This window comes from Python bivittatus, unplaced genomic scaffold (genome assembly GCF_059951505.1).
Source record: "Python bivittatus isolate LINGU-HERP-01145 unplaced genomic scaffold, Pbiv_v1 ctg000610_np1212, whole genome shotgun sequence".
Classification (NCBI taxonomy): Eukaryota; Metazoa; Chordata; class Lepidosauria; order Squamata; family Pythonidae; genus Python; species Python bivittatus.
In genome coordinates this window covers 42,347,560-42,635,917 of record NW_028277088.1, presented here as the reverse complement: position 1 = coordinate 42,635,917, position 288,358 = coordinate 42,347,560, and the positions used below count along the sequence as shown (strand labels likewise).

The 288,358-nt window shown below is 38.3% G+C and overlaps 3 protein-coding genes and 2 long non-coding RNA genes across 13 annotated transcripts; 2 read left to right on the top strand and 3 right to left on the bottom strand.

Annotated features, from left to right (window-relative positions):
- The first annotated feature begins 25,347 nt into the window (after positions 1-25,347).
- PIK3R4 (phosphoinositide-3-kinase regulatory subunit 4) lies at positions 25,348-77,859 on the top strand. 5 transcript variants are annotated; one of them, XM_088150892.1, is made up of 22 exons: positions 44,581-44,715; positions 46,399-46,478; positions 47,554-47,629; positions 48,748-49,510; positions 52,816-52,949; positions 53,075-53,657; positions 54,688-54,822; positions 56,461-56,682; positions 57,978-58,151; positions 59,035-59,180; positions 59,283-59,486; positions 60,619-60,820; positions 61,630-61,829; positions 63,085-63,295; positions 68,625-68,790; positions 70,355-70,519; positions 71,613-71,824; positions 72,187-72,318; positions 72,990-73,090; positions 73,607-73,695; positions 75,078-75,186; positions 76,424-77,859. In XM_088150892.1, exons 4-22 carry the CDS (start codon positions 48,781-48,783, stop codon positions 76,592-76,594), a joined length of 4,086 nt encoding a protein of 1,361 aa, XP_088007018.1. In that variant the 5' UTR covers positions 44,581-44,715; positions 46,399-46,478; positions 47,554-47,629; positions 48,748-48,780; the 3' UTR covers positions 76,595-77,859. The 5 variants fall into 5 exon arrangements, 4 of the variants coding, with proteins under 4 accessions (XP_088007019.1, XP_088007018.1, XP_007433092.1 ...); XM_088150893.1 differs by lacking the exons at positions 44,581-44,715; positions 47,554-47,629 and adding an exon at positions 25,348-25,408; XM_007433030.3 differs by lacking the exon at positions 47,554-47,629.
- A 13,236-nt stretch (positions 77,860-91,095) lies between these two features.
- On the bottom strand, positions 91,096-158,816 carry LOC103065903 (collagen alpha-6(VI) chain). Of its 3 annotated transcripts, XM_088150887.1 has the most exons (39): positions 158,383-158,816; positions 153,642-153,732; positions 150,502-150,596; positions 149,476-150,093; positions 147,453-148,073; positions 143,534-144,094; positions 140,343-140,900; positions 136,133-136,708; positions 134,426-134,986; positions 132,241-132,587; positions 131,219-131,297; positions 130,304-130,449; positions 129,868-129,960; positions 127,948-128,001; positions 127,793-127,864; positions 127,652-127,678; positions 127,252-127,296; positions 127,035-127,088; positions 125,194-125,256; positions 124,041-124,106; positions 122,802-122,855; positions 118,196-118,231; positions 116,954-117,016; positions 115,198-115,260; positions 112,055-112,117; positions 111,163-111,225; positions 108,270-108,320; positions 107,547-107,582; positions 106,806-106,868; positions 105,642-105,704; positions 103,841-103,876; positions 103,205-103,241; positions 101,083-101,094; positions 100,043-100,536; positions 98,316-98,412; positions 97,559-98,230; positions 95,814-95,883; positions 93,393-93,498; positions 91,096-91,595 (listed from the first exon to the last, which is right to left on the bottom strand). In XM_088150887.1, the coding sequence occupies exons 3-39, from the start codon at positions 150,560-150,562 to the stop codon at positions 91,581-91,583; spliced, it is 6,696 nt and encodes a 2,231-aa protein (XP_088007013.1). In that variant the 5' UTR covers positions 150,563-150,596; positions 153,642-153,732; positions 158,383-158,816; the 3' UTR covers positions 91,096-91,580. The 3 variants fall into 3 exon arrangements, with proteins under 3 accessions (XP_088007013.1, XP_088007014.1, XP_088007015.1); XM_088150888.1 differs by lacking the exons at positions 153,642-153,732; positions 158,383-158,816 and adding an exon at positions 153,557-153,600; XM_088150889.1 differs by lacking the exons at positions 153,642-153,732; positions 158,383-158,816 and adding an exon at positions 152,952-153,519.
- On the top strand, positions 157,408-221,085 carry LOC112541221 (uncharacterized). 3 transcript variants are annotated; one of them, XR_015797949.1, is made up of 6 exons: positions 157,408-157,594; positions 190,574-190,750; positions 212,382-212,505; positions 215,276-215,405; positions 216,436-216,504; positions 218,886-221,085. It is a non-coding gene; the product is annotated as an uncharacterized LOC112541221 (long non-coding RNA). The 3 variants fall into 3 exon arrangements; XR_015797947.1 differs by lacking the exon at positions 218,886-221,085 and adding an exon at positions 191,439-191,541 and having other exon boundaries at positions 216,436-216,502; XR_015797948.1 differs by lacking the exons at positions 157,408-157,594; positions 218,886-221,085 and adding an exon at positions 188,892-190,467 and having other exon boundaries at positions 216,436-216,502.
- LOC148214608 (uncharacterized) lies at positions 185,800-210,458 on the bottom strand. Its single transcript, XR_015797950.1, has 3 exons — positions 209,944-210,458; positions 188,519-188,642; positions 185,800-186,848 (listed from the first exon to the last, which is right to left on the bottom strand). It is a non-coding gene; the product is annotated as an uncharacterized LOC148214608 (long non-coding RNA).
- On the bottom strand, positions 215,696-278,329 carry LOC103053334 (collagen alpha-6(VI) chain-like). The gene is made up of 37 exons (XM_088150891.1): positions 277,999-278,329; positions 271,605-271,697; positions 269,709-270,317; positions 268,227-268,841; positions 266,287-266,847; positions 263,114-263,671; positions 253,527-254,102; positions 252,197-252,763; positions 250,903-251,246; positions 250,728-250,806; positions 249,229-249,374; positions 247,676-247,768; positions 247,491-247,544; positions 245,487-245,558; positions 245,351-245,377; positions 243,226-243,270; positions 243,037-243,090; positions 240,870-240,932; positions 240,087-240,152; positions 239,721-239,774; positions 238,375-238,410; positions 233,627-233,689; positions 230,757-230,819; positions 229,934-229,996; positions 228,828-228,890; positions 228,033-228,083; positions 226,969-227,004; positions 226,085-226,147; positions 225,455-225,517; positions 223,932-223,967; positions 223,795-223,831; positions 221,896-221,907; positions 221,072-221,565; positions 219,773-219,869; positions 218,466-219,140; positions 217,587-217,683; positions 215,696-217,110 (listed from the first exon to the last, which is right to left on the bottom strand). The coding sequence occupies exons 2-37, from the start codon at positions 271,669-271,671 to the stop codon at positions 217,107-217,109; spliced, it is 6,603 nt and encodes a 2,200-aa protein (XP_088007017.1). The 5' UTR covers positions 271,672-271,697; positions 277,999-278,329; the 3' UTR covers positions 215,696-217,106.
- Positions 278,330-288,358: the final 10,029 nt, after the last annotated feature.

Sequence of the window (288,358 nt, the reverse complement as noted above, 5' to 3'; positions counted from 1 at the left end):
CAGATTATCTTGTAGTGGTGCAGGGCTTGCACTTCCCAATGACACTATGAGCTATACCACCAGAAGTGTACACTCCCAGAAGGATGACATGATAGACAGGTCATAGAAGAAGAGTGAGACTTAATATGATCCTCTGGAGAAGGAAAGTATTCTGCCAACAAAACCTAATGGACACTCACAGCACTATAATGAAGCTAAAGTTTACAAATTCTGGATGCATAATGTGAAACGAGTCACTGGAGATAATCCTAATATTTGGAAAAATCAAAAGCAGTTGAAAAAGAGGCCAACAAAAAAGACGGTAAGATACTTACAAGAACTTAAGCATTACTGACAGACATTCTTGAAAAATGATGTCCATCAGGTCATGAAGATTCAGAAGAGACTAACAACAAGATTACTTTAAGATGATGTAAAGATCATTAATTTGTTTTATAAGGCTTAATTATATATCAGACGAGGACTCTTATTATCTCATCTGACACATCTAGCTACAGACAGATACAACTAAGTTCAGGACTATCTACTGATGTAACTAAATAATGACATTACTGTATCCACATGCTTGAAAAAAGAGTGTGTCCAGAATAGAATATGTTAGAAGAACAAGATGGATTAAAATGGAATTGGAATTTCAAAACAGGACTAAAACTCACTAATAGGTCTCCAACCATCAGATACAACTTTAGCTACAACTTAAACTGATCACTTAAGATCAAGTCACATGTCTTTAACAGTCAAGTTACATGTCCATTTCAACATATAATATGCATTGATCGATTCAAACTCTGGAAATTATAATACATAAATAGTTCTAAAAATATGTAATTGTATCCATATTTCAACATGGTCACAGCAGCAACTGGACTGAATCAGTATTTCACATGTAAAATGAGTTATATGAATCTGCATGGACAAAGCCTTAGTTGGTTTTTTGTTGTTCTTGATTTAAAAATACTTACATTTCCCAACCTTGGCAACTTTCGCATATATAGACTTCAATTCCCAGAATTCTCAGCAATGGCTATGCTGGATGGGGAATTCTGGAGATTGAAGACCACACATCAGGAAGTTGCCAAGGTTGGAAACACAACTCCAAGAGAATGCATTTCATAGCTTGTGGCCAACACAGGAAAAGGACAGCATCTTAGTATGCTCTTTTTGCAGAGTGCAACAGAGTTCACTGTCGCTTGCTGGAATGTTTCAGCTATACCTCTGCTATGCTTAATACATATACTTGTAAACAAAGACAAACACTATAAAATGTCATTATTATTACAAAACATAAACTCATGAGATTTTGCAATAGCTGTAATAAGGATAACTTTAGGCATTGGCACTGTAGGACTGAAGGTGAATCTCTAATTAAACTGTGTATTCTAGAGTGTTAATTTCTAAGATAGTTTCCCCTTTCTTTGGATCTGGGCTACTCCATGTTCCTTTATGTGATGTCCAAAAAATGTGAGCTTTTTCAGGCATAGGGAGCATATACTCTGATACAGTACTAGATCTGCAGCCTTTATATTTGTTAGACAGATTCTGGTCATGTTTATCCTCAGGCCATAAACAAGATGCCTTTCATGTACACATAAATGTCCTGTAGGTGAGAGTACAGATATTGAAACAATTGAAGAGTGCTAGAAACTCCCAAGGTAAATTTAAAGAAGCATTTATCAAATGGTATAAGAAACATAGCTAATCTGGCACAACCTGGGTTAATTAGATCTCCAAAATCTACTGGCAGCATCAAGCAGTGAGAATACACATGCACATTACGGAAGAACATCTCTAGTAGGGAGGACATAATTCAAAAACTGTTTGAAAGAAGAACTTCAGATCTTGCACAAGCACATCTGGACTAGCCTGAAAAATAAAAGACATTTTTCAGGTGTATATGTAAGGTTGAAAAAGAGATGGGCTGTGTTAATGAACAGCAGAGAGGTACTGTGTACTCTCACACCAAGTCTGAAGCATTCTTCCTAATAATTTTTAGGCATGCACAACCCTAGAATGTGCCTTTCTCTTTGCATGGCATTACCTGTTTAGGTCTTTGCATATACAAAGGGTGTCATCTTTCTTGGATAGTGAATAATTAAACCAATGGACTAGCATTGGTATATGCCAGTCCATTGGTTTAATTATTGCTTCAATCAGGTTACACTTCTGGCTCTTTCTAATTCTGTTTTGATTTTGGGGAGCAGTGAGGCTAGTATTCTAGCTGCAAGAATTGCACAAGAGACATGTTCTAACTTAAGGCTTACTTTTCTTGAAGGACTTGTTAATGTTCCTATTTCCATATTAGATTCAGTGGGAGAGTTCCACATGGCACACATGGGTAGATAAACATGGGAAGTTGCTTAACTAAGCACCTAGAACATATAGTTTCAGCTCTTATTCCCTGTCTCTATTTCTGAACTGGATATTGGCTATAAAGTATTGCTACTAGGGCCTTCAGGTCTGTTGAAAATGAGGCAGGCTCAGAAAGCTGCTAGAGAGATTCTGAAATCAATTTTAAGCATACTGCATGGCCATTAATTTGTAAAGACATTTTTCCATGATTTGGCAGAATTGTCTTGACATAAGACTGGTTTCAAAAAGAAATGCTGGTTGGTTTTACAACTTCTCTCACAGATGGCTATGAAGAGATCTATTTTCTTACATTTTGTGAAATTCAGCAGTCTTAGCAGGACATTTTGCCTTCTGTGCAAGTCCACAGAGAACTACCTCTAGAGTCCTTTAGCTTTTTTATTGACTCAGATTGCTTTAACTGTTGGTCAAAGCTTGTCTGACCTATCTTTAAATAACTTGTTGGATGGCTGTGGCTTTCCGGCAACTTCCTACAGCCACATTAAGACTCCTTGTTCCTTGTCTGGGTCTTACTTTTCTTACTTTCTAAATGGTTCCTTCCAAAAATGGTCACTTTTGAGCTAATGTCTTGTCCAAAATGCCCACAACCCCTTAATCCCTGAGTGTTTTACTGTGTCCAAACTCACACTCATCTGCTTCGTACTACAGCTTCCTTACAGACTTCAACAGATCACCCAGTCTTCTGCAGCTTTTGCTGAAAGAAAGGTGGGCCTACCAGGTGCCTGGAAAACTCCAGACTGGTCCTGGACCTTGGGCTGCCTGGGTCATTCTACTTTCTGTTTCCATTCACAGTATTACTAGCAATGAGACAGAAAGATGTGCTTGGTCCACCTTCTTCTACAAGTAGACCAGATATAAATCAGATAAATACACAAGATATCTACATACTAATGTGGTCTGCATGTTAATGATAAAGACTCCATCAAGTTGAGCTCAAATCCTGGGAAACCACATGGACAGGTATATGTGGTTTTGTTTCACAGGAATACAGAAGTTATTGTCTTCAATAACTTTTTTTCCCAACTTCCCCATGTAGCCTACACCCCTGGCATTTCCTGGTAGTCCCATATCCAAGTACCTACTAGATCTGACTTGCTTAGCTTTTGAGATAAGCCAAGTTTGGCTAGGTGGTACTGCTTTCTGAGGCTGATATACAGGGAGGGAAGGTCTTGAAATAGGACAAGCATATAGGCCAGCATTCTTGCAAATAGAGACACATTGTACCCTCTTGCAAGATTTCTGGGGAAAGTATACTTTGTGTGTTTCTTAACCTGCTAGGAAGTTACTGATATTGTAGTGCATAGTATGTACAGGCAGTTTTCATTTAGCAACTGCAATTGGGATCAGCAACTCGGTTGTTAAGTGAAGTGGTGGCTAAGTGAAACCGTCAGTATGTTTATGATCTTACTTCAGCTTTCCTTTGCTTTACAGACCTGCGAAGGTCATAAATGCGAGGATTGGTCCTAAAGTTATTTTTTTATCACCATCATAACTGTGAATGGTTGCTATATGAGGCAGTTGTTAAATGAGGACTACCTGTACTAGATTGGGAGGACTGTTCTAAACTAGTATTCTAGAATGTGCAGCTGTTTAAGCCAAGGTACTACACAAATTCTACCTTTGATAAACTATTTAGTTGAACCTCCAGGAGGGTTTAAACAGGGGCCACACATAGTCCCCACTTATCTTCCCTACCTCCATAAGTTCAGTTGGAAAGTTCAGCTTGAACATGAGTGCTGATTATTGTGTGATCTACAATCATGCTCTGTTAAGGTTCTGGATCACTTGAAAAGATACATTTAAGCCAATGTGAGTATACCTCCCTTTCAGATCTCCACCTGAATACATGGAGGTTGTGGAAAATTAGACCATTGTTATATGCATAGTCTAATTCTTTTTCTAACTAGGCCTTTTGTGTGTTCATCCTTCCTGAATAGATCTAAGTACTATCCAGATTAAGATTCTGGTAGGCCTTACTAAAATCATTTTTACCAAAACCATTATTTTATCTGGTTTATCTCAGTCTCTGAAATATCTTACACCTGTTAGTCGGTCAGGTAGTATAATGAATATGCAGAAATGTTGCATTGTATCTCTCCAAAGAACAAATAGCAACCACTCATGAGATGCAATTATAACTATTTGGGGAGTGGGAGCAAAACTTGCTTATCATTTCTGGAAAACTGAAACACTGAGAAACTAGCATACTCAGGGCATGATCCCCAAGGTCCTTTTCAACCCTATGACTACATGATTCTCAGGAGGGAGTCAAAATCTGCAAGGCAGGCTTAGTGTAGCAATTGAAACCTTGCCCCTTTTGTACATGTGTGCAACATTACCACATGTATACTAGGGGTGGGGCTTTAAATCACATCATAACACCATCTTGAAGGTTTTGGCATACATATCTCCATCTGTACCACTAGGCACACTCCAATCCAAGCACACATTATGGAATTTCTCACATCACTTCTCCAAATTGGCATACTCTAGAGACATTTGAAATGCAATTCTCAGAATTTCCAGAAGGATGGCTTTCCAAGAATTGTAGTCCAATACATCTGGGTGGCATTAGATTCAGAAAAGTAGAAATGGGTCATGTGAGAACTGATGCTAATGTAAAATCAATAAAATTGAAAAGAATTCTCACAATTTACAAATTAATTGATATGTTTACATGCATCTCAATGAAGCCTGCAATACAGAAAATTGCTCACTTTTCAGTTGAACAGTATGCCCCAACAGAATTTCTCAAGAACTCAATTTAAATTCTTGTTTCTGAGACATGAATGACAATTTTTTTCCAGAGTCTGTTATGGTCTTTTAATCAGAAAATCAGTATAGCACCTAATAACTGATGGATTGCAAAGAACTATAAAATGTACAGTATCAGAAATAGAAATTTGGTTTTAGGTAGGCATTGTGGGGATGGGGAAGAAGGAAGGGGACCTTTCAGCCAAAACAGAGACTGCTGCAAAATGATCTTGGATCTCAGTCCACAAGAATTTACAATCAGCTGCATTGCACAATGGCAGATTATGTAGAGGCAGATTAAAGAGTACAGGCTCAAAGAAGAAAAGAACATTAAGAGCTTTCAGAAGTAGAAGCTAAGCCACTTCACAGGACTTACTTACCTGTATGTACCACATTCTGAATGCTTCTTTGCACACACTGGGCTTAATTATAAACTACAAAGAGGAAGGATTCAGAATACTGGATATGAGATGAGAATAAAGGGAACAATGATGAAAAAGATTCTGAAGGAGAATAGAAGTGGAGGCTGTACAGAAGGAAGAGACAGCTTTGGGGTAAGGATGGTGTGGAGGAGAAAAGAAGAACATGGACAGAGTAACCAACATTGTTCCTGTCCCATATCCAGGCTTTAATTCTGTCTGAAAGGAGTCTAGATAATTCATTTAGGATCCTCTGTAGCTGGAACCACACTAACCTCTATAAAATTTTCTCCCAAAAGACAAGATTAGATTTGGAATCTAATGGATTCTGATGGAAGCTGTCCAGTATGCATAGATTGAGAGATGCTCCCTTCAGGTGGATGGTACCTGCTGCTTCAGGGTGGGTGGTACCTGCTCCTCTCTGAAAGAGACACTTATTACCTCCTAAATCCAGCCATGTGCCCTTCTAGCTACTTGAAGGAGCTGGCAAGAATTAATCCACCCACAGAAGCAGAGCTCATGCCACAGAGCACCATTTTCACTTCCTTGATCTTTACATAAACCTCATAAAAGTGTCACAGAGGCCTACAGGTAAATCTTCCACTTCCTTATTGAAAAGGGTATGGTGACTCCAAAAACAATGTTCAGTGTCTCACATGTCTCCTCCAGATGCTGATTTCCCCAAATATACCAATTCATCAGAACAGAAGAATTTTTTTTCTTAATTTTTGCATGAGCATTTTAATACATCACCATTTCAATTTTTTTGTAATTTGGTTTGTGCTCCACCTCTATCTTTCCTATTCAGAATGGAAATTGAGCAACAACTTTTTCCTAGGCTTTTCTACATGAAGACACCTCATTCTTTAATATTTTACAATTGAATTCCCCAAACTAGGATTATTTAGTAATATGGAATCTTGCTTTTCATGTGAAGCTACACAATGATTCACACATCTTATTAAACCACGGTTTGTTGAAAAAAAACACACTAGCTGTGGCACAATATTGTTCTATGAGAGAAACCATATGCAACTAGCAGATCAGCTTATTCACAGCAAGTCAGAAATCTCAGACATTCTGTTGCCTACCACTCAGCCACTTGGACATTGACCAAAATTGGGCTTCGATGAGAAGCATGAGTGAAGTTGTAGGAAACAGATATGTTGCTTGTGCCTACCCAGAATTTAAAATAATCAGTTTTAGATTTGGGACATTTTAATGGTTGTACTTTTAATCAGCACTAGGGTGTCCTGGCAATCCTAGTGTTCCACCTTGATCATACAATGCCAACTTTATTTAGTTCCTAGTCCAGAGTTTAATCAGTCTTTTGTAATCACTTTGCATTCTAGATTAAGAATTGTTTTCCAGTTTTGCTTAAACTGCCAAGGCATGTAAAATCTATGTCATTTCACAATCTGTTTTCAGAGCAATTAGTTCAGGTGATGCTTCAGGTATTGCCATAGAATGTCCACTGGCCAACATTCACTGCTGGCCAGCATCTCTTCTGGTATTTGTCCTCTCAGATTGAACCAGGTCCTAAAATCCTTTTGTTCCCCATGCTTTTGAATTCAAATCTTGAATATGGAATTGATGCCTATCTGTCTATAATCTTGGTGTAATGGTACATTTTTGAGCTAAAAACCCTTTATCAGTGATTATGAAGGTTAAATGGATATAAGCCCCATCACTTCTCTTCATTCACTTCTATTTCTCTTGCTAAAGACTCCTTGTCACTTTCAGTGGATTTCCTTAATACAATCTAATCATTTCTGCCTTCCAACTAAATATTCACATCCTTTGGCTTCACATAATGTTCCATGAACTCCTAAAACTAAATACAAGAAGAAAGGAGGAGAGCAGAGGGCTCCACATCTCTGGGCAGAATTATATGGGCCAGGAGCAGAAAAGAGTGACATAAAGCTGAACATTGGTATAGAGGTGAAGTGGCACAAATCAGAAATGGTGCTGGGGTACACACAACAGCTCTGCTTTTTCTTGTTACAGCACCTGGCTTTGTGCATGCTCCCATCTGGTAGGTAGCACTAGCAAAAAGGAAGGTTTTGGGTTTTTTTTAAACACCAAAGGAAAATGAGGAGAGGGGTATGTACACTGGCACCTCCAGCAATCCATCTGTCATCTGTTGGTCATCCACTGTTTCAGGGGAAGTTATCACCAATATGCTGGTGCAAGTCAATTGTACATCTCCAACTGGAAGATATGGCACAAGTCCTAAGAGATGACAAGGGCACCAGCAGCAGTAATGGGGAAAAAGGGTCAGAGTCACCCAAAGAAGACAGACTGGCTATTAAATCAGAAGCCTCACGATCTCAGGATTATATCATTTTTGAGTCTTGATGGGATAGAGTTGTGCTTTTCAAGAGAGAACAGGTTTGCAATTTGGCAGTCCTCCTGCGCTCACTGATCCTCCCAGAGGAGGTGGTAGAGGCTGTGGCAGGATGGCCATGGCCCAGCTTTGCTTGGTGTGCCAGTTGCAGTCTTATCTAAAACAGGATGTGATGAGGATAGTCACTTATGCCCTTGTCACCTCTTGTCTTAATTCTGTCTGGATTGCCCTTGAAATCCACCCAGAAACTTCAGGTGATCCAAAATGTAGCAACCCACCTGCTTAGTGTTCATTCTCCCTGTTGTCATGTTACACTGCTCCTGTCCAGTGCAGAAATCCCCTATTATATCATCTCCAACAGAAGATCATCCAGCCTCTGTTTAAACACATCCAGCAAAGGAGAGTCCACCACTTCCTGTGGCAGCCTGTGCCATTGTTGAACAGCGATTACTGTTAGGAATTATTTTCTTGGTGTGAAATCTGCTTCCTTGTAATTTCAACTCATTGTTTCTTGCCCTGTATGCACTGAGCCACTATGGACCCTATAGAGCCAGGATGGAATCAGTGATCTGGACAACCAAATTAATGAGAGATGTGATTTTTGCCAACAAAAAGCACTGAGTGGCTCTTTAATCCATTAGTTTGCCTCTTTAGCTTGTAGGGTTTTAAAAAAATGTCTAGCAGTTTAATGTTACAGTGACAATGGCTTGATGGTCATCATACAGCCATTGTCCATGAAGTCCAGTTCTGAAAATGAGTCAGCACATTACTGAACTGCCCACATGAGCAGCATAATTCCTTTGACGTCTGGATGCACGCTGAGCCATTCACAGTGACAAGGTCTAAGTGGGATATTTGCTAAAACAGCCTTCTGCAACCTGGTGCTTTCTGGAGCTGTTGGGATTAGAATTCTTAGAATTTCCTGCCAGCTTGGTCACACTAGTGGGAAATTTTGGAATTACACTACTGAATCCACCAGATTGAATAAGCCTATTCTAAGGATTTCTGAAATGTGGGAGAAGGGAAGTCACTTTGTTATAGATAAGCATTAGGTTTGACTAGGTTAATTTATTTTAACTGCAAGGCTGGTCCTTTGTTCCCAAACTCTGCTTCTGGTCTAATTTTAGCATAACATTTCCTCCTGTGGTATTCCAAAGAACCAATTGTTATGAATCCACTGTGCTGAATTTTTGCTCTCATAATGTTTGCCCTGAGAAGAATTCATCTCATTTTATTAAGCTGGTTGTTTATCTACTGAAACCACTTTTCTGATGACTACAGGGAATCACAGCTGGCTTTTAGAATTAATGGAGCATTCCATCAACGGAAGGATGCCTGTTTCACGAGAGGCATCAAAACTGTGTCCTAGAAGTGGTTCTGGTCATTAATGCTTCCAGCTCTCCCCCTAGACAATGCATGTTATATTCTTAAGTGACAGCTTGGCTGCTTATACTTCAGCCCATCTGCTCAGATGGCAAGCTGCCATTTCTGCAAGGTGATCTAGCTTTAGCAAAGACAGATCATCAGCCAGAAAGGCGCCATTTGTCCTCCCTTTGACATGCAGCACATCCATTCATTCAAACTTTTTTATAAACTTAGGCCATTGACACCACCATGATTTACACCATAATTACAAGCCATAAAATGGCTGAGGAAACAATTATAACTATTGAATGAGTTAGGAGACAAAGGTTTCCATGGAGGAGGAACAGCTCAGTTCAAGCCTTCAGTTAACTCTCTTTCACCCATCACTTTGATTACAACAAATCCAAGTTTGCTAGTGAGTATATTCTGGTTCATATATCACTCTAAGCCATGATTTCCTTAATCATTGTTTATTGAGCACATCACATCATACATCCCATACAAACTTAATCTACGATTTACAAATTACAGCTCAGAGAACATACTAAGCCAAAACCAAACCATATTAACTGTATTTTCAGCAGGAAAACGGTAGTCAATTCTTGCTCCTTAACATAGATATTTGCAAATGTATATTTCTTATACTCTACATTTTTTTATGTTCACAAGCTGAACAGACTGATTTGAAGTCAGATTTTGATTAGTAGATACACTGAGATCAAAGGGATGTAAGTAATAATAATCAATTTATACCTTTTGAATTCAACTGATGTACTGAATGTGCACCAGAAAGACAGCCACTGAACTGGACACTAAGCCTTGGTTCTCAACTTTGCAATATCACAATCCTTTGAAATCATAACTGAATTTGTCTGACCTCCATGCATAACATTAATTATGTCACTGAGTTTAGGACTCAGCAAGAAATGCACATACCATTTTGAATAGTTATTTTTAATGGGCACATCAAATAAATCAATAATAGATCCTTAAAACTGTTTTGTGTTATATTTTAGATGTAATTTTAGTTTGCTTAACATCATACTCTCAAGGCACAGAATTTTCTGAGAAATAATACACTGAGTCTGTTCTTCTCTAGTGACAAAACTACTTGTGAAACCAAAAGGTATGTTATTTTCATCATACTTTCTTGATTTAGGCTTCCTTTTATCAGCTGTATCAGTAGATCATTGTTATTCTAACAAAACAAACAAACCCTTTACCATTTTGAAAGGCTAAACATTCTAAGACCCTCCAAAGACTACAGACGTACTACCACATGTCACACTGGCAGAGATGCCAGAGATGCACAAATATTTCAGAGAAAAGCTGAACCCAACACTGAGTAGTCTGTGTTAATGAATCCCCAGTTCTCATTAACAAAATAAGCACTTTTAAACAGATAGGATTCATCCTCATGTCCCCCTAGCCATGGCCCAAACATGGCCCAGAACATTTTTTTATGCCATGTCCTCCCATCACTGCCTTTGTCCCATCTCCAGCCCACAGCTGAGGCAGCTTAAAATTGGCTTCAGCTGCTCCAGTTTTACAGTAGTATTTTCTTTCTTCTCCTGATACAGTTTTTGCCATGGATACGGTCTAGCACATTTCATCAGCAATGCAGTTGCTGATGTGATCAAGGGCAGGATCTGTCAAACTGGCTATTTCAGGCTATTGCATTCATGCTGTCAGCCCTTGAGGTAGACCAGGTCAGGAAACAAACTTCACAAGCAATTCTGGAACTTTCCTTTACAGTACTGATTAAGCTACAGAAACACAATCTTGAAGGCAGGAGAATGTTTTCCTTCCCTCCCTCTTATACCAAAGAAAGTCAAGATGGGGTTTGGGGTTGCTTTAAGTTCCTTTCTAACATCTTCCATTTCCAGGCTTACTTCATGTGCTTGCACATTCTTTCTCTAAGGTCATCTCTGTGGTTCTCTACAAATGCCCCTTCCCTCTTGTTATGGGGAACTACCCTTGTGGGCCATATTGGAAAGTAATTTAGGATCTGCCAGATGTGCATTATTGGTTCTGTTTCCAGTGGATCCTCTACAGGTTTTCCACTGCTTTTACTAACATATGTTTTGTATGGCTGTAATTTTTACTTTTTATGATGTTGGTGGAGTAAATGGTGGCATTCACTGAAGATAAAACTCATTCTTTATCAGTTATTGCCTCCTGCTTCCCCCATGCTCTTTTCCATGTCTTCTTTCAGAAGAGCACTAGGTCTATGTTCAGAAGTAGCCCAACTGATGGGTCACAGCTGTGAAGCATCTGGCCTTTCCAAGCATCTTCCTACACTTGCCCAAATGAACCCCACATAAGGGAGAATGATTAGTGGCTGTTTTCTGACTGGCAGGCAAATCTTTCTGGGAGGGGAAATAAAGTCAGCAGAATCTACCATTTTCTTTCTTTAACTTAACCTGAATTAAAACAGTAAGAGCAACAACACAATCGTTAGCCTTGTTACTGTGCAGCCTAGGACTCAGCAATCAGGGTAGCAAATGTTATGCCAGTATTCTTTGCTGCCAGTTTAAGGACACTTTAATGTGGCCATCTCATTATGCCTATAGTATACTATTCTCACACTTGCTATGTGGTATCAGCAATGGGACCTGAACCCATGCCTCTGTAGAGGGACCAGATAAAGGTCTCTTGTGTTTCCTGCAAAAAGGAGAGAACCAATTAATATAGCAGCAGAGAATTCTCTTGCTGAGAAAAAACAGGGCAGTTTTTATACTCCAATACCTAAAGCCACATGGTAATTTAAATCCTATAAGAAGATTAAGGCCTAGCTAAAAACTGAAGACCTCTTTTCAGTATTAAAATAATAAACTTTGCTTATCTTGACTGGTACAAACACCAATATCTCTATGCAGTTAGAGTTCACTTATTACTTGTGGTTTAACTATATACCTAATCTTAACACCAATTTATTTTGATATACCAAAATCCTTTTCATCAAAAATGATTTCCCCAAGCTAAAGATGAACTGTTAAAGCTATAACTATTTCCAACTGTGATCCTGCATAGGTGAAATGCATTCAAAAACAAGAACTTTTTCTTTATTTTTTTAAAAAAGAATTACATAATATTGACAATTGGCATCTCATTAGTTAGTTCTATCTCAGGTTCTGTTCCTGGAATTGATTTGATGCTTTCCAGGGGCAAGCTTCACTTTTAAAATGAATTTATCTAAATTAAAATCTTGTCCTATGTAAATGAAACTCTTGGGCTACAGTGGGTTTGAATCAATCATTCTGGAAGTTTAGACTCTCCTAGCCACCTCTTGACTATACAGTATGCATTTATAACTTCCAGACTGTTTAATGAAATTGCTAATTAATGTCTGAAAATTGTATATCAATTCCCAATACCCATCTCTTTGGAACCCTGTAGGATTTCATGCTTCACATGTTGAAGTCTCTTGCATTTCAACTCATATCACCACAGACAGAGCAGATGGCTTTTATTTGGAGTACTGTCTAGAGTATCCATTAATGCTAGAAGTTTAATCTCACAGGTTAGATAACATCTAGCTGTATTTGCTATGCCACAGTGCCATTTTATTTTATTCAAGAATTATTAAAATATCCTTGTGCATAGGTGTTGTTCAATACAGCAGGCCCTTTAGCTATACTGTAATTATCTATCAGCTACTAAATTTGGGAAACAGCAAGTTATAGCACAAGAAAATGTGCACACCTGTTCTAGGAGGCAAGTTTAATGGTAGCATGCTCTTGCAGGAAATCTGGCAGTGTCTCTTTCCAATGATCCAAAATCAGTTTGGTTTTTCTACAACCAATAGAAAGAAGTTGATTGGTTGGTTGGGTTTTTCCTTGCTGCAAGAAGAATGTATATTCATGCACTGGTCTGTTCCTCTCTCTTCCTCTGTTGGGATGAAAAAACTTGGTGTTGGAAGGCTGACTCATCAGCCATGCTCCCTGTTTTCTACCTTCATATACAGTATGAAAAACAGTAACGGGTGGGAATGACACATTGAATTAGCAAGTTGGATTCACTCTCTGTTGCAAATTACTTGCACCTCCAATGTTGTGTTGGAGTAGTGCAGTACAGCGCATAGAGAAGAGTCTCTGCATCAGATTTCATGGAATAGGTAAGCTGGTATGAGCATATTAACTCCTATGTCACAATCAATTCCTAAGGTGTCGTAGACCTAACCCCTTTAGGGTGTTAGAGGACATAATCACCAATGCTTTGAATTCTACTTTGAAACAAACAGGTAACCAGTGCGGTTCTTCCAGGACTGTGTAATATGATCCTGCCTGCAAAGAGCCACTCACATGCTACATTCCTGAACTATTGCAATTCCCAAAGCTTCTGCAAAGATAGACCCAAGAAAGTACCTTGTGACAGTTCAGGCTACCTGTAGCTATGTCATGTGTTGCCTTAGCCAGGTTTGAGCCTCTCAGAAATGAATGCAAATGTTAAGGTGGGCAAAGGTATTCTTGGCTACAGCTGCCATCTGAGCCTCTAACTGCCAAATACAGTCCAAAAGCATCTTGACTCTTAAGCACAATACCATTAGAATTCACCTTTGTAGGCAGTAACTTTCTGCATCTGTAAACTTACTGAGTACTAAAGGCAATAGAAATATAGGTAGGGAGCAGAGCAAGCTGTCTTTCCGTTGCCTTTCCTTGTTTAAAAGGTTTCCTTTATCTCCATGGAACCCATGCTTCCTATGGGTTAGGCCAGGGTTTCTCAACCTTGGCACCTTTAAGATGCATGGACTTCAACTCATACACTGGCTAGGGAATTCTGGGAGTTGAAGTCCACGCATCTTAAAGGTGCCAAGGTTGAGGAACGCTGGGTTAGACTGATACAGCATTCTCAGGGTTTTCATTCCTTCCCTCCTCTCAGTACAACTCTCTTTCTCTTCTGACTCTTTCCTATGCATGATTTGACTTGCTGTTTCTCCAGGATGGAAGACAGAGCTATGGATTCTTAGCTGTAGATAAAGTAACTGTGAGGTGTGACCATAGAACAAATATAATGCAGAAATCCAGCAGAAAAAGAATATTCATGGGGCTATTAAGGGAAGAGGGAGAGAAAGATCAGGAAGCTGAAGAAAAACCTAAATGAATAAATGAATAGGCTTGTGAAATAATGGGCTAATGGGCTCATTCTACATAATGGTGGAAAATCCAATTTACTCCAACAATTTAACAAAATGGTGTTTTCCCCTTTTTTCTTTTTAAAAAGAACATTCTTTATAAGAAATCTGTGGTATTTTGCACTACTGAGAGTCTTGAATAAATATGTCACACATAAAAAATGGAATTTGTGATACAGTAAAACGCTAAATTATTTTCTTTATATTGATAATTTTGTTAGGCTACAAGGGGTACCAGTTAGCTTAGATATTTTATTGATTCACTTTCTGTTTAATACACTAAGGATCAAACCTCTGATGTATTCTTGAAAATTAAATCCAATTAATTAATTGAAGTGAGGAAAAGAGGAAAATAAATTCTTTTGTGATACTTTAAAAGTTAGAACTGAGACCCACAAAGTGAGTGGTAGGACCATATCCCGCATGTGAGTGAGCCAGTAACAATTTTTCACTCCATCAAATTGGTCTAATTTCTTCTGATAAATTTCTTATTGGACAGAAAAGCTCCATTCTAAGTTGATCACTGTTGTTATTTATAGAATACTATACAAACCTTAGGCCCTCACCACATCAAAACCAAACTACTACTACTACTACTACTACTACTATTATTATTATTAAAAAATAATAGATATAGAAAGCTAGGAAGCTCAATCTTGTGTGCTAGTAGGGGCCTACTTAGGTGCTCAACCCTTCAATTTCAGCTGGGCCAGATATCTGAGACTGACTGAAATATCTAAATATAAATGACGTATGACATTGCCACAATTTAATGTTTTACCAACTGCTGTCTTGGAAGGAAAATATAAGAGCATTTCTTATAATGAATGGCTTTGCCTGTGTACAATGAGTAATGTTGAGACCACTGCCTATTTTTTTTCAGTACTGCCCTTTTACAGGAATAGTTGTGCACACTATTTAAGACTGCAAATTATCCATGGCATCCAGACTCATTTTATCTTTGGCATCTACTGTCTGAGAAATGAGACAGTCTCCCTGAATCTCTCTAAATACTGTTTCATGCCTACAGATATTGAAAGAGGATAACTACTTAATTATCTGCCAGTGTATTTAATCTGTGCTCCAGGCTTTTATACTTATTAGATGTAGTATATATTATAATATAAATTATATAATTACATTTTAAATGTAATATTAATTTAATTTATAATAATTTAATTATATTTTGTTGCACCTTAGTATAAATGTTAGTTTTAATACACAAGGAAGTGTGTTTGAATCTTTGCTTTTTTAGAACACTTAGAAGGGCAAACAAGAGCTTTTCCCACCATGGAGTCTCTAGACCAATGGTTCTCAAAGTGTGGTCTGGGGTCCCCTGGGGGTCCCCAAGACCCTTTCAGGGGGTCCACAAAGACAAATATTTTAACGTTTCTCAGTTTTAATTTCTAATATGGTACATATTGATATAAACCATGTAAACCAAAGCTGTTTGGGGTCCTCAATAATTCTTAAGAATGTAGGAGAGGGCGGAGCTGGCGTCGCGGCGATACGGCGGGCGATCCTGGGCTCCCAGGATGGCAGCCGATATCTCCTCGCCCGGACGGTCCCGATGGACCTAAGCCGTCCCGTAGAGATGGCGAACGCAAAGGGCGCGTCCCGCGGATCTCAGGGACGCCGCAAGTCCCAGATCGATCCGGGGAGAAGCTCTTGAAGCCGGTGGAGGAGAGGCAGCCAAAAATGGCTGCGAAAGCCGGGACAGCTCCAAAGGAAGATGGAAGAGAAGGGTGTCAACTGGGTGAGATGGACTTTTACTATTCAACTATTCTTAGAGAACACCTTAAGTAACTTAAAGAGATTTTTAAAAGTGAAGAAAAGTGGATTAAGCGGCGAGATTGAACCCTATTAAAAAAAAGAAGGGGGAGAAAATTTTTCTTTTCAACTTTCCCTTTTTAGTGGAATTGACAAGATGTTTTTCTTTTAAAAAAAATATATTTTTAACTGGATTGGCTTTCTCTTTTTAATACTCAATAACTTTATATTTTAAGCCTTTTTTTTTACTAAGATTTTTTTATTGTTATAAGAAATTTATATCTTTTTGACTTTGAAATGGGGAAAGTGGAGTTAAGAGAAAGTAAATGAAAGAAAGTTGCACTGCCATTTAGAGGCGCGAATTAGTGCTTTTTTTTTTCATTGTGACGCACGCTCAAAGACCCTGTGCTTTCTAAAAAGATAGTGGGATGTGCATGTTTATACAGGTGCCATCCGTAACTATAAACAAGAAAGTGGAGTTGAAAGCGACTTTGAAAACATTAAGATGGAAAGTTTGAGCCAGTCACAAGAGCCTTGATTAGTGGCAGTAGCTCTTTTTTCTGCTAGAAGCTCTGCTTTGCTTTCTATTCCCCCCCCAGATGGATTTTTTTTTTTAAAGAGGCTTAGCCTTTTCCTTCTTTTCCTTTTCTTTTTATTTTTCCTTCTTTTTTTTTTCTCTCCTTTTGCTTCTTTTTTTCTCTTATTTTTGGCAAGAATAAAGATAAAGAATCCTTTGACTCAATGAAGGTTTATCAAGATAATAGACTATACGAGAAACACAATGCAGAAAAAGATCTTTAAACTATTGAGGATGACTATAAAAAATTGGAAGAAGAGCTGCAGAAACTCTCAAAAAAAAAAAAAAAAAAAGATATTAAAGCTAAAATGGACTTAATTAAACATAAAACGGGATCATTGGAAAAGGAAGAAATAGTACAAGAAATTAGAAACATTAAACGGAATTATTGTGAGGCCTATAAACTGAGAATTAAAAGGGTTAATCAACTGATAAATGAAGAGAGACAGATTTGTTCTTGGCACTGAGGGTGAGAAAAAGATTATACAAGATTATAATGGAAAATCGTACTAAGAGAATGTACAAAAAGAAGAAGTAAAACAATATTGAAAGAAACTATTGCAGATGTTTAAAGAGAAAATCAGGGGAATACAACAATGATGGAACTGACAGAAGCTTCCAAAAGCAGAATGTTCAAAAGGACACTTATTATTGCTTTCTCTTATCCAATAATATAGAAAAAAGGAATGAACAGCCAGATATTTTGGGACATTGAATGAAAAGGGTGAACTCAAAATTATGCAAGCGCTGGAATAAAGTATAAATCTGAGATATATAGTTAAAAATTGTATAACATGTAGTGAAATCTGGTTAGAACTGTAACTTGGTTAGAATTGTAATTGATACTGTAACTGATATTGGTTAGAATTGTAACTCTTAAGAATTGGAAAAATTAAAAAGTACTTATGCAGGAGGAAGTTATTCAAAATTATGGAATGTGCAGAGATGAGTTAAATTGAGATTTGAAATTAGAGTAAGAAGATAAGCAATTTTATATGACACGGGATTTGTTTTTATTAATGATTAGATGAGAAAATATAGTAATGTAATAGATTAGGAAATTTTATAATAGAAATTTGATATTAATTATTATATATATACACATATAATAGATAGATGGAGATGTATTACTAATCCTATTGAAAGTTAAATTTTTTTGTAATATATGATTTTATAGATTAGCTATGAATGATTAATAATTGTTAATTGATAAGTATACAAGTATATTTTTGAATAGATGATATGAGAATTTAAGATTATGAAAGGGGCACCAACGAGTTTAACTGGTTGACACACGGTATAAAATGGAAGATGCTTTTTTATGCCTTTTTATGTTTTTGTTTGTTCATGTTTGTTTTGTGTTTGTTGTAAAAATAAAAAAAACATTATAAAAAAAAAATAATTCTTAAGAATGTAAAGGGGTCCCAAGACCAAAATGTTTGAAAAATGCTGCTCTCGACAACCTTTGCATTGTATCTGCACCCTCCCCACTTCAGATGGAAAAGAAATTATCCATATTGGCCCCATTTTGTTAGACAAACATGAGGTTTTAAAAACCAAAACATTTGTAAGTTTTTGTCTTCTCAAGAATTATTTATGGACAATATATTATTATGTTGTAAACCTTCAACTGGCTAATTAAATATTATTTTGAGATAAATTTTGGATTTCTTTTCTGATAGTCAATGCATCTACTATTGCTTATCAAATAGTGCATTTGAAGCTGTTTTTACTGTTGCTACTAAGCGTTTCTAAAAATAATAATAAACTAGATACAGAAAGAAGACAAAACCGAACTAAACTAAAACAAATATTTTTATTTTGCCATGTTTATATACACCTGTATTTAATGCCATTCTTGTCTTGAAGGAAATGTTTTTTTCTTGGTTATCAAAACTCTGTCATGAAATACAGAAGAATGGGCAACGCTATCCTGCTTTGCCCCTGTAGAGATTCAGTGCAGATTTTTTCCTAACAATTCTTTAAGAAGGAGGACAAAAATAATCACAGTGGTAACATTAGGTGTCTTTGGAATGCAGGGTTTCCAACTCAAATAGGTTATTTTATGTTAACCAAATTAATGGGAGTATTTGGCAAATGAAATTCTATGCAAAGCCTAAACAAAACAAATTTCAGATTTGTTTAGAAACTATGTTATGCCTTTGAATAAGTGTGTGGTTCTCAGGTAGCCCAAACTTTCCATGTTACTTCGGAAGGAAGTACCATTAATTCAATGAAGTTAAATTATAATATATACCAGATTGTCACCTGACTCCTTAGATTTAAAACATGGATCTGGCACCTAAATCTTAATTTCTCAAAATTAAATTACACTAATTTTCTTTTTGCAGTTGTTTCCAGCTAACCATATTTGAAACTGTAGTCTCCAGGCAGAAATATCTGTGTGTGTATGTATATGTGTGTGTGATATGTGTGTGATTATGTGTCATCGACTCTTAGCAACCACATAGATTTTCTCCATGACAATCTGTCCCTAACTTGGTTTTCCAGGCTTCCAATCATGCACTCATTGCTGCTATAACTGAGTCTATCCCCTTTGCTGCTTGTTGTCCTCTTCTTCTATTTTCTTTCACTTTTCCCAGCATTAGAGCTTTCTCCAGAGAGCTAAGTCTTCACATAATGTGTCTGAAGTAGGATAATCTGAGCCTGGTCAGAGCAGGTTGATTTATTCGATGATCCATTTGTTTGTTTTCTTGACCGTCCATGGTATTACCAGGAGTATTCTCCAACACCAAAGTTCAAAAGTGTCCATATTCTTCCTGTCCTGCTTCTTCAGAAATGTTCTGGGATTCCCATTTTTCTAAGCACATTCCACAGCTTGATGTAACTGATACAGCTGAAGGCCTTTCTCTAATCAATGAAGCACTAACTTCTTTTTGGTATTCTTTGGCTTTCTCAATTATCCAGCATGCATCAACAATAATGCCTTGTGTTCCTCGCCCTTTTCTAAAACTAGTTTGAACATCTGGCATTTCTTGTTCTATGTAGGGCTATAATCTGTGTTGGATGATTCTAAGCATTATTTTGCTAGCATGTGAAATTAAGGATATTGTACAATAATTTGCACACTGTTGCCTCCTTTTTTTTTGGTATTGGAATGTAGATTGACTTCTTCCAATCTGTTGGCCACTATGTTGTTCTCCAAATTTGCTGGCATAGCTTGGTTAGAATCTTTACTGATTCTTCTTCTGTTGCTTGCCATATTTCTCAGAGTATTCCATCAGTTGCTGTAGCCTTCTGACTTGGTAATGACCATGGTGCTGATCTAACTTTAACTTCTAGATTAGAAATCCTTGTAAGTAGAGAATATCTTCTAAGGAATCTTGGATGTTGACATCTCTACTGTACAATATTTCAGTATACACCTTCCATCTTTCTTTGATTTCCTATGAATTGATTACAGCCTGTCCTTTAGCATACCAATTCAAGATTGGAACCTTTTTCTGAGTTCAGGGATCTTTTGAAAGACTTCCCTTTTTTTTCCATGTCCATCTTCAATGCTTTCACAGATGTTGTAATACAGCTTCTTGTCTCTTATAACAACTATCTTAAACTATTTATGCATTTGATAAATTTACATAGCCACCATCTCACATATGTGAAACTATTTCTTAAGTTCCTTTCTGAGATTTTTGTCTTTCTTGGCTTTGGTTCCTCTTCTTTTCTCTTCTAAGCAATTTCCAGTTTATTCTGACAACCATTTTGCTTTCTTCTGTTTCTTCATTTTTGGCAATCTTTTTTCACATTCATTCTTAATGACTTCACACACACACTTCATGAAGCAGCTGTCATCCTATAGTAGATTGATTTGGATTTATCATCATCATCATCATCATCTGCAATACCAAGTTTAACTAGTATTAGTATCTCCATAAGATTGGAGCTGCTCTAAATGATTTCATTTAAGGAATCCTTATACTGGCATTTCTCAAGGACCCCGCTTAGGATGCTCACGTTGCCTGGGGATAAATAGATAACACCAGGTTGAAGAACATTACCATGGGTTCTCTTTTAGATGGCCACTTTCTCAAGGTTCTTTGGTTTCCATGGTACCAGGCTAGCCAGCAGTATATCCATCCGCTTCTGTCTTATTCAAGGCCTTTTTAACATTCTGAATGCCTGTGGGTCAAATTTTCAGTACAGCCACCTTCCCTATCCCCATTGTGAAATCCTCATATATTTCAGCTAGCCAGTCTGAATGTTATTGTTGCTATCTAAAGTTAAAGTCTCTTGTGAGTCAAGATTGATTCCTATACTGATGCTCATATAGCTTTCTTGTCAACAATTATTGCTCTGCAATTACCTTTTTTCCAAGATATTTTCCTATCCAAAACTCCACCACAAGTAGGGATTTTTAATTGTAAGTATTCAATTGGCCTTTCCCAAACCTTAAGAGTTCAACATTTCCTTCTTCGAGTACCAATCAATTTCTTGCATTAAAAATGTCCTTCTTCGAGTACCAAATCAATTCCTTGCATTAAAAATGTCCATTGTTTAATTATCAAGTCAGGTTTTAAGCATTGCAAAAATAGTTATATATTAGCAATCTTAAGCTGCAAAGTGATTTTGTCTTGGTTGTTCTGTTTCAGGTAATTTGGGGAGAGGGGGGAATGTGTAAGTAGCACTGTGTCTAATAACTGCAGAAGTTCAACAGGCAATGTTTCCCTGTGCATGGATTACAATGATGAATCAATCTGTACCTGCTGAATTGCAACTCAGTGCCCCATCACAAAAAATGTCAATCCAATATTATCTATGATAGCAATGAGAATAAAAGCTGTTTGGTTAAAATGAAAATAAATAGTAATTGTTATTATTTCTGGCAGCCTTGCATGCTGCTTGGCATCCAGTAAAAATACTTATACACAAGCATATTTTAAACACAAATGTTTGATTGCCACAAATTTAAAAAATCATTAGCTTTATATTTTCAATTTCTTATTTAATTGAAATAATGAAAGAATAATACATTTTTCTTTTTTTCAATGAGTCAATGAGTGTCTTTTTTCTTTAAGAATACATTTTTGACAAAATAGATGATTTTGAATTCTATTGTAAATGGATGCCTAGTGTTTCTGTACAAAGCTTGCTATGTCTTTCTTCTTTCTTTTTCATTCTAAAGATCATTTTTATACCTATGAACTCAGCTTTATTTCTATTCATATAACTATCTGTTCAGTCTGTTTTATTCATCACCTACAATAATAGGTGTATTCTAGGAGCAGCTGCTGTTTCTTTATAACAATGCCATATATCTTCCTCAGTACAGTAGTGCACAGCCATGCAACAATAACTAGAAAAGAAGTGACACCATGGACAGAATGTTATCCTTAGATCAGGCGATATGATGTTCAAATCCCTTACTCATAAAGCTCATGGATCATGCAGTCCTACACAAGCCTACTTAGAAATAAGCCCCACTCTATTCACTTGGACTTATTCCCACGGAAACACATACATGATTGCAGCCTGAGGAATTGCGTGCCAACTATTATTTATCATCCTATCAACAGAACTATTATGAATATCTTAGAATGGAGAAAGCCCCATATGCCACTATGAGAGTCTTGGAGAAAGGGTGTGCTAAAGGTGAATATATATTAGTGGTACATTATTTCTTCTATAAGCCAACTATAGGTAAGATGCTGATTTCACATTGTAGCATCGTGGAAACTCCAGTGCCTACTACTTACTATATGTCCACATAATGAAGACTTTTGAAATAGCAAGATGGATGAGAAACTCTTAACTATTTAAAGATGAAAAGCACAGCCTGAGACTCCCAGAAGTTATTCATATTTATGTAATAAGGAAAGTTGGGATAGCATCATAGAAGGACAGAGTTGTCATGCGTATGATGTTGTGTATGGCCTCTGCACCTCTGAAAGCTGCATTCAAGACAGAGGAGCAATAAGCGTAGCTTTTTTCAATTAAATTCCGCATAGGGTTATTATGCTATTTGTCATGCATTTTTGAAACCTACAAGAACTATAACAGGACAAATGTCGAAACTCCATGGAGGAAGAGCCTCTAGTGAGTTGCTACTGTTGCTGTCTTGCTTATAGCTTGAGTGGAATGCTGAACAGTACTGTAGCTGAAAGTAGCCTTGTCTGTTTCTTGGAGGGCTGCCTGGTCATCTGTAATGATGCAAAAGAAATATAGAAGGGTTGTGGATAGCTTCATGTAATTAGGTGCTCAACAGAAGTTATGCTGAAAACAAGCATGGGATTTCTATATTAGGGCTACCCAATCTGGGCTGCAAAACTCTGGAAAACCTATTAGATGACTACAAAGAGATAAACCCAAACTCTTTGCTGCTAGCTAGTGGTCATCTGTAGTTTTTCAGTCCATATGTGGGAGTCCCTGCTCTACTACATACACACAAAAAGGTTGTCCTTCCAGTGGAACCCTTCCTAGATAATTATTATTTTGTAATTTTACAACACATTAATAAAAATAATATCCCTATCTATTTTTATTTTCCTTGCCATTTGGCTACTTTAGGTTGCTGTGGGCATGCCCCCTGTCTTCTGATCACTTAACATTACCCTTCATGGCCATTTCAACTTCGGCTGGGGAGAAACCAGGTATCTGTGGAGATATATACCCTTGTAAAGTCTCACTGGTGTCTTGTGAGTACTTGTTGAGTTGGGACAGCATCAGAGTAGAGTTGTCATGGGTGTGATACTGTGCATGGCCTCTGCAGTGTCCTTAGAAATCCAGGTTTTCTACACTTTGGGAAGAACAGGAGTTGACCTGTCTTTAAACAATAGTCCCTTGAAAGGGTGTTTGCAGGTGTGACTGTGTGTTGACCAGAGAACCTGACCAGAGAAAAGAGAACATTGTTCCTAGCCGGCCACACACCCTCAATGTTTCCTTTGAATAAATTAGACAGGGAAATCATTACATTTTTCCTCTCCTGTTTAAACTGCTACCCCCTCCAACACCTTTATTACCACTGGGAAGAGGAAGAACAAATATACATTTAAAGGCAGAGGAAGAACCCCACATGCTGCCTTTGTCACATGATTTGTCAGTCATCAATACTTGTCTCCTGCTCTCTCCCTCTTCTCCCCCAGCCTGCAGTCTCTGCCACTGAAATCTGCCAGGCAGCTCTTCCCCCCCTCCATCCCATCAGATGATCCTTCCAACCTCACTTCACAACCCACCCACCCCTGGGCTGGTCAGCCTGTTTCAGGGCTTACTTTTAAACAAAGCTTTAACACTGTTCTAGAATAGTGCCATTGTAGAACAATGTTAAAATCCATACTCTAAAGAAGCCCAATTACTTGCTGCTCTAGCCATCTGTCGAAATGTGCATCCTCTCCCCCCCCACTCCCAGCCCACATTAAGGAGAATAACTAGTAGAGGCCAGTTCATGAAGTTTGGTGGGACTGCAAAAGAAGTCAGGGGGATCCACTTATCACTTTCCTTAACTTGCCGTGTGTTAAAACTGTAAGGGCAGCACTACTCCTTTTCTACAGATCGAGACTATGCAGGGACAAAAGAGGTCAGTTCCTTATCCTCTCAGATAAGCCTATTACAATGTCATGGAAACTTTTCCCTGTCAGCTCTTGAAACAGCTCTCTTTGGTTGTGCTCCAGCAGAGATGTAAATTAAACTAATCTCTTTCTATGTAACATGAAATGGTGCTGGACTAGATAAAGGTATTTTATTTTTAACTTCATACTGGGTCTGAATGTGGCTAGTTCTTATTGATACATTCCCAGCGCTAGACAGACATGGCCTCACTATTGAGACTGAAGAGGGCAGTGTAAAGTATGCCAACGTAGTTTTTTTACTGCCTCAAGGACTAGAGGAAACACTATAGCACAGTGTTTCTCCATCTCAGCAACTTTAAGATGTGTGGACTTCAACTCCCAGAACTCCCCAGCCAGCCATACTGGCTGGAGAATTCTGGGAGTTGAAGTCCACACATCTTAAAGTTGCTGAGATGGAGAAACACTGTTTTAATGCAGCCATTAGAAGGAACCCACAGAATACACAGAGAAATTAACATTTCATTGCCTCAGTTAGGAGTTGGATTAGAAACTAACATTGCCATATCTGACCAGAAAAAAATTCAGATAATCACTAGTTGGCAACAAAACAAAACAACAACATCAACATCAACAACAACAACCTGTTGCTGCCTTTTAGTGGTCACATGGACTTTTGCACCTCTACCCTCATTGCAGATTTTCTCATACTATTTCTTGGGAGCTGAACCCTTACCTTTTCCCTTTGATTTTCTTTCAAGTAATCTTCAGACACTCTTTAAAATAAAACACATTATTTTCTTTCCTTCTCCTAGGGATTTATGAACACACCATGAATGTACTACTTTTAGAACAATTTTAATGATTTCTGTGCCAAAAATAAAATATCTCCTCCAGTTTGATTATGTCTGTTAATTCTTATCAAGCATGACCAACTTGTCATCTCAACTCTAAACACATTACTTAACAGTAAGCATCATGATGGCAGTGAAGTGTACTTTCCATGTAACCTATTCTGTACTTCCAAGTGGATTATCAGGACTAGGGTCTTCGCTTTCTCACAGAATAGCTCAAGGAAATAGTATCTCTGTTTCTTGGGAGTAGTGTACAATGCACCAATGCAGTGAATGGCAATTAGCAAAAGTTTGTTTTAAGGTGAGCTGTGTATTCTATATAACTAGTATTCTATATAACTTTAAATAATACTTTATTCATAATAAAATACTTTATATAAAGTATTCTATATAACTTTAAGGTTCAAGCATTAATTTTTAACTACCATATGGTTTGTTCCATTCTGATTCAGCATTTTATGTGAACTCAGTCGTGGTTTGTAAATCATAGTTTATGGCTTAGCGGATTGTGTGAATGCATTCAAATCTGGCTGATTTTCAGAGGAAACAAATGCCAAAACAAGGATGGAAATGGTTGTACAAGGCCACTTTCAGGCAAAATACCCATCAAGAATTTAGCAGAGGCATTTTGAAAGAATGCTAAGCCCATGTTTAACACTTGGCAGTTTCCCTGCAGTTTGTTCCATTTTACTTAATGCCTGCTTAAAAGACATAGTTTACTGAAGTTGTTCCAATATGTGGGACCATGTGGTTGCCTGGAACTATTCTGTAATTCAGAAATCCTTTGATAAGGTTTTAAAGTATTTGTACATTTGCTCCTAATGAATATCTGTTTTGGGACAGAAGCATGTAGAACTTGTTATTACAGTATATTGTTTTTACTTTTTCCTCATATCTTTTTCATTCTGTGACCTTTTGTTCCTCCTTGTTTATTCATCAATGGATAAAGTCTGATTTCATTTTTATGCACAGATGGATATATAATACAGATGGGTAGATCCATATATCTACCTTAAATGACCTGTATGTAAACATTAGAAGATTAGACTTAAATTATCTGACTCATTGTCCTTCATACAGCCCGTGAGAAATTAGTTTAAAGCAAGATTAGATATACACTCTTTTCTTGTACATTTGAACTCTAAGTGATCTGATTTCCTAGCAATAAAACTATTTCTTGTATTAATGTACTACTTTTATTTCTGAATCTTTGCATGTAAATGTCTGCTGTGATGCATGCTTTGGTAAATAGGTATCTTGTTTTTATAAAATGAATTGGGATACTCTGGAAATGCCTGAAAGGTTACAAAATATGCTTTGGAGAAATGGCACCTACTGATTACTGTGTTCTACTTTTTAAATTAACCACATTGATCCATTAATTAATTAATTAATTATCAAACCATTGATACATTGTTTTTGATGCAACCCAATCCCAGGCATGCATATCAAGAGAGCAGAATCTTTGATTCAGAAATTCAATTTGAAGATAATTCAATCAAACCAAATTAGACAGACAATTCAGACTGAATCAAATAGGATGCTTCTGAAGTTATTCAATGATCTGAAGCATCACATCAAATTGACTCCATTTTCCAAACTGAATGAAAATTTGAATTAGATGAGAATCAATTAGCACATTTATACAAGATAACAAGTTATCTAGTAGTTGTGTTTGGAATTGCAGCCAGTTTGCCTGGTCCTATGACTAATGCAAGTGCAACTGAGTTAGCTAAAACAAATGTTCAGGCAAGCATACACAGAAGTATACAAACCCCAAGCAGTTTTAAAAACCAGTAGATTTTGGAGGCAGGTAGTTCTGTTTTAGTTCAGATTCAGCTCAGAGTTTTAATAATGGTTCAATTTTAAAAAAAACACTCTGCTCTTCAATATAATTTGAGCCTGTAGCGATTGACTTATTATGTGATTAGATGTACCATGTGTTCATGTTGCTAAGATTTCCCAGACTTCTATCATTATTTTATGGTCTCCAGATTACTTGTTGCCACTTCACAGAATTGGTACGTAGAGACCACAGGATTACCCTGGGTTTCTGAGCTGGGGAGAGAATTTCCAGACTGCAGGCTTATCACAGTCCACTGTCCTACTGTAAGGTCACAGGCAGTAGTATGGCCTTCTATTGGAGAGCCAGCATCCTTTCCCCTTCAAAGCATAAAGAGCATATTGAGGCTCTACCGGTCTGAAGGAAAGATTGCATCAGAAGATGGAACTTCCAATTCCAAAGGCCCACCCACTGTGTCATCCAGCCCAGCATGTAGTCTCACAGGTGGGGGTGGGGGTTGAATGGGGATAAAAAAAACCCTACAGTTAGATGCTACTAGGGCAGATCTACTGAGCAAAGATCAGATTCCTCAAAGATCCTCACACTCATTACCACAAACGTAACAGATAAGGTCATATCCCCAATCCTCTTGGCTGATCTTTTTCCTTTCAGGAAGGAGGGAACTGGAAGTAGAAGAGAAAAATTGGAGGGAGGTTCCCTGGAATACTGTATGAATATTTTCAGTCCTAGTGATATCACTGACCAAAGGGAAATTTTCTGAGTTCCCAGAGCATTGTTGCAATCTGGATGTTAAGTAAAAACAGGAGGAAGAAAAAACTAGTATGGTGATAAAGCTCCTTTAAAGTGTTGAGGCAGGCAAGGCAGAATCCCAGGCTTGGGATGGCTATTATATAATTGCCCAAGTCCACCAAGCGATGTGCCGAATATCTACTAATTCAAAAGGAGGAAAGAAGGAAGGAGTCTAAACTTTAATCCTTTGAGAAAAACAAAAATACCTGACATCTTTGTACTGCAGATACCAGTCAACTGTTGTATATGAGGCTAAATGTTTGTCTTCAATAAAGATTCTAATTTAGCCAGGCCACATCTATGAATCTTATTCAAGTCAAGCTGGGAAGCTGAACTAAGAGCTGAGAGATCAGTGATTTACTGCTGAGTCCTGGAGTCTGACAGCTATAGTGGCTGCAGTTGTGGCAATTGCAAAGCTCTGTAGTCTTAATTGGATTAGTCTCTGGTGTGCTAACAGATTTCTGGCTATTTTGGAGAAACAATCCTAATGGTATTTTTTCTTAAAGTACAGTGGTACCTCGGGATACGAACGCCTCTACTAATGAACATTTCAGGTTACGACCAACTCGGGATACGTCCAGAGTCACGGAACGGATTAAGTTCGTATCCCGAGGTACCACTATATAACATTTGACAATTTTGAGTGGGAGAGAATAGGGTCTTTACCAGGGACATTCTACAGCTTTCTTGCCCAGCAGCTGTATCAACAGAGGGGAGCCTGTTCTGTGATGCAAGCCTCTGATATTCTGGGTCAGGTATCACCAGGGGTGGGGAAAGAGACTGAATTTACAGAACAGGACTGTCAAGGGCACTATTGTGGGATTGTATCTTTTAGAGTTCTCCCTTTTTTTTTTTCTTCCTTATGTGGTTCTTTTTGCATAAGGGGCATTACCAGAACTGGGCTAGAATACAGAAATATTTTGGATCTGTCTCTAGCACTGTTGGGCTATTCATTGGCCTTTAAGGAATCTGATGATTCAGAACAACAGCATGAAGTGCATTCTCATCAATAGTCATCAGTAGGGGTTGTGTTAGCCAGGACTCTGCGGTGTGGCAGATATAAAACAGGAAAGCAAATCTGATAGTACAGCATGCTTCTGTCATTGAGCACACTCAATATATCATACCCAGTTGCTACATTATACCCAGTTACTACAGAGAAAAATCACAGGAGATGTGAGAGTCACATGAAGTTGTTGCATTCAGCAAGCATTCAATATTTACTTCTTCACAGATAGCTTATTATGGTGTCAATAGAAGAGAATATCTGTGGTTCACAGTTGAACTGTGGAGTCCTTGGGGTTCTCTGAGCTTGGTTGTTTTCTTGCAAATGTTTCGTTACCCGGCTAGATAACATTATCAGTGCTAGAATGGAGTTTGCTCTCTGTTCATATACAGTGGCTTGTCCTGCCTGTGTTGGTGGTTTTTTTTCCTGGCAGTTCCTTGACTAGGGTATTGTTTATTGCTTGATTGTGTGTCTGGTGATAATCTTGGTGTTAATCTCTGCTTATCTGGGTGTTGATTGCTGGTGAGGAGATGTTCTGGTTTTTTGTTTCCTTTTTATTGTCTCTTTTGAATAGTGCGAGATATTATTTCTGTGTGCCTGTTGATGGCTATCTTGTCTGAATACCAAGCTTCCAGGAATTCCCTCGCATTTTTAGATTTAGCTTGGTTTAAGATGCTGACAGTTTCTCAGTTGAAATTATGATTATGTCTGTCCATGTGTTGTGAGATTAAGGAGTTTTCATTGTGTCTTCTCACTGCTAGTTGGTGTACATGGATGCGCTCTGCTAGCCTTCTACCTGTCTGTCCTACATAGCGGTTGTTACAGTCCTTACACTGTATATTGTAGATGACTTGGTATCGGAAGGCTTAACGGTCAATCCCCACTATCAACACCACAGTAGTTGCTAATCAAAGAATGATTGCTGGACTATGGGGCTGTGGTCCAGGGAGTAATCAGGGAGTGAAACTAAATATAGAGTTAAGTTTGTATGGCAAACTGGAGAAAAAAATGAGCCAATCGTATTTTAGTTATATGTGTTGTGCCAAGCCAACATGGCCGATTAGTTTATGTTAAGCATGTTATGTGAACTCAGGAAGTTATCTTAACTGAGAAAATCATAATTAAGCTAACCATGAGTAAGCAAGTTGTGTTTATCCAGTACACCTGGGTAAACCAGAGAGAGGGTGAAGAGAAAACCAAAATTTTTTTTTTTTTGAGGAAGAAATCCCCCTCTTCAAATATATGAGAGAAATTGTAACAATTATTGGAATAGGACAAAAGAACTTTCCCTCACCAGAAACAAAACAAAAAGGCTGTTGGGAAATGTTGGCCTATTGCTAAGGATACTGTTTCTGCAAGTCTTATTGGCAGCGGTAGAATTTCAATTCCTTCCAGGTGTTTTTAGATACGATAGTCCTATATCTCTATTCAAATAATTTGGGAAATAAATCCATTTGCTGATAAAGTTGGAGCTATTTATTTTTGCCTTTAATCTCTCACGGAGCCCAATCACCCCCCCCCCCGCCAGGATCCTCAGAACAGTTTGAAAACCCTGCCTTAAGAGACACTCTTGAAGACATAGAAGATTATTAATAATCCTCTGAACTATGAATATAAGCCTTATGAGACATTTATAAAGAAAATTGTACACAGTATTGCCTAGATAGTTCTGAACTATAGCAACATTCTCCCAGTACCGTATTTAGGCATAAGCTAAACAAGCTACAGCTTAGGGCCTCACAATCTGCAGGCCTCACAAAATTTCAGAATTTAAGTTTTCTGATTTTGCAAACAAGTTCATTATGACTTATATTAATAAAAGTGATCCTGATTATTTATTTTGTCAGATTACTTATTTTGTGTGTGTGTGTATGTGTGTGTCTTAAAATTATTTTTAAAATCACATTTAAGTATTGTTTCCAGGCTATACTATATTATAATCTATGAGAGAGATCAAGCTAGCCAAATGATAGATATGTAATCAGTAAATGCATTCATTTGAAAATAATTTGTATTTTTCACTTTAAATATATTGCTATTAAATAATTAAAAGGCATATATATGTTTTCAATTTTTTGTGGCAACCCAAGGTCCTGTTTTGGTATGCACCTTAGTGAGACCTTCTGGTGTAACTTTTTAACAAGGGGCCTCCAAGCTTTATACAATATAGCTTAGGGCCTCTCCAAGTCTCCAAATCCAGCACTGTTGACTCTTCCCTAGAAATTTTGTCTCGACTCAGCATTGACTTTAAGCATAATCATTGTTTAGCTGAAATGTCTCTATGCCCTTAATGCAATGTGTGAATCTGGTATTATAGAAAATATTCCAAACTGCAATACAGTGCAGCCTACTAAAAAGAATTTCCAGCTAATACCATAAAGCTTAGAAAATCAGAGCTGAGATGAAATGTAGCATGTGTATATCTCCATCTTTTTCTCTCTGTTCTAAGCAATCGACTCTTATTATTGTTTGCTTCTGCACAGATCTGATGTGGAATTTTAATAGGAGGTTACTTGGGGAGATTTTGAGCTCCCTTGCTCCTTCCAAATACTTATCTGTTGACTAGGGAAAAACGCACATCAAATTTTAATGAATAATTTGATCTAGGGAATGTGAAGGACAGTGAGAACCCATTTTTAAATACTGTAATCTAGTCAAAATATTACATTTCTCTCTGAAAGTGAATGTATTTACAGATTAATGTATGTGACCTTTTTTTTAAAGTGAAGACAAGACAGCACATTTGATTCATAAAGAGTAGGACAAGAATGAAGGCTGACAGCGCCTGATGGGATAGAAAGCAATTTGCCAGTCCATCACTGGGCACAAGGATTTGTATATTAGTAATGTAAGATTCAAGGTTAATTCATATTGCAGTAAAGCTTTCCATATTTTTTTCCAAAATTAGAATTTATTCCACTAGCCCAATTTTTGCCTTTTCATTTGCAATAACCAATGTCACCGTGATAAAGAAACCTGGAAGGGGGGAGTCATTTGAAATGGAATTTAATATTCTGATCAGGATGTCCTTTCATTTAATTAAGTTATCTTTGAAAATCAAATACAGACTACCTTGTGAAAATGTCTCTTATAATATTTTGTTCTAGTCAAAACTGGAATGAAACAGCCAAGAGGCCTTAATCAAATGCAAGCTTTGATACTATTTTTAAGAAAGGTCAGGGAGCTGATATTGTTCCTAAGAAACTGCCTTCTTTATATACATGCAGCTTCTTTCCTCAGATAAGACAAGAAAGGTAGCCCTTAAAGGACAGCCACATTTCTACTGAAATCTATCATCTGTGTGAAGTGTGGCAGCTCCAAAGTGAATATAGGAAAACATAGTGAATATAGAGGCAGGAGGTCTCTAGGCAGAAGGTGGAAATCTGTATTTGATTTAGAGGCATGAGTAGGGATAATAGACTTTTTACCTGGTGCCCTCCAGAAGTGTTGGAAATCAACTCACTTAATCACTACCCAGTATAACTAATGATTTCTTTAATATGTGAACTAGGAACTCAGGGTTGCTTGTTTTCTAACAAACTAGAATGATAAACCAGTAACAAAACCATCAATTTTACTGGCTTTTGGGATCTTTGCAAACAAGGAGTATTTAACTGAAAATCCAGCCAATTAAATTAAATACTTTATCTCCCACCATACAGAAGTAAAAAGTATTGCATGCAGTGATTCATATTACAATTATTGAGATAGTTTGGTGTACATATTTTAAGCAGGGATGGAGAAATTTGTTGAGCAGAGTACAGCAGTGCTCCCAGAAACCCTTTGCCCAGGGAAAAAATACACACCAGCATGATAGGTTTGCAAACTGCAATGTCCATATCTTGTTCTCCAAAGAAACTCAGCCAGAAAATATATACTATCTGGTTGTTTATTAATAAAAATACAAAACGCCATAAAATACAAGTTGTATACAAAATATAAGAAAAAACACTTCTTCTCATAAATTCAGCATCCAAGACTTATTCACAAACATAAAGTCTCTAGCCAAAAACTCGCAGAGAAGAGGTACACTACTTGGTTATTTGTTACAACTACATAACCCATAAAACTTACATACCTACATAGTAGCTAACACAACTGCAACTATAACTGCAAAGCTGGGCATACAATGCTCCAGTTATATTGCCACTCCATACCCCCCCACTGGGTAACTAGCATACACATGCCAATAGGTGGCAGTAATTAGCAGTATGCGTACACAACACACAAATCACAAGTTGTTTTGTTTGCATAAGCTACATAAGCTAGACATAATATTGTTGTACAGATAACGGGATGAATTTCTTCCCATGAGAAAATCCTGACACCCCTCTCAGCCCGTTTTCGACACAATACACGCTACAAGATAGTACAAACAAATGGTTACAACAATACAGAAACAATTACATTTGTTCAAATCCAAGTCTAGTTAACATTGTTTTATGTTGTACAATAGACAATGCTTTGGTAAAAACATCTGCAAGATTTGATTCAGATACACAATACACAAGATCAATGAAATTTTCTAACATAGCTTGTCTTACATTTTTGTACTTTACATCAACATACTTTGTGCGAGCACTTAGGTTTTCTGTTTTAGCTAACCCTATACAGGCTTGGGAATCTTCATGCACTGTATAAGGCAATGACACCTTTATTTCCAAATCAGTGAATAATTGATGAAACCATCTTAACTCACAAACTGTTTCTGACAAAGCTGCGAATTCAGCTTCTGCTGTGGACAAGGCAATGGATGTTTGTTTCTTTGCTTTCCACGCAGTTGTGGATTCACCAAATTACAAACAAACCCAGTTTTGGACTTCCTGTCACCTTCTTTGGCAAATGAACTGTCAACAAAAATTACAGGCTTTTCAGGCCCTTTGGTTGACATTTTGAGACAAAGGTCTGTTGTACCTTTTAGATATCTCATTACTCTTTTTAATCCTTGCCAATCATGTTCAGTTGGTTTAGCCACTTTACAGCTCAAAACCCCAACAGCATAGGATAAATCAGGACGTGTCCATTGTGCTAGGTGAAGGATTGAACCTATCACAGAATGGTACACTTCAGGTTTTTCACACAACTTTTCACATATCTCATGTTTTCCAAATCACAAGTCAATGGGGTTTTTACAGGTTTTGCATCTGACATTCCCATTTCTGCTAACAACTGTTCTATCTTTTTCTTTTGACTTAGATAGATTTCTCCATTTTCAGCTCTGTGCACTTCAATCTCAAGGTAGTATCTTAACATACCTAGATCCTTCAATTTAAAATATTTCTCCATTTGCTTGGCAAATTCTTTTACCAAGTTTAAAGAACCAGTGGCAAGACAAAAATCATCAACATAGATGAGAAGTACTGTATAGTCTTCCCCAGTTCCTCTGGTATACACACATGGATCAGCTAATGATTTCTTGAAACCAATTTCCAACAAAGCTTTATCTAAACATCGATACCAACATCTCCCAGCTTGTTTTAACCCATACGTGCTTTACGCAATCTATATACTTTCTGGGAATCACCACATGTGTAACCTGGAGGTTGCTTCATATACACAGTTTCAGGAAGCTCAGCATTCAAATAAGCTGTATCCACATCAAAGTGATGAACAACCATGTTTCTTTGTGCAGCTAAGGCCAACATTACACGCAATGACTCAGGCCTAACTGTAGGTGCATATGTAAGATTATAATTCACAAACTGCTCTTGTGAATAACCTTGTGCCACAGTCTAGCTTTATACTGAACAGTATCATCAGGTAAAAGCTTCTTTCTAAACACCCATCTGGAACCTATGGCTTTTTCTGATGCAGGTAAATCAACAATCTCAAAAACGTTCTGTTTTACTAATGCATTGAACTCAGTATCCATAGCAACATTCCATTTCTCTTGCTCATTAAAAGGTAAGCTTAAAATTTCCTTGAAATTCTGTGGCTCACAGGTAATATGACACACCCTGACTTGTTGAACAACAAACCTCTCAGGCGGAACCCCTTTTGTTACACGGGTTGACCTGCGTGGAATTTCAAAAACACTTTTTTCTTGCTCTTCCATTTTCTCCTTTGCCTGCTGTAATTGCTCAGCTTCAGCTAAAGCCGGCAACTCCTCTGCTTCTTGTTTAATCTGCGGAGAGAGGGGTGCAGCAGGTGGTGTTTGCTCTCTAGCTAACTCTGTGTGTGACTGCAAAACCACCTCTGAATTTGCATGAAGCCTTTGCCATTCGGAAGGCTCTTCAAATCTGACATTTCTAGAGATAACCACTCGTCCACCACCCAATGAAAATCTATAAGCTTTAGATTCAGATGAATAACCAACAAATCTCAAACGCTGTGTTTTTGGTTGGTTTTTTCTTCTTTGAGACTGAGGAATTTGTACATAAGCAAAAGTACCAAACATACGTAAATGCTTTAAGCACGAATATTTACCATACAGCAAAAAATAAGGAACTTCATTCACAGCTGAATTCCAGTGTCTATTAGTGAGAAACACTGCTGTTAACATTGCCTCACCCCAAAAATGGGATGGTACCTGAGCATCTTGCAGTAAACTATCTTTTAAAACGTTCAAAACGCCCACCTTGCGTTCAGCGATTCCGTTTTCTGCAGACATGCCAACATTTGTTAATCTGTGAAAAATGCCTTTTTTACATAGCCAGTTTTGGAACTCATTGCTCATAAACTCACCCCCTCTGTCTGTCTGCAAACTCCCTACTTTATGCCCATGTTTTCTCTCAACCATGGCCACAAACTCTTTGAAACGAGAGAAAGCTTCAAACTTCTGTTTAAGCAAATAACAAAACGTGAAACGTGTTTTATCATCCACCAAAACAAACATAAATCTTGCTCCACCTTCACTTGGAGTAAATGGACCAGCTAAATCAGCATGCACAAGGGCAAACGGCCTCTTGGAAATTCTGCTACTCTTTCTAGCAACAGGTGCAGATTTTATCTTAGATTGCTTACACACAGTACAATCAAGAAACTTTGCACACTTCTTGAATCTCAAATCTGGATACATTTTTGCCATTTTTGACAAATTACATGATACAGTTATCATGTAAAGGCACATTACCAGCACAACTTCCAATTAACACATCTTGTTTAGGAAGCATTTCATACAAATGATTAACCAATTTCCCTCTAGCACACTCTGCCCCCTCTTTGATTACATAGCATTCAGAACCTTGGAACGTAACAGTATACCCAATGCTAGTTAATACAGGGACACTGAGAAGGGAAAAATCAAGTGTAGGAACACAGAGTACATCAGAAACCACTTCCCTCAAACAAGGAATAAACACTTTACCTTGCAGGGTCACTTTAGCTATAGAACCATCAGCCAAGTTAACTTGTTGAATTTTAGGCTTGCATTTAGTCAGTAATAACTGCTCATTGTTCACAATGATTTCACTGCAAGCAGAGTCCAATAACCACTTATCAGCACAATGTTTGTCTCTGTTAGAAATCAACGCAGACACCAGTCTAGTACTTGCTTGTTTTTTAACAAATTGTCCCTTCCCACAACGGATGAACCTTCTGGAACTCTCAGTAGGCTGATTTTTCATAGGACAGTTTTTTAGAAGATGTTTGGTAGACTGACAACGAAAGCATTTCCTCACCATGCACGCAGTCTCTGTGCCAGTAGAAGGGTGCTGCTTTACGTTATCAATTTTCTTCTTTGAAGTTGTTATCTGTAAATCTCTTGAGCACTGTATCTCCTGCAATCTGTTGGTCAGATAATCAACGGTCAGATCAGCAGGTGGGAGAGCTTGGACAGCTTCTACAAGCATCTCAAATGAATCATCAAGACTCGAAAGAATTATTCATGCCTTTTGTTGCTCTGGAAGTTGCATATTGCGATCTGCCAGCTCAGCAAACAAAGCCTTCATCTTATGCAGGTGCTCAATCACATTATCTCCTTGCTCCAATTTAAGGTTATACAACTGCTTTGACAAACTTATGATGGCAGCTGAAGTCTGCCTTGCATAGATGTTACGCAAAGCCACCCAGCATCCGTTAGCAGTTTCCAAATCACGAACATGCACTAGTTCTGAAGACTCAAGTCCCAATATCAAATTACCATACGCCCGGTCCAGCAAAACTTGCTCAGCATCTGTGGGTGCAGCTGGAGCGGGGTTGTTTACAAAATGCCAGAGCCCCTCTTTCATGAAGAAAGATTTCATCTTTATACTCCAAGTCTGGTAATTCTTTGGATTCAATCTTTCAAACGGAAGGCTCACTGCCGCTGTAGGTGCCGCCGCCATGTTTCACGATTATAACAGGCTCTCAGACACAGAGAAAAAATCCAAACTTCAAACGAAACATTCACAGGCAGGGTAATAAATCCATAAATCACCCTTCACTCAGGAATCTCAGTCCTGGCTTGCATCACTCCTGGCCTCCGTCCGGGGCACAGTCCTGGAACAACAGTCCTGGAACCTCACGCCTGGACACTCTGGGACCTCAAGCCTGGGTCCTGGTTCTGAGTGCTGGGTTCTCTGGGCTCTCTGGGTTCTCTGGGCCCATAATCTGTTGAGCAGAGTACAGCAGTGCTCCCAGAAACCCTTTGCCCAGGGAAAAAATACACACCAGCATGATAGGTTTGCAAACTGCAATGTCCATATCTTGTTCTCCAAAGAAACTCAGCCAGAAAATATATACTATCTGGTTGTTTATTAATAAAAATACAAAACGCCATAAAATACAAGTTGTATACAAAATATAAGAAAAAACACTTCTTCTCATAAATTCAGCATCCAAGACTTATTCACAAACATAAAGTCTCTAGCCAAAAACTCGCAGAGAAGAGGTACACTACTTGGTTATTTGTTACAACTACATAACCCATAAAACTTACATACCTACATAGTAGCTAACACAACTGCAATTATAACTGCAAAGCTGGGCATACAATGCTCCAGTTATATTGCCACTCCATACCCCCCCACTGGGTAACTAGCATACACACACCAATAGGTGGCAGTAATTAGCAGTATGCGTACACAACACACAAATCACAAGTTGTTTTGTTTGCATAAGCTACATAAGCTAGACATAATATTGTTGTACAGATAACGGGATGAATTTCTTCCCATGAGAAAATCCTGACAATATTATGGCACTCAACTGTTGCTAGTCTATAACTCCCATCATTCATGACCACTGCCTTTGCTAACTGAGTTTGATGGGATTTAGAGTATAACATCTGCAAAGCACACAAGCTAAATTAAGAGTGGGGAATTCATGGCCCCCAACCCATGGGACTCTTGGGTGCAAAAAGCACAAACATGGCTCTGTACATTACCTCATCCCTGATTGTTCTAACCATTAAGCGACCAGCTATCTGGCAGGATACTGAGGACTAGTTTCCAGCTGCTAGAGCATTTCCTGGTGTCAATGCCCAGATTTGTCTTTAGAAAATCGTTCTTAGAGTTTTAGGTTTTCCTCTTATTTTCTCTATAATGTAGAACTAATATGTTTGATAAAAATATTTATGCTGAAGCATTCCTTAAAATCAGAAGGAATGCCATTCCTTGTATATGTTGCTTCCATTAATTTTGACAGTTGTTATTTCATTCATTATTGGAAAAAGGAAAAGAGGATATCTGGCTATGTGGAAGAGAATACAAATGTTTTATTTAAATGATACTATGCTGCTAAATTAAAGGGATCAAAAGCAATATTAATTACAGTGAACGGTACCTTTGCTAACTATCTAACACAGTTAGGCAACAGTGTGCCAAAAGATGTTATGGAGTCTGCAAGCTTCCAAGACACACTACAACAACTTGTATGGCTGAAATATTAAGCAAAAATACAGCAATCTCACATGACTAGGCAGTTTCACACAAGATTTCAGTGAATGAGGGAGGAAGGGGCCTGACAAGTTTACTGATCCCTGACCTAATGGAAATTATGTTCTATATGTACCAGTGCTCATGTAATTAGTTTGGATGATAATTATAATGGAGAGAGCCTTCTGGGGAACCTGAAAATAAAACATCACTGCATTAAGTCAGTCCTTAAAGCAATTCTACCTTTTTCACTAGATGATTTCATTGTACCTGGCCCTTCTGAATGCAGGGTGTTGGATTGCAACTCCCATCCAGTGGCTAGCACTGACATCTGTAAGGTACTACACTAAGGAAAGATGCCCTAGTCTAATCACAGGTATTTGGCCTGTGAATTATTATTAATTGCCAGAACTCAAATCCCAGAGATTCCTTGGTTGTTTTAAAAAGTATTTTTAGCAGTGGCACAGAAACAGATATTATATTGACCTAATCTGTGCTTGGAAGCTAAGCAGTTTTGGGCCTGTTAATATTTCAATAGCTGACTACCCAATCTACACCTAAGGTTGTAGGCTAGGCTAGGTACTGTAGTTGAGAAAATATCCCAGAAGAAAACAGTGGCAAATTATGGATGTATCCATGTGGTTACCATGATTCAAGGGAGACTTTACTATTCTTATTTTTTTAAAAAGATACAGTGAGATAGAGATTTAGATGCAGCAAAAACATTTAGGAATGAAATAAACATGGCATGGACACCAAATCTAATATTTTGTAGCACACCCTTTTGAGGCGATAACTGCAATCAAGCACTTTCTGTAGTTCTGAATAAGACTTCTACACTTCTCAGCTGGCAATTTGTCCCACTCTTCTTCAACAAACTGCTCCAGTTGTCTTGAGTTTGATGGGTTCCTTCTGCCAACAGTGAGTTTCAGCTCTTTCCATCAATGTTCTATTGGATTCAGATCAGGACTTACAGCAGGCCACTTCAGAATAGTTCAATGTTTGCTTTACAACCATTCTTGGGTTTTGTTAGATGTATTATATGTTTTGGGTCATTATCCTGTTAGAGGACCTATGACCTGCGACTGAGACAGAGCTTTCTAACACTGGGCATTACATTTTTCTCCAGAATGCCTTAATAATCTTATGATTTCATTGTAATGAAATCTGCACAGATTCAAGGCACATGGTGCCAGAGGCAGAAAAACAACTCCATCGTATTATGGAGCCTCCTCCATGTCTCACAGTAGAGATGGCATTTTTTTCTTTAAAAGCATCATTTTTTCTTCTGTGAACACATAGCTGAGACTTGCCAGAAAGCTCTAATTTTGCTTCTTCTGTCCAAAGGACATTCTCCTAGAAGGATTGTGGCTTGTCAACATGAATTTTAGTAAACTCCAGTATGGCTTTTTTGTGTCTGTCTTTCAGAAGTGGGGTCTTCCTGGGTCTTCTACAATGGAGGTCACTTTCAGTCACACAGTGACGGATGGTGCAACTTCATATTGTTGTACCTTGACCTGGAGGTCAGCCAGGATCTGTTTTGAAATCTTCCTTGGTTCTTTCTTCTTTCATTCAAACTATTCTTCTGTTCAATCTGGGGGCAAACTTGCAGCCATGTCCAGGGTGGTTGGCTATGTTCCCATGGACCTTAAACTTCCTGACAGTATTTGTAGCTGTGGTCACAGGAACATGAAGCTCTTTGGAGATGGTTTTGTAGCCTTTATTTTTATCATGCTTAGCTATTATCTTCTTCCTTTCCTTTTCAGACAACTCTAATTTTCTTTCTCTTGTTCATGTTCACGGTCCTGTACACAATGATAAAAATCCTCGAGTGAGCACTTTTCTCCATTCAAATAGGCTGAGTGACTGATTTTGAGACTGAAGACGTTTGTGATACTAATTAAAGTACAGGTAGTCCTCAGTTAACAACAGCAATTGGGCCCGGAATTTCCATAGCTAAGCGACAAAGTCATAAAGCACAGCGTCACATGACTGTGTCACTTAGCAATGGCAGTTCTAGCACTTCCCAGTTGCCATTGTTAAGTGAATCACCACGGGTCATTAAGCAAGGATGTCACATGGTTGCCATTTGCGACCTCCAACCAGCTTCCCCATTAACTCTGCTTGTAGAAAGCCGGCAAAGAAGGTCACAAATGGCAACCATGTGACCGTGGGAGCTCTAAGGGCCGGGACCTCAAAGACCAGTCATAAATACCATTTGTTTAATGCTGTCACAAGTTTGAATGGTCACTGAATGACTGGTCATTAAGCAAGGACCACCTGTAAATAGTCTGCTTGTGTTAGGCTCAGCTCAAGAATAACATGGGAACAGTCCAACCGAGTTCAGTTCCTTTACTGCTTATACTATATAGACAAAATCTTGCCAGACTAAATCTGTACTACTGCAACTAGTGGATATACCCTGGGAGATTCTAGGGAATGGCTATTCTAAACCTCTTACAGTTCCCACATTCCTCCTCCAGACTGTATTGTCTCTTGTCTCTCTGCCCTTCCTGGAATGCGCCCCCTCCTTCCTGAGAACCTTGCTGTCTTCTGCAATTCATCACATCACCGCCCCCCCCCTCCCTTTGTAGATACATTCCATCACAGCTTGAGATATTACTAAAATCCAATAATGTCTTTTAACTTCTAAGGATGCCAATAATTATGTCCGTGCCATTTTCATTTGTTTTATTCTTTACATTTTATTCTTTATGTTTTATTCTATATATTAAGCCATACATCAAAAGCACAGTGTCTGCTGTATGGACTATGGAATAAAGAATGCTGGATGACATTTACTTGTGACAGTTTCAACTTATTTCATGGCAGATTGGGATTCTGTGGGAAAAAGTGGAGGGGTACCAATACTTTTGGTCACGTCTGTACATCTAAGTGGGAGGAATGTCCTAGATCTGCAGCACTTTTTTTCCTTTGAAGCAGGATCTGCTGATGGAATTGTTCAGTTAGGTATATCAATTGATGAATGTGCCTTTGTAGACCAGGTACTCAGGTGGGACTGAAGACTGTCTTTATGAATTTCTGCTTTGTAGACCAGTTCTATCTTCCATGTGGTAACACTGAATGTTGTTGCTCAGCCTCTGGAGCCTTAAGACAGCATTGCTTTTTTACTCATCCTGCACCTAAACTATCTACACCTGGATTTACCCCCCACCCACCCACCCACCCACTATTTGTACCTATTCCATTCTGTTGACTTTTAAGAATAAGTCTGCAGTCTTAGTCCCTACCACTTTGTTAAATTTAGCTTTCTGATTAGCTACATAAATGGGTGTGTAGTGGGGTCAGAAAAGAGGATAATTGCTAAAAGGCTGTTTCTGATTACTGCAAATCACCATCCTCCCAATGTAATTTGCAAGAATTGAAACTACTCCACATGAATCCCCAAGGGAGACTCATTTGCACAGCTGCTGTGGCAGTGGCTGAACTAAAACCAGTGCTATTGGCATTGATGCCTGTAGAAAGTGCCCTTGGAGGGCACTGAATCTTTCACTGCCTTCGTAATTGGCTCACATTAGAGCAAGAAACTCAATCTTTTTGAATATACAAAACAGAAACTAATATGTAGAAATAATTTTGATACAGCCTTATCAGCATAAAAATAGAAATGAGAAATTACATATAATGACAGAACAGCCAGGAACGCAGGCTGGTGTTATAATTTTGATTAATATCTCAACATTTGAAAAATTATCATAAAGCAAGATGTTAGGACAATGTGAAAAATAGTACAATGCAACCATTTGGAAGTGATGTAATCTAGATTCTCCATGGTAACAGAATGAACAAAAATTAAGTCCAGATATAAGAACTGATGTGGAGAAATTAATACTTTCAAATATTTTGAGGTAATAAGGAAATTGATGAATGAAGTTTTGTCTTGTAATAGGGAATCTACAACGTTATAAACTGCAAACTGTACTATTATATATCTTTGTATATGAAAATGTCTCTGCTTAATAGTTTACATGGCTGCTCCTCTTGCTAAAGTGACTCTGGATGGCAAACAGTTTAAAATTAGAACAATATAACTAACTGTAAACCACCACCCCCAGCAACATATAATCAAAGAAAAAGAAATACTATAGCAGCTGAGAATTAAAAAAAAACTTCAGTGTAATAACAAACCACTCACACCTCACTAACTTCTGAACCAGACCCCAGTAGTATTCTTGCTAGATTTTTAGGGTCATTTAAAAAAACTGTACATGCTAGCATATTAAGGACATTCTGCCAATTATTCACATAATTTATATTATGCCATTTGAAATATTATAATTTCATGTATTCCTCCTGATAGCTGTGCCTTATTTAAAGTACATGTTAGGGTTTTTTGCATTTTATAATTTAATATATTAACATTTCATGTACACATACAGTGATACAGGCTAAGTACAGGTTAGGTGATTTTGTCCATGAAGATAGAGCCATCTTGTGATCAAAATTAAAACTACAATGTTTTGGCTTCTATTCATTGTTACAAAAACTGGTTTGGAAAATGTAGTACTATAATTCACTGATTAAGCATAGTGGCTGGCCAGTCTGAAGATACCACTTTTTTACCTGTCTTTTGGGCTTGTTTGTCCATATGAAACTTATCAGAACATCAAATTAGTTACATTTTTGTTTTAAACCATACCGTGCATTTACAGATTTCTTTGGAATTATACAAAGATATCAAAAGACACTTACCAATGGGTGATTTTTCATTAAAATATGGCACTAGTTTTGGTAGTGTGTTATGGGGTACACTTAAGGTTAGTTATTCTTGCCTATCTTTTTGTAGATTAGAGTCCATTTCATCAGCTGTATTAATACTTTTCTCATATAATATATGCTATGTTCATGCAATATGCTAAATTATAGTTTATTAAATAAACCTGAATTGTTGGATTTACACAACCCACTAAGCCACAATCAAGCAAAATACTAGAGCTTGGCATTTCAAAGTATACTTGTATAAACAATAGCCTTCCTGAAAGTATTAAAACAACCACTTCTGCAAGTCTCAGCATGGTTGCATTAAAGGCTTTCTCCAGCTGACTATATACACACACGCACAGCCAACATCTTGCTGGGACTGCCAGAGGGAAAAAAAACAGCTTTGCATGCTTGCATGCATAACGGCAGACAGCCAGGAAAAGCCTTCAGGGTAGCAACACCAAGCCTTCAGGAGGATTCAAGTGCTTTAAGGATTCAAGGAGAGCTCTTTTGCTTAAACGAGCTGTGACAAAATCAGGTTTATTCAGAAGTAGCACAATTCCTTCCAGTTTACTTTGGGGATTCATAGAGTTTTACATTGCACTGCCACTACCCCAAAATGACAACATACTGATGTTCTCATTCATGAATTCTTTTCCTAGTATTTTAGATATGGGGGAATTACTCTATCACTTATTTACTCAGAGAATCAATTGGTTATGAACAATTATACTTTTATTTTATAATAAGACTGTATGAACACATAGTATATATTGTTTCTGCTAGCAATGCTGCAATAAAATTTTGTGCAAATTTTGTGCAAATTCCATAAATAAAGTATGGAAACTGAAGTCCAACACAGTTGGAGAGTGTCAGACTAGCAATGAAAGCTCAAAGAAAGCTTTGGAGCCTTCTCTCGCCAGACGAAGACCCCAAAATACAGCTTTGCGGGGTAAGCGGTTAGCAGAAATTCAGCCATACGGACTAAGTAGGCACATCACTGGGTGTAAAGAGAGGTGAGCGAGCACGACTAGCGGGTTAACCCGTGTCTGAATTCGACGAAAGAGACCAGAGATTGAATCCCAAACAGGTACGAGGCTCCCTCGAGGATCGCGGCCCGGTCACAGCTTCGGAGGCTTCCCTCCCTCGCAGGGTTGTTGTGAGCGTAAAACACGGGCGCTTCTGAGCTCCGGCAGCTCCTCTTCCACCCCGTCCCGGCCTTGTGTTCCTAAGCTGCCCCCCTTCCCCGCAGGGCTGCTTCGTTCCATTCCTTAACCCAGCCTCCGGAGGCGAGGCCGGCCTTCAAACAACCGGCCAGCCTCCCGGGTTACGTCTCCTCACCCTGTCAGGATGTGAGCTCACGACGCCGCCGCCTCCTTCCTTTTGTGTAATGCTTACCGGTTCCGTGTAAGCAAAGAAGCCCGAGAGTCTCTCTGGGCCTTCCTGGCCCGGGTTACCCAGGTTGGGCCCCCTCTAGTTCTGGCGAGAAGGGGGTAAGTAGCAGGCTGGAGGGCGAGTGAGGGGCGGCGGCTGAAAATGCGGCCAGGAGAGCTAGTTTGCTCGCTCGCTCCGATCTTGGTCCAGCAGTCGCAAGGAGGCTGGCCGGTGCCCGCGTGTGGGGGATTAAGGGCAGCTTGGCAGAATGTGTGGTTCGCCCTACGGTCGCATGTCTTCGTTAGCCAGCAAAGCATACCCGGTCGTCCCTGGCCATGCGGGCTGGGTGTCCAACGGTGTCAGGCAGGAGCCCGGGTGGAGAAAAAATCCTCGAGTTGGGGCTTTCCACTCCAATCTTTTGAAGGATGCCTCTAGGACGGAAGATCCTTGCGGCACCCTGTCGTTTGAACTCCCCCTACAAGCGAGTAGCATGTGGCGAGTAAGAGCTTGGGCTCGGACCGGGGAGATCCAAGCTCAAGTCTTCCCTCAGCCACTGAAGTTATCGAGGGGCTTGTGGAGGCGTTAGATCTCAGCCTAAGCTACCTCACAGGGTTGTTGTTTGAGGGGCAACAAGGGACTGCTAAATGCAGGGACTTGTGTCCTGAAGGAAAGTCAAGGTATAAATCTTAGATACACGAAAAAAATCTGAATCATCCAATTTAGAGGGGGCTCTCCAAAAAGGAGGAGACAATTGGTGATAGTGAATTTTTGAGAGGAATGAAGAGAAAAGCAGACAGATTGACTTTGAGAAGCTAACTGGTTTCCACTTGTCACATCATGTGTAATCATGGTTTATTTCATCATCATCATCAAAAACAGCTAGGTTGATGAAAAGTGTTATGCCAGGACCAGATAAGCCACTTTATAGTTCAGCGCTTTCCATACTTTAGTGGCATAGTGCCGTCATAGGAATATGAACTTAAAAGCACAGAATATCTTTAAAAAGCTGAAGGCATTTATGATTTCTGAATATATTGGACTGCATCTCTGTCCATTCTCCCTGAAGAATGTCCATGCAGGTTGGAGAGATGTAATTCAGCGTATGAAAAGACCAAATATGTGAAATCTAATATGAACAGTAAGAGGTGTAAGTTTATATTTGACAATAAATTCTAGGAAGAAGGTAGATAGAGCTGTACATTACAGTACTGGCCTAGAACATAATAATACTGAAGGAGAGACATCCACTTGTTCTGGCATTACCACTTCAGAAAATAGCCTTTCTCAGTTAAGTTAACTTTATTATGGTCACTGACCAACATTTTCTGCAATTATAAGATGTTACAAAGTAAAAAGCATTGATGTTTTCTAAAATCAATAGAAGTAAATAAAATAATTCACTATAATACTATAAATGCAGATACAATACTAAGGAATTTTGATATTAAAACTGACAGGATTATAAAACTATTTTGTGAACAAAAAAACTAAAGTGCTTACATACTAAATACTAAACTACAAGCATATATGCAAATATATGTATATACTATATATGTATGCATTAGGGTCAATGACTGGAAAAGTACAACAGAGGACTAAAGCATAAAACAACTTTCTAAAACAAATGTCAGATTTGGGTTTGGGTTTGGAAGAAAGATATCTGTCAGGAACCTTTGGAACATTAAAGACATAAAATAAAAAAACATTTTTATTTGATTGATAATTTCTTTATCAACCTAACCCTTTTGGAGGCTATTTTAAACATTTATTTATTTATACATACAATTTATACATTTTTATAGGCTGTCTGACTCCCAACAACTCTGGATGGACTCCCAACTTGGATTGCTGAAAGTCAGAGAAAATAAAAGCAATATATAAGGTAGATATAGAATGTAGTCTCTTAGCTAAGTGTAAGCTTTTTGTGGCAATTGTTAATGTTATTGGCTGTGGATTATATTAACAGTGATATTTATTGTTTGTGTAGTGTTATCATTTGAACCTACAAGAAATAGGAGGGAACAATACGTATGCCACCTTGAGTTGTTAAAAATAAAGGCAGGATATAAATCTAATAAATAAATAAAACACCTGAAACTGTTTTAAATAACTAAAACTATATCACAAACTGTAATGTGAAAGTCAACATGACTGCTTCCTCCTCATTGTAGAAAGGATGCTTAATACATAAAAATTAATAGCTAACTATGATTACCTGTAGCGTAATTTGTATTTATTTTTGAAAAATTGTATGCACATATGCAGTTGTGTATTTCTGTACATATACAGAAATACATAAATCTACAGCATATACATAAATATTGTACATTTTAATTATTGTAACAAGAGAAGCAGTTTAGAAAATATTGTGGGTTAGCTCTATAAGAAGTTAATTGAATTAAAGTTCTATTGAAATCCATAGGATCATCTGAATGATAATTTTGCCTGTTCATTTCAATGAGGATACATGTTCAGTTTGTGTAACTAACGCTACTGTTGTAGTGGAGTTAGTGTCTAAGAAGTGATAAATCATTCACTTTTTTGCAAACCCTGCTGATAGGGGAGGAGATGTCTGAGAAGGCAGACTTAACATTTTATTTTCTGTTTGTTATATTCTTTGTTGTTTTCCCTTTCCTTTTTATTTCAGCAAGAAAGAAGTTGTAATGCCAGGTTAGTATAAAGGCACAAATATTCCCAAGGCCACTGTGGCAGACAAGGGGCTTTGGATCCAGCTGATACAAGGTCATCCTTGTTCCATCTCTAGCATGCCATGTTTTGAGGGTTACTGTTCTAAGATTAGGAAATGTTTTCACTACCTCAGGAGAAGGAGAATTCATATACAGGTAGTCCTCAGTTAATGACTGCCCTGTTTAGCAACTGTTCAAAGTTATGACGGCACTGAAAAAGTGACTTTATGACCAGTTCTCAAACTTACAACCATTGCATCATTCCTGCAGTCACATGATTGCCGTTTGTGAGCTTCACAGCTGGCTTCTGACAAGCAAAGTCAATGGAGAAACTGGCAATAAAATCGTAAGTCACAGTCATGTGATGTCTCACTTAACAACTGTGGATGATTCGCTTTACGGCCTCAGCGGAAGTGACGTGTATGTCCAGCACAGTCACATGATGTTTCACTTAACAACCACGTCACTTAGCAATGGAGTTGCTAGTCCCAGTTGCGGTCAGTAAGTGAGGACTACCTGTAACCATTTTGCTATTTAAAAATATTGAAGCTATTTATATGCCTGAAGGATACATTTATGAAACCATTAATTAGATTAACATTTCTCCTTTTGCTATGTTTTTACTAGTGGTATTAAGACTGCAGCATTCAGAAACTTTGGCTCAGTAGACATACTGGTGACACACAGCCGTACTGCTTCTACCTGGATTGCATACTTAAAAACCATTGCGTAGCAGGAAAGGGAGAATTCTCAGCATCAAAGATGGTTATTCATAGAAGGGATTAACAGAATAAGTGATATTTGATATTTGCTCAATTATTAGCAATTATACACCTTTTAAATTTGATAATTTTAATTACTGTAGGTATGTCATACCAAACAACAGCATAATCTGGCCCTTTTTATATATATAAAAGAACCCATCCATTGTTTTATGACTTACATTGTAATTATTTTTAATTCATTTTTGTCAGCTTCTTGTAAAAAAGGGTAACATTTAATAAACTGTTCTGTTTGGGAATGTTTTTAATAATGACCATGATTTAGAAACTGTACAAATATGTAGTAAAATAAATTAGGCTTCACTTGTAACCATTGATTTGTAGCCTGTATGTAGATATCAGGAAAGAAAAAATGTAATGCCAGAAGTTAACATAGTGGACTACAAACAGAATTTAAGTAAAATTGATTTTTTTGTGCAGAATTTGGCTATTGAGAATCTGTTTTGAGTTCTGAAGGGTAAAAAAAAAACCCTATCCAACTATTTTAATCAAGTTTTATAGAGTTATAAACGTTAGCTAAATTAATCACATGAATAAAAGAAGGAAGTAATAAACTTATTAATTTTTATTAAAAACTATACAAGCAACCATTTATGCTAGTAATTTGAACAGGACCAGTATGTAAGTATCCTAGTTTGAGAACAATACAGTCAAGATGATAAAGTAACTTTGTCTTTTTTAGGTGGCACAGTAACATTGAAGTAAAGAAGCTGCAATGGGGAATCAGCTGGCTGGCATTGCCCCCTCTCAGATACTTTCTGTTGACAGCTATTTCTCAGACATCCATGATTTTGAATATGACAAAAGTTTGGGCAGCACTCGTTTTTTTAAAGTTGCCCGAGCCAAGCACCGAGAAGGTTTAGTGGTTGTCAAGGTGTTTGCCATTCAAGATCCAACTTTACCATTAACTAGTTATAAGCAGGAGCTGGAGGAACTGAAAATACGGTTGCATTCTGCACAAAACTGTCTTCCTTTTCAGAAGGCCACATTGTCTGAAAAAGCAGCCATGTTGTTCAGGCAGTATGTGCGAGATAATCTCTATGACCGTATTAGTACTCGGCCATTCCTAAACAACATTGAAAAGAGATGGATTGCCTTCCAGATCTTGACTGCAGTGGACCAAGCACACAGGTCTGGAGTCCGGCATGGAGACATCAAAACTGAAAACGTAATGGTGACCAGCTGGAACTGGGTCCTTTTAACCGATTTTGCAAGCTTTAAACCAACCTACCTCCCTGAAGACAATCCTGCTGATTTCAATTATTTCTTTGATACTTCAAGAAGGAGAACATGCTACATTGCTCCAGAGCGCTTTGTTGATGGTAGTATGTTTGCCACAGAACTGGAAAGTATCCGAGATCCTTCCACTCCCCTGGTTGATTTGGCCAACAGCAATCAACGCAGCAGGGGGGAATTGAAACGTGCAATGGATATATTTTCTGCAGGTATTTCAGAGTGATCAAATAGTTATGAATGATCTGTGCTTTGCCTTCATAGGCAATAAGTAGTAAACATTTCAATGTTGAAAACTAGTCTTGAAAAGTATACTCTGATTTCTGGAAGAAGCCAGGGAAGCTTTTGTGCAAAGTTGGGATCACTAGTACTCTAAATCAGTGTTTCTCAAACTTGGCAAACTTTAACATGTGTGGGCTTCAACTCCCAGAATTCCCCAGTGAGCATGCTGGCTGGGGATTCTGGGAGTTGAAGTCCACACATCTTCAAGTTGTCAAGCTTGAGAAACACTGCTCTAAATCACCTGGCCATCCTGTGATTAGTATAATTATTTAGCTGGTTTCCTCAAAGTTCTGCTGGAAATATAAAGCTAGATTTGTTTTTTCAGGCATATGTGATATGGTGCCATTTCAGAGTATACATAGAAGAATATGTATCTGAAAGTTCTTACTACATTTTAAAAAGTACTATGCATAGAAAACCATTAAGTATGAAAGATCAAGCCTTGCTTTCTCCTTTAATATTCTAGTATTCTGCAAGCAGTCAGTTTAGACACACAGGGGAAGCAATTGGTTGTAGGTTTGGTGGCCGTCTGAGTTCTGAAATCATACTGTCCCAGGAAACCTTTTCTGATACTTCTGTAATTAACCTAGTGTAAAATACACTGAATAATAGTAGTGACTGTATATTTGTGTGCTTTGGAAAAAGCAAAAAGTGTTTTGGAATATGTGGCAACCCAAACATAATATTTTTCTGCAACTTTAATTGGGGCTTCCCTTGTATTTGGTCTTGAAACTGCAGCAGATTCAGACTTCAGCAGCCAGGTTACTGAGAGGAGCAACTGGTAGTTCACGTGATGAAGCAATAGCATTGGCTGTCAGTTGAGACCAGGTTCCAAGTCTGTGTTCTAACATATCAACCTCTAAATAAATTGGGGCCAGGATCTGTATCGAAATATCTTTACCATTGTAGAGATAAGTCTCTGACAACATGATGGGAGATCCTTCTATATACTGAGAGTTGCTGAGAGCCATCTAGCAGTTGCTTGTTGGGGGGGGTTCCTTGTGGTGGGGTTCCTGTGCTATAGATAGCTCCCCCCTCTGAAATTTGGGAACCCCCTGTTATAACAACTTTTAGGCACTTCCTGGAATGCATGGCTAGAAAAATGGTCCCCCACTTTTTATTTTTATTGAATTTTGTTTTAACATTTTAATTTTGTATTTTATTGCTGTTTTTATTGTAAATGATTTTGAGATAGATATACCGCTTTCAGCACAGAAAGCAGTAAATATAGTAATTAAATGCATTATTTAAATTTGTTAATAAATACATTTAGTTTATTTCCTGAGATCACAGCTGCCCTTTGCAGTTGCCCCATGACTCCAGGAAAAAAAATAGCTGCTTTAAAAAGTTGTAGACAGGTGCTACATTTGTACCAAATGAATTCCAAAGCTGCTGTTTCAAGTTCAATCTAAAGCATTGCACAACCCTTTTTATTATATACCTGTATGTGAAGATTGTTTGTCTTCATGTGGGTTTTAATCTGCTAGTGTGGAAGATTGATCTTGTTAGCTAGCCCTAAATTGATGAGTAGTAAAATTACAAACCATTTTGCTGACATGGAATAATAATAAGAGCATTTTGGGGAGTGGGTATTTTTCTACTGCTCAATATTCTTTTGATTTTAGATTAGATAATTTGTGCAGGTTGTCTATCTGTATGAATCAGTTTGCAATTTCAAGAAGTTCATTGTGGCTTCACAAAAACCACATGAGCATTTTTACATTTACATGAACTGTCGTTGGCTACTTCTGCTTTAGGTAACAATCGTACGTAGTTGCAAAGTCCCACAGCTAACTGAAAGATGTAGAACAATCTCTTAAGGTAGATTTTGAGCAAGCCAAATTACATAATTGGTCCTTTTCCTGTTCATATATTTGATGGCTCTTTTTTGCAATTCACAGTGAATAAGCTAGGTTCATCTATGCTCTTGATGTCATCAGTTGACAATAAATTTAAAGCAAGCGGCAATTGTTTTAATGCAGGGGCATGATGTTTTTAAAGAGGGTTATATGGATGGAGTTTGTCAGAATGATGCCCCAAGAATAGTTGACACAAGATTGAAGGTTTAGTGTACCTGTTTTTAATTAAGCGCCATGACCAGTATTTGGTCATTGTACTTCTGAAGATCAGCAACAACACTCAGGGGCTCTGAGTGTTACATACATGGCCCATGGATTGTCCAATCTTGCTTTAAAGTGAGCTTCCAAATGTTTTTAGATGATCTTGTTGCAGCCAGCTATTGGGAAATCTGTGTATTAACAGGGGCTGCATGTACTTGTCTACCAAGCTGAAAAGCCAAATCTGCACCTTGGATTTAGTGGTGAGCCACCATTTTTAATAGCTGTGGAGATAGAATCAGATTTCTTTAATGTATGTTCTAGTGGTGTTTTCTGGGATTCTTAGGATACCAGAAGAAAAAAAAAGGATATGACTAATAATTCTTTTTCTCGCCTCAGCCAGGTGGGGCTTCTGTTTCTTTTAAAAGGCACAATAGAGGCTGCCAACTTGATGCCTTCTAGGTATTTTGGAGCAAAACTCCACCATCTCTCTTGCCATTGGCCATGTTGGCTTAGGCTAAATGGAAATTGAATTCCTTCCTCCAACTTTAATCCTCCATAAACCTTACTGCCTCCTCTTTCCCAGCTGCAAGATGCAGGCTAATACTGTACAACTAAGCTATTAAAGACATGAGAATATATTAAGGAGGTAGAAAAAGCTGATCTCTTTCTTCTTTATGTGGTCTCAGAAAAATGTGTGTCCACTTGATGAGCAGATCACTATGATCTCACTGCAGTTAGGTTGTGTATGGGGAGCTTTGAATGCTCCCTCATATTTTTAAAAAATGTACACAAGCTAATAGAGTGCATGGGTTTTCACCTAACCATCTTCTTGACATGCAGATATGAATTTTTTTGTAATATTAGTCAACTGCCAAGGATGCAATATTTTTACTAGCAGTCTAAAGTGGAGATGTCTAAAGTAGGTGGTTTATGTTTAGTTATGAAGAGTTTTAGATGAGCATGGAATTTAAAATCAAAGCTTTCAAAATTTGTAATGACGGTTCAGAGCGGAAACTAAGAATGTAGGTGTTCAGTTTTCTACTAGCATATTGTAGATATACCAAATCTAGGCCAGTTAGTAGTTACAAGACATAGCTGACTTTGTTATGATCATGAAAGCCAATAAATGCCTAATTCGTAATTGTCAGGTATTTATTTTCTTTTTTCCCCCCCAGGTTGTGTAATAGCTGAGTTGTTTACAGAAGGTGTACCTCTCTTTGACTTGTCACAGCTTTTGGCATATAGAAATGGCCTCTTTGCCCCTGAACAGGTCCTGAATAAAATTGAAGACCGAAGTATAAGAGAATTGGTAAATAATTCTACTCTCTTTATGGTGGCTTATTGCATTTTTCTCTTCTTATTTAACAGCATTCTTTCTGAATCCTACCCCCCTCACCCCACTACCTTGGCCCTTTTGTTTGGTTTCTTCTGAAGGTTATTCAAATGATCCGGTGTGAGCCTGAAAAGCGTTTAGCAGCTGAAGATTATTTGAAGCAACAACGTAACAATGCATTTCCTGAAATATTTTACACTTTCCTTCAGCCGTACATGGCGCAATTTGCCAAGGAAACCTTTGTATCTGCTGATGAGCGCATCCTTGTTATCCGTAAAGACCTGGACAATATAATCCACAATCTCTGTGGGCATGACCAAACAGAAAAGGCAGAGGGAGAGACAAAGGAAAATGGACTGGTGATCTTGGTGTCTGTGATAACTTCGTGCCTGCAGACCTTGAAATACTGTGATTCAAAACTGGCTGCCTTGGAGTTGATTCTTCAGCTGGCACCTAGGTTAAGTGTAGAAATCCTACTGGATCGTATCACCCCTTATCTCTTGCATTTCAGCAATGACTCTGTGCCCAGGGTGAGGGCAGAAGCTGTTAGGACACTCACTAAAGTTCTGACTTTGGTTAAAGAAGTGCCACGAAATGATACCAATATCTATCCAGAGTACATCTTACCAGGTATTGCTCACCTGGCCCAAGATGAAGCCACTATTGTCAGACTGGCTTATGCTGGTAAGAAGTGAGTGTGGGCTGGGAGATGAGATGAAAAATGACTAGGACTCATTTGAGTGTCAGTTAATTTTCTTTCTGTAAAATAATAACAGAATAAAGATGGCAGCTAATTCTATGCAAGTATGGGTTAGGTGCTGAACTTGATTTCTTTGTATCAGATTTTAGGTTATTAAAAAAATTCTAAAATTGATATTTGGCCATAACTTTCATAACAAGTATGTGTTTCGACTTTACATACCATTCAACATCATTTTATATAGATATCTCTATATAAAGTTCAAGTTGGTGGATGCACTGCAATTTTAAGATGACGTTCCAGGCTCTCACACAAAATGTCTGGATTCATACAACTGCTCCCATGGTGGTTGTGGCTAGTCTCAAGCCCCATTTACCCAATAATGTTTTCTGGTAAGAATGCTCTCTGCCACCCATGTAGCCCAATGGGATGCTACCATTTCCATTACTGTACCAGCTTATTTTATTTCTTTTTTATGAGGTGGGTTGTTCTGTTTCTGAACCAAGCACCATTCACTATGGTATTCCTTAAGAATGCTTATGTGGGACCAAGAGGCACTCTTAACAATAAATATGATGCTACAAACTAGTGTTTTTCTTTGTAGTGTGTGTGGGGGGGGGGAGTGTGGAAGGATAATTAAAATTGTCTGTGAGAACATTGGTGTCCATATTCAGTACACTGCCAACTTCTCCCTGAAGTGTACTTTGTCATCTTTGTATTGCAAGAATGTAATAAGTACTTTTCAGGATTAAGAAAAATGCCTAGTCCATTCTCCTGTTTTCTCATGATGGTCAACCAGAAACCATTCAGAGTTTTCAGGTGAACAAGCCCAACCACATAAATATAGAGAGGGGCATTTTTGCAGGTTATCTAGAACAACTTACATTTTGAATGAAAGTTATTTTAGAAAGTTTGGAAAGCATTAGTGAGGCTTCTGGAACTAAGATTACTTTAGTTCCAGATGTATTTATTCTGTGACACTTTGCTTTTTATTTATTTTTTTAATTTTTGCAGAGAACATAGCATTGTTAGCTGAAACTGCTCTGAGATTTTTGGAGCTAGTCCAGTTGAAAAATCTGAATATGGAAAACGAACCAAATGGTGAAGAAACAGATGATGCAACACATCCTAGTGAAAATTACGATACTGGTAATGTATTTTTTAGTCTGACTTACCTTAAATGTGATGTTTATAATGAACTTGGTGACATTTCCAGATAGACATCTACAGGATAGGATTTTTGTTTTTCATGCTCTTTGAATGTAGTCTTTCCCATTCTAGAACTTTCAAGATATGCTGGCTAGGAATTATGGGAATTGCAGTTCCATCACATCTGGAGGAACATTTTCAGATTCCAGAAAGATACCAAGAATTCCCATTTCTTGGAAATTATGTTATTTTATCATAATCTACAACAACTGAATAAAAAAAACAGTGCTGCTAATAATCTACTTAAATAGGATACATGTTAATGTTCCTATGATAAATCACATTAGCAATTTATCTCAGCAGAAAAAAAAAACCCCAGTCTTAAGTTAGCCATCCTTCTGCTTAGCATTTTCAAATTCTGTGTGGATCTCAATGTACAGTATATGCTTCTATATACCCAAGCAAGGCTTTCCACATGTCATTCAGTGTTAGTGTCATCTTGTGAATGTATATATGCAACAGGTATTAATATGCAGTTATTTTAGTATTGAATGCATCACTGGAGTTGTTCGATCAAGTTGAGAGTCTGTATTCCGAGCACTGTTACACCACTTCCTATTTGAGCAATAGCACAGACTTTAAATGCCTTATTTCAACACTACATAACTGATATTATTACCTGATGCAGGACAAAGTAAGAGTGCTACTTGGAAGGATTTCTGAATTGAATGGAAGCCACTTCACTAGTTAGAGTATCATTTTTTCCTCTCTTGCTATTCATGCTCTTTTTAATCTACTTTGCATTATCCCACCCTTCCCCAACCTAATGTCCTACAGATACGTTGGAGAGTGACTCCATGAATTCCAGGGTGTGATTCTGGGCCCTTTTTCATGATTTCCAAAATGTTTAAAGGGTTTGCTTCCCAGAGGCCTCCCATTCCCAATTCCCACTCATAGACCTCCCAAAAATGCACAAAAAATGAGCTGATAAATTTCAGCTATGCCCCAACCAATAACATCACTGTGTCATAGGATGTCCTTCTGAGACTCTCCAAAGGTTGAAAATCTAAACTGTAGCTCCTAACTCTTTCGAAGTTGCCTATGTCTGCTGTAATTAAATTGTTTTTAGGGTGATGGCAGTGTAGGAGCTTGTGTATGTTGCAGCATGTTCAGGATGTGTGCTGTGAGCAAAACAATCAAATTACTTGATCTTGGGTTTTTGGTGGTCTGAAAGCCAAATGCTATAGAGTATTCCCATAAGTCAAGTCCAAGATATGTGAGAGAGTGCCATGTCAATTCATATTCAAATTTCCCCTTAGCTTTGATGTGCTGTTCCCCCTTTTATTTATCGTATTTTATGATACAATTTTAGAAGAGGTGGATTGTAGACCTGACTACTAGGCTTTTGTTCTTATGTCCCAGTATGTTGCATTTGTCACTAATGCACATGGCACAATTGGGTCATTGGTGACATTTTTTAAAATACATAATTCATTATAATTTCATAAATGTTAAACAGTTCAATGAAGACAAAAGAAGAGATTACTGAGCAAAAGTAATATATTGAGTAGAACAATAATGAATACCATATTCTTCATTTTCTCTAGCAGAAATTCTGTTTCTGTGTTACTGTTGCAGAGCTTCAGGCCTTGCATGAAATGGTTCAGCAGAAAGTGGTCACTTTATTAAGTGATCCAGAAAACATTGTTAAACAGACCTTAATGGAGAATGGGATCACCCGTCTTTGTGTTTTTTTTGGACGTCAAAAAGCCAATGATGTACTTCTCTCCCATATGATCACTTTTCTTAATGATAAGAATGACTGGCATTTACGGGGAGCATTTTTTGACAGCATAGTGGGTAAGTGCTTAGCAACAAAAATCATGTTTTCATTACATTATGGGAGGGATCGTTTGTACTTAACTGGGGAATTAAAGGGTTTTGTATATAAACAAATCCCTCTAATGTGAACAGCTACAAACTTAAGCCAAGTGAGCCAACTTGTATTTATGTGCCAATAGTCAGTAAGCTCTCTCATAAGATGGCCTGTATGGTTGTACAGGTAGTCCTTGGATTATGGCAGCAATTTGGACCGGGATTGCCATCACTAAGCAATGCAGTCGTAAAGCATGACATCATGTGACCATATCACTTAGCAATAGCAGTCCCAGTTGCCATCATAATTCAGGACCTTGCGAGTCATTAAGAAGGAAGAGGCGGGAGTCCCAGGCAAGGAGTGGGGGTTGTCATGGATGGGCTGGAGAGGGCCGTGGGCAGGCACTGGGGAATGCAGGTGGGCTGGCGAGGGCCACAGGTGGTGGGGTGCTGCAGGTGTACAGGTGTGTGCAGGTGGAGGTGCTGCGGGATCTCATACTCTGTAGGGGGCTCCTTGGGTGAAAAAGCGACAGGAGCAACATGCAACCTTTCCTGCAAGCTTCCCCATTGACTTTGCTTGTGGGAAGCTGGCAGGGAAGGTCTCAAATGGCGATCACGTGACCGTGGCTCACTGCAATGTTGTAATTGTGAGCCAAGCGCCCGGATCATGATCATGTGACCACAGGGACACTGTGATAGCTGCAACTTTGCAGATTGGTCATAAGCCCCTCTCATTTAGCACCATCGTAGTTTTGAACAGTCATTGAACAAGTGATTGTAAATCGAAGACTACCTGTAAGTTAAGAATGGCGCAGACATATATAGCTATGAATCATCCCATGTTGTCTGCCTTCAGCATATGATAATCAGAAGTATATTATGGTTCAATTTTCAGCACTGATGATTAGTCCTCCATGAATGCATGTTATCCTTAAAATTAATACCATACTTGGGGAACTCATGGCCCTCCAGATGTTGCTGAATTACAATTACAGTCCCAGCCAGTAGTGAGGGATGCTGAGAATTGAAGCTCAGTGATACGTGAATGGCCGTGGATTTCCCATCCCTGTTGTCTGCCATTGACCACTACAACAGTGCTAACAAATTCTGTGAAAGAATATGGGAAATCCATAGAAAACAGCTTCTTACAATGATATTCAATTTCATTCTTTTTCAAAATCAGGTGAGTTGTCTCACAATGTATGTTGAATTTCCTTCATAAAATGATTTAGTTTTTTAGAAATTGTAATTTATGTCTTTTAAATCTGCCTGGATTTTAGGTGTTGCTGCTTATGTTGGCTGGCAAAGCTCTTCCATTCTAAAACCTTTGCTTCAGCAAGGACTCAGTGATGTTGAAGAATTTGTAATATATAAAGCTCTCAATGCCCTTACCTGTATGTGCCAATTAGGGCTTCTACAGAAACCTCATATATATGACTTTGTGTGTGATATTGGTAAGTCAGCTTTTTTTCCCTCCTGTTTCAAGAATCTTTGTATGGGATGTGATTTAATCACTGGTATATAATCACTCTCTCTAATTTAATACCATCCAAGCAGTTTCCAGAATATGTAGCCTTCAAAGTTCTTGGATAGGAATTCTTGCAGTTGTAGACTGGACACATTTAGATGGTATCAAGTGAGGAAAGATTCTATAGTACTAGGTTAAAATAGCTTTGTCATGGCCCTAAAATAGCTTTATCATGGCCCTAATTATCAGTTGGCCTAGTTATTGAATTATCCTACTCGTTCAAATGTAATGGAACTCTTCAAAGTGACTTTGTTTAGTCATTGATTTTACATTCATAGAATTTATAGACTTCCCACGTAATCCTACTGCTTCCATCTCTTTCCTCACCAACAGAATAGGAAAAGGCATAAAGCTGCATCGTGTCTTTTCATGGTAGTGCTAAGAACTATCCATCTGGAAGCACCCAAAAAATCCACCATCACTAGGCTTAGCCAAAAAATCCTTTATATTTCCCAGTTTGAGAGCTCAAGTATCTAGCTCCTGGTATAACATTATGTGATGGCTTTTGCAATGAATTATGGGTTTTTGGATATTATTAAGGACAGTTTGGAATAAAACCAGAAATATTGCAAAGCAGAAGGGATTAAATTCTTAATGGAATACTCTGCTGTGTGCTAAACTTATAATTATGAAGGGATGCTAGTTGAATGATAAAAAATGTATTTTCTTGTGCTGGATTCGTTTATTTGAAGCTTGACTTGAAATTGTTATGTGTGCATGTGTGTGAGAAGTTGTATTAGTTTTTTCTCTGGAGTTTGAATTATGTCTCTAATCCTATCATGTTGATTACTTAAAATTTCTTCTTCTAGCTCCCTTTTTGTGCCACCCTAATCTCTGGATACGTTATGGAGCAGTAGGATTTATCACTGTTGTAGCACAGCATTTGAATATTGCTGATGTTTATTGCAAACTTATGCCTTACTTGCACCCCTTCATCACCCAGCCAATAATACAGGTAATAAGCCAAACACATATTGTTATCATTCATAGCAGTGCATTATGTAAATGATTTCTGATGGAACTTGATGACTTCCTTGTTTTCTCTCCTAAATTGCAGATAGATAAAGAAATTGTTCTACTGAGTGTTCTCAAGGAACCTGTAAGCCGTTCTATATTTGATTATGCTCTAAGGTCTAAAGATATAGGAAGTCTTTTCAGAACTCTTCAGCTTCGTCAGAAAAAAAGAAGTGGGACCCTTTCTGATTGTCCACCCCCTGAAGATCCTGCAATTGTACAACTGCTAAAGAAGCTACTTTCTCAAGTAAATATTTGCCAGTATAATAATAGTAAAGCCAGGGAGGATCTATGATCACACAGGGATATGAATCATGGTAGTATCTGTACAACATCCAAATAGACCTGTGGCACTTGTCATTCTTTTCACAAACGCCCCCTTGAAATTTATGCTGTGACATACCACTACCCATTTCACTCCTTAGGCATGAAATCTGGCTGGGTAACTATGGGCCAGTTACTCTCTCTCAGCCCATGATGTCAGGCTTGGGTGACAGGCCAGTCAGTCAGTTCCTGTTGCAACTGATGGATCAACATTTGGTTGATCCAAACAAAGTGGACTCTGTACCTGCAGGAAAAACATACACACACACACTACCACCCATTTTTCCAGTACTTCAGTATTGACTTTTAATGGAGCATAGCTGTATTAAATGGTAGAGATTGTTCTTAGGAAAAAAAGTTACAGCTAGGTTAGAAGCTTTGCTTATAGAGGGAGAACCCATCCAGACTGCCTTGAAGTATAATTTTACATTTAAGTATTGATCTTCATTAATTGGGATTTTTAAGTTTACAGTTTAATCTGCTGATTTAAATTTTGTAGCTGACAATTTTCTTAAGGTTGCTATGAGAAGTCCCTTGTGTAGAAAAACCAAATGTATTAAATGACCTGCTTGTATAAATAAGACATATGATGTTTAGCTTCTATTATTGGACAAAATTATTTTATAGAACCTACCTTACCTTTATAGACTTTATAATAATTATGTTAGATAAGTTGGATTACCAAAATAATAACAATTTACATTATGTGGTTGAGTAGGGCAGTCCATGTCCCAGATTATTTTGATTACTGGAAGGCAGCTTATTTTTATCTTTGCTTTTGTATTTAGCAAAGGACTTATTAACATATAATTTAGTTCTTGCTTGCTTTCTAAAAGGCATTCATTTCTGGATGTATACAGAATACCATAGATCACCCGGTTATGATCCTTAACAGTTATGATACATTTTGCATACTCCACAAGTATACCATTCCTAAGTAACTAAGATCCAGCTTGATTCTAGTTGTTAGACATTATGTATAATCTGAAATTCTCACCTGTTTTTCTCCAGTCATGATAAATGCATAATTTCAGCACTCTGTGTTTTGGGAATAGGGGATGACTGAGGAAGAAGAAGACAAACTGCTCGCCTTACGAGACTTCATGTTAAAGTCCAACAAAGCCAAGGCCAACATAGTGGATCAGAGCCACCTTCATGACAGCATTCAAAAAGGCGTAATCGACTTGGCTGCTTTGGGTATAATTGGGAGACAAGTTGATCTTGTCAAAACTAAGCAGGAGTCTGATGATAAACGTGGTTAGTATAGTTTCATGGTTCACATCTGTTACTTTTTAATAATTTATATGTGGAAGCTTTCCTTAGTCATTGATGCACTTGGGATCCAGATTTAGTCATGCATAATTGGGCTGCCAAAAGTAGGCTTTCCTGCCATTTATCTTTGTTGCTTCCTGAAAATACTACTTAAAAAGCCAAGGGGATTCTGCTGAACGAGCTATAGCTCCTTTGCAACAGCTTGCCTTATCTTGTCTTTTCAAGGCAATTCTATCTTAGAATATAATTAACTCCATATGTTCTACTGTTAGTTATGTCTTATTAGGTGAAAGGCAATCTTTAAAATGAATGATCCTCCCCCATCCCTTGCAAATTGGGACATTTGAGCACATAGCTGGTGTTTTGATATCTTGTTGGAAATGCAATCAAGTTTCAAACCAGCAGTATGCTGCTTTGTAGCAAATAATTTTCTGTTATGGTGAAACTAAGTCCATCCTGAATACAAATTAAATAGTCTCACTTCTGTGTGTAAAGACTTCTGCATGTTTGAGTGCTTTAGAAGACATGAGCCACCTGTGGGAATTAAGATGAATGTTTCAGAGTTATTTAATGTTAGGCTGAAACTTTTGCCCAAATCAAGATCCAACTTGACCTAGCAACTGATTTACATGATCCAGCACTCGCCCCTTTTCTTTAAACATCTGGTCAAAATAAATCAGGCTGGGTAAGTCTGTATCTGTTTATTCTGCAACGATCCTGACCATTCTGGATGATTTGTTATGCATCATTTTCAGTCTTATGATAATCCTTCTTTTGGGACTTACTGATTTTAGCTAGAAAACATGTAAAACAAGATTCAAATGTAAATGAAGAATGGAAGAGTATGTTTGGCTCTTTGGAACCTTCTAGCATACAGCAACCCCTTAGCAAAGGCTATGTCCAAGCCTCTGACCAGGAAACTATCCAGACTGGAAAACCTCTTCGATCAGAGTCTTCTGCTGGCATTTGTGCTCCTTTATCATCATCTCCACAGGTATTTGATGGAATATTTTAATTAACTTTTTGTTTCAACCTTAGAATTCCTTTTAATACCTATAAATGTTTTTCTACCTTGGCATCTTTGAAAAAGTATGTGGAGGGTAAATGCCAAATTCTGGCTAACTATGAATCAGATGTTGAACTGGAGAGCCAACAGACACCAGAAGGATCCATAATGCTCACTTTATTTTTCCTGTGTCATCTCAGGATCAGTGATCTTGATCCTGTGTTTAGTCCCTGATTGTAATGGTATGTTGGAAAGACCTTGGCAGACTGGGCCAAGAGACATGGTCAGATAAGAGACTACATAGCCCGTAGCTGGATAGTGGGTGGGGCAAGAGGCTCAGAAGAAATTCTCCGTAGTTTGCAAGATTGATTCTGGGGTAAACCAGAGAGGAATCATAATCAGATGAGCTAATTCTACTTTAATGTAAAGCTACATTAACAGAATCTTGCAAGTCTCAAACTACCATTCCCCCTGTCTCCTTTACCGCCCGAGAAACTAGGGAGGGTCTCTTCTGAGCCCCTTGCCCCGCCCACTATCCAGCTGTGGGCTCTTCAGTCTCTTATCTGACCATTCCCTTGGCAGCGTCTCTTGGCCCAGTCTCACAAGGTCTTTCCCACATACCATTACACTGATTGATATAGTTTAGAGTTCCACAGTGAGCTCATCCAATCATGATAGCTTTCAAAATAATACAACGTGCATTTGTATAAAAATATAATATATAACCTAGGTCTTTCTCCAATAAAATAGTCTTTCCTTGGCTGCTTTGTGACTATCGGAGCATATTTTCTCAGTTACTGCAATGATAGACATTTTTTCCAGAAGACTTGGTGTTATTCAGTGAACATAAGCAAGTGCATTCCTAATTGTCATTGAGGCACTTCACACAAAGAAAGATTTTGATGCTAATTCTTGATTGCTTATGCTTGATCTTCATGTCAGTGATTGTGAATAACAAACCTGTATAGTTTGGTGCATTATTATTTTTTTTTACTGTAAACAGAGGAACTGGGAATTCTAGCTTGTTGGTTTCCCTACAAGCAAGTCTGTAATTTGTCCTTGCCTTATGTCATATTTTTTAAAGAACACAAATAATGAGCTTGTCCACTGGTAGGTGGAGCCAAGCTGAAGTGATGAAACATCATGTAAGCAGATTTCTAATGCAAACGCTTAGAAGTTATCTCTCTGCTCTTTGAAATATCTAACATGTGACTATACAACATGATTTATGTATGGTTTTCAGGCAGCAGATGGACAAGCTGTCCAAGTCAGAAAACCAACTATACAGGTCTTAAGCAGCATAGTTTCACCCTCTACGTACCAGCTGCGCATTACTACTTGTAAAACAGAACTTCAACAGCTAATACAGCAGAAGCGTGAACAATGCAATGCAGAAAGAATAGCAAAACAGATGATGGAGAACGCAGAATGGGAAACGAAGCCACCACCCCCAGGTAATACCTATATATTCTTAAACCTTAGGACAATATGAAGGTAACACCAACATGGGATTTCAGTCCTGCTAATGTAGCAGCAGGTTTTGGAAAAGTTAAATTCTACTCCTAATGTTCTTCTAGTAAAGCCTTTGGGAAATATCACTTGCTTGTTCTAGCTGTAATTTATGTTATGTGAATGTAATAAGCATTTGCCTAGAAGATATGAGATTCTCAAATAAACTATTCCAGTCTCCTCCACCAGTCCTTAATACTTCAAAATTATTACATCACTGATTTTTTTGGAATGCTTCCATGAATATATGGCTATTATTTTAGCCCAGGAGCAGGCAACCTGCAGTCCCCAGAATAGTGTGGTCCAAATACCATACCACTGAAATTCTGATGTCTTGTTCTCAGATTCCTTTCCCTTTCTTTTTAGATCAAGGTCTGAACTCCTTTTTGAATAAGGATATGTTACAGGTAGTCCTTGACTTACAAACATTCATTCAGTGACTGTTTGAAGTTAAGATGGCGCTGAATGAAGGGATTTATGACCCGTGCTGAAGTTAATGGCCATTGCAGCATCCCCATGGTCACGTGATCAAAATTTGGGCACTTGGCAGCCTGCCCACACTTTCAACCACAGGGGCACTTCAACTCTCCCCCACCCACCTGTCTCCCCCATCTATGTCCTTTTGCCCCTCTGCCACCCTGCACTCCGCTGCCCCAGCTGACTTTTGCCATCTTCTTGCTCCTGCTGCTGATGAGGCAGGCTTCGTGCTGCAGAAAAAAAAAAAAGCCAAAAGTAGCCCCTTTGCAAAGAGCTCATGGGTGGGGCTGGGCTTTGCGTTTCAAAAAAAAAACAAAAAAAAACCCCAAAAGCAGCAAAGGCAAAGGGGCTTTTTGGCATGCCGCAGCTCAGGAGCTGTTTTGGCACTTTTTTTTTTCACAGTGCAAAGCCTGGCCCAGCAGCCAGGCTGGGCATGCCTCGTCGGCAGGAGCAAGAAGAGGGTAAACAGCTGGGGTGCTGGAGCACAGGGCAGCAGGGGTCTTGGAGTGCAGAGTAGCGAGGGCAGCTGGGCATCCATGCGGTTCTGGGGCTGCTTGTTGCCCTGCAAAGCAGGGTGCAGGATGGCCAAAAGGGCAGAGATGGGGGGAGATAGGCAGGGGGAATTGAAGGCAGTCCCTTACCTTACTGAGGCTTGGGGCTGGGAGGGACCAAGCCCAGAATGGCTTGGATTGGGGTAGGTACTTGCTTAACAACCTGCAATTCTCAGTTAATAACAATAATGGGGAGTGCTGGGATTGCAGTCACTAAGCGATTCGGTCACATGACATCTTGCTTTATGACTGCATCACTTAGTGACAGAAATGCCGGTCTCAATTGTGGTTGTAAGTTGGGGACTACCTGTACATAATCGAACAGTAGTTATGCCAATGTATTTTCTGGTCCTGATACATTATGTATCAGAAGGTATATGGCAGGGTATTGGCTTTCTGATACATTACAGTGGACATTTATGCTTATGTGGATATTTTTGAATTACTTAATACATACTTTTTCTACACAAGAAGATTGACTTAAAAACTAATTATGTTTTTCTGTGGTGGATAATTATCTCTAATTATCATAAGAGAACCTTAAAATATATTATAAAATTGAAACAATCTACAATAAAATCTCAAAAACCATTATGAAAATGATTGTCAGCTGTAAAGAACTAAAGGCCTAAGTGAAATTAAAATGTTTTTAATTGCCATTTTACAATCAGTTAAATTAATATTAACAATGTTGCTTATACTAAGAAGTAATCCTAGAAACAGTCTTTAGTCAGTTTTCTTCACTCAGTAATGATTTAAACATTGAAATACATCCATATAGAAAGTTTTACATGAAACTAAGATTTCCATCTGTGGTGAAAGATAGCCAGAGACATGAATATTTATACTTGGTAACTGATGTATAATACCTTAATCTTGTATTTTATTAGTCCATATGAAACTTCTGACATTCCAAAAAGAAAACCATTTGCTAAGTGTGAATGGTCTTAAAGAACTAAAGATACACTGCATAAATTGTGACATTTATTGACCAAATGCTTTTAATTATTTTATATATCAGCATTATTAGAAGTTGTTCAAAAGCAGCATGATGGCAGTTATGTGCCAGAAGATTATGACTCTTCTTTCATTCTAGTTTTCAAATGTATAAGCTGCTTTCCTTGGTGCAGTAACTGCTCTGCACATAGAATAATGTTTGATAGGATAAAATTGCCACAATTTGCACTTCTTATGTGCTACATTATCCACATGAAATTTCTGCATCTGTGAATTTGATCATTAATACTAATGGAGGAAGGAGAAAGCAAGGAGTCCACAAATGTTCTTTCTGCTGTTGTGAATGGGAATACCCTTGAAAGTATGAGAGCCTGTAGGAGAAAATTACAGAATATGAGAAGATGGTGGACTTACGGTGGTGAGGAAAAGTTTGTGAATCCTGTAGAATTATCCATATCCTGCAGTACTGTGATGTACAGTGTGATCTGAACTTCATCTAAGCCCTTTTAATAAAGATACTCTAGTTAAGCAAACAACAACTGTGGACTATACCATGACTTTATTGAGCACATTCACTGTTTTTGTTGGAAAAAATATATGAAGGCTTATGTTATTCAATTCTCTTAAGGGGGTCAGTTAAATCAGATATTCCAATTAATGAGATTACAGTCAGGTTTGACTTTTAGGAGCCCTGCCCTATTAAATGAGACACACATATTGATTGCTGCCATCAGAGTCTGCACTTCATGACACAGGCTTGTGGAAGTGAATCATACTCCAGTTAAATGATAACTCTGAGCAATGCAGAAAAACAATTTCCAATGCTCCTACAACTAGGAAGGGCTACAAAATTGTTGCCAAAGACTTTGGCCTTCATCAATCCACAGAAGGGCAGAAAGTATACAAGTAAAGAAAACGCAATATCATTATTACTCTTTCCAGTAGAGGTCTTCTAACAGAAATTGTCTCAAAGACAAGATATGGAATCTCCAAGAGGTTGCAAAAAAAGTCAGGGCAAAGACAAGGTGTCTGCAGGCTTTTGATGTCAGTGTTCGTGAATCCACCGTAAGAAAAATACAGAACAAGAATATTGTGCATGGGAGGATACAAGAAGGAAATTTCTCACTGTTCTTGAGAAATCATATGCCGTCTGTTTCAGGTTTCCCAGAGATCACCTGGATCATTCATTAAGCTATTGGAACAGTGTTCTATGGACACATGAAAGTGGAACTTTCTGGCATTAATGAAAAATGTTATTTGGAAAAAATGAAACACTGCATTCCAAAAAAAAAAAACTTCATCCCAACCATGAAGTATGGTGGTAGGAATATAATAGGCTGGGGCTGCTTTGTAGCCTCAGGACCCAGATGGGTCACATTCTTTGAGGGATCAAAGGATCTTGTTTGCACCAGGAAATTTTACAGGAGAGTGTCAGGGTCTCTGTCCATGAGATGAAGTTTAAAAAATTGTGGGTAATGCAGCACAAGAACAATCTTAAAAATACAAGCACATCTACAATAAAACAGCTGAAGAGAAGAAATTTTGGAGTGGCTGAATCCAGGTTTTGACTTTTGAATTGAAGCTTGTGACATGATCTGTTGTAAAATGAGCAGCTTCTGCAAGATAGCCCTAAAATGTCAATGAGTTGAAGCAGTTCTATAAAAAGGAATGAGCCAAAATATCTCCAAGCCAATGTGAGGAATTGAACAACAGAAAATGTTTGGTTAAAATCATTGTTGCTAAAGGAGGTGTTACTTCATATACTTATTCCAACAATGAACGTTGTTGAACAATGAACATTGGCTCTGTGTGTTTAGGAGAGCTATAATGCAGTACCCTGTTTTGTGTGTTGTTGGTTTATCTGTGAATAGGACTTGGGTGAAATTTAGATCAAATTGTATGGCACAGTACAGGTAGTCCTTGTTTAGCGACCACAATTGGGACTGGCAACTTGATCATTAAACAAAGCAGTTGCTAAGTGAAAAAGCATGTGACCACAACTGTGCTTACAATTTTACTTCAGTTTTCCTTTGCTTTACAGCATCAGAAGGATACAACCCCAAATAGCTAGGTGAGCCCAAACAATGGGGAAGGTTTACAGAACTTGACTCACAAAGAAGCTGGGTAAAAGGGCAAATCTTATAGTCCTTTTTCCCCATCCCCCCACCCCTTGGAATGCTCACCCTGGTGCTGGGATAATTAGCAAGTAGAGTATTGATGTTTGTATTTACATTCATTGGACAGGAAGGGATTTCAAGAGAATTAGGAAACACACAATAGGGAATACACATCCAAAACAATGCGCTATCACTGGCTGCTTGCCTTGCTGCAAGCTGCTTAGGAGGCAAACAAAAACCTTTAGTGTGAAACTGATTAGGGTCTTGTCAATTTCAGACAGCAGCTATGAGCCCACTGGAAGGTTCTAATCAACTAAGGTCACAGAGCTGAGCTTGTTAACTTGTGGTTAGCACTTTTTAGGGGTTGTGGAGAAAAGCAGCTCAGGAAGAGATACCTTGTTTAGGCAATCTTTCTGCTCTGTGTGTGGGGGAGAAAAAAATGGGTCAGGCACAGGACAACAAGTACTGACTGTAATGGCAAACACGTGACAGACACTCGAAAGTCATAAATGCGGGTATTAGTTGCAAAGTTACTTTTTCATCACTGACATAACTGAGAAGGGTCATTGTCCGAGGCAGTCAGTAAGCGAGGACTACCTGTATTGTAGGATTATGAATATTCTGAAGAGCTCACAACTTTCTCTCACCACTGTAAAGATCCACAAGACTACAACATAAATATGGAATTCTGGGTCAGTGGTTCACCAGTTGGAGGAAGTCCTACTTCATTCCATGGTCCTGTTAGAGCTGCAGAGAATTTTAGTCTATTCTAAATCAAATATCCATATGCTACCCACATTAGTGTTCTGTTTGAATATGGAATACTTCCATCCTTCTCCAGTTATTTTCATATACTTAAAATTGTTGCAGATCTTCACGTTAGTTTGATGCATTGCCATGTTTAAAATTTCATTGAGTATAGTATTGCAATATTTGCTTTTAAGTACTATTATTATTGGTGATTGGCTCTCTTCCTAACAGGTTTCAGTATCAGAGAGACAGTGCTAAGTGATACACAAGTATGTGTTGTGACTACTAATATTTGTGTTTTATATCACCCACCTAGTTTTGTGTTTTGTGATGCCCCCATGACAGTAGGGGAAGGCAAGGAAGAAAGAATCCTTTCATACTTTTGTTGGATAAGTGAAAAATACATTTTATTCTGGCTTTAGGTTGGCATCCCAAAGGGCTTCTGGTTGCTCATCTGCATGAGCACAAGTCTGCAGTGAATCGTATTAGAGTCTCTGATGAACATTCAATTTTTGCTACATGCTCAAATGATGGAACAGTGAAAATTTGGGACAGTCATAAAATGGAAGGCAAGACAACTACTACTAGGTAATTTATAATATTTAGAGATGCAAATTTTACCCTGGGAATAGCTACCATATAACCTATGAAGTTAAGAAGCATACTTTATTGAATAAAAAATATGGTCAGTGATCAGCAGGAAGAAGCATGCTTACAATATTTGGGAAATCTTGTGTTGTTTGTTTCACGTGTGGGACTAAAAACATTTTAAATAACTCTTCCATATTATGATACAGGTAGTCCTCAACTTGCAACCATTTGTTTAATGACTGTTTGAAGTTATGATGGCATTGAAAAATATGACTTACCACCAGTCCTTGCACTTACGATCATTGAGGTGTCCCCATGATCACATGATCAAAATTCAGGCACTTGGCAACCAGCATGTATTTACGATGGTTGCAGTGTCCCAGGGTCACACGATTGCCATTTATGACCTTCCCGAGGGGGCTTCCGACAATGGGGAAGTCAGATTTGCTTAACAACTGCGGTGATTCGCTGAACAACCGCAGCAAAAAAGGTCATAAAATTGGGCGTAACTCACTTAATGACCACATTGCTTAGTGATGGAAGTTCCAGTCCCAGTTGTGGTCATAAGTTGAGGACTACCTGTACTGTACATGGTTCTGCTCCATTGGGTCAATTTGAGATATAGTGGTTTCCCTCATTATAAGTAATTGCATAATTATAGAGATAGGAATTCAAACTCTGGTATATTTATGAAGACTTAATGCCACTTCATTACAATTCTAAGTAATGGACAAGGAAATATAATAATGCAATGCAAAAATACAATAATTATAAATAAGTACAAAATAATTGTCAGTCTAATAATCATAATAAACACTAATATTATTAGTGCCCCCAGTCATTCCAGGTACACCCAATTAATAGCTGCCTCAGTGCTCAGATGCTCTTTGGAACAGTGATATTCTTAAAAGCTTCTTAAATATTAGTAGCAAAGGCACAGAACTTATTTGCGTGGAGTTCCTACAAAAAAATGCTCAACTCTGAGTCCCCTCCAGCCACAGACATCATACCCATTATATCATTTAAGGAAAGGCTTACAGATTATTTTTTTTTCCAGAGCTGTGCCCAGCAGGTGTATGTAACTTTGATATTAGAGCTTTGAAGTCAGTTTTTCTTTCAAAGCAGCACCAACCATTAGGGGAGGAAGTAGAACTCAGTTGTGAGTAATAATGATGTATAGTACCTTTTGCTCTGATTTAATACAAGCAATTCTGTATTTTCCCTCCCTTATTTCACATACCTATCCCTTCAATAGATTAAAAACTAAAATCTATGAATCCACATTTCCCAGGCAAAGAACTACTGTACATGTACAAATTAGACATATGGTTCAATTTGCTGTTTCTTTTGCCTGTAAATCCTGGGAATAATAGGCTTGTGATGGAAGTAATGATCTCTTAACAGTGAGCCTCATTATCCTAATAGAAGGCATATTCCCAGAATTTTATGCAAGACATCATAATACATGAAATGTATGTAGCTCACCATGTTCTTGCTTTCTCTGTGGAGCATGAGGAACTTCATTGTAATTTTAGATTTTTTTTTCTGTTACTTACAACAGATCAATTTTAACATATTCTCGGATTGGGGGACGTGTGATGACGCTTACTTTTTGTCAGGGTTCTCACTATTTGGCTATAGCTTCAGATAATGGGTCCATCCAACTTTTTGCGGTTGAAGCTTCAAAACTCCCCAAATCACCTAAGGTTAATTCGATACAAAACAGGTATGTACAATTTTGATGTACAGTTTTTACTTGTTTCCTGTTGATTATCTGCTGTGCTTACTCCTTGCAAATGTAAAGTTAGCAGATAAGATACAAGCTGGGTTATCATGTTTCTCCCTAATGTTGTAAAACAGTCTTCCCAGCTGGTACCCTCCAGGTGTGTAGATTTCATTACTCAGAATTTCTCAGCAAAAACTATGCTGGCTGGGAATTCCAGTAGTTAACATTCATCTGGAGGGTATGCAGACTGGGGAAAGCTATAACAGGATTTTTTTGAGTTACTTCCTTTTAAAAAAAAAAAAAAAAAAGATTTTCTAAAAGTCTGCCTCCATTATGAATTGAACCAGTCTGTTCTAGTACAGGTAGTCCTCGACTTATGACCACAATAGGGACCAGAGTATTCTTTGTTAAGCGAGGCATCACGTGATTGCATCTGATTTTACAACATTTTTTGTGGCGGTCCTTAAGTGAATCACACGGTTCCCTATTGATTTTGCTTGTCAGAAGCCGGCTGGGAAGATCACAAATGGCAATCACATGACCCCTGGACACTGCAACCATTGTAAATACATGCCGGTTGCCAAGCACCCGAATTTTGATCACGTGACCACGGGGATGCTGCAACAGTCGTAAGTGTGAGGACCAGTCATAAGTCACTTTTTTCAGTGCCGTTGTAACTCCAAATGGTTGCTAAACAAATGGTTGTAAGTTGAGGACTACCTATACATCAGGATTTTAGCTGCCTTATTTTCTTGAACATAGAGTCATGAGCTGTAGCAATTGTAGCTCTGTGCATATTAATCTTACTGTGTGTCCAATAAGAAAAATAGTGGCTTTGTGCTTTAAGAGAACATATTGCTTATGTCCAGCCATTTTATCAAGGTTGCTCTCTCCCAAGACTTATGAGAATATTTCAGAATGAGCTAAACTAATAGCTACTAAAGATGAGGAATGCATTTCCTTTGGATCCAGAATTAGCCGAACCTTGCAAACTGTGTACTACTCCAAAACTAGGCTGTATGAAACATTGTTCAAGGGTGCTGGCCATGACAAATTTCGAAGAATGATGTCTAGTTCTTTTTATTTTATCCAGGTTTTTAGATCAAAAAGATGATGGTTGCGTAGTGGACATGCATCATTTCAATTCAGGAGCTCAGTCTGTTCTGGCATATGCTACCGTGAATGGTTCCTTAGTGGGATGGGATCTGAGGTCCAGCAATAATGCCTGGACATTAAAACATGATTTACGCTTGGGACTTATAACCTCATTTGCTGTTGATATACATCAATGCTGGCTCTGCATTGGTAAGTATTGTTTCTTTTTAATGAAATAATTGTATTATTTAGCACTGTGTAAATAAAATTACTCCTTACCACATCTGCTGAGTGCAGATGATAATCCATATATAATGGCCAATTGAGTCTGGTTCCTGGATAATTGAGTGCATCTTCATTCAGCTCCCACTATTTCTTGTAGAGTACATGGTTGTTACAAGGGCAAGTTCAATATAGTCTAATTTTCTTTGAAAATGATATAAACAGCTATAAATAAATAATAAAAAGGAAATTTGTCTTTGAACATCATATGGACATCAGTACTAAAGCTGTTGAAGGCATTACTTAAAATGCATTATGTTACTGATCATGATTACATTTTTCTTTCCAAGGTACAAGCAGTGGGACCATGGCATGTTGGGATATGAGATTCCAGTTACCCATTTCCAGCCATTCCCATCCTTCTAGAGCACGGATCAGACGGCTACTTATGCATCCCCTTTCCCAGTCATGGGTGATTGCAGGTACAGTTAATCTCCTTTAAATATCCAAATACTTGCAAAGTTTAGGATTACTTCAACTAACTGTAACTGGGCATTACCTGTCCTCATGAAGGAGGAAGCAGGTCGGTGTCTTCTAGGTTCACTCCTGCCATTGTCATCTTGAACTCTTTAAGTTAATGGGAGGCATTCCAGTTGGAGATGAGGTGCTTGATGTAGTATTTTGCCACACATTAAGTCAACCCATGGAAATCAGGAGCTTATACCTGCACTAGAATTTTACATTCATTTCAAAATGATACTTAGCATCCTGTAGATTTCTGCTCGGAGGCTATCTTGCAGTTAATAAATCAAACTATAGGAAGGGGAAGAGCTGCTGATTGAGAGGTGGTGATAGGTTTATATTGTCTGGCAGATACAAACTGCTGAGGATGATAACTCATGAGGTTATATGGAGAGCATTTGCTTTGTGATGAGAGTAGCTGGAGTTCAGGTAAATGATAAAAAACTCTCCTTGAATCTGAGGTCAGATTAAGAATTTGGGATTAAGAGTATGCACAGTGGCTCAGTAAAGGTCTGTCTTCATAAGGATAGCAATTAATGGTTAAGGTAGAATGGAGGAGCAAACCAAAAATGTCAGTGTGGAATCATGCCATGCTGTCAGATTGTAACTGCTGTTTGTTACTATTATATAGCTGTTCAAGGCAATAATGAAGTCTCCATGTGGGATATGGAAACAGGTGATCGACGCTTCACGTTGTGGGCCAGCAGTGCTCCTCCTCTTTCAGAATTACAGGTTTGCCTTCTGAATTTGGGGTAAAACATTGCAATCTTGTGTAGATTACTGATTTTAAAAGAGGAAGATCAGGTCAATACTAATGTTTTTAACAGTGCAGAAGCATACAAAACACATTCACTTCTTCTGTTGGATTCCTGGGCATTTTCTGGCACAATTCAAAATGTAATGTTTGCCTATGAAACCCAACTAGCTTGGGAGAAAGGTACCATGAAGTGACTTTCTCTTATACAAGGGGTTTTGAAATCAGTTGGAGAAACTTTTTCAGTGCTGCTGCTTGATATAGTGCATTTTTAAAAGTGTTTAATAATCAAATTTAAAATATTAATTTAATTTTTTAAAAAATTATTTACTGAGGTAGAATAATTAACACATTTTATTAGATGCTGCTGCAAATGAGTGTGTTCAAATGTAGCGTTTTAATAATGCAATATTAAACTATTTTGAAAACCTTTCTTAGAAATAAATATTTTAACCCCAAGGCATATATGTTTAATATGTGTTTCTGCCTATTAGCCTTCACCTCATAGTGTTCATGGAATATACTGTAGCCCAGCAGATGGAAATCCTATATTATTGACTGCAGGTTCAGACATGAAGATAAGGTAAATATTCATTAAAGATAAGGTAAACATTCATTAAATACAAATACTTGTATTTCAGCAGCTTGCAGGGTGTAATCTTTGGATAAATTGCAGGAAAAATTAAAAATCCATTTTACAGAGTGCAGAGAAACTTCAACCAATATAGTTGGTGAGAAGGAACATTTTCATCCATTGTGTGGGAATTCTGGTTTAGAGAGAGTCCATGAACAACCTATTGACAATTATGGTAGCCTGGAAAATTATACAGTCCATTTTGCTCAGTCTGGGAGTTGCTGAAAAGAAAGCATACACATTAAATATGCGTGCGGTAGAGCATAAGCATTAAATATGAGCTAAATGAATGATCCTATCAATCTTCATGGATTGTGTGGTTCTCAAAGGCACTGAGAAACATGTACTTTTAATTTCTGGGCACTTTTTAGTCCAGCATGAAATGACAGTGATTCTTCCTATATTTCCCAAGTCCTCTGCCCTGGCAGTTTCTTATTAGCACGTGTGTTTGTAGGGCACAGAAACACATTTTAAACAGCAACTGAGTTTGAGTGGTCTGTGTTTTACCCTGTATTCTTTAACTTGCTGTTCTACCACCAGGATGGGAGAATCTCCAGCTTTCTTTCCCTTTCCTTTTCAGGTTATACCATGTTATATCTATAAGCCCTAATTAGCTTTCATAGATCCAGAAAAACTGAGCCATGATCATTGTGGTATGAAACAACAAAAATGGCGGCAATTGCACCTTAATCATTATTCTTGGAAATATTAGACATGTCTTCACATGGGAGATATGGATGCAGTATTGCTCTGTCTACTGAAAAGAATTCTTTCATAAGAAACCGTATGTTTAGTCAGTTAGCTAAAACTTCACTAATTAACCAACTTTTATCTAGATAGCCCTAGTTTTTTCCCAGTATTTTTTAAAAATCAGTTTAATTTTTTAATCCTCTTTTGAAAATAAACAGAAGACAATTAATAGATTTGTTTTGAAACACAAAGTGATTTACAGATCTTTGGCAATTAAAGAAAGCAGTGACTAAGTGTAAACCTGAGTAATTAACAAGAGACTCAGTGAGATAGGGCTCGCAATAATTACTGAGCACGATGTAATTATTGAGCACAATGCATCAACCTTATTTGGTTATTTGGTTTTTGAACTTCCTATATTTTGTTTTTGAGTAAACATGGTTAGGATCAAGTGGCTAGCCTTGGAAATATGTACATGGTTAAATACCATTTAGAATTTACATTTTGCTGGGAGTAATGGGATTTGACTATTAGTAACAGTTAAATATGAGGTAAGAAGCATGTAGGCACTAAATGCAAAGCATATCAACCTATTCACATTATTGCTTTTGAGGGCTTTTTTCCCCCTTTATTTTTTGCAGATTCTGGGACTTAGCTTACCCCGAGAGATCATATATTGTTGCTGGAAGTTCTAGCTCTCCATCAGTATCATATTATAGAAAGATAATTGAAGGCACAGAAGTAGTTCAGGTACGCTGGTTATGCTTTTATCCAACTCATCCAATTTCTACACATTCTTGTTTGTGGCCCCTCAATAACTATAAAATTCACTTAATTTCTCTAGCATAGACCTTGAAGGGTGCTTCCAAATGGAGTACTCACCATCCCCAGATCTACCACTTATAACAAGCTCAGCAACTACTTTTATTTTATTTTATTTATTTTTTATTTACTTTCTTACTTACTTTTATTTATTTATTTTATTTAGTTAGTTAGTTAGTTAGTTAGTAAATTTCTCACCCGCCCATCTTCCCCCAATGGGGGAACTCTGGGCGACTCACACCGAACATTAAAAACATAAACATATATAAATACATAGAACATCAGTTAAAAGCATTTCTAAAAAAGGGGAAGTAGAGTCCAAGAAAATGAAAAATCTGAGGCTGAAGACAGGAGGCCTCTATGGGGCTAGCCATCCCCATGTTTGAGGTATTCCCTCCCCACCCCAGGTCGAGTGGCAGAACCAGGTCTTCAAAGCCCTGCGGAAGGCCAGGAGAGAGGGGGCCAATCGCACCTCCAGGGGCAGAATGTTCTAAAGAGCGGGGGCTACTGCAGAGAAGGCCCGCCTTCTGGACCCTGCTAATCGAAATTCATGCTTTACTCAGCCTTCAAAGACTTAATTTCAGCATGTTTTCATAGTCCAAAAGGCTAGTGGTCATAAATCATATCCATTCATTCAATGTCATGATCTCTTGGATTAGATAACTGCCACCTCAGCAGGGCAAGAGTGTCCTACATTAGGACGTTGTCAGCAGTACATTAAATCCTCCTTCTCATGAATGTCAGTGGCGACTTTGCATCAGCCACTTCCCTTCAACCTAACTACTTCATAAGGTTGCTGTGGTGAAAAAAATGAGGGATGGGAGAGGAATTCATATTGTCCCAAACTGCTGGTGAAAAAGCAGGCTATAAAATGCTATAAAGGTAATAAAGTAATATTGCAGCGTTTTGATAGAGCATTTCATTAAAACATATTTGTATGTGCTTTTTTTTTTTTAAGGTAGTAAAGAGTTCATAAAATAACAACCCATGATGATTAATGACCCTGTAACAAATGAGCATGTTTAGTGGTACAGGATATGTAACCCATTTCCTAGGTCTAAAATAGAGAATTAACATACACTGGTTTAACATGGGAAACATATAATGCTAAAACAACAATTTTTATAGTTTGGGACTATCTATTTCATGGTTTTCTCTTCGTCAGGAAATTCAAAACAAGCACAAGATGGGACCTACAGACGAAACCCCTCGAAGGGGTCCTGAATCTTTACCAGTTGGGCACCATGACATCATCACAGATATTGCCACTTTCCAGACAACTCAAGGGTTTATAGTTACTGCTTCACGAGATGGCATTGTCAAAGTGTGGAAGTAAAGTTTACACTGACTTATATATTGTAAATAATTGTAATAAAGAATTAGCATAGAGTTGGTTTTCTTTGAAGAATTGTTTCCATAGCACAGGGGACAGTGGTGCTCATGAAAGTAACTAGTGACTGTCTTGTCAACAGTGATCACTAATACTAGTGGCCCTCTCAGAACCTGCCATTATATTTATGTAGAGTGATTTATGTAGCATTTTCTAAAACTGCCAAGCAAAAGCAATTAAAGTAAAGAAATTGTATTTAACCTCTAACCATGGTATTCTTTGAAAGACTTTAGAAATTGTTTATAAACACGAAAAAATACATTAAGCTACATCAACAATATTTATGTAAGCTGACTTTTTATAGGCCAAATGAGAGTGATAACACAAAATTATTGCACTTTTGTTTCTGTATATTCAAACTCTGTATAAGTAATGATGAAAAATAAAGAGTTTGGATCACTTTTCTGTGTCAGAGTTAAAATAAAGTTTAATATGAATACTATTGTATATCCATATATGAGAACATGAATGAAAATCTCAGTTCTAGTCTGTATTCAGGCTTTTTTTGCACATTGCACCTTATTTCTTTTATATAAACATTACAATGGCATAGAGCATTTGCTACCTCGCCCCAAAGCTCTGTGTACAAAAACAGCAGGCTGCACGAAGAGCTATTGGAACAGATTGTTGTAAGCTGCTATATGCACTAACCTTCTATCTCATGTTCTCTAGTACTCTTTAATATTTCAAGGTTCTGGAAGCCATTTACCTGGGTTTAGTCCCTGGCAATATTGTTACACTAAAGGCTTATATTCAAGTAATTCTCACCATGTGACTCTATTGGAAAGAACCACACACAGTTGTGTGGTTTAAATATTACTCAAATATGGGGATGAACCATGGGGAAGTACTTCCCAGCTTCTTTAATGGGCATTTCATTCAACAAGCACATGAGTTGCAATCATAAGCCTAACTTTTTCAAAGACAACTCTCTTGCATCAAGACACATTTTATTTTTCAGAGTCTTACCAGAACTCTTAGTTTACATCTTCTTTAAACAGTTGTCAGTATGTCCATTTCTGAAAAATAATCTTTTAAATGGAGATTTATTTACGTTTCAGTATTCTAAACAAATGAATCAATGAATTCTTCAGAGACATTGAGAACATGAATAAAGAATGTAGTACAGCAGAAATTTATTTCTTCAGTATTATTGCCAAGCTGGATACTTTCTAATTTCCAAATATCTGAAAGTGAAATAAAGAAAATGAAATTCCTTAAGAATGAGAAATTTATTTGGATCTATTTCAGTCCAGTTTCAACATAATTTGGGGAGAGAAATGGCTTTGGTTATGCTTTGGATGTCTTTCACCAAGGAATATCTGGAATGTATGTGTGTGCTGGGGGCGGGGGGCAGGGGGAGAAAGGAACCGTGCTAGTTCTCAGTTTTTGAACAACTTCCATACTATCAATCATGGTATTCTCCATGTATAGAAATGGAATAGTTTTAGTGTGTCTCAAGGTTTGGGAGAAGAGGCCCAAAATGTAATGTTGGGACATTGCTATCCCAAGATGTGTAACATGAAGGTTGTGCTTGCATGGTATGGTTGCCCATGGCTCACAACCATTCTCATAATACATTAAAATTTGGATGGGTAGTTTCTTGTTCATTATTTTCTATAGGATATTGTATTGGGTGCCTCAAGGTTCCATTTAGTCCTCTATGCATTAACTTCTATAGTATGTCACTGGAAATTGTCTAATGTTTGGGCTAAGGTATGATTGGTATGCTGATTCTGTCTACCTACCTACCTACCTACCTACCTACCTACCTACCTGTCATTTCCATCCACAAATCCCACAGAGTATGGACATTTTAGACAGATTTCTGGAGACAGTTTGAGTTAGATGACATCTAGCAGTCTAGATAAAACAGGATTGCTGATTTGGTTGGGAAATATATTGTAGATACTGTATAGGAATGAGTCTGAGTAGCATTGCAAACCACCAGAAAGATCATGAGTATAGCTTAGGAGTTCTTGATTTGATGCCAATTACAACAGAATCAAGTGTTGATGATTCTCCAAAGGCAAGTAGAATTTGCCACAATTACTGTAAGTATATTAAAGTTGGACTTCTGCAATGTGTTTTATAGGAGGTTTGCCTCTGAAAGTGCTTGGAACCTATAGTTGGTAAAGAATTCAGCTATCCATTTTGTTTTTGGCTCCAAGAGATCAAAGTACATAACAACTAATTGCTAGTACTGTATACTTCTGGGCCCAATTCAAAGTCTGTTGTTTCTTTTTAAAGCCCTCAGTCACCCAATCTATCAATAATGAATCTGTTTTCAATTTGTGCTGTCTAGATCTCTCTTACAGAATTAGAGGGGGCATGCTACTCTTGGGGGAGAGAAAATAGAAGAGACAAAAACTCTACAATGCAGCCCTACCTTAGTATGATTCAAACATTCTTCTGGGGGAAAAAAAAGGCAGACTTGTGCTATTACTCAACTCTTAACCATTTAAAATTCTCAAAGAAAATCTACCATGACATTTCCTTCCATTTTGCTATGATAGAGTTATCCAAGCATGCTTTAATTTATTGTACCATCTAGAAAGGCAAGAATCATATAATAAAACTCTGCTAATACCAATGCTCCTAAGCTCTTTCCCCAGGCTAGTTCATAGCCATGTCAAGGAGACACTATGGGGGAGTTGATCTGATGGGGACTGAGAAGGCTTAGAGAAGGTCAAAAGTAGTAATGATAATGTTGCATATAAAGGACAGATCAGGATATCAAATAACAAAGTGTTCTTGTGAAATACAGGGAATCTTAAAGGATTACTAAGCCAGCAAGTTTTGTGTTGTATGTGTGTCTGTGGTTGTGAGAGAGAGAAACCAGTATCTGTGATTCAAAAGATGAAAAGATAAAAAAAACATGGCAATATGGAATTGTAAGAAGGGAAATGATACATAATGTGAGGTGAGATCCAATATAGTTTGGATAAAACTAAGATAGGGCTGACACCTGCCTTCTTAAGGAGTTTGGTGTAAGTCCAGACCCTGTTGAAGAAAAGAAACCACCTATCTATGACCTGCTTCAGCATAATCCTCCTCTCTTCAAGCGCTAACATAAAAAAGCATTTGAAATGACTTATATTCTTTTTATTGATATTTTTCCATAAGAGAGAAGAGTGTTAACGAACTATGTGGGGAAAAGCATAACTAAATAAGAGTGCCACTCAACCTGCATGTAGCTAGGTGCAACCCATCTGGGTTTGGGTGTCAAATGGGGTTCTGCCTGAGGAGTTCTAGAAAAAGTAAATGGAGTTATGGGTACTCCTGCACCAACTGTAGAAGACTGCTGAGCCAGAGATAATATGGGTAGAATGAGGCCACTAAATTCACTGTGCTGCTTCTCATGAAACCTTCTTTAGAATCCATGCCTTTAGAATGGTTAGTTAACTAGTTAGGTAGCATCAAGTTAGGCTTAGTTCCATGGATATATGCTTATCATCCAGACGGTCCCCAGCAAGAACCTGTAGCTCTTCCAAGGACATTCCAGTAATTTCTTTGATTCTGTCCAATCATGTTATCTGTTGTTCTCTTCCACTACTTGCCTTTACTTCATCAAGCATAATTTTTTCTAGTTAATACTTTGTTCACTTTACACACTCAAAATATATGAGTTTCTATTTACTGATCATAACCTCAAGGGAACAGTAAGCCTTTATTTGCTCAAAGATTGATTGGTTTTTCTTGAAATGCACAGTGTTTCAAAATCCATAATTCAAAGACATATCTTCTTTGTCACTTTTTCTCAATGTCCAGCTTTCACACCTGTGCATTACCGCTGGAAAAACCATTGTTTTACTATGATCTTTCTTCTCATAAAATATCCTTATCCTTCATTATTCTTGTTTAAATTTGTCGCTGCATTCTTCCCTAGGATTAATTTTCTCTTTGCTTCTCCAGCACACTATTCATTTTTCGTTTTGAGCCCAAGGAAACAAAACTGTCTACTATCTTTGCTTTCTGCCTGTTAAATCGTAAGTTCACTAAGTGTACAAACTAACATTAACTTTTTTCTTATTATTTTCCATTTTTACTTTCATAATCTTTTAAATCTTTACTTTCATCTAATAAATTTCCATATCTACTTTTTTAGTGTTTTGACCTGCAGTTTTAATCCTAGTTTACTTTCTTAAAAATGAACAATGATTAGATGCATCACCATCAATACTATCAAATTAACATGTTTTTGGGACTTCATTTGGAAACAAGGCACTTGAATGGAAAAAAAATGGCAGTGTGCTTCCTAGATTGGCTTCTGTGGTGATGGTAACTAAGACACCCATTTTCCTGTAGGATGGATGTCCACCAGAGGAAGAGAAGCAGCAGCCATTAGTAGTCAAACAGCGACAAGCAGCACCAAATAGTCAAGTATGAAGCTGTACCCATGGAGTGATACTGAAATACGTCACATCAATCCCAAAACAAGCAAAGGACACCAGATCTTTGGGGCTCTTTCTTTCATACTGGTTACCTTTTTGATCTTTTGTCTCCACTAAGATATTCTTAAAGGATTTTTCTCTAAAGAGGCATGTCCTCTCAGTGGCAGAGTTCATTGTAATGTAAGCAGCAAAGGAAGAAGTCTTATATAATTACGATTAACTCAATGGAGCTTGGTTCTGTCTAAACATCATATATTAGGTCCTCAATCCATAGAAAAGAAGCTCTGTTGAAAGGAAGTGGCAGAGGTTCTAAGAGTCAAAGCAACTTAGCACTGACTCTGTTATTCTCTGTAGAAGCCCAGAGTGGGGCATCACTGTCCTTCAGAGTCAGGCTGCAAAATGGAAAGCAATCACTAGGGCATCTATTAAAACATTATAAGATAGCTGGCTAAAGGTGTAAAATCTGTCAATCACGTGGCTGTTTTCCTGCCTTTTCAGAAAAGAAGCACGTTCACTAAATTAGTAAACATGAGAGGAAAAGGCATTTCTTTGATGATGTCTTTGATTCTCTAAAGAAAAGGGAGCCTCTGAAGAAGATCAAATCAGCTGCTTCTCACATTATTGTGCCAAGTCCAGACCTGGAGATGCTTGATTCTAAAAACAGTAATAATCACCCTGAAATGGTATGCAGCTGATGATGATCAAATCACCTTTATCTGAAAGCAGGAATAAAAATTAATGAGAGCCTCAGGACCCTGAGGCCCATACTTTGGTCCTTGGCAATCCAGATGACCCAGAACTTGGTCAGGAAAACAGCCCCTGAAACTTTTGGAAGAATAGGGATGGGTTGGAAAAGATTGCCTCCATTCATTGGTAGAAGTTCTGGACCTAAACATCAGCAAAAATGGAGGGGGGTGGAGAGGAGAAGAAGCAGAGAATATTTCTCTGGTTCTTTAGTTGGAACACCACTGAGGCTAACTGGGACAGATACAGACACCCTCTCCATCTGTTAAATCATTCCTCTAAATCAGGGTTCCTCAACCTCATCACCTTTAAGATGGGTGGACTTCAACTCCCAGAATTCCCCAGAAGTCCATCCATCTTAAAGTTGCTAAGGTTGAGGAACCCTGCTCTAAATCAGTGTTTCTTTAAGTGTGGTTTGGGGGACCCCTGGGGCCTCCCAAGACCTCAGGGGTCCACGAAATCAAAAGTATTTGCCAGATATTGAAGATATTTCCAAAAATTTAAAACAATGACACTTTTCTCATTATTTTTTATTTGTTAAAAATTATAGGGTTTTTTTCATGAAAAATATTTCATTTATTTTAATATCTAATGGGTTTAATATTGTTATTTTTACATGGTTCAATAAATAAATATTCTACATATGCATCAATTTTAATTTTTAATATGGTAAATATTGATAAATAAACCCATACAAACTGGGTTCCTCCATAATTTTTAAAAGTGCAAAGGGGTCCTGAGAGCAAATTATTTAAGAAACACTGCTCTAGATAAAGGATAAATCTAGTTATGCTCAAGGATTCCCAGACTAACACCTCCTTGGATTCATATCTCAGGCATTGTTATTTTCCTGTGAATCAGCCTAATGCAAACAGGTAGAGTAAGGATCACATGGAAGACATCTGATAAAGTCACCTAAGATAATGATTGGTCATTTTCAATTTCCCCTTAGAAGCTACTCCCACTAACCTGGAAAAAACTCTTTTAAGGCACCCTATTTTGGCTTCAAGCTGATAGAGAATAAAGGCCAGAATTCCTGGCTGTGAAATCTCACGGAACTGCCCTGCAAATATCTGCAAATGATATGATTGCTAAAGAGCTTAGGGTAGCTCAACTAAGTGAAAGATGAAATAAGTCAACTACACATTGACATCTTAGACATCAGCAAATTGAAATGGACTGGAATCCATTCCAGTCAGAAGGCCATGCTGTTTATTATTCAGGAGACAAAAAAACAAAGGTGGAATTACACAGTCAGAAAGGAGATAGCAAAGACACTACTTGGGTACAATGCAGTCAATCACTGAATATTATCAGTTAGACTTCATGGACAACCCTTTAATATTTAATATCCACATTTATGCTCCAATCACTGATGCAAAAGAACAGGGTGATTAGTTTTATGATCAAGTTCAATTTGAAATTAATAGAACATCCAAACAAAAAGTGTTGCTTGCAGTTGGAGAGTAGAATGCCAAAGTTGGAAATATTAAGGTGGAAAATGTAGTTGGACTGTATGACCTAGGAAACTGAAATGAAGTAGGAGAATGATTTATCAATTTCTGTCTATCCAATAATTTCTTCATTGCTAACACAGTCTTCCAACAACCAAAATGACACCTATATACCAGATGGAGTACCCAGAAATCAAACTGAATATTTTATTAGTACAAGGAGGAAGAAGAGCTCAATTATAACAGCAAAGATGTGGCCAGCCGTGGCTATAGAACAGATCATAAACTGCTCATGCAAATTCCAAGTTAAGGTAAAATGGAGGAAGAAAGCCAATCAGTTTCCACAATGTGGTCTTGTACTACATACCCATTATTTTCAAGAACATTACAGTTTGCCCTGAAGTCCTGAACTTCATTGATAGAGAAGCAGAGGAACAGTGGAATGAAATCAAAGAAATGGTTAAGGATGCATATGAAAAGAGACTGCCAAAGACCAAGACACAGAAGAAACCAAATTGGATGTCAGAAAAAATGGTGGAAAGTGATCCAGTTTGGTGTAGTGGTTAAGGTGCTGGCCTAGAAACCAGGAGATGGTGAGTTCTAGGCTTCTCTTAGGCATGAAAACCTGGAAAACTTTGGGCCAGTCACTCTCTGTCAGCCCCACCCACCTCACAGGGTGGTTGTTGTGAGAAAAATAAGAGGCAGGAACATTAGGTACGCTCGCCACCTTGAGTTCTATATATATGAAAAGGGCAGGACGAAATAATAACAACAACAACCCTGGATAGGAAAACCATAAAAACAATGACAATGAATCATGCCCTTCATCCACACAGCAATGTTGACAGATTCTACTTACCAAGGAGCACAGGTGGGTGTGGAATGTTGCAAGTACACCAGACAGTTGAAGAAGAAAAAAAGACATTGGAAGAATAGCTGAAGGACAGTGAAGCAGATGCACTGAAGCTAGTATGCCATGAAGGCTCACTGAATACTGAAGAGACCAAACTGGCCTACAAGAAAGAGCAAATGAAGAATAGAAAAGAGACATGGCAAGACAAAGTATTACATGGCCGGTACACAGAAAAACTAGCAGGCAAAGCAGATAACAAGACCTGGCAATGGCTAAGAGCAGCAAAGTTGAAGAAAGAGACAGAGGGGCTAATTCTGGCTGCACAAGACCAAGCCTTAAGAACAGATGGATACAGAGCCAGAATTGAGAAGACAGCAACAGACAGCAAATGCCACCTCTGCAAAGAAGATGAAGAAACAATGGCCACCTAGTTAGCTGCTGGAAGAAGATCACACAGACTGACTACAAACAATGGCATGACAAACTAGCAACAATGGTGCATTGGAATATCTGCAAGAAATACCATTTGCCTGCAAGCAAAAACTGGTGGGACCACCAAACAGACAAAGTAATGGAAAATGAAGAAGCTAAATTGTTCTGGGTCTTTTGAATTCAGACAAGCACCTGCCACATAACACCCCAGACTTAACAATTGTTGATAAGAAAGACAAAAAAGCCTGGATAGTAGACGTTGCAATACCTGGAGACTGCAGAATAGAAGAGAAAGAACTGGAGAAAATCACAAAATATAAAGACCTGGAAATAGAAGTAAAATGACTATGGCAAAAGAAAGCAAAAATAGTACCAATAGTAAAAGGCGCCTTGGGTGCAATCCCAAAACATCTGGAGCACCATGTGAAGACCATCAGCATTGACAAAATCACCAACAGTCAATTGCAAAAGGCAGCTTTACTTGGAACAGCTTACATCCTGCAACAATAGCTTTAATATTATTAAGCAACAACGTCTGCCTATTCCAGATCCTTGGGAAGGATTTGATAAGTAGACAAAAATGCCAAATCCAGTCTAAACATCTGGCTGATTGTGCAACCAACTATAATAATAATAGCCAAAAAATGATGAGAGGAAAAAGCCAAGAATCCCAAGAAGAAACTTAAAAAATAATATATAAAGGTTCTAATCAAACTGTGCCAACAAATGTGGAGAATGATAGTGTGGCCAACAGATGGGAAGAGATCACCCTACATGCTAACACTAAAGACAGGAGAACTGCTAAGTGCAAACTATCATACAATATATTTAATTTCATATGGATGTTTATGATCATCCAACACAGGTTAAAGCCGTACATAGAGAGATGCCTGATGCTCAAACTGGTTTTAGAAAAGACCAAGAAATAAGAGATGTTATTGCTGATATGGGTAGAAAATTAAGAAAGCCAAAGAATACCAAAAAGAAGTCAATATAAACTTAATTGATTATAGAAAGGGCTTTGATTGTGTCAGTCATATTAAGCTGTGGAACGTGCTTAAAAAAAATGGGAATTCCAGAACATCTCATTGTCTTCATGCGTAACCTGTAGACAGGTTTGGAAACCACAGTCTGGATGGAACATGGAAACAGATTGGCTACAGATGGCAAAGAAGAGAGACACTTCATCCAGGAGAAAATCTATGTGGTGGCTAAGAGTCAATACCGACTTGATGGCACATACTCAACCAAAAATAAGTCAAAAATCACAATCAGAGAACTTTTTCGAGTTCTGGGCAAATAAAGTCAAGGCACTATAATTACTTCTAAGGATATGCAGAAATGACTTCAAAAAATTTACTGCATATTCAAGTTCAGGTTTGGGAATTCTGCCAAGCTGTATTAAGTGTTACTCCAAAGGTATATTTGCCAGATCCTCAAGTTCCGTGTAATCATTTATTTATTTATTTATTTGGTGACTTCGAGTCAGTCTTCACTCCTGGCAACTACCTGGACCAATCCCTGCAGTTTTCTTGGCAAAGGCTTTCGCAAGTGGTTTGTCATTGCCTCCTTCCTAGGGCTGAGACAGAGTGGCCCAAGGTCACCCAGCTGGCTTTGTGTCTATGGCGGGATTAGAACTCACAGTCTCCTGGTTTCTACCCTGATATTGAGAGCACAAACAGAGCATAGCCTGGGCATTTTGGGATGAAATTTCAATGGAGCGTGACTCACCAGAGCCACTCGGACACCTATCAAAGAGTTCTATGAATCATCAGAAATGTGAAAGTTGTCTACTGCTAAGCTTAGAAAGTTTTTTCAATTTTATAAATTCAGAAGGGCTTATTTTCCTTGAGTTTTCCAAAATGAAAGCAGCATCCATGTAAGCCTGAGATGGTGAGACACTGTTACGGAAGCAAGATTCCTCTGCCCTGCATTTGTCTGCCAATGAATACACAAATATTTTAACAACAAAATTCAGGAAAAACAAGTTGCAATTGGACATCTGGTCATTGTGCAATTTTTATTTGCTCTTACCATAACAAAGTACACATGAACTAAGATGTTTCAAGGATATAGTAATGTTATCTTCCTCAGGAATCTTAAAAACCTGAAACATTCTTGTATCATCTGTCTAAGAAAAAGAAAATATTTGATTTTTTTTTTTAATTCAGGAAGTGAGGACATCTGTAGTTTTATTTGCATTGCATGTAAGAGCCAGCTTATCAGAACTGTGGTCTGGGTTATTGTATAAAAATTCTCCTTGATCCCAAGAGTCATATATTGCAAGTTTACCATCATAGAATGGCACCATGTTTGTTGATTCTTTAGTAACAAATTTATTTTTAGTTGCATCTAATTATTCTTACATTTCCATAAGCTTGGCTGTCTTTATCTGATTTTTGATTTGACTAAGAACCAAATCTTAAAATCCTGGATCAAGAGTTTCACTGAATTTAATCAGGATCCATAGAACTCTGTAATCATGGTCATAACAGGTAACATCTAGCCTCTTGAATGCTGTCTGTATTCTTGGCTGGAAGAGTCTACTAAGGGGCTGCTGGATGTCCATATAGAACTGCCTTGCTTTGTGGAGGCTTACCTGCCACTTACCTGTAACAAAGAAGATAGATGGATAGAAAAGATAGCTGAAACATAATTATCTAGGGGAGAGATGAGGTGAGCAAAAATGTGAGGTTGGGAAATTTATCTTCCTCAAGATACTTTTGCTTTCAAAATATCAGCATAACAAAAACATGATGATGCAACCCTGAGTCATTCCACAGTAGTCCAAGAAGCTCCATCATCTTCCAGTAAAATTAAACTGACAGTTTATACTGTCCTTTGTGACTCTACTTTTGTTGATGTTGTTGCTAATATGGGTTTTTCTCAAGCCATGTTTGGGCTTTCTGGACTAGTGCTACAGTTTGTAGTTTGATGCAATCTTCCAGACTACTAGCCAGCAAATGAGGAAGGGTGTTGTGGATTTTTCTTGGCAGTCATAGATGCACAGACAATGAGAGCAGCAAAATGTTCCACTTTGGATTACATCAGTTCAGTTTTTTGTTCATTGACTCTTTCTCTGTATGGTTAATGTGGGAGGTTGCACAATGGGGTGATTAGTGAATGTTGTTGGAGTTTCAAGGAGTTGCAGCTCATGGTGCTAGTGTACTATGCTCACTGTTCAAGTATTGGGTAAAACAAAATTGGAGGTGGGGCTATTTAATTCAATTTTAGGAATTAAATTAAATTAAAAAATATATGGATTCAAATCAAAACTTTGTAAAGTGAATAATTAACAGAACCATGGGCTGCACTGTATTTGGGAAGCAAACCCTATTTTGTGCATTGTGAAATAAATATTAGCCTAATGGTGCTTTTAATTTTTGTGGAGTTTTAAAATCAGCGCCTTGAATGCAGGAAAAGGAGCTCCTAAAACGCAGCCACAGCCTGCATTTCCCTCCTTGTCTAAAAATGTTTTATTTAGAATAAATAAATATACAGTTTTAAAACCACTTCCTCGTATGCAGGAAAAAAGAAATTTTTAAACCACAGCAGCCCCACAGTGATTAACTTAACCCTTACCCCAACTCTAATCCTATATCGATTCAAATAAGGGTTAGGGTGGGGCTGCTGTGGTTTGTGGAAGTCTGCAGACAATTATTTATTTCAGTAATGCACAAAATAGGGTTTGCTTCCCAAATACAGTACAGCCTCCAGTTCTGTTAATTATTCACTTTACTTAGTTTTGATCTGAATCCACCGACAGATATTGCAAATACCAAATTGAGAGAAGCTTCATTGTTTTCTTTTACTTACTTACTTAATTTTTATTTCAATAATTATAAATTGTTCCAATCCCAAAGGAATGAATGGCATACAATAAAAAGAGAAACAAAAAACAGAATGATATAGAAATAAAAGTTCAATACAGAAGCTAAGATAGATGCCTTCAATCCGTAAATCAATCAGCCGGGGTCAAAGATCCACTAGAAGAAAACTGACAGGGCTCATTTTCAGCACGTTTGCAAAGGGTGGGCTGCATGTATTTCTGAGGAAAGCGGGAGCACCATGGAGAAAGTCTGTCATCTTGTTCACACCCCTTAGGGCATTAACAGGTGTTTTCAAAAGAACCAGACCAGACAAGCAGATTCAGTCTTCACAAGCACTAATATGCTTCTAGGGTAATAACAGCATCTTGAATTGGGTCTAGAAGCCTACTGGTAATCAATGCAGTGAGTTTATTATAGGTGTTATTCTCCACTGGCAGTCTTTCCATCAGTAATCTTGCCACCGCATTTCGATTTGCTGCTTTTAAATTATCTCCAAATGTAGCCCCCCGCCCCCCCAAATAGTGTGTTGCAGTAGTCTAATATAGTATGGATATTTAGATACCCCTTTTTTTAAAAAAAGAAAAGAGCCAATAACATGGATTAATATTTTTATGATTTAATGTTCAATCTGGAGATTCTTTAAAAATATTGCAAAATACGGATAAAGGTTCCGAATCTTCCTTCCAGAAATTACTATATCACAAACTCAGTTGAAAGACTGAATCAGCTATTTGGGATGACTCAGATAATGAAATAAAGTGGAAAGACTCCACGTTAGTCATTCAGCTATCTTCTCTTTCATGGTAAAAGATTATATGAATGGTACAGTTCATGTATCTTGTTATCTGCAGTATATAGAGAATAGATCGGATTCTCATCAAAAACAGTGAATAAGTCAACCAGTTATCTATTACATCGAACATGAGGCATATAATTTGGGCCTTCCATTGATACAACCACAAACTCTTAGTGGCTATGTTTACTATTGTGAAGCACATTTTAAACCTGAAAAGAATATGCATTTCCCCCCATAAATATGAATTTTCCCCATAAATATATTCCTGATGTTCTCCACACAGCAGCAGCTTTGGAGACACTGTAATGAGTTAAGCTTTTTGTGAAGAGCTGAACATATTACTAACACAACTTTTGTTAGGTGGCTTTTTAAAATGAGTTTTACTATACCACCAGTTTTCCTAAAATATAGTCAACCTATTGATGCCAAAATTGTCTGAGAGGTATCTTAAACTGTGTATTCTTTCGCTGTGTCTTCCCCTTGCAAGAAGCCTCTATGTGTGCATGCAAAACTCAAGCCCATTAAAGCATAATTCAGCATCTGAATATTGTACAAGACTTTTTGTACAATATTCAGGGCAACCTTTTGGCAACATTTTTCTCAGAGTGCTATCTCAGTTGTTTCAAGTTTCTCCACCTCTCTACAGATTCTTATCACTTTCTTTCAGACCTCCATGGAAGTCATTCATTCAGGTTCTCAACTGATCATACTTCTCCTGCCCTCTCACCTATTCAGTGTTTTGAAACATCTACCTGATTGCAAAGCTCTGGTTTACAATCCTTGTACTCAAGCACTAATTCCTTTCTTCTTCCACCCACCAAGCTCCTGAAGGCTTTTGTTCACTATCATTTTGTCACTTGGTTAATTTCCCAAAGACTGGGAACAGACCAACAGATGAATAGTATGAGTATTGCAGCAAACCACTGGCAAGTTATTCTATGAAGGGGGACAGAAGAACAGCAAGAACAACCAATCACTGATTGATTTAGTCAACAAATAGACTGGCATACACCATCCATTGGAACAGCCTTCTCTAACTTAGTGACCTACTCCATATAAGTTAGACAAGAACATAATTTAGTCAAAATCAATATGTGTAAAGGGCATCATCCAGTTGGAGAGAGCTATATTAGAGAATAACTATTAGTGAACTTAATGCAACTTATTTCTGAGTAAACACACAATTTAATGTAATATAACTATCTCCTTGCAATTTGATGATCCCCATGAGTACTTCCCCATGAGGTTTAATTTTGAGAAAACTGCATGTGTTGGTACTACATGACTTAAAATAGGAAGAAGCTGCAAAAGTGCTTTAGGCAATTTTCCAGAAAAAACAAGATTCAATAACTAGTAGTAGATGTCTGTCTAGACAGATAATTTTGGCAATTCACCAAATAGCAATTGCCATCTATCTTTTACTATAGTAAGATCCCTTAAGTGATCAAAGTAGTTAAAGTTTCATATGTTTTCATTTGTTCCGTTTCAAGAACAATTTTCTCATATCCATGCATCTGCTTGTGGCTCATTTTGGGTTTGCACCTATTAACCCATCTAGAAGCAGAGTGGAAAAGAGCTTCAAAAATGCAGAGTTTAAGTATGCTAATTCGGCACATCTATTATTTGTCAGGTATATACAGTTTGCTTGTGTTCCCTTAGCGCCTGCAAATCTAAATTCAGATTGAAGAACTAACACATCTAACACAAATTAAGAAAACCCAGCCACTGTTGCTCAAAATATCACATAACTTTGTACTATGCATTGTTCTAATTTAGCACTGCATTGCAAGTATCAACAGTAAAAGACCACAGTCTTCTATTGCTTCAGCATTAACATTCCAGAACAGGATTGGACGATCAACAAAAAGCACAATTGCCAAGGACATTACAAATAATAAACTGGGGACATTAAGCATTTTGTAAAAAAACACCCAGGAAAGAATGTGATGTCAGGACTTTATTACTGGTGACCTTATACCCAAAAGACATATGTGAACTGGAACAGATTCTGCATACCAATATTATAGCACTGAATATAAAGCAAGTTCCCACTTAAAAAGATTAAATTGGCAATATGTATTTATTGGGCTTAAGGCCTTCTCTCTCCAAAATTCCTCAAGCTACCTAAATTTCATGATCTTCCCATTTCTTCAGCAAGAAATCTAAAATTGAAGATATGGATTCACAGACAGAAATCTTCTGTTCTAAACATCCTTTGGTCTGTCTTGCTAGCACAATCATGTTGCTCTTTCCCAAACTTTCTTCAGTTCTTTTAGAAAACTCTTCCATTGTTTTAGCACCAATTGGTTTGCTTTTACAGATTTCCAAAGAAATAATGTAGAAGGTTAGCAAGAATTACCATAAAATACTTCTTGACAACATTCAACATAGGCTATTTCTTTAGTCTAATTGCAGATCTGAACACTTCATTAATTTCCAAATATCTGAAAATGAAAGGAAAAGAATTTAATGGTGAAAAATGTATCCTCTTAAATTGTCAGAAAAGAATAATCAGCCATTCCCAACAAGACATCCTCAAGATATGCTAAATTATAGCTCCCATAAATCCCTGACAACATGATGAATACCAATGCTAATTTGAATAATTAATTGGCTAGAGGCCACTGGATTAAGCAGAGATATGAAACTCAAAGCCCCAGGGCTGCATATGCCCCTCATCCCAAGTCTTAGAACCATTCCTGAATGACCTCCAGGAGTTGTTACCAAGATATAATGTTTAATCTGAGGAAAATTAAATTAAGAGTTGTCATATGAATCATGTAATGTTCATTAAAGTTGAACATACATTGATATTTAATACTTCATTTGCATTTAGCTTTTGTTCTACCACAACGTACTGTTTTAGTAATATGTTTGATTGTTTGCTAGATTTATATCCTGCTTTTCCTCCAGGCACATCATACAGCATCTAGATCACTGTCTCCTCCCATTTTTCCCTACAACAACCTTGTGAGCTTGCTTGGGTTTTGAGAGAGTGGCTAGCCCAAAGTTGCTCTGTGACTGAGGATGGACTTGAATCTGAGTCTCCCAGGTCCTAGTCTAACATCTTAGACTACACTGCCCTGTCTATCCCATTCCATTTGGGAAAATCCCTCTCCTTGGCATGCTGTTTAAAAGCCAAAGATGGTTCTTGGCTGGGAAAGGGTGTTCACCCACCCTTGGTTGGGGTAAAGGAGTAGGCACTGCTTATATGTCACCTATAGTGATCAGAGTTAGAGGTAATTATGCAAAACTATGTTGGACAGAAATACCTCAATAAGCAATCTGCAAAGCTTATAGCAGTCAAATAAAAGTGGAACAAACTATTCTTTTTAGAGCTTACTAGCCTTTCCCCTGCCTCCCAGTAGCCCATATTATAGCTCTTCTTCATCTTCCTTTAATCCCATTGATGACAACAACATGCAGAGTGTGCATCTTTTGGAAACAGCATCAACTTTATGGCTTGAAGGGCACAGATATACGGGCTCACAGGTCTGTGAACAGTGATCCATCTAGTTCAGTAACAAGCAACTTGATGTTGATCATACCTTTTGAGCCATGCTGGTCACATCCAGGAGGTACCAGGTTATTGAATCAAGTTAACTACAAGCTTGATTGGGACTGCTCAATCAGTTGCCTTCTCTCTGTATGGCTCATCAGCGCACAAATGGCTGCACCACCAGCAACCTTATGAGCACTGCACAAATGAACCAGTTGGGAGGAAGGAAAGAGAACCGAGTACCAAAACCCATCCTACCATAACCCAAATTTGAGACATGGAAATTAGCACGAAGGTTTTGCTATATCTGCACTGAACTCCATGTAGTGGTCAAATTATAACTTGTAGTTTATACTTCTTTCATACGTTGATCAACATGGCTCAGCTGGGAGTATAATAAAGTAATTTGAGGCTAAACGTTTACTCCTTTCACCATAGTCTGAATCTTCACTACCCAAATATCTTTATGTATTATTAACTGTATAATTATATGAAACAACCCAACCAATATTTAGCATTAGATGTTCTTTACACACAGATGGTACACTGAGAGAAATCAGCAGCAAGGGAACACTATCCATGCAATGGCGGGGAAAGAAGCAATGAAGAGACAAAATAATTCCATTTTCTTTTAAAATTTTACCTTTACAACATTTATATATTAATTTGTGCATTTACATAGCTGGCCAACTCAGCCTATGTGGCTCTGGGCAGTGTACAAAAGGTGTTACATTATACTTACAATAGACTCCTGCACATTGCGGACCATCTTTTCAGGCAACAAAGAATCACTTTGCAGGTATTCTGGAAAAGCAGATCCGTTCTCATCGACAATAGGTGGAGGCCTACTGTGTGTAAAATAAAGAAGTAGAATCTGGGGTTAACGCGTCTGCAAAGGTTTTAATGCAATACGTAAAAGCGCTACAGAATTTTTAAAAACGGAGTCATTTGGTTAATAAACAAATATTTTTTCAAGTGTTATTATTAAAAAAAGTCTGCATCAACCATCTGATCAGGACAAAAAGTTTTAAAAGTTTGGTGAAAGAAGAAATAGTAGCTGAATTCTCAAGAGGGTGTTTTTTTTTCCCTTCCTAGCATTTTCCCCAGGTGCAGGGTCCGCTTTTTTTCAGATCAACCGAATGTTGATCCATTGGTTGACTGACCAGCTTGTCACCTGAGCCTGACATCTTGGGCTGAGAGAGAGAGTGATTGGCCCAAAGTCACCCAGCTGGCTTTCATGCACTCAACGGTCTCCCAGTTTCTAGCCTGGAGCCTTAACCATTAGACCAAACCGGCTCTCGCTGAATTCTCAAGAGTGGATTGTACTTAATTCTGTGGCTAAGCCAACAATATCTGATTAGGAACTTAAACTTGGAGAATATGCAGCAATTGTAAAACTAACAGCATATATTCACAACAGAAGTTTAATCAAATGAAAGCAATAATGGTTTCCATATACACAACACGTGCAGCAAGACAAACACTTACTGTATGGTTTTTAAGGGGATCTAAATGTCTATAAACACTGTAAATTGTATAAGGGGGAAGTTAGAAATTAAATACTAATCTACTTTTTCCAAGCAGATCCTTTTTAGTTTCTTTTTTCCCTTTTTTAACATTTGTAAAGAACAATAAATAACAATACAGTGGAAACTTGAATATTAAGTATTAAGCTCAAAGATCAAAACCTTTCTCATATTATAAAATAATTCAATGCATTTTGCAATGTTTATCAATGTCATACTTAGCATTACTTGCAAGTTTAAGCAGCCTGATGTTCATTAACATTTTAGAAATAATATTTAACTTTGATTTAAACTTTTTTTCTCATCTTAAGGATTTATCTAAATTGTCGCAGTGTTAATAATTTCTAGTTTCTATTATATAAACACCAATGTACTTAGCTATTAACTGTATTTATAATGTATTTTTCAGAGTTTATAATGCAATCAAACAACTGGGGGGGGGGGAATGTGACCAGAGTGGGTTTGAATGCCCTGTTTTTAATTTTACTCTGATCTCTCCAGCTGTTTGCAGCTGTTTCTTCCTACACTTCAATTAAAGCCCAAAGGAAGACAGCATGAGAGAACTTTTACTTTGTTTTGAAGTCAGGAATTGTTGGCAGTGAAGAAGGCCCAGAGTGATGTAGAGAAGAGTAGAAGAAGTAAGAGTTCTACCTTTCAACTGTAAGAAAAGCTCAACAATACCAGCAAAAGACTTTCTAAAGAACGTCTAAAGCATCCTGAGAATAAGATAAAAACCAGAACCTTAACAAAAGAAAATATTGGGGGAGCTGGAAGACACATTTTAATTTCTAGGCCACCATATGTTCTTTGCTGAATAAAACCAAGATATAAGGTTTTATATACCTTGGTTGAATAAAACCAAGATATAAGGTTTTACAGCAAAATCAACCACAATGACTAATGTGGTTCTGGCTGTTTCTGTATTGGATTGCTAGCTGCCTTGCTTCAGTGAGCTCTTATATTTTTGCTTGCAGCCTGATGGATGGTTGTGCAACAAGTGAAGTTCATGTTCAGCCTGGAGGCAAATCCAGAGGATAAGTGAACATTTGCTACTATCCTAAAAAGTTCTCTCCCAAGCTTTCAAGAGCACAGGAGCCATGACGTAGGATGCCATCCCATTCAGGATACAATGGCCATGCCATTCACCTATCTTTTATTTCAGAGCCCATTGTATTTCTGTTTCTGTCCAATAAAAGCCTTAATTTAGTGCAGTTATTATTTCACATTCAACTGGAATAAAATACTGGAAGAATGAGAGACTAATTCTTACTCACATCAGCTGATTCCTAAGGAGGCCCAAGGAACTGGGTGCAAGATTTTTGCCTTGGGACCAATTGAGTTCTACCAAGATTACTGGGGCAAGGCCCTGAGAACTAAAGGTGACTTCTTGTGAATTTGAGGCAGGTATCCACAATGCCACTCAACTGATCACTGAGGTAAGTGTCTGTGATATGGTCTGACTAATGCAGCTCTTTAGGTCAAAATACAAACAAGAAGAAATATTTTCACTTCTCCCATCCCTGTCCACCATTTCTTTCTTTAACTTTGTCCATGCTACCAGAGGGTGATGCAAGTCCAAACTGAAAAAGTATGCCTGGAAACAAACTCACATGGATCCATGGTGCTGTGAAACATACCTAGGCTTTTGACTATTGAATTCTGCACATGTTTTCTGGAGTTCTGGGGGTGGATAGCTGCGTATTTCACCTATTAAGATAAATGGTATCATTATGGCAAGTGAGTGCTATTTACTTTCACATATGAGAAAATTGTAATCTCCATCCCTGTGCCAGAATAAGGTTTTACTGTTTTAGAGACCTCTGTGTTTTCAGTTCCCATCTTGATATAAAGTGTAACCTGTACTGGTTTATTCACCCCGCTACAATGTACTTCAAAAACGCAGTGGTTCTCCAAAATTCAGACATAATCCCTAACTCCACCCTTAGCCTTTGTTCCCTGAGGTTGTTTAAATACAGATGATTTGGATATTTTTTTTACTTGCAAAGTATGAATTCTTCTATTAACCAATCTAGCTCATCATAAAGATATGCTACCTAATTAAATAGCATTCGAAATGAAATCAGTCAGTTGATGAGGATTCTTTTTTCTTTTGCCTTATAAAATGCTGATGGAACTATGACATGCAGAAGACACTATCATTTTTGTATCAGGTACATTTATTGCAAGTTAACTGAAGTTTGGCACTGTCAACCATATAACTAAAGAACTGTGCACCAAGTATGGCTGAACCCAGGATTTCAAAGCAGAGAAGGGTTGTTTATTTTCTCTGGGTTGGAATAGATGCTCACAAACATATTCCATTCTGTTTCTGGGTCTCCACATTTGTTTCTCCAGATCCTTGGGATCTACTGAAGAGTGGCACTGCAACAACCATTGCAAAACACAGGGTGGAGTGTGGGAACATTGAATTTCATAATAATGAAATGAATTATTTCATAATTTCATGATTTGCCTTCCAATCAAGACTAATACTTACAATCACGCCAGAACTGGTTCTTAAAGTTTCAACATATTCTGGGATGGAGAGATCACAGGGTAGTTTTTTTCCTACCTAATGCTGATCGATTGTTGCCAGTTTCCTATCTTAAGTGAATATGGTAACTTTTCTTACTTGCATTAGCTCAGAAAATATTACCTGGCAGAGAAGGATTGACTATTGAAAGTTACTAAAGGTTGCAGGTTGGAAAGATAAGCTTTTATGGCTTTTTAAAAAAAGTTTTATTAATTATTATAGGTTTATGTATTTTATTGTTGTGTTCTCTGACCCAAAGGCCATAATAAAGGGGTTTTTTTTATAACCAGCTTTTTTTTCTTGTCTTCCTGGAGGTGTTTTATCTACCTGCAGAAAACCTGGACTAAATGTGAATTGCTGTATCTCCAGGTTTAAAAACATTTACAGTTTGCTGTAACTACTTTTCCTTACTTTTCTGGCAGATATACAAAAGTGTGAGGTAGTAATGACCTGGTTCCTCTCATGTCAGTTGATCTGAACACAAGGTTATTGGTTTAGCATCTCCAGCCTGCAACTCAGTCCAGCTAATCCATATCCATGCTTTGTCCCTGGGTCTTTTAATTTGCATTCACCTTCATATCAATCCTTCTAGTTCTGAATCCCCAATATTTTAGCTGATTTGGCTAACATGCTTTCAAAAGGCTTGATACAAACATTATTTTGCATGTCTATTAAGCAGTTGAAATAGATTTTGAATGAACCATCATTTCATTTGCTAAAAGATTTAAGTGTCTCCCAGAACAGAAAGCTCATTCCTGTACTCCGTAGGCAATAGATACAAAAGCATCATTCTCTGTCAAGCATATTTTCTGGGTTCTCGGCAAAGCAGTCATCTATCATGCAACTTACTCTTGAGCAGATGGATCAATGGCTTCAGAAATTTCACTGCATATTCAAGTTCAGCTTTGTGAATTCTGCCAAGCTGTACCATGTGATGTTCCAAGGGCACGCTTGCCAGTTCCACAAGTTCTATGTAATTATACTCAGCCCCTACTGAGAGCACAAACAGAGCATAGCCTTCACATTTGGCTCTCAGGGCAGCGTCACTCAACACTTTCTTATCCCACTGACTTGTTTCTCCAACAGATATGACAAAAATAGCCTTGTTTTTTCTCTGGTTGGGTCCTTCTGAAAAGATATGATCGATGGTCCACTCTATGGCATGACCAAGTGCAGGTTCTCCATTTAGCTTCTGAACGGATTCCTCAATGTGCCTCTTCATTTGTTTTTTACTTTCATACGTCACAAAGTCGAACTCAAGTTTTACTGGACCCTCCGGTCTTTGGAATTGGAAATTTGATGGAGCATGGCTCACAACAGCTACCCGATCACCTATCACAGAGGTCCTTGGATCTGTAGAAATTTCAAAGCTATCCAGTGCTGTACTTAGGAAATGTTTCAGTTCTTCAAATGCAGTAGTGCTTATTTTCCTGGAATTTTCCAAAATGAAAACAGCATCCATATATGGCTTAGATTCTAAGCTTGAAGGTCTGAAGCAAGATTCTTCTGGACTGCATTTGTCTACAAATAATACAAACATATTTTAATAATAGAATATTATTGATTATTGAGATCTGATTACTGTGCAATTTTCATGTGTCCTTACCATAGCATATTACGCACACCTGAAGTTTTTCTAAGGCTGAAAGATAATCACTGCTCTGATGGATGTTGATAACTTGAAACAATCTTGTGCTGTCCATCTAAAATAATAGAAAATAAAAATTTAGCTTGGCAAACAGATGGTAAGATGTCTGATTGTATCTGCATCATTGCTAAATCCAATGACAGTTTGCAGGACAATGTTTGCCAAGAATTGATGCTTGACAGCTGGGATTTTGTAAAAATATATTCTCTTGGTTGCATAGTAGAAGTCTATAAACAAGAACCCAATTAAGTGTAATAAAATTGAACTGGACCAACCCCTATTATCAGTTGATCTCAGTCTCCAAGCTGAATCAGTTTTGAAGTCTCCAAGTTTTGAATCAGTTTTGATTGAAGAAAATTATTTAAATTTTTTCAGATTGGCCCCTTGAGTTTCATAACAAAATTTTATTTAAAACAGGGGTTTACAACTGTTTTGGAGAGATGATGACTATTGAAACAGTATGCTGAAGGGACACTCCAAAAAGTGGGCAAAGCCAGATTTAAGAATTTGGTGTGAGCAAGGCTAAAAACAGACAAACAAACAAAGCAAGTAAATTTGAATTTATTAAAAGTTAAACTTAATTTAGACTGAACTAATATGAGTAATATAATTATTCCCCATGAATCCCTTATACTGACTAGTATAATTTAGTGGCATTCTGGGCAGATGCTCCCAAGGTTTGGGGGGAGAAGTAGGCAGCCCTGGAGCCTCATCTTATGCACTTCTGATTTAGAAGCAAGAATGTTCTATGCCTTGTTTCAAAATACAGAAAAACCACTGCTGTCCACTGCCAATGAAATGTACAATACCAAGGGATGGTTTTCCATATTTATCTACACCAGCTTCTGGATATAGATATGGTACATTGCCCCTTGTTACTGTGCCATGATGTCCTAGTAAGACAAGTAAACTCACATCCCATTTTTGGATTTCAAGAGCACAACCCTTTGTGTAGAATCCTATTCTGTGAAGATGTGGGTGGTGAGTTGGCCAGGCAAGATGATATTAAGCTAGTTAGTCCTGTTCTCAGGACCTTCCACAGGAGAAGATTATGTCAATTTTAGTTCAACACTGCCTCTCTATGTCCAACTGACATCATTAGGTTTATGTACAGTTTGGGAAGCAGGGCCAATTAATTATTCTGAATCCACCATCTTGCAAAGACAGTTTTGCACTAGGTCTCCTGGAGCTGTGGGGTAGACACGCCCACCCTGTTCTGCTGCTTGACTCCAGAGATCCCCCATCCCTCCTGCAGCCAAAGCATTGTGGTGATTTGCCAATGTCTCCTCTTCCTCCCCATCTGCTACAAAGGATGGCTTTGTCCTTCCCCATACAGTATCTGGTTGCTGTTTCATGCCTTTTTTTCTCAAAGTGAAAAGGAAATTCAGCAAAAACATAATCAGGACAAAGCCAGGATGACAGCTAGTGGCTGGGTTTTGCACCCCAACTAAACTCATTGGCTATCTGGAAGGAGTCCTGACTAGCTCAATAGGAGGACAGATATCCATTCAACAGCACAAATCTGCAGGACAGAATAAGAGGGCCATACCAGTGAAAATGCCCTTATTTATAGCAATCAAATCTGTAATACTTAAAACAATTATCAGACTCAACATGGTATATGCTAAATTCCTTGAGACAGTTCTTCCGATAACCAAAAAGGAAAAAAGGCAACAGCTTCTCACCTCAAAAGCTTGGACAACATCAGGGATGTTTTTAAAAGAAATGACTGCTGGCTGAATATTTAAGGCACTGAACTCTAGGACCGCTGTGCCAATTGAGTCAGGATCGTCAGACTCTCCATTGCTGAAGAAGACAGCAACTTTCCTCACATTAGCACCTTGGAGAGTTCGCTTGAAGAGATGCCTGGCAACAAACTTCATGGAGCCACCGATGTCCCGTCTGTTGGTGGTTCTCTGGAAAGAAAGTCTACTGAGCTCCTGCAGCAACTTGTTCTTGCTCTGGAAATCTGTAAAGCGGATCAGGTAGTTGGTGTTGGAGCTGTAGGACACAACAGCCACTCTGGCTCCCACAGGACAATTGCTCTCTCTGATGTTGGTTTGGTTCACAATATCAATGACAGTCTTTCTCATTTCTTCAAATATCTCAGAGTTGGTATCTTGAGATACATCCAAGGCAAATACTAATTCTGTAGGATATGCTGGACATTTTGGTGTTTCTAGAAAGCAAATGAGATCATGTCTATTAAAATAATCGCATCTTGCCTAAGAACAGCAATCGACAACATTGGATGGCAATATTTTGGGCTGGAGTGGTTATACTGGCCCATTCAGGACTCTTTTGGGGTTACAGAAGTGGACAGGATAACAAAACATGAAACAACCAGAATTGTGACATATATGCATGCTACAGTGGTGCAAAGCATTCAAAAGGGGAGTGAGCAGAGCACCTCTCCCCTCATAATAAAGGAGCTGCATCCTTTGGAAGACATGTGTTCTGAAGCAGCTGCATCCTTTATCTGCATCTAACTCTCCAATGATCTTGCTTCCAGTCCATGTTCCCCCTCTGCTATTAACAGTGGGGCAACAGCTGTATGTTCCCAGTGTCCAATAGATGGCAGATCAGCAGACCGGTACAGAAAAGGAGATGAAGCTGCACAGGCCAGATCAGTCAGTACTAATACTGATATACTGTAGAATACTGCCTGTGGTAACTGCTCTTGTCATAGAACAAGAGGAGAATTAACTATTGGAACAATACTCACCCGTCCAGCAGGCTAAATAGAAGAAAGAAAGAAAGAAAGAAAGAAAGAAAGAAAGAAAGAAAGAAAGAAAGAAAGAAAGAAAGAAAGAAAGAAAGAAAGAAAGACATTATTTCAAGCAATATGATCTTAAAGAGAAGAGATACTCTTATTAATGATATAGATATCTTATAATTGTATCCGCCAGGAATGCTGTTTATGATTCGGCAGTGTAAATTTAGATAATAATGCTAGCCTCTAGACAAAGCTTCTGACAATGTATAACAATTACAGAACTGAAAAATCTTATGCAGGATAATTGTTTGCCAATTATTTCCAATATCAATAATGATTTTATTATACAGGTAGTCCTCATTTAGTGACTGCCTCATTTAGCAACCGTTCGCAGTTCTGACAATGATGAAAAAGTAACTTTATGACCAGTCTTCGCATTTACGACCTTTGCAGGTCTGTAAAGCAAAGGAAAGCTGAAGTAAAATCATAAGCACAGTCTCAGTTTCACTTAGTGACCACTTTGCTTAATGTCCAAGTTGCCAGTCCCAATTGTGGTCACTAAACAAGGACTGCCTGTACAGTCATAGACCCATTATAAAATACAGATGTGGACCCTCCCAGAAAAGTTGAGTTCCCGCTCAGTTTTTCAGATCTTTTAAAAATGTATTTTGAGTCAATGTGGTATAGCAGTTAAGGTGTTCCACTAGGAGCAGGGAGACCCAGGTTCTAATCCCCCCTCACCCATGAAAGCTCCCTGGCTGACTGGACCAGTTGCTCTCTCTCTCTCAGTCCAATCTACCTCACAGGGTTGTTGTGGGGAAAAACAAGAGGAAGCCGCGCTATATTTTCAAACAAAATGCAGGATATAAGTGTAACAAATACACAAATAAAATAATAACTTTGTATATTCCATTTTTACTCCTGCTGGCTGTTCTAAGAACTTTTTAAGATTTGGTCTCTGGGTTTGTTTTATTTCTCTACATTCCCCATTCCCTCTTCTGTTTTTTAGTGTTTCTTTCACTTATGTCTTTCTAAAAATTGCTCTGCAATGCATGCTAGGAGCCTTTTCAGTTAAAGAATATGGAAAAAATACCTATCAAATGCCTATACAGGATAAAATGTCCCATGCCAATATCATAGAGGGCAAAATGGATTTTTGTTAGAAAAAGGGCTTATCCCAACTGTCACAAAACAACTGATGGAATTTTTAGTTGCCTATTCACCTGCCAATTAATTAAATGGAATTATATTTTAATTATACATAAACTCAATACAGATGCTTTTCTAAGTTACTGAAGTATAAAAACAACATGTACTTGAAAAATCAAAACATTTTACATAAAAAAATATTTTTAAATTGTTCAAGTTCTGTACAGAAATATAGCAAAATCAGGGTACAGCCCGGTGGCATTCACAGGGTGGAGGGTGTAAAAGGCCAACTGGTCATCCTGACAGTGTGATCAAAGCCCTAACCCTTTTGTACATGTGTTTGAACTTGCACGCTGGTTCAACATCACACTGGGTTTGATCACACTGCTGCGACCACCAGCTTGCTGGCAGCCCCCCATGTAAACAGCCATACTTTTCTTTTTATATAATCGACCAAAGAGAAAATGTGATTTCTATTCTAGTTTGATCCTGATGTATCTGTATTCCCAGAAGCTTTGAAAGACTAGTGGTACAATCTCCTCTCAGCTGAAGAATGCTAGGCAAGCAACACAGTTCCTAAACCTGCTCTGCCAAAGGAATGTAATCTAACGTAACCATTTAGTGGTGCATAAAAAATTATTCTGGCCTCCTGAGTTAAGTGGTTAGTGATGTAGCTTTGGTTTCTCCAACCATGCTCGTTCTATTATTTTGTTGTTGTGCTGTTATAATTCCATAAGAATCAAACAACATGATCTGAGTCTTGGCCAAATATGTCAACATTTTTAATGGGAAGCAGTACACATATATTTTAAATAAATAAATGAAATTCAATTAATTAGAGCTAACAGCCTCACTGTTCCCATTATAGATAAATATTTAAATTAAATCTTTTCTTATCTAGCATATTCTCTCTTCTTCCCAGTTGTGCTCCTGGTTGAAATTTCTGTCCTTTTAACATCAGAAATCAAGTGGAGGCACTTACGGCTATGTTTCTGCATGTATTCAATAAGTTCACAAGGCTGAAAAAAAAATTAAAAATGCTATTAGATAAAATGATTTATTTCCTGAATGTGTATTAATGGTTGAATGCAATCTTCCAAAGTTGGCACCTTCTATGTGCGCTGGGACAGCAACATCCAGCCACCATGGACTTTCTGGCTAGGAATGATAAGAATCACCATTTTGAAAGTGCTAGACTGGGAAACCTGGTTTCAACAGAATGGGGGTGATCAAATTTTAGGTTTTCAAACTTAAATGCTCAATGAGTAATCCCAAATCAGCTTTACTATAGCCCTATTTGGATATTGGACATGCTCACCATTTGAGCATTCCCAGTAAGCACCCACAATATAATTCAAATTATATAGCTTCTGAAGACATCCATGTGATCAACATATATGTCTGCACACGTGTTAGCTTTCACACCAGAAAATGTCCTGATGGAACATTCTTGCTCTCATGGAAGCCAATGTGCATCTGAGTGTAGAAATAAATGTATGACGGGAAAATATCATAAAGAATACATTCTAGAATAAATAAATAAATAGGTATTTATTAAATACATTAACATATTATATTTTATATGTGAATGTGTGTGTGTATAATAAAGAATACATACTGAATAGAAGGGCTGGCCCTTTGCTCCTTTTGGACCCTAGAAGAATAAGGTTGGAATTAGAGCTTTGCAAACTGAACTGTAACCTCCTCTCCTAGTTTAAGATTTTTATATCATAGAGCTAGAAGTTTCTGTGTTGACATAATGACAGTATATACCTTGGTTATCTGGGTTAGAGGCTGTATCTTCTGATCTCTTACACAAGGTAAACAACTAAGAGTACCTAGCAAATTTCATACTCTCTGCTTTACAAACTCTGTCGATCCCTCCCCTTCTTTCTTCAACATTTCCCGGGGTAGGCAACTCATGGCTTGCTGTCTGCATGCAACCCCACTCCCATTTCAGTGGCCTCCTGCGCTTCCAAATACCATGTTGTCCAAATCAATTGATTTTCAGTGGGGTGATTTTTCATCCTCTTCATAAAAATCAAGACGAGCTTCCAATAAACTTGATGCACCTAATCTTCCTCCAAGCCCTTTAAATTATCCTCCCCCAATCTGCCTGGATACAATACTAACCGTGGTTAATTTTAATGAGTGTCACAGCTATTTAAAAACATTTAGTTGATTTTAAAATATCCCCCAATGAAAAGGTATATAATTATGGCCTAACCATAATTAGTACTCTTAACCTTACTACAGACAAAATACTGTGTTATATTTAATGCTAAAAATTGTAGCAGATGTATGAATCAAAAGGAGGCCCACAATGAATGAAAGATAGGATTGTTGGCATCTAAAATAGTCTCAGTCACTTCATTATAGTTTAAAAGTCAGGAAACCTCTATGGCTAAAGTCAACACATTACACTAAGCAATTTTTATTTTAACTATAGATTTTTAACCAATCATAGCAATCAGGTTTATACATACTTCTATACATAAACTGTGGATTATAGCCCACAATAACTAAGTATTTATATTGCATTAAGTCCAAGCAACCCCCACATCACCCCTGACCCCATTGTGGCTTAGCCATAAAATGTAAATTGAGCCAGAGGGTTACTATAGGACTAGAACCAGAGGTTACCCAATGAAATTGAATCCTGGAAGAATCAGGACAGACAAAAGGAAACCTTTTTTTACACAAGATGGAATTAAACTTTAGAATTTGCTACCATGAGATGTCCTGGCTACCAGTCCGGATGGCTTCAAATAAGGGACCAAGTCATGGAGATCAAGGGTTACTTGTCTGGATGGCAGTATGACTGCCTCTGAAGGCCATCTCCCGGGAGACTAGAGGGCTTCCCTGTGCAGTTGGTTGGCCATTGTGAGACCAGACTGCTGGACTAGATTTGTCAGGGGTCCAATCCAGCAGGGCACTGTTTATGTTCTTATGTTTTCAACAAGCAATGTTACAGATATGCAAATAAAGGGAAGAAAAAAGCATGGTTGCAACCAAGGATTAATCAGACTAATCTATACATAAAAGTTATCTTTAGAAGATAAGATCAAAATAAATGCATACGTGATAATTCTTGCTAGAGGACCATGGTCAGGGGATCTATGGCTCCTTTAAAGCTTTATCACAACCTATTCAGAGTTTATCTAGCTGAAGTAATCGAAAGAAAGAATAAACACTACACATCTAAACCAAAATCCATTGAAAGCCAGTTGGATTAAGATGCTGAATTTTGGCTGTACAGGAAGCAAGATCTGACAAACAACTCAGATTATTTGTTATCTTTTGGGAAGGGAAGAGGGATGAACTAGGAAAGATGAGCATATTAAACTCCAGCTGTCTTCTAAATAAAGTTGACCCAAACGCAGATATAACAGCACAGGTTCAATTAATTAATTACATACCGGGTGCCCAGGATAACCCCATGATCCTGGTTCACCATCACCACCATCTAATCCTGGAGCACCCTGGAAAAGAAAAACTGATTTGTTTCAATAGCAATATAAAAGATTGTACATGTACAGGTTCCCCAGCAAGATTTTGAGGCCACAGCCTCTCAGTAGCAAACATGGCAAAGAATAGTACAGTGAGAAATATTAAGAATGAAATGCTTTAGAAGAGTTGTACAGCATGTATTATTATCCAGAAAAACTCATTTTCCAGTTGCTTGCTTCTCTTGGACACCACTATCAAAGCTCTATGATTTCTTTAGCCATAGCCAAATTTTGCTAGTAAAGGACAATGATAAAAGTTGGCTGCTTATATAAATAGAGGCTGCAGCCCAAGATAAGTCGGCCCTGACATACCCTGGATGTGGTAAGCACTAAGAAATTTCCACCAAATACATTTGTGTTCATGTATCACTGCTGTTTTCTATGGCAAAGTTCTCAGCAATTGCTGGAGAATTTACAATCTAATTCGACAAAAGGATCCGTTCCAATTTCACAAAGTTTGGAAATCTAGCAAGATTTCAGCTATATAATTTTGGAATTCCACAGAGCCATCTGAGATGTCACAGGTGGCTCTGGATACCACCTTTTGATATTACCTTTCATATCCATTAACATGGTATTGAGAGAGATCCTGTTGGAAGATCTCAGTCTTATCATGAGACAAGAGCTAGTCTGTACTGTCAACACTGACTCAAAGGCAGAGATATTTTTGGGAAGCAATGCAAGACTTTCCATGAGGACTTCTGTGGAATTTTGATAACCTGATATGTGATTCAGAAGCTTCCATTCTGAGTCTCCTTCTTCAGCATTTGAAATTGTTTTCTGGTCATTTTGTTATGCTTTATGTTGCAATGTTGAAATATATGTTAGCTGCTTCAGGCCATCAAATGAATCATAATCACAAGCACACTGTTGGTTTTGGAAACTGAATGGTCAAGGAGCCATGTTCCCAGGCAGTTTTGAGAACCCAGTGAGAAGGGAGTGTATAACTCCAAAAATACATTTTGCATTCTTCAGAAGGGAAGAAAATAAGCAATATATTAAAAGTATAGCAGGTAATAATCAAACAAAACCATGAACGCTAAAATGGCTTTTGCACAGCGTGTTTCACAATACCATTCTTCCTCTTTTTCCTTTTGGTCCAGGGTTTCCAGGAGTGCCCATATCTCCAGGTTTTCCCTGCCAAATTGAATATAAAGCAAAGTTGATAAAAATGTGATATATACTTTTGCATATGAATGCAAAAACACAGTATCCTGCCTATCCTGCTTCCCAGGATAGGCAGAGTTATGCATTTTTCCTAATGTTACAAAGAGTTCAACTAAAGAATTGAATTCATAGATTTGAAGAGATGGCAGATGATCATAGGCATCCTGTAGAAACTGCAGTAACACAACTATGACAACACAAGTAGATAAGTCATGTGGTTTGCACGGCAATATGATGAAGCAGGTTTTGTGATTTTCTCCCCCTTCACCCTTCTGTGAATGATTGTGCCATTGGCTTCCAACATATACCCAAAGAACCCCCAAACATTGAGAAAATACAACAACTACATTATTAATATGCACCTACACTACCCAAATTTACCTTTTGTCTTGCAAGGCACAGATTTGATTCCCAAAGTTATTGCACGATTTCAAAACAGAAAAGTGCATAGTCACTTGGGAAGTACCAAAAGAAAAAAAATCTAACATACCATCTCAACACTACTTAAAGCCACCACTGGATATTCTCCATGAATTAGTATCATGCCACCCCTATACATCTATGGCAATTGCTCTAGAAATTTAAGTATATTCAACTAGTTCAATATATTGTAAGAAATGCAGTTATGAGCTATCTGTGTAGACTTACCTGCTGTCCAAGGTCACCAGGGAATCCTTCTATTCCCTATAAGGAAAATAGGTATCTTATAATTACCTTCTAGAAGTATTTATCCGTTTTTAACAAGAAAGTCATTTACCTCAGGAAACAGTTTAATTTAGCACAATAGAAAAAAGAAGTATTTAGGGAAATTACTAACCAAAGCCAAGCTAATCATCCGCAGGAGCTAAAATGTTAAAAGACTAAGAAGGTGGGCTATTATCCATGTGGTTTTCTTGGTAAAATACAGGAGTGGTTTACCAGTGCCTTCTCCCAGACAGTATGAAATGATGACTTTGCATTGTCACTAAAATGATCACCCACTACAGCGTCTTCCTATATTGCTGTTGCCCAACATAGGTGCCTGCTTGCTTTAGCTGAGTGGCCAGGATGACCCTCACACCTTGGGTGACACCTGGCATACACTCCCAGCATTCTCCCTCATCCCTCCCAGGAACCCTTCCTCCCCATCCCGCTGGTCACAACCTGATGCTGTACAATCAGTCAAAGTATGATTCAGTTCACATGACAAGCAGGTGCTGATCCATCCCAGGGAAGTGTAGTTTATTGTGAAAGCTTTTCCCCATTGTATGTGTTTTGTACATATTTTACCTAATACTGGCTTTCACTGTGTACTCCTCTAAATTGTGAATTGTGTTATAATATTCTCAAAACAACCCAAGTCCAAATTTACAGTTGATTTGATATGATTACCTTTGATCCTTTCCTTCCTGTTTTGCCAAAACCAACAGTTCCTTCTTCTCCCTAGAACAGATAAACACTTTTATTTTATATCTTCTTCAAATCACATTTGTAACTTTTTAATACATAGTGCCTTCTAATTACAGTATTGCTTGTAATAAAATAAATCATATAACAGCTTTTCCTCAGAAAAGAAATCAAAGCTCCTGAGATCAAATTGTCTCTTTTGATGCTATATGTTGACGCAACTCCAACTTCTACAGCATCAGCAAAGAATGTAATTGGAGCAGAAGGAGGAAACAGGGTTGCAGCTGCAGGAATTACTCCAGAGTAATCTATGAGCAGCCCATTATGTGTTAAAGTGATCATGGCATGAAAGCTGCTTATGTGCAGGGAAATTCACTCTGTCTGATTATGAGGTTAGAAAAAGAAATGTACAGAAATGTAACGGGATGGAGAAATCCAGCCAATGAAAGAAAGACTGAGGGAAGGCCGACAGCTCCTGGAATTAAATATCGGCTTTTTTGAAGATGGGTGGTGCGGGAGCAGAGAAGAGTAGCGGCATCTGTTGAGGGTTACAAAGATACTGAAAAAGTAGAATTCAGATCAGACAGTGAGTAGAAAAGAGATTTCTCAACAAGAATCCAAGCTACATCCAATAACAGAAGAAGTGCTTAAAACAAGAGTTCTGAAACTGTGGGTCTCAACCTCAAGCATCGTGGTATTTTTCAAAAATTGGCTTCAGGCACAGTAATCAAACTCAGACATCAATAATACTAAGCGTACATATTAAATAGCAGCAAGCTTTTATTTATTTATTTGATTTGAAGACTGCCCACCTCCCAAAAAATTCTGAGAGGCTTACAGTACACCCAGAGAAAAAGAACAAACAATGAAAAGAAACACATGCATCCGGAAGCGTGAAACATACCCAAACCACCAAAAACTAACAAAGGCTTAGCATCTGCCCTAACCTCCGGCCTGGGAGCACAGCCATGTTTTTAATGACTTCTAGAACAGTTGTTGTATGGGAATCATATGAATCACTGGGGGGATGCTATTCCAGAGGGCAGGCACTGCAAGAGAGAAAACACATTGCCTAGGTCCCAATAGATGACAAGGTTCGATTGAGGGGACCTGGAATGCTCCCACTCTGCTTGATCTCACTGGGCAGGCAGAAACTATTGGAGATACAGTCCTTCACATAGCCAGGCCCTATACTATATAGGGCTATAAAGGTGACAACCAGCACTCGAAAGCCAAATGGCAACCAGTGCAAATCACAAAGCAGGGATGACACGTGAGCATAATGCCACTGCCTATGCCACCACATTCTGGACCAGCTGTAACTTCTGAGTGGATTTCAAAGGTAGCCCCATGTAAAATGCATTGCAGTAATCCACTTGAGTGAGTGGATTACTACAATGGACAAGGACGTGAGTGATTGTCTGAAGGGCCTCTTGGTCTAGGAAAATACAGAACTGGAGCACCAGATGAACCTGTGCAAAGGCCCTCTTGGTCATGAGCGGGAGCTGTGAGTCCAGGAAGACTCCCAGTGAGTCCAGGAAGACTCCCAGTGAGTCCAGGAAGACTCCCAGATTGCTCCCAGTGGTTTCATTTAGATGTTAAAAGAGAGAGGCCAGTCCTCTGGCACCTCACAAGTGAGGGGCCAGAGATACAACTTCTCCCTTTTTGTCAACACTGTCCACAGCAATGGAGTGATGGTAAGGTCCTCCACTACCAGATCATGTTGCAACAGCCCTGAGACAATAACCAGATCTAATATGAGACCCTCAGTATGCATGGGGCTCTCAATGACTTGGGACAAGTCCATCATTGCCATGGAGGCCATGAACTCCTGAGCCAACCCAGACTCAACATTGCCTGGTAGCAAATTAACATCCCCAAGAACTAACAGTCTCAGGGTCTATCTAGCAGCCCAATCAGGGATGATGCTGGGCAGCAAGGAAAGTGATTAAAATAAATTAAAACTTAAGAGGAAAAGAATAAAAAAAAACTGGGAAGATGTCTGACAATGTATCTCCTTCAGTTTTGGAATCAGCATGCAAAATTAGTACAAAGGATTTAAAGCTGTGAGCATACTCCTATTTGTGAGCATCAGGATTTTCTTCAGTTGCTGCTATAAAAAGCCAATACAGATCAAAAATAAACATGGAATGAAAAATTAGAATGGTCAGATTTCAGGAATTATGGAAAAAGTAAAGAGTCTCATTCTTCCATGAAAATATAGTTTGAAATTGGATTTTTAAAGAATTTCCTATGAAACTGTTTTATTTTATCTAGCATTCAGATTTAAATGTATTAAAGTAAGGACTATGCTTATTTCCTTCCCAACCCTGACCCCACTTTTATACATGGGGGAGGGGATTCAAACTAATTCATTTATCATTCACAATGAATTCAAAGAATTTGAAAATCCTTGACTTACAGTATAAATGTAACTTCTTCTGGAGTAAAACCCTAGAAACTTCTCCCCATTGTTTCTAGAGTTTTACTCCAGATGTGTAACCCAGTTTCTTGCCCTGCAGCTTATTGGCTCCATTCATTAGGACTTTGATATCTTAGCTTTGGGCCTTTATGCATCTGGTGTCAGCATTGTGGATTCAATCACCTTCAATTAAAGTCCAAATTAGTCAAATTTTAAAAGGGGCTAAAAACTGTAAAGGGTATGACTGATTTGCAAGTTTTCAAGCCTCTTGGGAGCAAGCCATTTAAGATTTTAAAGTTATTGAACTCAACAAGTACAATATTTGTGCTGGAAAGTATGTTCTTTGTTTAATGCCTCTATATATTTATATGGGCCATTTCACATCCCTTTTTGATCCTTTGGCAATTTGTCTTTTCAATTAAGCTCTTGCAAGAAGAATGAAAATAAATGACAAACCCTTATTCCCCGCTGGCCAGGGGAACCCTTTTCTCCTTTCTTTCCAGGTTCCCCAGATTCTCCCTGTTTGCCAAAATAAATAAGTTATTACTTGTGAGAAACAAACAAATGTGACAAACATAAGTAGAGGTGTAGATAATTGTAAAATAATACATGATGCTAGAATCATCCAGTGCCAGCATTTTAAATACAAAATCAAGATCAAGTGTTTTGGGAACCATTGTCCCTACAGCTAAATAAATTGGTTTACCACTTTGCAAGTCCTAAGCTACTAGCTTTATTTTAATATTGACAAATGTTCTTAGTTTACATAATCAACATTAACACTGTTGGCTTGCAGTTTAACCCCGATATATAATGTCTGGTGGATTCCTAGCTATTCCGTTATGACTTTTTCAGTTGCTTTTGATGATTGACATGATGCACAGTTGCCTCCATTTTAGTGAACAGACGCTCTGAATTTCCAGCAGAATAGGTAAACGTCAACTGGTCCTTTTTCCATCAGCGATGGGAAAAGCAGCACCTGATGGTTTATGTCTGGAATTCAGCATTAAAAGACCATTCAAAGCAAAAACCTTAAGTGGCAAATAGTGCGTGGGTGTTTGGAGGTTTGGGGAAAAAAATCTTGAAGAAACTGAATTAAAGAACATTCAGCCTTCCATAGCTTGGCATCCTCTGCAAGCTTTAGGGCTCTAATTCTCAACATTTTCTGCTTCAGCACTTTATATAGAGTAGTTGGGAATTTGGAGACTCTCAACTCTGATTTGATGATGCATGATCAATCAGTCCCAACACATCTGGAAAGTATCAAGGAGGGAAAGGCTGATCTATATCATAGGCACACTTTACAGTTTGTATGGAAAAATTCAGTAATAGAAATTGGAGACCCTACCTTATTCCCTCTGGATCCAGGCTTCCCTTGATTCCCTTTAGATCCTTCATCTCCAATGACTCCCTGTAAACAAAACAAAGATTGTAACAAATGTTTAATGTTGACAGAAAGAAACACTTCCTTTCTCATCTGTAAAGTGAGCAGAACATTTCTTGAACCTTCTTATCTTCTCCATACTTTTCCTTTCTGAAATTTTGAATTGCAACTCCCAAGTCAGCCTTGGGATATCTCTAGCTGGGTTACCTTCTAATGTCTGCCCCCTCCCATTTCCAAGGGTATTTCTTTTCATCACAGCTCTGTGTCCCCTTTAAGGCACAACTTTTCTCCTTCCTTCATTTTATATATCATGCATAAATGCTACCAAGTCAGTTTGTGTACAGCTGTTGGGCTGTGCATGCTTCCAAAATGACTCAGAAGTGCTCCAGAGCTTACGTGAGAACAGCACTTCTGTGCTATTTATTAAAGCAAGCTAACTTTTTTCAGACTTCTGCATAAGCTTGAAAAAAGTTGTCCAATGAATCAACTCTGCAAAGCAGCAGCATTTTTTAAAACCCCATGCAGAAACTTGGAAAGAAGACAGGCTACTTCAATGAACAGCAAAGGAGTATTGTGTTTATACAAGGTCTGAGGTACATTCAGATCCTTTTTGAAGTGTGCACCTAATGCCTGTTGTATTAACTTTAGATATTTTTTAAAAAATGTTCCCTATTAATGACTAGCATACTTTTTTTACATGTTTCTGTTGGAAAGAGATAAAGTAGGGTGTGAATGGCAGCACTAGTTGCAAATAGATTCCATGAGGCTAAATAATTGAATGTGCAAATATATCAATCTAGACTCATTCCAACCTTGAAATGGTTGGATAGGAAGCAAAACATTCATGTTCTGAGAGCTTCCTTTCAAGATCAGAATAAAATGTGGCTGTATCATTTTAAGTGTTCCAACTGTTCCAAATAATGCATTTGGACTTTTGTAATTGCATTGCTTTTTTCTTCCAGACTTTTTACAGCCCAGCCAGTACAATAGTAGCTATCAGCCATGAGAGGAAAACAGCACTTAAAGCACATTGCTAGACAGAGAATGATTATTCAGAGTGACAAGCCTGACAGGTAACTAAATGCTTTAAAAAAGAAAAGAAGAAAAAGAACCCTCTGCTGTTGGAAATTAGAAGTTATATAGGTAATGGATAGGTTGCATCAGTTGTTTTTTGCTTTATTTTTCAGGTAGTTAATGCAAAGGTATATGGGTGTATGTTTGCAATGCTTGTAAGTATTGGTAATGCTGCTGAAATAGTGTACATACTAAGTCTACAGTACAGGTTTGGTTGGTTTATGAAGCTTCTGTATGCATGTCCATTCTCTGCATTCTCTTATGTGTTGTTGTTGAACTTCAGGAAATACTTAAAATTGTTAAGACTCTGTGGTATTTGGCCTAGTTTGTTGAGCTTGGTGTTTGTGTGTGCATTCTGTCTGCTCTTGTCTCTTGTTAAAGTTATGTTTCACCTTGCCTTTAAAAATGTAAAATCTATGTTAGCCTGGGCCATTGTAGATTGTAGAACTTTAGCACATTGGTGTATTCTGTGCATACATTTCTGTTATTCATGCAGTGAAGATGCACTAGCAGCACCCCTTTTCTTCAGCCACCTCTCTGAGCAAGCAAAACATCAGCAAAGACCAACAGACCACACTGGGCTTGTGTCTGGCTGGAGGAGGAGGAGGAGGAGCAGCAGCAGAGGAAGATGTGTACCAAAGGTGTTGCTTAATTTTGCTAAGTCATTGGATTGACAATACAGAAATATTACCCCAAATTTTTGTTTTTAAAAAATCATATAACCTTAAAGAAATGGATTAAAGTACAGGTCATGCTATAAGAGTGTAATTCTTATACAATCAGGGAGAGCCAGAAAAGAACCTGAGAGATGGAGATAAACTAGCTTACCCAAAAGAGGAGGCCAAGAAGCCCATTAGAAAGGGTGAGAAGAAAAACTAAAGAGGTGTAAACATTGCCTTTATAAATAAAGCTATTCCATGATTAACTGCATTTGCTGAAATTCTTTGGGGTACTGGTTTTTAACTTTCTTCCATGTATATTACTTAATATTAATTCTTGGATTTCCTTGTAAAATTTTCTACATTATTCCAATTCTGCCTCCAGCTCAACCTAACAATTGCCTTATCTTCAGAGGGAGAGAGGTGAAAACTGAAAGGGATATTAGCAAGATTAGCTGTTTAGTCCTATTAAGGGGTGGCTCAAAGCTTAAGGTTTATTTAGAGAACTAAAAAGATATTTTTGTTTCTTGAATTGTGGCTGCCCTGTGGAATAGCTTGACCTCTTCTTTCCTGACTTTGAAGAAGTCTATAAAAATATGGCTGTTTCATCAGACTTTGGGGTCCAAAATGTTATGGCTACTCCCTCAAGTGAGAAATGGTGTTTTAATTTTGGGGCATTGATTATTATATGTCCAATTTTTATATATTGCTTTTTTACGGATTGTTAGAGTTTTATTTGTTTGAGTTACAAAGATGGGAACCATAGGCTGCTCAGAATCAGCTTCAAATGAAGTGATTTATAAGCCTTGTAAAAGAAATAAAGAGCTTTTTTTGATGCTGGATTTAAGCTAATAAAACATTTAAGGGGTAACAGCAGAGCTGTGTTCCTATTGCTTCCCTTGAGGATTTGTTTTAATGTTTTCAAAAATATTTTAAAATCATCCTTTTGGCCAATGTTTTTGCTAGTTGATTGGCTAGTAGCAGTGGGTGTGGACTGCCATCCCAAGTATTTATGTCCTGACAGTGGAAAAGAAGGGACCATGCAGTTTGTACTGGGGTCCTGTTGTTTCTGGAACACTTTGAATCATTTCAAGTTTTCTTTCATCAGAACACAAGCTACTCAAAATGATTCATCAGAACATATTTTCTATTTGGTGCATTACCCTACTGAATACATTTACAATTAGGCCCCACTTTGAAAGGTTTGAGAAACATTGCATTAAAACAATGTTTCTCAACCTTGGCAACTTGAAGATGGGTAGACTTCAACTCCCAGACTTCTGGGAGTTGAAGTCTACCCATCTTCAAATTGCCAAGGTTGAGAAACACTGCATTAAAAAATGAATATCAAGAGAATTTTAGGTTGTTATGTACTAGACGGCCACGGTTTCCAGGTTGTCCTTTTTCTCCTTTCCCTCCAAGAATACCAGTTGTCCCCTGGGGAAAAAAAACAAAACAGTGGCAATAAAATTAGTAAATGTTATAAAAAATTGATAAATCATGTTAATGAACAGAAATATACTGTATATCAATTTCCACATGGGAAAACAAATTATAGCTTGTATTGTGGCAAGGCAATATGAGGGGTTTTTGCCTGAAATATTAGGTATGCATCAGAAAACTTCTTAATGAATCGGATGCAGACATACCATTATTAGACTTCCAAGATATGTTTGTTTATATCACTCTATAATTCTATTTATACTTGTTTCTGTCACACAAAATAGGAAGAAGTGTGTGCACGTTCATATTTGCTACTTAGATTTTTCAGAATATGCTTACACAGATATGCATTAGCTGTTCTTTAAACTTTCCTAAATGCAAAAAAATTCATTATTTGAAGTGGGGACAGTTTAAAAGACAATTGTTTCTTTTATTTATCTGCTTGCTTATCCATTACAGCTATATATTGTCTTTCCATTAACAAACAGTGCTGAAGGGAGTGAACAATAAAACTGCAAATTGTCATTAAAACATAAAAATAAATAATTTTTTCAAGGGCTGTGGAAGAGTGCTTAAGGCAACCGAAACATCTTCTGAACTCACTGTTTGAAGCACTGAAATGCTGTTTTCTATCCAATGCCTGGTGCAGTTGCTGTAAGTGGCTTTGCACATTGAGTGTGCATGTAAATACTTGTGCATGCACAGATGACACCTTCACCACCAGCTGGCCGTTTTGCTTTAGTTGCAGTCATGGCAGAATTTTAATTGTATATTTATTTATTGTTTTAATATGTTGTAAGCCTCCCAGAGTCCCCCATTGGGGGGAGATGGATGGGGACAAGTTTAATAAATAAGACAATTTTATTTATTTATTTATTTATCTGTATGCTCAGATGGCAGGAGGAGGCCCTGAAAGTGGGGACACACCACACTCTTCAATGCTTCAGGCAGGTAGGGGGTAAATAGATGCTATGCTTGCTTTGTGAAATGGCCTTCTGAATGTTTTGCACAGCACTATTAAAAACTGAATCAATTTAAGGAAGGAGTAATTAGGACCCACCAACAGTTAAAAACTATTGAAAAAAGAGAGTACTTAGTGCACATTCATACACATTCATACAAGAAGTTTTTAATGGAAGGAATTCCCAATCAGTCTCCTCAGTTACTTTTATCATTTTATGTATAATTTTATATTTCTTAGGCAATGACTCTATACGAGTTTTTTAATAATGTACTTCTTAACGTATCATTTTAAAAATGCCTGCAAAATAACTTTGTATAACACATACAAAATCCTCGCCAATTAGAGATTCAGTTTTTTGCAAATGGCTATAATTTATACGCTGGAGAAAGAGATAATGTCAAATCAAACTTTATTAAGGGTCACTGATCCAGATTGCATTTAAAAAGGGGGCAGTATATAATACAAAGTACAATGTGACATACATGATAAAAAGGCCTGTAGTCGTACTACCCTAGAGATAATATGTAAACTGGTTGTTCTCTTATGTCACCCACTGTAACTTCTAAGACCTATCACTGGGCTTCCACCCCTTAATGGTATCTGATTGAATCAAGTCAACTGATTAGTTTAATTGCAAATGTTGTGTGTTCTGCATTAATTAATGTCCTTTTCTTTTTACACACTTACACATGAATATACACAGAACCACACATTAATAACTACCTGTGAACCTTGAACTCCTTGATCTCCTTGCAAACCATCTGGACCAGGGATTCCTTTCTCTCCCTATAAGAAGACACTGTTCTTGAATATCAACTTTATTTTATAATTTTGCATTAGATTTTGTAAACTTAAAAGGAGCAACCTTATGAAGACCATTTTTTAAACATTTCCTATAGCAATGTAATTTACTTTAAACTGTATTGGATGCTACTTCCATTGAGAATTTGAACTATGTGTAACTCGCTTTCTTTTCTTCTCTCCCATATGCGTACATTGGCACATCCACAAGCAATGTAAATATTCCAGTCTTTTCTAACATGATTCTATTGGCAACACTGACTGGAGAATTCTGGAAGTCGTTATTCCAATTATCTGGAAGGGCAAGGCTGCATTAGGAGTTTCATTTGACCATCTGACTCTGTCTTGTGAAACAAATTATTTATGTTCAAAGAACAAGTAATTTGCAAGGCATGGGGAAAAAAATGCTGGAGGGAGATATGGGAGAAACATGTAGATTTCCCATTCTTATGAACACCTGCTATTAGACAGTGGTAAGATGATTATTCCTCCCAAATCTGTAAGACAGGGCTGGAACCAGACAGAAGCAGAAGTTGACTCCCATGCCTGATCCTTTCCTGCAGCCCACCTATATGTATCATGAGGAATTGCAGCCAGGATAGGACCCCTGAAAATCAGGCCAAAGGAATTTCCATAAGCTGTGACCTACCCCACAAAGTGGACTGACTCAATTATAGCAGCGATGGGTGCACTGTTAGAAGACCTGAAAGACCATGTTGAAACAGATCCTTCTGGAGAAAATCTATGTGGTTGCTAAGAGTGGACACCAACTTTACGGCACATAATCTATCAGTCATGACCTACCCCATTTTGAAAAGGCAGAGTTGGGAAAGGCAAATGAGGAGGTTGTCTTAGGCAGAAGAAGGAGGGAGAAATCAGCTTGTGCCAGTTCCTGAACTCTCATGTTGATTGGAACTAAATCCATTTAGAAGGAATTATACAAATGCTTCTCTTTGCTATTTTTTTGGACAAGCCTTCATTGATTGATTTTTCTCATTTTATTAACAATTTTTTATTAACTGATTCATAGTTGCACTTATACACAGCTAAGTATCTTGATTTCCCATCAAATAGCTCCCATCCTTTTTACTGACTTAAAATTTTTCAGTAATGAAATCTTCACACCAGACTAATTGCAAATGTGTGAAATTAAGAAAAACCTACCTGTGGGCCTGGAAGTCCTGGGTTTCCCTCAGCTCCCTGCAATAGAAAGTGCTATTTTTACTGTCAAATCTTAATTTTGTTGGGTAATGAAATATTTGTAAGCAAATAACCAACCTCAGACAGCACCAAGAACTCTGCAATTCAACCCTGAGCTACGTAGATTCTCTTCTTAATTTTGTGCCAGGATAAAACGATATTCACATTTTATTTTCCAGGTTATTGACACATCAGGTACTTTCCATTCCAATGTCATGTGACAGAACCCAGGAAGAGAGCCTTTTCTGCCTTGGCACCTGCCGTTTGCAACATCATTCCCCCAGAACTTAGATTGGCCCCTACCCTTCTGGCCTCTAGGAAGACCTGAAAACATGGCTGTTCCACCATGCTTAGGGGTCCAGCAGTAGTGGTGAACATTTTCAATGGGTATACTGAATGGGATGTATTGCTTTTATTCACCTGCTGACTGTGATTATGTTTATGTTGGACTGAGGTTTAATAATATGGTTGTGTGCTTCTTGTTTTTAATTTATATTTTTATTCTTGTTTTTTAATTGTTGTGAGCAGCCCGGAGTCACATACGTGAGATGGACAACTATACAACCTGAATGAATGAATAAATAAATAAATTTTAAACAATATTTTACAGAGCACTTTCCAACTCTAGAGTACAGGAAAGAAATTAATCAGTTATGCTAATAAGAAAGGAAAGTATCTATATTATCATGGTTTAAAAAAAACCTTAGAGAATAAAATTAATCTTTCTTAGTGTACAAAAAAAAATGCTGCATCATTGCTCCAGGATTTTGCTCATAGTTCCAGCTTACACTCTGTAACCATTTGATATAGGAATCAACTGAACACTTAAAATTTGAGGAAAACAAAAAATGAGGTTTTATTGATTTTAAAGAACTTCCACCTCCAAGATTAGCGCAGCACCCCTGTGATTCCATATTATTGCTATCAGGCCAGGTTTATTTTTGGCTCAGCTACAACGCAGCCAGAATGGCAAGAAATCTGATTTAAACCTACAGTGCTGGGCCACTCCAGAGTGTGGGGTCGGGACATTTCCAGTTGGTGGGAGTTCCTGCCTCATAGCTCCTGGGCTCTACTCTCCATCTCACTGGTTTTTCTGAGCATTAGTATTGCACTGAGCATGAGAGATGCTGTGGTCAGCTTCTCTCCATAAAATAAGTCTCTCCCCATAGTGACCCCCCCTTAAAAAGCACCAGTCAAATGCAGTGCAGGAAATGCTTGCTGAGATACCATATTTTGTCCTCTGTAATTGGTCAGCTGGAAAGAGCACCAAGGATTCTCAATGTTTCAAGATGGCTGCTGTGAGAACACAGGTGTTATGCTGATTCATAGAGTTGGGATGTAATGCGAAAGTGTCCTTAGATATAATTTTTAGAATCCTTCCCTTCAAATATAAAAACAATGGGAATTATCCTGTCTTATGAGCCTGTACATTCCTCCAAAAACTGGTCACTCCGTCAAATCAAGGTAGCCCTCTTTATTTCAGCAAAGGGAAAACGCTTGCATCCTTGAAAACCCAGACTGGTTTTCAAGAAGAGTTTTTTGAAACTCTTCAGAAAACTCTTCTTTTTTCATGAGCATTAATGATAATAGTGTACATTTAAAGATACAGTATGCACAATTCTCATACCTCATGTGGCTTGGGGGCCATTCGATCTCTTAAATCACTAAAATACTGTACTGACAGCAACGCAGCAGCTGAGTAAGGGAATGGATAATGGTTCTCTTACTGTGCTGTCAATCAAAGTTCACGTTGGTAGTAATTTGCCTTATGCTGCTCCAGCTAAGCAAGGAATCACCCTTTTTTCCTGATTCTCCGTTTAAGCACGTGCAATTGTTGCTGTATGACAATTGCAGCAAACCCATTAGTTAAAATGGATAGTTATGAAGATAAAATAGGGCTTCCATAAAAGGAAGCTTAATGTATGGAGGAATGTGTCTGTGTACACACACACATGGAGAAAAACAAACCGACAAAGAGACAGTCTCAGAGAGGAGAGGAGAGGAGAGGAGAGGAGAGGAGAGGAGAGGAGAGGAGATTAGATTCACTGTCATGATACAGCATTCAGTGGCCTTAGAATGCTGAATTTTTGTGGAATGGGAGATGGGTTTAATAATGGAATATTCTAAAAGATGGCATGATGCCCTGGAATCCTCCACATTTGAATATTTGTTGATGACCCTGCCTTTACTGGCAAGACATTTGGCACCTACAGGTCACATGGGAACTTGTTCTCTGTTGTTGTTCCTTATGGAAACTTTCCTAAGCTTACCAATTTGACCGCAGAGCACAAAAATTGGACAATGAAAAAGGTGGTGGTTTAGTGAGCAAACCTACAATCTGCAGGAAATGGCTTGGATCCATGGCGTTCCAACCTCGCCTGATCTCTCATCCCCTCCAAATGGTAGGTAAGGCCAGGTGTCAAGAAATCCTGTTCCTTCCTTGCTTCTATCTTTCTGAGCGAGTTCAACAAGGCTTTGCATTCTTTAGGGCCTCCTGAACAAAGTGTTCTCTGCACATTGAACTGAATGTGTTACAAAAACAACAGCATTCTCTGTCCACTAGTCTAGAATTTCTTTGGAACAACCCTTATCTGCCTTTCCCTTCCAGTGTGTGAGAACATGATTTTGATGTGCCAAAGGAAAAAAGAAACAAAAATCCGGGCCTTCCCAATCTACAGTAGCAGAACAGCTGTGTTTAGAAAATGATTTTGGCAGAGTTGCATTAAAAATGGAATGCCCTGGGCAAGGCTCCATCCTCCTTTAATCTGTCTGCCTTAATGATTGTTGTACCATAAAAAAAAAATTATGTTAGTGACTCAGTGGTAATTAACAGAGTTCAGCAAGGAATTTTTTCTCTGGGTGCCAAAAAATAAGTAATTAAAAAAAAAACCACAAGGAAAAAAATAAATACTGATTTAAAACATACTTGATGGTGAGCATCCCAACATGCACACAGATGGATCTGTCAGATTGGCAGGGATGGCTGGGAGCATTGCTTCCAATCAGTTCTATCTCTGGTTGATAATACAGGTGATCCTTGCCTTACGACCATTCATTCAGTGACCATTCAAAGCTACAACAGTGCTGAACGAAGGCACTTACAACCAGTGCCTGAGGTTATGGCCATTGTAGTGCCTCCATAGTCATGTGATCAAAATTCGGGTGCTTAGCAGCCCACCCACACTTACAACTGCAGGGGCACTTCACCTCCCCCTACCTGCCTGTCTTCCCCCATCTATGCCCTTTTGGCCCCCTGCACTCCGCAGCCCCTGCTGTTCTAGCTGATCTTCGCCATCTTCTTGCCTGGCCTCGGCCTTCGCGAGGCAGCTGCTGGCCGCCCAAGGCTTTCTTCCCAAGGTCACGGCATGCCTTGTCAGCAGCGAGAGCAAGAAGATGGCAAATGTCAGCTGGGGCGCAGTGCAAAGGGGTTTCCTGGTGCACCACAGCTCTGGGGCTTTTTGCTTTTTTGCAGCCCCAAAGCCGTGGCACACCAGGAAGTCCCTTTACACTGTGTGAAGCCCAGCCCCAGCCTGGCCCAGCAGTGCAGTGCAAAGTGGCTTCCTGGTGCACCGCAGCTCTGGGGCTGCAAAAAGATTGCAGCCCCAGAGCCACAATATGCAAGAAGTCCCTGAGCTGCAGCGTATTCCTTCCCTGGCCTTCCTGAGCTCATACCGCACCACAGCATTCCCCTCCCCCAACTCAAGTGCAGCCTGTAATGGCCCCCCCCACACCTCTCCCACTCCCCTGCAACACTCCTGTGCTCCTTACCTTGGACTCTCTCCTCTTTCTGCTTAACAACTCATGCATCTTGGGGTTACGACAGCAACAGGACTGCCTGGGATTACCGCTGCTAAGCAATGCAGTCACATGACATTGTGCTTTACGACCGCATCGCTTAGCAATGGAAATTTTGGTCCCAATTGTAGTCGTAAGTTGAGGACTACTTGTAATATGTGAATAATATGTAGAAAAATAAGTTTCTCCCTCAGTTAGCCTGAAGTTGTGGTTTCTTCTAGTCTAGCCTGGAATTTTTGTATCCTTTGCTTTATTAGGGAAAAAGCAACAACAGCTTATATGTAGGAATGTCACCAGCTGCACTTAACCATGGCATAAATATGTTATGGCCTAGCAACCAACATCTTTCTTCTGCCATGTCCCCATGATACTTCCTTCATCTCATCAGACAGGTTGAAGTTGATCTAAGCTACACCAGTGTTACAGTATTTCCTTGTTTAGTCTGACACATTCCAAGGGTAACCTCAAAGTTTATAAAATCTCTTAGGTTCCTCTGCCATTACCTTGAAGAAAGTCTGCTGACTGCAGTGACTAGGAACAGAGACATTAGAGCAGTGTTTCTCAACCCTGGCAACTTTAAGGCCTGTGGACTTCAACTCCCAGAATTCCCCAGATAGCCCTATTAGCTGGGGAATTCTGGGTGTTGAAGTCCATAGGTCTTAAAGTTGCCAAGGTTGAGAAACACTGCTTTAGAGAGAGGGGACAGCAAATTCCATGCTGGAATAGCTTTCTGCTACAACCAGAATAAGTAGATGGTGAAGAAAAAGGTTCTTACCTTATTTCCTGGGGATCCTGCTGAGCCATCTGACCCTTTTGATCCTGCTTCTCCCTGAATAGAGCATTCATATTTTGGTTAATTAACATTTTTGCTACAAACACCAATTATTGCAACATTTCCATTTTTTGCACTATTCATTTCTACTAGGCCAGGTATAAAAAGAGTAATTACCTAGGACATGGGAGGGACAACGTAGCACATACATTTATGAAACACATAAAAAGTAGAATCAGAGAAACCTAACAGTTAAGCCAATCTATAATTACTATTATTATCAAACACTAGCATAAGATTGTATTAAAACTAGTTTCATCTTTTTAATTAATAGTTCCCTCCACATGAAACATTGTTCCTTCTTTGACTCATTCTGTTTTTATTGTTTCCCATCCGGAGTCATCTGGAATTGGGCAGCCAAATAAATACATACATACATACATACATACATACATTACAAACATAAATAAATAAATAAATAAATAAATAAATAAATAAATAGAAAACACGTTTAGATTTTTAACAAATGAATTATTAGCGGCATGCCTCTCATTTTTCATCAGTAGTGCTCTAATTATTTCCTCCCTAACTAGGCTGCAATTAGCTTCAGCAGGAGAAAAAGCTTTTATTGCACAATTTTTTTTCTTTCTTTCTAAGGTTAACTGCATCATGGGGATGAAGGGAATCTGGGAGTCACCAAGATCCAAGTCTTACTTAAAATGTGGGCACCAGGTTTATTTTTATGATATTAATATGATGTGATGGGACTTAAGGATCTTGCCACCTCATAGTAGTCAGACAGGATGTCAAGTGCCTGGATCCTTTCTTATGTCACACCAAACTCTGTCAAATAATTGTCATATTCATCCTTCTTTTTTGCCTGGAGATAAGGGCTGCGCAAGGCCGTCACGAGAGATGCTTTGCATCATGTAAGGACCAGAGTGAAGCCCTTCTCTTCAAATCATTAAAGTAACTGCATCTTTCACAATGCTTCCACGGCTGCTTCAGAAGCTGCTCCTGGCTGCCTCCACATATAAACTGAAGCAGCAGTTTTAACAAGCTGAAAAGAGGTGCTTTGTTCTCCCTCTTTTGAAGACTTTGCACAAAAGGACTAGGCATTAGTCCTTTTGCCTTAAACCTTTCTACTTTGCAGGCACAAGTTATCTATAGTGGTTACATTCCTCAATACTTTCTGATAAAACCTGCACTATTATGGTTTGAAAATGAACGTGTAACAATTACCGTCCTTCCTGAATGCCCTTTGAATCCTTTTGCTCCTTTTCTGTCATTGAGCAGTCCAGGTTCACCCTGTAATATATATATGAGAGCCACCTGATTATGGAATTATCTCCAAGATTATCAAATTTAAACAACAAACATGTCCATTCACAAGGTTTATCAGGTAATAAGTAATCTGGTCATATTAGTTTAAGCAGTAGGGACTGTGGGGGTCAGGAAAATGTTTCTTAACTAGATGCCAGGTGTTTTATGATAGTAATTGGCATATTTTTTTTAATGTATGTCTTATTTGAAGTTCTAATTGTTATCCAGTAATGTAACAACAATACAGGTCTGAAAAAATATTCCTGAATCTACTTGGCTGATTTAGATCATGGGGAGACAACCCTTTTGCAGCTAGTGGTTGATTGATTCATTGATGGTAAATGAGGGCCTCAAGGGATAGCCAGGGTTAGTAATCATCTCAGGGGGCAGAACATTTGTCCTGTTTTCCATATCTGAGGCATCAAGGAGAGGATTTTCATCTTTGCAGATGTGGTAAATCTATTAGAATTAGAGAATTAACATAATTCTTTCATTTAGTTTCCTGCAGTACATTTTTCAGAACCATGTTGCTGGTTTTTAGTAGCTTGGTACTACAGGCTTTGGGGTCCACCCCCCTCCCCAAAAACATCTAGGGGCCACTTGCAGAAGTTGAAACATACATACCACATCTCTAGTTTAGATAATAATTTTTTTGTGGCATTCTTCAATAGCATATGGTATTTGTCTTGTGGCATGATATTGGATACCCAAGGCACATGGCCTGTTATACATTCAACAAGATCTAACTCTCAGAGGTGTCCCCAGTGGAGGTGAAAAATCAAAATGGTGGCCGTGCGTGTGTGTGTGAAAAATGTGTGGGGCATTGACTATGGAATCACAATTGCCATCCTGACTTTTTCGACACTCCCATCCCCCCCGCAGACCCTCAGGCTTACTACATTTATGGATGCTAAGATTTTCTAATTATGGGTAATTATTCTGTAGTCGAACAAAAAATACCATTTTCTTTTTTTCGCTCTTGCACATACAAACATACATACATATAGTATAATGTAATGCAGTACAATACATACAGATATAGTACATACAATATTTTTGAAAATAAACTTACAAGTTCTCCTTGGGCGCCTTTTGGTCCCAAGTCACCAGAAGGGCCTTCTGGTCCTGTGTTGCCCTAAAGATATATGATACTTGTGTGAAAAGATCCTGGTTTAGATTTGTCTCAAAATTCATGCTTGATTGAATAGCAGTTGCTTTTATATTGGGAGAGCACTTCACTTTGATGCTCTTGTAACACTAACAATAGCATGCTATAACATGATTTACATACTGCTTGTGCTCTGATGTTTGGTGCAAAAAACAGTATGTGAAAACTTAATGGAATGGAGAATTATTCTATAACAATGATAGAAAAAGAATCCAGAATAGAAGAACCACCACTTTCTAAGCCAGATTTATCCTTCTAGGAATTGATATCTTTCCCTCCTTTATTAGTGATCAGTTTTCTGGCTTCAACAGGAAAGAAAATAGGTGTCAGTTCTGGAGCTGGTTTAAGTTTTTTTCCTGTTTTAGGAGCACTTCTGGGGAAAAAAGGGGGATTTCAGTCCAGCAAACCCAAGTCACTCCTGTTCCATTTTTAGAATGCATCCTTTTGTCTGTTGAGGAAACACCTCAAAAACACACTATCTTTTGTTTCTCGGGAGAACGGATCCACAATATCCCATAAAGATGTTGAAGATTCAGACATCATACATAAATACACCATTATATAGTAAAATTAAAGGCTTTTCTACACAAATGTCTCTAAAGTGCTACTGTTACATCTAGCTCCTTCAGAACCAAACTGTTTGGGATTATGGCTATCTTGAGCTGTGTCTTGCATTGCTCCGTCTGCAGCAATCAGCAGATGTCAGCAAAACCTAGATGCTGACTGATCCCAAACTGACAAGTTGATGGAGTTCCTACCCGTTCTCCATAGCTCATTTCTCCCATTAACTGAGCAAAGAATATATGCCTGAATAGCTAGCCAACTGCAAAGAAAGAATATACAATAAATACATCCATCATGCTATTTTCTTATCAGAATACAAGGCATAAAAAATGAGTAAAAAATAATAACCAAAAGAAAAAGGAAAGGAAGCATAGGTAAATCTAGCTTAAAGGCACACCATTTGTTATATTTTTCCATATCTTTCTATTCTTACAAGCTATTCTTGCTTCCACCATGTTCACCCAACTCTTCATACACTACCTCTTGTTCTCTAAACTACTCACCCCTCTCTTTTTGGGGATCTCATCAGCTCCATCCAATCACAACTTGCTCAGTCTTCCCCTTCCCCTAGACCCTTTCACTCTTCCTTTATGTATTTGTTTGCAATTCAATCTTCATTCCCTCTACATGACCCCACTATTTCAACATACTTCTTTCATATTGCTCAGTCATTTTTGTATTGAGTCCACATTCACCCACCCCATGCTCATTTTTGATCCTGCCTCTTCTTTTACCACACACACTTCAGAAAACAAAGCTGAGCAGCTACAAAGCTGGGGAGAAAGATAGCTGGCAAGGGTGTCCACAGAGGCAGTCAACATCAAAATGGTGGGTACAGTTGGCTGTCGAAGCCCCACTCCTTTTAACATACATCGCACATAAAAAGGGGTGAGGCATCAATCTCCCAGTTGCACCTACCATTTTGACATCATTGACTTCCCCCGAGGAAGCTTCTCAGGGGGAATCAAGGAAAGCATTTAATTTCATCTGAAAGAAAGATTTTGGTGGGGAGAAGTGGCTGGGCTTCTGAAGAATCATGCACATCGATTGTTTTAATGGCAAACACTGGAGTCCTTCAAGTACCAAAAGAATGACCAGTGATGTCTGAATCTCAAGACAAAAATGTTTTTTGTGTTTGTTGATCTACAAAAGTAATGCAACATGAGGATTTTAAATGGTACCATTTCTCCTGGGTCCCCCTTTTCTCCTTTTAGTCCTGGAAGTCCAAGTGATCCCTAAAACAAAAACAAAAAAAGTGTGTGTTTGTGTATGTGTGTGTGTGCATGCATGCATATACCACTGGGTGAAGATACACACACAGACACACACACACACACATACATGTACATTCATATACACCACTGGCACATAAGAAGATGAGAAAAACCTTTCGTTTACCTCTTCTCCGTGAATTCCATCAACTCCATCAGCCCCATCCTTTCCCTGAGAGAATAAACCCAGTTAGCATGAGCTCAGTTTTCACCTGTTTATTATCCAACATAATAATATCCAATAGAAATTAAACATTTGCCAATTTAGCAGCTGATCAAAACTAGTGAAAGATCATCAATTATATATATATATTTTTCCCCCACCTTGACTTGAGTTTCATTTCCTAACATATTATGAAATGTTTTATATCATGCTTGCTACCAGTTTCATCATTTTTTTTCCTTTGGGGTCCCAGGCCTTTCTTTCTCACCATCATAATGATCGGATGTCTTAAACTTAGAAGTTAACTTGTTAAATAAACAGCAATAATTAAAATTTTGCAAACATTTAATATTTTCTTACTTACCGTTTCTCCATGCAGTCCTCGTTGACCCTGAGAGATTTAAACAGGTATGCATTAAATCATAAAGCTAACATAACACAAACTTTAAAAGCAAAATACAACAAAGCCTCCCTGATCAAAAGGAAATTATGGGTAAATTCCTACCTTTCGCCCTCTAATGCCACACTCTCCTATATCACCTTTCTTTCCCGGAATTCCAGGGATTCCCCTGGGACCCTGCAACAGAAGATCAAAAATTCAGCAAAAGCATGTATCTTACCAAAACATTGAGGAATTAATTCAAAGATCATACAATTTACCGGCTCTCCATCATCTCCGAGATGTCCTGAATGTCCCGCAAAACCAGGCACACCCTAAAAATATAAATTAAAATTGTAAATATTGAAATAATGGATACATTCAGGTAAAAAATAAAATCAAAAATGGCTAACAGGATGTGCTAATGGGCTGTGATGAAGAGAAGGCTGCTAACATCACCCTCTACATTTGATATGATGGACTTGTTTTCTGGACATAATTTAAGGTGTTCATTTAAATTATTATAGCTCTAAGAAATGTTGAGAGAGCCAGTTTGGTGTAGTGGTTAAGGGATCTGGCTCGAAACCAGGAGGCCATGAGTTCTAGTCCTGCCTTAGGCACGAAGCCAGCTGGGTGACCTTGGGCCAGTCACTCTCTCTCAGCCCTAGGAAGGAGGCAATGGCAACTTCAGGGATTCAACACTGACTCAAGGCACCAAAAAAAAAAAAAAAGAGGTGTTGAAGGGTCTGTTCTGAAGACACTGCCATTTCTAGAACTCCATTTGTTAGATACCTGAGACACAGCCTTCTCTTACGTCGTTCCTAAAGTATGGAAAGTGTTTCCTTGATAACTATTATAATCCCTCATTTTCTCCACTTCTTGAAATGGTACAAGATGCATCTTTCATATGTCTTATTATTGATTATTATACTTCTAACAATTTTCCAAATTCTGCTGTTTTATTTTACCTGAATGTTAATACATAATTGTTAAAGAACTTGAGCCTTCAGCAATTTTGGATGAAAAATGGGATGTCCTTAAAGGTGGGAGACATTTATTTACTACTATTAACCTAAAAAAACAAAGGTATGAGAGAAACCAGACTTACAGAAGTGGCTAATCTTAGCAGTTTTCCAGTATGGTCCCAGTATGACCAATTCCAGCTATCTCCCCAGTGGAATACCACTAAAGGGACATTTCCCCAGGTGAAACTTCCTGCCTAATTATCAAGGATCTGTAGTAGCATATATTTCCTTTATCGGCAGCTTCCATTGCACTGCAAGAATGACAGCATCTAGACAAGTTCCCAAGGCCTTTAGCTGGCCTTCAGATAAGTATAGCGTTGCTCTATGAATTCTCTCACAAATGGTTCCATACTCCAGATGGTCATGTGACATATTAACAATTACTTACAGATAGATTAAGGGAACAAATCTGGAAATTAATAATCTAATTTAATAATAAATAATAATCTAATTTAATATTGAAATAATTGAAATAATCTAATTTAAGCAAAGGTAGCCCAATGTCAGCTTTACCAGGTAGACCAGGCAGGAAACACAACCAGAAAAACTAATTCTACTTTATTATAAAGTTACATGAACAAAATCTTGCAAGTCTGAAAGTACAATTCTCCTGCCGTCCCCTATATAGCCTGAGAACTTAAGGAGGGTTCCTTCTGAGCCTCTTGCTCCACCCACTAAGCAGCTGTGGGCTATGCTGCCTTTTATCTGACTGTTCCCTAGGCAGCAGGTTTTCACCCCATCTCCCAAGGTCTTTCTCACATACCATTACACCTGTGGTATAAGTTAACCTTGGCTTCTCTTGACACATTTGCAGAGGTGTCTGCAGGGGTGTCAAAAGAATCAAGATGGCATCCATAACCATGCAAAAAGGAGTGGGGCTTTGATTAAGCAGTCACAGCCATCATCTTGATTTTTTTGACACCCCATTGACCCCCTTGCACATTTGTTTTAATATGAAGAAATAGTTGTGAAGAAATGTATTGTTTATAAATTATTGATACCTAATAATAATACTATAGTACTACTGTAGTCCCAATGTTATACTCTTTTCATTGTTGTTGTTGTTGCCTTTACCATTAATTTTCCACAATCCTAAATTTCTAACTAAAGTATAAGTTGTCACTCCAAGTCACTGTGACACTGTGATCAGAATTAAGCGATGCATAATCTCTTTACCTTATGCCCCTTTCCTCGCCTTACTCCACGGGGTCCTTCTTCTCCCTCACACCTACAAAATACGCAGCAGCATTTTCTCTCTGCAATTTGGTCCTTGAAGAGAGGAAATTATGATGTTATCCTTAGAAAATTTGGGTAGTTATAATACTTACGACTGCTATAATTGCCACTTGCATATTGATTCTTAGAGGGATCCAAGACTTTCATCAAAATGACAAAAGCAACATCCATCTGTTTCATACATGTGTGAAATTTCATGACCTACATACAAAAGCAGCAATGTTTGCAGTGCAATGGCGCAAAGTTGCCTTTGTCATTTGCCCTCCCTCGCCTTCTTCTGTGGATGCCTCTGCTACTCAGGTCATGCCACTCCAGCAAAAGAAGGATCCTTTAAGTCTCAAAATCTAATCCAGTGGTTTTCATCTTATGAACTTACCATATACTGAAACAGCTTCGTGGCAATATTTTGTGCACCAATCAATAATTGAATGTTATATCCAAATCCCTTTCCAAACTCAATATGTCGAAGTTGATCAATATCTTTGGTTCCTTCCAGGGCAACTGTTATTATTCCATCCAGTCCTATTTGAAACCATGATTATTGTCAATATCGTTTTAATATCTGCTTCTTAGATTATTATATATTTTTTTCACATTCCATTCTAGCTGGAACAGTTGGGCACGTGTACCAAACTTAAAGGTAACAGAATAATCCAGGTAGCTGGGCTTGCCCAATCATAATCTGAAATAAGAATTCCTAGTAATTTTTTTTAAAAAAATTTTTGCTGTTGATATAGCAATGGAACTGAATTTTAGACATGCATAACTGTGACTATAAAAGGGGTAAATGTATAGAAAATTGCATAGAAATGTGCACATGATTGAGGAGCTATAGATCTGAAATTCAGATAATAGTAGATATTTGTTTAAAAAGAAGCATAAAAAATGGCAAAATGGAACAAGTGCACTTGAATATATATGACATGGACACAGACTGGATAAACCCCCCAAACTGCAGTTGTTGAATTCTTCTCATATACTAGAAGTTGCGTTGAAACTGCAACATCTTTTTGCTAGACAGATAGGACAAGAACAAGATGAAAATCCTTTATTAGAATCACTTCTTCATCTCTTGCCTTTAAATGTAAAATAATTTCTTCCTTCAAGCTTTTTAACTGAATATTTCTAGTTCCTTGAAGGTACATAATATGAGATAAGGTTATTTTTCGGCTGACCAAGGAAGGGCAGATGAGAATTTGCAACCCTGAATTCCATCAAGGAAGAATTTTGGAATAATAACGTAAAACTTCCACTTGAACTAAAGTATCATATTTTATTTGCTGTTATATACCTTGTATTCTAAGTTCTTCAGATTTTTGTTCAAGTGCTTTTATATTATCATCCAAGCCATCAGAGAAAAGAAGTAATACCTAAAAAAAGATAAGGACAATGAGATTAAACTAGGGACATAGACCAAGGGAACCAGAACAAGATGCACGTAATACAACACAGCCTCATTTATCAAATAGTACGATGAACAACAAAGAGAAATGTATACATTTGGAGAAATGAAGATGCATTCAGATAAACCAACATTGATAGGGATTACAAGAAGACCCACTTTTTTTGTTGAAAACTATTTAACCCTACAGTGATAAACAAAATATTGGAAGTAGAAAAGGGCATAATAAATAAGAACAAATAATTACCAAACTGGCCATCTTTGGTATAGGCTGAGTATATATAAAGCCATTTATAATCTTAAAGAGATTATAAAAAACGTAAAGGCTGAGCGTATATAAAGCCATTTATAATCTTAAGGAGAGAGATATCATTTGAAATATCCAAAAGTAGTCTCTGAATTAATTAAAAATGGAGATAAAATCTGAGCAAAAGCATCTTTAATTAAAGGATTGTTCAAGAAAGTTGATTGGCATATAATATTTTCAGCCAATGGGAATTTCCCACATTTTGAAATGCCAATGATCCCCCCCCAAAAAAATTCTTTTAACCGTTCAGTATTTCACTATAGTAAATTCTGCAGTAAACAACAAAAAATGAATACATTTGTTGTATAGGATCATTTTATTCATCCTGTAAAACATAGATTAATTATTAAAGGCTGCTATGTAAATGTTCCAATTTTCTCAAAAGCTTTTAATCAAAATGAATAACTAAGAGGTCACTGAAACCAGAAAAGGTAATATATATCAAACTGATTACAACTCTTCTCCTTTGATTCATACAATCCAATTTTAAAGGAGTGCCATATCATTAATGAAGACGATTTAAATTATTCCAATTTAAATAGTAAGTTGCTATCTGCTGTGATGCAGTATTTGAATAGAAACTATCAAGATGAGAATAAATTACCATGTTTCGTTTTTCTTCAGCAGCCTCATTTTTAAATGAATTCCAAATATCGTCCAAGAAGTTGACAGTGAGATGAGATGGACTGTCAACCACAATGTTTCTGAGTCCTTCTACTAAATTTGTATCAATTTGACGAGTTACCAAGTAAGGTGGCTTTGTGTTTTGTACTGAAGTAGTCACACTGAACTGGACTTTTTTACCCTTAGTGCAACTTGCAGTACTTAAAGACGTAAGACTTTTTATAATATCAGGAAGCTGGGTCTCCAAAAGATGTTGCTTACTGAATAAATTGTCCCCTGACTTCTGTGATGAGATATCAAATCCAATAATCACATCTACAAAACATGCTGTTGAGATGAATACAAAAGCAAAATATCAGAAAGCAGTAAAACAAATTTGCAGTTGAAATCAAGCAAATCCTGGCAATACTTAACATTGCATCTTTCAAAATGGATTGCTTCTCATTTCTTTAGGGTTACCTGGATAAGCATTTGTGGGGAGGTAGTACATAGCCAGCTACATGTAAATTTAAACATACTCTGACTTAAAAGATTTTGGCCATCATGATGTTGCAATAGCATAAAAAGCTAAACTAAATGAGATGCTTTGAACTGAGCTACAGTACCCATCTAGCAGAATAATTTGATAACACTTGACCGACCCTTCCTTCCTTCCTTCCTTCCTTCCTTCCTTCCTTCCTTCCTTCCTTCCTTCCTTCCTTCCTTCCTTCCTTCCTTCCTTCCTTCCTTCTTCAGACTACAGATATAAAACTTTTATATTAAGTTATATTAGTATAAATTACAAGTCACCTCTATATAGAGGGACTGTGGTCATACAACTTCCTAAGCCATTGTTTGTTTTAACCATGATTTATTAATAAACCACATTTGGCCATGGTCCACAGTGTGGAAAGCCACAAATCATAGTTTAATGCTTCGGCTATTACAGCAAACTAATCTAAAGCCAAATAAATCACATTAGCATATCATGGGAACCCAGCCATAGAAAATATCTACATAAACTATTTATATTTAGTTTATTTTTCACAGAGTTCTAAAACAAATTTATAGTTTTCTGTGTTCACTGAAGTTTTTTCCCCCCTTTGGGAAGAAGGAAGCATTCATACATAATTCTCCATCTGCACTTTGGAGTATTGCTTTCCTACAAAAGCCACTCAAAAAGATTTTTCTGAATTTTTCTCTTAGAATATTGAAGTATCAAAGCTGCATGCAACTCAAAAGCACTCTATATATTGAACGTTCTTCTTAAAAGTTTTTAATCACACTCAGCTGATAATTATATGTTAATCATCCGAGTATATTTTTTGAGAATAATTAAAAACAGATTTAAAGAACTTGGTTAATAAGCATGAATAAAAACAGGACTGAGGAAATAATTCGAAATAATTATCTAAACTTTATTATCTGACCCACAAAGTTCCTTGGTATTTGATACCAACAGAATGAAGTCTTTTCTGAAATACGTAAGAAAGCACTTAACTACTTCTTAAAGATTTTTTGATAGATTTTTTTTTCCTCACTAATGGTTCACAACTAATTCATCAGTAGTTTGCGGATTTTACTCTAATTTAATAGTGGGATTGTTGTTCTTACTTAGTAAGATGCTTTTAAAATTTATCTCTAGAAAATCTGTTAGTTTTGAAGCATTCTCAGATCAGATGCCAGAACCAAACAAGAGAGTCAAATTAGCTTGACTGAAATAGGAAAAATATGATTAGAATATAGATAATGAAACACTGAAAAATGAACAGATGATCCAATCTACCCATTTACATTAGGCATTAGAAATGTTCATGGGTGCTTAATGAAGTTTTTATTTCCCCTCCTTATCAAGAACTCTTTGTAAACTTTGTAAACTTAAAAGAACTTCAGTAGTCTGCAGAGTGAAACAGTGGTTTAAGCCACTGTTTCACTCTGCAGACTACTGAAGTTCTTTTAAGTTTACAATATAGCCTGGAATGTTTTGAAGAGGGAATCAGAAAAGGAACAAGGTCCTTCTTGCAGGCAGAATTAATCACATGGACGTCTGGATTTTGTTCAACAAACCAAGTCACAAAAAGAGATGGTTACAATGATTTGGCTATGTGACAAGAATCAAATACTAAAAACTAAAATCCTTTATCATGTAAGCAACCAAGCATTTTTTTTAACTGAATGGGACTTACTTGCATCAGTAGGCACTTTACAAATTTCATCATTTACATGATTTAGAATAGTATTTAGATCACCATAAGAGTTAATTCTATATTTTCTGCTTGGGGAATTGGTAAGCTGCAGAAGTCTTGCATCAGTCATGGCTCCTACTCCAACTGCATGGATTTCTACACCTTCCTCTCTCAGATCTTTTGCTGGTTGAGGAAACTCATCATCTGACCTTCCGTCAGTGAATATGAGCAACTTTTGGTTGATACTTCGAGCCGCTCTCTGTTTACTTGATTTGAAGAAGGATTTGACTTCTTTGAGAGCAAATCCAATCATTGTGGAGTCCCCTGTGATCAGTGACATGTTAGTGATTTTACTATTCAGTTCTGACAGGTTTTGATAAGCACCCAGCTGGAATTCTTCTTGAAATTTATTACTAAATTGGGCCATGCCAACTAGAATTTTGCCATTATAAATAATTAAATTAAGCAACGCTTTCACAAAGTCCTTCACACTCTTCAATTCTTTGTCAGGGATACTTCTGGAATCAGTTAAGATAACAAGTTCTGCTTCGATGTCACATTCTGCAAAAGGAATACAATAAAAAAACATGACGTCTTCCTTAAGTATTGCATCAAAGAGCAAATAAGAGTCACATAGGACAGCTTAGACAGAATATGAATCCCAATTTGCACAAGTTCATTATTTTAAAAAAAGAGGCCTGCCAGAGGGACACCTTAAGATACTATAAGCCTACAGAGTTTTGGCCATGCTGTGGCGGCTCCATTTGCTTTTTCTTGGTTCTGCATTCTATGTATCATGATGTTAAATAAACATCTCCTAAAGTAACACCTCATACTCAGTGCGTATGTGCGCCTTCAAGTCAGTGTTGACTCCTGGCGACTGGACAAGTCCCTGCAGGGTTTTTTTGGCAAGATTTTGGAAGTGGTTTGCCATTGCCTCCTTCCTAGGGCTGAGAGAGGGTGATTGGCCCAAGGTCATCCAGTTGGCTTTGTGCCTAAGGCAAGACTAGAACTCACCCTCTCCTGGTTTCTAGCCTGGTGCCTTAACCACCACATCAAACTGGCTCTTTTATCCAATATCTCCCAATATCTTACTACTCATTTTTTTCTCAGTAAGCATGCTCAGAAGGAAGCACTGGACAATTGGCAGGCTGATGGATGAATCATCTGTCAAGTTTTCTGATTGTTGCCATCTTTCATTCCAAATCTGTCAGTCTTCCCAGGTAAACCAGACAGGAAACACGACTAGATGAGCTAGTTCTATTTTATTGTAAGTTTACATTAACATCATCTTGCAAGTCTGAAAGTACAAATCTCCCACTCTCTCTATTTACCACTTGAGTAGTTAGGGTGGGTTCTTCCTAAGTTTCTTGCTCTGACCATTATTCTGTTGCAGACTCCTTTCTCTTTCATCTGATTGTTCCCTAGGTGGTATCTCTTCCCCCAGTCTTCCAAGGTCACCCTCACATTCCATCATAAAATCTCACTCTCTGTAACTGTGTTCTCCAATTTTCCTCTTTACTTACTCATCTCTTCCTTTCGGTATTGTTATCACAAAAGGGGGAAATACAAAACTTGAGACTTTTCCCAACTTCAGAGTGCTTCTGGCATTAGAAACATCATCAACACTACAGCTATTAGATTGTTATACCCTTGCTCTTGGGAGAAAAACCCCACATACAGCAGAAAAATTAGGCAATATTTTACCTTTTCTTGAAATAATGCACATTTGATCCGATAGTTTCTTGGTTATGTTTTCTAGTCCCTCAAATGTATCCACGTAGAACCAGCGGTCTGGTGATCCAGCCATGATTTTAAGTTCCTCAGCCTTTGCATCTTTTATTCCAACAGCATAAATAATCGTTCCTTTCTCTCTGAGCTTCTCTGAAATTTCACCAAGTTTGTCCTTATCATGAGACTCACCATCAGTTATTACCATAAGAACTTGAGCGACACCTTGGCGTTTGCGGCCACCATTCGCTTCGATTAAAAGATCTTTTGAGTGCTGAAGAGCCTTTGCTGTGTATGTATTTCCAGTTAAAAGTACATCATTCTGAATAACGTTAATGATATCTGATCTCTTACTATAGTTATTCAGCTTAAACATAACTTTTGGATAATCAGAATACTTTATTGCTCCAAACTGAACACGATCTTTACCTACATCAGACTTATTCACAATGCCAATCATGAAGTTCTTCATGAGATTGTAGTTATAAGGACCAATACTGCTGGAACTATCAATTACAAAAACCAGATCTAAACGATTTATCCTTTTGCACTCTGGAAAGCAAACAAGACAAGATACAGGCACCATTTTAAAAAATGTTTATATCACCATATATTTTTACTCCTACACTCATGTCCCTTTACAAACAAAGAGTGTGTGATTTCTCATTCATGTTGTATTTATTGTGAATAGGTTAGCTTGTTGGAGTGCTAATACTGCATTTATTTGAGACAGAGTCTAATTGTTTATAAATAAAGTTAATGCACAGTTCTACATGCATTTTTACTAACACAGTGGGGTTCAACATAAGGATAAAGATCAACTGAAATTTCTAAGAGATTTTTTTTTCTTACTGGGGATTTGGTTTGAAACAGCTTTGAAAAAGTTAGGGTTAGGGTTAGGGTGGAAAAATCTGCTCTATTGATATGTATTGCTAATCTGTTATTTTTTGCTACACTTTAAAAATTAAATGTAAAATTAGCTGAGTTTCCATTTTCTATTATTTGATTATAAGAATGCAATGAAAATTTGTACCAGTATGTGGTTACATGATCATTGCAGAGAAAACAGCTGCAAACAGCTCTGTGCTACTGTAAGCACAAAGGACATTACTACAGTTAAGTAACAGAAGAGCCTGTACCACCCACTACATTTTTAATGTACCCTAATCCAGCTTCCTCTACCCCATCATTGCTTTTCTTAAGAAGATAAGTGCTAACTGGCCTTCACTCCTACAAGAAGAGAGAAGAAAAAAAAAAAATCCAGATTTGCTTCCTGCAATATTAAGAGCGGGATTTGTTTTAACCCATTTTCTAAATTATAATTTTCCACTCCTTTTTTTAAAAGGCCAAAGAGCCCAATAGCATTTATTTTAAATTGTTTAATATACTATGGGCCTTTTTTGAATTCTGCAAATACTGTAATCCCCTAAACATTGTTATTAATTTAATAGAAGTTTCAGTTACATGTAAATTCACATATGGCTGAATCTGTTCTTCCTCTAATTACTGATTCACAAACACACCCAAAGAGAAGGTTAAATAAAACTTGTCTTTGCCTGTTCACTTAAGGACTGCAATACTGGATGATAGTTGGGATGTGTTGAATGGCAGACAAGCTGTCTAACATGGAGAGGGAATGACTTACAAAAGCCATCGGAGAAAGCAGAGTAAAACCAGGGACTTCATAATTCATACCTCAGGAGTCTCTGATCAGTTATGCTACTTCAGCTCTCACTATACTGCTGTGTGCAGTATTTTAATCTAGTATTGGAGCACCTGCTCCCATCAGTACCTATCTATCAATTAAGGTCGAATGAAGGTGGTCTCCAGACAGCCTTGTATATGCCACTGACTTGTAATACAGTGACCTGGTAGAGGGCAGTCTGAGTACAAATGCCCCCATTGTGGGATCCTCCGCGCCCCCTGCCCTTGCTCAGTTGCAAATGGCACCAAGCTTTTTGAGCTTTTCAGCTTAATACTGTATATATCTGTTCACCCATGCTAACAGCTGGGTCTGTCTTGCTATGACTTTGCTTCTATTTCCTTATCAATGTTTACAGATGATCTGTGATTCTAAATATGTGTGAGTGGGTATTATTGTTATTTCTTTTTCATTGTTTAAAATTACCGTAAAATGTTTTTTTTTAATTATCTCATGCTTTGGGTTTGTTTTTGACAATAAATATACAGGTTAGAGGTTGTAGAAATAAACGTTTATCCTTAAAAACTGTTCCATGCAGATAAATATTGGTAATCCTGAAAGAGCAAATATATAGAAGATTCAATATTCATGATTTTTAAAAATCTTATAACAATTGACATGTCGATATTCTTTGAATCCAGTAGTGATAACATGAAAAACCATGCTATGATAGGAGAACCAGTGTGAGCAAATAAAATAATATCCCACTTATATGGTCAATGGGGAGAGAAAAAGATAGACAAGTCTAACTAACTGTCAGGATTTGATTATAAATTGGAGATAGCCTGATCGGCGGTGGTGTACATACCTTTAGCCTGGCAAAGGGCAAAGTCGTAGTCTTTGATCAGTCCTGTAGGGTAATTTACTACTCAGCGCACATATTGGTTTGCCCCTGGGAGTTGGCTGCAATTCTGTATGCACAGTGGCATGGGTTCTTGCCGTTGACTTCTCCTATAACCCAAGTGGGCAGCTGGCATGCCAGCTTCTGATTCAGATCCTTGATAGCCCTGCTGCAACAGTCCTTACAAAGTCCTTGTCTTTGGGCAACTGGTTGCCACATCCTCGCTTAATCTTAGGAAAAAAATCTAACCAAATCCCTCCATCCCTTAACATCAAAGTAACTAAATCCTGAGGTTTACAAGAGGAAGGACTCACACAGAGACATAGTACACTGATTGAAATTGTGCATGTGGGGAAGACATCTTCCTAGACCCACCAGTTCTTGACTTTAGCAGGGATGGACCACTTTTTCAGTGCTGAGGTGACATTAGCTTGCACTCCAAAACAAATAGGTATCGCCACATCAAAAAACCAGCCAGAACAAAAAATAAATATGATTTAATGTAATTTTGGCTTAATGTGAATGAAAATCACTTTCAATTAATGAAATGTCATTAATATATTTACTTCATAAGTATTTCAGCATTTATCTCTTTTCTCACATCAGAAATTTCAAATTGCTAGAAATGTTTGGAGGGCTTCAACAAATTTTATGAAAGTGTGGCATATACTAGCAGTAGCATGGCCCAAATGAAGCACTGGATTCATTTATCTTCAGAAGTGGACCAGAAAGAGAACTATTCCTCCCAGGTGAGCCCCACTGGGGTTGACAACTAGCCTAAAGCCAGACATACCAAATTCAGCTAGTTTGTTAGGCCACACAGAGCTCCTCTCCTCCCCTGTACAGCTGTGCCAATAAGACCTATGATCAAGGTAAACCAAACGTATAGTTGCAACTGTGCTTTAAATCCCAAAATAAAGTGAGACATCTTGGTTGACTTTGGCCAGCATCTTCCTGGTAACATTTGACTTCAGAACTGTAATAAGGAGACTAAATAAAGTAAATCCATTTTGCATCTCCTAAATGTCAAAGATAACTGAGCAGACAAAATACCTGTGGGTGGGTAAATGTTGCCAGCGGTAGAATTCCTTCCCTGATTGAAAACTCAATTGTTTGGTTAGATTTTTTTTTTTTTTACTAAACCTGCACTTCCATGTTTCTTTCATTTTTCTTGCTATCCTTGAATGGTTCTGGTTTTAGGATTTTAATATGGTATAATTTTATAGTCCTAGTACTAATTTACTTATAAACGAAGTAAAATAAACCAGTAAATCTTGACCTTCATCTGCAGAACTATCATGTATCTGGTAGGACATTATACTTTCATACTTCTTTTTAAGGACATATAATCTTTATTCCAAAACACAGCATTTAAAAAAAAAAAATCTGCATTTTGATCCTTTGAGCAGGGACCTCAGGAATTCATCATTCTAAGGTAGCATTTTCATAAAACATGGCAGCTGTATAAGCCCTGCCTACAACATTTGGTCCACCACTAAAGCAATCTTCATACAAAATTCTCTGCTTTTTACCACATAATTTCAGTTTTCTTCTGGAATTTACAAGGCCCATGTTCTTTTTTTCCACCCAGCCAGACAAGGCCACTCACATAAATGCCCAAGAGCAACAGATGTAGTACTAACCCTGAGGCTTATACGGGCTGCATATGCCAAACATGATGTCTTCCTCGATGTCCTTCAGAATATCAAAATTTTCCAAGTAAAACACCTTGTCAGGTTCCCCACTGATCTCTTGTAGCTGTGTACTATTGGCACCAAAAATCCCAATGGAATAGATAATGATGCCCTCTTTCCTCAGAGCATCGGCTGGTTCTTTTACGTTATCTTGTGCTTCCCCATCTGTGATCAGGATCAGAATTTTATTGACAGAAGACCGTGCTCCTTTGGCAGATTTGAAATAATCAGAAACAAATTGCAGAGCTCCTCCAGTATAAGTGTTCTGATTCATGTGATGTATGGTCTCAATGGTGTTAATAATGTAGCTTTTTGATGAGCTGAGTGGGAACTCCTCTTGATTGGTGCTACTGAACTGGACAACACCGAAACGCACTTCATCTGGACCAATGCGGCATTTGTTTACCAACTCTTTCATGAAATTCTTCATCTTCCCAAAATTCTCAGGGCCTATACTTCCAGAGCTGTCCACTAGGAACATGACATCGGCTTTCATTTCCTTACAGGCTACATGAAAAAAAGAATAATTATTCAGGTGAAAACACTGGATTTCTATGAGTCAAGTAGAAAAGAAAAGCATGTTTCAGCAGTGTTTCTTCCCATTTACTCCTAACCAAATAAGCCCTGAGTTCAACATCAGAGGCCTTTCCTACATGACAGTATGCCCTTTTAATAATACCCACTGTACCCAAATACAGGGAAAAAGTGCCATTTCTCAGTGGTATGTCTGAAGCATATTTCATTATCTTTTCAGTACCAGTTAAAACACTTTAGATAACCTCCGGCTTTTCATTCACTTATATTTCCACAGCTCTCATGTAACATTATTCTGATCTTGTCATGATGCCTGTTTTAGCCTTGGTGCTGCTGTATATAGATATAGATGTAAATATAATTTCTTGAATTTGGGCTTCCTGGCAAATACAGCCTTGTTGTTTTCTTGCAATGCTGTAGAAATGGGAAATATTCTCCTGGGAAATATTTTCAACAGCAAAGCAATTAACAGTTAATCAAAGGCTGCAGAGAAGCAGAATGTCAACCCAGGTCATCCATGTTCCCAAAATACCAGGTCAGACCAAACCTTTTCAAATATTTGTAATAGGCATATACAAAACAAAGATTTTTCAAAGGTTCTATCTGAGTTTATAACACTGAATTAACATCAGCTGCCAGATTGCAAATTAAAAATGGACTAATTTGTCCTCAGCACTTAAATTCCCTTTGCTATCAGTCACAGAAAGTTCAGAATGTGTATACTGAAGTCAATAGAAGCTCATCCAGCTAAAACTGAGTACTTCATAGCTATCATAATTTAGGGGAGGGTTCTTAATTCCTGCAATGCAGTATTCCTACTTTTTCACTAGATGATCTTCCAGTTTCAAAGTTCAGCTGGGGAAAGGTAAAACAGCATGCAGTGTATTTGGAGGGGAAGATAACCTTCCACTCATGGCAGATATTCTTTCCACCCCACACCATTAGCTTTACAAATCCAGCATCTCCCTAACAAGGACTACCAAATCTGGATCCCTGCAGTCCAAGTGGGACAACTCTCTGCATCCATGATCAGAAACTTCACAGCTGCATTAAGAATGCAATGTGCCAACAAGCCACTTGAAGTTCTAGGCACTGTTTTGACATTTCTTTTAAAGTTTCACTTTTTCTTCTTTTTTTTAACTACTGCTTGGAGATTTTTCATTGTACTTCGTGGACTCTATGTCTGTATTAATAATATGTTAATATTAACAGTAGGTTCATATATACTGTATTTATTAATAATATGTAATGATGATGATAATAATAATAATAATAATAATAATAATAATAATAATAATAATAATAATAAACACTATGTTAATATCTATATTGTATTTTAAAACAATAAGAGTTGCAGCTTCAATAGCTTGACCAGCATAGTGTTTTCCTAGCACTGGAGGATGCTGTTGTTTATGCCAGCCAGGGGGTTTTAAAAGAACAGGGAATGGAAGGCAGATAGGTGGTGTCAAGAAAAGAAGAAGCAACAGAAGAGAGAAGGAGAGAGACAAAGGAATGCTGGAGAGGGAAAGGCAGTGGAGGGGGATTGGGGGTAAAGGGGCAGATAAGGAAAGGAAGAGGAGGACAGGGAGATGAGAGATGCTGGAGGGGAAGTGACAATAGGAAAAGAGGAAAAGGGCAACGGGAGAAGGTTCATTCAGGTGACATAGAAAGGTTCCAAGGCAAGATGATTCTCCAGCCCATCCATCTGGCTTAAAACAACAATAACAATAACAACTTGTGATATAACTGTAATACAAGCACTGCAATTAGTCAATGTTCCTATAGCTAAACAGATAATGGATTTTCTATAGCAAAATCTATCTCTGTATTATCTATAGAGTTAACAGAGTCATCTACAACAGGGTTCTTCAACCTCAGCAACTTTAAGATGGATGGATTTCATGGCTGGCAGGGGAATTCTGGGAGTTGAAGTCCACCCATCTTAAAGTTGCTGAGGTTGAGGAACTCTGATCTACAGCATACAGTGTAAGGACTGTAACAGCCACTATGTAGGACAGACAGGCAGAAGACTAGCAAAGCGCACCCGTGAACACCAATTAGCAGTCACAAGACACCATGAAAACTCCTTAATCTCACAGCACATGGACAGACTCAACCATAGCTTCAACTGGGAAACTGTGCCTAGACCAAGCTAAATCCAAAAAACACTAGGGAATTTCTGGAAGCTTGGCATTCAGACAAATCAGCCAACAATAGACACATAGAGATAAACCACATTTACACACCATTCAAAAGAGACAATAAAAAAGCTAGGAAGGAAACAAAAAGACCAGAACACATCCTCTTCAGCAGCCAACACCCAGACAAGCAGGGATTAACAACAGACAAACAATCAAGAGGAAAACAATACCCTAATCAAGGAACTACCAGGGAGAAAACCAACCCCCACCAACACTGGCAGGGCAAGCTACTGTATATAAACAGGGAGCAAGCCCCACACCGATCATGTTGAGTTGATCAACCCAAACTGGTGATAATACCTAGTCAGGTAATGAAATGTCTGCAAGTAAACAACCAAGTTCAGAGAGCACCAAGGACTCCACATAACAGACTTTATTTACAGGACTAGCGGATGGTTCTCTTACCTTCTTTAGAGCATATGTCTCGAACAATTTCATTTTTTATATTTTTCAAGGAGTCAAACTGTTCCACAAAGTAGACCTTTGATTTTGAGTCTGCAATCTCATTTAACTGTGTGATATTAGCAGGTTTCACACCAATGGCATAAATGTTGACAGCTGAGCTCCTCAGCATATTAGAAGGTTTCAGCACATTGTCATGTGCTTCTCCATCTGTCAGTACAATGAGATAGCGAGGGGCTTCACCACCTCGCTGTTCTTTTGCTTTTTCAAACAATGGCTGCATAGACTGTATAGCAGTTCCAGTATACGTGTCTCCTCCCATTTGGATTATATTATTAATGGCTTTTTCTAAATGGCTGCTTTTTGTATACTTATCAAGTTCAAATTCTGTCCTGTAATGAGTTGCAAATTGAACAACTCCAAATCGAACATGATCGGGTCCTACGGTAAACAGCTTTATCACCTCCTTTAGGAATTTCTTCATCTCATTAAAATTATAGTAGGAGATGCTTGATGAACCATCAATGAGAAAGTAAATATCAGCTTTTTCTGTTTCCACACATCCTGCAAGAACAAATAAATTTTAGACAGATTAAAGAGACAGGGAAATAACCTCTCCTCCCTCACAATCACTAATTGGAACCATGCACTGAGAAAGTCATTGGACCCTCTGCAAAATGGTTTCCTCAATCCTAAACTTTTGTAGGTAGTCCAGAAGGATACTATGCTCAATGACATCAAAAGCTGCTGAGGAGTCTAATAGGACCAGGAGGCATGCACTCTTCCTCCAAAAATCAGTTGGTCATACACACCCCGGACCGTCAAAGGAGCCAGGAAAGGCATGAGCCAATCACAGGTGGTAGAAGTCATATTAGAGAGCACCCTATCCATTACCTTGGAATTTGCAGGCCAGAAGGAATGCCAGATAATGTAGTCAGATGACAAAGTGATATATTGGCCAGGGAGTTGGGGAATCTTGTCAGTTCTTCCCTAAAAGGGAGCTTGCTCCCTTAAACAGTACCATTAGGTAATAGCCTGTTGATCCAATAAGGGAGGAGAAACAGAGATGTTTTGTTTCCTTTACTGTTACCGTGTTGGCCCAAACATCGGCATGTACCCATGCTTAGTCAGTCTCGTCTTTCATCTTCTTCCACCAGTGCTCCAGGTGTCTTTTCTGTCACTTCATCTCCTACAGTTCCTCAGTGAACCAGGGAGCCAAACAGGATCAGATAGCAGAGGAAGGCCATTTGGGTGCAATCTCATCAAGGGCTTATCTAGAATGCTAAACAATCAAACACCTTGGACAATCCCCCCACCCCCAAATCTCACTGGAATGATGACAGCTATTGCAGACATTCAAGCACTGAGCACAAATGTCTGCCAGGCTGACTCCCATTTGAGCTAAACTTCTGATAATCTGCACAATGTTTTCCCTGCTCCAATTAAGATACGGCCATTTGAGCAAGCCCTGGGGGGTGTAAATTATTTCTTTGTCCCTTTTGCATTGGAGATTTATCCAATATGCTCACATGTTGAGTGTTCTGGATAATGAGTGCTTGAACAGGGCTCAAGATTTCAGCATGTTGTTGAAAAGGAATAATGGAAGCAATCAAAGGAACCTACCGCCTTAGTGGATCTGGCTGTAAAAAATTATCCAGAAGTTACCTATGATGTATTATCTGGTGGCCAACCAACTATCCTATTTGCAGTCTTACCCTATATTCAATGTATACTGTCTTCAGAGTCTTAAGGTTTCAAGTAGAACTGTGACTTGGGACCTCATACTACTGGCATTATTTATTCATTCATTTATTGCATTTGTACCCCATTGCAAATCCTTGATGATATACAGGTTATAGAGAAATTTAAAACATGCAGAATAAAAATTAAAAGTAAAACTGGAAACAATTTAAATGAAAACACCCTCCCCCAACCAAATAATCAGTAAGAAATAACAAAAATAAAAGATGGCTAAATCTAATTAGAATAGAACAGAATCCAGAACAGATTAGAGCAGATCCAGAACAGATCAGTCTTCAGCATTTTTCTGAATGCAGTCAAGGAGAGACTAGTTTGAATACCACTGGGAGATTGTTCCAAAGAACTAGTACTGCTACCCAAAATATAGTGCCCCCTCACCTCAGTTCCCCTTACTTCCCAAAAGTGGGGAACCAAGAATAGTTTCTTCCAAGATGGCCTAACAGTTTGGGCCAATTCTAGTTGGAGCTCAGCAAATCACCCTGCAGGGACCCATAATAGATTGAGTAGGGCTGAGGAAGGGGACAGAATTCTAATTGCAACTGCTACTGTAGCAATACATTTATTATATATCATTCTTGTGAAAGTATAAACCAATTCAGTGGAGGGGGAAGTATTTCTCCTTTTAGCAACCAGAGCATTGAGCAGGAATGGTAGGCTATGTCTGGAGAGATGCATACCTAAAATGCAATGAAGCCATGTTCTTAGTGGTGGTTTGGAATGGCACAGGTGAGAGTTTCATCCCAATTCATTGTTGCTGTTTTTCCACCACCAACCCTAAAACAGACTATATCATCTCACTTAAGGGTATGGCCAGCCCTGGGTGTGGAGCCTGTAATTCAAGCGGTAGTGTACATATATAGAATGCATTTGGAAAAATGGTAATAACTGTGAAGAGAGAAAATTGTGGAAGTTCAGTGCATAAATTTGCTTATCTCAAAAGCAAACTAGACATATAGTAGCCATGCCAGATTTTAAAACATATTAATAGGAATTTAAAGGAAGGATGGACCACATTTTATTTGCAGAACGGAGATTTCATCCATTGTTCTAAAGAAAGTCACCCATTACTTCGTGCGTCAATTGGCATATTCTACAGCTAATCCCTGCATTTGTGGGAGGTGATTCCCTCAAGGTATCTCAAGGGAGGTAATGGGGAGAGAAGGGTTAAAGCTTCTCCACAGGGGTATCTATGGGGGAAGGTAAAATAGTTCAAGATGGTGGCTTTAGTCACATGATCAAAGCCCCTCCCCTTTTTAATATGTGTTGTGACACATGTAAAGCGGGAGGAGGTCTATCATGCTATGGTGGCAACCATCTTTAATTTTTTGATCCCTGCCTGCAGACACCCCTGCACCTCCCTCCACATGCTGCAGTTCCAAGAAAAATCAGGGCCCGCTGTATCTTTTATTAAATGCATTTTTAAACCTAGATGTTTACAATTACATGTAATTAAACATGTAATTAAAGTAACATCTAACTTGGTCCTTGGAGCAAACATTGGAAAAGGCAGTGCTTATATTCCTCAGAATCTTATAGATATTCTTCACACAGATATTTAACCTTTTGTTCATAGAGCTGAGAATGCCAGGTTCAAGGTATAACATGAAAACTAATACCAGCATTTTGGTCAACTATCTGTTGTCTGAACTATGTTAGCCAATCAATTTATCCTTCCTCTACTACTTATCCATTTCTCTCATAAACGATATAGCAAAGATAATTGTGAATTATCCAAAAGGCAGATGACTAGCGAGCATGAAGCCTTGCAGACACTTCAATTCTCTCTCAGTGTCATTCAAACCCCAAAGAAAGGGTTAGTTTCCCTCTAATGTCTACTATTCCATTACAATAATCTTGCAAACTAATTCAACATTTCTAGTATTCCCTACAGAGTACTAGGGTGGAAGTAAGGACTGAGAGATTGGCTTACCCAGCACCACCGCATTGTCTGGGAGAGGAGCAATTTTTATTAATGTATTTTTATTTATTTGAATTTAATAGCCATCCCACCCCAATGGACTCTGATGTGTCAGAATGTGTCAGAAACATGAAAGGAGAGGAAAGACTGACAGAGTTGGATGGTTTAAAAAAAACAAAAACTAGCATCCAAAACGTTTAAGCCGATTTAAATAGATGAAATGCATTTTATCAAAGACATTACCTGACTGGAACCCTGCCGTTCTTTCAGCTTCAGCAAAAAATATATCTTGAACATGCTTGAACAGTTTCTTCCGAAAAATTTTAACCTGATCTGGCAAGTTGGAAAATTTGTCTACTTTTATAATATTCCGCTGGTGGGGATAGGATACTACTGTCTTTAACTGTGTGATATTAGCCCCTTCAATGCTTATGGCAAAAACCGTCACGTCCTTCTGCAAAAGGAGACTTGCTGCTTCAATTACATTATCATCGGAGGGTCTGTGGGTGATGATGGTGGCTATTTGTTCCACACCTTCTGTCCTTCTGCTTCCAGCACGTTCAGTAAAAATTATTTGCCTGGTAAAGTTTAAGGCAGTACCTAAGTTCGCTTTTCCTTCCCTGGCAGAAAAGCTTGAAATTCTCTGTATTAAATCCTTCGTCTCTGTTTCTGTATTCAGTTGAGAGAGTACCCGAGGCTCAGTGCTGTATGTCACAAGGCCAATTCTGATGCAGCTTTTTTGCACATCAAGAGACTTTGTTGTGTCTTCTAAGAATGATAAAATATATTCCCTACTTTCAGGTGAAACAGCTTCATCCACCACAAATACAACATCTGCAATTGAATCACCGAAACAATCTGCAACTGGAAGGAAAAAGAACACACCAGGTTAGTAACTCTCTTTTCCTAACAGTTTCTTTCTTTTTTAGCAGACTTTCCACTTGGTGTTTGCCAGACTTCCGAGGGCAGCTCACCAATATTTTAAAAATTCTTTTAATTAAAAAAAAATACTAGCAAAGCACTTGTCTCTAGCCTTAACTTTCTTTACCGGAAATTCCTGTGAGTCCTTGCAACATTAGAAAATAAAAACTTGGGGTCTCTACAGCCCAGTTCTTTGTCGGTAGATGTGTTCATTTGCAGAACAATAAAACAAAACTAAGATGATAGGAAATATTTCTGGGGAGCTAGAGAAAGCACCATTTGCACAAATGTACATTCTGGAGAATTGGAGTTTTATGACCAGACACATCCATTGTAGCATTTTTCTTGCACCAAGCCTCCCACAGCAGTTATTTTGTAAGAATATGTACAACATGGCCTCACATTTCCTAAGTTGGGCCTCAGGAATGGTTATCCTACAAATGATCCTATTGCAAAAAGTACATGCAGGATATATTGAAAGCATTGTCACGTTTAGGGAAATAGTATTTTAAAAAATATTCTCCCTTCCCTCCTATTGGAAAGACAGATCTAAATTTAGAGGAAGAAATCCAGCATTAGAAAAGAAAGAAAATCTTCCTTTGTAGCCCCTTCAAGGCCTACGACTACACTACATCACCAGTCTGTTCTGGGAGGTTTACCTAGGAGTGATGGATCCAAGAGTCCTGTAATAGCAAGAAATTTATTCAACCCCTGGAGCTGCGTCTTCCCCCCCACCCCCACCCCCACCCCCAGACACAAACACAAATAAAGAAGTGAAAGGGGAAAAAGCCTGGTGCCCTGCAGGCTTGTGCCCACAAGAAGCTAATGTGACAGCTCCAATGTCAGAATGCCATGAGATGAATAATAAGTTTGTGCTCTAAACCAGTATATCTCATACCGGCTGGGGAATTCTGGGAGTTGAAGTCCACACATCTTAGAGTTGCCAAGGTTGAGAAACACAGCTATCAACCACTTGGCCCTCAGGGCTGTGCTTCTCCAACACTGCAGTCCTGTGACTCTTTCAAGTGATAAATGAATTTGCATGACACCCTTTTCCCCAGTGAATAAAACTACTTGTTTTATTAGTGTCACGATTTGGCAAGGAAGTATTACACTTTAATCTATATATCAGATGGATTCTCAAATATTGCACACGGTACAGCAACTGTTCACTGGGACTTGAATGGGCAAAATGTGAAGGAAAGTCCAGAGTAAGTTTTGGAGGACTCCCACTCTGCTTACACAAGCCCAATCAGATATTTTTTTAATTAACTCCTGCCCAAAGAGCTTTTTGGTCAACCCAATAATTCATATTTGTGATAATATACCGCATTGTTTCTTTTACCTTTTATGGGTACACTATAAGTGTAAGTCACACTTGGTGGGAGAGTTGTGGAGATGATCAAGCTCTCATCTATGTTTATAGCTGATTCAATGACAGACAATATATTTGAGGAAAACTTTGGGACATCTTTTGGTGTATCAAAATGATAACTGAATGGATGTGTGGCCATTGACTGCAGCTGTTGCCCAGATGCATTCAGCATTCCTAAAGCGATTATTTTTATCCCATCTTCTTTCATTAATGAAGCGGGTCTTTCCACATCATCTTCTGATACCCCTGAAGTTGTAACAATCAAAACCTGGTCTCTGTCTCCTGTTGATGCTTTGAAAAAAGTCTCGTGGATCTTTTGTATGGCATTCCCAGTCCTTAAAGGCCCACCCTGGAATGAAAAGGTCTTTTTAACATGGTTCAGCATAGCACTTTTTCCTCTGAAGTCATCCAGCTGGAATTCAACATGGACATCATCACTGTATTGAACAAGTGCAAGGCGATATTTTTTTGGCCCTATTGGAAGACTGTTGATCATTCTATTCACAGAAATTTTCATTGAGGAAAAAGCTTGTCTGCCAAGGGCATTAGAGCTGTCAATCAGAAGGACAACATCTACAGACTCAGAGGCTACAGCAAAAAAAATAAAATAAAAGTTAATGTATAAAACATTATTGTAATCTGTCTGGGTACAATTGAAGGGCAGTATAAAAATAAGCCACATACATAAATCATTATTGTACAGAATCCGTCCTACTCCCATCATCACAATTTGGCCCAATTTACTTAATATATATCCAAAGCTTCTTTGGCCTTTTCTACTTGCCTAAATATTTTCTCATGCAGAATCAAACCCATGTATTTTGACAAAGAAAGTGAGAATGTGCAGGGCATTCAATATTTTTAACATGCCAACCCCAGCCCCCACCGCACACACACATCTGCTGCAAAGGACTGTGCCATTTAATTTGCTGTTACAGACACAGAAAAAGCTGCATTTGCCTGATGTGATGCATTTTCAAAAGGAAAATGAAATACCAGGTTTCTGTGTTTTAGAAGTCTGGGTCCCAAGAATAATAAGGAGCAAAGTCAGAAGCATTTTCAGATTGTGGTAGTTGATCAACGAAATAAATCTAGAAATACAAATAAGAACAACAGGACAATGACAACGTCAACAACCGTGTTACCTTATATCTTCAAATTAAATTTATCCTTCAGCTGACAAAAGGCTTACTATACCAGTCCCTAACATGGTGCCTGCTAGATGTATTGGATTTCAATGGTTGGTATCCTCAACCAGCATGACCAATAATTCTGAGGCATCCAGAAGACACCAGGATGAATAAGGCCACCTTTGAAAAGCATTGCATTGCAAGTTAGCTTTAATGGTTGCCCATAACTACATTAACCATAGTTTGCCTCGGTTTCAAAACGAAAGTGGAGATTCAGTTTCATTTATATACTTGGGTCTGTCTCCGAAATGAGAACAGAGACGGAATGGCTTCTGGCAGGTAGAACTTACTCAATAGAATAGGCCAGTGTTTCTCAACCTTGGCAACTTTAAGATGTGTGGACTTCAACTCCCAGAATTCCTCAGCCAGCATGGCTGGCTGGGGAATTCTGGGAGTTGAATTCCACACATCTTAAAGATACTAAGGTTGAGAAACCCTGGAATAGGCTCTCAAGGAGCTGATGACTAGGATGCAAGCCAGTTCCCATTAACATGAAGCATGCATAAGTACTACAAAACAGCCAGGCCCAGTGATATGATCTTCACTAGTGGCAATTGTTTGGATTCTCCTTTAATAGTAAACTCCCAGATCACCTGCAGCAAGAGGGCAAGATCTACAAATTGGCAAGCGCAGCATTGTGCGCCTGCTATCTTGCAAATTTTGACACACACCCCAAAAACCCTATATACCCTTGTACACCAGAAGCTATTTTGGAAATTCCCATGAATTTCATAATCCATCCGCCATACAGCCTAACGTGGCAAAAAGAAGGTTTTGAAGTGTCCAAAACTAACTGTGCAGTTCTTTTGTTCCTGAACAATATCTGGATCCATTTAAACATTTCCTTCAGTTTTCTGACTTTTTAATATAATAAATCTTTCCAACAAATAGAACAATAAAATGAGCTCCAGGAGACATGTAATTTAATCTCTTCCCTTGAAGAGTCTATTATTTTAATTGGACTGCTGGGAAAGAAAGCATTTAAAGATATGGCAGCAGTAAATTAAAGGTTTACTGTCCAGTGAAATATTTGTGGTCTGTTGGATACAAAACTTGAGTCAATCACTAGGAGGACAAAAGGCATTTATTACAACCCTCTTGATTGTGGTAACAGTAAAGTTATAAAACAGGCCTTCTCTCTTTTTCATTTTAGGGCTAACACCAATTTGTCTGTAGCAGTAGTGGTCTCTGATCCTACTTCTTCTATATGGTAGCCTTACCAGGAGGCTAAATTCAGGTGGATCTTGAATATCATGAAAGGATAGTTCAATCCTACTGATTTAATGTAATGTTATTGCTATATTTCCATTACCAGGGAATGGGAGAGGCACTAAGAAGATTTTCTGCCTCAAGTGTCAATATACAGTAGCTTTGCCAGTCTGGAGTATTACACCTCTCAATTTCAGAAGGATAGTAACTACAATTTGCTGCTCTGTTACAGCCATTCTTGAGCTACCAGCATTTTCCCTCTCCCTCCATTCTCTAAAAGAACTAGGAGGACATCTTCTTGTTCATAAAAGGGTTGCTCCTTCTCTTTTCATATCATTTTATCAGGATTACAGGCTTGTAGTGTGTGCGTTATTGCTACTTCTGCCGCTCATTGTTTTAGTATTATGGGCTATCATTAGTAGTGACTTCATCCCACGTACAGTGGAAAACCTAATAGATTTTAGGAAAAGCAAACATATTCACTAGTCTCATTTTCAAAAGTGAAAAAAGAAGCTTATTTATGGCAACATGGGAGAAAGAGAATTTCCCCTATAATTCAATCAATGAAAACATATTCTCTATTTCCCTCACTCTGGCTATGCTTCAACTCTATTTATCCTAACATTCTTCTGACCTAGTTAATCTGTCATATTCCTTCCTCCCCCCTCCAAAGCTATATATCAAGCAGGCATTGTACATAGGCAGATTTATTTCAATGTGAAAGTCATCCGTAATTGTTCCCGTTAGAATTATTATTTGATTATCAAAGTGCAGTCTCATGAAGATGTGCGAGAGTTTTGTTGTACGCCAGACATTAGATTTCTTTGAAGCTGAAAGCCAAAGGCAAAACCCAGTTTCCATTCTGTTGCAGCAAAAAATTTGAGTGGCTGTGAACAAGTCACATATGTTCCTGCAAACATAGGCTTTCTGTTACGGACTCCTGACATAAAAAGGGCACATTGCCTGCAGAAACGGGTGTTGTGATGAAATCTCCCCAGCTACTAAAGTATTTCTCAAGCTTTAGAAATTCAGGGCTGCTAAACTTACTGAGTCTTCTAATGACCTTTTAACTCAGCACAAGCAACTTTTGGGGGAAGATCCCAAGTCCGCAAGTATGATGAGAATCTGCAGCCTATGGCATGAGATTTTAATTTTCCTTTGTCAGCAGAAGTGCTCCTTTTGTTTGTTATCTCCTCCATTCTAAGTCATTTATTTATTTCAGGTTCAATTCACTCATGGAAACCTTTGCAGGAAAGCTGCACTTTGTTTTGCAAGGCTGGTTGGATAAAAGGAAAGTCTCCAGTGAAAAACTCTGCAGTTGTAACTGCAGATTAAGAGAAGATAGGATGAAACAACATTTGCACTCTTCCATTGCAGCCATTTCTCCTTGAAGTCTTTTGACACAAGCCTGGCAGGAAGATCCTACTGGATCCTATTGGATTCAATCCAATACAGGAAGATCAATTTTTCTCTGGGTCCCAGATCTTGCATACATGTACATACAGATAAGTACTATAGGAGCAGAGTTCTCTTAATACTACCTAAACAATACAATACTGAATTATGTTCTCTATCTGATTTCAAATGGGAACTCAGATCAACATGCACGTTCTGGCTTGATACTGCAAAGCTATTGTAGACGTAAACATTGCCTGTAATAGATTCCAAGAGAAGCTTCCTGATAGTCTTCCTCCAGGTAGGCTGTAGGTAGAAAAGCACCCTTGATACTCTACTCACAGGTAGGCATGGCAGTCCAGTTGATGGATGAGATTTCGTAGAAGCAGTATTACTTGTAGATTGATATGATAGGTAGCCACTTAAAACAAGTCTGAAGGTAAAAAATGTAGGTAAATGTAAATTAGATCAATTTGCTATTCACATTATTAAAACAATATTCTAATCAATCAGGAATTTTTTGAACATTTTTAAAAGTCCATTAAAATCATTATGTGTCGTCTCTCATTTGTTTTAACTTGTACACATTTTGTCTACAACTTTCTCAAATATACATAATTTTTAATTAAAATTTCTCTGAAGAAAGAAATATCTTTTGCAAAAAAAAAAAAAAAAATCTGTTCAATCCAAACGATTATTTTGGTGGATTTTGCAAATTCATTCCCACAGAACTCCACAACAGATCTCTTTTACATTTCTACTTGAAGGGGAAATTGATACCCAAAATCCAAATGATATGTGATATTAACTAAATGGATCTTCTCCATTTTCTTCTTTTATCTAAAATAAATGCCTGCCTGCTATCTTGAATAGGAGACTACCAGAAACAGCTAAGAATCTCGTTTCGCTGAATTCTACTTGCAGCAGACACCTTTCTTCACAAAGCTGCATTTAGCAGCATATAAGAAAATATGCAGATCACTAATCAGATGATAGGGATATTTGGAAATTAACCGTTGGCAGAGAGGTTAGGATTATGATATCCAGTTCTCCTTAAAGCCACACTCATTTCTGTGACAATTTCATACAGGATGGCTATTTTAATGGAGAAATAAAAGTGGGAGATACCTAAGCAATCAACATCATCTGTTGTCCGAAGACAAAAGAACTGGTCAGAATTTGCCATTTCAAGCAACACATTTCTTTTCAACCAACCTAGAAATAATATTTGTGTTTTAGTACCCTCTGCTGACTTTTGCATGCAAGTTGTGTAATCCTGCAAACTGAAGCATAGGAATAAAGGAGAACTAGAAAGGGCGAAAAATTATGTTTAAAAAAGAAACACTCCATCTGACAAATCAACCAGATCAGCCTCATAAACTCTAGCGATCAATGGAGCCATCGATTGCAGCTGGATCACCATTACAACTTTCTGGTGAAATGCAAATGCAGTGCTATTGAAAGATTGTAGTACTGTATGTTTTCTTTTTTAGCTTCGATTTCTGAGTTCATCATGCCTAAGTCAACTGACTGATCAAAGTACTTTAAAATAATTACAACTAACTTAAACTGCAATAATATCAATGAGCCTCCTTTAAATATGCTGAAATCCAAATCCAATCTTCTAATATATGTGTGCACGCAGCATATATGTCCTGAAAGAAAACAATGGCAAAACACTTCGGTATTTTTGCTGAGAAAGCCGCAATAGCAATTGGGACTTGAGCCTGAACTGAGGGAATTTTTACCTATATCTGTTTGTGAATTAATTGAATATAAAACATTTAATTCATTTCCCACATAGAAATGTAAACTAAACAGGTAATGAAGTATAGTGGAACAAAGCTGATTTAAGTTCACGTTACAATACCATGCCCTTAAGTTACACATTGTTCAAATCATGTTCCTATTTCTTGTAGAACTCCTCTCCTCCTTTGGCTCACAAATCCAATAGTATTTTCGCAACTCTTTTCTAGGCTTTTTCCAAAATATAAAATAAAATAAAGTTTAATATTATTTTAAAAGCAATTGCCCGAAAAACTTCTGGCCATCTTAAATTAATTTCTAAATTTCTCCACAAGGCAGTATCTCATTTTCTTAAACAAACGGGATTTTATTTAGAAGCAGTTAGCATATTTAAGAAGCTAGTGATAAGCACTTAGGTCTTACCTACATTACAGATTTAGTAATAAATATATTCCTGAATATATACTGGTATCTTTCTCTTTTTCCATTCCCCCATCCCTAAGTATTGCTGATTTGGCCAGTAGTTAATCAACAGTTCATTCACAAATATATGGTGGAGGACTCTTTTTAGATTACAATACCTACTAATTAAAATAGAGTTGTTGGAACTGAAGAGAAGGCAAATTGCAAAAGAGGCCTGTCTGTACAATCCAAGGCTTTAGGCATCTGGCTAGGCTGTTTGCACATGGACTGCCACTTTTGTTAGAAACTATTCACAAACTAAGGTCAGCCCATGTAACCCCACCAAGCTAAACATAAGCCTCATGAGATATACAGATAGTCCTCGGGTTACGACCATTCATTCAGTGACCATTCAAAGTTACAATGGCATTGAATGAATGATACTTATGATGGGTCCTCATCGTTCCAGCTATTGCAGCATCCCTGCAGTCACGTGATCATGATTTCTGACATTCCCTGCCAGGTTCCTACAAGCAAAGTCAATGGGGAACTCAGCAAGAAGTCAGAAGTTGCGGTCACATGAGGTCCTTGCTTAACGACCTGTGTGGTCCTCGTTTAACAACAGGAGGGGAGGAGAGGAGAGGAGAGGAGAGGAGAGGAGAGGAGAGGAGAGGAGAGGAGAGGAGAGGAGAGGAGAGGAGAGAAGAGAAGAGAAGAGAAGAGAAGAGAAGAGAAGAGAAGAGAAGAGAAGAGAAGAGAAGAGAAGAGAAGAGAAGAGAAGAGACCAGCTACATTTGGAATACTATGTATATTTCTGCTTGCCCCAACTCCAGAAGGTTATCAGAGAGCTGGAAAAGATAGGAAAACAGCAGTCAGAATGATCAGGCAGTCAAATTCTTTTACCTTCAAGGAAAAAATGAAAATTTTCTGAGGCTTCTTAATTAGGGGGAAAAAAGATGACCAAATAAAGTTGTCTAAACTTATGCAGATGCAGTTCAGTGGAGAGAAGGGACAACACTTGGGAAATCCAGTGAAACTTTGGGACACCAGATTCAGAACAGAAGTATGGCAGACCCTAAAGTGTGCTGTTACTAATTCATTGGAGATAGACTTATTGATGGTTTTTAGACATGATGGCTAAATGACATCTCAGGCTAAGGAATAGAATGGATAGGATGTATTGCTACTTAATGAGGGACAAATTGCATGAGGGGAGTAAGAATTTGTCTCTCTGACCATTGTGAAAGACTGAATTCCAAAAACACAGGCTTACATCTTACACACACACCCACACGCACACACACACACACACAGAGTGATATTAGATCATGAGTTTTCAGAATCTATTTCCCTTCTTTTACTACAACTCTGACATCTGTCAAGCAGACCCAGACACACTTTTTTTTCCAGGAAGGTGGATGAACACTGACATGAATGTTTGTCATTCAGGTAAATCCTCTGTGTCCTTTTATTGGGAGTTTGATGTTTAATCAAATGCTTGCCCTTGTAAACTTCTACACCAAAATAGAGTGAAAAAAATACTATACTGTTAATTAGAAATGCATGAATCAGCTTATATATGGTCTTTATCGAATGTTTCATGTCTGCATTCCTAATTCCCATTCCATCTCATTTCCTCATAATAAACATTTTTAAAACTGAACAAATAATTATAGGGTATATAATTGCATATTTAAATATACATTATTGAATATTTTTTCTAGAAAATGAATATTTTTGATGATGTATTTGACAGAAATATGCACATTTCTAAATCCATCTCATTAAACACATTTTGGTATTTTCTAAAACTGAAAAGAGAATTGTAAAACTTATAGCTATTCACCGAGTGAAAAATACTGTTTTGGCCATTCATTTGCAAGGGGCGGGGGGCAGATCAAGTCATGCTTATGTCAGACTTTGCAAACACAACATTTTTCATGCATCCCTACTTGTAAAGATGTTTTTCAGTTTGACTAATTTGCTCAGGTTGGAGTATACTGTTACTTGTAATAAATCTTTTTAAACTTAGCAGGAGTTAATTCTAAGTGAACAAATCCAAGACTGCACTGTTTTTTCAGGAAAAATCTCCTCTATTCACAGACACTTTGAAGCATTCTCAGCAACACACAGAGGCAAAATTTTAGGTAGGTAAAATTTCATTTTTGTATATGGATCAGAAGCAAACATATATTAAAACGTTTTGATTACATTCATTTGTCCCAGCAAAAAAAAAATTTTTTTTTCTCTTCTAAAGAGGTCTAATATCATAATCCTATGCAAATCTCTTTGGAAGTTAAGAAGCATTGATTTTAATGAGGTATGCTTTTGCATATATGTGCATAGAATTACAGGTTAGATTACTCAATGAAATTTGTGAGTTTGCTTATGATAACATCAGCAATGAGTGTGTTTTTAAAAATAATTTTAATTTCCTTTAGCTGTGTAAGTGAATGACAGTTCAGGAAAGGTACAAGGAACAAAAATGATAAAGAAATAGCCACAGTAGATGATCAGCACGATGATATATTTGTTTAAAATAATGTTGCTAGAATCAGAACTTAGCTCCTCATTTAAAATCAAATAAATACACACGTGTTTGAGAAGAGTGTCATATTAAGGGGTAACAATACTATCTATAATGTCAAAACAATTCTGCATTACTTTGCATATTATTCTACAATGTCAAAATTATGCATTTGCCTTTCAAACAAATATTCCCAATATCAGAAATTCTCAGTATCATTTCCCAATATCAAACATTAACAGCTAAGATTAAATGGACAACCTGTAAAGTCCATCTTTCTTTTCTGAAGATGCTATCTCAATATCCAGACAGCAGAGAAGGTTCCTGATAAAACAGTAACAAAAATAAGCAGTTGGGACATCTAAACCAGTCCAACCATCTTTTGTAATCAACATGCAAATGACTTACCACTGAACCAGATGCTTGCAATGTCATCTTCTGTGAAGTATCTTGGAAAGACCAGCACTTTTATCATCAGCACTATCGCATAAATCTTGTCAGAAGAAAACAATTCATCTGCATTACAAAGGTCCTAGCTGTCCCAGTTGAGAAGTTTCAGTCTTGGCCTGTTTTCCACATTCCTTTGCATCATGGGTTCTGAATCCAGGTCAAAAGCCAAAGTAGCAAAGGTAGAGCTTGGTTGTTCTTGGGTTTGTTTGTTTTTTTACAACATTTTTAGGGCTCCTTTGACCTTTAAAACCACACACAGTCCCTACACCCACAATCACTTTCATTCTCAGAAATGACTTTCCATCCTCCCTCTTCCAATTCTACTGCTTGCAGCTGGACAGATGAAGACTTTTTTCCTGTAACTTTCTTTGCTGGTCACAATGCTGATATCTTTCATTCTGTCTCTCACATCTGTTACCCTCCCCTCCCGTTCTTATCGCAGGCTTCGCTTTAATAGCCAAATAATCCAGCAACTCATTGGCAGTAGTTCTTCCTAAAAAAAAGCATCTGGGGAAACTCACTGGCAGCGCTTCATACTAAAGAATAATGCAGGATCAAACAGACACAATCGAAAACCTGTTCATAGAACTGCAGGGTGCGTTGGCACGAGATTCAAAACCTTTCTGCACACTTTTGGGGAGATTTGTTTCCCACTTGCACAGTCTGCCCTTCTTGCTTCAAGCCATTGCTTCTATGGAGCGAGCAGTATTTTGGCTCATTCTTTGCATAAATGGGCAGCACAGCCAGAGTCCCCAAAGATTAGGGCTTATCACTTCAATTGTTAAGAAATTAACAATGGATCAACATTTGGTTGATCCAGGAAAAGAAATAGCGGACCCTGCACCTGTGGGAAAAACGCTAGGAAGAAAAAAAATGGTTAAGAAAGGAATCAAAACCCAGATTGCCCATTATCAGTCAATCAGTCTATGAAGGATTGTTAGTAAGACATTTATACTGGACATTTATACTGGAAGCTGCTAATAGATTGGTTGGTCACAGGGAATGTTCTCAGAAGGGAGGCTTTAAAGCAAGAAGAAGCATGACACAATTGTGCTGAACCATTTTGTAGAGAAGTATATATCTAAGCCAAGATGCTTGTATGCTGCTTTTATGGCTTTTATTATTTAACCATAATAATAAAAATATATATATTATGGTTTTAAGCAGGTATCTGACCACATTTCTGAAGAGAAATTATGGGCCTGAGGAGGTGACTGGGATGATGTCTTGTATTACTATTATTTGGGATTCATTTGCACTTGTGGACTCCGGAGAAGTGAACAGGGAGCTCTGCCACTCTGGGCCGGGTCCACATCCTTCCTGGCTCCCTCAGGTGGGTGGGGAAGAAAAACTCTTTGAGGTATCTTAAGCCAGATGCTCCATGTGGAATGGATGTGAGCCCAGCCAGTGTAACCCTCACATGGGCAGAAGCTTGATAGGGTCCTCCATTAAGTTGGACTTGGTTATAGCCCCAAAGAAGTTGCTGGGCCTTCCGGAAGCTCTATCCTTTCAGTTCATTGCCTTCCTAGATTTCAGAAGGATAGCCTTTGTGGGTCTTCTTCATAGCCTGGATAAGCCAGCCTGTAATAAACCAATGCCCATCCTTTGAACTGGCCTGCGTCCCCAACTCCAGGAGAACTGTGGTTTCAGGTAGCCAAAGAGTACATTAAAGAAGCCCATTCAAAGAGCATGGCAAGCAGTTACTGATCGGTACCCCCTTTCTTCCTTTCCTCCAACTATTCAAGGATCCATCTAACATCAGCCTTTGAGGACTAGAACTATGTGCTAAAGCAGTTCAATGTTGCAAAGAAAAGGTCACCCCTTTTTTTCCCTCTCTCCTCTCTCTGCCTTCAATCCAGAAAGACCTTCTCTTTCTTTTATTTTCCACTTCCAAGTAAAGTGGTGCCTGTACAAAAGTGACACTCTGTAGCATGTCTGTGGGTATGTGAATGCTACGTTTATTATTTGTTAATAAAACACATTTATATGGCCAAAATGTACACCATGTACATTTCGTTCCTCCCTCTCCCTGCTGTCTCTGACCGAGGGAAGAAACCTCAAAATTGGGGCTGCTGTTGTTGTGGCAGAAGGTCCTCTTTTTCTCTTTCAGCTTGTTCCTTTTATAGTTGAACACTCCGTAATGTGAATTATGCCTTGATCCCCTCCTTTCCTTCCACTCTCTGAACTCCTGCTTCAGCTTTCTTTGACAGGACTGAATGTGCTACTCCCTGAATTTCTTATCTGTCTCTCACTGAACTGAAGCATGGGCTAAATTCCCATTGACTTTGAACTGCTTACCTAACTGACTTGTATTCAATTAGCCTCAAATATTCTTTTTGCTAAATTTCCCATGAATTACCAACTGCATATTATTTGATTGCTCTGTCTTGTATTAGCATCAAATATCTTTAATAAATCAAATTATTTGGTTAATAATAATAGCTTCATTCATAAGCCCTTTTAATAACCTATAATGTTCGGGTCCTAAGAGATTTGGTGCAGTGGGATACCCCAGTTCATATGAGGATCATGGCCCCAATATTACATGACAAATAACATTTTGTTTGGCAATCTGCTGGATATGACAATATTCCACAGAAAAGATAAAGAAGATGAGGATACTCTAGAGAGAAGTAAGATAGTTTTTTATTATTTTTATATTTGCGCAGTATTGCTTGCACAGTTTTATTATAGTCTAATAAGTACTATACTAAATAAATACTAAATAAATTATAGTTTTTTAGTATTTACTGGTCTAGGAGCATAGTATCTTAGGAACTTAGTATCTTTACTGTTTTAGTGTATTTATTTGCAATCTGAGCGGTAAATGGTACTGAAAGGAACTTATATCTGGAATAATAAGAAACTAAATAAAAGTGAAACTGTTTAACAGATTTCCCTCCTCCTAAATGGTAAATAGCATACATGGGTTTCAATAAAAGCTGCATCTCCAGCAGGATTCCTTTCTCCCTGCAACGTTCACTGTTACCACCCAGTATATTTTCTTCACGTCATTAGGTAGTTCTTCTGGGAATACCAAACTGATTCCCAGTGATATGTCTTCAGTTCTGTAGCAGCCCTGGGCAGGCTCACCACATAAAACTAGTTTCGTTACCACCTTCTTAATATTCTTTTCTGCTTAATGGGCAAGAATTGACTATTGGTTGTCACCTGATGAGTGATCAAGATCCTATCTTTGAACCTCCCCCCCCCTTCCATTTTGTGATTCTTTAAAGAAAGTTGGTTTATTAAATATTTTTCACATGGATGTTGTTAATGTTTATTGCTTTATTTATTGCACATCTTATAGCTTGCTTTGTTTTAATTGTTCAACATTCTTGAGAGGTGATGTGACCTTCCTCTCTTGAACTGCAGTATTTATGTGTGTGTGTGTGTGTGTGTATCCATTAGTAGGATTATCTTATTTGTCCTGTCTAGTTGGGAATACATCTGAAAAACAAATACCATTCTGTGAAGGCTACAAATATTAGGTTGGACTCCTAAGCTAAGCACATGTAACAAGACTGGAGAGAAGGGCTTCTGCCTGATTTGGTGGAATCTTCCATTCCTTCTAAGCATATCCATTCTTTCAGACCCTCCAATCTGCATTTCAATGAGGTTGAATGGAGGTGCTGCTGAAGGAAAAAGGGGATGACATATGCTTCAACCAGCCTCATTGTTTTGTTGCTTACTAAGAAGGCTCACTTTGCATTAAAAGAGATTGAACAAATGATGTGAACGTGGGGTAGTAGTTGAAGAGTTATCTAAAGGTTAACACACATTGCTGAAGGAGGTAAAAGTGGGCTGAGGGTACTAGCAGTTGCTCCTTTACAGATTGTGTGGTAGGATTAGTAGCTGTGCTTCCACAATAAAATCATAACTGCATCCACTATATTCTCCTTATGTATTTGCAAATAAGTAGCAATGTATAATAAGTAAAATAAGTAAATTAAGAGGAACAATGCTAATAAGGAACATATCTGGCAATTTGGAAATGTTCACAGTAACAGCTGTATTGAGATCACTATATTCAAGTGAAGAACCTTGGAAATTCAGTAGATCCAGTCTGGGTACAATGAATGGTCAACCCATACAGCATTTTATCTAGATCATAGCATGGTATATTGTAAACCTCAAATGCTTGCTCCAAATGTGTAACTATAAGAATATGGAAGAAAGAATGAAATAGGAGCTAGGAAAATTATTAATACTCTTTCTGTACTCTTGGGACATTTCTCATGAAAGGAAAGAGATGGAATGGAATTAAGAAAGAGTTGCCAGAAAACACTGAAATAGAAGCCAAAACATTTTGGCCCCTAGAAAATAAACAGGCAACATAAATGTGGGATGTTTGAACTTAACCTATGGATCATTCCTTTTTAATCTGTAAATGTTGCTATTTAATAAAAGAAGAACACCAGGTTCTCTGACATCTTCTTTAATTATTTAACCTGCTGACCCACTTTTGGGAGGACATTTGGGAAGAGTTGAGGAAGGATAAGCAAAGCCTCCTCTCATTTTTGAGTCTAGGCAAATCATCATTTTCTGTAGCAACAAATGAGGATTAAAGATGAGGTGACACAAGAGAGCAACTTTCCACCACCATTTCCATCTCCCAATGAAGACTGAAACCAACCAGTGATCATCTGCTCTATTTGGAGCTGTGTACCAGCTCTGAAATGCACTTGTTTGCATTAAGTCTAGCTCTCATGGAGTTAGTAACAAAGAGGAAAGGGCAAAGAACATCACCATCTAATCAGTTATCTGTTTACTGGGTACCAAAAATCGCCTTGCCCATATTTTAAAGAAAATTGAAATAAAACACATTTCTGGCCACCTTTGTTTTTCAGAATGTGTATTTGTGCACATTTGTCTGGTGGATTGCAAAAAATAAATGTGGGGTGTTACTGTAAGTAGAAATTAAATAAGGGATGATTAATCATGGAGGGGGGGAAGATAAGCGAATGCATTGAACCCTACCAAATCTGCTGCTGTTTCATTATGAAGTTTCTGAGACTGGTGAAGATGGCTTGACAACATGTCAATAGTTTTGCAGCCAATGTTTTCCCAATGGCTGTGAACATGTTTGCATGTTGCCTTGGTGGCTGGACTGGCAGAAAGGGAGTAAACAAAGATAAGGTCTGAATAATTCATCCATAATGCATTGGAGGCTGTAGGAAGTGGATGTTGAATTTCTGTTGTGAGGGGAGTATAATGGTTGGCTAAAAAGCTGGGAAACCAGGAAAAGAATTCCTGATAGTGGGAAAATAGATGGCTCAAGGCACTGTAGAAATGCAACAGGAGCTTTGCAACTCAAAGGAAATGTGAATTCAAACTGGCTTTGCTAAGGTTTTAAAAAATTGGTGCAGAATCAGAAATAAATCAACTCAGCTCTTCCTGAACACATGATTTCATAAGAAGTATTGCTTGGTCTAGAGCCAATTCTTCAAGTGGTATAAAATATCAATGTGCTCACACTAGATTTAAAACGTAGTCAGTGGCATCAACTGTCAGGGTGCCGGGTAGAGGGGGATTGGTCTGAAGTCAACAGCACTTCAGTATCATGACTGACATCTGATGAAAGTGGCTGTAGATGCCTCTTTCTGGCATAGATCTTCATCTATTGACTAAGATAGATACATGGTTAAATATGGTCATCCCCTTAAACCAGTAAACAGAGGTGGTGCAAAACTATATTCTGAAAACATATAGGCATAGAATTTTCATCACACTGGTTGGCACCAAAAGTCTCTTCCAAACAAGCTTCCAGGAGCCTCAGTAGAGAAGGTTAGACACCAGGACTGATCCAAAGGACTTTTAACATAGAATTCAAAGTGTCTTACTCTTAAGTAAGCATTTACTTCTTAGGGGGCTATGTATATTATATCTTCCCTATATTGGTTTCCATTTTGCAGATTTGCAAATACTGACATTTTTCTTACAGCATTCCACCATATCAACAACTCAGTGGTCCCTGCCAAGCAGCTCTGCTCTGAGAAGAGCTACTCCTATACAAAGCAGAATTTCTGCATAGTTCTCAGCTATTGAAAGGAGAGCACAATTCTTTTCTGGACAGAACACCACCAGTTTAAGCGATGTCTCCCCATATCAATAGAATATTAGAGCTTGTTAAAACAGTTAAAAACCGTTAAAGTGGGGAATGACAATGACTTTGAAAAACTATAGCTAACCATTCAAAACTATTGGGGAGAGAAAAGGAGGAATTCAAAACAACATCAAATATAAGGACAAGAAAGCACGAAGAATAATATAAACAGCAAGGGAGGATATAATTTTTGTTCTGTCAAAGTAATAAAAATACAAACATTACAGTCCTCAGGAAAGACTAAAGAGGGAAAAAAAAAACTTGCTGACAGTTGGAACTAAGGATAGGAGGTCCAAGTTGGATGAGCAGCATCTGTTTAAAGGATTATGTATTTGTTTAAACAAATTTATTCTGCTGTTCAGCTGGAAAGTCTTTCAGAGTAAGTTAAATAAGATTAACAAATTAAGACAGTTGCTACCCTGAAGTTTATAATCTAAACCTTTCTCCACACAAGAGAGAAAACAATGAGAAGAAAAAAAAATACAATTAATTATGATGATCACAATTCGAACAGCTTCATTAGGCTCCCTAGAAATCACCACACACTCTAATACGTCAGATATGTAGCTAGGATCTGTTGCCTCTACAAAGTGTAGTTTTAGATTTGTGGGCTCTTGCTGCAATCTACCAACACATATTAGTTCCACTGCAGCTGATAAGGCATCGCAGAGGGCCAATGCACTTCCTTGGGGAACATACGTTTCTGAAAACCTGTTTAAGAGTGGAAGCAAGCCACTAAATTTCTTAAGTCTCTAACCACCCTGGGAAAATTGAACTTTGAAGAATGGCAGGTAAGTTTAGAGAAGGAGAAAGGGGGAAAAGATGGGCATCCACAGGGAGATCAAAAAAGTCAAGATTGCAGTCATGACTAGGTAACTGAAGAAGTGGCTTTGGTCACAGCTGCCATTTTTACTTTTTTGACACCCCTCCAACACTCCAAGAATGATGGAAGGAAGAACAGAAGGAAGAGTAGAAGGTGATATATTCTGTGAGAGGAAAATTATTGACACCTATGCCTACATTGCTGGTAAACAATAGTTAATAATGTGGGGGGGGAAAGAAATAAAAAATGAAAGAATGTATTAAAAAGTACAAAAGAGTATTTTCATAGAGGGGAAATGCTACAACAGCATTTCAAGTTAGGATCTGTGTACCCATAGTTTGGCTTAGTGTATCCGAAAATTATGAGCTAGGGAGGGATACAACAAGGCAACATTCAATAGGAGCAGCTTCCCCAATTAATTTTAGATGATGCCCTTGAGGAACATGTGCCTGATGTATGTCTACAAGTCAAAGTGCTTTCCCCAACTTCTACTTACTTACAGTAATTAGCACTGCAGAAATTCAACACACCCCAGTTAAACTTCAGCCTTCTGGGCAGAAGCAAAAGGATATTGTGACCAACTGAATTAGTCATTTAATCCACCCTCCAGGAAAATATGGATGACAGGTCTTCTACCTAAAAGGTATAATGTGCAGATTTCCTGCTTCCATTATTTAAAAAGGAAGAGTCTCTAGTTCTGAATTCCAGGCAGAAATGTGCAGAGCTTTCACAAAAATGTATGTTATTCTTTCATTTTGTGATAGATAGATAGATAGATAGATAGATAGATAGATAGATAGATAGATAGATAGATAGATAGATAGATGATATATTCATAGAGATAGAGATAGAGATATTCATGGAGATGGAGATGGAGATGGAGATGGAGATGGAGATGGAGATGGAGATAGAGATAACCATGAGGAGTCTCTGCTGACAGTCAGTTGTTAGCCAATGCTCCAATATCAGCAGCATGTGGACCAGCTAGCCCAGACCATGAAAGAAGTACATGGCCCAGCAGATGGGGCAGAATCAATCATTACCACCAGAACAGTGGACCTTTTCCCCACTCCTTGCAAGTGAAATCCTAGTAAGTTTTAATACTGTTCTCACCCAAAGTGAAATATATATTTATTAAAAAATCCCCTCTCACCCCTATGGATGGTATGTGTCTTCCTCAATCTCAGGTCCTCTATCAGAGGCCTGGGAGTTTGGGGGTTCTGTGCACTATCTTAGCTGTTCTTAGCACTGCACTCTTCTGGACAGAGAGCTCTGATGTTGTTCCTGGGATCTGTTGGAGCCACTTTCCCAGCTTAGGAGTCACAGTCCCAAGTGCTCCTACCACCACTGGGGCCACTTTGGCCTTTACTTTCTACAATCCTCTCTAGTTCTTGCTTCAGGCCCTGGTACTTCTCCAGCTTCTCATACCTTTTCTTCCTGATGTTTCTGTCACTTGCCACCACTACATTTATCACCACCACTGTCTTCTGGTCCTTGTCAACTACCGTAATGTCTGGTTAATTGGCCAATCCCTGCCTGCCTGTCTGTCTGGATCTGGAAGTCCCACAGGATCTTAGCCCTGATATTCTCCACAACCTTCTATGGAATCTCCCATCTGGACATGGGAGGGTCTAGCCCACACACTGTGCAGATGTTCCTGTACACAATGCCAGCTACTTGGCTGTGCCGTTCAGTATTGCTGTTCCTGCCTGCATCTTGCACCCCGCCACTATGTGTTGCACTGTCTCTGAGGACTCTCTGCATAGTCTGCACCTTGGGTCCTGTCTAGTGTGGTAGACCCTTGCTTCTATGGAACTGGTGCTTAATGCCTGTTCTTGTGCGGAGATCTGGTGTTTAGTGCCTATTCGTTGTGTGTGTGTATACACACACACAGAGACACAGACACCACTGAGACCAAAAATTTACCCACTGATCAAACCCATGTAACATTCTTGAAAATACTACTTACTGAAGGAGCTGCAAAGTGGACAGCCTCACTTCTGATTCATATTTGCCCTAATTTGGACAGCTAAACTAAATTTGTGGCATGCCTGGGAGTTACCTTTGAGGATATTATCAGGCAGGTAACAGCCAATCGTAAGATTCACTGTGTTGGATGCATCGGTTGTTTGGTGGAGGAGTATATTACAGAATTTCAGCTGTTGGCTGAATATGTGGACTGGAATGAGAGAGACTTAATTGACATAGAGAGACTGTCTGATGAAAAATGAGATGAACTACTTCATCAAGGCACTTGTAGAGAGTAAAGAGGATGGCCTTGAGGGAGAGAGGGGAGAACCACCTTTAGTCTTCTCCGGGGTTTATTTCTTGGTCTGGTCTCCCTTGTAGATCTCCAGATCTCCTTGGGCACTGGTGGAAGACTTGAGGAGCTGCAGCCAAGGGCTGGTGGGAAGGGAAGACACCACTTCCATTCCCTCCTCTCTCCTCCCCTTGCACATTGGAGAACCCTGAAACTGAACCTATGAAGCTGGGAACCAGCAGAACCCCACCTACTGCCCAAGCTAAAGTTCACCATTGTACACAAGACTTATGTCTACACTGTGAAGTACCTGGCTATTGCGCATGACAGTACCTACTAATCTCACACCCATTCTGAAGCAACAGTAAGATGCCATAGTTGAGAAGAATTTTGCCAGCATATGTCTATATAGACCTGATCTTCCTCTCAAAGGTTCTGAAATGCAGCAACCAAAATTCCTCTGAAGCCCAGACATATCAGCCAAGCATCTCTTTTCTGCTCTTTTCTGCTATAATATTTTTTAACAAGGAACTCTTAGCCATCAAACAGGTCTTGCTGACCTGGTGCATTTCCTGGAGGGCGCTACTGTTGTTTAGAAGTTATAACCAATCACAAGAACCTGAAACATCTACAGCCTTCTCACAAGCTAATCCAATATCACATCAGCTAAACTAAATTTGTTTCTCATGTTGATTTTCAACTCTCTTACATTCCCAGTATACAGAACAAGACTATTTCCTGCCTTATGACCCTCCTAATTAATTGCACTATAAAATTTCTGCAGCTGCAAACACTTCTGATACTGGGGAGGAGGGGGACTTGGAGGAGAAGCAGGAACTGGATGACTAAGGAAAGAGACTTGGTCCTCCGGACTAGAAGTGATTGTGCCATCAGAATGGGAGAGTTCTTGAATCTTGAGCATCTCATCAGATTCAGCCAATGAGGGCATACAGTGATGGAGATCAAAGGCAGGAGAAGGAAAACGGCAACCATTCCCTGTTGCTCTGACTTTGGAGGAGGAGAAGGCAATTGCTATGGAAATGGAGGGAGGTGGAAATGTCCCCCCTTCCTAATCAGGAGGAAAGAGGGATGCTTTATGGTTCTTCTGACTATATAAGGGCTACTGCTGGTGGAAAATAGGCAAGGGGATGGTGTAGGAGTTAAATCACCACAGGTAGAAGAAGGGTATCCACTTCATATTAACAGGAGGCAATCAACTGCTTAATGTAGATTCATTCTAATATACAATGAAGATTGTTCTGCAACTGTACTACGGCAAGTAGCTCCTGCTGAGTTCATGAAGGGGAGCCTGACAAAAATAATTCAAAAGCTTACTGTCGGGTTTCTTCTTCTGAGGAGTTCCCAGTGAAAGGTAATTACAATAGGCTGACACCAGTCAGGATGATCCTTCTGACTATCCTAGTCTTTCCTGCTGTGGAGTTCTTAGCCCATCTACCAGGACTTCTCTCTTCAGACTAGACCTAGGAAAAACTAATTTTGCTGCTCCAAGCCTAGAAATTCAGAACTTAAACCTTTTGCCAATCTTGAAACATGAGGGATACTTGTGTAAGCATGTAGTCTTCCAGATGAGAAAAGTTTTAATGAGAAATTTCCTTATTAAACCAATGAAGCTTATTCAAAGAGATTATTAGAAAAAGTGAAAGATAGGAAAAACATAGGAAAGCAGCCATCATACAGAATTCCAATATAACCGGCCTAGCTAATTAAGTTGCTTGTCATCTACTTGAATAAGATCTCAGGTTTCAATGCATGTTCAGAGGTCAGTGGAATACAGGTAGTCTCCAGTTTAAGAACAAGTTCCGTTCCCAAGGTCTGTCCTTAATTTGTATGTAAGCTGGAACGGTGTTATTGTATAATACTGTATAAGTAGTACTGTATAATTAATTTAAACCATTGTGTATTTACCTCAAATTTTGCTACAGTAGACTCTGTTCTTAACTATGGGTTGTCCTTAAACTGGGTGTTCTTAACGTGGGGACTACCTTTAAAGATGAAGAGTGATTCCCTGGGCCTCTTCCCTGGAAGTTGATAGGCAGGCCCTCCTTGTTGCTGCCAACTCTTTAGCCTCCTCCTCCTCCTCAAAAAAATATCGAGGATAAGCTAGCCTTTTTGGAGAAACTGATTTTTGCTTTGGTGAAAGCTCCAGATCTGATGTCCACTGTCAAGCCAGCAAATGTAGGTAACCCTGCCTCCTTAATGATCCTTGTGAAATGATGACAAGTACTGTTCTTGTCATACCCTTACAAAAAGCACAAGCACTTGTTAAGGACAATTTATTTTGCCTTTCAGGCTCCCTGAAATCAAGCCATTTCCCAGTCAGATGGAGCTCAAACTTAGACAGAAAGTAGCTCAGTTAACCCACTTTACAGGTAAACTAATAATTTGTTTTGGGTTTTGAGAATGTAGGTGATTAACTTAGAAGAACTTATTGCCAAAAAGACCATCTACAGAATTTTCAAAAGGACTGTGTTAGATAAAATACACTACTGTACATAGGAAGAACAGGGTTGTTGTTTTTTAATCACAAATGTATACAAAATACAAATCTATTTTAATCAAAGTATTTGAACTTACTATGGCACATTGGACAAAAATGAGTGGGATTCATGATGAAATTTCTGTGATTGGCTTAATTCTGTAGAATAAACAAAATAGCAAGCTGTGAAATGTCTCAAGGGTTAGTATCACATATTTTTACACTAGCTCAAGCCAATTGCAATTCTGTTTTGTACATCTTGTTAAATTATATTCAAAAAGCAGGTAAGATTTAATTCATTTATTGGTAGTAACAGGGTGAATAGGAAACTGTAATTCTAGAAGTCAGAAAGTAGCAATTTAAAGATTTAGAGTAGGATTTCCCAACCTTGGCAATTTTAAGATGGGTGGACTTCAACTCCCAGAATTCCCCAGCCAGCTGGGGAATTCTGGGAGTTGAAGTCCACCTGTCTTAAAGTTGCCAGTGTTGAGAAACACTGATTTAGAGCCTCACAGTTTTGGGAAAGATTATTTTTCCCCCTCTATGTTTTTTTTAATTGTTTTATTATATTATAAAATACAAATAATAACTAAGTACAGTGATATTTATACAGTAGGAACTGGAAGCTATTAATAGTGCAATGATTAAAGTAAATTAAATGTTTCAAAAACAGAAAATTTATGTCAATGTTAAATATGATTTCTGAGATGTAAATGGACCGAAAATTGCTTAAATTGTACAGTTAATGCTGAATATAAGATTGATAAAAAGTTATAAAGTACATTGAATCATTTTACAATATGAAAAAAAGTTTAGAACTTTGAGTTTAATATTAAAATCCCCGCCGAATTGTTATTTATGAATACTAAAAGAGTGGGGAGAAATAAGGGAAGGAGCTGCTTGAAAAAAGTAGATAGATATTTTGCCTCTAACTTCCCTCTTCTCTGTACTCCAACTGTTCTGTAGGGTTTATAAACATTTAACCCCCCTTAAAAAACATACTATAAATGTTTGTATTTGCCTTCTGTGAGATTATATGCTTTCTCATAAACTGAGGCAGGCCAGAAGAAACAGCATTTGTTTATTTTAAGCAACATGTTGTCCTTTGTATTTTGGAAATAGTACAGATAGCCTAGTAGCTACAAAATGGGAAGGGAGATGTTGAGAACATTTTGGGTTTATTTTAAAGCTTATGGAGAGAAAGAATAAATGAACTGATTTTCTCAAACAATCTCACCCACCCATACACACATACTTCTGTAGCTTTCAGGACTGTAAAAATCATAGTGGTACAAAGAGTGTATAAACTTTGACCTGAAATTGTTCGGTTTTGCCGTGTTTAGATATAAAACTATGTAAACGTTTCTACAAACAGCAATTCTGTAATTCGTCAAAGCCCTATTTACTGGAAATAATAATACAAAATCCACAAAATTTGACATTTTGGTATCACTGTTCATCTGAGTATTGAAAGGACAGGGAGGGAATATCAATATATGCAGGAAGATCATAAACCCTTTGCATATCTGCCACTTCTGAATTCCTATCAGACATTCCTCCTCAGTGGTCTGCCTACATAGAGGACTGCTGTTCCATGAGATACCTCCTTGCAGCCCTGCTCTGACATCTGCATGAAATGGCTAGAAATGGCCATTCAGAGGTATGGAATGCAGGATGACTTTACAGATGAAACCCAACCCTGTCTTTCCATCCATCGTTCTGTTCCTTTTTGGGATAAGCAACCTTATGTAGATCAAGAAAAAAAAGTAGTAGTAAACCAAAACTATTGATGGCAGTATATAAGAGAAAAGAAAGGAAGGGAAACCCAATTAAATCTAATTCACACCAATACCATTCAATAAAACTCTCCGTAACTTTCTTTCCTTGTTTCTACCACACCCCAAATATGCTTCATGAATTGGCTTTTGTCTACAACTCTTTTTCAGGATTTCACCAACTCCATCCAACGACTAGTTTCTCTGTTGACCTTTTCCTCTTGACCCATCCACTCTTTCTTCATATATTTGTTTTGCAATTTGGACCTCCTTAATTCTATATGACTAAACCTGCTCAACATACTTCTTTCATAGAGTCGCTTGCTTGGGTAGTGACCATAGATGGTCAAGAATGGTTTATTCAGGCTTGCTTGATGGGAAAGAGGCAGAGAGCAAAAAATAAGTTCCCAATCATATTCTATGCTATACAAGCCTTCCTTTTAAGCAGCTGAAGCCAGACAGGGACAGCCCATTCATAGGCTTGCTTGGCTGAGGAAGAAGCAAACAGTTCTTCAAGCCCATCAGCGTTCTACTTTGCCTTTAAGCAGTTGTGGATGCTCAGAGACAGTTCATTCCCACTTACTTATTGTGGGAAGATGCAGAAAACAAACAAAGGTCCCAGAAAACACTCTAACCTGGGCAATCCTTCCTTTCAACAGCTGTAGGTAATCAGTTCATTCATAGGATTGCTTGGTGAGGGAGAATCAGACAACAAGTGTGCCCCCCAAACCAGGAACCACCTATGCTGTGTTACCTCCTTATCTATTCTCTGATCTTGAACATTTGAAAAGGCTAAGCAGGGCATGACCTGATTAATAGTTGGATGGGATTACTTCAGGAAAGCCCAGGACTATAGACTAGACTAGCCAGGCTGGGGAATTCTGGTAGTTGAAGTCCATATATCTTAAAGTTACCAAGGTTGAGAAACACTGAGTAGACACAAGGGAGTCTTTATCTTTCCCTTACCAGTCACAAGGAGCCTACATATTTACCCATTTCCTGCTGTTTCCAGATATCTCTGCTACTACTAGACATTTCCCAGGTAATTAATAAGGAATCAACTAAAAGATCTTATGTAGGACAAAAGTTCTTTAAATTTCATTTTTACTTTTGAGAACTGAACCTCATAATGCTGTGTTTTGACTTTGGTGCTAGTGGATAGCTGTGGATTGCATCTGTTGTGACAGCAGAAGGCAGATATAAAAGTTACACAACTTGGAATGCCTTTTTTTTTTTAGGTTCAGACAACTTCCCAAGCTTTTAGCTTCTTTTATCTTTAATCTTACACATACAAAAACAGGCATTAAGACAATGAATCTTACTCATTAGAGTTTCCTCAAAACAACATCTGTTGGGGAAAGTACTGTGGGTAATTTCCAGTTTAGTTTACACTCTGAGTCGATCCCTGTGTCCAAATCGGAGCAAGTATTCCTGTCACTCAGTCCAGCTAGCAAAAAATATAGCTTGATGTTTAGTTATTAAACTTCAACAAACAACACCACAATTAATTGCCAAAATGAGATCAAGGCAGGCAAAAGCAGGGAGAGAGGCACAAACAATAGGCATTATCTATTACATCATCTATATTCAGTGCATTCGGAAAGTATTCAGACCCCCTTCACTTTTTTCAATTTTGTTATGTTGCAGCCTGATACTACAATTGTTCAAATTCATTTTTTTCTCATTAATCTACACTCAGTACCCTATAATGACAAAGTGAAAACAGAATTTTCAAAATGTCTGTAAATTTATTAAAAAGGAAAAACTGAAATATCACATTGGCATAAGTATTCAGACCCTTTACTCAGTACTTTGTTGAAGCACCTTTGGCAGCAATTACAGCCTCGAGTCTTTTTCGGTATGATGCGACAAGCTTTGCATACCTGGATTGGGGGATTTTCTGCCATTCTTCTTTGCAAATCCTCTCAAGCTCAATCAGGTTAGATGGCGATTGTCAGTGGACAGCCATTGTCAGGTCTCTCCAGAGATGTTCAATAGGGTTCATGTCAGGGCTCTGGCTGGGCCACTCTAGGACATTCACAGAGTTGTCCCTAAGCCATTCCTATGTTGTCTTGGCTGTGTGCTTAGGATCATTGTCATGTTGGAAGGTGAACCTTTGGCCCAGTCTGAGGTCCTGAGTGCTGTGGAACAGGTTTTCCTTGAGCATATCTCTGTACTTTGCTCCATTCAGCTTTCCCTCAACCCTGACCAGTCTTCCAGTACCTGCTGCTGAAAAACACCCTCACAGCATGATGCTGCCACCAGCATGCTTCACTGCTGGGATAGTGTTGGGCAGGTGATGAGCGGTGCCTGGTTTCCTCCAGACATAACATTTAGAATTGAGGCCAAACAGTTCAATCTTGGTTTCATCAGACCAGAGAATCTTGTTCCTCACAGTCTGAGAGTCCTTCAGGTGCTTTTTTGCAAACTCCAAGTGGGCTTTCCTGTGTTTTGCACTGAGGAGAGGCTTCCGTCTAGCCACTCTGCCAGAAAGCCCAGATTGGTGGAGGGCTGCAGTGATGGTTGTCCTTCTGGAACTTTGTCCCATCTCCACACAGGATCTCTGGAGCTCAGTCAGTGACCATTGGGTTCTTGGTCACCTCTCTTACTGAGGCTCTTCTCCCCGATTGCTCAGTTTGGGTGGGCGACCAGCTCTTGGAAGTCCTGGTTGTGCCAAACTTCTTCCGTTTGAGAATTATGGAGGCCACTGTACTCCTGGAAATCTTCAGTGCAGCAGAACTTTTTTTGTAGCCTTCCCCAGATCTGTGCCTTGCAATAATCCTGTCTCTGAGCTCTGCAGGCAGTTCCTTTGACCTCATGGCTTATGCTCTGATACAGTCTGCATTGTCAGCTGTGAGGCCTTCGATAGAGAGGTGTGTGCCTTTCCAAATCATGTCCAATCAATTTAATTTACCACAGGTGGACTCCAGTCAAGGTATAGAAACAGCTCAGCAACTATCAAGAGAAATGGGAGGCACCTGAGCTAAATTTCAAGTGTTGGTGCAAAGTGTCTGACTACGTATGCCAATGTGATATTTCAGTTTTTCCTTTTTCATACATTTGAAAACATTTCTAACATTCTGTTTTCACTTTGTCATTATAGGGTACTGTCAGGTTTATCCCAAAGAACTCCAAGAGACAATGCAAATTCAGTTCTGCTGAATTTATTAGCTACAACCTCTAGACAGAAATCTCCCCAGACTGAACCCCAGCTCCCAATCCAGCCATCCACAACACCGTGAATTCCTCAGGGAGGTGCCAGCCTCATCCTCTTGAACTTCCCACGCTCCCACGGTGAACTAAGAACACGCTTATCTCCCTGAGCCAGGCCTTCATAATTCCATTCCATCACAGGTACTGAGTGTAGATTAACAAGAAAAAAAATGAATTTGAACGATTGTAATATCAGGCTGCAACATAACAAAATTGAAAAAAGTGAAGGGGGTCTGAATACTTTCTGAATGCACTGTAGTTATCTATGTTGAAAGGACACAGAACTTTCCAGAGCTACTGGAAATAATACTAGGGTCATTAGCATGGACAGTCCCAAAGGGAGTGTCCTTTGGTTATTCCAGCCTTAACCCTTTTATGTGCACAATGGTACCAGGATAGAGATGGAAAATAGGACACCAGATGAAGCCACCTCTATTCTGTACCATAAAGAAAACAATTTGGTGGATGGGGATAATTGTACCCACACCATCAAGGGAAGGCAGGGATCCTATCATTCTTTTTTTCTTTTTAGTCCATATTTTAATCCAAATTTCAAGAACTCATATATCTCTGCTTACTATAAATGATAATATCAAGTATTCTTTAAATAACCTTTCTCTCCTTCCTTTCTTACTTCCAAGTGCATCCTATCTCAAGACCTTGAACATTACCCTGCTCCTAGGCCCTGCTCCCACCATACTAAAATCTCTGTACCCTAGCAACTTTGTGCTTATGGAATAAAATGAAGATCAAATGGACTATTTCTTATTTCCTAGCAAGTAATAAGAGCAGCCTTCTGCAGTTATTCAATTCATTAATGGCCACAGATCCTGCCCTCTCTGTATACTAGGGAATAGGAAGTGCTGATCATAATTTGAGAATTAAGTAGTTGTCCTTTAATACCCAAAGTTCCAGAAATGTAATCACCCTCCTCATCTCACACACTGTCAGGCCCAGCCCAAGAACAACAGTGAAAAGTCCAGTTGAGTTCAGTTCCTTTATCTGCTTACACCTTATAGACAGAATCTTGCCAGGCTAAATCTATACTATTGCAACAAGTGGATCTACCCTGGGAGGTTTTAGGGAGTGGCTATCCTGAACCTCTTTCGCTTCCCACGCTCCCCCTGTGGACTATGTTGTCCTTTGTCTCCTTTCTCTTCCTGGAATGCACCCCCTCCTTCCTGATAGCCTTGCTCTCTCACATCACCCTCCTCTTTGTAGATACATTCCATCACACACACACACAGAGAAGAGAGCTAGCATGGAGAAATACCCTTAAATTCCCTATCCAGAATTATTCCTGCCTTTACGGCAAGCAGGAAGTGACTTAACCCAGAGAAAAAAGGGCGACCCCTCTCCCCAAACAAACAATAATCCTATATTTCTCCCTATAGTCCAATTTCCAGATTTGGAATTCATTTCCACCTAGAAAATGAATTGAGCCTCTTGCCAATCATTCTTTGGAATCTGGGTGCTCCCCATCATATCAGCTCTCAGCTTCTTCCTGCCAACAGAACAGCAGATTTTCATAAAACCTTACTGCCACATCAGGTCTCACTGCCTCCTTCTACGTTAATCGGGTTTTGTATATATTTCCCATTACGGCAGTAGGGGAATGCCAAGAATTGACTGAAGAGGAATAACCAGTGATTCCATCAGCTAATTCATGGGGGGTGGGGGTTCAGTTCCTTCCTAAGTAGCTTTGAAACTATGCCTGGTCATGTCTCGAGAGAGAATGAAGGAGACTGGCTAGGAATTCTTTAGCTGGAGTGCCCTCAAGCAATCAACAGAGGCAGACAAAGTTTTCTCAAGATCGTCTCCTCCAGGCAACCCAGCACATAACCCACACCATGTTTTGGCTGATACTGCAGAAACCACCATCCCACCCACAAAATGCCTTCCATAATCTTTCTTGTCTCATGCAGAAGTGAGCAATTTCTCTAGCAAGATGGCTTCGTAATATAATTCCCAAACGAGGGCACAGGTGAAATCTTGAGGATATTTCTTTATAGAGTTCCCATGGAAAAAAGTAAGGTGCTTAAACAAGTGTCTACTCTCTCATGATAGAGGAAGGTATTTTTTGCCCCTTGGGTTGCTGGTCAGAGTTGTAAAGAACTCAAATCAGTGAAAGAAACTCCAAAGTTATCAGCTTTTAAAGCAGCTTTCCCCAGCCTGTTTGCCCTAAATGTGTCAGTACTGTAACACCCCAAATTCCAAGGAAATTTTAAACTGTATCTGGAGGATGCTGTAATCAACACTTTTTCCCACATTTCTCTAGAGAAGTTTCAGTATCAGGGATACGTCCCTACAGTGTAATCATAGATCTTACACTGATTTTAAAAGGATCCTGCCCAATGGTGTTTCTCACTGAGTACTTACACTGACAGATATTTCAACTTAATAGTTATAAGCATCATAAACCAGCCAATTAATTAAATGCCGTTTCTTACAGAAATTATGGGCCATAAAATATTTATCTTGGAGTGAAGTGTCCATTCAGCATGGGCAATTAATAAATTTGGCTCAATATTTTGTCATGGCAACTTGTTTTTTTCCAGTTTGATTCAGTTTGTAGGGCCTTTTACATACCACATAGCAAGTTTATTGTGATTTGCAATCTTATTTCCAAAGATAGTCTTCATGCACTCTGCCACTGAAAGCATTAACTTTTCCTTTCTTTTAATTTTTCTGTGTTTCACATTTGCATTTACTTTTACATTTGCATACTTCCTCTGGGAAGAACTCATAGATTAATAACTCATAGAAAAATAAAGTGAATGGCATCATCTACGTACAAAAGTGTATACACATCCATATCCCAAATCAACCCATTTCTAACTTTGCCAAAAGCATTCTTTATATATTTATCCATAAACACATTAAGCCAAACATCCCTGTTTATTGGTAGCCATTTGGGGGGATGGTACATTTAATATTAACTTTGGTTTTTTATAATTTTGACTTATTCTTGCCTTTATCATTTTAATGTGTTGTAAGTTGCCCAGAATCTTTTGAGTTGGGCAGGCTATAAAAACTGTACAGTATAAATGAATAAATAAATAAATAAATAAAATGTAAGGGTGGGGGAATACACCTTGTTTAGGGACTCACAGACACACTTAAAAGAACATTTTTTTTAATTTTTATCATTATTTTATTCTTAAAATACCAGCAACATCTGTCAAGGTCAGGTTCTGTTGGGTTTATAGTCCAATATTGTAAAATATAACTCTTTTGTAAATTATAACTATTATTAGATATTGCTTAATAGTTTGAAAGACTATGCAGTTAAACACTGCATACAAATGGCCCATCAGCTCTTTTGCTTAGTATATTAGTGTTCTGCAACTGTCCAAGGTCAGCCATCTAGAAATAAAAACAAAAATTGCTTCAGGCAGCAGGCCAAGAAAATTTTTGTCTAAATGAAAATATATTAAATGAAAGTTCAGGACAAGTAGTCTTACATTCTGGTATCATCTCACTCTTGTCCTTGAGAGAAGCATGAGCAGGAAGGGCTGTGACATTAGAGAACATGACATGATTCTAAAGGACAGTCTAGCATCTGGATAGGTCAACTCCCTTAAAAGAGAAGATTCATAAAATTTCTCAGGAAACCCTGACTATGAGTCATTCATAGTCATATTCTTTGGAAAATGAATTTTGTGGTAAATATGAAGGACTCATCTGACATCTGCATGTAAAACTTCCAGACTGCCCACTGGAAGCATTAACAAGAAACTATAGCTTAAATATTTTGGATTCATAATGTGAAAGCAAGAATCACTGGAAAAGATCCTGGTGCTTGGGAAAAAGTGAAGGCAATCAAAAAAAAGACTGATAAAATTCGAAGTTGCTAGATATTATCACTGATTACCCAAAGAGGAACCTACAAGTATTCAAAGAAGCAATTATTGACTGATAATCTTGGTAAAATCCAGGTCACAAACAACTGAACAGCAAGATAGCACTGTTCTGTCAAATGGATGAGAGAGACCACATGGTTAAATGTTTAAACACGGAGAATCAATTATTATTATTACGGCAACATGGCTCAACAAAGCACACATTTCAGAGAAATAGATTAGAAAACTAGCAGTACTTTGTAGATTGTGGTTTTCAATTTCAGTTTAGATCAATTTCTGTCTATAGATTAAGGTGGAGGTAGACCGTGTTTTTCATACTTTGTCTCAAGACTGTAGATCAGTGCTTCTCAACCTTGGCAATTTTAAGACGTGTGGACTTCAACTCCCAGAATTCCCCAGCCAGCTTTGCTGGCTGTGGAATTCTGGGAGTTGAAGTCCACATGTCTTAAGGTTGCCAAGGTTGAGAAACACTGCTGTAGATATAACAAGGATCTTGAACAGCATTCAGGTGCTAAGATCTTGAGAAATCTGCCCTGCTGGCCAAAAGTGGGAGAAACAGAGGCTGAGTCCTTGATTCATGTTCTTCCTTCTAAAAAGTCCAAGTCAAGATGGTATCTATGGAGAGGTATTTAGGGATAATTTGAGTTGGTAGTTCTGCTGCTCTGTTAGGTATTCAGTGATATAAACAAGAAAAGAGGTGTTCTGGAAGGTTGCAATGTCACTGTGATTATTCCAATATTTTAAAAAGAAGATATGATGGTCCCAGCCAATTATAATCACATAAGCACCATTAACTTTGTAACAAAAATATATGCCAGGTACTTGTTTAATAATCTGGAGGATTGGCCATTAGAAAATAAAATCCTTGTTGAAAAAGAGGCAAGGTTCAGAAAAGTATACTCAATAATTAAACCATAGCTGGAGTATAAGCAAAAAACTAGCAAGTTCAGCAGTTTAGTTATCTTGGGATTTGTTTTACCGGTCAGGTGCTTGGATACCACAAACTAACACTGGAAAATTGAATATGTTTTTTTTATAGTAATTTTATTAAAAATTATATTACAACAATAAAAAACTAATAAAAACTAAAAAAAATTCAAGAATAAAAAGAAAAAACAGAAGGTGCAGAAAAGAAAAAGAAAATAGAAAATAGAAAAAAAAATAAGAACAATATAGTAAAGAAAAAGAAAAGAAATATATAAAGAAATTACTTCCCCCTCTGTTACAACAGGTATAAACAATTTTAGTAACTTATCACCTTCTCTTAAAATACAACAAATGATCTCTTCTTCCCATATGCCATCTCTTATCTATAAACAAATCCTTAAAAACTCATCAATTCAGTCCTGATCAGCAAAAGTCCATTAAGGTTACCAGAGATAACAACATATCTATTTTAACCTTGATCAAATAAACTATACTTTATTTATTTATTTCAAGTTTGGTCACCACTAGGAAGTGACTCTGGGTTGTTTACATTAAAAAAAAAATCCCTTCCTTTAAAGATCAATCTTGATCTTTAGTCCCTTCAAATAATATCCTAGATCTTCATTTCTTTTCATTTTTTCTTTATCCCTTCTCACAAAATTCTTCAAAGCTTTAACTAGCCTCTTTTGTAAATCCAATAAAGGAAAATTATCCAGGTCACTCTCTTAGTTTGTTATTTGTATATCCGTTTTAATTATTAAGACATCAACCAGTTTCTTTTGTATGTCCAGTGTAACATCTTTTTCCAAATCATTCTTATAGCCTGTCATTTTTAAATCCACTTTCAGATGAGTCTCAGTCTTGTCCAATAAAACTTGTTCCTCTTCCATAACATCTTTTAAACACAGTCTATCTATAGAGGCAGACAAAATTAACTTCTAGTTCCATTGTTCAAAAATATTCTTCAATATGTTCAATGTTAAAATATTTTGCTCCATTATGTATTAGTAAGTCAAATTTAAGTGTTCTTCTCCTTTAATTTAGTTCCTTCTAGTTTCCTCTAGTGTCCAACCTTCAAAGTCCCATCCTATCATATTTTTTCTAAAACAATTCAAAACAAAAACATTTTCCCACAGGAAGGATTCTTATAATTAATTCCAAAGTCTTATTTCAAACCCACATGGACCCTTAGTCCATTTGTAACTTTCCAGAATCAAAGTTCTAATCACCCTTTTGCTGCTTATTAAAAAAAATAAGTTCTCAAACTTGTATTTAAAACTTCTTTCACTAATGATTGAAGGAAATTCACCCAGTGTTTTCAGACTTGTCGATCCAAAGATTCCTAATAGCTGAAAAGCGGTTAACAACAATTTCCAAAAGTGATTAGAAAAGGTAGTATGAGTGTCCTTTTGAAAGCGCCGACTGTGGTTTGGGTTTGAGCAAAATGGCTATTCCTTTGTCTCCCAGAGCTCTAAACCTACCAGAGACTGCTGTCTTGCAATCTCCTCATGATGAGCAACTGTCTGGAGCACCTGTGGGCGATCTCAAGTCCTCTCCTTATCCAGAGAGGAATTACAAAGATCTTCTCCAGAAGTCTTGAAAATTGAATTTGGATTGATTCACCAATGGAGGTAGATAGGTGGAACTTCTGCTTAAATTATTCCAGAGTAAAGTTTTGCTACAGGCCTTGTATGAGACAGTGGCTCCAGAATATTGGTTGCCAATGAAGTAAACTGCTTACAGTTTAATATTTTGAGAATTAGTGTGAAAGTACCCAAATTCATCCCTACACTTTAAATTTCAAGTCTTTAATACTGACTTGTGAAGTTGTTGCAAACTATTTTTCTTGGGCTGCTAATGGACTTGATTTAGTTCTGCTATGATTTTATAGCCATATATGTGACATGGCCCTAAAGGCTTACATAACTTCCATTTAAACAATAAATTTGTTTAATGTTCCTCTTATATGGCTCCTCCTACATGGTAGTAATCTGAACATCAAGTTAAAAAAACACCATTAAGTGAAGCCCTAGGGGGGAAAGAGGAATAACTTTGTTTCTTTCCCTTTCCAAAGATCTTTCAACTGCTTTCAAATTTCATCAGGAAGAAGCAGCAGGAACAGTTGCTGCTACTTTATTTAATGACACAAGAAAAAGGAAATTCATCTTAGAGAATAACATTGGCAGCCTCTGAAGAAAACTGTACACCTTATTTAAATTATGTGATAATAATTATTTGATTACTGATTACTAAATGATAATTCATAGAAAGTATTATAGATCCTTTCTTGCTGTTTAAAAAAAATTGCAAAAGATGACTTGGTAGTCTGCCAACATGAAATTTGTACTAGATGAGTTGCTAGGCTAGGTATCTCTGCATGATCTTCCAATACCATCAGCAGAATGTAGTTTCCAAGTACTGTGATAGTAAAAGTTGGATAAAATTCAAATGAATTGATATCATGTTTTCTGGCCCCTTACTGTATTTCCTTGATGGCCATTTTCCCTGACTGAAAAATGCAGTTGGATGTGATGAGAGTTACATTATTTTCATTTTCTAGAGGTTGAGAAGTCCTTCAAGAAGGATTTCCAAAGCTTCGTCATTTCACACATTAGGTATCATAGAAAGTTATTTCCATAAAAGAGTTCTATATACATTTCCACAGGAACATCTGAAACATGGAACCAATTCTTGGAAGCTGTCTCATCTCCTGACTGCTCAGGTCATATCAGCCTTACTAGGTAGACCAGACAGGAAACATGACCAGATGAGCTAATTCTACTTTATTGTAAGGCTACATTAACAGAATCTTGCAAATCTGAATGTACAAATCTCCCTCTGTCTCCTTTACAGTCTGAGAAATTAGGGAGAGTTCCTTCTGATCTTCTTTCTCCTCCCATTATGCAGCTGTGGCCTCTCTTATCTGGCCATTCCCTAAGCAGCATCTCTTCACCCCGTCTCTCAAGGTCTTTCTCACATACCATTACAGGTCATCAGAAGGGATCACAATCCACTAGGGATCACTATACCAGAAATACAGTACTTATTGTGTATTTCTAGTTTACAAATAACATTCTAAATGATTCAAGTATTTAAAAACAATAACAACAATTGTGCATTATTTTGTATAGGGTTATTATTTTTATTCATGTTCCTTCTTATGTTGCCTGAGACATCATAGGGCTAGAGATAGGACAGTAATACTCTGGAACATTTCCTTTTCTCTGTGTTCAGACCAGATCATTTTTTGTTTGTTTTGTTTTTATTCCATCCTTCACCAAAAAAAACAAGGGAGGGGGGAAATAAAAAACAAGAATCTAAAACCAAACAATTAAAAATATATATCTGTAATATTAGCAATTTATTTCTAAATATATGTAGCTCTCGACTTGGCTAATGCTACTAATAGCTAGGTGGTTTTGTTTTCTAATAATAAACAAAGTAAACTTCAGGGCATATCAGTGAGTGTTTTTCTTTAAAATACTGGCAAGATGACTCATAGTCAAAGAGTAAATGAGCAAAATGTCCTGATTTGCCAGCCTTTCTAAAAAGCTTTAACAAATAACTAAAACTAAGTTTGTACAACACTTTTATTGGAGCTTTATTTTCAGTAGGTTAGATAAATATTGAGATCTTCTCCCTTGTGATTGACTGATTATGTACCATCAAGTTGTTTTTGACTTCTAGCAACCACATAAATAGATTTTCTACATCTTGTCCCTTGCAGATAATCAATATCTGAGAAAGCCACTAAGTATTCAAGCTTTAAGTTCGTGTGCTGTTTCATAGAGATGAAGAAATGAAGGAGTCTTATTAATGGCTTAACTGTCATTTTAACTGAATACTTAAAAATGTAAATTTTTGCAGGCAATAAATTGGATCCTGATTAAACTGGATGCTGTTAATTTGCTTTGAAAAAATTGGGATTTTTAATGTATCTCATTAATTATAACAGGATCTGGATCTCATCCATTATTCTGAGCAATGCTTTCCTAAGAGTTGAATGAATGAATGAATGAATGAATGAATGAATGAATGAATGAATGTAGTTAGATATTTGTGACAAATATATATTGGTCATATACAGCTTGATTATAGTGATAGTGAGTCCTCCAGTAAAATTGAATCCTATCCTGCTATGGACAATTGGACCTAAACTTTCAATGGGAAAGGAAGGTTTTTAGTACCTCTTCCCAAGTATTCTCCAATTATCTTCATATTTAAAATTTGATTCCAAATTAGTCTAAGATATATGTATTAATTACTCACTATCAGTCATAAATCTGTTGCTGATAAAATTGTATTAGAGCCTAACTTCATATGAAGCAAAGTTTGCCAGTGGGAGGGAGGCATCCCTCACATGAACCCAAGCAGGGCATTTTGGTTTCCATACTCAGGTGAAGTTTGGAAGACAAAGTTTATGACAGTTAACAGATGAGAGCTGAGCTAGGAAAAAAAAGAAATAGTGCATATAACAAAATATATGTTTAGAAGCACCAATACTAGAACACACAACCGTGATGCAACGTAACTCCTGGCTTATGAGAGTTCTTTCAATCAGTTGCTTCCTCATTCTAATGAACACCAACAGAACTTAGCCATCAATGAAGTCATCATTGGAATTTTATTTTTTCTACAAATATTTAACATGACAAATGAATAAATCTGCCTGGTAATGAAGTCAAGGTAGGTATAATCAGTTGCTGGCAGGCTCCAATGTGAAACCTGAACTGAAAAATGGGCTGCACATACTTGGATTCTTGTTTTTACATACATTCAAAGACAGGGGAATCCCAGCATATCTTTCCAGCAGAAATCCATATATTTATTTATTTATTTATTTATTTATTTAGGGAATGTATCTTAAGCAAATGATTCTGGGCAGCTCACAATACAATTATTAGGGAGAGGTAGCCAAGCATAAAATGGGCTCAAAGGGTTGCCTTTCTGTCCATAGAAGCAACCTCTGTGAACCCTGGAATGAAAAATGATCATTGGCAGACATACAGTACATTGCCAATTCTAAGTAGCTCTAATTTGCCTGCAACTATGCGTATCCAACCACAAAGGCTGTCTGCATATGAAAGCTATGCATCCTTTACTCTTGTCAGTTCTGTGCCACATGCGCAAAAGTGTTCAGCTCAGGGTAGGACTGGAGTGCCGTTGCAGCAGTGAAGTTGTGGAAGTGTGAATAGCATGTTGGTGATCAAAGTTCCTTTGAGACTTTTGCGGTAGAAAACATTTTCTGGATTCGGATAAAATTTTATTGCCAAAGCAGGATCTCACTGTACTTTCTGGAGGAACTGTCAGCCAAATGCCACTCAGGGGACTATTCAGCTGCTCTCAATAGTTTGGTTTCATTGTTTTGCATATTCAGTCACCAAAACACTAAATCAAAGTGGTGGACTGAAGATGCAGCTTTTTAAAAAACTGCAATGTTAAGAACACCAGTATTTCCTGTTCTGGAGAAAGTCTAGAAATCCCCATTTGTCTTTGTTAAGCCAAGAGGCCATTTCCACCAATTTCTATGGAATTTTTGAGGGTAGCATTTTCTATCAACATACCTCAGCATCTATTCCAACTTTCAACTTCAGTTTATCCAAAAGTCTATTCCAGATGTGTTTGTTTCTTCTCTCCCCTTTCTTTCTCTGTTTTTTCCGCTTTCCTTGGAATTCTAGTTACGCTCATTGAGCTTCGAATGAATTTAGGATTAGCATATTTGAACTTTCAAAAATGAGATTCTGAAACAGGTCTGATTTTGCTTCTGAAGTGTTGCACTCAGTGTGCAAAATTTATTTTGTTCATTTTATGCCTCTCCCACACACCCCTTCCCCAGCAGAATGCATCCTCTTCCTCAAGCCTTAAATGGGACTAGCCAGACAAAACAAGACATTAGTAATGGGGTTGAAGCAGCATTTCCCAACAGAGAAACAGTCTTCCCATAAGAAAAACGTGTCCAAATAATGAGTAAGAATTAACACATACCAGTTTGCTGAAGCCATAAATGGCAAATTATGTTCCAGTACAAAACTGAAAAACGAGTTTGGTGTTTACTGATGTATAACTGGGTTGTGTGAATTGGATCACATGCTCGTTAGAACTTAAGAGCGATTTGTAAACTCTTTCTGTTCTTCACTATCTTTGACACTGTGTTTATATTTGACTATTCAGACTTTTACCTTAGGCCATGGGGTCCTGCAAAATCATATAGGTGCACATTTCCCATGAGACAGATGGATTCCCCTTTCTAAGTGGCTTTATACATCGCTTGCCCTTTGCAGAATATAGGAACTGAATGGAATTACACAATGTTTCTGCTAGGATTTCTGTTCAGACATTTTTAATCAGCAGGGCAAAACTGAAATAGAAGGAAGAAAGCTAATTAGGGCAGAAAAAAGTTTGATGGAAACGTTTTATTCAGAGCCATAAGATCCTGACAAGTTCAGCATACACCAAACTAAAGTACCTTCCTTGGTCATTTCTTAATCTTAAAATGTGTGTTTGTGTGTGTGTGTGTGTGTGTGTGTGTGTGAGAGAGAGAGAGAGAGAGAGATCAAGTCCAATTCATTGTTCCTTGCAGAAATCCAAATTAAAGCCACTATGACATCCAGTGAGAGTCTAGGACCCCTCTTGGTACTTGATTTCAGTCAGACTGCTCCAATGTCAGAAATTTTTCCTAACATTCAACTAGAATTGACCTTCTTGTAACTCACACCCTGTATTCTGTGTCATGCCTTCTGAGATGATAAAGAACAAGTCACAGCCTTCTTCTATAGGGCATCCTTTCAGATATTTGAAGAGTTCCTTCTTCAGACTCCTTTCCTCAACGCTAAACTTCCCCAGCTGCTTTAACATGTCTTCAAAGGACTTCATTTTCATTTCCTGCTCATCTTTGCTGCCATTCTCTGTTTGTCTGAATGTTTCTTAAAACGTGGTGCCCATGCTTTCTCATCTTGGCAGCTTGAAGAGAAAGAAGAATGCAAAACTCTTTAGCAGCAATAAGGAAAACACCAAAAACCATCAGCTAGGATTTTACTGGGGCACTGGTCAATTCTGGACAACTTTTGAGCTTTTTAACCCCTTGCCAGTTAGAGATTTAATGCTTGAAAAGTAGGAACATTCTTATTTCCTTCCTTCCTTCCTTCCTTCCTTCCTTCCTTCCTTCCTTCCTTCCTTCCTTCCTTCCTTCCTTCCTTTATTTTCAGGGCTTACAAGCTGCTTCAATCAGCTGAATCTGAATGGCATACTGGTAACGTAACCAGGATTAAAAACAAAGCAAATCAAATTCAAAAACAAAACCATACATTATAATAAAACAGGGAAATATGCTCAGAAGAATAAAAACAATTCATCCTCAGACTGGATAAATATAGCCAATTGGTGACACACATAAAAAACAGCCAAGTTTCGATTGCACCTTCATGGACGCCATCTTCTCCTTTTTAACCACACCCTGCGGACACCCCTGCTTGCAGTCAGCTCTGTTCAATCATTTGGGGCCAGTCTACACACAGAATCACCGTCAGCCTGAGTGGACATTTAGGTAAGCAGACCAAATGAATGGATGTGGAAGTCAAGCAGATCCATGCTGACTCTTTTGTGCCTGGGGCCAAAATGTATGTTACTAGCTGAGTGTGTGCCAAGCATGTTACTTAAAAAAGCATAGCACAAAAATACACAGCTCTCTGGAAAGAATAAACTTCTGTGAATTTTACACTTTGTATCTCCACTTGCCCCGGGCATCAGTTCTCAAGGAGGTAATGGGTTTTGTTTTTTTTTAAGAAAGTGTTTTCTTATAAAATATTGCATATTTTGTAACAATTGCAGCTTATGTGAAGCTTGTTTATCTGCTGCTGAAAAATCCTGCCTGTGGAATTTCTGCAGCTGGTGCAGATGAGTTTGGCTGCTAAATATGTCTGATAATAGCTTGTTTTTATAAACTAAAATGGCTTCTGAGAAAAGAAAGAATGGAGAACCACCACAGATGATGTCCCCTCTTTTCAAACCTGTTTTGCAAACCACCATAGTTTCTCCCTTAGAGAAATCCTCCTGGATTATCAAAAATATTAATAGAAATAAACCTAAAAGGCAGAAAGGCAATGAGGTTAAGGTAGAGCTTTCTAGTAGGGGAATGCAAATCAGTCCCATTCCTCTTGAATTTGCAATACACTTTGAAAAGTCAAATAGATTCTATTCAAATGTCAATTCAGATCTTTGAACCTGATTTGATTAAAGTGCATGCAGGCATGTTCGGTGCCTGTCTGATATTCAGGCTGACCTGAATGCAATTCAGTTATTCAGTCTGAAGGGGGAACTTAGTCAAATTGTTTTTGAATTGAATTCTTTGATTGGAATTATTGCACAGCACCAATCTCTGTTTAGGAGTACCTTGTAATAAAATATGAAAATGATGCAATGTTGAACTTAATTCTGTTGACCATAAAGTTGCATTAGGGCCAAACGTGATGTGAAACTAAACAGCAGACTGTGAGGGTCAGGGAAAGATGAAAATCCAATCACAGAAAGGTTCGAATTTTTCATCCCATGCTGTGATCCTGGTGAAACTCATACCAAAGACATTATTTGGCCTGGAATCAAAGCCTCTCACACAGGTCATGATTCCCCCATACCTGCGATTTAAATGTTGAACTATTCTTTCATGTAGTTGTGAGCAACAACTTCAGCTGCAGGTTGGATGCATTGTGAGGCTCAGTTACACCCTGTTCCAGCTGAGATCAAAACTGTAGCAAAATGCTGAAATAAAACAAATGGGCTTCATTTGTAATTGGTAAGCAAGTGGATTAATCAAATATTGACTGAGCTTTAGACAACAGGGGTGATCTCATTATTTTTCCCCTTCTACATCTGAATAAACAAGGGGCTATTTATTGAATGTGGAAAAAACATACCTTATTTATCTTTGCGTCACATGCTAGATACATTTCAAAGGATTTGGGATCAAACACAGAATATTTATGTATCTCTTTGGACAAAGAGTTTTGTTATCTAGCTATGCTTTGCCATTAAAATCAAGCTGAAGATGGTTTGTCAGGAGATTGCTAAAAGCAATCCTCCATGTTTTCATTAATTGCTTCTACAATTGGACAAATGGGATGAGACAGAATTGAAATTTGTATTGGATGATAGCCAGATAGTTTCTGTTTATAACCATCTACTCTACATATCTTATCACATGTTAGAGTTTAAACACTCTATGATTGTAAATTGTTCATACTGTGAAGATGCTTCAAAAGAATTATGACAGTATTCTGTCATAAACTCAATGTGGGGTTTAAAATGCTGGTTTTAAATGATTTTTTAGAGGTTTTACATGATTTAAAATGAATTTTTGCCCATTCTACTTCCGCCCCCCCCCCCACTTATTTGGGAAGTGAAATGGTGGACAGAATCCCCTAAGTCAAAGCAAGCATTCTCATTTGTTTAAACAGAATTTTTCTAAAACTAAGTGTCAGTACCTCTGTTAAGTGACCACGGTTTAAATCACTGTGTCGTATTTGTGGTAGTTTCATTTTTAAATCAGTTCAAACATAGAGGATGTGTTTCACCACTCCCACCACCCCCAAAAGAAAAATATTTTATGAGTGAAGGCTCATAAGGCTCGTTTCAGCCCTTGATAATGGAGGTGGCTTTGTCTTGGATAGAATTAAGATGAAACTAGGAAGGGAGAGAATTTTTAGAAGTTTTCTTGGAAAACTCAGAAATAACTCCTGATAGGTAGAAGGAAAGAACATGAGTGTATTTGTGTTCCTGAAGGAAAGCTGGATGTGTTCCAAAAATAATCTGGTTAAAGAGAGTTGGAGATAAAGAAGAGGTAGAGAAGGAGAGAAAGAGGGAGAGTGGGAAATAATGCAGCTTGGTTGACTGCCCCCAAGGATCTCATTTTTGCTATACTGCTAATTTGATGCACTTCACTTGGTCTTCTGAATTTCAGTTGATTGTGTAACCATCATACATTTAATCACTGGACATTTTAAAAAATATTTTAAATTAATTTTATTCAATAGCTATGCTCATGTACAAAAAAGAATAACAAACAGGCATCTATGCTCACTATTTTATACGAGGGCAAGAGTTTGCTTTCTTTAACTGGAAAAAAAAATGGAAGCCAAGGACTGACTTCCAGTTTCTTTGACATAATGTTCTGTGGGAATTCATAACCTCTTATGGAAAGAGGATGACAGAAATCAGACACATTTGTATTTTTTTTTAAAAAAACATGATTTATAATCTTTTGGGAAAAAATAGATTTGAGAATCAAATTCTACAATATCTCTTCTCTGTTCCACAGTGATAAATTTGAATTGCTCTATTTTTGTATTACAAGTATGTTGGGGTGTTCCTTCCATTCATTTTATTCTCCGATTTTCTCAATGCTTATAATTGTGTCACAATAATAAAGTAAGTGAATAATAATTTCTCATGGGGCATCCTGCTGAGAAAGCTCTTGGAATATTGTAAAGACACCGCATACTTGAGAAATGAACTGTGGCTAGAAGATGTGACAAGTCATGAAGGATATCAACATTTCATATTCTCCAACCAAAGCTCAAATAAATGGGTAAAGTATTTTTTTTTCTCCACCCAAATTATGGATCAAGGATTTTGAAACAATTCAAAGTGCTAACCAAAGTACTAACTGAAAAGTGTCTCTCTCACACCCACAGCCCACAGCCAACGTATCAAGCAGAACAGGCAAGAAACCAGCAAATATTTCTTTTCTTGCCATTGAATCATCATTCTGGGGAAAAACTCAACTGCTGAATTGAGATGCAGATACTTAAGATGGTGTAATTCTTCAGAAGAAGGTTGGCTATGCAGTCTTCCAATAGCTAAAGTAACAAGTAAGCATGATTTTCCTTGACTGGGTGAAACATATGTGCTGATAGTGACCATGTCAATTAAGTATTCTGGAATTCAGAGGGCTTCTGTACATATGAAATGCAAATAGGATGGAAATCTTTCTTCCTATGGCAGCTCTTCCTGCTTTATGGCATTCAACTATAGAGGAACTAGGAAGACTTTCTAAGAGAAATTGTGAAACAAAGATCAGCCTAAGATAAGAACCTCCCTTCTGTACCCCAAGCCTGCCTATCTACTATAACCACAAAAATTCCTAGAGTTTTCTCTTGCAAAGGGGGTTCCCATTTCCTACCTGTTTTTCAGGTACCTCTTTAGAATTATTTTGGTGGCATTATTGAGCTTGTGTCTCAATTTGTGACAAGAGCTTGGAGACCTTTTCTGAATTCAGAAGCTAAGTAGGGTAATATTTAAATGGGCTACCTTCAGAGAGTATTAAGGAAGTAGAGTGGACTGGGTTGTTGAAAAAACATCTCAGAAGGAGACAGTGGCAAGCTATTTCCATACCACTGCCAGAAAAATTGCCAGATTATGTCATGTGATCACCAGAAGTCAAGTAAGACTCAAGAACATCTTTACCTTGACTGTGTCTTCTTGCTCTGCGATGGCCAAAAGTGCTGCTGTCCTCCCTCCCCTTCCTGCATCTCTGTGTTTTCCTCTATTGCTTTGCAGCCCCCTTGGATGCTCATACATCTCAATCTTAACAAGCTCTCTGAGAAGAAAGATGACTGTACAAAAGGCAAGCCACTTATCACATTCATCAGCCACTTCCTAGGTGAGTGTAAGAACCCACCAAACCCACAAGATACCAGTAAGAAAATCATACTGCAAAACAGTCTCCTTTGAAAAACCAGTTCCATCCTATCTATCTATCTATCTATCTATCTATCTATCTATCTATCTATCTGTCTGTCTGTCTGTCTGTCTGTCTGTCTGTCTGTCTGTCTGTCTATCTATCTATCTATCTATCTATCTATCTATCTATCTATCTATCTATCTATCTATCTATCTATCTCAAATTTGTCACCACCCATCTCATTGGAATGACCCTGGGCAGAGATGAACTCAATTAACATACAATCTAAAAACAATCTTAATAATAAATAAATTCCAAGAAATTGAATAAGAATAGCCAAAATAAATGCAGAAGACATTTTGACACAGTTATGATTCTGTCCTATGTAAATCCCAGGTTAATCCTCGTATATGTGTACTATGGTCTGATATAACAGTTACAAAAAGGCAACATAGCCAAGAATGAGGACAAGGTAAAGAAGCAGAAAGTTATTTTCCTAAGAGCCTTGGTGGCAATAGCTAAGACTCTTGGTTGTTCTTGCCTTTTCCATCCATGCAGGGATGGCAAGCCTTGGTGGCTGCTTTGTGTGAGCAGATCTTCCTATGCTAGCCTAGTTATCTCCTCACTGACAGCCCATTTGATCTAATGGTTAAGGCGCTGTATTAGAACCATGGAGATGGTGAGTTCTAGTCCCACCATAGATAAGGAAACCAGTTGCGTGATTTCAGGCCAGTCACTCTCTCAACCCTAGGAAGAAGGTCCTGGCAAAGCCACGGCTGAAAATGTTGCCAGGAAAACTATGAAGATTTATCCCTATATTCACCAGGAGTCAGAGTTGACTTGATAGACCATAAAAATAACAACCTCCTCATTAGTCCCTGTGCCTTTCCTTTGCTTTCTCACATCTTTGCACACATGGATGCCTTCACATTACATTTCTACATTCTCGTCTTTGACACTTATGCAAACTCTTTCTTTTTACTCCCTGCCCCCCCCCCCGTACCATCATTGCTCTGATGCTACAAGAATCAAAGAAAACAGGAACTGGTTGTTCTTTTCTTTGTATGTTCCATTGTAGGTCCATACAAACTTTGTAACAAGAAATAATGATGGCACAACTTCATAGAAGCAAAAGAGTATTCACTGAAACTTGTAACTGTATTCTAACCTGCCAATGTTACAACTTAAAGATACGGGGGGCAGAGGGAGGAAAGTTCCACAGTACTGTAGGTGGGGCTAGGAAAGCAAAGGAAGCATGTTTCACCCAGCTGGGCATAAACCAAAAAGTTGTCCACCACAAGATATAAGGGTTGAATGCAGTGATGAGCTTCTAGAGAGAATTGGAAAACACAGGATGAGAAAAGTTCATTGATTTAATGGGCCATCACTGGATCAACTGTAAGATCATTTTTAAAAAATTACAGATGCTAACTAGCAGAAAGCACATGAGCCTGGCAGCCTTGGATAAAACAGCTTCATGGGACAGTGATCACTGCTGGAGGAGAAGGTTGCTCCAGGCACTGTAGCCAGTTGGACCCGAGGCTGTGACTAGGGAGTATTGTAGACCATCTGCTCAGAAGGACTCAGGATAGAAAACAGCAGTTTTGAAGCAGAGCTTCAAAATACAGGTGGCAATATATTTGCAATGGGTTGGGAGTGGTAGAGATCAATGTCATCCAATCCTGCATTCAGAAAGTGGTGAATATATTGTCTTGGGGCAAGCAGAAAGTACAGATCTGCCCTTAATCATTCCAGAGGAAGAGAAGAGAGGAGGGAACAGGCATTTAAGCCTTATTTTAGCATTTTACTGAACCAGCCATTATTTTGCAGTTTTCACAAAGTTAAGGTACTTTGGTAAATCTACCATTGTAATTTACAATTTAGATGTACCTGGAGTAGAGCAACAGTTACTCATTTGACAGAGCTTTGCTTTATTCTGGAGCAGTCTTCTCCAACCAACAGTACTCCAATGTTTTGTGACTACACCTTGCAGAACTGGGGATTCTGGGAGGACACCAGATAATGGAAGCAGCCCATCCCTGATTGCAGTATCAGCCAGATGTTCCATGCTAAGCTATCATATTTGCCATCACTGGGAAGAGCTAGTCTGTTTCCCATGATTTAATTGATTCTGCCGTGCTAGAGAAATTTTCAGTTCCTAACACTTTCCAATATAACCAATCTGGCACTTATTGTCATCCAACAATTAGCCTTTGCAGACATTCCAAATTGAGAGTCGTGACTCTTTTGCACACTCTCTCTACTGCTTATAAATGTACTCTTTTAAGGGGAGCCACAATAATGCAATCTGTATCAAGCTTTGCTATGGCCACTCCGGCTCTGCAGGAGAAAAATGGCACAACAGCAGTAGTCAGTCAGCTGTTTGATTTAGCTTACCAGACATCATGTGGTTCACTGAAGACAGAAGTGTGATAAAAATTGAAGCCTGTAAAATATAACACAAGCCTTCATTGTGGTGTTTACAAGACATTCTGCCAACAGAGCTCTAAATTAGAGGCAGCATTCAGCCAAACAGAAATATAAACATGGCTGCTGACCAGCACATATCTGATCATGAGATATAGAGCAGGCTATAACCAGTGCCAGCCCCAGCATTTGACTGCCCTCCAAACAAGAAATCCCAGTAGGCCTTGCCCTTTTCCCGCCAGCTTCACTGCTGCATGTTTGCTGTCAAGAATTGAATTGATTGGCAAACTAGTTAACAAGCAAGGGCAACTGATCTTTCTTTTTAATATCTTCATTCATTCTCTGGACCTAGGAAGCAGTGAGGGAAAGAAGGCTAGAGGCTATTGGTAGACAGCCAAAGTAGATGTGGCAGGGCATTCTAACTCATGAGATATCATTTTCCCTACCCCTTGGCTGGACCAAAACATTTTGCTGCCTGAGGCATTCATCGGGTTTGTTTTTAGTTCCAAACGGATTGGAAACTGAATCATAATTCGATCCTGGTGGTAAGACTACATACTCCATTGGATCTGACCTTTCAGAGTAGAAGATTCACCGCATAGTACGTGCAACTCTACCTGCAAGTGGTGTGCACAGAATCTGATGGTCAAAATGATGAAATGAGTGCAGCAATGGTGCAATGCAAGTTCCACCCCTTTGTACATGTGGAACCTGCATCACAATGAAAGGATGCTCATTTTGTCATCCCCCCCCATCTCTCAGTTCACCTAATGATAGAGATGATTAATTGTACAGCAGTCTTGTTAATTCATTTTTGCTAAGCTAATTCCTATTCCATTTTTAACACTTTTTTATTTATTTTCCTGATGGATTTAATACATCCACCCTCTTAGTTTTGCTTTTTAGGATTCATCCTCTATTAGTTTAATTTTACAACTATTCTAATTCTAGTCATTATTGAATTTCTTGGGTTTTCCCGTTCTTCTTACCTGATTGTATTGAGCTATGTTGTATTGTCATATCCTGGATATTTTGGGTTTTGACCACCAATAAATTTTAACTAACTAAACCTTTCCTACAGATACACAACAGAGCCTTTTGCTGCTCATGCAGCTTGTTAAATTTTGTTCTGTTCCAAAGGTAGACAATAAAATAAAAGCCTGTAGAGTCTGAATGGATTCAAGCAGGAAAAAAGTTGCTTAAATAAATGTAAAAACTGTGGAATTAAGTGTGGAAAAACAAGCAAATTACAGTTGAATGTATTAAGAGAAATCTGCATTTGGGTGATTTTTCTTTACACAATCTCAGTCTCTCCCATTCTAGCATGGCTGGGCAACCTTTTGGTGGGTAAAAACCCTGAACATTTTGTGGGGCATCAAAAGCCAGCAAAGTCAAAATAGGTAGGATTGCACCACATAGATAGGCATGGCTAGATTTATGCTTTTTCCTGGGGATGTGAGAGTGGGAGCTCTTTGTAGCTTTTACATTAGGGCTAACAATACACTTTTCATGTGTTTTCTGCAGCAAAATGATAAAAAACTATGCCAATGGTTTTATTCATTATGGTAAGAATGAGCTGTCAGGGCTGCAAAACTATCCTTATTTTGCTCATAACACTATAAAAAAGTAACCTTTACTCCAGAGCAGCTACAGGCTTAAGTATTATCACTACTCATCTGAGGAGAGTCTAATGACATCTTTTTCTTTTTTTAAACCACAGATGAGTCTTTTCATTGGGACTAAAATGAAATTTTAACTGTCTTGGAGTGTCTGCAGAGTATATTTTTAAGAAGTCAAATAGCAGCTGCAATGGTACACCCAAAGCTCTTCTGGCAGGCAATGCTTCGATTTCATAGCCGTGGCCACTATCTTAACTTTTTTTTAACCATGCCTTGCAGAGAGCCTTGATCTATGATATACTGTATATGATATATGATACAGTTGCTGTAGAAGAAGCTGATATATCAATATATTTCCCCCACCTACCAAGAGTTGTTTCTCTTTGGCTCCTCTTTCTTCTGCCATTTCAGCATCCAATGTCCTACAAGTTATGTCCTACAGAGAGGGGGAGAGAGAGAGAGGAGAGACATCCCCCAAATCCTTTTGTGCTGCCTCATCATGGTGTGTGTGTGTGGGGGGGGGGGTTCCCCAGCAGAGTCATCCAAGGTGTGAAGGTCATCCCAGCTTCCCAGCTAAAGCAAGCAGGCACCTATACTGGGCAGCAGTGATATAGGAAGATGCCAGAGGCAGATGATCACTTTACTGACAATGAAAAACACATCAATTCATACTATGTGAGGTATGGTAAGGCAATGGTAAACCACTCCCATATTTTTACCAAGAAAGCCACATGGATAGAACATATAAAATGATTGACAATATAGTGCCAGATGATGGGCCTCTCAGGTCAGATGGCACTCAAAATGCTACTGAGGAAGAGCTGAGGATCTTTCGGAGTACTAACAGTGTTTATGACATGGCTAGATTAAAGCCTTTGGGACATCTAGTTGCTGATGTTGCCAGACAGAAAAAGAAAATCCAAAGCTGCAAAGACAGAATTACAGCAGGAACATGGAATGTAAGAAACATGAACACAGGAAAGCTCAACACAGTGAAAGATGAAATGAAATGACTACAAATTGACAACTTAGGTATCAGTGAATTGATATGGACTGGGATCGGACACTTTCAGTCAGAAGATCACATTGTTTATTACTCAGGACATGAAAAAACAAGGAACAGTGTTGTTTTTGTAGTTAGGAAGGTTATAGCAAGGACAGTACTTGTCTACAATGCAATCAATGACCAAACAATATTGATTAGACTTCATGGACAACACTTTAATATGATAATAATTTGAGTATATGCTCTAACCACCAGTGCAGAAGAAGAGGAGGTTAGTAAGTTTTATGATCAAGTTCAATCTGAAATCAACAGAACATGCAAACAAGATGTGCTGCTTGTGATTGGAGACTGGAATGCCAAAGTTGAAAACATGAAAGAGAAAAATGTAGTTGGATTGTATGGCTTAGGAAACCAAAATGAAGCAGGAGACCAACTTCTACTCCAATGATTTCTTCATAGATAACACTAACTTCAAACAACCAAAACAATGCCTCTATGCATGGACATCAACAGTATATATAGAAATCAAATTGACATACTGTTAGTAAAAGGTAGAGAAGCTCAATTATTGCATCGAAGACATGGCCAGGTGCTGACTGTGGAACAGATCATGAACTGCTCATATGCAAATTTCAAGTTATGCTAAAGAAGAAGAAAGCCAGTCAGTTTCCACAATATGATCTTGAACATATGCCCACCATTTTCAAGAAGAACATCAGGAATTACTTTGAAGTCCTGAACCTCACTGATAGAGAACCAGAGGAATTATGGAATGAACTTAAAGAAGTTGTCAAAGATGAATGTGAAAAGAGACTACCAAAATGAAGAGAAGAAAGCAAACTGGATATTAGAACAAACCATGAAAATTGCCAAGAAGAAGAGACAAAACAAAGCCAAGAAAGACAGACTTTTCAGAAAGGAACTTAACGAGTTTCAGAGAGCTGTTAGAAGAGTCAAGAAGCAGTATTACCATGACATCTGTAAAGACATTGAAAATGGAAACAGACATGGAAAAACAAGGGAAGTCTCTCAAAAGATCTCTGAACTCAGAAGAAGGTGCCAACCTCAAATTGGTATGCTAAAGGATGCCAGTGGACAAATAGTAATCAGTTCAAAAAAGATTAAGGAGAACTAAGATGGAAGAAATATACTGTACAGTAGATTTATATGTTCTGAAGGGAAACCATAATTTCTTGTTTTTTATATATACTTTCTGTTTTAATATATCTTCTAGCTTTTCATAATTTTTTTTAGACTCTGAAGAAACATCAATATCCTGTGCTATATTGATTACCCTACCCTGATAGCTGAAAATGCAAAGTATCTACAAGCCTAGTAATAAAAGACAAGGAGCACAGAGAAAAAAATGGGACTAAAATTAAATATAAAGAAGACCAAAGTAATGACAACAGGTAGAAAAACCAGCCTTAGAATTGACAATGAAGATATCTAAGTGATGGATAGCTTCTTCCTTTTAGGATCAACAGTATTAACAGTAAAGGAACAAACAGTCAAGAAATCTGCCACAGACTAGCACTTGGTACAGCAGTCATGAAGGCCTTGAAAAAGTTATTCAAATGCTGTGAAGTATCTATGCATACAAAGATCAGTGTTCCCTGTGACACTTTATGGAAGCAAAAGTTGGACTTTTAAAGAAGCAGGATAGAAAGAGTATTGACACTTTTGAACTTTGGTGTTGGAGAAGACTCCTGAGAATACCGCGGAAGCCAATAAAACAAGCACATGAAACATCAAACAAATACCAGAGTTCTCACTTAAGTTACAAATGACCAGGGTCAAAATTATCCTACTTCAGACATATTATGCAAAGATCAGGCTCTTTGGAGAAGGCTGTAATGTTGGGGAAGGTGGAAGAAAGAGAAAAAGAGGATGACTAGAAGCAAGGTGGATGGGCTCAGTTACAATGGTGATGAGTGCATCATTGGAAGACATGAAAGACCAGGTTAGGGATAGATTGTCATGGAGAAAATCTATCTATGTGGTCACTAAGAGTCAGCAATGAATTGATGGCACACAGTCAATCAATCAATATATGGAGATACTGTAATAATTTCTGAAGGCTATTGAATAGTCTTGAATGAAAACTGAAATAATTTTTTTTTAAGAGTGTCTGCATGTAAAATAAGGCCAGGACTTTGGTCACACAGTCTTGGCCTCCATCTTGATTTTTAGACACACGCACACACACACACAAACATGGGCATGGACATCCCTGCAGAGTCTTTCAAAACTAAGGTCAGCAAAGACATTACATTGTCTCAGAGGGACAGCAAATAGCACTCTATTTGTTACCCAAATCAAGAATTAGAAACATCTACCACAGGCAAGCCATTTGGGTCCAGTACACACAAAATTCCACCAGCATCTCTTCATTCCCAGTTCCAGCACTAAACCCACAAGAGAATTCAATAACTAACAATTTTCTACCTGTTCATTCCCAAATCTTTTGCCTGAGTCAGCTGCCTCATAGTTATTATCCATTTTCTTTCACTTGACCCAGATGAGGAATTGATGTTGAACCATGGCATACCAATTTTTTGTTGTTGTTGTTTATTTTACAAAAACTCTCCTGCTAATACATAAAAAGTTATATAATACAGGGCCCAAGTTTAAACTCAGCATTAGTATATGACTATTCAGCTGAACATGGAAACTGCAAGTAGGAATGTTCAAGAATGATGTGGAAGGAATAATGGAGAGACCCACTTATGGGAGCAGTATTCAGTTTGCATTTGTTTCCATTCAAAGTAAGATATGTAAAATGGTTTGCACAAACGCACATACATACACCAAAAAGCATCAAGAACTCTTCCTCTCTGAGTTCAGATTCTATAGATTCAAATACATTGCATGACCAATAGAAACTATTATTTCTTCCCCAACACATGAAATAATACTTCTGTAAGTTGACTCCTATGTTGACTTACACAACCAGTTGAAAATTTCTGTGCTTGTTTAAGCCTTGAAATCCCCTAATTTTGAGAAAAGATTTGCCATGCAAACTAAAACCTTCATCACACAGAAGAATTGACATGATCTATGGATCCTGGCCATAATTTTGAAAGATCGATGTTTAGACTATGAATGGTTGGCTATAACTTAATAGCTTGATCCTTTTCCTAACTATCCTAGATTTCTTTGAATACCCCAAAGACATTAAAACCAAGATTAAAAAGAAATATTGAAATCACATGTTGTTATTCCATCACATACTTCAGTATCAGAGCTTCTTTGCTGTTCTTTGCCTAAAAGAAATAGAGTGTATTCACAGTAAGGCTTGTACATGACAAGCAATCTTAATTTTCTTTGGTATTTCAACATTCTTCACAGGTTTGGGATGATGTTTGTGCACACATTCGCCAAGATAACAATACATTTGCACATGGAATTAGAATTAGGATTAGTGCACAAGCCCAATTAAAGTTGCAATTAGTGGTTTATCCACCTTATATTTATAAAAGACATTATAATTACATTTTTAAAAGTTCTCCCCTCGGTGTTGAACATGATGCAGTTTCAGTTACTTGAGGTTGATCCTGTACAGGTTGTTCTTCTCTTCAATCAAACAGCTAAGAAGCTAAAAGTTATGATATTACTTAAAGAAATGCTTTGCTAAAATCTACTTTTTTCTCAAAAGTTGAGTTCCCCTAGCTTATTCTCAGTGTTTGAGAATACCTTTCAAAATTCTCTTGATGATATCTACAATAATCAAAGCATCAGAAACCAAAGAAAGGACAGACTACTGGAGAGACGATTGTACGATGAAAGACAGGATATTCATAAACACATATAACTTGGCCACCCTATAACTAAATACATAAAAGAACACTGTGTTCCAAAACTCTCAATTCCTTTCAAAATGTTTCCAAAATAAAGTATCTTGCACTAGATGGAATGGTAATGGATATTTCTATTGAAGTAATGGATAGAAAAAAATCCCATGGAATGGGGCTACACACTAGGGCCACACAGACCTTTGAAGAGAAGTCTGATTTTATTGGTCCATTAATAGAAGCACTCTTTCAAAGCAACATAACTGCCCTATACTTTTAAATGTCAGAGGGGAGAAACCCGCTGCTTCAGTCTGATTCATAATAAAGAATATATGTACAGAAACCCTTCTCACTGAAGTAAAATGGCCAATCAAGTTGAATCCCACTGTTGGTGGTGCAGTCAGGTGACCCATAAGGATAGGATTGGCCTAGAATGCCTTGGCCACTGTAGACTGGTATAGGCACACCTTCTCCTATGTCCCTTAGCATTGATCTCCAGGGCCATTCTTCAGACAGTGGCAGAGTCTGGATCTCTCAAACCAGGTGTTCCTCTGTATCCAGAAGGCTCAGAGACCACAATTAGCCCAAATAGCAGCTGATTAGGGGTGTCTTCAGATTGGAGAGTGAGGAGTGGGCAGCTGATTGCAAGGCAGGGAGGGGTGGCAGGACAAGCTGGGAGAGAAATCTCTTTAGTCTCTGCCATGGGTCAGCTCTGCAAGATCAGAGATATGGTGGATAAAGAATCAACTCCTTCCTTGTGCTGCTTCTCCCAGCCTGGCAGCTGATCCTCAGTCTGAAAGGGAAGGGGCAGAAGAATGGGGAGTTGGTTTCCTCTTTCTCTTGCCACCTCTCTCAGACTATATGTTCAGCTTCCACAAAGTCTGGAGTGAGTTTTGACAGATGGTTAAACTCACTGGTCTAGCCATCTGTCAGAATTTACCTAGTCCCCTTCTGTTGGCCCCATTAGATAAACCAGACTGGGAAGTCAACTCTACAGGAATGCTAAAACAGCTTTTATTGAGATTGGCTACAATAACAGAACCTTACAAGTCTGATTGTGCTGTACCTACTCCCCATTCTTATACTCCAGTGAGAGAGGTATCTGCCTGAACCACTGCCAAATATTATCTCTCTGCTCCAGACTTAAAAAAATGTGTCAGCCCCTTTTGCCTAGCTAATGGTTCCTGGATATCTCCGTCACTCCCTACACCATCCCATGTATCACTTAGCCCAGGCTGATCCCATTGATGAGAAGCTGCTTAAGATTTGCTGGCTGGCTGTCGCAAATAAGGACTACCACTCAAGGGCTCTGAAAGGATAACTATCATCATCAAAACTGAGCTGTAGAAGATTAATTATAGGTTTCAGTGCTTTTAGCTGGGATCTGTAGGTGATAACAAGCCATTTTTCTTGTAGTAGATTACTCCAAAGTACCAGTATGGCTCTATCACTTCATTGACTGAATGTTAGAACTTGGAAATGCTTGAGTTTAATCCCTTAGTTGCATGTGGCTGTCTGATGAACCTGAGCAGGTGTGGGCTTGGCGGTAAACGGTGGTTTGCATATTATACATAACATCTGGAAACAAGTGATTATGTCTTTATATATCCTGCTCAGTTCATGTTCAGTATAAAGTGTTACTGATCCATTCAATATGTAGTTCCATAGCAATGTCCAGAAAAGGAACCCATTCTGTAGAAAGTGGGATAAAAAATACTACTGGTCCTGATGAAACCTGGCTGGAATCTCATGACTATGAGCCTAGATAATGAAAAAAAAGTATGTCTCAGAGAAAAGGATTTTGGCAATAAGAACTGAGGAATTATTATTCTATCATGATTTGAAAGGTTATGCAAATGCCCACAAACCTGCAGCTGATTTTTGAGACAAGTGTTCTTGAAACTAAAGTGTGGAGCATGAAATGCAGAGCTTTGTAGCCAAATGTGCTAAAACTAGAAGAGTGGTGTTGCCCTTGGCTTGAGAGGGTGTTGGTGTAGAAGGCCTTGGTTCCTTCTGCCTCAACACACGTAAGGAGGCAGTAAGAATTTCAAATCACATCTCCTCTGTTCCCTTATAGAAAGGGATTGGAATGTGTGAGAAAGGGAGCAAAAACTCACTTCCTTTATTTTCTTTTGCTGTCCCCAAAGTAAAACTATGTTATCCTGGTTTACTTTTAGTACAGAAATCAGGTTGAGAAAAAAAATGTTCAAAACTATGAAGTACAATGAAGTAAAATAGAAAAGGAATTTGTTTTCCTTCCTAAGTGCTCCTTTTCATGTACAGAGTAGATACAAGGAGAAAGAGATGTTAAAGCTGAAGAAACTACATGCATCAAAGTCTAGTCTGTCACATCTTGTTTGGTATTCAGCCATGGAATGCAGTTCATGTTCTGGAGAGATAAACATGTAGCAGAGGACCCTTATCTCCAGTTTGTTTTCCCAGAGCTATAAGGCATGCTTGCCAAAGAGTATGTCCCACACAAATTCCTTGCCTCTCTCAAGATTATCACTTGGATTTGTTCTTTCTTCTCCCTGGCTTCAGTATTTACTGACTCTCAGATGCAAAGGATTTGTTACAATAGAACTTTGAAGTTTGACATCACAGTGGTCATCATTTTCAATGGCACACTGGTTTGTGACAGTTTTTACATGGTAAAAACATTACCATGTAAATCACATTACTTGAGGAGATTTATAATTTTAGAAAGTTAGCTTTCCATTTAGGACTCCTAGATTCTAGGGTCTAGAGGATCACCCTGGCTTCAGGGGAAGGGACAACAATTCCCAGGATAATATCCACGAAACAGGCTACTTTTAAGAAAGAGAACATTGTCCAGCAAAACTTCAAAGGACTTTTAAAGTAGCAATGTTTGACTGGCCTGTTCCTTCCTCATAGCCCGTTTTGATTTCCCAGAGGTAAAAGAACTGATGAGAGAGCCAGGATGAAGTATGAAATTCTCACTGCGTCTCCAACCATGATATCTTTTGGACAGAAGAGGCCTAACTGTTGTCTCCCATTTTGCCTGCCTTTTTAAAAAAGTTTTTAAATGATTGCAATATATTTAGGCCACAACTTCTTCTTCTTTGTGTAATCATGGTGTCTACTTTATCTACACCACATCTAGTCATTAGCATTTTCTTTAATCGATGTTGCTTTCAAATGAACATGGGGAAGAAAAAGAAGCCTGGGTACACCTCCCACCCAAAAAGCAGCCATGTTGGAATTTCTTACCCTTGACCTGACTTAAGATAATTTCCTTGGGTTTGGGGAAGCAGGCTGGTTAGGTCTCTCAGATACTCTGGCTAAATGTAGAATGTTCCAGCAGGAAAAACAGGATGAGATGGCCTATTCTGTTAGACCTTCTCCAAGTGATTGTATTTACATAAATCCAGTAGAGTAACTAGGCTTTTCGCCCCTTCCCACCTGCAACTGAGTTGTCACAACTCCTAGAAAATAGCACTAAATACCCTGTACTGCTGATGTTGAAGAAAGAGAGAACATGTTGGCCTCACAAGGTACTCCAGACAAGAAGCACAACCAGGAATACTAGCTCTATCTTTATTGTAAGTTTACATTGACAGAATCTTGCAAGTCTGAAAATACCTCTCCCATCCCTGGCTTTCACTTTTCTGAAAACTAGAGAGCGTCCCTTCTGAGACACTTTTACCACCCCTCAAATTTCACTTATCAGCACGTTGTCTAGGCTATAGCTCTTCCTCCTATCTCTGAAGGTCATTCTCACATACCACTACAGAACACCATATAGGACAAGAAGTATGAAACTAAGGGGCATAAATAAAGCTCTCTGAGCCCCAATGGAAACTCTCAGATGGGGTCCCCAATCCCAGCAGTAGTGGGTACCTTCAAGACAGCAGAACTGTTGTGGTGCCCAGGGTTTGTACACAAGAGCTACACTTGGAGTAGATATAGCAAAGGCAGTGGTTTGGGGTAACACCAGCCAGTTACCTCACCCACCAGTTTTTTGCCAGTACAAAGGCAAAAATCCATACAGCCACTAGAAGGCAGCAAAGTTAGCATTTCTGTACCTCTTTCCTGCCATCTAGTGGTCATGATGGTCAATACATACTTAAGCTATCTGCTGTGCTTACCTGCAGCATGTTCCTGCCCCCTGCTCCACCCCCACCTCTTATGCCACCTTAGGAAAATACCTACGTTCCCCCCAGTCTCTCTTCTCCAAATTCCTTTATTTATTTTAAAAGAAGGGGGAGGGAGATACATAGATATTACAAAATACAAATATTATATGGAAACATTTGCAGAGTAACATAAGACAAAATCAAAAGAAACTACCAAACTGTGCCATTGAAAGAAGTACCTCACTTTTACATATCAACATGGATTACGGGAAATATAAAAATAGTTTCATGGCGGTTTAAACTTTTAGCACTTTCAAAACCGTTGCATTGCATTATTGCTAAAATGAATTTTTAGATTGGCAAAGAGACATCTATAATAAAAATAATCATAATTAAAGAATTGAGAACCATTATTTTAAGAAAACCCAGAACTCAGATATGGCAGCAAGCTGTGTATAGATTTCTATTCCAGGAACGGTCTCTAGGTAAAACTAAAATTGACACTGGAATTGTGGTTTTTTGTTTTTTGTTTTTTTAATCTATGAAGTCATTCTGGACGTTCATCCTTACTCCCCTAGTTTAAGCTGCCATTTCTCTAATGAAGGAATTGTGTGGTTTCCAATATAAAGCATAAAGAATCCTGATGGTAGTCATCATATATAAAGTCAGCCAGTGAATTTTGTAGGTATGAGGGTTGAATGAACAATGATGCCTCTATGTCCATAATTTGACAATTTCTTGGTGAAAATCTACATGCATGCATACCAATATATACTGTGGGCTGCATAAAGTGTAAACAATAGGAAATTCCATTAATGAAACAAATATTAGCCAACCCAAGGCAGTTTTACACAAGAAAATGATGCTCATGTTCTGGACTAGGATATGATGATCCTTTCTTCCACAGAACATAGTAACCAGTTTAACCACCCTTTGAAACATGTGAAGTAACATAATATACAGCTTGGTCTTAAGAAGAGTGACAGTTCTAATAGATTGCAATATAAACTATTCTAATTATCTGTGTTGCATGCAAAACATACAAGTTTAGATCACTCTTTTGGAAAAAGACTCCTTAAATCTGCTTGGGACAATTTCCAAACAAAAATGGATAACGCTGGAGAGTGTTGAGACTTTGCTGCCACAAATTCATCTGGAATCCATTACATTAACAGGGACGTCAGTTAATTTGACTTTTATGTTTCCATTTTTAAAAATGCTTTGATAATAGGTACATTGTGCCAGCAAATGTGTGTGAAGCCCAGGGATGCAGTTCTTAACAGCCACCATTCCCACAAAGGATGGTAATTTAACACGTTACCAGATTATACTGTATATTACCCCAAAGACTTATCACAGATACGGCTAACTTTCTAACTCATACACTGGATTTTTGTAGCCCAGATCTAGTAGCTCTAGTTTAATCAAGATGCAATTTCAAGTCTCTCAGTAACTCAGTGGCCCTCAGTAATTAATAAAAGTGCTTCGATTCTATTCACAATCAGCGGGAGTAGAAAGAGCAGCTTCGTCCTGCTTCTTACACCTGACACAAGAAAATGGTAGGCATTTGAAGTGGAGAACCTTTTCAGTCCATGGTGGGTTTCCATGTAAGTGAAGACCCTGAAAAATCAGGATCCTTAATTGTATGGCCAACATCATTGGAGAGAGGAAGGTTTTCCCTGCAGAAGTTTCACATTATCTGTCATGCTGCCTGGGGAATTCTGGGAGTTGAAGTCCATGCATCTTATAGTTGCCAAGGTTGAGAAATACTGGTCTGAACTATGAAGAGAATGGGGCTATCATGCTTGTCTCCATTGTCTCTGTTCTGTGCACTGAAGATGTTACCTAGCCGGGTAATGAAATGTTTACAAGAAAAGAACCAAGCTCAGAGAACCCCAAGGGCTCCACGGTTGTCTCTATTCCTCTGAAGTCAAACAGAATCTCACCCATTTTTGTTCTACTGTTGATTAACCATTACAAAATGTTTGCATCTCACAACGTGAAGAGTGATAGACTAAAGGGGAGGGAAGAACAGAAGCTTAGGAAAATCTAATTACAAAGCAAGATTTAGGTATGGAGAGGCTATTGCAAAACCACTGATATCTAAAAAGCTCTTTTTAAAAACAGCTCTGTTAAAAAAAAAAAAAAAAAACCTCTTCATCACAGTGTATGGATTCACACATCACATTCAGCCATACTGTAATGTGGTTGGTTTGATTTTGGCTAGACCCTATTCATTATGGTATAGCCAGGTCTCTATAGCTTGTTTAAAAAGTTATGATTAATGGTACTATTTGATTCGTGTGATATGTGAATGCAGTCTGGTGATTAGCAGTTCTCTTGGCTACAAAGCAGAGGCCTTTTTAGATGACTGATCTTTCTAATTGGATTGAACATGGACCTTCCGTATGGAGAGTAGGTGTTGTAAACAATGTGGCCTCCCCAATGTTTATCCTTAATCCACAAAAAGATTTATGTTTTATGTTGCCCAAAGGCAGCCTTCCTCATCTCGTCAACATATTCTTTTAGATCCATTGGAACTAAAACTCACAGAATTACAGTACTGTAGTTGGCCACTTTGGGATACCAAGGCAACAGGTTGGGAAAAGGTGCTCATTCATTTTCTAAAACCTAAACCAACTTCTTATCTGATGGAAGAGAACCAGGTCTATGTCATCAACTCACTGGACTGACAGTCAAAATCCTCCAAAGTACCAGAATGGTCCTATGCTGTGTTAATGTCCATTACAGTAGAGATGAAGGGGAAAAATTATGAACAGTTCAGCCAAATTCTGAAATTTATCTGATTTTGATGTATGCCTCTTCCATGTGATGATCTTTGTTTCACAAAAGTGTTTATGCCAGTGTTTAAACATTACGTAAAGCTTTTGTGAAAATGTACGCTGCAAGATTCCTTCTGTGCTGAAATGTTTTTCCATATGAAAGATCCACATTTAATGTTTCGTGTTGAAATTGAACAGCTGGGCATCATCAGTCTGACTCAATGTTCTCAGTTATTCTTCATTTTGGTTTACTGGCAGCTGTTTTTGTTTATGTCTCTTACAGTTTTACTGTCACAGGAGACATGACTTTATGACATAGCTGTAATAAGACAAACCTATCAGCAAAGGGAAGAAATTCGATTAAGAATTATCCCAAATGTTCCACTGACTTTTACACAAGGGCTTGAGAAGTATCACAGTAAGGAGGTTCTCCCACAGTTCAGATCTTCCAATTGTGCAAGATGCTGATAAAATTCATGCCATGAGGAGGATCTTTTGGAACTCTTGGAATTTTTTTCACACAAGAGTCCACTTGGAAGCTGAGGTATAAAACAGCCTTTCTCTCAGTGCCAAAAGGGTCCTGCAAGAATTTGGATCTAGAAAATGGAAGTTGTATCTTTCAAAATTCCAAACTTCTCAGATTGGACAATATGATCATAATGTTACAGAAGGCCTCTAGGCATTTGATACCACTGTAAAGCAGAGTCAGGCAACATTTGGAGGGTCAGGGCCCACATGTACCATTTCTTCCTCACTCAAAGTTGCAGTGGGTGAGGAGATGTCACAAAATTGACAAGACTATGTGATGTGTGTTGACAGGACCAGGATTTTATGTTTTCATTCTGGCTAAGTCTGAAGAAATAGTGTCCTTTTTTATATTAAAAAAGTTGCTAATCCTGTTTTAGGATTTACATTACTCATGGATGGGTGGGTGGGTGGGTGGATGGAAACTCTCCCAATAATTTCTGGCAATTTTCATCATACAGGACTTAAAAGGCCCATCCAATGTAAATGGTAGAATCCACCCTTTTGTCTGTGAAGGGCAAAGCTGGCAATGTAGCTCTCCCTTCTTTTCCTCAATCATACTTATACTCCACATAAATTGCACCCTTATAATCCATTACTACTTTATTTATTGAACTTTTTTCTGGAGGAAATATATTTATACATATACCACATCATTTACAGTATATATCTCCTTCACATTCCATTACAAACTAATCATATTTTCCACAAATCATGATAATTTTTTAGAGAGGTATGCTTATCACTTGTATAACAAACAATGTCATATACTGCTTGTAAAAAATATATATTTTCCATGTTCTTTAGTTTGTAGACATTTTGAGAAAAAGCATAGCAGAAATCAAATCTTCTCATGTCATATTTGGATAGAAAGATTGTCCAGATATTTCCAGCTCTGAGCAATAATTTGTTTAGCTTTCAATAATAAGTATAAAATCAATTTCTTGCTTTGCAATTTACATGTTGACCATCAAATGTACATAATAAAAATAAACTTGAAGAATATTCAATATTTTGTTTAGTCATAAGACATATTTTGTCATTAAAAAAAAAAAAACTTTACCCATACCCATCAGAGACTAAGAAGTGTCCCTTTCTGTTTACATCTCTCCACAAAGTTTTTAAATAACTTTAAAAACGTTATATGATATTTTAAATAAATATTATATATGTGGCATATATGATATTCTTGTAATTATACTGATGCAAAATCTTGAGGTTTAATTGTTGCAGTGGATCTGAAAGAATTATCTTTGGCAATTATATACGATCATCCAGATGCTTATGCAAATATGTCTCCCACCTTTGCTTCAAACTGAGAGGCTCTTGCTTTAATGGAGCGGTTGGCACGAGCTATGTCCATTACCAAGGAAAATCCACTGAACTGGAGAATGAATCATCTCAGGAATGTACGCCATTTGCATGACAATGTCATTTGCATAGTTGGCATAATTATGCCATTATTTGGTTCACTCCCATCTAGCAGGAAATTGGTTGACTCCATCCAAAATCTGTTGCATCTAGAGCCAGTAAATCAAGGTTTCTATGTGGTTTTCTGAAAAGGTCTTCAGGTTCTGACAAATGTAAGAGTTAAGTTCTCTTAATACAGCTATTATTCTCAAAGTATGAAATACAGCTATTAGCTATATCAATTCACCCTCCTACCTTGTAAGAGTGAGTTCACTTGAAACTGTTCTAACCATGGTAATGTGCGGCCTAATTGTTTCTTGAGATACAGAAATTTTGTTCAAATTTCTTATTCTGAATAATATTTTTTATTTTTCCTTGCTAATAATTGTATTGCTCTGTCTTGGCTATAAAACCAAGGATGGATCATTAGGAGAGAGGGAGGGCTAAGGAAAAATGTCCAGTACCTCCCTGGAAATTCTTTTGCCAGATCTGTACTGTAGAAACTATGCCTTTGTTTTGCCAGTTGTCAAGGCAGTGATCAGATGCCCAGGCAACTGGTTCTTTTAGTTCTTTTAGATCCTGAGACAATGAACACACCATCAGGTGAGGAGATTTTAAGCTTTATTGTTAACTCTACCAAACAGATTTAAACAGGAATATAAGAATTAGCAGATAGAATTAAACAGAAATACATAAGCATAGTATAAAAGTGTAACATACCAAGCAAGATGATAAAACTGTTCCCCTACAGTCAGGAGCTACCATAAGGCGACAGCAGAGTGACCCCAAAATGGCTTAGATAACACCATTCCTAATCCCAAGGCCTGTGTCCACGCTCCAAGACTCAAGGGACAATGCCAGGGTTTTTAGCAAAGTCCAGCACTGCAATCCCATGACTCAGTTTTGGAGTCGGGCTGTGAGAGTGACCTTGACTAGATGTTGCACCTGATCATCATGTGAATCAAGAGCCTGGGAACTGAGTAGATAAGCTAGTGCTGAACCTAAACAATCGTGAGGGTTTCTCTCCCCCTCCCCCACTTCTAAATAAAAGTGAAAAACAAGTCATATTTTGATTTCCCTTCACACATTAAGAAAGTTCACTCTGAGTCATAATCATGTTAGCTGGCTTGTTTTTTACTTTTATTTAGAAGTTTTCGTGATTCCATAACTGTGTTATCTAAGCCATTTTGGGGTCTCTCCACTGTCGCCTTGTGGTAGCTCCTGACAGTAACGGAAGAGTTTTATCAACTTGCTTGGTATGTTACACTTTTATACTATGTTTACATATTTCTGTTTAATTCTATCTGCTAATTCTTATATTCCTGTTTAAGTCTGTTTGGTAGAGTCAACAATAAAGCTTAAAATCTCCTCATCTGCTGGTATGTTCATTGTCTCTGGATCTAAAAGAACTAAAAAAACCAGTTGCCTGGGCATCTGATCACTGCCTTGACAACTGGCAAAACACTTTCCAGCAGCTTCAGCCAACATGGCCTATAACAGTGTTTCTCAATCCCAGCAACTTTAAGATGTGTGGACTTCAACTCCCAGAATTCCATAGCTAGCATGAAAAATACTGCCCTATAACAAGTAATTCAGCAACATCTTAACGGTTATAAGTTCGCAGCCCTGCTCTAATTGTTCTTTTAATTGTTGGCCCTTCAGTCCATGCCATGGAGAATTAGGAAGGGTGGAATTTATGAAATGTCTGTTTTTTAAAAGAACTTCTTTCAATTTATTTTCTTCAATGCATTTTGATATGGTTATTCCATACAAGAATCAGATAATTCCATACATGCAGTTGGATTGAACATGCATGAAAAATAAGCAATAACCACATTTATAGATTCAAATGTGCAATCAATAATTTGAAGCAGCCCCTAAGAACCAATAAAGATTGGCATAATTGATAAAAACATACTCTTCAAGCACAAAAGAGATTACGGGCCAACTAGGAGCACTATCCTTTCACAATCTGGTATTTTGTAACCATTGGCTTATTTAAGAATAGATGATGCTAGGCAGCCCAAATGTAACTGGAATGGGGGTATAGGAAAGGGATTCTACTGCATGATCTTTTGCTATAGCTGCTATTCCAGTTGGAGTCAAAGGTTCTCCACATCTACTAGTTGTCATGCCAGGAAAGCTCCCTGGTGCGATGCGGAATAAGTGGGTGGGGAGCCTGATTTTCATTAGGAATGTAGCAGGAACAAATGGTTGACCCCGCTGGTTCTACACCATGATCCCAATTTGGCTCAACGCTCCCCTTTCCCAGTTGACTCTTTACATGAGCAGTTCAACCTTGAGCTACACGTATTCTCTTCTATTGGAAAGAAAAAGTGACAGAAGCATCTGTCCAAGCCCAGGGCTTTGATTAGCTCTCTCTCTCAAAAAAAGGTATACATTAATCCATATTTACAGTGACGAAGGCACCGTATCTTTAACATCTACAAGGTAGAAAGATACAGCACAATCCTCACCCTGCTGGGAAAAGCTGTGTCTGTTGCATTTGGCTGCTTAAAATGAGTGAGAGTTTTGTCCAGTTCACTCTTTGCCCAACATTCACACATTTCTTCATACATGGGACAGTAATGATTTCAAAGTAAAACAATATAAAATTATAAAGTCACCTATCAAAAACTGCTGTTTGTGACCAACTACATGATAAAAATCAGCATGTGGTTTTCTTCTTCCCCTTGTACACTTTCTAAATTTCAGCCATGTATTCCTTTTTTTCCAAGAGTAATGATTTACAAGTAAGAATTTTAGGTCATTAATCAGGCAAGCAAAGGGAATACTTGTTGAGAATGCTGGTCAACCATATGGTTAATTTTGGGGCGGGGGGGGGAGTCTTTTAAAGCAGAGTTTGATCATTTGTTCTGAGGAATTTTGTAGCCCAAAAAACAGATCTTAATGCAAATCACTTATTTTCTAGGCTGCAAGATAAGTTCAGCTGATTTGTTTAAGTTTTAGCCTTCAACCAGAAAAGAACACATATTAATGGGTTTTTAAAACCTTAAAATAGTATAAACTAAGTTTGAACTTCCAATCATTTTTTTACTGTAATGAGACGAGTTAATGTGTCTTCTCTGGTATTTTCACAGTAAATGAGACAAACCTTTCAACCTGTTTTTTTTGTTTTTGTTTTTGTTTTTTTGCAGCTGTAAAACACACAGTTGATTTCCTACAACTTTCTCTTGGATCTCTACAACAGAAGCATTTAAACATGACAGGGAAAAGAGAGAAAATCTAGAAATCATAACAAATCTTTCAGAATTGGCAAACGTAAGACATTTTCTTTGTAGTTGCAAATACTGGCTTTGCTCTATCCTTGTAATTCTATAATGAAAGCTTTGTACAACTTGAATTGGAAATTAGACTGCATACCACAGATTCAGTGTTATTGCCAGAAATGCTAAAATTGGAATCTTTTTCAATGGGATTTAGTTTCCTGTATATTCTAATGTCTCCAAGCAAGCTTGATGTGCTTATAATATACTAATTGCCATTATAATGGTCAGCTAAATATTTTGCATGACAGTTCATTTGTTTCTGTTAGGAAAACAGGTGGACCTTAAAATCAATCATGTAAAGGAAAGGAAATTTAAAATAACACAGGCTAACCATCTCCATTCCATTGTTTAGTTAACTATTTACAAAGTTTTAAAAGTAAGTGGTTTACAAGTAGCAACAGTTAGACAATGGCATTCAACCCAAAGCACATGATAAGGTGATGGGAAGTGAACAGTGAAAAAAAACTACTAATTCTTAATCTTACAGAAAGATCACTGGAAGCTGCTCATCTAATTTTGAGGCTGAATTATATTCAGGAGAAGAAATGGAATAGTTTTACCTTCTCCTTCCTAGAGTACTTCCTGTAGCACTTGGAGGAGCTGAATGTCCTTATGATAATAACTTTCAGATATTTTAAATAAATAAATGCTAAAAGTACAATATTCAGGACACATTTTCAAGCAGTTTCTCAAAAAAGGAATGCACAGTGCATCAGATGGATCTTTGGCCTGATTCAACACTACTTTTCATGTATGATCTGATCTGATAACATGACATTGAACTGCCATTTGCTTTTCTTGAGTTGAGATAACAATTCATAATATTCTTCCCATATGCGTGCAGGAGTTAGACTTCCTACACGTAGAAAGGAATTCATTTTACTGAACCTCTGATCCCACTAGGGATTGCTTTAAAATCCAGTGTTTGAAACCTCCCCAGCTCTAGTTCCCCTTTTATCTGATCTCATGCAATAATAGATGTAGATCAATATAAAATATAATATAAATAGATGTAGGTCAAGTTCCTAAAGGAAGAATCCTATAATATGGATTACCAGCCAGTTCCATTTCAAAAGACTATTTGCAATTTTTGCTAAATCCTCTCCATGAATTGATTTACTATTGAGGGGCCATCCCAAGCATTCTTCTTACCTGATTTCTCTTGTCACATATGTTACCTGGGTGCTGATGTATCTTTAGGAACAAATTTCTGCAAAATTCTCATCTCCTTTTCATCAAAGTTTAGCATAAGGATAGTATTTCCAGTGCACTGAATATCTTTCATATTTAAATCAAATATAAGCTTCCATTCTAACAGTCTTTCCACAACTTTACAATTTGCTAACTTCTTTGTTCACTCCTTAAGAGCATGGAAGTAGCAAGACTGCAGCAGGTTAATTTTCCATAGTGGGTCTTCAACTACATTTGTTCAAACAAAGTTCATTTGTTCACCACCATCTATTGGTAAAAGGGGTAGTCTTGATTTTTCACTTTCTGTAAGTTCACATTTTCCATTACAGGTAGTCCTCATTTAGCAACTACAACTGGGATTGGCAATTCAGTCAGTAAGTGAAGTGGTCACTAAGTGAAACTGCAACTGTGCTTATGATTTTATTTCAGCTTTCCTTTGCTTTACAAACCTGCAAGGTCGTACATGCAAGGATCAGTCGTTAAGTTACTTTGTCTTCACCATCAAACTGCAAATGGTTGCTAAACAAGGCAGTCACTAAATGAGGACTACCGGTAACATTACATTTAAGTTGGTGGATTCTTTTTCATGATGTAGCAGAGCCTAATATGAACCATGAAGTCAAGTGAAGTCAAACATACATAAAGTTCTTCTTTTCTGGAGAAGGCCATTTAATAGACCTGTTTTCACATAAGGTGATATCTGATTTCATTAGGAATTATATTTCTGCTTCAACTTCTGTATTGCTGCTAATGCTTTTGTTCCAAAATTTTCCTTTTGTGTGCCTTGAATAGATAGTGATATATTTTTGTACTCTCATGATTTATATCAGTGAAACTGGCACATCATTAATATACATTTGTCTAGCTGTAGCTGAGAACACCATTGTTTTAAATAGTTCTGTTGTTATGGACACTGTTGTTAACCAAGATTTATCTTTGTTCTTTAAATGGGAATGTTCCATAAAGTGGGATTAGGTTTCCCATTCATCATCTTTTCTTCATTACCAAAAATTTGCTTTCCAGTGTCTGTCCTTGAATGTGCTGTGGGAAGACCCACATACTCTGGCTGTTTATTGTTCTTATTGTTGTTATCTCTTCTGCAAACAGCTGCGTATTTAACTTTAGAGGCATCACAAGAAGACTTTTGCAGGGGCAGAGAATAAGTATGAGGAATTTTGAAGACTCTTAATGCAGCTATATGAAAATTAAATAAGAACAGTATCATATAATTAACAATACAAGATTAAGTATTTAAAGAATTATCTTATGCCTATATTGGCTTGTTATTCCAGTTATTTCTTTAAGGTTGATATGACAGGCTTGGCAGCATAATTACTTGAAAAAATTATAAACCATTTAGAGTTCCACCTTCCATGGTTAATTTCTTCCAGGTTTATCTATAGAACCATTCTGTTGACTTGAGAAGACTTGTAGCATGACATAGTGGGCTCCCAATTTAAATTGATAAGATTTCAAAGAGTATGTGACATATGAATTTCTTCCACTTCTTCCTGGGTAGAAGATAATCTTTCTGTCTTTCTGTCTTTCTTTCTTCACTGTCATCTGCTTAGATAACATGGGGGAACTTCAGCCCTACTCTTCCAATGACCTTCGATATCAAGAAAATTTGAAAGATTTATGAAGTACATCTGTTTTGTTATTGTCAACAACTGTTGAAGAATATACCTAACAGTCTGGACTGTGAGCAGACACTGGTGGCTGTGCAATCTGATATGGTCATTTTCCCTCATGAGTATTTTCCTGATTAGGATATATTGTATGTTCCTTCTTTGGCATAATCCCAACTAACCCGCACTACTGGTCTGCTATCCAGCACAGTCAAAATCAAGCACAGAAAATGTATCAAATGGAAATAGTAAGATCTCATGTGTGTCAATCTTGCTTGTTGGTAGCTTGTTAATTTTTAGTTATTTTTTCTGTCTGGGAGGTCTATTTATTTATTAAATTTGTATGCTGTCCGTCTCCCCCAGCGGGTGACTCTGGGTCTATGCTCTCCTGCACTCATTCTGTTACATTTTTAAATTTTGGATTGATATTTAAATTTTGATCTAATTATGTTAACCATTGCAGATAAACGTTTGCAAAGTTGTCAACATGCATTTCTTGTTATTTGTGAGAACGTGCAGCTACATTTCAACTTGGTAACAAATCTGGGATTAAAAGTAACCCCTCAAAATGTAAAACATTCACTAGTGACTCTTTTAAAAAATAAAGAGAAAAAGGAATTAAAGAAAAACAAGGAGACTTAGTATAGAAACTAATACCCAATTGAGAGTTCTTTATTACCAAAATAAAGAAGGGGAAGACGTTTATCTCCAAACCTGGACATTCAAAAATGCAGCAAAGGGAGCAGAGTAAAATAACTTAGTTGTATGGATGAAAACAGGGTGAAGAGTAGACTAAAATGTAATAGGGAAACAAGTAAATAAAGAAAATAAAAGTGTAATTGAGTGTGTTGCCAGAGTGCACAACATGGAATGGATAGTAAAGTCCAGAGGTTTTCAAAGTGCCAAATATATCATTAGTGTATTAGGAAATTTCATATACTTGTGTGGGTATTGTTCAGTATAATATTTTAAAAGAATGCAAAAAGCCACTGAATGTCTTGTTGTAAGAGAAAGGCCACTGAGCATCCAAATGTTTTCTTCAGGAATGACTATTTCTTCAAGAAGGTTCCTGGATTAACAATGCTGCTTCTTTTTATCTTCAGGAGTTCTTTTACTTGGAGAAGTGATTTGGACCCCAGTACTGTGAATTACTTCCCACTGTAATCAAAAAGGTAAGTGACAACTAATTTGCTCTATTGTTTTGAGCATGACTGAAAATTTGGGCAAGCCTTGATTGAAATTTTCCTCATAGCTTCTAGCAGAGTCCAAGTGAAGCCCCCAAATCCATTTTTGAAAGAAACGGTCTAAAAAATTAAGTTCATTTGTTTACTTGTTACAGTAAACCAATTTAATGTGCTTATTTTGTTTGATGTAATATCATTATAGTAGCTGTGATGAACACATTTCTCAGCCATACCCCACTCATATGTTCAAAAGAAAGGCTGAAATAGCATATGAATGGACATTGGCTTATTCAACTATACCTCTGAACATATATAAAGAATGAAGGCAGGAGCAATGTCCAGAAGACACGGCTGTGTTAATCTTGAAAAAGAAAGGTTTTCTTTTAAAAGGTGAGAAGAATCACAATCACTCCATAGATTTTATATATTACATCTTGTTATTTCTGCAGTTCCTAGAATTCTATACATCATTGAAAGGGACAATTGGACACTATTATAAACATTAATTCTTCCTTCTACCCATGGACAAAAAGAAAAAGCTGTGTTTCTTTGCATCTGTGTATGGGCAGGTTCATATCATCTTCTGACAATCATCTGAAAAATATCAAAAGCAATTTTTGAGTGTGTTCAGAAGACTAATAAAAATAATCCCAAGAATCCTTCCACATCTAAAGAACAAAGTCCAAACTAGCCATGACACAAATAGATAAATGGGTGAGGTCATTCTTAGCCATACTTAAAACAGACTCATAGAACATATGAGTTCATAATTGTATACATACTTAGCTCTTTTAAAGAATTGTACATTTCATTCATTTTCAGATCACTGTGTTTGTACATGACTGATATGTTCCCTTTTGTTCCCTTGTACATGACTGATTGTTTGTACATGACTGATGTGTTCAAAGTGATAACCAGAATGCTCTTTAGAAGTTTTCAGATAAATTATTTTTATGAATGTTAGTAAATGAATTAAGCAGAAAATAAGTCCTGTTCAGATATAAAATGAATGGATGAACAGATAAATATTAAGGGCAAGCAATTTATAGTGAATAAGTAGCTTGACTTACTTGTGACTGTGATGTCTGAAAACATGTCTTGATTTTTTAGTGCTGACCTTATGACATTTTGTTCTAAGTTCAGCTGGTGGATAGCTGTTGAATCCATCTATTTTGACCCAAAAAAATCATAAAAGAAAACATTTAGAACGTTTAGATATCACATACAAATGCTTTCCCATTGAATATTTTGCAACATCTTCCCTTTCAGCATTAACTTTACAAATCTAGAAAACATTTATACCTGAACTGGATCAGCTTTTTAAAAAAAAAATTAGGTGCAATAATTCTTCAAAATCCCAAAAGTGCATTTTGTTATTTTTGAAATAAACTTAGCCTTCCTCTGGAATTCTGTTTAAGTCAATGAATGGGCAAGTGGAAAGCTAAGAATTAAACCCACTTCTTAATTATAATGCATCTATTCCCTGTATCAGCAAAATCTGAGGTGATCCCTCCTCTGTCCGTAGACTTTTTCTCCCATAGGTATTGAACCCTGATTTGGTAGAGTTCCTACTCTAACATTTGAGACATTATACACAGCAACCGTTCATGAACAGAAATGTTCTATATTCCAGTGGAGGACAATCCATGATCAGTTGGTCATATGACTCTCTCCAGATTGTCTTTGCACCATGCAGTGACATTCAAGATGCCAGTTTTGGGAAGTATGGCTTAATGTATGGCCTTTACCTTTTTTAAAAAATCCCAAGCTCCTTTTTACTCCTCCCTCTCTGTATAAAATGAACACATGAAGGAAATGATTTGAAAAAGGATAATGAGATTAATGTGAGGATCACTGTATGTTAAAACAGTAATGAAGAAAAAACATTTATGATTGGGAAGGTCTTACACAGATTAAAAACAAAAACCAGACACATTGCAAACACTTACTCCGAAGAAAATGTAGAAAGGGTTTCAGGAACATAACAGCGTAGTTTAGTTCAGGCTTGTGAATTCTGCCAAGCTGAACCAGGTGCTGCTCCAGGGGATAACTTGCCAGCTCTTCAAGTTCTGTGCTATTGTAAGTCTGTCCCACAGAGACTACCAGCAAGGCATAGCCTTGACACTTGGCTCTCAGAGAGACTTTCTTTAACACTGCTTTATCCCAGTGACTTGTTCCACCCACAGATATCACAATGATGACCTTGTGTTTCCTTGGGTTTGGAGTGTATGAGAAAATGTGGTTAATTGTCCACTGGATGGCATGGCCAACAGCTGCTCCACCATCCAATTGTTGAACAGATTCCTGGATATATTTTTTCATAAACTGTGTTGTACTGAAAGTCACTAAATCAAATTGTTTCTTTACAGGCACCACCTGGTTTTGTGGTCTGAATGCTGGTGCAGCATGGCTCACCATAGCCACCCTGTCACCTACAGAAGAAGTTGCAGGCTGAGAGGAAATCTCAAAATGGTCCAGAGCTCTGCTTAGAAATTCCTTCAGTTTCTTAAACTCATCAGGATTTATTTTTCTTGAGCTGTCCAAAACGAAAGCAGCATCCACATATTCCCATGGTGACCTGGTTCTTCTGGTACGTCCACAGACAGCATCTGGTTTGCATTTATCTGGAAAAGGACATAAATTTAGGTTTCTCTTTACAAAGGACAAGATAATGCTCAAGGGATTGGTTTTATTACATAATCAGGGATAATAGTTTCAACAGAATCAAATTGTTCTCAATCAAATGATTTGCACACACTTCCAGAATTGTGGTTGTTCTATTTTTACAGCATAGTATGGTCTTTTGACAAAGGAACTGGTAGAAGAGATTTTATGAGCCTTTTTTTCTATTTTTTATTCAATTGAAGATTGACAGGAGGAATATTCTCCAGTTCTGCTGGCAGAAGAACTACATGGAGAATCAGTGTGGTTACTTGTTAAGATATTGGACTGGAACTGTGGAGACCAGATTTAAGAACTCCCATGGAGCTCACTTTGTGAGTCTCCCATGTATACTGCTTTGAAAAGGCAGGATACATATATAAAAATAAATAGAGTATATAATTTGGGACAAAAAATATCCCTCATTTAGGTACATTTAATTAGTTTTAAAAAATAAAACAACTAGAAGATATATTCCAGTAAAGCTCCTCAGAAACCTAAAGATTTCTGCTAAACTTTCTCAGACTTCTGGTTCAATATAAAAGAATACAGTCATCTCCTTTAAATACATATATAAGATTATTATTCTTCATACCATAACAAAGTGTGCACAGTTGGAATCTTTTCAAAAATGGTGAGTAATCTCCCCTGGTGGGAATGGCGATCACTTGAGCTTGTCCAGAATCATCCATCTATAAATTTAAAAAAGTTAAATCTGCTAGATAATTCATTATTTATTTGTTAAAATTATATTCCACCTTTGCTTCAGGAGCTCCAGGTAGTTTATGTTGCACTCCCTTCTCCTCTTAGTATCTTAGTATAAATTAGACATAAGATTTAAAGGGTTTGCTCCTATTCTCTGGCATACTTGAGAATACATGTATATAATTTCAGCAATTAAAGAATGTTTAGATAAATGTAATACCTCAATCTGAATCTTTAGATGTTGTCTTGATATGAGAATTTTATCCAAAAAAAACATACTGTGGTCTTTCAGAGGACCACAAGGTTAAGAAAGAGGAGGCAAAGTTGCTATTTTGGGGGTGGAACTGGGGGTGGAACTGGGCTTATTCCACCAGGAGAATGAGGATCTGCTCCAACTACAGAATGATGGCATGCAAGTAGAGGAACCTGCTATGTTGATGTACCTTTGTAGGTGTCATAATAATTAATACTAAATCAGACTGCCTTCTGTTCCTACCATCCTGTATGCAGGCTATAAAGTGATTTTGCAGAGACATATAAGCAGAGATGTTAGCATGGTGCTAACTACAGAACCATGCTCAGATGGCCTGCAGCCGTTCTGGGTGCCTATGCTTCAATGAAAGTCCAGAAACAGATGTCCAATAGGTTGGTGGTACTTTTTGTTTTTTCTTTTTTTAACAAGAAGATAGACAGGCTGGGAGGATGCATCATGCTGGAGAGCTATGCACTGGAAAGGACCAAAAAGAATAGTAAGCACAGACAAGAACATGGACAAGAAATTCTTACTCATTTGGAGAATAAAGCAGAAATACAGAAGATATTTAGCAAGAGGGAAAATGGTCTGACTGCAGGTGAATGGAGAACAGCTATGGGATAGCAGTAACATGACCCATAAAAACAAATATGACCATGATTTTAATATTATATATTCTGCAACATGTTTCATTGGGACTAGCTCACAGATATAATGCTCTTTCACGCATTTTTTTAGTCATACGTGATCTTTGTGTTCTCCATATGATTCTAAACTAAAGTTCATAGAATAAACAAATTTTAACTTCTCATAATTTATTTCATATCTTTATACCTGTTAGAAAACATCCACATGTAAAGTTATAGTTGTCAGCAAGGCAGAACACCCATAATTATTGAATGCAAAAGAAGTAAAAGGTCATAATTTTAACCTCACCAGAAAAGCACGATTGACCTCCGTTATGTTATTAAAAGCTAAGATGACTGGAACAATCTCTAATGCACTGTATTCAAGGAGTTCTGCGTTGACAGAACTTGGATGGCCAGATTCTTCATTGCTGAAGAAGACAGCAACTTTCCTCACATTAGCACCTTGGAGAGTCCGCTTGAAGAGATGCCTGGCAACAAACTTCATGGAGCCACCGATGTCCCGTCTGTTGGTGGTTCTCTGGAAAGAAAGTCTCCTGAGCTCCTGCAGCAACTTGTTCTTGCTCTGGAAATCTGTAAAGCGGATCAGGTAGTTGGTGTTGGAGCTGTAGGACACAACAGCCACTCTAGCCCCCACAGGACAATTGCTCTCTCTGATGTTGGTTTGGTTCACAGTCTCCGTGACAATCTTTTTCATTTGTTCAAACATCTGCAGTGTGGTATCCTGGGATATATCCAAAGCAAATACTAGTTCTGTAGGATATGCTGGACACTCTGTTGTTCCTAGACAATACAGCAGATTGCATATTAAACCAGTCATGAATTTTCAAAAAAAGCTGACTTCAAAAGATAGCTCATTTAAGCTGCAGGGGTCCCCATCCTATTTTCTTTACAGCATGCCATCCACGCTCCCCCAAACAAAGCTAGATGGCATTTCTCTTGCAAACCTCTCACAGTGCTATGCCACCTGATAAGCTGGTTAGGTGTACAATCCTGTGGCAGCTGCCACAGGCAGGAAGCTGTTGTGATCCTCTCCACTCACACAGTGAGATGAAGCACTCAATCATCTTATTAGATATGTGTGTGCATTTGAATGGAGAATGAAACACTTACCTTGGTAGCAAGCTAAACAAAAGAAAGAAATAATGTGGTATTATTACTTAGCAAATGGCCAGTTATTTCTCCTAAATGTATTACTAAACTTAATTTTTTGTCTCTTATTTTACAGCCGCACTTAGATTTCAACGGTCTGAGTGCTGTTTTTAAATGCACAGATCATTCATACTTATGTAAAGCAAGAATCTCTTTGATTTGAATGAATCTATTGATGACTGCCATTTTCCTCTTCCTGATGAAGTCTTATTAAAAAGTGTTAAGACTACACAGTAGTTCTAATACTTCCCACCCGGACAAGGGTTTTGGAAGCTTAATCTCAACATTGTTGGTGGCTGTTAAATAAAAAATCATTCCCAGAAATCATTCCTAAAAAGCTAACACTAGGGATGAGTGATTCTGTTCTTTTTCCTTTTTATCACATTATGCATGTTGCCGGCCATGAGCACTATTCAAATTATTCCTCTGTTATTCAATGTATTTGGCTTTATTTTTCATTGTATTGTTCCTAATGTGCCTATTTTTAGGTTGTGCAGCAATTTTCCCATTATGGGTGCAGGGTGGTGGTGGGTGGGTGGGGGTTGCTTTGTGTTTTATTAGATAAACAACACAAGACAATTTTAAAAAATAGAATGAAAAATAAGCCAAAAGTGGAGGATAAGGGTGAATAAAAAAGGTGATATGATCTTAAGGAGAAATCTGAGCATTTTAAAATATCTATGTTTAATATTTACCTACAGAAATGTTGTGCAAATATGATCTATTAGAAAAATATAGTTAATATAGTTAATGGAGACTCAATACGAATAAATGTATTATCTGGCAAGAGAGACAGTTTGGTATAGTGGTTAAGGCAATCACTTATAGACTATGAGTTCTAGTCCTGCCTTAGGCACAAAGCCAGCTGGGTGACCTTGGGCCAATCACACTCTGGATTAATTTTGAACATGTAGGGATAGGTCAGACCATAAATAATATTAAAATTTTGACAACCTTCAAATTAGCGTGGGACAGATTGGTATCCAGCTGAGCTCCTATGATTACAATGACAAAAGTCACAAAGGGAAGGGATACGGTGGCTCCAAGGCAAACGTGGCCAGAGTAGAATTCCAAAGGCCAAATTCCCAAAAATAGACATGGCCAGGACAAAGAAATAAGTGGCAAGGGACTAAGTCTGATTAATTTAATTTTAAATCTAATTACATTTATATCTGATTACTTAAATACATTTAATAGAGTTATTTCACATACATTTACTAATTTTCCCCTTCTTTTCCAATTATAATTTGGCAGCAACTTTAGGAGGAGATATGGAGTTCTCACTCAGTGCTTTATTTGGACTCATTTGCGATAGTGCATTCCTAATGCAGGGTGAAGAGAACCAAGTTATCCATGTGGTCCAGTAAAACTCCACTAGAAGAATGCCTCAGTGTCTCTGGTACTGACTTTGAAACAAATCATATATGAGTGAATGGAAGCAGTCTTATCCATTGGCAGAATTGTCCTAGTAAGCTACCAAAGATTTAGCTCTTCCAAAGACATTGACAGAATATTCATATTTTGCTTCCATATTTTGTGTAGGAACATTTAACCATACAGAGAAGAGATTGTATAGAAGCAACAGTAGCAGAAAAAGGGGTGGGTGGGTTTGTGTGGGGGGGGAGGGTCTTTTTGCGCCTACTGCCACCATAATAGAATAATCCACAGGACCATAAACCTCTGTGGTCAGACTATCTTAGTAGGCCCTTTGAGTGTGAATGTCTGCAGGAATGAGGCACACTGCTTCTATATAAGGGTAATCACTCATATGGAACCCAACTGTGCTTATCTGAATGGAAAGCACTCCAGATATTTGAATGTCTGAACAAGGCAATTATTATGCTACCAATTAATACTTACAGCTGTGCTCTCGAATATAAGCAATGAGCTCACATGGCTGTAGAATGAAAAAAGGGGAAATTAGAAACCATGGGTGATCTCAAAAACGTTTCTGTAGATACTTTTTAATATATAAGGTAGATACAGTAAATGCTTACCGAAAAGGAAGCCATGCCTTTTGCTCCTTTGTAACCCTGAAGGGAGAGAGGGAGGAAGAATATATTTGGATAAAATGTTAAGAAATGCCTTTCCATGCATAAGAACAGTGGATAATGAAGCTGAAAAGGGGACCATGATGGGAGACAATTATAGCAAAATGTTGTCATTCAGTCTGGCCATTTGTTACTGTTTTTATATCCTAGAATTATGAAATGATCCATTTAGGAACTATAAACACAACATTCTTCAAAGCCAAGCAATTATGTTAAACTAGCACGTAACGAACATGCCCCCAGCTATTCTGGCATTCGCAAGTGCTGTATGAATATCTAAGGTTAATAACTGCAAGATCCAAAAACATCTAGGATTCATGCAAATTATTGCCATTGGCCACCCTACTACTCATAATGAACATGTTCATAAGCACCAATCATAACACTCCCAAATGTCCTAAGCAGGAACTAAGACAACCAGGTGCAGTCAATGTAAAGTTATTTATAACAGTTCTTGCCCACCTGTAGTGAGGCCTTGATATGCTTTTAACTCATGGTTAATATTTTGAGTTTAATTTCCTGATTTTGAGGGGAGAGTGAACTGCCAGTAGAATTCAATAGTTAATGGTCCATGATGTCAAATAAATCAATAAGTCTATCTCCTTAACCTATCTCAGCTTCTTTAGTGTGGCGTCCTCCTCTTATATTGGACTTCAGCTCCTATCACCCAAAGCCAACATGCTGAATTACTCCTTTCCTTCTGATAACAGAAATCCCATTACAACTTCAAAGCATAATAAAAAAGAATTGGTACATGCAGGGAGAAAAAACTTTCATTAAGACCACCACTCTCCCATTATCTTGTGTAAGATCACAAGATAAGGGCTACCATCAAGTAAATGTTTTTGACTTAAATTATAAACTATAACCTAAAACATAAAGAAGCAAAATTAATTCTAAGACAGGAGCAAGTGATCTTTGAAAGTGCAGATTAATAACAACAACAACAACAACAACAACAACAACTAACAATGATCATAGGAAACAATTGGGGTTACATCAAGTAAGAGGATGGGCCTGGGAATTTTTTTTTTATTCTTGTGGTTTGTTTTATTTTTATTTTGCAGGGAAGTTAGAATTTGTGTTAATATATTAAATTTTAAAAACCTATTCAAAGGCATAAAGAACCATTATTCCTCACCTCAGACTTTGGGGAAATTGCTTCATTGGTTTTCAACAGAAAACTGCAGAATAGAGGCAGCATGACCGAAGAAACCGAGCAGCCCAGAGAAAATAGCTCTAGTAATACATACCATCAGGGCATTCTCCATCCCAGGCCTGAGAGATAGTCCATGTACATGAGCACAGACAATCAGAAAGGAATGCATGCCTTAGCAATGGTGACGTGGAAAGAGGAAACTTACTAAGGTCACTTAGTTTACAAGTTATTATTGCATCATGCTCAAAGCCACGATGCAAATTGCCATGCAAATACGATTGCCTGCAGAAAACGGTATAAATCTGCACACCCGCTGTCCTGGAGGACCATGGTCTCCTGATGCTCCTTTTTGGCCAGTGGCACCTGCAGGACCCTAAAAACAATGACATTGGAGAATCTACCTTTTAAAAATCTTGCAACCACATATTCCAGAATTACTGAACAAGTGAGTGATGCTAACAAAAGCCAGTAAGCGATCTGAAATGTTAAGTTAAAGATACTATATAACACCCAGAAGTTATTTTAATTCTGATTCTTTATGGCTATCATTTAAAGAGATATACAATTAATTCCATGTATCCAGAGGAATTTGGATTTGTCTCTAATATTTACCCAGTCCTTTCCATTTGGTAAGCCCCTTTTGCAATCAAGGGGCATCTTAAAAAGTAGTTTTCAAAATGAGATGGGAGTCAATCGTTCAAATAAAAGTTCCACGAAGCACATGGAAGCCCTTGATTGGGTCTAAAACAAACCTTTTATTTTTTATTTATTTTTTGCTTGTTTAACAGCTTTATACATCATGCTGCAATAGACCTTCCTTTAAAAGTATTTTATATAGGTATAGTTGGAATTTATTATCAGTCATAGCATCTTCTTGACTACGAATTACTCTTGAAGAATTGAGACAATAAAAATGTTATTAGCAATATTAATCACTTGCCCTTTGCCCACGGATCCCTTTTGGCCCAAATTCTCCTGGAATTCCAGTGTTGCCAACATCACCCTAAATTTAAAAAGTTGTTTAACAAAAAAAATAAATTTGAGAATGAAATTATTATTATAAGCTTCTGATTGTTACAAGATTTGTAAAAAGTACCTTAATGGAGCAATCCTATTTGCATTTATCTGGAAACACGCCTGGTTAAACTCAGTGAAACATATTTCTAAGTAGATATGGACTACATCAATTTTAAAAAATGCCAAATACTAATTAAAACATTAAATCCAAAACTAGCACAAAACTCATGGAACTACCAAAATCAAATTGTCCTAGTGTGACTGTACTACCAGCACCCCCAAAAACCCCAATGCTGCTTTGCTCAGGTATGGTGAAAAATGTCCCCTCTAACATGAAGATTCACCAACCGGTTGAGCTGGAGGTTGTTTGGTCTGGCACCTGGTAAGAAGGAGACTTTTGCTTTTAGTTGTGTTTTTATGGATTGTTGTGAGCTGCCTAGAATCATTATATGAGATAGGTGACTATATAAGTCCTGCAAATAAATAAATAAATAAATATGCATTAAAAATACAGATCAGGGCTAGGTGAGACCTGGAAGAAAAACTACATCCAGTGACTGATGAGCTGACGGTACTGATCATAGATTTGTATAAGATGAATCTGACACATAGCCACACCTAGGCTGAATCACTGAATTACTTTGTTAAGATATTTGTACTTCCTAACAAGCTGTTGGCTAAACAGCTTCTCTTTCACCACAAAAAGACTATTCATTACTGTCCAATTTTATTTGTACTCTTGTACTATGCAATACACAATATAATCAGAACAGTCCCTTTTATTTTCATTTTTGGAATATCCATTACCTTCTGCCCTACACCTCCAGGAAATCCTCTTTGCCCCTGTAATACACAAATGGAAGAACAAATGTTATCCTTGAATAAGGGATGCAACGAAGATAAAAAAGCAAACATCACAATGGAAAAATGCTTATCCAAGCTCAGTTCATCCAAAAGTCCCTTCACTTGAGCGTATATATTTTTCCTCTACTCTGCCAGACAAGCCTGTTGTCTGTCTTCTGTTCAAGGTTTCATTCAATATGAAACATCAGTTTTGTAAGAGGGAAGGAAAAAAGAAGAAGAAAAAGGGCCGACTTTCTCTTTTACACACTGCTAATTCTGAGATGGATCTGAGGAATATGTTACGGTCTTCTAGCATAATACAATTGGTTATGGAATTTTTCCTTAAAATACTGTAAATGAGTAAATAAATAGCCATCTCGTTCTCTCTTGCTGTTCTCCTCTCTCTCACCTGCTTTGAATGTTCTGTAGGATCTAATTCTGAAAGTCTGTAGGTCCTTATCTAGCTTTAAACTTTATCTTTCAATTATTTTAATGTTACGTTGTTTTTTAACTTAAACAATTTAGTTCCATCATTTATTGCTTTAAAAAATTGCCAAAAATCCTGACATAATTTCCCAGTATTCTGAGACAAAAAAACACCCCAAAATGGATTTTGGGTCCTAAAATAAGTATAACATTGTTTGAAAACTACAACATTTTCCCTCCCCAAACCAAAGAACAGACCTAAAAATATCACCACATCTGTGTATATAAATCCAGTTCTGCCCAGATTGCATTATTCGCTCTGGCTCTCAGCACCTCCTCAAAACCCTGCATTTGGTTTCTAGCCATCCAAACATTTTTCACTATGCTGGAATGCTTGACAATTAAGCATGTAAACATACAGAAACTACTATACAGTTTCTTGTCCAGTTTGCCAAAGTGAATAGCTAATAAACTATCATAACTAGTCCATAAAAATAGATTATATGTTGTCCTTATCTCTAAAATAAGGCATGTTTTATTTATATTCAGTCCAATGATAATTGGAACTCTGATTTCCATTTAAGAGCCGTTACTGTACTTACCTTTATTCCTTTATTTCCTGGCTTACCATATCCAATTGCACCATTATCCCCCTAAAATAAAATTGTAACTTTTATTATTTAGGGCTTTTGTGCTCACAATACATTAATAAAAGGCGAGTTTGACTAACTTAACTACATCAAGTTTTCCCGTTGCATTTGGACATCACAAGATTGGGAAAGGTTCTCCAACATGAATGGGAAGAGAAATTCTCCTGCATGTTTTTCCTACCAGTTCTCATTCTTTGCAGATTCTTTTAAAGAAAAGTATTGAAATTCTGATGGATAATGAGTGGTATTATTGCACTTATTTTGTTATCAAGAGGCAATGGGTGTGTGTGAATATCCCACCTTTCACTGTATAGTCACCCTCCAGCAGCCTGCAGGCTCTTGGGTTTCCCACTCTTCAATTACCTTGCAAGTAAAGGTAATATGAGGGAATTTCCTCCCATGGAACCAGGGTCATCCCTGTGCAGGGTATCTGTTGATACATGCCATCTTGACTTTTCACACACACACCAATTGTACTACACAGGACAATGTTGCCGCTGTCACCACTATGGAGGGAATTCTATACTTGAGAAATTGTTGAAGAATTTCTCCTTCTTCTGGAGAAATTTGGAGAAGCCACTTCATTTCTCTGTCCATAAATTTGGTGGAGAATTTCAAAAGATCATTTGTGCCCAGATCCAATCTTAGCTCAAGCCAATCTTGCTTTTTACTGAGAATTATGAAAACAGCAGATCAGCAAGAATATAAACATATTAACAGGATAGATGTAAATAGATTAATACAAACCCTTGGCCCCCGTAGTCCAGGTAATCCTCTCTCCCCCTTTGTTCCAGGATCACCAAACTCCCCCTATTAAAGGAAATAAAACAGGTATACTTAAGTTGAATCTAATTTCAATGTCATGTTATACTGTGAAAGTAGCAGCCCATTCAGTTGTAGCTGTACACTAAAATCCAAAGCTACCCAGAAAAAGTTCACATGAGTTACATAAGAAATAAGATCTCTAGAGCAACCTACTTCCTGCTTGTAAAAAGAAGAAAGGTGTTTTTTTTCTCCACAACTGGTCAAACATGATAGCATTTGCTCAGATGTGGGAAAATGTTTATTTATCTATGCCATGCAAGAATGGCAAAAAAACTTTTTAACAATTCAATTTTCTATTTTGTGGATCCATATTTCTTAGGAGTATATTGGATATTAGATAAAGATTACATTAGCAATGAGTTTTGAATGACTTGTTTTAACACTGAATGAATGAGGATGGAGGATGGCGAGAACAAATATACATGTTTTTACAACATCCCACTGGTTTCTATCAACCACATCTTTTGGGGGAAGAACTTTTGCTTTTGGGTGGCATTCATGGAAGCAGACTTCAAATAATAAGTGAAGCTAGGACAAAGAAATGGGTAAAGTTAAGGCCAAAGCTAAATCTAACTTAAATTTAATGGTTTCAGTACTTAACCAACCTTGGCAGATCTTAGATGTTAAACAGGGTCAGCCATGAGTAGTACTTGGATGGGGGACCACCTAGGAACTGCAGACCTGGGAATTTTAAACATTCTTGGAAGAAGGCAATGGCAACAAACTTCCATACTGTTGTCCAAGAAAGCTGCATTTAATATTATTATTTTCCATATACTGTATACGATAATATTTTCCTTCTGTCACATTAAACTGTACAGTTTGAGAACAATCTCTACAGGGACTCCCTGCATTGTTTCCAAGTGATTGGAAGGCAATGATGTTATATTTTGCAACATTCTTCTGTTGATGATCTACTTTTTAGATGGAAGACCATTTCAGAGTAAATGAGAATATGTGCCAAAAATTATATTGAGAGGGAATATAGAGGTACCCTATTGCTTCTAAGGACAAGTAAGACAAGATACCTTATTCCCTCTGAGTCCCAATTTCCCAGGAATGCCTACTGGACCTGTTCTTCCTGGAATACCCTAAAATGAAACAAGGAGATAAAACCCATCTGGAATTGATTAGGTAAGACAGTGTTTTATATAAAATTCTTCTAAAATGTGCTGTCATTATATGTATTATAAGCTTAAAACCATTCAATGGAGTCTTTAATGAAACTGTTCCTCCATGCTGGGGCAAGGTTCAATTGTCAAATAGGGGCTGTTCTGCTCTGCAGAAAAAGTCTCCCTCATTTTTTTCCTCCCCGTTCCCATTCCACTTGAAGAAAGAGACTTTGCTTTGAAAAGTTCTTTTCAAGGGGATGATAATTTCACTGAAATTATCCTGGATGGAGAGAAGTGCTTGGTTCTGAGTGACCAAGACCTGGGTATAGGGAGAGGGGAATGTCCTATGTGCAAATACCCTCCTGGCTTCATGACAGTCCTAAGGGAAGACCTCATCAGAAAACTCCTTTCAGAAGGGTTTTTCAGATTGCAAAGGGTGGACAGGTAGCAAGTCTTCAAAGTGATGGGAGAATGAATAATAGAAAACCATAACACCATCACTAGCACCCTCTCCCATTTCCAATAAATAAATAAGCTCAAAAGCACCACCAAGTGAAATTCAAATGAGATTCACAAGCTCTCCCAAAATAGGATAAAAAACCAAAAACTTCTGCGCTGGTAGAACTTCTGAGAAATTATACAGCATTACCTGAAGCTGATAAAAACAAAAAGGCATGTGAGAGGACAACCCACTTCACTGAGAAACAATCTTAAAAAATTCTATTGTACTGGGACATACTGGAAAACCTTCCCTTCCTTGATTTCCTTTCATTCCTTTCACTCCACGAATTCCTTTTTCACCCTAGAAACATATTTTTTAAAAAAACAGTATTGAGTTCAAACAGTACACACAAAAGATACAGGCTTACTTCTTATTTCTACTTATCCATTAAAACAATTTGGAAACTAAGCATGAGTTTCTTGGAAATCTGTTATCATTATCGTTTTGATTATTACTGATAAAAACAATGACTGAAAATGAGTCAGTGGGATCATTATAAAGAAATGTTGACTCAACTAAGTGGGGATATTCTGTTTCAGCCTGCTTATTTATCTTTCATTTCTTTATCTGAAATATACTCCATCCAAATAGATTTTATGACTGTGTTAGTCGATTGTTCTTTCCAAATAGTATCCTTAAAAGTTCATATTAGACTCAGGCGTATCTCAAGAAAGCTAAACAGAACTTCTGCAAAACCACCAGAAAATTCCAGGGCTATAGGTTGGACTGGGAAGATGAAAAAAGCATAACCAAAGTACCTAATGACAAACTATTGCCATCCTGTTGCTAAGAAAACTACATGGACATAGTCAAGAAGATCTAACCTCAACTTAAGGTCAGCTACAATCAATCAATCATCAATCTTCGAGTGATGCAATGGTGAAAAATTCAGTCAACAAGCTGTATTTTTCCCTAGGACACATATTCTGTTGATTTGAAGGGAAGTGGATTTAGGGAGCTTGAAGAAATCCAGCATCTTTCCAAAGCATTCTTTACTTTGGAAAAAGAAACAATCCATGAAGGTAGATGGCAAAGACTTACCTCTAAAGCAGCATTCCATAACATAGGCACCCTGTTTCCCCCACTCTTACTATACATACTGCCTGTTTTCCAGACTATCTGCACAGGTTACAGCGGTTCAGCAAATGAAGATAATGCCTTGATCAACATCCAAGTCAAGAGGGAACTAATGTTCAACAGATATGGGATGCCAAGGTAGTACAATGGTTAAAGTGCTGGATTAAGACTGTGAAGCTTCAAGTCTACTGTTGGCTGCAGAAAAGCTATTGGGTGATTTGGCTCAGTCTCTCTCTCTCAGCAAACCTACCTCAGAGTTGTTGGGGTTAAAATGAGGGGGACCCCTTACTATGCTTTGCTCTCTAAGAGAAATATCAAGCTACAAATACATGAAAATAACCAATAAAAGGTTGGGATTAATGGACAGGCAACTAGAAAAGAGCCAAGGAAGACTATTTGTATATACTATCACTGCTGCAAAACTGTATATGCACAAAAAGGGAAGACCCATAATGGAGGAATGGTTGGTGAAGATGATGGAACTAGCAGAGATGGCAAAATTAACTTGTTTGCTTAGAGAAAGATTAACTATTACATTTACAGTATTAGTGACTGGAAACCTCTTATGAACTTTTTGCTGAAAAAAGAAAAAAATGAATTTGTGATTTATGAGTCTGAAGATTAGAAGGTATAGCTTATGGAAGAAGGAAATTATGATGTAACCTTAGAGAGAGGGTAAAATATAAATGCATAACCGCTGTGAAAAAAATCAGAAGATGCTTCTTTATAATATTTTCTCTTTCTTTCTTTCTTTCTTTCTTTCTTTCTTTCTTTCTTTCTTTCTTTCTTCTTTTTTTCTTTTTTTCTTTTCTTTTTCTATTTTCTTTCTTACTTATTCACTATTCTCCTTTACTTTCTTTATTTTTTAATATTTGTAATCTTTTTATCTTGTTAAAATTTATTTAATACAAATTATATATAAAAAAGAAAATAATCAATAAAAGGAATTATATGAAGAGTATGATATATATTTTGCACACATGTTCCACTTCCCATGCTATGAGAGAGAAAGTGAGAAAGCAAAAGATGAAGATGATGATGATGATGCCATAATTTCAGATTACTGTTCATCTAATAACAAGCCTATGTTCCGAATCTCTCCATCAGCAATCTAATTTGTGCTAATTCAGAAAATCCTATTATGGAGAAACTAACACACTACAGATAGTCCTCACTCAATGACCGTTCATTTAACAATGGTTCAAAGTTATGGCAGCCTCAGAAAGGGTGCTTTATGGCCTATAAACCACTTTCGGCCATCGTAAAATGTCATGCCGCCCCCCTCCCTGCAATCATGTGGCTGCATTTTACTACTTGGCAACCAGCTCACATTTACGACCAGTTGCCAAGCACCCCGTGATCATGTGATTGCCATTTGCAATCTTCTCTGCCAGCTTCCCCAGACAGTCAATGGGGAAACTGGCAGGGAAGGTTGCAAGTGGAGGGGACGAGGGAAAACCTCTCAGTGGTGTGCAGGAACAGAGCTCAAATCCTGAAGATTTAAGCTCCATTCCTCCAGCCCCATCCACAGAGGGGAAGGCAAACCCTTCGGCAGGCTGCAGGAACGTTTGAGAGCAAAAGGGATGTCTGCCAGGAGGGTTACAGCTCCGCGCAGAGCTGAAATCCTTCAGCGGGCAGCTCTTTTGCTCTGTCCACTTAACAACCCAGGAAATTGCTTAACAACCACAACCAGGAGTGCCTGGATTATGGTAGTTGAGCAGAGCAGTCACGTGGGACTCTCGCTTAACAACCCCTTCGCTCAACAATCGAGATTCTGGTTCCAATTGTGGTAATTAAGTGAGGGCTACCCATAATTGAATTTTCATATGATCTCTCCACTATGCAGACTAAAAATTTGTGGCAAACGTGTATAAAGCTATTGAAAATATACATACACAACATAATGTTGATATCTTTTGTTTGTGAAGCATGGTTTTTCAGGAGAGGCTCTTTTTCAAGGTAGGTTCACTTTACTTTTGCACTTTGAATTCTTGTTTACAAAGAAAAAAGTAAGCAATTTAAAAGTTCACCTGTGGGCCCTTAAATCCTTGATCTCCAGGAAAACCACGTGGGCCACGGGTTCCTTTTCTCCCCTGTAACAATAGAAATGAGTCCTTACGTATTGGATCCATTAAAATAAAACCTAACTTGCAGTCAAGCTAAACAAAATACAGAACTTTTTGTTCCAAGCTTTTGCTACATTGACCACCAGGAGGGACCACATTGCCAGCTTTGTCATTATTGGGACTCCTCAAAGACAGGTAGCCAGATGCTATTCTATGAAGTTCAGAACCTCTACTAGGAATTGAACTCACAAAGCACTTTGTGCTTTAAATGACTGCTTTAGGAGCTATCAACATCCTGGCACTTGGCACTGCACAAAGGGATATCTTCTGTATTTTCACATTTTTTTTAACAGTAGGTAGATCGGTAGGTCCCCTTCATGGATCACTGCCTTGTCGTGGCGAAGGGGCTTGCGTAACTCAGTGAAGCCATGAGCTATACCGTGCAGGGCCACCCAAGACGGACAGGTCATGACAGAGAGTTCTGACAAAATGTGGTCCACTGGAGAAGGAAATGGCAACCCACTCCAGTATCCTTGCCAAGAAAACCCCATGGACAATGTTAAAAGGCTAAAAGATATGATGCTGGAAGATGAGCCCCTCAGGTCGGAAGGTGTCCAATATGCTACTGGGGAAGAGCGGAGGGCATTTCCAAGTAGCTCCAGAAAGAGTGAAGCGGCTGGGCCAAAGCCGAAAGGACGTTCAGCTGTGGATGTATCTGGAAGCGAAAAGAAGGTCCGATGCTGTAAAGAACAATATTGTATAGGTACCTGGAATGTAAGATCTATGAACCAAGGCAAGCTGGATGTGGTCAAACATGAGATGACAAGATTGAACGTCGACATCTTGGGAATCAGCGAACTGAAATGGACGGGAATGGGTGAATTTAATTCGGGTGACCATTATATCTACTACTGTGGGCAAGAAACCCTTAGAAGAAATGGAGTTGCACTCATAGTGAATAAGAGAGTGGGAAAGGCAGTAATGGGGTACAACCTCAAAAACGACAGAATGATCTCAGTGCGTATCCAAGGCAAACCATTCAATATCACAGTCATCCAAGTCTATGCCCCAACCACTGATGCTGAAGAAGCTGAAGTTGACCGCTTCTATGAAGACCTACAACACCTTCTAGAACTAGCACCAAAAAGATGTCCTTTTCATCATAGGGGATTGGAATGCTAAAGTCGGAAGTCAAGGAGTAATCGGAATAACAGGCAAATTTGGCCTTGGAGTACAAAATGAAGCAGGGCAAAGGCTAATAGAGTTCTGTCAAGAGAACAAGCTAGTCATAGCAAACACTCTTTTCCAACAACACAAGAGACGACTCTACACATGGACATCACCAGATGGTCAATACCGAAACCAGATTGATTATATACTTTGCAGCCAAAGATGGAGAAGCTCTATACAGACAGCAAAAACAAGACCAGGAGCTGACTGTGGCTCAGATCATGAGCTTCTTACTGCAAAATTTAGGCTTAAATTGAAGAATGTAGGGAAAACCACTAGACCACTCAGGTATGACTTAGATCATATTCCTTGTGAGTACACAGTGAAGGTGATGAATAGATTTAGAGGATTAGATTTGGTAGACAGAGTGCCTGAAGAACTATGGACGGAGGTCCGTAACATTGTACAGGAGGCAGCAACTAAAACCATCCCAAAGAAAAAGAAATGCAAGAAAGCAAAATGGCTGTCTGATGAGGCTTTACAAATAGCTGTGGAAAGAAGGAATGCGAAAAGCAAGGGTGAAAGGGAAAGATATAAGCAGCTGAATGCAGATTTCCAGAGAATAGCCAGGAGAGATAAGAAGGCCTTCTTAAATGAACAATGCAAAGAAATTGAGGAAAACAATAGAATGGGGAAGACTAGAGATCTCTTCAAGAAAATTGGAGATATGAAAGGAACGTTTAGTGCAAAGATGGGCATGATAAAGGACAAAAAGGCAGGGAACTAACAGAAGCAGAAGAGATTAAGAAGAGGTGGCAAGAATACACAGAAGAACTATACAAGAAAGATCTTAATGTCCCTGATGTCCACGCTGGTGTGATCACTGACCTTGAGCCAGACATCCTAGAGAGTGAAGTCAAGTGGGCCTTAGGAAGCATTGCTAACAACAAAGCTAGTGGAGATGACAGGATTCCAGCTGAGTTATTTAAAATACTAAAAGATGATGGTGTTAAAGTGCTGCACTCAATATGCCAGCAAGTTTGGAAAACACAACAGTGGCCACGGGATTGGAAAAGGTCAGTTTACGTTCCAATTCCAAAGAAGGGCAACGCCAAAGAATGCTCAAACTATCGCACAATTGCGCTCATTTCACATGCTAGCAAGGTTATGCTCAAAATCCTACAAGCTAGGCTTCAGCAATATATGAACCAAGAACTACCGGATGTACAAGCTGGGTTTCGAAGAGGCAGAGGAACTAGAGATCAAATCGCCAACATTCGCTGGATCATGGAGAAAGCACGAGAGTTCCAGAAAAATATCTACTTCTGCTTCATTGACTATGCAAAAGCCTTTGATTGTCTGGATCACAACAAACTGTGGCAAATTCTTAAAGAGATGGGAATACCAGACCACCTTACCTGTCTCCTGAGAAATCTGTATGCGGGCCAAGAAGCAACAGTTAGAACCGGTCACGGAACAACCGATTGGTTCAAAATAGGGAAAGGTGTACGACAAGGCTGTATACTGTCACCCTGCTTATTTAACCTATATGCAGAGTACATCATGAGAAATGCCACGCTGGAAGAATCACAAGCCGGAATTAAGATTGCAGGGAGAATCATCAACAACCTCAGATATGCGGACGATACCACCCTAATGGCAGAAAGTGAAGAAGAACTAAAGAGCCTCTTGATGAGGGTGAAAGAGGAGAGTGCAAAAGCTGGCTTGAAACTCAACATTAAAAAAACTAAGATCATGGCATCTGGACCCATCAATTCCTGGCAAATAGAAGGGGTAGAAATGGAAGCAGTAACAGACTTCATTTATTTGGGCTCCAAGATCACCGCAGACGGAGACTGCAGCCATGAAATTAAAAGACGCTTGCTCCTTGGGAGGAAAGCTATGGCAAGCCTAGATAGCATATTAAAAAGCAGAGACGTCACCTTGCCGACAAAGATCCGCATAGTCAAAGCTATGGTTTTTCCAGTAGTAATGTATGGCTGTGAGAGCTGGACCATAAAAAGGCCAAGCGCCGAAGAATTGATGCCTTTGAACTGTGGTGCTGGAGAAGACTCTTAAGAGTTCCCTGGACTGCTAGGAGGTCAAACCAGTCAATCTTAAAGGAAATCAACCCTGATTGCTCATTGGAAGGATCGATAATGAAGCTCAAGCTCAGATATTTTGGCCACCTAATGCGAAGAGAGATCTCTTTGGAGAAGACCCTGATGCTGGGAAAGATTGAAGGCAAAAGGAGAAGAGGACGGCAGAGGATGAGATGGTTAGATAGCATCACTGAAGCAATGAGCATGAAACTGAGCAAACTCAGGGAGGCAGTGAAGGACAGGAAGGCCTGGCGCAATATGGTTCATGGGGTCACGAAGAGTCGGACACGACTTAACGACTAAACAACAACAACAACAAAGATCGGTAGGTAGGTAGGTCGGTCAGTAGATAGAGTTTAAAACCATGTGATCCTGGAGTCTTCCCCTTCTCTCATTGTACCATCAAATCCAGAAAAATAGCTATATGATATGCAAAGAAATACATATTTCTGTCTGTCCCGAAATATTCTGGCATATAGGTATACCTTTTAATTCTTTACGTCTACTGTTATGTTACTCTGTCCAGTATCTCTCCCCCAGACGTAATTCAATAAACTCAGGGGTTGTTTTTAAATTAAAAATTTTAAAATAAGCTGTCATCACGTGTTTCTTTATACAGAAAGTCCTCCAGCCAGACCCCCATAATTTTAGTCACCCTTTTCTGCAGCTGCAAAAAATTATTTCTGACATGGGATAATAAAGTATTTTAAGCCTGGTTTCATAATAGATTTACAAAATGGTGTAATGATACTGGCTGAGCTTCTTTACCCCACAAGATTCCACTAATTTCATTCTTTAGTGAAAAATGTAATTTTATTTTATTATTTTATTTTTTATTGAATTTATACCCAACTTTTCTGTTTATGTAAACACTTAAAGAAGTTTATAATCATTTAAAAATTATGAAATAGAAAATATGACAGTAAAATCAGTACAGTTCAAATCAATATCATTAAAATGCTAATTTGAATTTAAACCTGAACAGAAATCTCCAGTGCACATGATTTTATATATTGACTGATTATGTATTGATTTTTTAAAATATATTGACTGATTTTTAAAAGCTAAGACTAACTAGAATGTCTGGCCTGGTTAGTACTTAAATGAGAGGCCACCAAGGTTAGCTAGACCGAGAAAAGTATCACTTCTCTTGCCAGGAAAACTACATAGATAAACAGTGTGTCCATGAAGTCACCATAGTGTTATACTATTAAATATTAAATATTAAAATAGATTTAAGAAAGTATATATAGATTTTGTTCATTTTCCCTGAATTATGTTAACCCTGCTGACTTATTACTATTAATATTTGCATTATTATTATTATCAGTATCAGTGTCAATATTAGTATAATTATTTTGTAAGAGAGGCTAGCCTATGGTCATGAAAGAAAAAATAATGCATCAGTCAATAACAATACAGTTAAAAACGTATGCATACCTGGGGGCCCTGGTGACCTCTTCTACCTTGGTGTCCCTGAGATAAGAACATTAAAGGAAGTTAGAAACTGATCCGTGTTTACACAACTTTACTTTGGTAAGGCTTACTTCCAAATAAGCATACACAGGATGGCATTCATGAGACTTCCCTCTCAATATGTTTCATGGGACTATACTGAATGGTCTGTCCAACCATCTGAGATACAGGAAAGCTGGTTTAAATTATGAAGATGGCCATATGGCATAAATATTTATTTAAATATCCCATAAGGATTCAGATCATTTAAGGCAGGGATGAGGTACCCATGTTGCTCCATATGCTATTCAGCTACAAACGACATTGTCATTCATCATTGGCCATATTGCAGAGTTACTGACCATATGCCTACATCTGAAGAGCTTCAGTTTCCTCAGTCCTGATTTAAAAACTTAACTACGAATGCCAGAAGTGTGAACTGAGCTCAGGAACAATCTGCAGTCAGTGAGTTTCCCTGGGTTCACACATCATATTTAGCCATGGTTTGTTTAACCATATTTATTGAATAATTCACAACCACATAAAACATACTAAACAAAACCCAAACTAGTCCCATTATGGTTTAGTACCACATGTGAATCCTGGGATTGTACCCCTCTCATACAAATATATTTATTTGAAAGTCTTGGCAGGCTTTGCCCCAGAGGCTTGATATTCCTACTTTTAACCTTCACTGGCTCCCACCATGGTGATCCCTGACCTTCCTTCCATGTTTGATGCACAGCACCAGTGCCAGCCTCAACAGCCACAGCACTGCTGCTGTCAACATGGGCCATCTCCAGCAAACACGGAGGTGAAGGCAGGGATAGCCATGGTGGGAAGCTATGAGGGATTTGCTGGGGGAGGGGGAGGAGAGGGGCAGGTGGAATCCCCTCCCTTGCTCCTCTGTCTCCAGATAGTCAATGCAGAAACCATTGCCACTACTCTCATGTGAAAGCAGCAATTTTGCTAGCTTCATTTTTTAGCATGACAAGAGGACTGCTCTGGGGGAATTGGTGTGCCACTTTCATTGCTGGGGAGTGGGGAAGAGCCCTACGTATGGCAGGCAGCATAGTGAATTCCCAAGGTCATACTTGCCTATTTCCAGAAGATTAAAAGGCAATTGGCTGCTGTTCATATGAGTACAACCTTCATGCAATTAAAGTGTGAATATTTTCCAACTGAGTTATATTTAGAGAAGAAAAAGGTTTGGGTTGGCAGCTTCTTTCTGTCTAGTGCTATGAACAAATTTGGAAATGGCCTTGGATATGCCATCATGAAGATCCTTCACAAGGGAAATCAGTACGGAATCTTCTTCCTTTGGTTCTTACTTTGGTTCCTTTGGATCCTGGAAATCCAGTGGGGCCTAAGGGACCCTTTTCACCCTATAAACAAAACATCGTATTTGATTTTGAATTAATGAAGTGATTTTTCCCCTAAATTCCATACTGTTAATCCTATAAATACCAGAAGCTGCTGTGTTACACATCACTGGAAAAGTTTTACATGGGAGAGACTGATGTCAGTGCAAAATGTGGCTCCCACTCAGAAAATCTGTTTGCCTTGAACAGTGCAAGGACTTACCAAATCTATACTAGTCTTCCCTAACGTCACAACATTATAATACATTTTTATGGAAGCAATTTTCAAGTAACTTTCCAGCGATCAAGATACATATTATAAAAAGAATTGATTACCTCTCTTCCATTTTTTCCTTCCAAACCTTTTGGTCCTGCTATGTTATTATTTATGCCAGGAATGCCCTAGATATATTGTGCAAAAAAACGTTAATGTTATTTTGTCTTTAGGTATGTTTCAGTAGTGAAAATGCATCGGTAAACATCATTAGTAGAAGTGGTTACAGACTGATATATTTTTGTCAGCCCATTTGAAGGGTTGTACCAGCACAACGTAATCAGCATTATGAAACATTTATATAAACCAAATTGATGATATAAATGGAATAAATCCATCAACAGCTACAGGAATAATACTGGAATGTCTTAAAGATAGAGGAGGGATCTATGTAATTAATATTTGGGACAAATATTCACAGTAACTCTCTAGATATAAATATGCAATATTTTAAGATTGCAATATAAACATGTAATATTACTGGCACATATTCTCTTTTATAGAGAGAAATATGTACACATTAACATTATGGACCTATATTAACAGTGATTCTCTAAATATAACTATAATATGCACTTACAACTAGACAGATAAAGTAAATGTAAAAATAAAAACGTTACTGCACATTTGGAATATCTCTCAAGCTAATATAATAGAAGCAATTTGACCAATCTGTAAGTCCCGAAATTTAGTGAATGCCCTCAATTGTCTCCTACCAATAACACTTAAAAAGAATCATAATAATAGGCAAAAGGACTCATCCCTTCCCAGTAACTTTAAGCCCTGTGTACAGAGAACAACATACAAAGATATATCTTTTCTTTGCAGGAAAAAAAAAACTTTACCAGATCTCCTTGGAAACCCTTTTCACCAAATTCACCAGGGATTCCCTTGACTCCTGGGCTGCCCTTTAAAAAAATAAAACTTTTGAGAGAAGTTTCAGACAAGAAGACGTAACTGAGTCTTAATTTTGTATGATGGATGAATTTAAATGGTTGCAGTTTCTCCATTCCTACTGATTTCAACCCTATGCAGACTCAGGTTTGGCATGATTATGAAGCTGGTCCCAGGAAGCTGCAGCTGGTATCTTCACTGATATCATCCCAATTTACAAGCAATACATGTATGATGGATTTTCTGCCTCTCAGTCAGTGTATCAGAGGCTATTTATTCTATTAATTGTGTTACTCCATTGAATTTTCACTCTTATTGTAAGACCTGGAAAAAGTTTATTTGAGGAGTGTGGTTTCATTCCCCTGTGTCCAGTATTCATGCTCTGAGTGCCATTGTTCTTGTAGCTGAAACCATACAGGCAGAAAAGGGAGGTACCAGGAAGTGTGAGGCACCCCCGATTCTAGAAGTCCAAAAATGTGTGGTAGAAATAAATGCATACTATAGTAAAAGTAAGGAGCCCATGGCCCTATAGGAGGTGCTGAACTATAGTTCCCTATACACAAATAGAGGAAGACATCCAGCAAAATAAATCCAAAAGTAAAAGTTCAAAGTACTAAGTTGTCTAAAAGCTGTATGTCTTGTAATATGGGTATAGTAATCTAATAAAAGTAACATAATTAAGGTGAGGAGCTTTAAGCATAAGGCCACCATCATCATCTTGACTTAAATCCTAAAACTTTATGAGTCAGTACAACATAATTAATAAAGCTCTTTTCAACCCAGTGTTTCAGTCAGAGGTCTTATCCAGTTACAATAATTTTTCTTTATAGTGTTGCTTTGCTTAACCAATTCTTAATTAAAACAAAATAGACTATAATGCATGCCATAATATTATCTTGATGGATTATAATTCAAAAACATGTCTCATTCAGCAATAGTTATTGCAACTGTGTATTTGGACCAAAATACCAAGATTGTTGAATACAAGTAAAATAGTTCACTACATTAGAGGGACATAAATTTGATAGACATTCTTTGTCATTTGAAACTGAGTAGATAAATGTGTTTTAGAACTAGTAATAAAATAAACTATATTTTCAAGCAATGTCACTGGAAATAAAGTGCTCTGACTGCTACGCATATTACTTACCCGATGAAGTGCTTTTCCAGAAAAAATATACATAAAATAAAGCTAGAAAAGTGTGTATTTTTGTTGTAGGTATAATACTTAATGAGGGAGTTCTATTTACTTCACCGCCATATGAGAAGTCATAAGAGAACTGTGTCAGCAGTAATACAAGTAAGTTCTCAATGTTAAAGTGAAAGTATGAAGTGAAATAATGTTAAAGTGATATTTTAAAGTGAAAGTACAAACATTTCACCGATTGTTTAAAATGTGAACATAGATTTATGTATGTGTTCATAAACACCGCAAAGCTTGTGTTATGTAAAATGTATTGTTAAATTATGTATGTTTTTGTATTATAATCAATTAAGCAAAGCTATACAGAGAAGAAAAATTGCTATCAGTCCCTGAAGAAGACCTTTGGTTGAAACATTTGGTTGAAAAGTTATAAATACCATTATGCAGACTCATACAATTTTAGGATTGTGTTACTTTTGTCAGACTGCTGTACTATTAAAAAAAGCACCAGGCAAGTTGGCGCTTTGCTTTCTTCTTAGTGGACTCAATCCAACATGCCTTATCACAGCCATAGGCTGGCCAGGGGATGCTGGAAGCCAAACTTGAGTATGTCAGGAGAGTTACGTGTTTCCTGAGGGAGAGTTAAAAACTCAGAATAACTGACCAAGGACTAAGCCCAACTGGTGGATACAGAATGATGAACTTTGTGTGGAAGCTGAAAATGGGAGATAGGACCGCAGCATGGGGGGAGGGTGTTATCGGATCACATGATCAAAGCCCCAACTCTTTTCCATGCATTATGATATCACGTGCACATACAAAGGTGGGACTTTGATTGTGCAGTCAAGACTGCCATCTTGACCTCACTGGAACAGGAGTTAGAATGGATTGTCTGGAATTTGGAATACCAGCACTCTGTGCCATGTTGTTGAAGGTCTCACTTTTAAATATGTAGAATGAATAATTCAAAGTACCTGATTGCCAGGATCACCTTTTTCTCCTTTAAATCCCGGAAGCCCAGGAGAGCCCTTGGAGATAAAACATCTCATAAAAATTGTTATTATATTTATTGATTTATTCTGCTTTTTTTTTAAAAAAAAAAGAAACCTAGTATCATTAACTCAGATGGAACACTAATAGAAAAACAGAGAAACTGGTCTTACTGGCTCTCCATTAATGCCATCAAATCCTTCTTCCCCATTGCTTCCCTGCAAAAATAATGCAAGCGGGAATTATCAGGCCAAGTTCATCGCAAGATCAAGCACATGTTATTGTCTTGTGGTTTGATAACAAGCACAAAGAATGTATAATAGCATCCAAACTACTCTTTATTTAGTTGCTCTCAGATTTTAGTTTCTAAAAGGAACAGAACACAGTCAAATCTACCATGCAAACAATGTTAGAATTTTAGAAAACTTTACAAGAATATTATTACTCCCATTAGGGTAATTATTCATTGCTATATCACAGTATTTACAGCCAGCCAGTTTGGCGTAGTGGTGAAGGCACCAGGATAGGAACTGGGAGACCATGAGTTCTAGTCCCCCTTGGGCAAAGAGCCAGCTGGGTGACCTTGGGCCAGTCCCTCTCCCTCAGCCCTAGGAAGAAGGCAATGGCAAACCATTTCTGAAAATGATGCCAAGAAAACTGCAGGGACTTGTCCAGATAGTTGCCAGAAATCACAACCGGCCTGAAGACACAAATTATACTATTTATAGTGCAATCCTAACCTATGTAGCTATAATTACCTATCAAGGATTTTCTGTAAGCTGGCCCATTCCAGAACACTTAGAACTACAGTTCCCATAGTCTGCCTGAGAATTCTGGGTGTTATAACCCCAATTCCTCTGGAGGGCACCCATTGTGGAAAGCTGGTGTTTAGGATTACAGCAATTGAATAATGTGGTTTTTAGGTTCCCACAATTGCTCCAAGCCATTAATTTTTTGGCAATTAATTTTTTGGCAATTAATTCTTGAATTTATTATCCAATTTCACAAGTTTTATAAGAATCATTTTTGTTAGCTGCCAGATTTATTGCAGCAACACATCAGAAAACTAAAATACTGTAGTTCATTCTTCGAAACAACTGATTTTAAAATGTGGAAATGGCTGTAGCTGACCACCACCACAAAAAGTCCTGAAAAAATCATTCTTTCAAATGTGGCCACCATTTTTTAGTTATATCAACGAGCCAGTTAATAAGTGATTGCTTTCATCCATACAAACATCTTTCTGGGCAGAAATACAGTACTAGTTTACAAGCTAGGTGGCAATAGCTATCTGATCTTGACTGAAAACTAAGCATGATCTAAACTGTTTATATTTGGATGGGAGAGCACCAGGAAATCCCAGGACTGTAGGCTAGATTGGGAAAGCTAAAAAAAAAAAAAAAAACTGGAGGAAGGCAATGACAAACCACTTTCATAATGTTGCTGAGAAAATCACATAGATGATTTCATGAAATCACTAGGAATCAAGCCTGCCCCCAAGAGACTTTACATGTTATCTTTCCTTAAGATTTAATTGTATTTATATATGCTTCCTAATTTTTATTTTTTCTATTTTTATTTTATCTTATTTTGTTCTTATCTTCACTCTCTGCTTCTGCAAATCCCAACCTTTTCTGAAGTCTTTGCATTCCCTTGCTAGACCTTGAATGAGCCTGCAAAATTGTACCAGCTCTCTAGTTGATTACCTTCATGGTGAAACCTTGAAGGGAGGGCAAAAAGTAAGTTTAAAAAAGAAATCAAAGAAAAGTAAAGGTGGGGGGAAAAATCCCCCTTTTTGGCCTTTGTTTCTGATTGTTCGCATCCAGAAGGGCATAGGAAAAAAAAATACAGTACATTCTCCCTTCCTTATGCTCTAGCGTTGCTCTGTGCAATAGGATGCTTGCTAGTCTCCCTGTGATATGGGGTACCACCTCCATCATCTTAGAATGGTTGGATTTGTTCTTTGATGCATCCAGAGGACATCCTTTCTTCAAGCACAAGATTTTTGTCTACAGTACTTTGGCTTTCTGTGACAAGCTGAAGATGAAAGGTCGCGTGCTTTTTATCTGTTGATATCTCATGCTGCTAGAATCTAATTTATGATTTCCTTGGTTGAGTGACTATTAAAATCTCCCCCCCCCAATACCAAATATCATGAAGAAAGCCCCGAGGGTATTGCAGTTTTCAAAAATGGGTAGAAAGGGAGGAAGTAGCTAGTGCTCAATTGGATATGGTCTCTAATTTGAGCATACAGTACTTTTTTCTTTCAGATCATGCTTTTAAATCAAGTTTCTGTACCTTCTGGCCAGTTATTCCTCTTTGTCCCTGAAAAAGAAGGGAGAGGTCAATATAATAATCTTAATGCAGCAAGCAGAGAGATAAAGAACTTTTTATTAAAACTTTAAAGCTAATGGATTAGTACAGGATTTCCCACCTTAGAGCCTCTATTGCCGCGGCAGCCCCCGTAACCTTTCTCGCCATCTGGTCCTGGCAACCCTCTTGAACCCTAAAAACAGTGAAAATAAATTAATAAAGTTTCCAGTACAGAATTTGTATCCTTTCCATATCATGATCAGGGAATGTATAGACTTCCACATGTTGCTGAATTATGCACATATATACACATACTCCATGGCGCAATTCCCTTTGGGGATGAATAGTGTTATGCAGAGCACAGGAAAAGAGGAAGTGGTTCAGCACTAAACTGAAGAAATTAAAGGCAGGAAATAAGAAAAAAGGAAAGGCAATCTAACTAAATTTAATTTGCCCCTACACTATTTATTATACCTTTCCATACCTTTCTGTCCTTGGATTATAATTCCTCATAGTTCTAGCTGGCTGGGGAATTCTGGGAGCTGAAGTCCATACATCTTAAAGTTGCCAAGTTTGAGAAACACTGATCTACATCTTTGCACTGTACTGATCCCAAGGAAACCATGAAAAACATGAATGTTTGTCTTGAATCCAACCTGGTATGGATCAAGGTAATTTGAAATAGATAAGACAGCATTTCTCAACCTTGGTAGCTTGAAGATGTGTGGACTTCAACTCCCAGAATTCCCCAGCCAGCATGGCTGGCTGGGGAATTCTGGGAGTTGAAGTCCACACATCTTCAAGCTGCCAAGGTTGAGAAATGCTGAGATAAGATATAGATAGTTAGGAAATGCTCAGATCTAGGAGAGATTTTTAACTGATTGTTAAGGGGTTGCATTCCCATTGAAGAGTGTGATGCCCAGCCTAGGGTTTCTCCTGGACACGCAGGAGACAGATGGTGATTAGCAGTCAGGAGTTGGGCTTCTTCCCAACTCAGTGCCTTTGAAATGTGCTGGATTACATGCTCCTTAGGGGTCTGAGGAACTGCGGTTCTATCATATCTAAAGGGCATAAGATTGAAAAAAGCTGATCTAGAGAAATGGGAGGGAGGAGGATATACCCCACTATAGAAACACATACAAATGCAAATATACACACCCACAATGATTTCTGTTACATAGCCAGGGGATTTTTTAAATTTAAATTTTATTTTATTTTTTGCCTTCCCCTATTTCTTGGAAGACCACATGCTTTGCAAACTATCTTTATAGAGTTTTGCCTTATGGCATCTGGAGGGCCTTCCTGTTTTGATTATGCAGTTCAAAAATCCCCTTTGAGTCATGCTGTGATTCTTCCCTGGCTTTTTCTTCAGGCCATCTGATGGAAATAAATTGCATCCCCACAGTCCAAGCTTGAAAGATTGAGTATGTATACTTCTTGCTCCTCAGTCCCTAGGTAATTGAGGAAGATGTCCAAGTGCGTTATTCTTTAGTGCATAGCCATCTTTCTGTTTGTAGTAAGGGTTGGTAACATAGCAACTACAAGCACCTATACACCCATCAGACCCTTAGGAGCTGACCTTACTCCCCCTTAGTATATTAAAAAAACAAAACTGCTGAAACCTTGCAAGATCATGACGTTTCCCACAGATCTTAAAACTTTGACATATTTTTCATAGAAACTCATAATAATTCTACACATTTTTCATTACTTGTCGCATCGTTCCAGAAAGCTACCTAACCAACCTCAAAGCTCTCAGATATCTGGGTCTCATTAAGATCAATAAAATAACTTTTTTAATACGACTTTGCCAGATAATTCCTATGGGCAATTAAGGTATCCATAAACAATTGTATCAGAAAGAAATTAATGCACAGCACTTTCAGGAAACTAAAAAATAACACCAAAAGATATCCAAAAGGATGTGTAAACTATGCCGAGTACAAGTCAGAAAAGCAGAAACATATTTCATGAAGATGGAAAACTTTGGGGAAATGAGTGAGCAGAATTCATCATAATACTACACAGCACAGAATCACTGCATGTTCCTTGGATTCTTATCATGATTTTGAAGTTTCTCTCTTTTTTGTAAATGTATGTAATGGAATTTAATTTAATAGCTTACAGGTGCCCCTTCGTCTCCTAAGTGTCCTGGACTTCCTTCAACACCTTGAGGACCCTGAAATTATGATAAGAATAATTGAAATCAAATATTGTTTGAAGAATACATGATGATCATATCTTGTGCCAAGATTAATTGTGCCTCTTCAACTAAAGTATATGGACAAAATGGTATTTTGTCTCCTTTACCTCCATTCCATATCTTCCTTGGTCACCTGGTTGTCCTTCTTCACCAATGCATTTGCAGTACACACAGCAACAAGTCCGTTCAGCGATGTTACTCTTGCAAAAAGGAAATTGGTCACAGTAATAAGAACTACCAATCAAAATAAAATGTATACTTTTATCAAGCTATGATATCAAGAAAATACTGTAACACAAGTTCTCTTAGTGTCTCAAATAAGCACCACTATCAATATATCAATTTTTCTCAGTTCACCACTTCATCTCCAAGTCTTAAGAAAGACAGTCATTCAGTTGACTCAAGAAGGCACTTGAGCCACTTTTTCTAAGCATTTACTCAGTAGTTTGTTTGGTTTGGTTTGGTTTAATACGGAGGCTAAGTGATTTTTCTCAAAGAAAGGTATTCCAACGTGTTTATGCTTCTTCCAATAATTTCAAACATGATTTGCAATGATTTGGGCAGAAGCTACAAAATACACTTTCCAGCTGTACCAGCCTGTCTAGTGAGGACATGTAAACATTTTTTTAGGCTTTACAAGCAAATAATTTGAATTTAAAACAAAACACTCTTTTCAGCACACTTGGGGGACTTGTCCCCAGTTGCCCTCTATTTTGTCTATTTTTGTTCCATAGGAGAAATGTAGGTTAATTTAGTAGTTTTTTGGTTTGGGTTTGGGTCTTTCCTTCTTTGTTTCCTTTCTCATATACCAAATGCTACAATGGAACACAAAAGGAGAATTATGTGGTTGAACTTACAAGCAGGTAGTTCTCTATTAAGTGGAAGAGGAACTTATCTCTGAATGGATATCAGAAGAATATAACACTACAGTTACACCACACCAAAGTGCTTTATTCATGGTTTATGGCTTACGTTATCTATGCATCAGATCACTGAAGTTTCTGAAAGTAAACCATGGCTTTGCATGAACTCAGTCTATGGCATGCTTATCAAACTAAATTAAGACAAACTCTGGCTTAGTACAATTTGCAAACACAGCCAATATTAAGTGCTGTGTGACCTCTCTGCCTTCACTTCATACACTGCTTGTGATGGAAAACAATGCACAAGAGCTTTACAGGTTATCATTTATTAAGAGTGCAATTTTCTGGGATAGGGAGAAACCAAGATCAAAGATCTTCATTTTCCTATGTACTGCAGATTTGTAATGGTAGGGCAGGAAGATGGAAATATTTTCCTTTACCTGTAGGTTTTTGCAATCTTGTATTTATCCCCATTTGTAGAATTGACTTCTCTGTTCAGAAGGTGGGGAGGAGGGGGGCAGATCCATAGCTTTCTTGACAATCCCAGCATGCATTGGAATGTTCTGGGCAACTAGTCTAATGGCAGACCTTTCTTTCACCTCTCAAAGAATGGTAGCCAACTTTCTTGGGTCTCAAGCCACAATAGTTCACCCTTGTCCCATTAATTTAAATGAAATTGCAGTCCTAACACCCTCCCCCAAAGTAGGGCCAACTGGATTTGGAAGGATTTAGTTATACTGAATTTTGACTATACAGTAAATCTCAGTTAGTGTCTTCATTTTTCCTGAATCACTTACCATGTATTTGAACAATTGACTAGCAATGTTTCTCATGCCAATATTCAGCTGGGTCTTGTAGCCATAGCCTTTGCCAAATTCAATGTATTGCAGGTCATTAAAATTTGAAGCTCCTTCCAGAACCACAGTTATCAATGCATCCAATCCTGATTAAAATATTCATGATTATTTGTAAGTATTCAACTAGACTTTGTTACCAAAAAAAAAAAAAATGAAATGAAATGCCTGCAGCACATTCTAATATAGGATTTAGGTTTTAAATGCTCCCATAAACACATTTTAATTTTTAAAAATGAGATACTGCAGAAACGGTGTATTAGGAATACCCGTGGGGGGGAAACCATTTATATTCCCATGCAAAACAAAGCATTGAGTTTTCTCCATTTAAGCAGATCCTTTTATTACTTCCAAGTCTGTTTCTAAGGACGTAGGAACCCCAGGAATAACACAGGGTATGGTATGGAGGGTTGTAGTGGATAGAAGGTTACAGAGAGGATTAGAAGTTCAGTGAAAATGGGATTGGGCTTTAAGAAAATGGATTAAGGATTGGGCCTTAAGCAAACAAACATTTGCTTTGTGCTGTCTTTTGTCATAGTTTAATACAAAGCTAAATACACACAGCTGCAGAATCATTTATGCAAAATATTGCAAGACATGAATTATACTTAAGGAATATCAGAGTTGAACGCAAAACGAATGTGCCTAATTATACAATGCAGGAGATTAACATGGAATAAATACACTAGTAATTGTAATTACGGCAAATGCTTTTGCAGTTGCTTGCAGGCTTCTCCCAGCAAACCAGCACACAAGAGCTCAAGAACTTCTGATAAGTAAAGTGTGTGGTATAAAAATTAAGAAGCCATCGTGAAAGAATTCTGGTGCCTGTTGTATATCAAAGCAAGTTCTACTTATAGTGAAATTGGTGTTCAGATTCTTGCGCCTTTCTCCCACCGAAGCTATAAGATGGGTGAGCGGCCCGATTTCCATCTGCCTCTTCTTTTGGCAATAGACAGATCTGATATCAGGCTGTGTTCCTCTGACCATAGGAGAACTAGCTCACATCACCTTGGCTTTGAAGAAGTTTACAGCAGAAGGCATATGTTTCTACCTACTGACCCCGCATAGAACTGCATTAAAAATTCAACAGGCCTGATTAGCAGCAGTTTTTATTTGTCCCTTCTGCATTTCAGACTGCTACTTTTGTTTTATCATAGCTGATGATAAATCTTTCTGGAGAACTAAGCATTTAATATATGATCCTTATCTCAAACTTCTGAGAAATCAGATCCCATTTTGTCCCTAAACTTTCAAGATGTACTTGCCAATTACTGTGTCCACAACAATTTGTCAATTACTGTGTCCAATGTATCTTTCAAGATTATCTCAGATTGATAGCACCCTATTTCTCTTCTGGTTTTTGCATGGAAAGTCATTTTTTACTCAGAAATATGGGAATATGGAATATTTATATAGAGTTAACCAAATTCATGACATACCTTTTTTCTTCAATTCTTCTGATTTGCCTTCCAGGATTTCTATTCTGTCATCCAAGCCATCTGAGAATATTAGTAGTACCTAATAAGAAAGTAAAAATAATAATGTGTAGACCATTTAAAATTATATTGTATAGAAATGACTTTGAGTACAAGGGAATAAAAATAGAAAACTCACTTTCCTTCTGTTTGCAGATTTGATTTGGAATGTTTCCCAAAGTGAATCCAAGAACTCTCCAGTAAGGTGAGAGGCATTCTTGATAGTAGCACCCAAAAGACTGTTTATAAGTTTTTCACTATCAATTTGGAATTTTGACGTCACTGGCGGATCTGTGTTCTTAATTTTCAGTGCCACACTGGTTTGTGTCTGTGATCCCGCATTACAGCTTAGGCTAGTTAAAGATGTGAGAGTGCTCATAATTTGAGGAAGATAGAATTCCAGTTGGGGCTGTCCGTGGAATACATAATCACCTTGACTTTGTGAAGAGACATCTATTCCCACAACAATATCCATGAAGCATGCTATTGTTTGTCGTGCAGGAGGAGAAGATAGCATCAATTACTATACACTACTATCAGAGAAAAAAAATCAGAAAATGAAAAAGAGTAAAAGCAGGGGGCGGGAGGAAAATATGGTTCAAGATTTATGATCACTAGCTATGTCACAACATTAAAAGGAGGACCATGAGACAACCAACCCAAAGACCTAAAACTGACACTGTTTGAATAATTGAAACATCCATCACTCTAAACCAATTAGAAATTTATCTAGTTCACCTTTAGTGTGAAAATGGCTAATATGTACCTCCTGTACCTATATGATTCAAAATGCCCTTGTATTCATACTTTTCATTAATTTATGATGGAATGCATCAATCCAAATTCACCATGCAAAATTATAAATACTATGAGAATGCAAACAATAAGGGGCATATTGAGGAAAATGAATATAAACATGAATTAATGTATGCATTAAGAGATGTATACAAAAATGTTATCTTGGGTTACATACACATGAACATGTGTATTCATGTTCATGTGAATTTTTCTAAAAAAATATGCAAACTGATAGAGAAACAGAACACCACTAACAACATTTGGCAAAAACAAAGTGTAACAATGAACTTTATAGATTTGTCCATCTCTAAACTAAATCAGAGATTTAGCCTATTTTGTTAGGGTTTGTAATTGTTTATGAGGCATATCAGGTTAGATTGACACACTCTTTACAGGCTTTATTTCAACTAGATGGGGGAGAAAAAACACGCTCGTTCTTTGCTCCCCTACTTAAATTATTTACTGGTGACTCACTTTGAGCATTCACCAAAATCCATCTTTATAATATATGAGACAAGGATTAGATCTTGGTAACTTTATGGTTAGATGGAGCAAAAGACACGTAACCCATTTTTCTCCAAGGTCCAAGAGGGGAGACATTGAACTACTTGAATGCTTGAAGTGAGAATACTTACATGTTTTATCTTCTTCCTCACAAATATCATCAACTAGTCTTTTTTTAATTACCTTCAGTTCGCTGAAATTATCAACTGTGTATTTCCTGTCTGAGGAGCCAGCTATCTGACTAAGCTGCAAATGGTCAATTCTCCCTACTCCTATGGCGTATATGTCAACACCTTTCTTTCTCAGATCTTCTGCTGCTTGAACAACTCTGTCATGTGACCTGCCATCAGTGATCACCAGCAAAATTTGCTGGATCTTCTCATTTATTCTGCTGCCACCTTCTGGAGTAAAGTAGAGCTTCACTTTCTCGAGGGCAGCACCGATATATGTCTGAAGTCCTTCCATCTGTTGAATGTGTCTGATTTGAGTTTCAAGTTCTGATTTGCGTGGGAAAATATTCAGGCTGAATTCTTCTTGGTATCTGTCACTGTACTGAGCAATACCAACTTGCACATTGTGACCTGTGTCAAATGGATGAACTACATCTTGCAAAAAATTCTTCATCTTAGTGAAATCACTGTCACTTATGCTATTAGAACCATCAATCAGGAATACCAGATCTGCTGGAATTCCACATTCTGCAACAGAGGAGAAAGAAGAAGGAGATTAAATATAATAAAGAATGAAAGCAGCCTAAGACAAGCTGAGAGAAGATTAACCAACAATGACCCTGAAGAATAATCAGATATTATGGGAAACTACGTAAAAGTTCTGCTTGTATTTTAGTTCATTTTCTTATATTTATTTTATGATGAAGCTTTAATTAGGAAGGAAATTTCCAGTCCATAAACAGATCATGACCTACCTACTCAGAGATCTCAGAATATCCTAGGGAATTTCTTTCTCAATCTTCTTACTTATGGTTGGATAATACTAGCTCATCAGTTTATTTTGACTGAGCCCTGGAGTCCAACATACACATATTTCAGCTGAACTATACTTCTATAAAATGGATTGGTAATCATGCATTAATGCAGATAGTAAATTATATTTTGCCATAGAGATAAAGGGAAGAAACTAACCCCGTGGTCTAGAAAAGTGTTTAGGTTTGCAATTCCCTATAAGATTATTTGGTATTGGGTCTTATTCAATTTAATTTCTTGGTGGTCACTTACAGAATTTCACTTCAAAATTATACTTATCCAATATACAAGTGATTAAAATTAAGCCCCAATAAACGTAGGGGGTAACCATCACACTGGAATTTGGTGTTTCTGGTTTTAGACTGATTTTGCATTCTATTTACCTGTCAGTAAATCACAATAGGCACTGCATTGTGGTTCTTTTCTTTTTTTTCAGAAATATTTCATTATTTTTTTCTTAAAGAAAATAACCACTTACCTGGCTTTGAAATGCCACAAATGTTATCAGATAACCTGGGATAGAGATTTTTCAGGCCTTCAAATGTATTTACATAAAAATATTTGTCTTCAGATCCTGCCATGGTCAAGAGTTCATCTGGCTTGGCTCTTTCTACCCCAATAGCATAGATCATAATCCCGTGAGCCCTGAGATTCTTTGATACTTCATCAAGTTCTGCTGTGTCGTGAGAATCCCCATCGGTTATCACTATGAGAACCTGGGGAACACTCTGGTGTTTACGGCTGCCGTGCTTCTTAGAGAAAAGGCTTTCTGAATGTCGCAATGCCTTGGCTGTATATGTCGTTTCCCCAATAGGCTTATCATTCTGAATAGCCTTAATGATTGCCGATTTGGTATTGAAGTGGTTGAGATAGAAAAATGTTTCTGGCTCTGCAGAATATTTGACTGCTCCAAACTGAACTTGATCATGGCTAACATCAGATTTTTTCACCAAGGTAATCATGAAATCTTTCATAATATCATATTCTTTGGGATCTATACTTCCAGAACCATCAATGACAAACACAATATCTAGACGTTCTATTCTTCGGCATTCTAAAATAATAATAGGATGAGCAGGTCACACAAAGGCAATTCAAAATATTTGCAATACAGTTGTTAGTTGCAAGCAAATCGTGTAAATTTTTGTCTCTTTTTGGAAAAACGTTAGCTTGAAATACACTGCCAAGAGAAGATCATGAAAAGATAAGGCCAATAATTCTATGCTGCCACAAAATGTCTGCTGGAATCCATTACATCCACTAGGATGTCAAACTAAATTTAATTGAGAAGCTAACAATAAAAAGATTTCTACTATTATAATACTATATTTATTGTGCCAGCAAATATATGCTAAACCAAGATATACAGATATAAATCTAGCATGCTACAAAATATGCTAATAAACATAGTTTCCAGAATCTGTATTATTCTAATATTCAAGATGTACATGAATCAGGCTATTTTAGGTAACACAATTTAAAGTAACAACTGTATATCTTTATATTTCAAAGTCTTGTGCTACTACAAAGAAGATTGAGACTTCTGTCTTGTTACATTATCTAGTTGTCTACTCAACTACAGTTTCCAAAATGCTTTTACTATCTGTATGAAGGAAAGTAATGACAGAAGGGAGGAAAACAATAGGAATTCGTGAAAATTCAATTTACCAGGGTTCAAGGGCATTCTTGATATCTGTTATGGAACCATTTCTGTAGAGATCTTCAAAATGTTAAGAAAACCTAAGACTAATGGTACTAGCATGTTTCCTTATTATGATTTTAACTCACAGGGCCATTTGCACATATCAGTATCATTAGAAAAAATAGTATTTTAGCAGTGGAATGATCTGTTCCTATATCCACTCTCTTCATTTTAATGTGAACCAAAAACTTTGCTAAGACTTGTGATACAAGGCTATTTCCATTCTAATCTTTTCCCATGAAGGGAACCATAACTGTCTTTGAAAACCTATTCCCATATCAATATTTAACAATTGGGTGACCTCAAATTGAGTCAATGTCTTAATGGGCAGACATATTTATTTTCACTGCAGGTGACTAACTACAAATTTTGAGCTAAGACACCAAGTTCCAAGTCTCTGTACATTAAGAAGGGCTTACAGCCTATGCTGGTGGACTACATATGGCTCCAGACCCATTTGTGTGGCCCCGGTGCCCACCTAGGTATGCTACTGAAGTTCAGCAACAAAACGTTGAAATCCTGTGGTGCAGTTTTATTTTACGGTGGCCCAAATGCTTTGAATGAGCAGTTCATGTTTCTTGGCTCCTTAGACAAATAGAATAGCTTCATTGTGAATTTGTTTCAGGATAAAGCTACAATTTCCTAATCATCTTGCTTTGCAACTCAAAGATAGTTCATCAGACTAAACAAAAGTAAGTCAAATGTGGATTATAACAGATAGAATTCATAACTGTCACACATATCTTAGTTCATTAAGTTTGGAATATTTGAGTAATTATTACACACAAGCTTCACTTTTCACTTCATGGAAAGTGCTTGGAATGCAGCACCTGGACTTTTGACTAAAACCATGGGGAAGATGGCTAAGATGGTGGTGGATATCTTTAACCAAACAGCTTCACTGGCTTCATCAACAAAGAGAATCCATGAGATCTTACCTAGCTCTACAGTCAGAAACATTATAAAGCTCTAAAGGCCTCCAGAAGTTATTAGACTATAACTCCTATCATCAATGACCATGCTTGCGAAGGGCTCAGAATCACTGTAACTCAACAGTAGCTGGAGAGACCTCAGGTTTATCAGCACTGTGAGAAGGCAGGGAGAAGTGAGGGCCTCAAACGAACCATGTTTGCTAGGGGAGAGCGCTGTGCACCATGGGGCAGCCTTGGGGGGACGGCAGGAGGGAGGATGGGCAGAAGGCACACTCGCACCAGAGTGGAGAGGGACGGCAGGAGGGAGGAAAGACTGCAGGCAAGAGGCACGATCGCACCAGAGTGAAGAGAAACGGCAGGGGGCGGCTGTCGGGTCAAGTGGGGATTGGAATGTGTATTGCGCTGATTGGATTCGGAAAGTGGAATGCCTGCGGTTTTGCGGTTAATTAGCGGCGCTCCGGGGCGGTAAAAAAGGTGAGATTGTGAGCCAAGCCCTCGTAGGAGGGCGAGGACAGATAGGGGGTATAAAAACCTGTCAGACCTTGCTTCGGGGTTCCTCCATTGCTGCGGGAGGGACCCACCTTTGCAAACGTGCCCAATAAAAACTTCTGTCTACTGGATAACCGAACCCGTGTCTGTCGTTTTCTGACAAAATTGGCGAGCCAGCCAGGAGTCCTCGACGTGGACCGGACTGTGGGGAACCGGTGAGTAATCGGCCGTAACACCCCGTTGAGGTGTCTCCCGTTTTCCCCGGAGTCGGGTCCAGGACGGGACTCCAATCGCCAGTCAGACAGAAGTAAAGAGGAAGTCGGCCGACAAGGAGACCTCCGGGAGGTCTGGTGAGTACAGCCTACCCATAATCTCGGGGAGATTAGCGTGGTTACGAGGCGTTGGACGCCGCAAGGGGACAGAAGAGTCCGGGACCTTCTGTAAGGTGGGAAACGTAGTCAGGAAGGATGGGTAAGGCGCAGAGTAAGAGTGTAAGGCCAGGGGCCAATGGGAAAAACGCAGTAGGGGGAATCCCCACGGATTCTCCATTAGGACAATTGTTGCAACAGTGGGAGACACCCTGGTTGTGTCCATTCACCAGGGGTCTGGAAAAACCGACCATGATAACTTTGTGCACTAAAGAATGGCGAAAATATCCACTAGTGGACCCCGAATTCCCCTACCATTGGAATCCCCAGTAATTACTGGGTGACCCAACTAAAAAACTACATTGTGGAGCATAAAATGTTAACACAGGAACCCTATGTGGAAGTCTGGTTCCATGTTCATTGGGAGGGGCCTCGACCCAAGTTAGCCAAAATTTTTGTCCAAAAAGAACAGGAGGATGAGGAGGACCTCTGGCTGACTAGACCTCAATGGGGGCCGCCACCTCCTCCTCCTCCTCCTCTTCCTATCGCTCCCCCTCCGGCGCCCCCACCCTATCCCGGGCTGCGGAAAGAGCTGGACCAGCTGAACCAAGACATTCAGAACGTGCCCTTTAGTCTAAGGTTGGCCAGTGCCTTCCCCGTCCGGGAAGTCCCGAACGGAACGAACGCACAGGGGGTGGCCGTCACCAGTTACGTAACGGTTCCCATCAAACCCAGTGAGTTGAGGGAATTAAAAAGGACCCTCCCTCGTATGCAAGAGAACGCCCATACCGCCGCCGAACAATTGGAACTTTTCTCGGCCCGGTGGAATACTCCTGGGGGAACTGAATTACATTTTAGCCCACCTCTATACGCCAGAAGAGAGGGGCCAGATTCGGCGAGCTGCGCTCGGGGCTTGGGAGCAAAGGAATGCAAATGTCCCAAATGCCCTGGCCGCAGATACTAAATTCCCTCTGGCAGACCCAAATTGGGATCCCAATAATGCTGAACATCGGGAGAACATGAGAGGAGTTTCCCCCTGTACGACTAGGGGGGTCATGGTTCCCCAACCGGGACCCACGGGGAACCCTTGGTAAACATCACGGTGGGTCCCACCGGCGAGGAACAGCAGTTCCTCGTGGACACCGGAGCCTCTCGAACATCGCTGTGCCAACCGATCCCAGGGATTGCGAAATCCCGGGGCACGTCGGTATCGGTGATGGGGGTGGGAGGCTCTCCGGTCAAGGCAGACGTACTGGAGGGAGTGAGACTGGAGTGGAATGGGAAGGAGGTAACTGCAGATGTATTACTGATCCCACAGGCGAGAGTGAACTTGCTGGGAAGGGATCTAATGGGTAGTCTAGTAGTAGAGCTGTGGAATGTGGAACAGGCAGAAAGGATGTGTTTGTTGCGAGAGGCGGACGTGGAGGTTGTGAACCCTGAGGGAGGGGAGGGGGGGGCGGGGCGGTTTCGCATAGCCCCAATTAGCATCCCCTTGAAACCAGGGGTGACGGGTTTGCGGCAAGCCCAATACCCGCTGTCCCAGGATGGGAGGCGTGGGCTGAAGCAACAACTGAGATGGACGGTGCTGCCCCAGGGGTACACCGAGAGCCCCCTCTTGTTTGGACAGGCATTGGAAGAGAAACTCCAGGGGTTCCGGGCCCCTGGGGGTTCTCGGGTGCTGCAGTATGTGGATGATTTGTTGGTGTCTGGAGAGAAGGAAGTAAAGGTGAGAGAAGACTCAGTGGCTTTATTGAACTGGTTGGCTGAGGAAGGATTGAAGGTGTCAAAAGGGAAGGTCCAATTTGTGGAAAGGGAGGTCAAGTATTTAGGACATGTACTCCGGAAGGGCGAGAAGTTGATTGATCCTTCTCGGATACAGGGGATAATGCAGTTGAAGCCACCTCATACTAAAACGGAGGTGCGGCGGTTTCTGGGTCTAGTAGGATATTGCCGGCTATGGATAGATGAGTACATGAGCAAGGCTCAGTTTCTGTATGAGAAGTTGAAAGGATCATCTGACAGGGTAGAATGGACAGACGGGGACACAGAGAAGTGGGGGAATTACGAAGGAGCCTGGTGACGGCCCCGGCTCTGGCTCTACCGAACTTGGCCCCCCTTTCACCTATACGTTACAGCCCATGGGGGAACTGCCATTGGAGTGCTGACTCAGAGACGGGCTGGGAAATATCAACCAGTGGCCTTCCTGAGCAAAGCCCTAGAACCAGTGGTGAGGGGATGGCCGACTTGTGTGCAGGCAGTGGCTGCCGCTGCTGTGCTAGTGACAGAAGGGAAAAAACTCACTTTTGGGAGCCCCGTGATTGTCCATTCACCCCATCAGATCTTAAGTGTGCTTAGTCAGCAGGCGGCTGCTTGGATGACAGAAGGAAGGATGTTGAAATATGAGACAGTTCTCCGGATAAGTCCTGATGTGGTGGTAGGAACAGACAGGAATTTGAACCCAGCGGAGTTTCTTGCGGGGGAGCGGAAAGAATGGGAGCCGGCGGAGCACGAGTGCTCCACCCTGTTGCAGCTGCAAACAAAGACCCGGGAGGACCTGCAGGCGGTCCCGCTGGAGGAGGGTGAGGTCTGGTTTGTGGATGGGTCTAGCCGAGTAGAGCAGGGACAAAGGAAGTCAGGATATGCGATAGTGACGGCGGAGGGAGAGACAATAGAGAAGGGGGCACTACCAGCGGACTGGTCGGCTCAGCTGTGTGAAGTGCACGCTTTGAAACGGGCACTAGAGTTGGGAAAGGGAGTGTCCCTCACCGTCTACACAGACTCGCGATATGCCTGGGGAGTAGTGCACACTTTCGGGAAAATTTGGCTGGAACGGGGTTTACTCACAGCTGCTGGAAAGGGAAGGTTGCAGGGAGGAAGCAGGTCATTGGGTTATAATTGAGGGGACCCCAGTAGTGAGCCGTGCTGACATGAGGGGGATGGTGGAGAAACTGCACGAAGGGTCTCACGGGGGGTGCAGGCTTTGGTAGACACTGTAAAGCTGTGGGAAGGGCCAACGGGGTGTTGAAGCAACATCTCACCAAACTGGGGCTGGAAACAGGGCTACCTTGGACAAAGACACTTCCGGTTGCCCTGCTTCGAATGCGGACAGCCCCTCGCAAGGATGTGGGGGTCTCCCCATTCGAGCTGATGATGGGAAGACCTTTCCTGGCTCCAATGGGAGAGCCTATCCCCGAGCTAAAGGATGCCTTCCTGAGAAAGTATCTCTTGGTACTGTCACAATCTCTCTTGTCTCTAAGAAAACAGGGACTCCTCGCTCAACGGCCCCCTTGCTGAAAGACCAACACCCCCACAAGCCAGAGGATTGGGTCCTGATAAAGACGTGGAAGGATGAGAAGCTGAAGCCGTCTTGGGAGGGACCATACCAAGTTCTCCTGACAACTGAATCAGCAGTTCGGACCTGACAGGGGCCCGACCATGGACTGCCCAACCGGGAGACGGACTCAAAGTAAAACTTAAAAGGAACTGAACTAAGGCAGGGGAGGAGATGACCAACATAAAGGCGTAGAATTGGCACAGACAGCTTTGATCACTGGGGATGATCCCCGTGGGGGGGGGGGGGATGTTCTATCATTTTGGGTCTTCTCCCATACCAAGACCCTGGACTAATCAAAGGCAAATGGCTCTAAATCTCTTGGGGATAACCAATGCAACTCAATGTGTATATTTCAACAATACCCAGAACCGTACCCCCATTGCCCTCAAAAGGTCCTGCTTTCACTTGTGGAGGGGTCTATAATATCCCTTACGCCTCAACCCCTCTATACCTACCTAAAGGTTTCTTTTTGTTATGTGGACATGAAGCTTACACCTATGTTCCAGCCTATAGTTCAGTGGGCCCTTGTGCCATAGGGCGCCTGACCTCTTTATATGCCCTGCCTCCAATGCAAGCGCACCCATCAAAAGAAAAAAAGAAAAAGGGAGCTGCCATCTGATTGTGAGAGTGATGTGACACTCTTGTCCAAAACAGAAGCCATGGCTCTGGCCCTCTCCTTAGTAGGGGTTCCTGCACTAAGCGGAAGAACTTACCTGGACCTAAGGAAGGTGGCCTGCCTCCTGGCTAAAAGTGTCAACCTTACATCCTCTCTCATTGCAGCCCTCACTGAAGAAGTCACTGAGATCAGGAGGGTGGTCATTCAAAATCGGATAGCTATAGACTATCTCCTATTAAGGGCAGGACAAGGCTGTGAATCTTTTCAAGGTCTTTGTTGCTTTAACCTAACCAACAATGAGAATTATATTGAAGCAAAACTAGCCAAGTTGAAGACCTTAGCCTCTCGCATATCCGAGGATCCAGAGGGATGGAATTGGTCGTGGCTCACTAGTTGGTTACCTAACTTTGCTTGGTTAAAACAACTTTCTGTACTAGCCATTGGCTTCATTGCCTTACTGGTCCTAGTATGTTGCTTAATGCAATGCCTCCCTGCTTGTGGGAATTACCTGTCCCAGTGTGTGAAGCCCCGGGTCCGGGACAAGGGAGCAATCCTGTTAGTCAGGTTTGAGGCCCAACAGAGGCGTGAAAAGAAAAAGGGGGGATTGTGAGAAGGCAGGGAGAAGTGAGGGCCTCAAACAGAACCATGTTTGCTCGGGGTGAGCGCTGTGCACCATGGGGCAGCCTTGGGGGGACGGCAGGAGGGAGGATGGGCAGAAGGCACACTCGCACCAGAGTGGAGAGGGACGGCAGGAGGGAGGAAAGACTGCAGGCAAGAGGCACGATCGCACCAGAGTGAAGAGAAACGGCAGGGGGCGGCTGTCGGGTCAAGTGGGGATTGGAATGTGTATTGCGCTGATTGGATTCGGAAAGTGGAATGCCTGCGGTTTTGCGGTTAATTAGCGGCGCTCCGGGGCGGTAAAAAAGGTGAGATTGTGAGCCAAGCCCTCGTAGGAGGGGGAGGACAGATAGGGGGTATAAAAACCTGTCAGACCTTGCTTCGGGGTTCCTCCATTGCTGCGGGAGGGACCCACCTTTGCAAACGTGCCCAATAAAAACTTCTGTCTACTGGATAACCGAACCCGTGTCTGTCGTTTTCTGACAGCACTGATCCAAGGATAGAAGAAGGAAAACACATAAAAAGGCTGAAAATTTATTCTGGAGAGTTTCCATTCAGTAAAACAATGTGTGGTATGAGCAATATAATTCCATCTCCATGCTGTATGACTTCCTCCCTTAACTCTATGGCCAGTAAAAATACTTCTTCCAAACAATGCACATGGTGTTTCTACCATGTGATGGGAATTTCTGAAATTTGTTTACATTTGCATGAAGTTTTTCTATGATGTACTTTTGAATTCTGTAGTAAGGCCCGCTGAACTCTGCAATATTAAGCTGCATTGCTTATGTTATTGTATTAAGTTCTATTGAGTGCAACAATCAGAACAGAATAAAAAGCTACAGAGACCCAGCGTATGTAAGTCTGTAAATATGGAAGCAGCTATGCTGGGCCTCCAATATGACCTCTTTCTGAAGATGATGGTTCGTTTAGCTGGTTGACTGAGCAGTGTAGTCACATTTACAGTATTTGGGGGTCCACGAACAACCAGCTAAATGAACCATCATCTTCAGAAATCAAATTATTGCAATAGACCTCCCTGGCTAAGCCAGTCCTGGTTATACAGCTAGTTAGGAGCCAGATCTAGGAGATGGGGTAGTGGCAGCTGATGCTCTGAGAAAGTGAAAGGTCTTCTTCTACTAGATGGCATACATACAATCACTGCATTTTTACCATGGGATATAAGGCCTCAACCTCTTTGCCTCTTGCCTGCATCTCATTTCGATGGGCAATATCTGGGATGGCTACCTAGATACTGAACCTGAAACTTGGCCATATTTTAGAATTTGATACATCAGTATTCCTTATATTCTCTTTTCTTTCATTTGTTCCTTGAACTGATCTACGTGTTCTGTTTAGAATTGCTTATTACTGCATGGAGTAAAATTGCTGAAGAGGATATTGGTATGTTTCACTGCCTCATCTCGCCACTTGACCATAAAAGGGAAAGCAAGATTTGGAGATGGGTGTTTATTTTCAGGAGCCTTCAAGTGAAATTAGAGAGATTTGTTCACTTAATAAGCAGCTTAAGAAAAAGAAATTGAATATAATAATCCAGAAGCTCGAGCAATGAGCCTCTCTAGTGACAAACTGCCTTCGGAAATTATCAGCCTTAGCAAAGACGTTGAATGAACCACAGAATACAACAAGCCAGACCAAACAAGACCAAGGGATTGATCAAGTACTTTGGAGTTCAGTGTGATTATGCTCAAATATCAGCACCGGTTGGACCATCTTGGCTCTGTACCACATTCATACCTCTTAGCTTGTCTTTCTAGCGGCAAATTATGTCATAATAAATGACACAGTATAATAAATAAATCTAAGGGGCCATTTATCAAGATTAGATCTGAGTGATTGATTGGGTCCAAGAGATTGAAATACATATTAAAAATCCCTACAGATTCCATGGCAACATACTTGGTGGACCACAGAGTCCAGGTTGAAACCATGTCCCCAAATATGCAGGGAGCTGTATTCCCTGCAAGCTGCCCAGTTATACTTACCATCGTAAGGGCTACATATTTCAAAGAGGATCTCACTTTTGAAGTGCTTTAGAACCTCAAAGTCTTCTACATAAAAGACCATCTCAGGCTTCCCACTGATCTCCATCAGCTGCGTTTTGTTAGCCTGGAACATCCCCACTGAATAGATGATGATATTTTCCTCTCTCAAAGCTTCTGCATGGTTTTTCACCTCATCCTGTGCTTCTCCATTAGTCATCAAAATAAGAACTTTCTTGACATACAGTCGTGCCCCTTTGGCAGGCTTGAAATAATTGGACACAAATTGCAGGGCACCTCCAGTGAGCGTGCTCTGTCCCATAAGAGTCATTCTCCCAATAGCATTTTTGATATCTCGTTTTGTCAAGTATTGGTTGAGTTGGAATTCTTCTTGGCATTTGTCACTGAACTGGACAGCTCCAATGTGCACTCTGTCTGGACCAACATCAGATTTGTCCACCAGCTCCCTCATGAAGTTCTTCATTTTCTCGAAGTCCTCAGTCCCGCTGCTTCTAGAGCTGTCTACCAGAAACACAATATCTGTTTTCTTTTCCTTGCAGACTGTTAGAAGAGGAATAAAATAAATATTGTAATATTGGTATATCTTTTTAATATTTACATTAGCCATTAAATAAAACATACTGGAAATGAATATACTGGGTCGAATTGTGGCTGTTAAAATGATGGCATTTTAGGCTGTACCTTTGATCATCATTTTTCAATTGTTAAATTGTCTAAAAGTTTCCATGGTTAACTTATTATCTGGCAGCTAAGAGTAAGAATATAATAAGCTCTTCATAAATCAATTTCACATTCTCTCCCTTAAATTTATGTAATATCCCCAATTCTGGGACATATTCTACATTTTGTTTAATTATAGGTCTTACTTCCCAGACAATTTTCTACCAGAATGATGCAACCTTTTCACAGTTCCATCACATATGAAGAAATGTACCCTTGACCTTATAACAACTGAAAAAAAAAATGATAAAATTCAAATTTTAAATGCACAATTGGTCAAATCTGGAATGCTTATATACAGGCAGTCCACAGTTAACAACCGTAATTGGGACCAGCAAATTATTAATTTTCTTTCACTAAGTGACATGGTCGTAAAGCAAAAAAGCATGTGACCACACTAAGTTATGACAGCAGTTTAGCAGTTCCAGTTGCAAATGGTAAGCCAATCACACGTGGCCATTAAGTCTGATGTCACGTGACTATGACTTGCAACTTCCTGCCAGCTTCCCCACTGACTTTGCTTATCAGAAGCTGGCAGTGAAGGTCACAAATGGTGATCACATGACCATGGGACACTGCAACTGTGTAATTGCATGCTGGTTGCAAACCACCTGAATCGTGATCATATGATTGAGGGGATGCCACAACAGCTGCAATTTCATGGACCAGTTGTAAGTCTCCTTGTTCAGCACTGTTGTGATTTCAAATAGTCCATGAATGAGTGATCACTAAGTGAGGAGTACCTGTACTATGTAGTTATAAGGTGTAACAAAGTTGTGATAATGAAATATTCTAAATGTTATAACCTTGTAATGTTATTGGAGTAATGTATTAATAAAGAAAAAAGAAAGGAAGCAGTAATAATAAAAATAAATAATAAAAATATAAATATAAAAACATATTAGAAATAACTATAGAGAAAAAAATGCTTATGAGACTAAGACACCCTTTCCTGACCAGTACATCATCTCTGAAACTTTTTAAACCCTGGGTCAGCAAATGGTGATGGTGGACACCATGGCAGGTATGTTCACCTCTATTGCGTGTACAGGACTCCAAAATTAAATAAAATTCCATTTCACTTTCTTAAAATATTGAAATGGGTGAAACATATGAGATTACCAAATCTCAGGAGCCTATGATTTGATCATGAACTTCATGATATGGTTAAAATAAAGTCAAGATGGCAGTCAGAACAGTGCAATACTCTATCAAGTTTTTATGTGTGTTGCACACATGGCACATAAAAAATCAACTGGAGCTTTGATTGCACTGGTGTGATCATTATCTTGACATTTTTACCATACCCTATGGACACCCCTGGATGTGAAATTTTGGCCATTCCAGAAGTTAGTTACTTTATTGATTGATTGATTGCATGTATATGCTGTCCAACTCAGAATGACTCTGGGCAGCATACTATTAAAAACATGTCCAATAAGTATTTAAAAAAAAAAAAGACTAAAGGGCCAGTAAGCCCAGAGCTAGTAATATAACAAACACCTGAGCAAAAAAAATTCCACTAAGGCATAGTCCTAACTCAACACCTGGGAGGAGAAGCACGTCTTTAAGGCTCCTTGAAAGAACAGCAAGGTTGGGGCAGCTTGAACCTCAGGGGATTCTGAAGCTGCCAACTTCGGTCTCCTTTGGCAGCCATCTAGGGACATCCACAGGCAGGGCAGGTTAAGGGCAGAATGACAAAAGCAGCATCCCAGGTACACAATGAAAACCCTGCCCCATTTGTTTGGGTGTTGCAAGATCATATGCATGTACAAAAAGGGCAGAGCCCACTCTTTTCATCATTCCAATGACGGCAGCAAAGTCTGCAAATGCCCAGGTAGCCATCTCAGCAAGTTGTCTCTAGTTTCTTTAACCCCCAGTTTATGTCTCTAAGCCAGTGTTTCTCAACCTTGGCCATTTAAGATGTCTGGACTGGGGAATTCTGGGAGTTGAACTCCAGACATCTTAAAGTGACCAAGGTTGAGAAACACTGCTCCTAAGCCAACAACACCCTCACATTTGCATGTTTTTAAGGGGCTGCTCCCAATTTACATTAGGCCAGCTTCAGCATTCCAGTTTGCTATGACAAACAACTGCTTGATACTTTATACTCATTTTTTTTTATTTTATTCATTCATACATGGCATATCAAGCTGACATCAGGTCTAGGATTAAATGACATAAGGCAAAACAAAAAGCTGTTTCTTCAGCATAGGCATCTGGGACAAGCCCATGACATCATATGTATCATAACATGCGAGTGGTACATACTTTTCATGATGCCATGAAGCACATGATGACACTTCCCCTGTGCCCTCCTTTGCCTCTCTTACAGAAGCCCATGCCTCTCACTTTCAATGACCAGCTCGTAACAAAATATACTTGCTGGTCATTGGCCAAATTTCATTAATACAAAAAAATGTATAACCTTTTACCTTCCATAACACAGATCTCCCGAACAACTTCATTCTTTATGTACTTTAGAGAGGCAAAATCATTCACAAAATAAGCTTGGTTGGTTGAATCTGCAATTGTATAGATTTGAGATGCATTAGTGTGTCCTACACCAATGGCATAAAGATTGATCTTCTCATTCCTCAATCTCTTGGCAGGCTCCTCCACATGGTCTTTTGATATCTGGTCTACTAACACAATTAGATGCCGGGGCACACTTCTGGAATGCTGACCTTGCAACTTCCTGAACAGGGGATGAATGAATGTCAAAGCTGCTCCTGTGTGGGGAGTCCCACCAATCTGACGAATGTTATCAATGGCTTTCAATATATCATTTATTTTGCCATATTCTTCAAGATCAAATTCCAGCTCACTGGTTTCTGCATACTGCACAACTCCAACGCGGACCTTATTTGGGCCTACGGTAAACAACTTAACCACTTCTTTCAAAAATAATTTGAGATCCACAAAGTCAAAATAATCAAGGTTTGATGAACCATCAATGAGAAAATAAATATCAGCTTCTTCCATATCCACACATCCTATAAGGGGTAGAACGTTGAAACATGATGAGATATTTAGCCATTGGATGAAAGCATCTTTTTTGTTCATTTCTTTCTTTCCCTGAGCATTACACTGAGGAGGCAACCATCGATACATCCATCACAGTCTTGGAGCAAGCCACTGAAACTGTGTAAACCAGGAAGAAATATCTACTGGTTCTATCAGAATACATAGATACATTATAAAAAAAAAAATGACTGAGGGTTACAAATTAACCAGGGAAGGACAACCTTTTAGTGACCAAAGGGAGCACAAAATGTTTAATGTGATTGGCAAAAATGAAGATGCAAAGCAGCCGAGGCTGTATTACATGTATTGGTGGATCTGGAATATTTTCCCACTTTTGTGGATTGTTGGAGTAGGGCTCTTTTATTTTTTTTAACCCAGTTAAGCCTATTTTAGAGCTAATTTATGGTATTCATATATTTCTTCATCTGGAATGGTGGGAACTACATGCCATCAGTTTTTACAACTCAGTCTAACAAAAATCAGTGCTGCTCAGAAGTCTCAGAGAAAGGAGGAGGAGGAGGAGGAGAATGCATGGAATTACTTCTCATTAAGTAAGTACTTTCTCACTTTGGGAGGTCATTTGGTGAAACAGGAATCCATTTAAAAATACATTGTTTTCAAACAAAACACATAATAGCAATTCAGAACAAAATTGATTGCGATTTCATTCTAAATTTTATTCTAAAGCTATATATTTAAGTTAAAGTGTACAAATTAGAAAAAAGAAAGCATACAATAATAACATTAAGATTTCACTACTTTTCTACAATATCAAAGTGGTAATATGATATAATTATATTCTATTATAATAATATATTACATTATATCAATATGCAATGATAATTCAGCTTTTAAAGAGAAATAAAACCTAGAATCATATGGTCCAATCTTGGCTGATACAAGGGCTATTCAAAGGCTGAGAGTTGATAAATCCATTAAGCCAACCCTTATTCATGGCTCCTGGGCTGTTGCACAAAAGGTGGTTATACAGACTCCATCTCTTAAATAATAAATCCAGTACCCTCTCCAAATTGGGCCCACAGAAGTTGCCCTTTTGAATCTACTCTACTGTTTTAGAGTAATGAAAAAATTCTAGAAACCTCATGTGTTTAGACAGGTTTTTGTGATCTTTGGGTTGGTCTCATAAATATATTCTCTGACAGATTTTGGAACATTTCTTATGGCCAGCAACTACCTTTTTATTATTTATTTGGTTGGTCAGTTTCTAGAATGTTCTCGCACTAATTTTGACAAGAAAACAAATTTTTCACAAAATGTTTACATACTTGCCTCTTGATTTTGCTGTTAAGAGCCCACCCCTGCAAAAACTTTGTTGACGAGAAGTTACCTTTTTTCAGAAGTTCTGTTCTTTTGGTATCCATGTAGAGTTTTTCCTGTATTTGATTCATAATTTTCTTGTGAAAATTCAGAGATGTATTGAGCAAATGAGAAAATGTGCTTAGCTGAGTAACATATCGTGTTGGTGGGTAAGCAGCAACCTGGGTTAGTTGGGTAATATTAGCCTCTTCAATACCAATGGCAAACACAGTCACACCAGCTCTTCTGAGCAGTTTAGCTGCATCTCTCACACTGTCTTCTGAAGATCTGTGACTGATCAGAATGGCTATTTGTTCTACCCCTTGCGCTTTCCTACTTCCAGCACTGGCACTGAAGACTTTCTGTCTTGTAAAATTAATGGCAGAACCTATGTTGGCTTTTCCTGGCTTAGGCGATAGTCCCTGGATATATTGCAGGACACTAATTCTATCAGTTGCCATCTGCAGTGAAGATATCATCTGGGGCTTAGTGCTGAAAGTCACTAGGCCTATTCTTATGCATTTCTCCTTCACATCCAAAGAAGACAAAAGGTTTCCTAAAAATTGCTGCATCTTTTCAAAGTTTGTTTGTGGAGAACCTGCATCCACGATAAATACCAAATCAGCAACTCCATCACCATGACACGCTGTAATAGGAAAGAAACACAGCATTCACTTTTAACTCCTGATAGCTTTTTTGGGCATCTGTGTTAGTGAATCAACTATACTTCCACATTTATCCATCCCAGAGAACCTGCTTTCTGCTTCACTTTTGCTCTAGGCAAATCTTTTCCAAATGGTGCCTTTCAGCTATGCTGAATGCTACCCTCACCAGCCAACAAGGCCTTGGCCTTGCTGGAAAATAATGGTCGAAGTTGCCATTCAACACATCTGGAGCACACTGGGTTAACTGGGGGAGACTGCTCTAGATCAATAGTAGCCATTCTTTTGGCAGGTGGAAACTACTGTGGGTGGGCAGGAATGAGGTTTATATTAAGGGTGGGGGTCCAGAGTTTGGTAGTGTGGGAGGGGCAACTCAAGTCCATTGGCATAAACACTTAGCATGCCTACTTTCTAACTGTTGTTGTTTTGCAAGAAAACTAGGAAATTCTGCTATTAGCATTTATTAATGAGGCCAGAAAAAGAACTATTGGTGACTCACATGTGCCCCCCAGCAGAAGAAACTGTTTGTATAGTAGATTGGAATGCAGACATGTATGTGTATGTGTGTTTATTAAATGTTTATTGAATAGAGGCCTCATAATACCTCCAGGAACACAAGCCAATATACATAGCACTGCCTCTCCTATTTTTCTACACAATAGCCACCCAGAGTTGCATTGGTGAGATGGGAGGCCATATAAATTGAAATAAACAAATAAATATTACTCATTTTTGCAAAGGGATATGTTAAGTTTCCAACCATATTTCAGATGAGTCAGTTTTATACTTTGTGGCTAACACCACTAACTTCTACCTAATAAATCTATTTGTCATGGAATCATGTATCTTACCTTCTAATACTGTTCTGTAGTTCATGTTCACAGCTGCCATATTTAAAAGATTTGTATCATTATTACCTATGTGAATAGCATCAACTACGATCCTAGAAATATTCTGAGCAAATACACTAAGGTCTTCTATTCTAGGAAAGAAGAAATAAAATGGCTTTGTAGCCATCAGACGTAGTTCGCCAGAAGAGGCATCTTCCACCCCAATTGAAATGACCTTTACTCCAGATTTCTGCAGTAGCTGACCAGCTTCTTTTATATCATCTTTAGATTGTTGAGATGTGATCACTATCAAAATCTTGGACCTGTCTTCTCCAGGAACTGGTTTCCAGGAATCGATCTCATGTATTTGGTAGAGAGCACTGCCAGTTTTTAAGAAGCCAGCTTTGAGTACCATTTTCTTTTTGATATGATTTAACATTGGATTCTTCCCTTTGTAGGTATCCAGTTGGAATTCACTATATACTTGATCACTATATTGAGCAAGTGCAATGCGATACTCGTTAGGCCCAAAAGGTAAACTCTTGATTGCTGTACTAATAAATGTTTTGACATGAGGGAAAGATATATTACTACTGGACACCAAAAATATAATATCAACAGGCTTGGGAACTGAAAAAGAAGAAAAGATGTAATCATGTAATGCTTAAGCATTCTGGCTACAAAACAAAATGTTCAAATATTTCAGTATGTTTAAAAAAGTATTACTAAGGTGACCACAGACAACTGAAAGCTAGAAGCCTAAAACTACTTATTAAAGCTTTGTAGGACAAATCATAAGATACAACTAGACAAGGTCCACAATCTGTCAAGGCCTTAAAGTGCAGCTGTTAGAGACCTCCAGAAGTTATCACCACTTAATAATTGTCAAGCTGACAAAGGGAAATATTGTTTAAAATATGAACGGAGATTCCAATTAAACTGCATTGAATTTTAAATAGAACATTGAATTTAATATTGGACTTCATGTTGGCCGGTGACCAAAGAGAACTAGGTTCATGTCACTCCTCGTATGTATAAGATCACTGTGTGATCTTGGGCCAGCCACTGTCTCTCAGCCTCACCTACCACACAAAACAGAGAAAAGTTTTGGTTATGGAGGAAATAGGAGGAAGTTAGTCTATGCAAGCCTCTTGAGTTTCTTTCCAGCCAGAAAAAGAGAAGGGCCACAGAAGGCATTTTGCTTAGGGTGCCCTTATAGCACCACATTTTAATTTGGGGACTAATCTTTCCCTCAAACAGTGTGCTGTATTTGTATGCAAAGGAATTTACAGGAACAGCAGAATCCTCTCTTTCTATTCCTCTACCCTCTTGGCACATATGCACCATCATAGGAAGAAACAATATTATTTCAGTTTTTTAATATAATCTGCTATTCAGTCCTGAAGACTCTTAGAACAGCTAAAGGCATACAAGAATGCAACAGAGTAATTTTAAAAAACCTGAATAAATAAAACAAACTAATAAAGTATCCTGGTTTTTAAAAATTGCAATAGCACTGAAAAGAGATTTTAAATGATCTCCAGATGGAAGACTGAAATAAGTAGGTAATCAGTTGGCCATTATAAAGGTGTAAGATTGGGCACCAGTCTAGCTCTCAGTCAAACCAAATAACCTTCTACCTCTCGTGTCACTTGCCAGCCTTTCCTCCTCCCTCAGTTAAGGAACCTGAATTCTGGTTTTCATGAACCCTTTGAATTCTAAGAACTCCAGCCCCCAAACTCCTGGAGGGTACCTGGTTGAAAAGAACTGCTGATAGCAATCCTTCAACATGTGCTAACTGTTCCTTATATTTTTCTCAGTGCAAATGTGTCTTTCTTTTGGTGTCATGTTCATGGAACTCCTGTTTCTCAGATGGGTACATCTTACCATTAGGGCGTAAAAAAAAAATTGTTGTACCTGGTTTCTGGGCCATGAAAGTCCGTGTCCCAGTAATTATGAATATTAATATCAATAACATCTTCATATTTTGACCAATGTTCCAATCCTTAGCTGTGAAGGGAAAATTAAAAATGCCAGTTATATTTTTTTCACACTTGGCTGCAATTCATCCTGGGCTTTATGTCAAGAGAAAATGATATAAAGATGAACCAGGGTTTATCACAGATATCTCAATGCCTGAAACAAAGGCCAATATCTGTACCTCAAATTCAAATATTTGACACATATAAGCCAAACCACCATATGCCAGGGTATTATCCTCTAGTAGTATCCATAGGGATGTCAAAACAGGCAAGATACTTGGGAGAGGATACTCAGGACAAAAAGTTAAGGTGATTGCAACTGTTGTCTTTACAACATCTGCTGCATGAGATGGCTGACCTCATGATGGCTGACCTCATGCCGCATGAGATGGCTAGCCCTGGGTTATATGAACATTTCCCCTTTAAATCTGTTGTTAGAACCAATTATTTCATTTGCTATTATGGCAAGTGCTTGCCCACATACCTGTAGGTTCAAACTATGTTAAAACAAGTTTATTTTAAACGTGGTTAAACACGGTTTGTGAAAAAGTAGCTTGGTTCCTCCATAAAGATAGACATGCATGCACAGCCTAAGCCTTGCATGATGTACTTGAAAGCTATGCATGCAATCCTCAGAGACCTCCAAAAGTTGCCAGCAAATTCCAATTTTAATATGTTTGAAGAGAAAATAATTAATCAAATGGAGAATTCTGAAATTAACTGTAATTGGCTTGAATGAGGAACTTTATTTTCACCTTGGAGTTAAGTCACTTACTTTTTGAAGTAGCTAAGTAAAGGCCTTAGCCTAAAACCACTTCTGCAACCTTGTCATCAACAATAGTTTTCAGTTCATATCAACTGGGCTCACACATCATCAAAACTAAAGAAACTAAACAAACTACAATATGGCTGGGTACGTTGTGTGAACCAGGCCTCTGCATCTGAGGGGCAGTAATTTCTAGGCTCTTAAATTATTGTTATTATGCCTTGAAGTAGAGGTAGAAAAATTCCTCTACCTCAAGTACAACATTCGTATCTATAAGCTATGTCACCCTTCTGAGGGCTTTTTAAAAGTCAGCCTCCACATTTTAATGCTTTTTGTTGCATTTGAAACAGCACGGCATTCAATCTTTGGTTTCACTACTATCCTTTGTATTCTTATCTCATGACCACTTCATGACCAATCCCTAATGGAAACTGGAATCCTTGTTCCACTTACGGTAAATTAGACATTGTGTCATAAATTTGGTTTTCAGAGAATGGTTCTAGTGAGTTTCAGAAATCAAGGTAGAATTAAATTGCTTTGAGTCCAGAGAGCACAGTTACAATCTGGATCGCTCAGATTTTCTGAAGAGAGAGAATGCTCAGAATGTTTGTTATGTGAACATCCAAAGACGTGGTAATGTCTCAACAAGTGCTATATTTGTATTCTGATATTCCATTTGATGAGGCCTCATTTTTTCCATTCTATATATATATAATTTCTTACCCAGGACAGCAGAATGTACACTGAAAGCCAAATGCCTTGGCAAGGCTTTAATTTGCTTTGCATATGGTCTTCATTTTCACAAGCCAAACTATGTCCTTGAACATCCAAAATGGACTTTAGAGGATACATTTATGTTAGTGAACTGAAGTAAAGTGTAAGCAAGGCAGACAAAGATTAATTGTTCTCCAGGCCTTAATTTTGGTTTTGCATTTCTTTCACCAATTCAAAAGGTATTCTCTGTCATTGTTTTTAAGGATACCAAGGAAGTCCACTATTGCTGTGGCAAATAAGGAGGCTAAAACATCTCTCCACAAGATAAATAAGTGTTTCAGTTAAGCATAATCAACACTGTATTGTCGAAGGCTTTCACGGCCAGAATACGATGGCTGGTGGGGGTCTTCCGGGCTGTGTGGCCGTGTTCTGGAAATTTTGTTTGAAGATGCTAACATTTCACCAGCATCTGTGACCGGCATCTTCAGAGGGCAGGAGCACAGGCAGGAGCAGAGGGCAGGAGAACTGCCCTCTGAAGATGCCGGTCACAGATGCTGGCGAAACGTTCGGAAACAAAACTTCCAGAACTTCCACACAGCCCGGAAGACCCACACGAGCCATAATCAACACTTTTTTTAAAAAAAATGTTGGTTTCCAATCTGACATATTGGACTTGAAACTGGCTGTTATGAATTCATATTGGTTAGACATTGATAGCAAACAAAGAAAGCAACTCTAATATTTACATCACTATGCTAAGATGCCACACTGTAATAAGGAAATTTCATTCCTTACTGGAATTCCAAGGGTTTGCCAAATTATTGAATCAACTGACCCAAATCTGATTTCGATTATTATATATGTTGAAATCCCCAACGGAGACTGCTAATAAGCAACTTGCCCTTTGGCAGATGTCAAAATGGAGCCCTGAGCAATGGAATCTATTGAGTACCAAAAATATAATTCAGAATCTACAAGGTGAATCCTATCTCCCAGATGAGATCTGTAGTGTATGACTAGCCATTTGCTAGAAAATCACATGGATTTCAAAGAAGGTCAGTTGTTACCATTCAATTCTCATTATGATTCTAACATAAATCACTATAGCATAGGTCCAAAATATTTTCCTGCCTGAAGGAGAGAGAACAGCAAACTCGTCCCCAGTAGCAAGGCTAAATCAGTAATTTAGTCATCTGAGGCAAAAAAAAAAAAAGTTCATAAATGTCTCCTCTCTTCCAGGCAATAAAAATATGTTTATAGTGAATTAAATAAATCACCCTTTACTGCCCTTCACAATGGCTGATTTGAACACTGTGCCAAATTATATTTTATACTAATCATGATTTGTTGTCTAAGCTGTTAGCTGCATTTGCATTTAATGTCAAGTTGTTGATAAAAGTTTAAACATTCATGGTAGCTGGGTTCATCCAGCAGTCAAAACCAAACAAACCAATTATGGCTTAGCATGATAGTTGAACCCGGCCAAAGCCTGCTGTTAGAAGTTTCTACCTCATCCTGCCAAAATACAGGGCTAGCCCTTCATTAGCTATTTACAACTTTTTCATCCAGTTCTTGAAGATATACTTCACTACAGTGTTTCTCAACCTTAGGAACTTGAAGATGCGTGAACTTCAATTCCCAGAATTCCCCAACCAGAAAGCAATTATTGTTACATAAATCTGTTATTGTTATTGAATGGTACAGTAAAGCTTCTCTTCCCCCATCAACCTGTTTGCAGATTGCTGGTTTCCTGTTGTGAGAAAACAACAATTCTAGGCAGCAGCATCACTGGGAGAGCTTAGCAACTTACTGAATCCTCACTATGAGGAGCCAGCAATTTTAATAGGTTGATTTTAAGCAGGGCAGTGAGGCACTAGCAATCTCAGGATTTAGCTGACCAGTGAAAAGGAAGGTGGCACTTTGCAATAATAAACTATAAGCCTAGACATGTTTACTCAAAAATAAGTTTCATTGGGTTAAATGGGACTTACTTCTAAGCAGCTGAGTATGGAATCACAAGTATAATGTGTTCTTGTTCTTGCTTTGGACCGTGCAACTACATAAAGAATTATTTTATTTTATTTTATTTTATTTTATTTTATTTTATTTTATTTTATTTTATTTTATTTTATTTTATTTTATTTTTGCTCTGATTGCTATTCTCAAAGCACAGGGAACTTTTTTTTCCCAACATGTTGTTGGAAGCAACTTCTCCCAGGCCATCTGCTTTCTCTCAAAGCATCTTCAGGACTTGAGGTGATGAAACATTATTCAATTGTCAGTCATGAAATAACGATGTTCTAGAAGCTTCACAGTTGAAAAATACTCCCTGACACTCTTTTGGCTGAAGACTCAGAAGTTTATTGTTTTTGCAGTTAGAATTATTGGTATTTCAGAAAAATCATTATTCATGTAACTCTGGCCAGTTGATTTCAGGTACTTGTTGACAGATCATCATTTGCAGAATGCTTTTTTAATCTTTCAGGATTTCTTTGTCTTTCTATTAAAGTTTGCTTACATCAGCTTTCCAAATCTGCCATTTAAGATATTCATTTACTATTCAATGTCTATTCCAAGAGAACAGTCTCCTCTTTGTTCCCTGAAACTTTTCTCAACAGTAGCAATAACCTTCAAGACCTGGTTATGTCAGCAGGCCTGGGGAGCTCAGGGGACAGGTGAACTTGTGAGGTGGCTCTGTTATTATTAACATCTCCTTGTCCACTTTTTTTTTTTTTTTGGTATTAGCTCTGTTTTCATAGTTTTTAATGTTTTTAATATCATTAATAATGATAATGGTTTTAGGGATTTATTAATTGTTTTAGTTCTGTTGTACACCACCCAGAGCCACTGGCTTTGTGAGATGGGCAGCTATATAAATTAGACAAATAAATAAATAAACCTTATGACTGTGTCATGGGCCACCCTGAGTGGGTCTTGAGTGAATATACCCATAAAGAGCAGAATACAATGTGTAATATCAATGAAACAAAATACAGTATTAAACATCCAGCACCAAGGAGACTTCACATCAGCTTCTGAGATTTAGCTCTGTGATATACATAGCCAGCCTCATTGAATATATTTTGGCATGATGTTCTTGACTCCTTTTTTTTTCCGGATATAGCAAATCCAGACATGCATTCAGTACAGGTTTCCTCTTGAATACAGCTTTCAAAATCTGAGACACATCTTTTGAAATTAAGTGTTTCAGAGGATAAAGGCTGTCAGCCGCTGTTTTGTGGACATTTGGAAGGGGGGTGTATTTTCTCTCATAATGCCCATAATTTTGAAATTTCTTCAGTTCTGAAAATGGGACAATATAAGTTTCCTATTGACTTGGGACTAAATCCATCATTTCTGTTAAGCATGTACAAGAATTAATTAGTAAGAATCTTCATTGTCCATTATTAAATATTGCATGGGATCCTAATGTAAGTTGACTCAGAGACATTCACAAAAATGAAGCTTCCCCTTTTTCTTCCCCCTGCATCAGTTTCTGTCTCTGTTTTCCTGGACATTTTGCTTCTAAGACCTCTAAGAAAAAAACAATAAACTAGAATTCAGTTGAAAAAATAATTTTAGAAAGTCAATGGGGAAAAAAATTCTAGTGGTTTTTTTTTTTTTTAGTAGTTCTGGTTATCTTATCATTTTATTATTTTTTCCAAATTAATTGTTTTATTATAGAATATAAATAATATGTTGTAGAATACAAATAATAGCTAAGTACACTGGTGTCTGTACAATAGAAACTAGCAGCTGTTAACACTGTGATGATGAAAGTAAATTAAATCTTTCATAATAGAAAATTTATATCAATGTTAAATATGAGTTCTAAAATAAGCAACTCTATGTTCATATATATATTTAAAAGTTCTAGTCTTCATCTCCCTTCATTTCCCCAGGAACTCCATATTATATTGTTTAGAAGTACCCATCCTCTGGAGAGTTGGGGGCTTTCATTGTTAGATGGAAACACTCTTCCTTCTATTGTCTTAGAATCCAATTTATGTTTATGTTTTCAAACCAAATAATCACACTGCAGTTAATTTCTTCAAGAGGTAGATTTGTTTTGATTCAAATAGATGCTTCATTCTTCTAATGTACTCTAAGTCCTAAATGATGGGGGCATTTTAAAAGGTATTTGCTAGAAGTCTTGACTTGTTTTTTTTAGCAATTAGCTTTGCCCAAACAATAATATTTAGACCCTCTTTTAACTCATATGATCTTAACATTTTGAAGAAAAACTGGTAAAGACTGAGGAAGCTGATCATGGTTATTATATGTCTTTGTTATAATACACAAGAAGCTAAGAAGTTATAAGCATCCCCAAAGTTATACATCTTCCCTTATAAATATGTCGTATGCCATTCTTTGTATCTAATTCCTATTTTGGGGAGAAGATTGAAGGAAGCGAGCTCAGTCGCCATAGTTTAAGTATTCAAGTATGTCCAGATCAGAGAATTCAAAAAGACAAATAATGCTGCAATTTCGTATGCATATTCTGAAAACAGATTCTACTGAACTCAGCCTCTCTGAACAGAGATGTTGCGTGTAGCAATGAAGTCTTCTTGTCATATTCAGCACCAAAGACAGTTGCTGCTATCTACCAGCTATTTAGCAAACCTGCAACCTGCTCAGAGGATCTCAGAGGTTGGTCTAGTTTCTCCAACTGATTTGCAATCCCAGGTAAGAATGTTGCAAGCTTTCCAAATCAAAACTTTCTGTTCCCAAAATCACCCTGTTTCCTAATTTTCCTTTTCTCCAGCGAGTCTCCAGTGCTGATTCTACCACCAGTAAGAAGAAAGTGAGGCTGTCTCTTAATTTTGACCTATGAGAGTCCTTTACTAACCTGATTTGCTCTTTGGGACTCAATCCAATCTGGTAAATTCCTTCTCCAGGAGCAGAAGCTTCTCAGATGGTTCTGGTATTTTGCAGCTTATAGCAAGAGAGAAAGGGGAAAAAAACTTGAAGCATGCTAAAATAAATTCTTCATATGTATATTTGCAGGGTTAATTTTTTTCCCCTCCCAGTAGAGTTTTGGCAAGCAGGACAATGCCCACTGATAACAGCTCTGCAAAGACAATTTAGAGAAAAAACGGAGCTGTTCCTGACGCTTCCTTTGGTGGCTGAATGCTAGAAGAGCTCCAGTGGGATGAGCTATCAAGTGATTTTCCTGGCCTTTCCTTGTGCACCATTCTTGGCTTTGGAGAAAATTAACTGGAGAATTTCTTCCTTGTTCAATCCCAGAAGTGGTTTTGGACTCAGAGTAGGCAGGCAGGAGAACCGTTGCTGACTTATATAAATACAATATATCCTTCAGAGATTTGCTGAAAAATGAATGGTACGTCCGATTATGTGCTTTAATACTCATCATGTAAGAGTACTTAAGGCCATTTCCAATGATAACAGTGGAGGGAATGCCATTTTTAAAAGAGGCTTTACATTTCACATTTACCCTTTTCCACTTGCAGTATGACCACTGCTCTATAGCAACCCAGCTAATGCCCAGGATCGATTGAGGGGCCAAGAACCCGGGTAACTGTCTGGGTCATTGGACTGGAGTCAGGGATGCATATCTGTGCTCCAGGACCACCTGTGGTTCTCACATCATTGGAGCCAGCCCCTAAAGTCCTTTCAAAAATTGTTGCCAAAACATCATTTTTAACCTAACAGAAGAGGGAAAGTATTAAATGCAGGGGGAGTAATCACATGAACTGCATTTAATTCATTTTAAGTTAATTTAAATTAGATGAGATTTGATTGACTTTATGTTTTGTCCTGGCTCTGCCCCACTTCTTTACACAAATAAAAAGTAAACTCTTCTTTGAGTCAACCTCAGTTGCTGGTGTCTTCTTGGATACAACCATGTAATTTTCTTGGCAACCGTAGAGAAACCATTTGCCTTTGATGTTATGTTAACTCATACAGATGTGTAGGCCATACACTGGCCAAAGGGGACAATGGTTCATTAACATTGATTTCTTATTACTATTGCAGAATTGTACATCAATATTCATTCACCAAAGAGTTGGTGTGTATGTATGTTTGTGTGAAAAAGGGTGAATATAACTTTGCTCAGATCCCTACATGCCAATGCATAGCTAATGACAAGAAAAGTCCCTGCATCCAGCCTGCTAAAAAAGCAGTCAGAAATAAAATCAAGAGCTGATTAGATAGAAATTGTGTTGAAGATGTACCTTGCTTGAGACAGCATTTGGCCCTGTTTGATAGAGTACTGTGCTGGTTCTTTCCTCTGCCATTAGAAGCCTGAAATCAGGGGTGTCCACAGGATAGGGTTTTTTAAAAAAAAAAAAAAAAAAAGCAAGATGGCAGCCATAACAATGGATTTGAAGATCCACCTGTTTTTATGGGCATCACACATGCAATGCACACACACACACACACACAGGTGGAGCTTCAATCACACTGTCATGACCACCATCTTGACTTTTTTTTTTTACCATATCTTGCAAGGCTCCTGCTTGAAATCTTAATGAATGCTTAACATTTATTGAGTACAAAGCTTACCATAGTGGCTCTCCAGAGACCCAAAGATCACCTGTTCAGAAAATAGCCTAGAAGCTACAAGGCTACATTCACATAACACATTTAATCTTGTTATAGAATTAATCCTATTTTCTCGGCTCATATAATACATTAAATCATAAACTAGGCAAACAGGCTGGGTTCAGACATACTGAGCCATACGCAAACTAAGCAAGGTTACCCTTAACCAAGTTTAGGATGTTGTGAAATGCTGCTATTTATTTAAATGAGCTTCTTAAGCATGTTATATGAATACAGACACTGTCTTCAGTTGATTTTTCAGACTTTTCCTAAGATGGGCCAGCTGGAGAGTTGACACTTGAGCTCACTCTTAAGTATGTAATCACATAACTATGTACTGATCACTTGCCTGGAACTAGTTCTAATCAAAAGAATTGAAACGTCATGACCTAGTGACAGGGCCATGCTTTTCATACAAAAGCCCCCCAATACAGTTCTTTTTCTGAGTAGGACTAGAAATGACTCTGCTATGAGATTTATTTATTTCTTTATTAAATGTATAAGGTCACTCAAGTCCATAGTGGTTCTGGATAGCGTACAACACTAAAAACAGTATGAAAATATAATAAATATGACAGAGCAATAAAACATACAACCTAACATACATTTTCACTTAAGAGGTCCGCCATCGACTCTAGCCCAAGGCCTGGGGGAAAGCCATGTTTTTAAGGATCATTAGAACAAGAGCAAGGCAGAGATGATATAAATTTCTGGAGGGATGTTGTTCCAGAAGACAGGCACTGCAACAGAGAAGGCCCACTTCTTGGGTCCCATCAGATGGCACCATTTGATCAATGGGACCACAAGCATGGCAACTCCCATTGTACAGGATGAACACAAACTACTGGAGACATGATCCCTCAAATAGCCAGGCCCTATGCCATGAAGAGCTTTCTAGGTAGCAACCAACATCTTTAATTGTACCTGGAAGCTAGCTCACAACCAGTACAGCTCACACAGCAAAGATGTTACATGAGAATGCTATGGCATACACATTACTGCCTGAACCACTGCATCCTGTATCATCTGTCACTTCCGAGTAATCTTCAAGGGCAGCCCCATGTAGACTACATTACATACTCCACATGTGAAGTGACCAAGGCACAAATGACTGTCTGGAGGGGCTCCCTAGCCAGGAAGGGGTGCAACTAGCACACAAATTGAATCTGTACAAAGATTCTGTTTCTTGTACACGGCTGCCACCTGCTCTTCAAGCAAGACTTGCAAGTTCAAAAAAATCTCCAAATTGTCTACCAGTCATGAATAGGGAAATGTAACCCCACTGGGGACTAAAAATAGAAATTCTGCAGGATTAGGTGGTCCCTACTCCTAATCCCTATAGTTGGTCCAGATGGATGCCATGATTGATGGTACTGAAAGCCATTGAGAGATCATGGAGAACCAGGATTGTTCCACAAACCTGTCTGGGGTCTGCCAGAGGTCATCAATAAATGTGATCAATGCTGTCTCAGACAGCTGACCTATGTAGACCATACTAAGGTAGGTGGACCAGTGGTATAAATTGGTATGATTCCAATGAAAATATATAGCATTGTACAGCATCACAATTTTGAAATTGTGGATTCACAATTTGTTAGATTCACATTAAGTATCCTGAAATTATTTCTCCCCCCCCTTTTGCTTGTAATTATTGGAGCTGTTGTTGTGTTACAATTTTCCTGACAACAATATGGAAGTGGCTTGCCATTCCCTTCTTCTGGGAGGGCTTTCCACCTTCCCAATTTCATCAATAGCCATGGAATGTCCTTCTGGTCTTCCATCCAATATTAACCAAATCCAACCTTACTTAGCTTTTTCAAGATTACCAAAATAGATTAGATGCTGCCATTAGCTGTGACAAACACAGGACTACAGAAACACAAAAGCTAAATTAGTAAATCAGGGCCTCCAGGCGGCATTCTGTGGACACGATAAGCGCGGAGAAGTATTGGCGCTTTGCCACTCTTATTGCCACAATGTAGGCCTTGATAGCGGCTCTAACCTGTGTTTGGTCAGAGTCAGTCTTTGTCTTCCTCCAGTGTCACTCTAGATGTCTCTTGACCCTCTTCAGCACCCTCAACTCCTCCGTAAACCACAAGGAGTGTCGGGGCCAATGTGGCAAGAGAGGTCACATAGGCGCGATCCTGTCCAAGGCCCCAGCTGCCTCCCTATTCCAGGTAGCAGCCAAGGCCTCTGCTGGACCATGCAGCAGATCCATGGGAATGCCCCCCAACTCCCTCTGAAACTCCACCTGTGTGTGTGTGTGTGTGCGCATGTGTGGGTGTGTGTGCATTGCATATGTGATGCCCATAAAAACAGGTGCAGCTTCAATGCATTGTTATGACTGCCATCTTGCTTTTTTTTAAAAACCACCATCCTGTGGACACCCCTGATTTCAGGCTTCTAATGGCAGAGGAAAGAATCAGCTGGTGAAAGCAGCTCAGGAAGTGACATGATTGGATCCAGGTGATGGTTAATACATCCCTGCAAGAAGGAGTGTTTCTGGCTGCCTTTAAGGAGGTGTTGGTGCACACCCTCCTCAAGAAACTCTCCCTGGATCCTACTGTACTGGACAATTTCCATCCAGTCTCCCACCTCCCCTTTTTGGGGAAGGTGGTTGAGAAAGTGGTGGCATCACAATTCCAAAGGGTTCTGGAGGAAATGGATTATCTGAACCCCTTCCAGTCAGGTTTCAGGCCCGGTTATGGAACAGAAACGGCATTGGTCGCACTTATGGATGATCTCTGGCTGGAGCAGGATGGTGGAAGTGCGACCATCCTTGCTGTCTTTGATCTCTCAGCGGCTTTCGATGCCATCGACCATGGTATCCTATTGGGATGACTCAGGGAATTGAGGGTGGGCAGCACGGTCTTATGCTGGTTCACCTCATTTCTTCAGGGCCGATCCCAAACGGTGCTGATATGGAGTCAGCGGTCCCAGCCTCGTCCCCTCCTCTGTGGGGTGCTGCAGGGTTTGGTTCTCTCTCCACTCCTTTTCAACATCTACATGAAACCGCTGGGTGAGATCATCCGCCATCATGGGATGAGGTATCATCAGTATGCTGATGATACCCAATTATATATCTCCATCCCAGGTGAAGTAAGTGATGCCATGACCGCCCTTTCGCAGTGCCTGGAGGCCGTAAGGGTCTGGATGGGGAACAACAGGCTTCAGCTGAACTCTGGTAAGACAGAGTGGCTGTGGGTTAATGGCTTCTCAGTATCTGGGACTTTGTCATCTTTGATGCTGGATGGGGTAGCACTGCCCCAGACAGACCCAGTGCATAATCTGGGGGTCCTCCTAGACTCATGGCTCCTGCTTGAAGAGCAGGTGGCAGCCGTGGCAAGGAGGGCCTTTGCACAACTTCAGGTTGTGCATCAGTTATGCCCTTTCCTGGATCAGGATGCCCTTCGAACAGTCACTCATGCCCTTGTTATCTCCCAGATAGACTACCACAATGCACTCTATATGGGGCTACCCTTGAAGAGTATCCAGAAGCTACAGCTAGTCCAGAATGCAGCTGCGCGGGCTATTTTTGGAGCCCCAAGAAGGGCCCATGTAACACCGTTGCTCCGCGAGCTGCATTGGGTACCAGTCTGCTTCTGGGTCCAATTCAAGGTGTTGGTTATCACCTTTAAAGCCCTACATGGCATGGGACCAGGTTACATAAGGGACTGCCTCTTCCCCATGACTTCAACCCATCCCACTCAATCACACAGAGAGAGCATGCTTTGGACCCCCGCAGTAAAAGAACGATTAGCAGTGTCCAGAAGGCAGGCCTTCTCTGCGGTAGCCCACGCTCTCTGGAATATTCTGCTCCCAGAGGTGAGATTGGCCCCCTCACTCCTGGCCTTCTGGAAGGCTTTGAAAGCCTGGTTCTGCCACTTGGCCTGGGGTGGGGAGGGAATACTTCAAGCGTGGGGATGGCTAGCCCCATAGAGGCCTGCTGTCTTCAGCCCCAGATCCTTCATCTTGGACTCTCTTCCTCTTTGTTAGTAATGTTTTTAAATTTTTTATGTTTTATGTATTTATATGTATTTATGGTTTTAATGTTTTGTGTGAACCGCCCAGAGTCCCCCACTGGGGGGAGATCAGCAGGCGAGAAATTGAATAAATAAATAAAAATAAATAAATAAATAAACTAGTAAATCAGAAAAACTTCTGTGAAGAATGTAATGAAAAACTACATCCATATTATTGTCATGTGGTCATCAAGAGTCAATCCCTAATTGATAGGGATTTGGTCCCTATTATACCATTCACCATAGGCTGCAGGATTTCCACATACATGTTTGAAATCTACATGCATAGCACCTGTTTCCATAATCAACTGAAATTGTATAGGTTGGAGGTGGGACCTACTGCTACAATCACAATCTCTCACCTATCCAATCTTTCATTTTTACTGTAAAAAGATATACACGTTACAAGGCTAGCCAGGTTTCAGACTGTGGCCAATACACCCCCCCACCCCCATTCCCACCCCAATAGCTATATTCTACACACAGGTTTTGCTCTTGAATGAATTAAGTCCAAAATCAGTTCTGCAATCCCATCTCCTGTCTCTCATGTGTTCGGGCACATGAACAGGGTTATCAATAAAGTTATGCACTAGAACAACTTGATAGAAGCCTGAAAATATGCTTAACAATTTATAATTTAGAGATTTCCAGGGAAGAAATGGCAAACTGAAGAAGGATCCACAAAAAAAAGAGCCGATAACTGTGGCAGAATGAAGAGCTGGCGAGGAGACCGGCCCATCGATAATCCCTCTCCCGACAAGGAGAGGGCTTGAAATCACCCACAAATGCTCCAGACAGTTGCTCCTCATGAGGACACCACAAGACAGCAGTTTCAGTGGTTTAGAGCACTAAGAGGTGATAGAATAGCCATCTTGCTCAAACTGCAGTCGGCACCTTTCAAATGACACTGGGTTCTCATACTTCCTTTTCTTATCACTTTTGGAAATTGCATGTTAACTACTTTTCAACTTTTAGGAGCCTTTGGATCAACACGTTTTACAGCACTGAGTGAGTTTCCTTCAATCCTTAGAAAAAGAAGTTTTAAATACAAGCTTAAGGACTTTGTTTTTTTTTTTTTTTTTTGGAATAAACAGCAAAGGTGTGGTTAAAACTGATTTTAGAAAGTTACAAACCAACCAAAGGTCCAGATAAATTTGAAATAAGATTTTGAAATTAATTATAAAGAATTTTTCCCATGAGAAAATGCTTTTGTTTTGAATTCTTAAAAAAAATAAAATAAAATAAGACTTTAAAGATTGGACAGTAGAGGGAACTAGAAGGAACTAAAGATTACAATTAAAGGAGAAGAACACTCAAACTTGACTTACAAATACAGAATGAAACAGAATAATTTAACACTGGACATATTGAAGGATATTTTTCAAAAACGGACCCAGAAGTTAATTTTAAGAGTGCCTGCCTCTATAGATAAACTGTGTTTAAAAGGTGTTATGGAAGAGGAACAACTTTTACCTGACAAGATTGAGACTGATTTAAAAGTGGATTTAAAAATGACAGGCTACAACAACATGGAAAAAGATGTTACACTCGACATACAAAAGAAACAGGCTGATATCTTAATAATTCAAAAGGATATATAAATAACAAACCAGAAGAGTGACCTGGATAATTTTCCTATATTGGATTTAGAAAAGAGGCTTGTTAAAGCTTGGAAGAATTTTGTGAGAAGGGACAAAGAAAAAATGAAAAGAAATCTGGTTCTACAACATTATTTGAAGTGACTAAAGATCAAGATTCTTAGAAATAAAAAGGAGGAATATAAAGTTGGTTTATTTGATCAAAGTTAAAATAGATATGTTTTTAATTCTGAGACCATTAAGCTGATATCCAGCCTCTGTTGCTTCTTCTAGTAAAGAAAAATTTCTTAACATTTTACTGAAATCTATCCGTCCAGGACCAAACCTTGTAATTTTCATTTGAGAGGAACCACTGATAAACATTCCTTCCTTCCAGCCAAATATGGATTGACTAAAGAGTTTTTCCACCAGAAACACTCTTAACTAATCAGGCTCATAAGATCCTTTTTCAAATACTTCAGTGCTATAAAGATACACTAGGACTACGCCATTGTCTCGATCTATTAAGGAAATTGTCCAATTAAGATTAGATAGGTTTAACAGCACTTGTTTTTGAATTGTAGTAATCATTGCATAGTTTTCAAGGTAATCATAGCCATAGTTTTACTGTATTATCTTCTCTAGAATTGTCCTAGTTATTAAGGTCAAAACTACAAATATGTTTGTAAAGTATTCCATTTGCCTTGCTGAAATATGTTTATTTTGTGTTCTAGTAGTCTGTAAAATATAGCATATGGAAAAACTATTTCAAGATACTTTGAGAAACCTAATAGCTGGGCATCTATACACTTGGATTCAGAGCATGAATAGGATATTAAACGTGCAGGAATGTGGCATGCTATAAAAATTTTTATAGACATTCACTGGAGATGTTTTGTAAAGTATACTCATGGCTACGCCATCATGCCTTTATGTGTTTGTTTATACTAAAATCATATTCACCCAAACACATTTCAATTAAAAGTGGGCTTTCCTCCTTCACTATGGTTCATGTTTATAGATGCTTGCCGAAAAATTTCCAGCTCCTGGAGAAATGAAGGAACTGTACAATTTCAGGTTCAAAAAGTGCTCCATTGTTATTTGTTTTACGTTTTAAGTAGGAAAGTAATCTTTTTCTATATGCATTATAAGTAGGAAAGTCAAGTGATTTTAATAGCTTCACCATCTTCTGTTTAATTTATTAGCCAGTATTACTGCCAAAGGTCATTATAAAGTAGTAACTTTTCTGAGATACTGAAGGAAATGTATGTTGGGTTTTGTTTACTAAATTGTAAGTTATCACTCACTGTTTACAAAATACATTTTTAATTTCCTAATAACAGTTTTCAATTAGTTTTGGCATTCTTGTAGTATTTATTCCATTGTTATAGATGACAGAAGTGATTTTGTTAAAAAAAAAAATCCCCAAATTTCCCCCAACAGAAAATTTTATTATTGTCACACTCATATCAGTGAACTAGCATGTTCTCAGAATATTTGAATATCACCTGATTCTAATCCTTTCCTATTTTGTATTATGTGATCAAGCTCTTTATTCTTATAAATAAAAGAATGTGTGTGAGCAAGAATAAAGGTGTATTAATCTTTAAAGTACAAAAAATGCACTAATGGAATGAAAATATTTCTATGAAAATATCTGTGGTTTTGAATTATAATAATGTTTCCAGTAAAGCAGAACTGATATGAGCCAAAATTCAACAGATTTTTCCATGGAATTAAAAACACAACTTATTTTGCATTAATTGCTCACTGAATGTTAAGATTTCTCAGTTAAGAGAAATACATCTGTTTCACCTTGCTAGGAGTAGTACATACGGCAGGAAAGGAGAACACAGCACAGCTCTTCGGAAACTTTTCACACGTATGGAGCTTCATGAATTCAAGGTCCAGCTTCTTCTCTTTTTATTAGGACATGAGGCAGTCAGGCAGTTTTGTTTAACATGTAGAGCAAGAAAATCATGATAGAGTATCAGTTCAGAGGTTGAATGTCCAACATGTTGTTGAGCTGTAGATCAATGTTTGAAAGGGCACAGAATCCCAATCAACAATGTAGACCAGGATAGAAAACTTTTCTTTCTTCTGGAAGGCTTCCTCTCCTTTGGATAATCTGTTGGGGCCATAGGGTAGGAAGGACTAAAGTAAGGAGGGAGCAGAGAATGGATGCTCTTTGCCTCTGTGATAAACTCTCTCTCTCTCTCTCTCTCTCTCTCTCTCTCTCTCCCTCTCCCTCTCTCTCTCTGTGTCTCTCTAACATCCTTTTTTTTTTCTTTTTATCAAGCTGTAGGCTATGTGAAAGAGATAGTTCTTACCAAGGTTCTGAACTGATCTGATGAAAAAAGGTTTTGAAATTAAGCTGAGGGGTTTATGAAATTGCCCATCCCTGATGTAGAACTTTCTGCTGGTTCTAGCAAACAACAGGGCATCATCAAAAATATGCACATGATCACAGCTCCATTGATTTAACTAAACTAGATAGAGAAGTACCAGGGATGAAGAGATTGGGTCTAAGAAATCCAGATTAAAATTCCCACTAAGAAAATATTTGGCGCCCTAGAAGCTTATCACCTCTGCTCATCTAAATTGTCATCTTGCAGTTAACAGTATGAAGAAAAAGGTTAATAATATTGTACATAGAATAGGTGCAATGATGCTGGGTAGTCTTCCCAGAGCTAGACTCCTCCAAATGTGTTGGATGTTCAATTCATATTATCCCTAGACTACATGGCCTCAGAATGGGGAAAGTTATTTTACAGAATGGCTGTTACAGATGACTAGTTAAAAACATATTTAGTCTTGGAGTTTAAAGATGCTAAATAGATTTTCTGTGTTGGAGAACTTTGAGTTTTGGCTTTTGAAGGTATTTTATAATATATGCTTAAATAAAAAGCACACATACCATCTTTCTATGCAATTATATATCCAAAACGTTAAAAAATGGAAGCAGACACTGCTGATCTTTCTATACAGATTGTCCATATCCTTGATCCAGTTTTTCATACGTATTCAGATGATACTCATGCTT

Bases quoted from the DNA above. Each gene is read 5' to 3' on its own strand.
- PIK3R4 (XM_088150893.1), top strand. From the start codon at position 48,781: ATGGGGAATCAGCTGGCTGGCATTGCCCCCTCTCAGATACTTTCTGTT. The intron at 49,511-52,815 runs GTATTTCAGAGT...TTTCCCCCCCAG, and splicing joins AATGGATATATTTTCTGCAG to GTTGTGTAATAGCTGAGTTG. The intron at 63,296-68,624 runs GTAATACCTATA...TTCTGGCTTTAG, and splicing joins AACGAAGCCACCACCCCCAG to GTTGGCATCCCAAAGGGCTT.
- LOC103053334 (XM_088150891.1), bottom strand. From the start codon at position 271,671: ATGAAGATGTTATTGATATTAATATTCATAATTACTGGGACACGGACT. The intron at 243,091-243,225 runs GTAAGACCAGTT...TTTATCTCCAAG, and splicing joins ATGGCATTAATGGAGAGCCA to GGCTCTCCTGGGCTTCCGGG. The intron at 233,690-238,374 runs GTATGCATACGT...CTATTGTTACAG, and splicing joins GAGGTCACCAGGGCCCCCAG to GGGAGAAAAGGAACCCGTGG.
- LOC103065903 (XM_088150887.1), bottom strand. From the start codon at position 150,562: ATGCTTCTGACTTTGCTCCTTATTATTCTTGGGACCCAGACTTCTAAA. The intron at 127,865-127,947 runs GTAAATTGTATG...CTTCTGTTGCAG, and splicing joins TCGGAGATGATGGAGAGCCG to GGTCCCAGGGGAATCCCTGG. The intron at 111,226-112,054 runs GTAGGGTCTCCA...TTTGGCAAACAG, and splicing joins CTGGATCCAGAGGGAATAAG to GGAGAATCTGGGGAACCTGG.